Raw genomic sequence first — 246,616 nt, 5'->3', positions numbered from 1 at the left:
TTGGTGAGGCCTCATCTGGAGTACTGTGTCCAGTTTTGGGCCCCACACTACAAGAAGGATGTGGATAAATTGGAGAGAGTCCAGCGAAGGGCAACAAAAATGATTAGGGGTCTGGAACACATGACTTATGAGGAGAGGCTGAGGGAACTGGGATTGTTTAGTCTGCAGAAGAGAAGAATGAGGGGGGATTTGATAGCTGCTTTCTGGCGGCTGGTTCAACTACCTGAGAGGTGGTTCCAGAGAGGATGGTTCTAGACTGTTCTCAGTGGTAGAAGAGGACAGGACAAGGAGTAATGGTCTCAAGTTGCAGTGGGGGAGGTTTAGGTTGGATATTAGGAAAAGCTTTTTCACTAGGAGGGTGGTGAAACACTGGAATGCGTTACCTAGGGAGGTGGTAGAATCTCCTTCCTTGGAAGTTTTTAAGGTCAGGCTTGACAAAGCCCTGGCTGGGATGATTTAGTTGGGGATTGGTCCTGCTTTGAGCAGGGGGTTGGACTAGATGACCTCCTGAGGTCCCTTCCAACCCTGATATTCTATGATTCTATGATTCTACCCAGGGTAAACTGGGTAGGGACCCAGCTGGACGAGGGGCAGATGACCCAGGCAAGGGGGGCTGCCAGTTTACCACCTGCTCCAGAGGGAAGAGTACCCCCGGCCAGCTCCGCCAGAGGGCTGGAGGCTCTGGACTCAGGGTGCTCGGTTTACAGGGTGGGCGCGGGGCTGTCCCTCCGGAGAGAGTGCCTTGTTCCCCTGGAGGTGGATGGGAGGAAGGTCAAAGGATACTGGGATACGGGCACGGAGGTGACGCTGGCCCGGCCCGAGGTGGTGGCCCCAGATCGGGTGGTGCCCAACACCTACCTGACCCTGACAGGGGTGGGCAGGACACCATTTAAGGTGCCCGTGGCAAGGGTACACCTGAAATAGGGGGGCCAAGGAGGGCCCCAAGGACATGGGGGTGCACCTTCATTTGCCCACTGAGGTTTTGATTGGGGGGGACCTAGAGGACTGGCCAAGCAACCCCCACACCGCCTGGTTGTGACCCGTAGCCAGAGCCGGCGAGGGGCACTGCACCCTGACCTTGGGGAGGGTACCACACCGGAGGCGCAGGACCCTACCCTGGTGGGGAGGGAGTGCCGAGGGGCACGGCTCAGAGAGGCTGTGGCCTCAGACCCGGCCAGTGAGAGGGAGCCGGTCCCCATCCCTTCCCCAGCCACTGAGTTCCAGGCCGAGTTGAGGAAAGGTCCCTCCTTGAGGAAGCTCAGGGACCTGGCCGACCTCAGTGTGGTACAGACCATGAGGAGAGGCTGCCAGGAGAGGCTCCTGTGGGAGAAGGGGTTCCTGTACCGAGAACGGGCTCCCCCAGGAGAAGTGGAGTCCTGTGGGATCAGGAGGCAGCTGGGGGTCCCCCAGAAGTATCGCCGCAAGCTCCTGTCCCTGGCCCATGACATCCCCCTCGCAGGGCACCAGGGAATCCGGCGCACCCGGCAGAGGTTGCTACAGAACTTTTACTGACCCGGGGTCTTTACCAATTGCCGATCCTGTGACCCCTGTCAGAGGGTGGGGAAGGCCCGGGACAAGGGGAAAGCGGCTTTGAAACCTTTGCCCATCATAAAGGAGCCTTTCCAGAAGGTGGCCATGGACATCGTGGGGCCTCTCAGCAAGATGACCCGGTCGGGGAAGAAATGCATTCTGGTGGTGGTAGATTTCGCCACCCGCTACCCCAAGGCAGTGCCCTTAGCTTCCATTGAAGCAGACGCCATGGCAGACGCGCTCCTGACCATTTTCAGCCGAGTGGGGTTCCCCAAGGAAGTCTTGACAGACCAAGGGTCCAACTTCATGTCGGCCCTGCTCCGGTGCTTGTGGGAGAAATGTGGGGTCCGGCATGACTGGGCCTCAGCGTATCACCCCCAGTCCAATGGGCTGGTGGAGAGGTTTAACGGGACGCTAAAGATGATGCTGAAAACCTTTATGAACCAGCACCCGCAGGACTGGGACAAATACTTACCTCACCTGCTGTTCGCGTACAGGGAGGTGCCCCAGGAGTCTACCGGATTTTCACCTTTTGAACTGTTATATGGAAGGAGGGTAAGGGGCCCCCCTGGACCTGATGAGAGACGAGTGGGAGAGGAAGGCCACTCCCAATGGAAAGTCAGTGGTGGAGTATGTCCTGACCTTCCGAGAGAGACTGGCTGAACTCATGGGCCTGGCCAGGGAGAATCTGGCCAGAGCCCAGAGGAAGCAGAAGGTCTGGTATGACCGCACGGCGCGGGCCCGGGCCTACGCCACCGGGGATCCGGTGATGGTTCTCATCCCTGTGAGAAAGAACAAACTACAGGCTGCCTGGGAGGGCCCTTTCAAGGTTGTCAAGCAGCTCAATGAGGTAAACTATGTGGTGGAGCAGTCGAACCGGGTGCACCACCGCCGGGTGTACCATGTGAATATGATGAAGCCATATTATGCCAGGGGAAATGTGGTGTTGGCCGTGTGTGGACATTGGGAGGAGCAGGGAGATGACCCTTTAGTAGATCTATTCCCTGGGACCAGAGCTGGTTCACTCCGGGAAACAATTCCCCTCTCGGATCAGCTAACCCCTGCCCAGCAAGCTGAGATTAGGGGGGTGCTGCATCCGTACCGACAGCTGTTTTCCAACCAGCCTGGACGCACTAATCTGACTGTCCACCGGGTGCAGACAGGGTCGCACCTGCCAATAAGATGCTCCCCCTTCCGAGTCACAGGGAAAACTGCTCAGGACCTGGAAAGAGAGGTCCAGGACATGCTGGCTTTGGGGGTGATCCAGCCATCGGCCAGCTCTTGGGCCTCGCCAGTGGTGCTGGTCCCCAAAAAGGACGGGTCGGTCCGGTTCTGTGTGGACTATCGGAAGCTCAATGCCATCACTGTATCTGATGCCTACCCCATGCCTAGGCCTGATGAGCTCCTAGACAAGCTGGGAGGAGCTCGATACCTTACCACCATGGACCTTACAAAGGGCTACTGGCAAGTGCCGCTGGATGCAGATGCCCGGCTGAAATGGGCCTTTATCACCCCTCTGGGGCTCTATGAGTTCCTGACCCTGCCTTTCGGCCTCAAGGGAGCGCCGGCCACCTTCCAGCACCTGGTGGATCAGCAACTGAGGGGGATGGAGAGTTTTGCCGTGGTGTATATTGATGACATCTGTGTCTTTAGCCAGACCTGGGAGGACCATGTGTCCCAGGTTAGACAAGTGCTGGACCGACTTCAGGGGGCTGGGCTGACTGTAAAAGTAGAGAATTGCAAGGTGGGGATGGCTGAAGTATCTTATCTGGGCCATCGGGTGGGAAGCGGCCGCCTAAAGCCGGAACCAGCCAAGGTGGAGGTGATCAGAGACTGGCCCGCTCCCCACACCAAAAAGCAGGTCCAAGCCTTTATTGGGTTGGCAGGATACTACCGAAGATTTGTGCCCCGCTTTAGTGCCATAGCTGCCCCCATCACTGAGCTATGAAAGAAGGGGAAGACAGACAAGGTGGTCTGGACCGAGCAGTGCCAGGAGGCTTTCTGGATGCTGAAGGAGGCTCTGGTCAGTGGCCCAGTTCTGGCAAACCCAGACTTTGACAAGCCCTTTGTGGTGTTCACTGATGCCTCAGACACGGGGCTGGGGGCGGTGTTAATGCAGGAAGATGAAAAGGGGGAGAGACACCCCATCGTGTACCTGAGCAAGAAGTTGCTACCCCGGGAGCAGCACTACGTGGCCATCGAGAAGGAGTGCCTGGCCATGGTGTGGGCCCTCAAGAAACTAGAGCCCTATCTCTTCGGGCGACACTTCACCGTCTACACCGACCACTCTCCCCTGACCTGGCTGCACCAGATGAAAGGAGCCAACGCCAAACTCCTGAGATGGAGCCTGCTCCTGCAGGATTACGACATGGACGTGGTCCACGTGAAGGGAAGTGCCAACATGATAGCGGATGCGCTGTCCCGGAGAGGGGGCCCTGAACTTCCCCAGGTCACTGGTCACAGTGACCCCGCTCAGTTCAGTCTCGAAGGGGGGAAAGATGTGACGCAGCAGGGAGGGGGAGTGCTGACCTGGGAATGTGGCAGGGGAGTTTCACTGGGGATGGGAGACCTGAGAGCCTGTACCCTGAGCCGGGAGGGGGAGGTAACACCTCTGCCTGGAAAACTGGACAAAGGCTGCAGGAGAGAGGCTGCTGGGGGGGTTTTGGTTTCAGTTTGGTGCTGGGTGTTGGAACGCAGGGGAACCCCAGGGCTGGGGTCTAAGCTCCCTGCCTCCCCCCCCCCCCCCGAAGGACTTAACCAGGACCCCTCAGTTTTACTCACAAGCTCTGTTTTAGACTGTGTTCCTGTTGTCCAATAAATCTTCTGTTTTACTGGCTGGCTGAGAGTCACAGTGAATCCCAGGAAGAGGGGTACAGGCCATGGACTCCCCCACACTCCGTGACAACCCCCCTGCCCCCCCTATCTGTGCCTCCCTCCAGCTGAAATGGGCCTTGGGGAAGATCGTGGCCGGGGGAGGCTGCCCCCCGTGCGATGTTTACGGTTCCCTCCACTGAAGAGCACCTTGCGTAGTGCACGCTTTTGCGGGGGGGAGCCACTTCACCTCCTTCTGCCTTGGCCAGCCCAGCTGTGAAACTAGGTACTAGAGCAAGACTCTGGCTAGGCACCAGCTCTCCTGGGCTGGAGACGAGCTCCCTTGGCTCCAGCTGCCTAAACAAAGGGAGTGGTGTCATTGCCCATCATCCCCAGGCAGGTGCCTGGTCACCCACCTGCATTTAGCTTCAGTTCCTGCAATGTTGGAGCCCTCACCGTGGAAGCTAGAAGTGTCCTTTGTGGGCACTAGAGGGCACCCTTCCCCTGGACCCTGTGCGGGTCCGGGGAGGCTGAAGCCAGAGTTCTGGCCCTTGGTCCTGTCCCGGCCGGGTGCATTGGCTGGTGCCTGTGGGGCGCACACTCCCTGGGGAGGGGGAGAGCGGCTCACAGACCCATCAGGACCATTCTTCTTTCTTCCGGTTCAAGTGCAGCCCTGCTCCGCCCCGGCACAGACTCCCACGCTGCCCACAGGCCGGCTTCGCTTCTCGGGTGGTGCCCACCAGGGGCTGCAGGTCGCTTTAGGAAATGGCCCCAAATTCAAGAATTCAGTAGGAGGCCTCTTGCATCTTTGCCAGCTGAGTGCAGGCCAGGCGTGAGCGGCTGGAAAGGGAGGCCGGCGCCAGCAGAGGAGGGGAAGCGCACGTCGAAGAAGCAGCTTCAGCCCTGGCGTTCGCTCCCAGGGGGTGGTAGCCACGTGCCCAAGGACGGAGTCTGCCCCAAGTTCAGCCAAACGACTCTGGCTCTAGGCCAGGCTCGGAGCGTGGCAGGCACAGCTGTCCCGGGGCAGGTCTGGGTCACAGTGGAACCAGGAATTCATCGGCCAAGATTTTCAAGAGCGACTGGTGACGTTGGGCATCTCCATTTCCAACAGGCCAGCCTGAGACTTCTCTAGGGGGATCTGATTTCCAGAGCGCACTAAGCCCCCTGCCCTTGCACCCGAGAGCTTTTAAAGCAGTGCAGTTTGGGCACCGAGTGTTGGGTGTGGGTCTGTGTCCTGCTATCCCAATGTCAGGGACCTGCACCTGTATTCCCCCTCCCGGCTCCTCTCTCAGGCAGAGCCCCAAGTCTCTCTCCCTCCTGCGTGAGGGTGCTCGGGCTGCCCAGCCCCCTGGTTACGCTGTGATAGCACCAGCCAGCCAGGCTGTGCTTTGCCTCCTCTCTGTGGGCGCCGACCAGCCTCGCACTCCAGTCACACGGCACCATGGCTCTGAGCTGCAGAAAGCATTACGGAGAGAACCACTGGGAGCCAACACAAGGGCAGACCCACTGAAAGGCTTCCCAGTGCCAGCCTCGCGCCCTGGCAGGTGTCAGTTCTTAAACCCCCACAGGGAGTTCCTGGAGCTCCGAGTTCACAGCTCTCTGCTCAGCACCGGACCCTGGGCTGGGCAGATCAGCTGCTGTTTATAGAGACGGGGCCTTTGATCTCCAGGCTCTGGGAACAGGTAATCAGCAGCCAATCACACTCCTCAGGGTGATGTTTCGAAAGCCTGGCTTTTACCCAGCGGGAAGTGGGGAATTTGCAGTAACCTCGGCTGGGGTATTTCTTAGGAAATCCACTTATCAGTTACCGCCTCAAACCTCCCTTCTTCCCTGGCACAACGGCGGTGGAGCTCTTTGAGCTCGCCAGCGCCCCCCCCCCCCCCCCGTGGTGGTTGTCCCTAGAGGAGTTACCCACAGCCCCAGTCCACAGGAAGACACACCCACTGCACCTTGTACAATGGACTTCAAGGGAACAAAGAAACTTCAGTCAGGGTCTCCTGAGGCCATTGCAGGAAATTGCCAGATCTGTCACACCTGCTTCCAGCCTTCGAGGCAGCACTGCGCTTACATGGCACTAGGATCAGAAATGCACAAATTGGCAGCAGTGTTAACAGGAAGGTGGGAAGCTGCTGGCCTTGCTGAGACTTCCAGGCTATTTTCTCCAAACTGCTCTGCCGGGCTGCGTGCCACTTCCCCCCGCCTCCCCCACCTCTCTGCACCGGATGGACCCCCAAGCCCGTGGCTAGCACACCAAGGTCAACTGAGAGAAGGGGACATGGAGGGCAAACGTTTAGTTCGAAGAGCCGGCCATGGAGAAGCATCTCTTGGTTCTTAGTCATCGTTGCCGTCTCCATAGCTGCAAAACACATCACAAATCCCCAGGCCTCAGCGCTGTCCAAGCTCTCCCATAAAATTTCAGCCGAGGGCCCTGGGATGGGAGGGCGGCTCTTCCACCAGGGCTGATCTTCCCCAGGCCGGGGGACAGGAGAGATTCCTGCTGCATGTGTGTTTACTGCTTCACGCAGTGACGTACGGCAGCGAGTGAGTGGTGGGGGGGGGAGTGGAGGGATGGGGAGGGCGGGCAAGATTCAGCTCAGTATAAAGCCAGGTCTGGTCCATTTCATTCATTTCCCTCACAGACGCTGATGAAAGCTGCATGTCCAGAGTGTGCTATAAATATAGACCGAGATTGCACAACCTCGGTGCCGCTTCCACTGTCTATCCTATTGCACAATGCAGAGCTCAGGGCAGGACTTCAGGTACGCCGCCACCTGCCTGCTGCTGCTGCTCTCTGGCGTGGAGCCGCGGCCGCACGGATGGGCTGAGAACAGGCTTCAGCTCGAAACAATCCAAAGGGGCATCCTGGACCGGCTGGGGCTGCAGGAGCCCCCCGTGCTCCGGCAGAGGCTGGACCAGGACGGGGTGAGGAGAGCGCGCCAGCTCTACAGAGAGAAACTCACCCAGCTGTGGGGGAACCGGAGCAGGGAAGAAAATTGGGCGGCAGCCCCACCCAGGACGCTTCACCTCCTGACTCCAAAGCGTAAGTGAAACCAACTGAGCGGGAAAACGCCCTGGCTGTCTGAGCCCTGGGTCAATGGCGCAGAGCCCGGGGAGGTCAGAGAAGCTCCCGCACTGGAGGTTTCCAACGGAGGCTGGAGGGGTGCGACCCAACAACTCCTGCATCTTGGCAGGGGCTTGGCCTGGCTGACCCTGCCAGCCCCTGCTAACCTCTGGCTCTCTGAGAGTCGAGCGTGTCCATGGGCGCCTGGGCTGTGCCTTCGGTTTCTCTCCGAGCAGCTGCGGAGAAACTTTCGAAGGTGCTGCCCAGACCTAGAAGCCCAAGTCCCCTTGACTCCACTCTGGAGGCGCTCTTGAAAATGCTGCCCCGGCCCTGGGCGTGCAGAGGAACCTGCCTATTATGCCCCGGGAGTCCAGTCTGGGGAGAGGGCTGCGTCGTTCCCGGGAGTCTAGTCTGGGGTCTAGCAGAGCTGGGCAGTGGCCACTGTGCTGGGTGCTTGGTGTTGGACTGGCCCAGTGCAGAGCCAAGGGGGGTTGAGACCCCCTTGCTCAGCCGGGCCCCTTAGACGACCTGACGCTGACTCGCCGTGTCCGAGCGCGTCTCCGTGCTGGTGGACCCGCAGGTGGGAGATGGAAGCCATGTGTGCTGCACCGGGCACACTTCAGCCACAGCAACTGGCCAACTCGTGCAGCTTGGGTGGGCAGGCGGGGGCTGGGCCGGCTATGTTATTTATTAGTTTAAGAAAGACATTGTGGGAATGTGGAGCCATCGATTTGTGCTTGTTACTGACCTGTGCAATCGTGGGAGCGTTTTCCTCTGGAGGTCCCTCTGGGCCCGGTCAGGCTGCTCTCTGTGGGGCAGGGATTGTCTCCCCTTGCGCAGGGGCCGGGGGCTCTGCCCGTGGAGAAGGCTGGTGAGCACCTTCCCTGGTGGGAGTGCTTTGCTCCTGCGTGGGCCGTAGCGGCCGGGTGCGCGATGGGTGTAGGGACTGTAAGCCAGGGGCCCTTGGCCTGTGCTGACCTTCAGAAAGGAACAAATGGGACTCTGCCCAATCCTTGTTTTTCCAGGTGTCTTGAGGGAGCACACAGGAGTCGTGGGGTCCCTCTTCCTCGCAGGGCTCCAGGTGGTCAGGCAGCCCTGGAACCCAGCTGCCAGAGCGCGTCCCCTTCCCTTAGCCTGACCTCCCTGCTGTGGAGGGGGTCTCTGTCCTCTGCCCGTTTTCCTTGGCAAAGTGCTCCCAGGTCTGAGCCGCGGTAGAAGGGCTGGGGCAGATTCACATGGGAGCAGCTGCTGTGAAGCCTTTTCAGAATCGGCTCTTCCTTCAGCTCCGCCTGCTCCACGCTGACACCAGCCGGCTCCTGCAGAGCGGGGTCCGGCCGGCTCCTCTGGCACCAGGGCTTTGCAGCCACTTGCTTCGCTGATTCAAACTAGCCAGAAGCGGCTTGGGCCTGGCTCTGTGGAGGCCCATTAGTGAGGGCTGAAGCTGGAGGTTTGGGTCCCAAAAGCATCTGCAGGTTCAGCTGTTCCCCGAAGATTGTCAGGACCTCTGGCCGAGCAACAGCAAGTCTCCTGCCCTGGGCTCTGCCTTGCCTCTGGGCCCTTCCCACGGCCCTGGGGAACAGAAAGATGCCAAGATGGGGCACTTTCTAGACTGTTTCCGGTTCCACTTCTGCCCCTGGCTACGCTTTTGTGATACTTGGTTTATTTACAGTCCAGCTCCTGGAGGCAAGTGGCTTTGTGAAAATCTCAGCGTTCGTGTATCCGTGAAAAGGGAGCTGGTTTCTGGTGGTCCAATGGGCCTGGGACCCCAGCGTGGCTGACTGCGCTGATGGAGGGGGGCTGGAACCAGAGAGCAGCCCAGGGGCCTGAAGCATAAAGGACAATGAAAAGCCTCCAGCAGCCATTATTAACCCCTGATTTGGGGTCCGACTCCTGGGTTTTGTATGGCCAAGACTGGCGATGCTCCCAGGCCAGGAAACATGAGGTAGGGCAGGGGAAAGGGAAGGGACCAGAGTTTGCAAACCTCTCTGATGGCTGGGTCAGGTCGTGTGCTCCCCCGTCTACATGCCAGTGTGTGGGACAGGATTAGAAGCACCCCAGGAGTGAGGGGCTGAAAGGCCCATTCCCATGCACTGCGTGGGATGGTCCCACAATTACTGCACAGGGCAGGGTCAGGGCTCCTGGGGTGTGTTTCCGGCTCTGCCCCAGAGGTGTTGCAAACTGGCTCTGGTCCCCTTGGCCTGATCCCAGAGGTGACGAGCGCCTCTGACTCCCATGCACCAGGCCAAGGATGTCACTTGAAGACTCCTCCCCATGCAGCCAGCCGGCAAACCCTCCCCCACCCCCTCCAAGTGGTGCCCAGGCCTCGTGTTGAGCTCTCTGGCACCCGCAAGCGTCACCCCGCGCTGCCCCGTCTCTAGGGTGCAGAGCCCACTGGCCTGGCAAGACTGACAACACACAGCAAGGGTTAAAGTGGGTCCCCTGAGTGGTGGTCCAGCTGTTACCCTGGCTCGCGCAGAGCAGAGCCGGGGAGCTGGGCATGTTCGGCCAGGGGCAGCCGCACACAGTTTGGTGTCGCTGCTCCTGGACGTGTGTTTGGCCTTTAATCATCAACGCTGCGGTTCTGTTCGGCTGACGCTGAGTGGGGGGCAGGGTCAAACGGGTCCTGCCTGGCCCAGCTGAACCGGCTGCGTGTTGAGAGCGCCGCAGCGTTTGGGACACAGGCGAGTTAATGGGCCCCGGGGGGATGCAGCGTTATAACACTAGGGCACAGCCAGTGCCAGGGGAAGGCTGCTGCCGGTTCCTTACTTAGCATGAATGTTTTGGGGTTTTTTTGGGGGGGAGGGAATTTCTACCCATGTTTGCTCCATGGAGGGTGAGGCCCTAACTTTTACCTGGGGGCTTGGGGTAACACTGGGCTAAAGCACTGGGCTGGCATTCAGGAGACCCAGCCCTGCCTGCCACAGCCTGCCTCTGTGCCCTGGGGCAAGTCCCCGACTTTCTGCCTCAGTTTCCCCAGCTATGAAATGGGGATCGCCCGGGAGTGCTGCGAGGACCCAGCTATTAATATCCTGGTGCTGGACACCTGCCAAACTGGGTGCGTGGAGAGCCCCAGGCCGGGTGGCTTAGAAGGGTTTCCCCACAGTGGTACAGCGAGCACATGGCAGTCGGGCCCCTGGAGCGGAGGTGGGCAATCCTCACTCTGAACCTTGCACTGCCACGGAATGGCTGGTACGTACACCTGTACATGTGCAGCACACGAGGATAACACGTGTGTCACATTGCACGTGCAGCCTCAGATGCCGGGGGGGGGATCTGAGATGCTGGCTTGTGCCGGGGTGGGCAGTTTGTAGCAGGACCAGAAAGTGGCGGTGTGGAAAAGCAGCCCCTATTAACCCTTCGCTGCCTCCTCTCTCTGCAGTGGAGCGCCGGACGGAAGCCTCTGCAGGCAGCTCCTGTTACAATCTCGTGCTGTCCCGGACCGAGGCCTTCCACCAGGAGCTCAGCGTGATGAGGGCTGAACTGAGACTCTTCAAGCAAACTCTCAGCACTCAGGATGTCTCTAGACTCAATGTCTCCTGGCCATCTCGAGTAGAGATCTACCAGCTGCCGGAGCATGGGCAGCGCAATGGGCATCCCAAATTTCTGCATTCCTATACCCTCGATTCCAAGACCCTGAGCCTCGACCTGGGGGCTGCTGTCCGGCACTGGGCAGTGAGCACGGAGCAAAGGCTCCATCTGCAGCTGGTATTCGCTGCAGATATTTCTGCCTTTCTGGCCACCAACCGAACCAGCCATGGGGCTGAGACGCTGAACCTAGAGGTGGAAACCCAGGAGCACTTGGGCCCCAGGCTGAGGAAAGCCAGGGCGCTAGAGGAGGAATGCAGAAAGAGCGATGGGAAATGTTGCCTCAAGTCCCTCAAAGTGTCTTTCCAAGACATCGGCTGGTCCAACTGGGTGATCGCCCCGAACAGCTACTACATGAAGTTCTGTGAAGGGTCTTGCCCTCACAACTACAAGCCAGCCAGCATGCACACCCAGATCAAAGCCCGAATGCACACCCTGTCCAAAGAGACGCCTGCCCCCTGCTGCGTGCCCGCCGGCTACGACCCCATGGTGCTCATGCACTACAACAGCGACGGGCGACTCGTCTCCACGCTCTTCGAGGACATGATCGTCACCAAGTGTCACTGTGCCTGAGGGCGCACGCATCCCCCGGAGCTGCTGGGAGAGGAAGCGACCCTGAGCCACCCAGCCGCCGAGATGAGCCCCCTTACCAGACGCTGCTGGCCCAGCTAGTCCCATGGCAGAGCTGAGAGATGCAGCCACTGACTGTGTTTCTTAAAGACCTCCCATCTGATGCAAACTTCCCCTGGGTGCAATGGCATGGGCGTGTTTACAGTCATACCCCTGGCAGTCAAGGCCCACTGCATTGGCCCACGCCCTTCCAGCGGCTAGTTCAGATACCAGAAAACAGGCCTGTTCTCTTCTCCTCTCCCCTGCATCCTGCTCCGCTTGGAACCGGCTGGATGTGGCTCAGGGAACACTAGTGTGGCCAGAGTCCCTGCAGCCTTGTCGGGTGCAGCACAGTCACCGAGGGCAGGGCCCGCCAGTCTGGGCAGGGTCCTGTTCCAGCTGCACCATGGTCACTTAGCCCCCTCCCACCTATTGCCTGGGGAGGTGGGTTCTTCCTCCCGTAGAAGGATAAACCCCTGAGGCAGGTTTCAGCAGGGCTGCTCCCTGGGGGCTCATGCCACCTAAGAGTCTGAGCAAAATGTGCACTTTAGTAGGGATTTATTTATACACCCCTCTTATTTATTGCTAACTTATTGGGGTTAGTGCTATGGCAGGGTCCTGGTTTTGTATATTTATAAGAAGACGTTGTGATAACGGAATCAAATAAACTTCTCAGCGAAAAGGGCAGGCCTTGGTGCACTCCTGTGTCCTCTAGCGACCCGGGTCCCTTCCGGTTCTGTCCCTGCCAAACAGAGCAAACCCCTGGCTGCACAGAGCGCCTGGGACAGATTCTAGCTCTGCGTAGCCACCCAGAGCAGCGCTGCTCTGCCCGCCCGCCCATCCAGCCTTGCTCTGGCAGGGCCCACTTCTTGGGGTGACCGTCCCTGAGGCCCATGCAGCCCTTGGCTGTTCTGGGGAGCACTGATCAGGGCCCCTTGTTTCTTCTGATGTGGACAGGAGCCAGCTGGGAGCTGGACTCGCTCCTCACAGGCTAGGGGGAGCAGTCCCTTCCCATCCAGGTGGCCCTGGGAGTGAATGCTCCAGGCTGGGACCAGGCCCTGACCCATCCATTCTGCTGAGCAGGGGCAGGCTTGGCCCAGCCCTTTACAGGGTGGTGGCTCCCCCACCCCACTTCTGATCCCTGAGCCCCCGGCTGCATCTATAGGAGCACTTCTGGGGATCCCCGCTAGCCCTGGCCCTCTACCAGCATGCCCCAACCCTGATCCCAGCCGGTGAGGGGCCAGGGGGCTGAAAGTGCTAATGCAGATGGCTCCTTTGCTCTGGGGTTGCTTCATTCTGGCCAGAGGCACAAACTCTGGAGCTGGTGCCTCGTCCCCTCCTGAACTGGCTGCCACCTGCCCTTGCCCCCCGATCTTGGGCTGGAGGACCCATGGGGAGCTGGCGGAGATGCCCCTCAGTGGTGGAATTCCAGCCCCAGTTTAACCCCCCTTCCCTGGGCTTCGTTCTGGGCCGCCTCCCCCAGCCCCCCAGCGGCCCGCTGCCTCGGCCTCCGGCGCAATTCCCGCGGTTCCTCAGCAGGTGTCGGCTGCTGATGAAACCGCCGCCCATGGGCAGCATTGTTCTGCCGCGAGTAACCGCCCAGGTTCCCGAACGAACCAGCGGCTCCCGCTGGGGAGCCGTTAACCCCTCGCTGACTGTGGAGAACGTCGCTCTGCACCCGCTGCCGGGACCACGCCAGCCCTGCAGCTGGCAGTGGCCGTGCCCAGCAGCACGGGGCAGGCCTTGCCGGCAGGGAGAGCAGTGAGAGGGGGCCGGTGGCAGAGTGGTTCTCACACTCCGAGGAGCCAGGCCCATAGGTCTGTGCGGTCTGGTTGGGGTCACCCCCTTCTCCCAGCACCGCTGGCAGCCTGCGTTGCCCCACGTACGCGGCCTCAGCACGACCTGGACGGGCTCGCTCCCAGGCAGCAAGGAGGCAGGTTGGATTCCTTGCCTGCCATTCAGCCCCGGCCTCTCTGCCAAGGGGCTGAGCCAGAGACGTGTGCAAACAGCATCCCTGCCTGCTGGCTTCGGCCCTGGAGCCCGGCACTGCTGTGACCCCTGGGGTTCAGTCCTTCAGGTTACTCCCGCATCCCCCTTCACCTGTTGGTGGGTCACTTTCTGCTTCCCCAGCATCACTCCCTGCCTGGCATCCCTCCCAACCCCATGCCCTCACAGCCAGCGTCACCCCCTGTCACTTTCGCTGCCGGCTCCCCAGTGCCTTCAGGCCCAGCCGCCCCGGATGCCATGGGGCAGGGTCAAGCCTTACAGGGAGAACTGGCTGTAAATCCCATAGGCTCTGCTGTGGCCTCACCCGGCTCTGGTGCGGGAAGGGGCAGTGGCTTTCGTGGAAGGTGAGTAATCGCCACGCGTGTTGTCCTGGAAACCTTTGATTTGTTTGTGTCCTTGAAATTGTGACACTACTTTGCCTTCGGCCTTGAGCTCGAGATCCAAGGCTGAGGAACTTCCTCCATCCCGCCTTCCAGATAGCGCTTGCTGGCAAGTGAGCCACAAACAGGGCAGGGGTGAAGGAACACACGAGCCAGCCAGCTTCCCCCGCGGCGGCAGGATCCCAAGCTCACTGGCGGAGCACTGCAACGGGCCAGGTGGGAAGCCCGTGGGCTGGCCCTGCACGTGTAAGGACAGCTGGAGAGAGCATGGGTACAGCGCGTGCAGGCTGGGCCTGTCCCCTGATCAGCTGCCCCAGTCAGTGTCCCCTCCCAGCATGACCCCCGTGACGTCTCTCCCCAGCAGGCCCGACGCCTCCTGGTCCAGGAGCTGTGATCACAGCGCCAGACCCCAGATCTGGGGGCCTCAGGCTCTTCCTCCAGGGCCCACAGAGACTGTGTGGGGAGAGTAAATGCCCCAAAGGCCTCGGTGTCTTTGCTCCCCCAGAGTCAGCTGCCTCCTTCCCATTAGGGGTGTGTTAACGAGGGGACGGACACCCAGACACAGCCCCTCCCACTGCTAGATGCTGCGTGTGGAAATGCGTGGCAGCTTGCAAGTGCCCCATAGCAGCAGGGTGTCCAGGGTCGGTGTCCCAGGAACCTGTCTCTGCTTGTGCTTCCTTGTAACTAGGCCCGGGTGCCATGCAAGCTGCACCCAGGGGTGCCAGGCAGAGCTCTTGGAGGGCTAATTCCCACGCTCTCCACTGTGTGTCAGCGTTGGGCTGATCCCCAGGGCTCAGCACCGAGCAACGCACGCTGTCCGCTGAGTTCTCACCCAAGCTTCAGCCCCAGCAGCGCGTGTCCTGTTCAGAAAGTCGGGAACTCAGAGCCCCCTTTCATGGGACACCCCCTCCCCAGCAGGGTCTGTAATGGGAACAATTTGTGCTGTTTCTTCTGCTCTTAGACCGTCACAGGCTCGTGTTTCTTAGGCCTGGTCTACACCAGGAATTTGCTGGGGTCCAGCTTCATCTCTTGGGGTGTGAAAAATCCACATGCCTGAGAGACGCACCCAGCCCGACCTGACCCCCGTGCAGCCCAGTGGTAGGTGCCTGGAAGAATTCTCCCAGCGCCCCAGCCCCCGCCCCTTGGAAGGTGGGTTACCTACGTGCGGGGAGACCCCTGGGCACGGGCAGTGTCTGTTCAGAAGTGCTGTGCTTTCCCCCAGTGCTCCCCAGACACTGGCTCTGTCTTCAGAGGTGCCGAGGGGTTGGTTGGGTCTGGGGGTTCCCTGTCCCTGCTCCGGCCGGTGCTGGTGGGAGCCGAGTCAGCCCCGGGCTCCTCACCTATTCTGCTACCGCAGCTGCTTTCCCGGCTGCGCTTCCGGCCGGGCCAGGGCTTGTTGTTCTGAACTGCCTGTTTATGGCTTTATTGATCAGGAGGCTTCTGCCCCAGAAGGCCGGTGTGCAAACATGGGGCACAAAGTCCCAGCAGATCAAAGGGCCAGCACTGCCGTTAATGTCTGCCCTGGGGAGTGCGAGGCATGGCCTGGTGCACCCAGACCAGCACATCCCCCTGCCCTGATCGCCCCTCTGCTCAGCAGCATCTGCGACAGGACCCTCGGCGTCTCCCTAAGGGAGCCGCGGGGAGCTCGGCTGGGAAACAGCTGTGCTGAAGGATCGAGCCTCCTGCAGCCCGTTACTGTCCCACAGCACTGGCTCCGTAGCGCCTGAGGGGCACAGTTGGGAGGGGGCTGTCAGCAGCAGCCAGACCCCTGAGCCCCCTGGAAATCAGTAGGGAAGGGGGGAGCGCAGGCTGGCGTGGCCTCTCAAAGGCCGCGGTTCGTTTGGGCTCCGGCTGCGCGGGGCTGACAATGGGTGTTTGACGTTGGACAGTCGAGCGCCCTTGCGCTGCAGGGAACTGGCTCCGGGCAGGGGAGGGGCAGCCTACGTGTTCGCCACTCCCTGGGAATCCCTGAGCCTGGGAATCCAGGCCTGCCATGGGGCCAGCCCCATGGCTCTGCAGGCCAGGCTCACCTGCTCCCACACTGGGCGGCCCCAGGAGGGGGCAGGCCAGCTGGGCTGTCGGCAAGTCCTGCTGGCACTGGGTCAGCGAGGAGCAGCACACTGCTCCCCGGGGGGGCTGTTCCCTGCTCCCCAGCACAGCTGGGCCTGGCTCCGAGCAGGCTTGGCCGGGTTAATGTTTACTGCTCCCTTCACGCCGGTAACACCCCTTATCTGGGTGATTATTAGGTAATTTATTAGATAAGGCACCTCTGCCCCGGGCACGTGCCACCAGCCAATGGCCGAGAGGGGAGTGATGCCACTGTGAGGGCTGGCACTTGGGATGGCAGAGAACCTGCCTCAGGGTGCATGGGAGCAGTACCTTCCCCTTCCCACCCCACCCCACTCTCTCTGCTGTGGGTTTGGGGTGGCCTACCCCACCCTGCCCCCTCCATACTAGGTCACCAGCAGGGGCCATTGGCACCATTTGCTGTCTGGTGGGAGCCCAAGGATTCGCCCCCCCCCGGGCCCCGGCACCAGCCCGAGCACGATGACTATGGGGTGTGCTCTGTGGCCATGCGATGGGAGCCTCGTCCGGCTCTTGGCACTCAATGCCCTGGCGCTGGGGTGTCTAGCAGCTGAGCTCCTGCCCGCTCTGTGCTGGGCCCAGCACTACGAACCAAACTGGGCCAGGGAACTCGACCACCATGGGCCGCTGCCGGGGGCGGGCGAGCGAGTCCCAGCCGGACTCCAGCTCCGCCTGTAGCCCCCGGCCCGCCCCTGCTCTGACGCTGGCTTTGTCCCGCACGAGGCCGGTGGCAATGCGGGCTCCATCAGTCCCGCTCCCAGCAGCATGGGGGGCAGGGCCCCATGGCGTTGGCCTGCACTCTCCTGCGCGGGGGGGTGTTTGTTCCCCTGCCACAGGCCACACACTGATCTCAGGGGCGGGGGGGGGGGGGTGTTCGCTCTCAGCTCCCTCCCCGCTGGACTGGAGCCTCTCGGGGAAGATCCAGGCTTCCTTCCCTAGCATCAGGCAGGGAGCACAGACCCGGGAGCCTCCAAACCGCGGGCTCCAGCCAGGGCCCCCAGCTCGGCCTGTCACCTGCACCCAGGGCCACTGTTCCCTCTAAGCTGTGGGCATGTCCCCGCGCACACGGATCCTAAACCCCGCGCACACAGCGAAACACCGCGCGCACAAAAATTTGCACAGAAGCACAACAATTTGCCCAGAAGAAATTTTTTGCACACACGGCCTGTCAAAAATTAGAGGGAACACCAGGGCCCAGGCTGCCCTAGCTTCTGCTGGGAGGCCGCAGGCTGGGCTGCTGTGGACACAGCATCCTCCGCAGGGGAATTGTTCTCGAGGGCTGCGGGTCGGGGTCCTGCCCCCTCCGCCCCCGGCTCTCTGCTCAGGAGAGGCCCGGCTCCGGTGGCTGCAGGCTGGGTGGAGGCATGTTGGCTGAGAGTGACTGGGAGAGCAGAGGGCTGCTGAGGGGGGCGCTCTGCCTGGCTGGGCTGTCCCTGCCCTTGGTCCCATGGTATTGGAGGGCAGCCGAGGGTGTGCCTGGCGCTGCTCTGAGCGGGATGCACGGCCCCATGGCTGGGTGCCCTTGGGAGACAGGCTCTGGCCTGTGGGAAGCAGGCAGGCTTGTGCCTGAGAGTTCAAAGCTGATATCAGTATCTTCCCCTCCCTCCCCTGGAGCTGCGGCTCCCCGGGGGCCCCTTTGCAAGGCTGAGCAATCACCTGCTGAGGCGGGCGGCCCCTCCCAGGTGCCAAGGTGCTGGAGGTGTCAGCGGTTTTGCCCATGAAGGCGAATGCAGTGCGCCCTCCGCACGGCTCCCTGGAGCCCGGCCCCCTCCCCCGCACTGCCACGTCTGCTCCTGGCGCCCGGGAGGGCTGAGGCTCCACGGGACGTGTTTCAAAGGCCAAGGGACGGGCGCAGAGTTGGGCTGTCCCAGGGATGCTGCCGAGCCTGTCATTCGTAACCCGCTGGCCTGGCCTAAAGGCAGCCCCGGCTGCCAGGTGTGAAGGCAGGGCCCTGCCCCACACTGGGTTGTGACTGGAGAGTGCGAAGGAGCCTGCACCCTGTTTGCCCCCTACTGGCCCCGGTGTTTCCCAGGCCCCCGGCATTTCCCGGGCCCCCAGCAGCTAGCCCCAAATACAACGGAAAGCAAGTCAAGCCCAGGGCACCTGGCCTTCCTGTGGCAGCGCTCAGCAGGGCAGCCTTAGTGCTCCCAGCTCACGGGGACAGCTCGACGCTCAGCCGGGGGTGATCATGGACCTGGCCAGCTAACACAGGCCCTGCCTGGCTTGCCCCAACCTGCTGTACTGTCTGTCCACTCAGGAGGCTCGCTGCAGAAGACAACCCTGCCTGCCTCGCACTCCCTTCCCCCGTTTCGTCTCCTTCCCCTCCCTGTGCCCGTGGGACTAGGAGACCTGGTGCCAGGGCCAGGTTCCTGCACTGCACCCCTGCCCCTGCAGCCCAAGGAGGAAATGCTGTCCCCGCCCCCAGGCACCATTGCTCCTGGCTGTGCAGCATGGGGCAGTGCCGTGCGCCCCCCTTCTGCCCGGGGGACGTGGGGCAGTGCCGTGCGCCCCCCTTCTGCCCGGGGGACGTGGGGCAGTGCCGTGCGCCCCCCTTCTGCCCGGGGGACGTGGGGCAGTGCCGTGCACCCCCCTTCTGCCCGGGGGACGTGGGGCAGTGCTGTGTGCCCCCATTCTGCCCGGGGGACGTGGGGCAGTGCTGTGTGCCCCCATTCTGCCCGGGGGACGTGGGGCAGTGCTGTGTGCCCCCATTCTGCGCAGGGGTAAATAGGAATCAGGCCACTGAGAGAAAGGTTAATGAGTCTGCCATACAGCCTTAGCTAACAGGCGGTTGGCTTTTAGCTCATGCGATAGAGGCTCATACACTAAGCTCCAGAGGTCCCAGGTTCAATCAACCTCGGCGTTACATTTGCACGGCCCTGCTGTGTCACACGACGCTGCAGCTGGGGATGGTTTCACTTTGAGCCTCAGCTAAGACGCAGCATCATGTTCTCAGCTCCAGTTCTGAGTGACACGCTGGCCCGGGGCCAGGTGGGAGCACCAGAGTTCACCGTCCCTTCTGTGCCAAGACCAGCGGCAGTGTGCCGGTGATGCCTGCTTTGGGCCAAGGCTCCTGGTACGTCCCTGGTGCCCCTCGCCGCAGAAGCTAGTGCAGAAGGCTCCGCCCCAGAGCGACTAGGCTCCTTGGCCCGCGGGCCCGTGGCAGGAATTGAGCTGGGCGGCCCCCGGCGGTCTCTCCATTAGACCGTCCAGAGGCAGCTCTGCCCGGGGGGTGCCATGGTAACGAGTGTGAGGTCACACGCAGGCCTGTGCCCGCGCGGCACGGTGACATCGTATGGAGGGAGCTGGGGGCAGAAGCTTTGTGCCAAACGCTGGACTTCTGCAGCGAGTCGCCCGGCCCCACCCCGGCGTGAAAGGCCTTCCTGGGTCGGGGCTGTTCTTTGGCACTGCCGGCGGCTTCGCCCCCGGGAGCCGAACAAGCCCTCGCCCCGCGGCACGCTGGGCACAAATCCCCTGTGGTGGGCTCGGTAGGGCAGGCTCAGTGCGGGTCCCATGCTGTCCCCTGCTCTGCCCTGGGGCAGGCAGAGCCCTTGGGCACCTGCCATTTCCCCTCTCTGCTTCCCCTGGAGTCTCTGCTCTGACGTGTGGCAGGGCTGCCCCGCTAGGCGTCCTGGGAAACAGGGACCCGGAGCGGGTGGCACACTGCAGAACAGCCCTGCCCCACAGAGCTGGGGGGGCGGTAGGGCTCCCTTGCAGGCTCCATGGTGACTCCAGATGCGATGCTGTGTGAGGGCAGAGTGCAAGTGGGGCTGCCGCCCCCACCAGCCAGCCTGGGCACTCCCAGGTATTGCTTGGGCAGGGCGGAGCCTGTGGGCAGAGCCCAGGGCTGGCACAGGCCTCTCATGGCATTGGCAGTCCATTGCATGGGGAAGTTAGCCGGTGACCACATGGAGGATTTTCTTGTTTTTCCTTGTTTTCCAATGGTTTGCATGCAGGGGGGGTGGGACTCAGTTTCCCTGGGTGTTACTGGTGTAATGAGGTGATGGGAGAGGGAGTTTGTTGTTACAGAGGACCAGCGAGGGAACTTGGGACCCCAGCCAATGGCCTGGAGAAGGGAGACCCCAGCGACTGGTGACCCGGTGACCGGGAGGCCCAGCTCAGGAGTCGCAGCCAGGTCTGGCCAGCGGGAGGACAATGGGCTGCGGAGAGAAGACCCCCGTGACCTGACCAGCTGGTTCCAGCCAGAGGGGCCAGAGGACAGAAGAGAAGAGAGGGGCCCAGGCCACCCCGTTTACCTGGAGAGAAGACAATGGACAGAGGCGGGGCTTGGGGCCGAGATATCAGATGCCCGGCTGGGAAGCAGGGGGGCTCTGGGCTGGCAAGAGGGAGCAGGCAGAGCCCACGTGGATGCAGGGGAGACTTGGATGTGCTGTGCTGAGGGAGGCCAGGCCTGAGGGCCCTGAGAGTTTCCTATGCTGGGGTCAGATGCTCAATAAACCCTCCCGTGTTATGCTGGCTGAGAGTCACTCCAGTCTAGAGAACAGGGTGGCATTATTCCCTCTGGGAGTGGAGGCCCCGGGGGTCCAGAGCGAGTGGATTCCCTGAGGGGGCCCATGGCAGAGACAGGTGTGCTAAGCCTCAGAGAGGTTGGGGATTGGTCCTGCTCTGAGCAGGGGGTTGGACTAGATACCTCCTGAGGTCCCTTCCAACCCTGAGATTCTAGGATTCTATGAGGTGCAGCTCCAGGAGGTGGAGGGGCTTAACCCCCAAGAGAGAGTTGACCCTCGAGAAGGGCTGTCTCACTGAAGGGGATTCCCCCCATAGACCTCACGGGGCCAAGAGTGGGCACGATCTGTGAGTCCGTGACAACGTGGTAGCAAAGGATGGCTCGTGGATGCGCCCTGTAGACAGTTGGCTGCAAGCGCAGGCGCGTGGCAGTGAGCGGCGGCCAGCAATAAAACGAGGGAATTGAAAGGAACCCGCACGGAAATGGCCTAGAACCAGCTCCGTGCGAGGGACCTGGCACGTCTGTGCAGGGAGAGAGGGCTGAGCGTGGGGAGGCTCACTAAAGAGCAGCTGATGGCTCAGCTTGTAGAGAATGATCAGTCTGAGGAACAGGCTCCAGACCCCAGGGGGGCTCCCGGGGTGCCCAGAGAGCCGGGGAGTAGCTGGGGGGGCAGTCTGGGTAGCAACCGGGAGTGTATCAGACCTGAGTCCCCAGTCAGCACAGGCGGGCCCCAGTCAGGGTCCCCACTAGTGCAGCTGCAGAGACTGGATCTGGAGGAGCAGAGACGGGCGGACAGAGAGAGAGAACGAGAGGACTCTGCAGAACAGCGGAAGCATGAGTTGGAGTTGGAGGAGCAGCGAGCCAAGAGGGCCTGCCGGGGGGTAAGTGGGGAAGGGCCCCGAGATGCCAGTGTTGTGGGGAATCTAGACACCAAACTGCTGCCCAGTTCAAGGAGGGGGGTGGGAGATATTGATGCCTATCTCACAGCCTTTGAGAAGGCTTGTGATCTGAACCAGACTGACCCTGCAGACAGGCTCCGCTTTCTGACCCCCATGCTGGGTCCCAAGGCCATAGAGGCATTCAGCCAAATGGATGGTATTGAGACGGGGGACTATGACCTGTTCAAACAGGCTTTCCTGCTGAACATCCCCAGACACACCCCCTCTATCTATCTATCTCTCCATCCATCTATCCATCCCCAGACACACCCCCTCTATCTATCTATCTCTCCATCCATCTATCCATCCCCAGACACACCCCCTCTATCTATCTATCATTTGAACTGACCCCTGAGGCATACGGGAAACGATTCCGGGGTGTGCGCAAGACCTCAGGTGTCACTTACAAGGAGGTCGCCCACCTGCTGGGGGAATATCTCCGCAAGTGGGGGAAGGGCGCAGGGGCCACGACCGCAGGGGACGTGTATCACCTGGTGGGGGTTGGAGATGCTGTAGGACATCTGCCCTCCAGACAGTAAGATGTGGTTAGCGAACCAGAAGCCCAAAGATCTGCACAGTGCAGGGGCCCTGGCAGATGAGTTTGTGGACAGCAGATCGGAGGCAGGAGGGAGACCCGCATCAGGGACTCAGAAGGGGAGTCACCCAGAGACCTCTCAAAGGTGGGACTCCAGGAAGCCCAACCCAGGGGTGCCTGGGAATGCCGGGGTAGGCCAACCCCCCTCATGGGACTCGAGGGATCTGAAATGTAATTACTGTGGCCAAAAGGGACACAAGGTGGTGCCAGGCCTAAAGATGAAGGAAATGGCAGCCAAGCAGAACCCGCGGGGTGTCAACTGGGTGGGAGCCCACCGAGAGGGGGCACCGCTGGGCCCTGGGGCCGCAGTCCAGAGGGCTGTGCCAGGGTGAAGGGACCACCAGGCCAGGCCCGTGGGGGAAGGCGGGGCCTCAGGTCCAGAGTGCCCGTACTCAATCCGCCGGGTGAGTGTGGGACAGGCCCCGGGGGACGATCGCCACATCGTCCCCATTGAGGTGGGGGGAAGAAGCGTCCGGGGTTCTGGGACCCGGGTGCAGAGGTGATGCTGGCGTGGTCCGAGGTGGTGGGCTCAGACCAGCTAGTGCCCAATGCCTACATGACCCTTAGTCCGTGACATAGCCCAGCGCTAATAGCTCCTTCTGCTCCAGCAGGAGCAGCCCTCGTACCACGACATCGGCGCGCAGCCTCGGATTCATGCCCTCGGCCTCGTTCCAGCAGCTCCACGCAGACCCGTCGGTGCAGCAGAGACCAGCCACGGTGAGGCCTGGGGCCTGTGCTATGGGAAATGGCAGTGCCGGGGCGGGCACCAGGGTCACTAATGTTCAACTTGCTACGTGTCCACTCAGTCCTGCCCGCCTCCCGGGCATTCACTGAGCTGGTCCCAGGATTGCAAGGGTTAGATCCAGCCAACTATTTGCCAGGGCGCCGTGCCACTTCCGCTGTGGGGAGCCTGCATGGGGCTGCTCAGCCTGGCTACAGGGCAGTGCCAAGGGCAGGCTGCAAGGGGAGCCAGGCCCAGGCCTCGTAAAGAGATACGGGGGCTCTGTGGGGCTCAGCCCACCCGGTGGATCCCCCTCGGCTTCCCGCTTCGCCCACCATGCCTGACTCCCTGCCCCTCCCACACAGCTGGAGCGATTCACTTGCCCAGCCTCACCGCAGCAGTGTCCCTGGCACACAGGGGCGAGCGGAGAATCAAGCCTGGTGCCTGGAAGACCTTCGGCAGGGCTCCGGGCGTTATCCCATCAGCCCTTAGTGGCTGGCGAGGTGAATTGGAGGGTTCTGTCTGGGAGCAGTCTGTGGCCAGGCCCTGCGTGACCCGGGAGCCCCTGCAGGTCCCTGGGGCTGGCTGGAGCCGGGCGAGATCCATGGCCCAGAACCTTGCACTGGAAGAGCCACTGTTCGAACGCCCGGCCTGTTCCCTTTCCCCGGCTCTTGGGATGTTCCCCCACCTCCCTGGGCTCTTTGCCCTCAGCCCTGGGCCTGGCGCAGAGAGGAGCTCCGTGGTCACTGCTGGCAGCCCCAGACTGGCTCAGTGTGTGCAGGGCCCCAGCAAGGGACAGAGCCATACTGAGCGGGGATGAGGGAGGCTCTGCACGGCCCCCCTCCACCCCAGCAGGTTCTTTCTCCTGCCATCCCATCCGTGCACCAGGGCTGGGGCGTCACCCTCCTTTCCTTCCAGTGCGCCGGGCGTGGCTGTCGGTGGCCGACTCTGCTCTGTGCAGTTGTGCACCTCTGGCAAGGGGACAGTGCGTCCCTCGTGCCCCCTCCTCCGCAGCCTGCAAGGTCCCATTCCCCCACCCCCGGCTTGGCCAGGCGTGCTGCAGCTCTAACCCATGAGCTGTGGCTTGCAGCTTCTCTCCAGGCCAGGAAGCGTCTGACCTCAGAGAAGAGATCTGTGAAGGGATGGGAGAGGCCCTGTGTGGGGGCAGGGGGAAGCAGAAAGAAGCTTTGCCTTTAAAAATAACCCCGGTATAAATCCCATAATAGCTCCTCGGAGCGAGGTGTGGTAGAGCCCGTGGGGGTGGGACGGGGCCCTCAGCTGCACCGGCGTGTGACGCGCTCAGCTCACCGGGCCCTCAGCTGGGTCACCCTGTGCCCAAACAATCCGCACCTGCAGGGGCAGGGGCTTCTGGGCAAGCTCAGGAGTGCTGAGTCTTCCCCCCCGAGCTCTTAGACCAGCAGCCTCCACCCCTAGACCTCCAGCATCCGATGAAGTGAGCTGTAGCTCACGAAAGCTTAGGCTCAAATAAATTGGTTAGTCTCTAAGGTGCCACAAGTCCTCCTGTTCTTTTTGCGGCTACAGACTAACACGGCTGCTACTCTGAAACCACCCCTAGACCCTATGCTGGTGCAGATGGTCTCTGGCGCCTCCCAGCGGCTGTGTGTGGAAGTGCAGGGCCACAATGGCAGCGTTTCCCACCCGCTTGGGGTGAAGGGCTGCCAGGGACTGTCAGACCCAGGGTGTGGGGGCCAGAAGAGGCCCGGGCCCAGTGCAGGCCCTACCTGGTGCCAGGGATCTGCCCCCCGGCACTGAGCAAGTCTTGCCACCTGCCCTGACTCCAGCCCCAGAAGTTCAACGCTTTTCCGCAGGGCCAAGGTCCCTGCACAGAGCCAGGCGCCACGGCGGAGCCAATCCGATTCCACACCCCGCTCGTCCTCTCTAGGTGCACCAGAGGGGGGCTGCCCCACATGCTGACCATAGGAATGGGGCAGGGTGCTGATCTGAGCCCCTGGGGGGTCCTGGGCCCTAAGGTGAATGAATGGGGCCCCGCTCCCCAGCACAGAGCCTTGCCCAGTCAGTGCAGGACCTGCCCCAGTGTGTCAGTGCAGGACCTGCCCCAGTGTGGGAGGGGAGGCCCCTGTGGCCGTCTGGAGGGCAGTGTGGCTATTGACCCTGCAAGTGTGGGCACTGCAGCACGCTGGCTCGTGGCTACAGTCTCTTTATTGAGCTTGGTACAGACAGCAAAAGCGGGCGGGTCCCCCACCCCAGGAATCCCCACGACACACCATGGCCTGGCTGCCTTGAGCCCTGCTCTGGGCCCATCTCCCTCGATTCCTGGAGCCCCAGCGCTCTGGGTCCCTCCTTTCCAGTGAGGCCCCACTTCCTCTGGGAATCGGCTCTGTCCTGCCCGTGTCCCTTTTGCCCTCCCTTGAGGGGTCCTCTGGGCTACTTAGTGAGCCCCCAAGCACTGCACGAGTGGCTGGATGCTCCGTGGGGTGGCCGTGTGCTGTCTCCCCTCCATAAGTGTCTCCCCCCGGCAGTTCCCAGGTGCAGAGGAAACCCCATGGAGGCCAAATTGCTGGTGTTTGGGTCCCAGCAGGGGCTCAGCCAGCCTGGTGCAGAACCAGGCACTTTGGCAGGAGAAATGGGAGCTATTTCTGAAGGAATTTGCAGACTGATGCAGGGGTAGGATCCCCTTCCCCTACCCCGTGAGGAGCTCTCCCTCTGTAGGGGGAGGGGAAATTCCAGCCCTCTCCCACCCCCAGGGGAAACCTGAGCTGTCTGCATTCCCATGGGGCTGAATTGGATCATGGCTGCAGGGTAATACCCAGAGTGGGAAGCAATTGCCAGGGGATTTTGCTTTAATTGGGAACCCCAGCAGTCCCCTCCCTGGGGAGTGACACATGGTCACAGCTGCTGAACGTGGGACTGTGGCACCCAAGCCCCCCCGCTGCCCGAGCCCGCTCCCCAGAGACAGCAGGGGCTGGGGTGCCTCCAGGCGGGCGGGTGGAGGGCTCATTTGTCCGGCATGATGTACACATCCTCGCCGTCACTGGGTGCGGGGACGCTGCTGCTGTACAGCTGTTGGGTGTTGGCGTAAATGGGCTGGTCTCCGTGGCCGGTGTCGGTCTCCATGTAACACTCCTCGTCCACCAGCTGCTGGGCTCTGCGACAGGCAGTGGAGAGGGCCCTGCGTTACCCTCCCGGAGTGGGGAGCGGCTCAGGAGCTAGTGGGCTCGGGGCTCTGCCACCTGCTCCTGCACGTAGCGCCTGGGGACAGCCGGTGCGCCAGGGCAGTGCCAGCCCCAAGGGCTCCGCCCGCAGGGTCTGAATCCCCCCTGGGCTGGCACTGGCTGGCTGGTCAGCCTGGGGTGGCTCCATTGACGGGGGTTAAGTGGAGAGAACTGGGCCGACACGCGTTTATACTGCAGCGTCTGAGCGGTGCACAACCTGCCGCTGCCCCGGCGAGGCAGGGCCATGCTAATAGCTCAGGGGGAGCTGGGGTGACGTCCCCTAGGGCCTGCGGGGGGCTGTGGCAGAGCCCAGGTCTCCTGGCTAGCGCCCGGACCGGCCTTCCGCTCCATGTCAGCGCTGCCCCGGCCTGCATGGGAGGGAACGGACGGGGCCCCAGCTCCTGGAGAAGTGGCAGCCCTGGGGCCACGGCTCCTAGCACAGGAGAGTGTCACCCCCGTGCCTGGAGTCTGGTCACAAGCTTCTGGTCTTTTTATCCCGGAAACTGACTTTGTCGCAAGAATTTCTCTGTGGCAAATCCAGGCAGCAGCTGCGGGGGCAGTGGTAGGTTTGTGGGAAGTGGAATGACATGTGACTGGGGCGGGGCGGGGGGGATGGGATGAAGTGCCGTGATAGGGACTGAGGGGCAGGGACTGGCTCACCCATCATGCCCTGAGAGTCATGAGCGAGGTGTTGTTCTCAAACCACCTCCCCAAACTTCCCATATTTGTTAAGTTCATCGGAGGCTCTCTTTCACCATCCCGGGTTTCAGCAAAGCAGCAGGGTTAACCCCTCCCCTGCCAGTCAGGCCGAATCCCCTGGCCTTGCGGATTTGCCAAGGCAGTGCTGCCCCGGGAGGGGGGGAGGAATTAGCCAGGACGTTGCTTAAAACCCTCCTCGGCTCTGATAAAACATCTCGGGTGAGACCAGAACCCAGCCTCAGCCTGCTGCAGCCCCAGACACATCCAGGTGGCTCACCCGGCTCTCGACGTCTGGCATGTTTCCCCGGACACTGGCTGGTGCCTCCTTGGGTTCCCAGAGTGTTTAAAGGGTTAATAGCCATCCAGTGGAGGCTCTGTTTCTAAGGTGCTCTCTGGACTGAGCCCATGAGCCCAACCAGCCAGACGTGGCTCTTACCTTAAATAACCCAAACTGATTGATGAGCCCTCGGCGAGGAAGGCAGGTGGCTACCCCCTCCCTCACTCTATCTATCTATCTATGCATCCATCTATCCATCCCCAGACACACCCCCTCTGTCTATCATTGCATGCTCCCCCTGCATGCAGCCTCCCAGGTTGCCTGCCCCAAGGGAAGGGGACCTAGGGCCCCGCGGATGCTGAGTCGGTGCTCACCTGTACTGCGGTCCCTTTCTCTCCAGACACTCGTATTGCCCTCCTGGCTGGCCAATGAAGATGTTCTCATAGTTGCTGGCCTGGCCGGGGCCCGGCTCTGCATTGCGGCTGATGTAGCGCGGCTGGCCGCGGGCGACGGATGCGGTGGATTCCCGCTTGCTGTGGATGGCGGAGGCCTGTCTCTTCCTCCTGAGCAGGAGCAAGGCCACAGCCAGGCCCCCCGCCAGCAGCAGCCCGGCCAGCACTGAGCTGGTGAGGGCCACGCAGAGCAGCGCGCACCGGGGCTGGCATTCCTGCCTGTAGAACGCGGTGACGTTGACGGGTCCCTCCTGCGCTGAGTGGCAGTGGCAGGCGGGCTCCGTGCTGTTGGTGGGGCTGCTGCCCATGCAGTGGCTGAGGACGCTCGCCACCACGTCGCACTCACAGTCCAGGACCAGGTGCAGCAGGCTGGAGGCGTTCTTGAAGAACTCAGTGGGCAGCCCCCGCAGCTGGTTGTGCTGCAGGTAAAGCTCCTTGAGAGTGTGCGCCTGGGAGAGGAAATCCGGGGGAAGGGTCTGCAGGCGGTTAAAGGACAGATCCAGCATCTTGACCGACCCCCCCAGCCGGGCGGAGCCATTGATTTCCCTGATGCCACAGTTGCTGAGGTTCAGGCATGTCAAAGTGTTACTGAATTCCAGCCGGCCCAGGACCTCGCAGGAGCCTGAATTTGGAGACCCCAAGCAATGCGCCCAGCCGGCCGGCGCACTGCGCAGGAGGAGCAGGGCTGCCAGGAGTGCCAGCATCTTCCTAGCTGGGAAGCAGGACACAAGCAGGCTGTAAACGGGGGGGCATCGCAGCAGCGCAGAGGTGCGGGAGGCAAACCCCCCTTCGGTCCTATCTGCTCCACGCCCCAGGCAGGGCTGCTCCGTGCAGGCTCCCCCGCTGGCCAGAGGACGCTGTGGGGCCTCCTGGTGCATTATGCCCCAGGCCAGGCAGCACTAGCCCCTGCATGCCCATTATGCAAAGGAGGTGGTGGGAGGGAACGGGAGGGGTGGGGAGAAGCGGGAACTGCTCCCCTGTATCGCTCTGGGTGCCCCCAGGAGCCCAGGCTCCCCTCGCCCCAGCCACGGGCTGTAGTCGTGCCCATCTACTGGGCTGTGGAGTTCCGCTTGGAGTGGGCGCCTGGCTGAAAAGTAGAGCTGGGAAAGCAGCTGCTCTGCAGAGTCACATGCCCTGGCTTTGTGGGGAGAGGAGGGAGGTGGGGGCGGAGAGCAGAGCTGAAGATGGTCGGCGCAAATGGGGCTAGAGACACGGCCTGAGCACAGGGAGCCCTGCGGGGCGGGGGGTCCGCGCTCCGGCCTGGCCTCGGCCCCATCCCCAGGCCCCATTTTCTCTAGCGGACGACCATGCTGGGCAGAGGGGCAGCTGTTTTGCAGGGCTGGGGGTTAAGCGCTAGAGCTGCATGGGCAGGTCGCCAGCCCTTTAGCTCAGCGGGACTCTCTGCAGACTGCCAGCCCTGGGGGCGCTTGGCGGAGGTGCCCGCACCAGCAGGGTTACTGCTGCCCCCGTGGGCCATTCGTGGGTGTCTCCTAAGTGTTCACCGCTCAGGCCATTTGCAGGGAAGGGCCCAGCCGCGACGCTGCCTCTGCCCTTCAACCCCACTGGCAGGGCCCCCCGTGCCAGCCTCTTGCAAGCTCTGGCTGAGGGGCGAGGATGGGGCCGCCTGGCCCTGCTCTGCCTCGACAGGCTGATGGCTTGTGGCCAACGGGCACTCCGCTCCCCAGAGGTCGTTCACACCTCCCCACGGAGAGGTGAGCCCGGGCATCCCGCGCTGCTCGGTGGCACAGGGCGAGAGGCACCTGCCCACTGGCTCTGTCCCCATCCTGCCCCATGGAGCCCTGCCCCGTACCTGAGCTGTCGCCTGCCTCCCGCCCTCCGCTGCGTCTGCTCCCCTGCCTGTGCGACGCGGCGGCTGGACAGAGGAGAAACAGGCAGTTCCTCTCTTGCTGGCTCGAGGCTGTCACAGCGTGGGGGAGGGACGCTCTGTGGTGTAGCTAGAGAGCCCGGAGCGGGTTTGGGGAGCAGGAAGGGAGCCCTGCCCTCACCGGGCCATCCCGCGCTGTGTGCTGGCTCTGGGCTCCTCCCTTCTCCGCCACTCTCCCTTTGCTTTTGTTTTTCAATCTGGCATCCCCCTGCGCTGGGTGCTGCCAAGTGAGGGGCATCTGCAGGGCCCAGGGGGATGCTTCATGGCCCCCGGGCAGGGCAAAGCCATGCCGTCCTGGGGCATCACAGCCTGGCCGCAGGGCCAGGACAATGGAGATTGGAGCAGCCCCCTCAAGGAGGGCTAACTGGGGAGAGTCCCTGTCGGAGTGGGGGTGCTGGGGGGCTCCCAGCTCTGGAGGGAGGCCCCGCTGGACAGCGAGGGGGAGGCTGGGCCTTTCGGCACCGCTGCAGGGTTGCCCCAGCACTAGCCTGGGTGTGAAGGGCCTGCACAGAGGTGGAGAGGGCCCGAGCGTGGGCACTGCTGCCAGCCTGCAGGCGTGGCATGGAGCTCCCTTCCGCTGCCCCCAGGGAAGGGGGCCGGGCACCCGGGCTTGCAGGGTGTAGTACCCTGCCCCACCAGTTCCTGATGCCCAAGACGGAGCATGGCCCCTGCCCAGCCCACGGCCGCTGACTCTGCACCCTGGGCACAGGAAGGAAATGGGCCTTCCTCTGCTCCGATATCACAACAGGCAAACCCCACCGCCAAGCAGGAGCAGATGCTGAGCCCAGGGCAGAGGTTAGCGAGTTGGGTCTGAGGGCGCCCAGGGCCTGGTGAAGGGGAGGCGGGGGGCTTGGGCCAAAGGGCTCAGGAGCCCCATGGGCCAGTGCACCCCCTTCCCCCCCGGCTCTCTCTTCCGGCCACAAACACCTGCCTTTGGCCCTCCCTTGCACCATCTCACTGCAGACTCCGCCACCCCGCCCAGCTCCTCCCCGACCCCCCTCTCCCTGGGTGCTGTATGCCATGCCGGGCAAGGCCCAGTGCCCTGGAGAGCAGCCTCCCTTGGACTGTTGTAGGGACACACGGCCCCCTCTCCTAGCAGCCCCCACCGTGGGCACCACACACCTGACCCCTCCCAACCATGGGCCCAGACTCCTGCTGCCTCTGCAGGGCCAGTGCGAGATGCTCCAGCGCAGGCATCACGTGGTCCCCGAGCACCTGGCCTAGCCGGCCAGCAGGGCCAGCGTGGCCGGGCAGGGGCCGCAAGGGGCATGTCGCAGATCTCAGCCCTGCAGCCTCCGGCCTGGCTTGTCCCCTTCGTCGCGCCCTGCCAAGAGCCGCACCCAGCATAGCCTACCCAAGCAAGCCTGACTCCGGCTAGCCCAGGTAACCAGAGCAGGGCCAGTGAGCCAGGCGTGTCCCCAGGGTCCCTGCTGGGCTAACCTGTCTTTGCTGCTGTTGTGCCCGGGCTAGCGAGACTCAAGCTCACTGGGGCAGGCTATGCTCCGCTCTGGCCCTGGAGACAGCCCCTTTGTCACTGATGCCAGCCCCATCTGGAGTCCTCGGCCCGGCATCTCCTGTCTTGCAAGCCTCAAAGAGCCCCTGGCTCCCCTCCCCCCCTCGAGCCAGTGTCTGACTCAGGCTTGACAGTGAATTGGGGAAGCTGGGCCAGGTGAAGCAAAGGCAGTTACAGTAAATGCAACATGCAGGGGAAAGCGCTGAAATCCCCCAGGGCTGCTGCCCACAGGTGAGCTGGGCGCTCCCCTCTGCGCTCCAGGGGCAGGTTCGGCTCCCTGCTCCAAGCACGAAGCAAAGGGTCATGGAAACAGGCCATGCATTGACTGCTTACTTCAGCTGGCTCCAGCCTGGCTTCCAAGTGCACGCGGCTCTAGGGACTCGCTCACCCCCATGGCTGGCACCAGGTCTGTGCGGTGTGCCAGTGAGCCATGCTTTCCCGGCGCAGGCCCCGCAGGGAGACAGGCTGGGACGACTCAGGGACATTAAGGCCAGAAGGGACCATCATGATCAGCTAGTCTGACCTGCTAAACATCACGGGCCCCAGAACCACACCCCCCCACTCCCGAAAAAGACCCCTAACCTCCAGCTGAGCCACTGACGTCCTCAAATCATGGTTTAAAGACTTCAAGTTAGAGCGAATCCACCACTGACACTAGTTTAAACCTGCAAGTGACCCGTGCCCCATGCCACAGAGGAAGGCGAACCCCCCCAAGGTCCCTGCCAGTCTGACCTGGGGGAAATTCTTTCCCAACCCCAGATATGGCAATCGGCTGGACCCTGAGTATGTGGGCGAGACCCGCCAGCCAGACACCTGGGAGAGAATTCTCTGTAGTAACTCAGAGCAGGGGCGGCGAGTTATATGGGCCCATGGTACCCGGGCTCCAGCAAATTCAGGGCCCAGGGGGCCCGGCTCCACCAATGTTCGGGGCCAGGTCTCCTCCCCGGCCCCGCCTGCTGCCCCCATGTGTCTCCTCCCCCGAGCATCCCTGCCTGCCCCGGGCAGCTCCGCACTGCACTCCCTCACCGGCCACGGCTGCTGCACCTGCGGAGGGAGGAGGGGAGGAGGCACATGGCAGTGTACCCCCTTGGCCCCCCCCGGCGGGCAACTCCGCGTTGACTCTGGGGGGGAGCCTTATCCTGGCTGGACCTCCTGAACAGCACCCTGGGGGGGCTCGGGTGAGTGGGGTGCCAGGGGAGCTGGGAAGGGGGCCGCCGTCCCCTCCCCCAGAGCTCACTGGTGCCGGCAGGGAGAGGGCTGAGGGGGAGTCCTCCTCTCTGGCCCCCAGCCCCAGGGCAGCCTGCCTGCTGCACCCCAAACTCCTCATCCCCGGCCCAGCCCCATGCCCTGCAGCCCAACCCTCTACCCCAGCCCAGAGCTTGCATCCAGCACCCAACCCCCCTCCTGCACCCCCTCCCCCATCTCAGCCCAGAGCCTGCACCCAGCAGCCAAACTCTATCCTAGAGCCCACACCCCTCCTGCACCCAAACTCCCTCCCAGAGCCTTAGGCAGGTGGGGGGGGGGGGAGGGGACGACTTGGACCCATTCTGGGCACCACCAAAAATTATAGAACCCTGCCACCCCTGACTCAGAGCCCTCCCCATCTAGTGCCCGTCTCCGGCCATTGGAGACATTCGCAGCTAGCTGTCAGGGCTCGGCTGCGCCCATCACACGATGCCTCGCGCCGCACCGTGCTTGGGTGGGCACTTTTATTTCCATCTGAGGGGCCGGCGGAGTCAAGGGCTCGCCGAGGACTCACTGAGGAGTGAGCTGGGGAGGCAGAAGTGGGCAGGAGGCCTGGGCGTTCCTGCTGCCGGTAAAGGGGAAGCTGTTGCAGTGAGGAAGGAGGGTCAGTCGGGGCGCTGAGGGGAAATCCCAGGATTGGCCATATGCTGACTCCTTAATGAGTGACGTCAGTGTGAGCCACGAGCTCTGTGCCCACTGGCAGAGAGCTGGGGGGGGCATAAGGCTGGCAGGGATCCCTGGGGTCCGGGACAGACAGACTCGTTCACGGCATAATGGCCCATCAGGTGGCTAAGGAAAGCCAGCATCACGCTGGTCAGCAGACTCTGCTGAGTTACCTGGGCGGTTCTGGCTCTGCACTGGCACCTGTCCTCTCTCGCTCTGTGTGGGAAGGCAGGTCACCAAAAGGTGGTCGCACACTTTGGGGTGGGGGGTGCTTATCTCTCTGGCTGGTCGGGTGTAACCTGAGTCTTGTAGGTTCACCATGGACCCCCATTTACTGGCGAAGCACGGTGCTAATCAGTAGCTTGCGGGGGCTGCTGGAAAAAGCAAATCTAGGTGGGGACGGCTTGGCTGGGGTGAAGACAGTGACCATGCAAAGCTGCAGCTGGCGAGTTGGCAACCCCCCCCCGGTTAGCTTTGCCCGGGGGAGACAGGCTGCAGCAGGCCTGGGCTCATGAAAGGCAGGGCTCCACCATCCTGGTGAGACAGCCTTGGGGTACACAGCCCCTTCTGCGCCAAGAGGCAGCTTGGTAGCTGAGTTTCGGCACCGGGTGATTTCCTGGGTCACCCTTTGTGTCCGATGGTTCCGGGGCTACTGCCGCATTCTTCGCTAACGAGCTGGAGCTGGGCTTTCCCGACGAGGGAATCCAGGTGCTGGGTGTTCCCGTGGAGCTGTGTGCGTCAGGGTGACCGGAACCTGCAGCGTCCCTTCCCTTTGGGCCACTCTGTGCGTGGCAGGTGGGTCGAGGGACACGGGGGCTGGCATGTGCCTAGCGCTGCCTGCACAGGCTGAGAGGGGAGAGCTCAGAGGGCGGAGGACGTGGGGACAGCCCAGGCTCTCTCATAGAATCATAGAATATCAGGGTTGGAAGGGACCTCAGGAGGTCATCTAGTCCAACCCCCTGCTCAAAGCAGGACCAATCCCCAACTAAATCATCCAACAGATTTTTGCCCCATATCCCTAAATGGCCCTCTTAAGGATTGAACTCACAACCCTGGGTTTAGCAGGCTAATGCTCAAACCACTGAGCTACCCCTCCCCCAACTGAGCTTCGAAGGGCAGGTGCCCCACAGCCGAGAGCTGTGCTAAAGCTTCCCCTACACCTGGGGCTTTAGCTTCAGGGAGCCAAGGGGCAGGGCGGGACGTCGTTCACTGGGCGGAGGGAGGGGGCAGGGCCTCACGCACACCACATTCAGCTGAGCGGGTAGGCGGGGGAGGGGCCCCCAAGGGCCCCAGATCCATGTGCCCAAAGATTCTGGGCACCTTGGCTGGGGAGGTGCCTGTCCTGGGACACTGGGCCTGGTTCTCAAAGCCCCACGGCTCTCCCGTTACAGCCAGTGGGGGGCGGGGGGGAGAACTCAGCGCCTTGCAGCAGCTGGCCTTGCTAGTGTGAGCACAGAGACATGCCCACGAGCATCCTGTGTCCTGGGGCTCCAACAGAACAGCCCCCCTGCTTCACCCTGCCCCACTTCAGAGTCAGCTCGGGCAGGCAGGGTTGGCGGCACGGCTCCACGGGGCCCTCTGTGACGAGGCGGGACTGTTCTTAATGTTTCCTCTGAATAGTGTGGGGGTGCCTCAGTTTCCCCTATGCAGTTCTTAAGTATCTAGGTGGTGAGATAAGGGTGTATGGTCGTTGCAGAGCCCTGGAGTGCAGGTGTGTTCAGGGGTCTGGACACAGACAATGGCCGACACCCTGTTTCCTGGCAACTGATGGCCTGGGCCCTTCCCCCCTGCAAGGTGAGAGCTAAAGGGTTGGAGAACAAAGGAATCAGGTACCTCCTGGCCTGGGAAAGGGACAAAGCCCAGAGGAGGAGGGGCTGGAGGGACTTTCAGTTTGGGGCTGGCTGGGGACAGGGAGTAAAGTGCAGACGTGGTTGTCTGGCTCACTGCCCCCCAAAATGGACCCAGCTGAGGGGTCCTGTTCTCTGCACCTACAAGCTCTGTGTTAGACCATGTTCCTGTCGTCTAATAAACCTCTGTTTTCCTGGCTGGCTGAGAGTCCCGTCTGACTGCGGAGTTGGGGGGCAGGACCCTCTGGCTTCCCCAGGACCCTGCCTGGGCGGACTCGCTGTGGGAAGCGCACGGAGGGGCAGAGGATGCTGAATGCTCTGAGATCAGACCCAGGAAGGTGGAGCCGGAGGAGCTGTGTGTCCTGCAGACAGGCTGCTCCCAGAGAGGAGACTTCCCCAGAGTCCTGCCTGGCTTCGTAGCGAGCAGTTCCAGAGCATCGCCCGGGGACTCCGTGACACCCTCCCAGCCCCGACCCACTCGGCCACGCAGTGTCTGCAGGTAGCCCTGCTCCTGCCCTCTGAGCTCACCACCAGCCAACACAGGGAAGAAGCGACAGTGCCTGACTCCAGAGCCACCTGCCTGGTCCCCCCTGGACTCTGAGCCCTGCTGGGGAGGGGGCTCAGGGGGGGCTGTGCTGGGGCTGTGCTCTGGCCTGACGCCAGGGGCGAGGGACCCTTTCACTGGTTTGAATCCTCGTCAAGGTCTCACATCATGGGGCCACCCCTACTGGAAAAGGGGCTGGGGGCAGGCTCCCCACTTCACCACGCTTCTAGGGGGACAGAGGCGCACCGAGGGCTGGGCCCCACACTGATGCACCGAGTCCTGGCAGATGCCCAGAGCCCACTGGGAAATTGGACAGGTCCTGGGGCGTTGGTGGGTCCACAGGCAGCAAACCCCGTCCCCTGGCTGCACTGCCCAGGGGGATCTCACAGCGGCTCAATCTGCCCACGCTGGGGGCTGCCCCACCCGGCAGCACTAGACAGCCCTTAACTCTGAGCCCCCTTCGGAGCTGGGCCCAACCCGCTGCCCTCCATGGGGGAGCCGCAGGGCCAGGCCCACGCGTGGGTGTTCGACTGACTCTGCAGGGGAGCCGGGGAACCACAGTACCTGTCAGGGCCCTGGGAGAGGAACTGAAGTGGGGAGGGAGACAGAGACAGCGCTGCAGAGCAGAAGGCTCCCCCCCAGCTGGGGGGCAGGCCAGAGAGCTGCACAGAGGGGCAGGGAGGGGGGGCGCAAACAGGAGGGGTCAGATCTGTGCAACATCACTGGGAGTGTCGGGCGGTCGGGGTTTCTCTAGTCTCCTCTTTAGGCCCTTGTCCCTTGCGGGGAACAGCCCCTCCTGGAGAGTGAATGACGGAGCAGGGCTCAGTGTGGTGAGCCCAGGGATGTGGGGGTGTGTTCCTGACACTCACAGTGTGTGTGTGTGTGTGTGTGTGTGTGTGTGTGACGGAGTGTGGGGGAGTCCAGGCCCTGCACCCCTCTTCCTGGGATTCACCATGACCCTCAGCCAGCCAGTAAAACAGAAGGTTTATTGGACAATAGGAACACAGTCTCAAACAGAGCTTGTGGGTACAACCAGGACCCCTCAGTCGAGTCCTTCTGGGGGGCAGGGAGCTTAGAGCCCAGCCCTGGGGTTCCCTGCGTTCCTCCACCCAGCACCAAACTGAAAACTAAACCCCCCCAGCAGGCTCCCTCCTGAAGCCTTTGTCCAGTTTCCCAGGCAGAGGTGTTCTCCCCCCCCCCCCCACCCCGGGGCTCAGGTTACAGGCTCTCAGGTCTCCCATCCCCAATGAAACCCCCCTGCCACATCCCCAGGTCAGCACTCCCCCCCTCCCTGCGGTGTTACAGTGTGCACTCCTGACACGCACAGCGTGTGTGTGTGTGTGTGTGTGTGTGTGTGACAGCCGCTTCTCGTTTTTTAATGGTGCTGGTTGTGGAGGCCACAGGCCAGGGCAGATGCACGGCTGCAGGGGGCTGGCTGGGGATTTCCCACATGCACATCTCCTGCCTGGTTTCAGAGTAACAGGAGTGTTAGTCTGTATTCGCAAAAAGAAAAGGAGTACTTGTGGCACCTGAGAGACTAACCAATTTATTTGAGCATGAGCTTTCGCAAGCTACAGCTCACTTCATCGGATGCATACTGTGGAAGCTGAAGAAGACATTATATACACACAGAGACCATGAAACAATACCTCCTCCCACCCCACTCTCCTGCTGGTAATAGCTTATCTAAAGTGATCATCAAGTTGGGCCATTTCCAGCACAAATCCAGGTTTTCTCACCCTCCGCCCCCCCCCCACAAACTCACTCTCCTGCTGGTAATAGCCCATCCAAAGTGACCACTCTCTTCACAATGTGTATGATAATCAAGGTGGGCCATTTCCTGCACAAATCCAGGTTCTCTCACCCCCTCACCCCCCTCCAAAAACCACACACACAAACTCACTCTCCTGCTGGTAATAGCCTATCCAAAGTGACCACTCTCCTTACAACGTGCATGAAAAATCTCCTGCCTGGTGTCACATTTCACAAGCCGGTTTGCAGCTTCCTGACCCCAGGTTGCTGGTCACACAATGGGCTGGTCCCAGGGTTTGGAGAAGGGCCTGATTCCAAACCACTGACTGCGGCTGGCAACACGTGTAGGCATGAACTTAGCCGCAGGTCTCTAACCATCGGAGGAGCGAAGCTCTGGAACAGCCTCCCCCGGCAGCTGTCGGGGCAAAAAACCAAACTGGCTTCAAGCCTGAGCTTGGAAAGTTTATGGTGGGGACGCTCTGATGAGACTGCCTGGGTCACCTGTGTCGGGCATGGCCAGCTGGCTGGAGGAGCGGCCAGGTGCCAACCTCTGGACTGACACGACCTCACATGCCATACTCGGTCCCGTAACAAGAGGGCAGCAAAGCCACGCCATGGGCCTTGGCCCTGGGAGACTCTACGGATTGTCTCTGGCTGCAGCAACCATCCCTGGGAGCTAATTCAACCTTGCAATAGCTGGGTCCTGCCAGTGCCTCCCTGCCCCTTTGGGGAGACAGCCCTGGGGCTGGTTGTGGCTTCTAGTGGCAGGGGAGTTTCACCTTCCCCAGCTAGTCGGGGCCACTGGTGTCAGGAGCTGTACCTACCCGCCAGCCCCTGAGGGCACCTTCCTGGCAAGCGGGCAGCTGGAGGCCAGGTGACGGGGCATGTTCCTTATCTGCCCCAGGAAACAGATATGGGCTCGGAGCTGCCGTTTTATCCGCCCTGCTGGCTGGCAGGGAAGCCAAGCAGCTGCTTTGCTGGCAGTGCTGAGAGCGGTGCTGGGAGCCAACTGCTGTGTGCAGTGGCGGGGAGGGGTACAACTCTCCAGCCGCAGCCAGCCCAGTGTGGGGTGTCCCCCCCCTTGGGGCTGGGTAGAGACAGCCCCTTGGCAAGCTGCCTGAGAGCGGCAGGATCATTGGTGCAGGTGTGAGCAGGGGCTGATTCTCCCCGGGCCCCCCAGCCCAGGGCGGCTCCCTGCTCTCCCTAAACCCCTTTTCTCTGCAAAGCAGCAGCCGCGTCCCAAAATAGCTCTGCAGCTCGCAGCCTTTACCCTGGGGCCTTATCAGAGCCCACTGCCGCCGCAGGCCTCGGGCACAGCGCAGCGGGTGTGCTGTGGCACCGCGTGGCCGGCAAGGGGTGTGGGTAAGGGGGAGTGGAGGCAGAGGTGGGTGGTGTGAAGCCCAGCAAGCCGGGGGAGACAGAGCGTGAGTTATGGAAAGGGGGCAACTGGGCGAGTGTGCGCTCTGCCAAGGCACAGGGCGGGGGGCGGCAGGGGTACAGCCGGGGCCCTGCCCGTAGTGGGGCCTGCCTTCCAACAGTGACGGCACTTGGTGCAGCCAGGAACCGTCAGGAAGAAGACAGATCATAAAATAGAAAATACCATAAAGCTGCTGTATAAATCCTTGGTGCACCCCCACCTTGTCCACTGCAGGTAGCTCTGGTCTCTCCATCTCCAGAAAGGGTGTGTTAGCCTTGGGAAAGGGGCAGAGCAGGGCAGGGAAAATGGAACAGCTTCCAGATGAGGCGAGATTAAAAAGAGTGGGACGGCTCCTCCTGGAGACGAGACACGAAGGGGGGATGTGACAGTCTGTACAATGGGGTACGCTGTGGAGAAAGTGAACAGGGAAATGTCATTTTCTTCTTCCCATAACCCAAGCACCAGGGGTCACCCCATGACATGACCAGGCAGCAGGTTTCAAACAAACACAAGGCAGCGCACCGTCACCCTGTGGGACTCATTGCCGGGGGAGGTTGTGAAGGCCAAAATATAACCAGGTTAAAAAAAGAGCGCGAGAAGTTCCTGGCGGCTAGGTCCAGCCATGGCTATCAGCCCAGATCCTCAGGAACATCACCTCACGCTGTGGGTGGCCCTAACCTCTGACTGCGGAAGGGGGGCTGGCTGACCAGGGATAGGTCATTCAGTAATTGCCCTGTCCTGTTCGTTCCCTCTGAAGCAGCTGGCACTGGCCTCTGGCAGAGACTGGGCTAGCAGAGCCATTGGTCTGGCCCGGTGTGGCCATTCCTGTGACACTGAGCTGGGTCTCACTGCAGTTTTCGGGGGGAGCAAGTCTTGGGGGCGGGCGCTCGATCCACCGTGATCCAATAACAAAACGCCAAGCCAGGTTCCTGGTGTGGCGAGGGGAGCCTGGTGGACGAGGGCTGCTGGCCTGGGGAGGAAACACAGCCAGGATGCGCACCAGTGGCTTGGGCCTGCGGCCAGCAGAGGCCAGCCTCGATCCAGGGAGTCTCACAGCAGGAAATGGGGGCTCCCTCCCCAGCTGCTCCGGATCCAGGATTCCCAGGAGCCGCCTCCATGGAGGATCCATCAAGCTCCAACTCAGCACCTGCTCAGTGCTGTCTCTGATCCACCCCTCTGGGCCAACTGCATGGACTTGGCCTGCCTCCAGGAGCCTAATGCACCAGCCGCTGCCCAGTGGGCACAGTGCCAGGGGCTCAGCCTTGCAGGGGGACAAAGACCCCAGTGGCTCTGAGCAGTTGCCAGGGCTGGAGCAGGGGCTTTACTGGGTTGTTTGCCATTTCCCAACCTCCCAGGTGAGGACTAGACCCCAGGTCTCACCCTGGGGGCTGGGCAAAGGGCTCCCCTGGTATGGGACCTGCTGAGCCTGCTCCGGCGAGCTGGCCCCAGCCCCCAGCCTGACCTCCCCTCCCTGCAGGCTCCCCTCTCCAGGGAGTAGCTGGTCCAGCCCACAGCAAACACCCTAATCCGGAGGAGCCAGAGACTGGCTCCAGCCCTGATGCAGGAGGTTTGATTCCCCCCACACACAGTGGGGTGCATAGGCTCCTGCTGCCCACGGGGCCCTGTGCAGGCCCAGAGCTCTCCACACTGTGGGCAGCTAGCTCCGCAGAGACCCCTGGGCCAAGTCCTCCCTGGGCCAGGCCAGTGGCTGTATCCAGGGCTAATTGGCATATTTTGCCCCCCTCCTTCCCCACTGTTCCATGGTCCAAGAGGGGGACTTGGCAGCAAGCCCCAACGTTACCCAGGGGTGACGGCAAAAGTGGAGGATGCCAGCGTGCCCAGTGCCCTCCCTCAGGGGTTTGGCAGCGGGGGGCGGGCTGGGAAGGGTCCCCTGGGGCATCAGGGACGGGATGACACATGGGCACAGGCAGGGAAATACTGGAGGGGCGGCACTGTCTCCTTCGCAGGGGGAAGGTGCCATGGTCCCATCCCAGTGGCTTCCCCTCCCTCCTTTATCTCCAGCAAAGGGCTCACGGCTCTGCAGCCGCTGCTCCCCCTCCCTGCTGCGGGGCACTGGGCAGGCAGCTGGTTGTGAGCCCCCACCGGCATGGCAGAGGCCGCTCTCCACGCTCAATCCTTTGCCCTCCACCGGCAGCCAGAGCTCTGGCTCAGACAGATCCGCTGCGCTGGAGCCTGGAGAGCGACAGGGACATTTTGATGGGTTACCATGGCGACATCCTCCCCCTCGGCACTGGGATGAGATTGGCCAGCAGACGCCAGACCCCGGAGCAGAGCTGAGCCGCTCTTCACCAGCCCCAGCATGAGGTGGGGGCCTGGCGTGGGGCAGGTCAAGGGCCCTAAACAAAAATTCACAGGAGCCTGTGACCGGGTGGCGGGGCTGACAGCTGCGGGTCTCCCACTGCCCGCAGTGGCTCAGAGCTCTAGGCCCACCGGGCCCACGGCGGATCAGAGCTGTGGGGCCCACGCTTCCTGTGCCAGCTGACAAGGTCCGGCCTTGCCGCCCCAGGGCACGGTGCAGAAGCTGAGGTGGAAAATGTCACGGAGGTCTCTGAAAGTCACAGAACCTGCGGCCTCCGTGGCAAAATCTGATCTTACCATAGAAGCTGCTGTTACTGTTTGAAACTTAAGCTTGGAACTCATTCTTCTGGGTGATGTATGTTCACCTGCTTTAAATATGTAAATGACTCTTGTTGCCTTTCCCTAGTTAATAAATCTGCTACAATGTTTATTCTAGGATTGGCTACAAGCCGCTGTCTTTAGTGTGAGATCTAAGGTGCAAGCAACCTGGGGTAAGTGACTGCTCTTTGGGGCTGGGAGCAACCTGAATGTTGCTGTGATCCTTGGTGTAAGGGCCCGTCTATCACAAAGGCAGCTTGCCTGAGTGGTGCTAGAGATCAGAGTACCCAAGGGCACTGTCTGGCTCCTTGGTTAGGCTGGGGTAGTGCCTGAGGGGTTCACACTTGGTAATTGGTTGGTGAAATCGAGGTGCAGAACTCACCCCCAGTTTGGGATTTGTGCCCTGGTTCGTATCAGTCCGAGCTGAAGTTAGTACTCACGCTCCGTGGTCACTGCCAGCCAGCTTGGCAGCCAGTGTGCACACATGCACAGTGCCTGCACAAAGACACACATAGGATATGGACGCACACTCCCACATGCACAAAATGAGCACAGTGAATAAATTGGTTAGTCTCTAAGGTGCCACAAGTACTCCTTTTCTTTTTGCGAATACAGACTAACACGGCTGCTACTCTGAAACCTGTCAAAATGAGCACAGTGTATGCACACATACACCATGTCACGGAGTGCCCGGGCGATGCTCTGGCACTGCTCCCCATGAAGCCAGGCAGGACTCTGGGGAAGTCTCCTCTCTGGGAGCAGCCTGTCTGCAGGACACACAGCTCACCCGGCTTCCCCCTTCCTGGGTCTGACCTCGGAGCATTCAGCATCCTCTGTCCCTCCGTGCGCTTCCCACAGCGAGTCCGCTCAGGCGGGGCTCCTGGGGAAGCCAGAGGGTCCTGCCCCCCAACTCCGCAGTCAGACGGGACTCTCAGCCAGCCAGGAAAACAGAGGTTTATTAGACGACAGGAACAGAGCTTGTAGGTGCAGAGAACAGGACCCCTCAGCTGGGTCCATTTTGGGGGGCAGTGAGCCAGACAACCACGTCTGCACTTTACTCCCTGTCCCCAGCCAGCCCCAAACTGAAACTCTCCCCAGCCCCTCCTCCTCTGGGCTTTGTCCCCTTCCCGGGCCAGGAGGTCACTGGATTCCTTTGTTCTCCAACCCTTTAGCTCTCACCTTGCAGGGGGGAAGGGCCAGGCCATCAGTTGCCAGGAAACAGGGTGTCGGCCATTCTCTGTGTCCAGACCCCTGCACACACCTGCCCTCTAGGGCTCTGCAATGATCATACACCCTTACCCCACCACCTAGATCCTTAAGAACTGCATAGGGGAAACTGAGGCACCCCCACACTATTCAGAGGAAACATTAAGAACAGTCCCACTTGGTCACACCCCACACGTACACACAATGCACACACAACACACTCAGTGCATGCACCCCCACACACAGTGCACACACAACTCCCACACACATGCACTCCCCCCACACACATACAATATACGTGCCCAAGGCATGCACACCCCCGCCCCACATACACACACAGTATATGGATGCACACTCAGACATGCACACGAGCACAATCCATGCACACATACCCCACATGAACAATATACACACACAAAACATAGAATGCATGTGCACACACAAACTCTGCATGCACACACACAATGCATGCATGCTCATGCACACAACAACACACTGCACATACACACTGGAGCGCCTTGAGGATGGGAGCTGGTTCCCTGACTAGCTGCCTGCTTGCTCCTGCAGGATCTGCCTGGCTCCTGCTTTGCCCCGGCTCACTGACGTCAGCCCCTGGGGCACAGGGAGGCCGTGTGCTGCTGACGCTTGGCTCGTGCTGCTGAAGGGCTGCTCCATGTTTGGCACAGAGAGCGCCTGAGAAATCCTGGAGTGACTGGCCACGGCGCGCTGGCTAATCCCTGCCAATCCTCACGGAGCCGAGCCGACTCCATGGGGCAGACACAGAGGCTTAACTCTGCAGCCCTGAGCGTGCAATGCCCCAGCGCTGCAGCCACCTTGGAAATCAGCGCCAGATGTGAGCCATGCTGGGACTGGATGTGCCCAGCACTGGGATGGGAGACTGGCACTGTGGGGATCCCCTACCCAGCCCCTTGGGTGTCACACCCTGGCACGGGAGTCAAGGAGGTGCAACGCCGCCCTCAGAGCAGCTGTCTCTGACCTCTCAGCCCAGGGGCAGGGCATGGGGCTTCCAGGCCCAGACCATTCTGCTGCTTCTCCCTATAAGCAAAGCCACCAGGCAGCTCCTGGAGCTCCCCAGCACCTCACAGCCCTTCCTCGCTCACTGCACTAAGCCCCCTCCCCAGGCAGACATGAAGGAGCCTGCCTGCTGCCCTGGCTGAAGTGGGGTGAAGAGCACTGCCCGGCTGGACACCGGCACAGGGCCTGGTGTGGCAGCTGGCTACCCAGGGGTTTGCAGACCCCACCCAGCCTGGGAACGAGGGATGGGTGCTGCAGGGTGGGGGGTGTCCCCAGACGGGGGCCTGGTCAGCCTGGGCTCTCTCCCTGAGCCAGCCTGGGGATCACGTTGCTGGGACACTGTCCCTGGAACATCCCGCTCCAGAAGACACAATATGGCCACAGGCTCCAAGGGGTTAACAGCGCCATGGCCAGCGCCGGCCCCTGACAAATCCGAACCAGATGGGGCTGGCGCTGCTGCTGGAAGCTGCCGTCCTTGGCCCCGGTGAATGTCCCTAAGCATGGCCACTCCCCGCTACCCCCTGGCTCCCCCGGGGCGCCTCCGTCTGCCTGCTGGGGCTGCCGCTCCTGCCTCCGCTTGCAGGATGCTCTGCCCCTCAGGCACCACAGATCCTGGTGTTGGGGCTGCTGCTCACACTGCCAGTGGGTGTCTGGGCCAGGATGGTTCCAGCCCATCGCAGTGCAGCCCTGCAGCACACGGAGCCCACTGCAAACGGGTGGGCACTGGACAAGCAGCGGCCCCAGGAGACCAGCTGCCTGCACCACCTGGGGGTCTTGGCTGAGCAGCCCTGGCAGTCCCCTGCACTTCCCCTGGGAGAGGGCCCTGGACAGGGCAGCCCCTGCGCCTGGGCCAGTCCCATTGGAGTGGGGCCCTATGCACGCCAGGCTGCCCAGGTGCTGGGGAGCACCCAGGTGGGCCCACTTGCAAGGACAGGGGTAGCCCATTGCCTGCAAGGTGGGGCCAGCTCGGCACCTTGTGGCTGGCTCCTGGAGCAAGATTTAACCCCTTGTGGGGTCTCCCAGCCGGCAGCCAGGCTCACGGCATGGGCATCCTGTGCAGTACCCAGGGCAAGGGGCTCCCATGGTCCATGCGCAGTCATGCTGCAGAGGGCGCCTCCTGCTGGGCTGGGCCGGGACATGTGGTGCTGGGTCTCCACTGCTGAGTGCTGGTTGGAGGCTGGGTTCCCCCGGCCCCTGGGAGCGCCGTGTGAAGTGGGGCCAGATGGTCCCGTCTTCCCCAGACCCAGCAGGGGACACGTGGCTCCTTGTCCAACAGGCGCACGGAGGGGCTGTCTGTGCGTCTGCCCACCCACCCCAGCTCCCTGTACCACTGCTAGGCCCTTAGCTGCACCTGGGCAGCTGCCAGCCGCTGCCCCACACGCTGCCAGGCTAGCAGGAGAGATGGGCACGGCTGCCAGCCCATGGCTCCCCGTCGTGGCCAAGTTCCCGTCAGTGTGGGGGGCGTCCCAGAGCAGCCATGTGGGCCCTGTTGCCAGGGAAACCACTTCCTCTGTCTGGACATGCTGGGAGCAGCTGCTGCAGTGGGAGCCAGGTTCGGGGGGATGGGGGGGTTGAGCAGGCCCTGGGTGACGTGGGTTTGATCCCTGCTTCTGCCATGCATTCCCCGGGCCACCCCAAGCAGGTTCCCGTACGCTCTGGACCTCAGCTCCTGGCTGGGAATAGGAGAAGGAGCAGCCGCTCCCCCGGGTGCGGGTCCCCCAGTGGAAGAGTGCCTCCCTGGCCAGCCCTGAGAGCCTGGTGCTCTCCCAGCACGCTCAGCGAGCAGGGCACCCACTCACAGACAGGCTGGAGTGTGCCAAGGGGTCGGCACCGTGTTGGGCTCTGCTGGGTGATGATGGAGGGCCTGGCATCCTGGCCAAGGTTCTGTCTCTGCTTCGTCATAACTCGCTGCCTGGCAAAGAGCTGGGGAACCCAGGAGTGGGGCAGGGGAAAGTCCCCCCCTCCCCCCCAGCTTCCTTCCCTCTCCCCCACACGCCACACATCCGCCCAGAGGGGTGATTTGAGTCTGCTCCACAGGGGGCTGCAGCCCAGTGGTGGGCCACTGGCACGTGGGGAGATGACTAGGTGGGGGGAGGCATCATTCCTTGACCCCCTGGCTGTCCTGGCTGTGGAATGCCCAGGTCTGGGGCATGGGGAGCAAGGAGTCGGCTGTGGCTCCTGGCAGCGTCCTGCTCCCTGATCTCTCTGCACCAGGACACAGCAGGCAGTGTCAGCAGGAGATGGAAGAGTGTCACGGAGTCCCTGGGCGATGCTCTGGAGCTGCTCCCCATGAAGCCAGGCAGGACTCTGGGGAAGTCTCCTTTCTGTGAGCAGACTGTCTGCAGGACACACAGCTTCCACCTTCCTGGGTCTGACCTCGGAGCATTCAGCATCCTCTGTCCCTCCGTGCGCTTCCCACAGCGAGTCCGCCCAGGCAGGGTCCTGGGGAAGCCAGAGGGTCCTGCCCCCCAACTCCGCAGTCAGACGGGACTCTCAGCCAGCCCGTAAAACAGAAGGTTTATTAGACGACAGGAACATGGTCTAGCACAGAGCTTGCAGGCGCAAAGAACAGGACCCCTCAGCTGGGTCCATTTTGGGGGGTCAGTGAGCCAGACAACCACGTCTGCCCTTCACTCCATGTCCCAGCCAGCCCCAAACTGAAACTCCCTCCAGCCCCGCCCTGCTCTGTCCCTTTCCCGGGCCAGGAGGTCACCGGATTCCTTTGTTCTCCAACCCTTTAGCTCTCACCTCACAGGGGGGAAGGGCCCAGGCCATCAGTTGCCAGGAAACAGGGTGTCGGCCATTCTCTGTGTCCAGACCCCTGCACGTACCTGCCCTCTAGGGCTCTGCAATGATCATACACCCTTATCCCAACCCCTAGATACTTAAGAACTGCATAGGGGAAACTGAGGCACCCCCACACTATTCAGAGGAAACATTAAGAACAGTCCCACTTCATCACAAAGAGCCAGCTCAGGTTTCTGGGCCGGTTTTCCCCCGTGACACTCACACATTGACAGCTGGGCTGGCATGACGGCACTGTGAGGTTCCCAGGTGTGCGGTGTGCCAGCAAGCCAGAGCTTCCACAGATTCAGCCAACGAGCGGGGGATCGGTCACCCTGGGCCTCAGGAACAGGGGCTGAGGTATTACCAGGCGGGCAAGTGAGGCTGGGTGGCTGGTGGCCCTGCTCAGCCTCCCCAGCACCTACTGCTGGGACAGGGATGCACCCGGGAGCAGAGCCACCGACGCCCATTGCACAAAGTAACCGAGGAGACCCCCAGCAGCCTCAGCCCCATTGTACAGGGAGTCTTCTCTTCGCTGGCCGCTGGGACCAGGCCTCCCTGCCCAGCCCAGCAGCCCAGGGCCAGCAAGCGCCTGTGCTAGGCAGACGGCTCATCCCTAGGAACTGATCTGAGCCCCCCAAGCCACCAACAGCCACTGGAGGGACACAGCTGCCAGTCACCACTGACCAGGCCTGGCTACAGGCCAGTGGCTGCCCCCAGCCAGCCCGGCTCCTCAAGGCCCAGAAGCGTTCACAGACCTGCCCTAGGCCCTGCAGTGACTCAGTGGCAGAGTGGGAATAGAACCCAGGTGTCCTGACTCCCAGGGCCATATGCTCCCTCCATCCCTGACAGCCAGAGGGGAGCCATGTGCAGCTGGGTGGGTGCGTGGTTCCCACGCAGGGGAGGGGGCCTGGCTTCAAGGAGGTGGGTTGGCTCTGGGAGGATAGAGCCCTGCACTCCCCCCCGCCCCGCCATGCCAAGGGCCTTGCTGGGGGAAGACCAGCAACAGAGAATCGCCCCCCTGGAGAAGCTCCAGAGAACTGGACGGGGCTGGAGTCGCTAGGCATTGCATACGGGGTGGGATGGGCGCCGCGCTGCATTTGGGGAGAATTCTCTGCTTCCTTCCGCAGGCTGGGCCAGAAGCCCCCAGGCCAGCACCCCCGCTCCGTGCTGACGGGCAGCGCTATGGCCCAGCTTGTGGGAGGGCTGTGCAGAGCAGACAGCTATGGCTGGCACCTCCAGCTGCTGCACCACACTTAAAGGAGCCCCCGCCCTGATCTCACACAGCCCCAGCCCAGGGACAGCCGGGACCAGCATGGCGGGGAGCGGCAGGGGATGCAGCCAGGAGACAGGATCTGCATTATGTGAGGTCCCCATCATGAGGCCCCTGCCCTGGGACCTTTCCCCCAGGGGTGCATGAGGAAGCAAGGTGGGGATGGAGCTGGGGTCATGCAGGGCTGTGGGCGGCTGATATGGCCCTGGGAGAGGGTGGGACATTCTCAGTGCTGCTGGGTTAAGGGCTATGTGTGGCCATTGCTGCCTAGCTCCTGTGCCCAGCGTAAGATGCCCCTTCCACCCCCACGCTGGGACTCAGGTTTGCTAGACTCAAACTGGAGGGCGGGCCCCAGGTCCAGGGGGCTGGAGAAATGATCTGGCTGGAGCCAGTCACCCTGTGCCGCTCCCTTTCAGTCCATGTGTGACAAAGCAGGACTATTCTTAATGTTTCCTCAGAATATTGTGGGGGTGCCTCAGTTTCCCCTATGCAGTTCTTAAGTATCAAGGGGGTGGGATAAGGGTGTATGATCATTGCAGAGCCCTAGAGGACAGCTACGTGCAGGGGTCTGGACACAGAGAATGGCCAACACCCTGTTTCCTGGCAACTGATGGCCTGGGCCCTTCCCCCTGCAAGGTGAGAGCTAAAGGGTTGGAGAACAAAGGAATCCGGTGACCTCCTGGCCCGGGAAAGGGACAAAGCCCAGAGGAGGAGGGGCTGGGAAGAGTTTCAGTTTGGGGCTGGCTGGGGACATGGAGTGAAGGGCAGACGTGGTTGTCTGGCTCACTGACCCCCAAAATGGACCCAGCAGAGGGGTCCTGTTCTCTGTACCTATAAGCCCTGTGTTAGACCATGTTCCTGTCATCTAATAAACTTTCTGTTTTACTGGCTGGCTGAGAGTCCCGTCTGACTGCGGAGTTGGGGGGCAGGACCCTCTGGCTGCCCCAGGACCCCGCCTGGGCGGACTCGCTGGGGGAAGTGCACGGAGGGGCAGAGGATGCTGAATGCTCCGAGGTCAGAGCTAGGAAGGTGGAAGCTGTGTGAGCTGCAGACAGGCTGCTCCCAGAGAGGAGACTTCCCCAGAGTCCTGCCTGGCTTCGTGGGGAGCAGCTCCAGAGCATCGCCGGGGGACTCCGTGACACCATGTGCCTGGGGGCTGAGGTGCCTGGGGACGGTGCTGTGGGGAGAGCAGCCCCCAGAGAGGGGGCCTGGGCGGGCTTGGATCTCAAACTGCTTCCCAGCTGAGGAAGAGGAGAGAGGCTTTGCCATCCTGCGGGTCCCGCCTCCGGCGCTCCAGGCGATGGAGGGGCTGGGGCCAAGGGACACGGAAGGGCCGACAGATTCCTGGCAGTAGCACTCTGCGGGCAGGAGGCACCTCACCCCCCCGGCTGGCGCCCGGAGCCCCCGCAGCAGGAAGCCCCCTGGAACGAGTGCAGCCCTGGAGCCCGAGGGAGCCGCTCCCGGAGCCCCGGGTCCGCACCTCGCAGCGCTTGGAGCTGGGAAAGTTGGAGCCAGTGGCCCCCGGGTCGGAAAACGGCTCAGCCCCCATTGCCCCGGGCCCGGGCCGGCCTCTCGGTGGGGGCAGCGCGCACTCCCGGGCACAAAGACCCACGGATCCCGAGGAAAGCCGCGCTGCGCCGCACTCCGCCGGCTCGGGAACCCACGCTCCCAGCTGTTTCAAGCTCCCCGCAATGGGGCTGGATGCCGCGGAAGGGCCGGCTAGATTCGGGGCGGGGAACGCAGGGGGCAGGTGGCGGCGGCCGGCCTGCTGGGGCGCACCCAGGCCAGGCCCTGGCGTGGTTTCTGCCCGCCGGAGAACCCCTCCGACGCCCCCAGGCCCGGGAGCGGGAGGGAGCCCGGGCGCCCCCCAGCCCCACGGGCCGCCGCGAGGGAGCGTTCCGCCGGGGGGCCCAGGGACCAGTGGCGGGGTTGGTGGTCAGGCGCTGCCCTCCCTCCGCTGGGCGCACACGGCGCCCGGCGATAAGTGCCGCCCCCGAGCTCGGGGAGAAGGCTCCAGGGGTGCCCCCGGGGGCGGGGCATTGCTGTGCCCGGGCGGGCCTGCGGCCTGCCTGCCTGGGCTCCCAGCCCATCTCCGCCTCTGGCTGCTGGAGCAGGGCGCGGTGGGGCCGGCGGCCGAGCACTGCCCCATGCCGGCGCACTCGCTGCCTCCTGCCCCGCTCCGCTTCCCCGCCTGCTGAGCACCCTGCTCCAGCTCTTTGCGGAGCTTGAGGGCATCGCCTGGTGGGTCACCCCCTGAGGTGACACGCCACTGCCCGAGAGCAGGGTTTGGGGTGCTGCGGGACCCCAATGCCCAGGGGGTGGGGGGCCTGGGCACTGGTGCTCCATAGATCCCAGAGAGCCAATCTCGGGGGCTGTTTTTTGGGGGGGGGGTCACACCTTAGCACCTCCTAGTGGCTGCTTTGCAGGCTGGAGCTGCAGCATTAGGAAAGGGACCCATTGTCCTGGGCGGGCATGGGGCAGCTCGGCCCACCGGAGCGCTGGCACCCTCCAGCCCCATGTGCTGCCAAGAACCCCCCTCCAGAGGGAGGGGAAAGGTGATGGGGGGGAGCTGCCCCAGACCCACTGGCCTGAGTCAGGCAGGTGTGGGGGCAGGCCAGTCGCAGCGTGGGGCGGGGGCAGGGTGGTTGTGGGGTCAGTGGCAACACACAACTCTCTGGCCAGTTTGTTTCTTGCAGTGACTTCCACAGGGACCCCCTGGCTCTGAGTCTGGGGTTGGTCGCTGGGGTGTTTAATGCAGACCAGGGGGGCTATTTCCATCATTGTCGGGGGTCACAGATCCCCAGGACTGCAGCGCTGGAACAGTCTCCAGGAGGAACCCCGTCAGTGGGCCAGACCCCTTGGGGGTCTCTCTTCCTCCAGGGGAAGCCACACGGCGTCACCAACGCCTTTGGCTGGACCGCAGGACCGTCAGCCCCCTGCTTCCCCTGTGAGCTCCGGGCAGCGAGTCCCTGGGGCAGACTTGTGCATTCTCTGCACTCGATGCCCCTCGCCCAGTGCTGGCAAAGCAGCTGGGCACGTTCGTCGCTAGTCACAGCATGGGAAGGGCCTGGGCTTAGCACGGAGACTCGTCCGTTCCAGGTAGCCAAGCTGTGGTGAGCCCCATTGTTCAAGCTCTGTCTCTCCATCTGTCTGAGCCCCTTGGTCCGAATTCCAGGTCCGAGCCCTGGCTGTCCCCAGCAGCCAGCGCGTCCCCCTCAGCTCTCTCCAGCCGTTTGTCCCCGAGCTGGGGAAGTCTATATCGCTCTGGGGCGTTGGTTGCTAGGTATCGATATCCAGGCAATTATTGTCTTTTCAGAGGCCCCCACTGATAAGGGGACCAAGACCCAGACCGCTAGGCAGCACCCATATCTATGTCTCTGCTTGGTCTGAGAGCAAACAGCCCTTTCCCAACCCCCTGGAAACAATGCAGCACACTGGGGAAACTGAGGCACAAACAGGACTCATAAAAATATTACCAAAAATTCCCACTCAGGCGATTATCCATCCCCCTCTGCCCCCTGGCTCCTGCTAACTGGGTCTGGAAGGCCCTGCCGGGAGGAGGCACAGAAAGAAATGGAGAATTTGGTTCTGGGAAGATTTCAGAGTAACAGCCGTGTTAGTCTGTATTCGCAAAAAGAAAAGGAGTACTTCTGGCACCTTAGAGACTAAATAAATAAATAAATTGGTTAGTCTCTAAGGTGCCACAAGTACTCCTTTTCTTTTTTCGTTCTGGGAAGAGGGAGCCTGTGAGGATGTGAAGCAGCAGGGAGGGGGGAGTGTTGACCTGGGAATGTGCCCTGGGGGTGGGAGACCTGAGAGCCTGTCACCTGAGCCAGGAGGGGGAGGGGGAGGTAACACCTCTGCCCAGGAATGTGGACGGAGGCTGCAGAAGGGAGCCTGCTGGGGGGGTTTAGTTTTCAGTCTGGTGCTGGGTGGAGGAACGCAGGGAACCCCAGGGCTGGGGTCTAAGCTCCCTGCTCCCCCCAGAAGGACTTGACTAAGGGGTCCTGGTTGTACCCACAAGCTCTGTTTTGGACTGTGTTCCTGTTGTCCAATAAACCTTCCGTTTTACCGGCTGGCTGAGAGTCTCAGTGAATCCCAGGAAGAGGGGTGCAGGGCCTGGACTCCCCCACACTCCGTGACAGAGCCTGCAGGCCCCTCCAGGCCCGCCACAGGGCAGGCAGAGCTCCCATGTGAGCAGAGAGCAGCTCCTTGCACAGACACCCCTACTTTGTGGCTGGGAGGAGAAGCTCTGAGTCCTTCCCCTGCCTCCTGGCAGAGATGGGAGCTGCCCTCCCTTTGTTGTTAGCTGCTGGGGTGACTTGGGGGAGGGTTTGCCCATCACAGGCTGCTCTGCTCCAGAGTCCCCCCGCCCCCAATGCCAGAGGCCCATAAAGCCCATGGGCTTAGAGTTGGGACAGGGGGCAGCGTTGCCTCTGGGACAGATTCCCAATGCCCTTGCCTCAGGGGACCCCACTCCAGGGCTGACCATGCCCCATGGCTCCTGCTGGCTTCCTGACCACATGCTCACCTCCCACACCTCGCCTGGTCCGGGAGCCACGGCCGCCTCCCCCCAGGGGCCAGGATACAGGCTCTGGGGCTGGGGCATTGGGCTGAAGATTCTGCCTCTGGCTCTCCCAGCTGGCCCTGTGGAGCCCAAGTTCCCCACTGCCAGCCCCTGCCCGCAGACCTGGTGCCTGGGCAGGGGCTCCCAGGGCCCGTGTCCCTGGCTGGGGCTCTGGACTCTGTGTGAATCACCCCCAGCAGGTGCGAGCGCCATGGGGCGAGGTCACAAGGGAGATTCCAGGGAGCCTCCCCCCGAGATGGCGGGTGGCACCATGACCTCTGGCTGGAGATGTGCAGTGTCCATCCAAGCCCTGCGGGGGTGAGCACCGGGGGCTCAGTGTCTCTGGCTGGGGCCCCAGGCAGTGCAAGGGGGGAGTGGCGTGACCCCCCCATGGGTTCAAACTTGGCTGCTGCAGGTGCACAGTGAGGCCCAATTGCCTCTACTGAGCCCTGCTCTGTTTGCCCGGGTCCTTGTGACTGTGCCTCTCAGGCCAGTTCCCAGGGAAGAGCCGTTTGCCCAGCACGGGCGCTGGCTGGCCCTGCGCTGCTGGGCTCTGCAGGAAGGCCCAGGTGGCCAGCGAAGAGCAGGCTCCTTGGACAGTAGGGTTGACGCAGATGGGGGCTCCTCTGTTTCTGTGTGGGATGGGCATGGGGGCTGCGAGCCGTAGGTAATAGGTCTGATCTCTGGGCCCGGGGTCCCACTCTGGTCACAAGCTCAAACTCTTCCCTGCAGCCAGGAGGGCCCGAAACCTCCTTTTCTTGTTTTCAAGGAACGCTGAGATCTGCACCTGGTCACCTGAGTCCAGGTGCTGGGGCTTTAAGAGGGACACATGTCACATGACCGGCAGTGCTGCCCTATGCTGGCGGCAGTGGGAATGCTGACGCTGATATTGCTGCGGGACGGTAAGTTTGCGAGTGTCTCGGTGCCCGTGCCTGCCCACCAGCCCTGGGATGGGAAAGCAGCCAGTGCCGAGGGGCCCAGTTTCCCAGGGGCTGGATGATTCTGTTTACGCTGGGCTTTCTCTGCCAGTGGAAGGGGGACAAGTGGCCACGCTGGGAATTAAAACAGGACCTTTCCTGGGGGACCCAGCAGGCCCCAGGAGCCCAGGGGGTGGCAGGGTACTGCAGAGCAGGTGTCCATCTCACTTTGGAGGGCTGCTCCCACATGTGAATGCTGGAGGGAGGAGCCCAGCTGGCTCCTGGGCAAGGGTCAGACTCACACCGGGGCTGACCCTGGAAGAACTGAGCTGAACGTGCCCCTCCCCAAGGAATGGCTGGGTACTGGGAGACCCTGCCCCACTCAGCCTATGAAAGGGCGGGGACGCCAGCTGTTGGTGAAACAGGCTTGGAGGGGTACGGGGGCCTCAGCGCGGCATCCTGGTGTGAAGTCAGGGCTCCTGAAACTGTGCTGGACCTGGTACACTTGCAGCACTGCTGCCTGCCATCCCCATGCCAGGCACCTCCCTCCCCAGCTCCCCCAGAGCAGGAAGTGATGCGGGAAGAGGGCTGGTGGACAGAGCAGGGCCAGGAGAGGGGGGTCCAGTGGGGAGAGCTCCTGTGGAGGCAGGCCCTGCATGTGTTTCTGCCTGGGGATCTCCAGGCTCAGCATCATTACCCCCAACTGACAGCTGGGGAAACTGAGGCACAGAGGGGCTGAGGCTTGTGCTCACTGTTTGGGTGTGACAGTGAAATCAGCTGGAGGTGTTGGCACTTAACTCCTCTGCAGGTCAGACTCTGGGTGTCCCACGCCAGCACCCAAAATCCATGGGTGCTCTGGAAAACATGGGTGACTGGGCCACAGTCCCCAGCAAGTCCCGTCCCCCATCGCCCAGCCTGGGGCCCTAGCAATGAACGTGTATGTAATGAGCCCTGCTGCTCAGGCCTGTGCCTCTCCTGCCCCCAGCCTGGCAGGGCTGCTGGGCACAGCGCTCCACAAAGCCCCTGGGCCTCCCCTCCCCACTCCCACCCCCCCCGCGTGGGTTGGCTCGGGGGCTCCGCATTCCCATCTGTCAGGGAGGAGCCCGCGGCGTCTCACAGCAACGGGCTGGTTCTCAAAATGCACCGCACCATGGAGCCGCTGCCAGGGCCCCGCGTCTGAGCCCTGCTCCGGGGTGGCCAGAAGTTCAATTTGCATCACTCCTAAAGTTCCCAGTGGGAACCCGGCGTCGAACACTGAAGTGACAGAGAGATTCTTCACCCCCGTCGAGTCTCCCCTGGCTTTGGAGAGTAGCTTGCTGCCCCCCACCCACCCCCAGCGCCGGCCATGGCTTTCCCCTGGGGCCTAGCCCCAACAGGGGTGTCACGGAGTCCCTGGGCGATGCTCTGGAGCTGCTCCCTGCGAAGCGAGCCAGGACTCTGGGGAAGTCTCCTCTCTGGGAGCAGCCTGTCTGCAGGGCAAGAAGCTCACACAGCTTCCCCCTTCCTGGGTCTGATCTCGGAGCATTCAGCATCCTCTGTCCCTCTGTGCGCTTCCCACAGCGAGTCCGCTCAGGCGGGGTCCTGGGGAAGCCAGAGGGTCCAGCCCCCCAACTTCGCAGTCAGACTTGACTCTCAGCCAGCCAGTAAAACAGAAGGTTTATTAGACGACAGGAACATGGTCTAAAACAGAGTTGTAGGTGCAGAGAACAGGACCCCTCAGCTGGGTCCATTTTCGGGGGCAGTGAGCCAGACAACCACGTCTGCATTTCAATCCATGTCCCAGCCAGCCCCAAACTGAAAGTCCCTCCAGCCCCTCCTCCTCTGGGCTTTGTCCCTTTCCCGGGCCAGGAGGTCACCGGATTCCTTTGTTCTCCAACCCTTTATCTCCCACCTTGCAGGGGGGAAGGGCCAGGCCATCAGTTGCCAGGAAACAGGGTGTCGGCCATTCTCTGTGTCCAGACCCCTGCACACACCTGCCCTCTAGGGCTCTGCAATGATCATACACCCTTACCCCACCACCTAGATACTTAAGAACTGCATAGGGGAAACTGAGGCACCCCCACACTATTCAGAGGAAACATTAAGAACAGTCCCACTTTGTCACATTGGGATCCTGCCCCGGGCCCCAGGGGGACAGACAAGTTGGGAGGGAAGCTGGTGATGGTGCAGTGCCCTGCCGCATCCCCGGAGGTCCTGGGTGCCTGCTGAGCTGGGTGCTGGAGTTTCCCTGCGGGCAGCAGTGCTACCAGTAACACCCCCAGTCGTGTGGTCCTGCCCCTTTCGCACTTGGAAGGGCTGAGCTGCCTGCCCAGAGCAATGGGGGAAGGGGCCCTGCCCAGCCCGCACCCCAACTCTGGTGCCAGAGTCGCTCTCCTGCCTTCCCTTGGTTGGTTTGCTGTGAGGCGTGGAGCGAAGCGCATGGCTGGATCCTTCCCAGTCCCCTGCCTTGGTGTCACGGAGTGCCCGGGCGATGCTCTGGAACTGCTCCCCATGAAGCCAGTCAGGACTCTGGGGCAGTCGCCTTCCGGTGAGCAGCCTGTCCGCAGGGCAAACAGCTCACACGGCTTCCACCTTCCTGGGTCTGACCTCGGAGCATTCAGCATCCTCTGCCCCTCCGTGTGCTTCCCACAGCGAGTCCGCTCAGGCGGGGCTCCTGGGGAAGCCAGAGGGTCCTGCACCCCAACTTCGCAGTCAGACGGGACTCTCAGCCAGCCAGTAAAACAGAGGTTTATTAGACGACAGGAACATGGTCTAAAACAGAGCTTGCAGGTGCAGAGAACAGGACCCCTCAGCTGGGTCCATTTTGGAGGGCAGTGAGCCAGACAACCCCGTCTGCCCTTCACTCCATGACCTAGCCAGCCCCAAACTGAAACTCCCTCCAGCCCCCCCTCCTCTGGGCTTTGTTCCTTTCCCAGGCCAGGAGGTCACCTGATTCCTTTGTTCTCCAACCCTTTAGCTCTCACCTTGCAGGGGGGAAGGGTCCAGGCCATCAGTTGCCAGGAAACAGGGTGTCGGCCATTCTCTGTGTCCAGACCCCTGCACACACCTGCCCTCTAGGGCTCTGCAGTGATCATACACCCTTACCCCACCACCTAGATACTTAAGAACTGCATAAGGGAAATTGAGGCACCCCCACAATATTCGGAGGAACCATTAAGAACAGTCCCACTTCGTCACATCTCTCCCCCCTTCGAGATCGAACTGAGCGGGGTCACTTTAGGCGGTGACCTGGGGAAGTTCGAAGCCACCAACGTTCCCGTGGATGCCCCAGCGTCTCTGCCATTCCTTGGTAGGAGTTACACCAGGCCCTTCCAGTTTCACGCCCTCCCTTAGGTCAGGGGTGGTCGATAGCACTCGCAGGCCGCATGTGGGAAGGTTTCTGCGGCCCGCCCTTTGGCCACCCCAAAACCCCAGGGGGTCAAACTTGGATTGGGTCTTCTCCCCAACAAGCTGGCCAAACACAGCCACTTGGTTATAGGACTGTTTAAGTTTCTTAACAGCTTTCACTCCATCTGAGACCTTCTCAAAGCTATCCACACTGGGTCTTTCAACAGGACAGTCAGTGGATCCATTCACAACAGAAAATTTCTGGCTGTTAGGAACTGAAACTTTCTTGATTAAATCACTTTCACACCCTTCAGTTGCAGTAAACTGCTTGCAAAGACTCCATGAGGATTCCTTTCCCTAGGGCTTTTCTATGCAACAATTCACCCCTCCCAGAAATTCTGCTCTTACCCTCTTTACCTAGGGCTTGCTCTAGAGGAACACGTTCCTGAGCAACAACAGACTCTTTCTGGGTCTCCCTTACATCCAGAATTACCTATGGCCCGTCCGGTGGATTCCTACACAATCCCCTTTCAGGCAAACTGACAGACTTCCTAGATAAATGGTCAGAAGCCTTCTCCTTCCCTTTGCCACACACAAGTTCAGGAATCTTTTCCTTCTTGCTACAGGTTTCCACACCCTCCATAGGTAACACAATCACATCACCTTCACGCTCTCCTTGTGCCCTGGCTAGGATCTCACCCTGATTAGACAGAGTTGCGACACCCTTTCCCAACCACACACGAGCAACAGGCAAAATACAAGCACCAGAATTGTCTGGTCTCTGGGATTTTACATAGACACTAACTGGATGCGACCTAGTTACAGGGCCATTCTCCTGAGCAGACACAAACTTAGGACCATTCCCTTCCTGGGCTTTAGCTGAATCCAGAACCAGCTCTGAGACAACTGCACAACGCTCAACCATCACAGGCTGCAAGGCCCCTTCTGTCTGCTCCACAGACCAAGAAGAGCCGGACACACTTTCTCCTTTACCAGACACACAGCTTGGGATCTCATTCCCCTTGTCCCAGCACACAAGGCTGATCACAGACACCTGCTTGGAGATCAGGGTAGCTCCCTCCACAGGCAAGTCAATACCTCTGACAGGCACAGGCACGTTTCCTTCACTGTCCCAATTCTCCACCCAGCTAACAGGTAAGGTCCAGGGACACTCATCTTCCACTCTCCTCGCCTTCCCACCCTGCTGACTAGACAAAGCCATCAGATCACAAGGCTGCCTAGGCTCATCCAAACTTTCCTTACCAAGCACCTTGCCACTCCCCACAGATCCCCTCCCCTGCCTGTGTCTCCCCCCACTCAGCTGGGGTCTCAGCTCCCCCTGTGCTCAGCGCTGCCCTTGCTGTGCCAGTGGGGGTAGGCAGCGAGCTTGCTGCTTTCCTCACTGCATCAGAGCCAGCGTGAGCCCCCTCTCCGGAGTGCAAGGGCGCAGGGAGCATCTCTCTGTCCCACCCAGCCCCAGGGGTCTGCTTACAGGCAGGCAGGTAGCCTGAGCCTAGCGGCTCCTCCCTGCTGCCAGCCAGGTCATCTGCATTTTCACTGACCGTTTCCCTCTCCACCGATTGGTTCCCTGGATTCAAATTCAAACCCTTGGCCGTTACAGGAGCAGGGCCTGGATCCTGTCCCAAAGAGACACAGTTGCCCCACAACAGGGTCTCGCAGCTGGTATCCTGGAGAACCCCAAAGACCAGCCAGCCCCACCCCTCCTGGGTCTGCACAGGGATCTGGGCCATAGGCAGGGCGAGGGGCTTCGTCCCTGGGACCCTCACCCAGCTCACACAGCCCCTCAACCTCTGAGGCTGCACCACCCAGGGCCTGACAACAGTTCTCTCTGTCCCAGGATCTCGCCACCCCAGGAATGTCTCCCCATTGACCATCACCTTCCGCTCCCACTGGGGGTCCGAGGGGCCTGGCCCCAGGAAACTCCACACAGACATATAGGTTGGGGTCAGGAGTGGGAGCCTGTCCACCTCCCCACCCATCTGGCCGACAGAGTCTATGGCCTTGGGACCCAGCAAGGGAGCTAGACACCGGGGCTTTTCCGCAGGGTCCCCCTGGTTCAAATCTCCAGCCTGCTCAAAGGCAGTGAGGTGGGCATCCACATCCCCCCCTCCTTAACCAGGGGCAGCAATTTAGTCTCGAGGTTCCCTGCGGAACTGGCCCCCCGGGGTCTATCCCCACTCACCCCGGGGAGGTCCCCTAGGCCTCTCCGCTCCCCCACCGCCAGTTCATGCTGCTGCTGCTTCTGCAGCTCTTTCTCGGGCTCTCGCTGTCTCTCACAGTCCTCTTGCTCTCTCGGACTCAGCTCCAATCCCGTCCGTCTCTGATCCCTCAATGGGGAACCCGATCGTGAAGACCCTTGTCTGATCGGGGACAGGAGTCTTGGGGATGCCTGGCTACTACTCCAGCTGCTCCCAGATCCTGCTATAGCCCCCTGTGTGGTCAGGAGTCTGTTCCTTAGAGCGGTCATCCTCCTCCAGCTACACCATTAATTGTGCCTTGGTGAACTTTCCAATGCGCAACCCTCTCTTTCTGCACAGGGTTACAATGTCCTTCTTAAGAAGACGGTGACAGACCATCACTCCACTCTTCCCAAGTTGTTGTGGACTCACAGGCCTGTGTGCTCTCAGCTCCCCACGATTTCCAGGGAGAACCCCTAGTGTGCCAGCCCTTCTCGAGGTCACCACCTCTTTGCCAGGGTCGAGCTGCAGACTCCTCCGCCCCTGGGACCGCTCGCTGCAGTCCCCCGGGGGACCCTGTTACTGCAAAAGTCCTTTTCTCTGGTCACACAATCCTAGGGGTTAACCGCCCCCTGAAACCGTCTCTCTCTGAATCTTCAGCACGCCTAGTCCCCATCAATCCCCCTTTGTTTTACTGCTCCCCAGTCACTTACTGCAGGAAGCGCCATCCACGGGGTGCAGTAGATCCCACCTCTGCCACCAGTTGTCACAGAGTGCCCGGGCGATGCTCTGGAACTGCTCCCCATGAAGCCAGTCAGGACTCTGGGGCAGTCGCCTTCCGGTGAGCAGCCTGTCCACAGGGCAAACAGCTCACATGGCTTCCACCTTCCTGGGTCTGACCTCGGAGCATTCAGCATCCTCTGCCCCTCCGTGTGCTTCCCACAGCGAGACCGCTCAGGCGGGGCTCCTGGGGAAGCCAGAGGGTCCTGCACCCCAACTTCGCAGTCAGACGGGACTCTCAGCCAGCCAGTAAAACAGAGGTTTATTAGACGACAGGAACATGGTCTAAAACAGAGCTTGCAGGTGCAGAGAACAGGACCCCTCAGCAGGACCCCTCAGCTGGGTCCATTTTGGAGGGCAGTGAGCCAGACAACCACGTCTGCACTTAGAATCATAGAATCATAGAATATCAGGGTTGGAAGGGACCCCAGAAGGTCATCTAGTCCAACCCCCTGCTTGAAGCAGGACCAATTCCCAGTTAAATCATCCCAGCCAGGGCTTTGTCAAGCCTGACCTTAAAAACCTCTAAGGAAGGAGATTCTACCACCTCCCTAGGTAACGCATTCCAGTGTTTCACCACCCTCTTAGTGAAAAAGTTTTTCCTAATATCCAATCTAAACCTCCCCCATTGCAACTTGAGACCATTACTCCTCGTTCTGTCATCTGCTACCATTGAGAACAGTCTAGAGCCATCCTCTTTGGAACCCCCTTTCAGGTAGTTGAAAGCAGCTATCAAATCCCCCCTCATTCTTCTCTTCTGCAGACTAAACAATCCCAGCTCCCTCAGCCTCTCCTCATAAGTCATGTGCTCTAGACCCCTAATCATTTTTGTTGCCCTTCGCTGGACTCTCTCCAATTTATCCACATCCTTCTTGTAGTGTGGGGCCCAAAACTGGACACAGTACTCCAGATGAGGCCTCACCAATGTCGAATAGAGGGGAACGATCACATCCCTCGATCTGCTCGCTATGCCCCTACTTATACATCCCAAAATGCCATTGGCCTTCTTGGCAACAAGGGCACACTGCTGACTCATATCCAGCTTCTCGTCCACTGTCACCCCTAGGTCCTTTTCCGCAGAACTGCTGCCTAGCCATTCGGTCCCTAGTCTGTAGCGGTGCATTGGATTCTTCCATCCTAAGTGCAGGACCCTGCACTTATCCTTATTGAACCTCATCAGATTTCTTTTGGCCCAATCCTCCAATTTGTCTAGGTCCTTCTGTATCCTATCCCTCCCCTCCAGCGTATCTACCACTCCTCCCAGTTTAGTATCATCCGCAAATTTGCTGAGAGTGCAATCCACACCATCCTCCAGGTCATTTATGAAGATATTGAACAAAACCGGCCCCAGGACCTCACTTCACTCCATGTCCTAGCCAGCCCCAAACTGAAACTCCCTCCAGCCCCCCCTCCTCTGGGCTTTGTTCCTTTCCCAGGCCAGGAGGTCACCTGATTCCTTTGTTCTCCAACCCTTTAGCTCTCACCTTGCAGGGGGAAAGGGTCCAGGCCATCAGTTGCCAGGAAACAGGGTGTCGGCCATTCTCTGTGTCCAGACCCCTGCACACACCTGCCCTCTAGGGCTCTGCAGTGATCATACACCCTTACCCCACCACCTAGATACTTAAGAACTGCATAGGGGAAATTGAGGCACCCCCCCAATATTCGGAGGAACCATTAAGAACAGTCCCACTTCGTCACACTTGGGAGCACGCTGGGGGAGCTTCGCTGCCTTTCCCGGGGCTCCCTCCACCCCGCTCACTGGAAGGCTCTGAGCCAAGTGTCCTAGAGGGGACCCTGCATGGGCCCCACCACCTCCCACCAGCACAGGGTTATCCTGGGAGCCGCTGGTTGGACCAGGGGTCTGGGAGGCACAGTCAGGGCCAGGTGGGTGTCTGTATTCTAGGGGCCCATCACCATGGCTTCTGGGCCTGAGGTGGCCTGGCCTGTCAGGCTGGAACTGCTGCTTTGCAAACCCTTACTCCCTTCCAGCGGTGCGATTCCGTCCCCATTAAACAGGTCCCAGCAGCCCGGCCTTGCGGGGCACTGTACGGTGCCGCGCAGCTGCGAGTCTCCCAAGGCCTGTGTTTAACTCTTTGCTGGCTGGGCAAGTGGCTGCAGCCCTTCCCTGCAGCCAGGGCCCCAGAAGTGGGCCCCAAAGCTCCCCAGGAAGGAGCGATAGCAGCGGAAGGTGCAGGCCGGAGGGTCCCACACCTGGCCCTCTCTGCGCTGGCTCTGCTGCCCACAGTGGGCGCTGGCAGAGGGTTTTTGCAGGAACCACGGGAGAGTGGAGTGTCCTGGGGGCTGGGCTGAGAGCTCGCGGGGCTCTCCTTGGTTCTCTCTCCTCCCGGCCTCGCCCTGGGCATGCAAATGAGAGCACTGGGCTGGAACCCGCGGCTGCCAAGCCTGGCAGGGTGGGGAGCAGCAGCCATGGAGAGGAGAGGCAGCAGCGTGGCTCCCAGCTGGCTCCAGGGGAGGGGCTGGGGGCCTGGCTGTGCTGCTCTGCTCCACCTCCCAAAGCCCCATCCCAGCTGGCCCTGGCCCCCACCGCTCTGCGGGCTGTTCCCAAGGCCTGGCTGGGAGCCCGCAGGGACTCTGGGGTGCGTGGAGGGGACAGCGACAGTGATGGAGACAGGAAGCAGCACAGACAGCAAGTCCCAAGGTGCCCAGCCTTGCCAAGGGGGTAACCGGCGAGCCGCCGCCAGGAGGGAGCGGTATACGCAGTTTTCGCACAGAACTCCCCCCACGCAGGGTCGCTGCGCTGGGATCCACCCCGGCCCAGACAGTCGCGGTGGATGGCTGAGAAGGGACCGTTGGCTCAGCGCATCCCTGTGCCAGCCCCGTTCACCTCGCCCCCTTGCACGGTCACGGCTGGGCGTTATCTGCTCCCCCCCACTGCAATCTGTACTCCAGTGGGTCCTTCTGCCAGCTGCTGCATCCATCTGGCCTGGGCGCGTGTGCTGGGTGGAACGAGCCTGTTTATGTAACCGGGGACTTGCTGATCTCTCTTGCTGTGTGCCAGGGGCTTTCGCCTCCATCTGCTCCTTGCCGGTGAGTTCGGCACTGCCATGGCACACTGAGAGGCCAGGCCCTTGGCTCCCAGCGGGGACCTGTGTCCGGCCAGGGAAATTTTGCACCAAACATCACAGGCCTGGCAGAGAAGGACAGGGGGTCCTTCTACTTCCTTATTGCCCGGCCTCCATTTCCTCCTCCCCTCGCTCCTCTCTTCTCACTCCCCACCTTCCCACTTGTGTGCCCGGACCCCCCATTGCCACTTGAGGCCACTCAGCACGGCTCCCCCTGCCCCCTTGAGCCAGCCCAGCCTCCTGCTGCATGTGTCTGTGCAGCGCCCTGCCAGCTGATGCCAGGGGACCATGGGCAATGGCAGGGTGGATGCTGTGCTGGCATACCAGCCTCCCTTGGCCTTCCCTCCTGGCTGCCTCAGTGGCCCCAGATCTCCTCGCCTGGCCTCTCTGGGGCATGGGGGACTTCAGGGTGTGAGAGCCCAGCTGGCCTGGCTTTCGATCCACTCATTCCCAGGGTCATTGCTGGGGCAGCTCCTGAATTCACTTCACCATGTCCTGGGACCCAGCAGGGACTCCACCCCTTTCCTGTTCCTGGTACCCTACTTCCCCACCTGCCCCCAGAGCTGCTGGTGCCACCTGAAGATGGGGGCACTGGCCAGGCTGCAGAGTAGGCCTGCAGGGGCTTTCTGTCTCCAGGTTTCTAATGCACCCTCACCCTGGTATCTGGGTACCAGCCCAGGGCTCCCCCACCCCTGCCTGGCCCTCCATCCTGAGGCTTCATCCCATCCTGGCTGAGGTCCGCCACGGCCACCACCTGGGGCCATTGAGCTAGGGCCCCTCTGGCCATTTCCTTCCAGCCCCCTGCTCCCTTTGGCCCTCGTTTGCTCCCAGCCCCATGTGCCAACTGGCCTGTCCGCACGCCTCTGTGGAGTGGGCCGAGGACTGTGGTGCATTGGGAGCAGCCGCCGGATGCTGCTGCGCTCACCCCCCCTCTCCTGGGGGGAGCCGGCGCCATCCTACCCCGTTCGCTCCCCTTCCCCCACTCGTTCCACGTGCTCTGGAGGGGAGAAACCGGCGTGTGTGGCAGAGTCTGCGTAGGCAGCCAAGCAGCAGCTGAGCAAGGCAGGGGGTGGCGCAGGAGCATTACCCTACGCAGGCTGTAATTACCGCTAATTTCCTAAGTGCAACAAAAAAATGAAAACCCAAACAAAGCTCAGGCGGAGCGGGATGGGGGGGACAGCAGGGCGCGTCCTCCAGCTCCCTGCTGGCACATGGCTCCTGGCCACCTGCCCACGCTGGGATGTGCCTCTGGGGCCAGGCCCGCTCCCCTGCTCTGCTGGCAGAGATGAATTTGGCCTTGCAGCACCCCTGGGGGAGGGAAACTGAGGCACTGGCATGACCTCCAGAGCTCACAGAGTAAGCTCGTGGCACAGCTGGGAATGGAACCCAGGAGTCCTGACCTCCCCCACCCTACCAGTCCTCTGATCTGATCTGATCGCTGGAGCACGTCCCCACACATTCCCTTTGGGGGAGGAAGCCGTCTGAGCTTTCAGGTTGCTCACCAGCACGGTGCCACGGAACATGCTGCCCCCACCCCCGGATGGACCCAGTCGCCAGAACAGCCCCCACAGCTCTGTGGGCCCCTGCAGACAGAGCTGGGACCTGGGGTGAGGGGGTAACACCCCCACCCGTGCAGCGGGGGCTGGGCAGTGACAGCCACACGCTGTTCTGCAGAGACATCTGTGGCACTGCAGCAGCTGCCCTGGCACGAGTCCCAGGGGGCCGTTGCCAGGCCGGGCATTGCTGGGACCCGGTGCTGAGGCGGCCCCTGGGCTTGGCCTTTGGTTTGTTCAGATCTCACCTTTCTCCACCTTGCCTTGATGTGAAGCGACGTCACTCTCCAGACACCCAGCGTAGGGCCCAGCTCTGCAAGCCAGTGCACTCCAGGCCCCAGCCCCTGCCCAATGCCCCAGTTCTCCCCCCAGGCCTGGGGGCTCAGGGCCATCTCGCTCCTTGAGGCCTGTCCTGCGTCAGCCACACCTCACTGGCATGGCTTGTCTCAGCACTTGGACCCCACGGAGAGAGGCCCCCCCCGGCTCTGTGCTGGTGCTGTACACTCCCTGGCTGGGCTACTTCCCTCGGTGCCCAGGGCTGGGCCTGTCAGCTCTGGGCACCATGCTGGTCCCCTGCCCAGGGGCTTGTGTAGGGGCAACTGGCAAGGGGGAGGGAAGGGGGATGATCGTATTCATCAGCTGTGGGGCACGCCCACCCCAGCCAGGCCGTCAGATACGCCACATCTGTGCCCGACACAGCCTGGCAGCCGAGACCCTAGCCAGCACCTGAGGGCTCCCTGGCAATGGGGCCTGGCTGCACCGGCTGGAGCTGTGTGGTGTGGGGCAGCCCTGGGCTGGGAGCCACATCTGGAGGGTTGGAGGTCTCCACAGGACGCAGTCCCTGGAGCCAGACTGTGGTGCTTTGCAGAGGTGGCACATCCGGGAGCTGGCAGCCATGGCCTGGGTTCCAGGCTGAGCATGCAGGGCATGGAGGGGCACAGACCCTCTGTCTCCCACTGACCGGGGGCAGCTCCCATCCCTGGCACATCCCCATTCGCCTCCAGCTGGGATCCCCCTCTGGGCTCCAGAGGGCAGCGGAGGGGAGAAAGGCATGCATGAGACATCCCATAATGCCCAGGCATGTGTCCATTTGCCCCAGTGGCAGCTGGTGTAACTGACCCTGGGCTGGCTCTGTGGCCGGAGCTGGGAGAGGGGGTCTGATGGGTCCAGCCAGACCCGCCAGCCTGGGTGTGCGTGGAGCGCTGGGCCCTGCACATGTGCAGGTGTGTGCAGGCGTGTGCCTTTGCGCATCTGCAGCAGTTTGGTGGTAGATACCGTCTCAAACAGAGATTTAGAAGCATAAATCATCTTGCTGTGGACTCTCTGCCTGCAGCTGATCCGCACCTGGGCTCCAGGCCGGTAACTGAGCTGCAGACCGGGGGGTGCATGGAGCATGTGCACGAGGCGAGATCGAGGTCATGCTCGATTCAGCCACTGCTGAAGCTGCAATGAAAAGGGATGAAGAAACCCCCTGCCCCCACCAACCCCACAATCCCATGGGCAGATGGGCCGTTCCAGCTAAAACGCTCCCAGCCCCACCAAGAGGGGCGCTTTGCTGGGAGAGGGCAGCCAGGAAGCCTCCCCACTCTCCTCCCTCCTCTGATTCACATCCTCACATGCCGTGGAGCACATCTGGCCAGGGAGCCCAGCTCCTGGGAGCCCGCAGGGCAGGTGGCTCTGGGAACCCGGGAGCGCTAAATGCTCAGTGGGGCAAGGGTGGGAACAGCCCCTGTGGGGCAGGTGTACAGACCAGTAGCTTCCATAACCGACACAAGGTGGCGCTCCGGCTCCTCGAGAATCCAGCCGCCAGCATGATGTTCTGCTCCCGAAGGGGGTGGGCGAGGGGCAGTGCCAGGCACGGTGGGGCAAGCGAGGGGCATCAGCGGGTGTGTGACAGGTGGGCGATGAGCATGGGAGAGCGTGGGTGGGGGGCGTCAGCGGTGCGTGAGGGGCATCAGCAGGCATGGGGGAGAAGGCCCAGGCACTGCCCCCTCCATCCTGCCTGAGACATGGCTTGGTGGGAGATTTGGGGCCCATCACCCACCTGGTGGGGCCATGCGAGCACATTGACCGACGTCGGGGGGCGATTAACCCTGTCAGTGCCAGCATGCTCTGTGCAGTGGGGGGCAGCATACTGTGCTGTACCCTGGGGAGTGCTGTAAGAGCCTGGGGGCTGGGCACATGATGCACCGAACGGGGGGGCACCATGCTCTTGCCAGCCCCCTCCCCGTTAGCAGCCTGATGAGAGTGGCAGTCACAGAGGAGACGTTCGGGGACCTGTCAGCCTGGCTGCAGGCGTGAGCTGAGTCACCAGCTGCCGATGAGCAATTGGCAGCTCTGGGCAGCCAAGCTGGCTGTAGACCAGCGACCTCCCGGTGCCAACCCAGAGCTGTCCTGCCCCCCACGAGCCCCTCCCACAAACGTCCCCCCGCCCCACAGCTCCAGCCTCAACCATGCCTCCCTGGCACTCCCACGCTGCCCCCTGCGCTCGGCAAGGTCAAGACCTGGGAGCGGGAGCCTCCTGCTCCGTGCTGCCGAGGGCCCTCTCCCATGTGCCCTCGGAGCAGCCTGCCAGCCCAAATGCAGGAGGCTCCCTGAGGAGGCCATGCAGGGCTGCGATGGGCTGGCCAGGATGGGGTTATGGAGCAGCCAGGGGTTCACGAGACCCCCTCCTCCCTGCGCTGAAGATGGAGGGAAGCCCAGGCAGTGCAGCCAGACGGGTGTGTGTGTGCGGGAGCAGACAGGCTGCTCTTAGTGGGGCCAGGAGCTGTCTGGGGATTCGGGCCAGTGCAGAGTGGGGGCTGGGCCTTGCCTGGGTCTTTGATTTGATTGAAACCCAGGCACTGGGCACTGAGCCAGGCCGGGGCAGTGGGGGCCTCAGGGAAAGGGGCTAGAGGCGCAGCCAGGCTGGGCAGAGGATTCCCTCACTTTATCCTCCTGTTGTCATTGGCCCATCACCTGGGCAAGGGCTGAGCTCACTGGGCCAAGCCACATCCACAGCTGGGGTGGGCTGACAGGGGAAACTGAGGCAGAGCTGCCAGGAGGGTGGCACCTCTGTTACCAGAGAACATAACAGAAGAGAGCTCAGACCAGGTGGTCACAGCGGTCCCTTCCGGCCAGAGCATCTATGAATCCGACTCCCCTGGGTGGGGCACTTCAGGCTGGCCAGGATCATGCCTGCTGCCCGGTTCACTGTCACACAGCACCGGTGCTGTCCCCAGGACAAAGACACTGGACGGGAAGATGGGCCATGGCTCTCAGAGAAGAAAGCAAGAGTGTGCGTGCAGGGTCGGGGTGGAGGCTACTCGGTCTTTAAACCAATTCTCTTTCAGTGAGATTTCTACATGGCAGGTTGGCCAGGAAATCTCTTCTTCGGGGGTTTATTTCCCTCGCTGGTGTATCAGTGATGGGGCTGTGTTTTCGTAGGGTTTGTACAGGCCATGTTTATTAGTGCTGGTCGTGTGTGGCTAGGGGTTGCGCCCACAGGTTGCTGGGGGGCTGCTGATGCACTGTGCTGACAGAAGGTTGCTGGTACCTGCTGGGCCGGTTGTGCTGATCAGTGGGCTGTGGGTTCGGGTGTGTGGCTTGCAGGAGTGAGCTGAGTTGTGTGTTTCAGGTTGCTCCCGTGCATGGGGGTGGGTTCTGCACACTGGCTAGGGGCTTGGTTGCCCTGAGCACCAGGATGAGGAAACAGCTGAAATGACTAAAAATCAGACTTTAAAGGTGATGAAAAGTGCCTGGTAAGTTTCCAAAAAGCTCACGCATTTCTTTCTGTGCTGAAGACCCATTCAAGAATGGCTGGTGCTTGCAGCTTGTGGGGACGGAGTGCTCATCAGCCCAGGGACAAAGTCTGCTTGGCCGCCCTTCCCAGGGGGAATGGAAGCAATGGGAAACCGAAGGTATTTTACCTGCAGGTGCAAACAAATAATTATGGATACAAACAGCAAGAGGTACCCGCACCCGCGCCCGCGCACGCGCACACACTGCCAAGGCCAGCTGAATTCTGCGGGGCTCTGTCAGACAACAACGCTTCTCTCCTCTGTGCGTAGCAGCAGCTGCGGGTTCTGACATCCTGCTCCCCTGTTCTTCATCGGTTGCCGGAAACAGGATCTCTGCTTCTCCATGAGTCACCCGCTCCCGCTGCTCGCTCCTCTCCGATGACCTCACCGGTGACCTCCTCACTGGCGCTGCGATGTCACCAAGCGCATTGGAACAAGTGGTGGGAGCTGGAAGGCTCTTGGGAAACCCGAGGCCCTGGTTGCAGAGAACACGGGGCAGAGGAATATGCCAAACCCAGCAGCCTGGTTCTGGGGGAAGGCTGAAGAGTTTCTAAATCAAACGTGCTTCCGAGTTTGATTTGAACCGGCCCACAAGGCACCTCAGCAGGGCAGAGCTGCGCACGGAGTCTCCTGGGGGACTGAAAGGAGACGTCCCAGGCTCCCAGCGTCCCGAGCGCTGAGCCCTGCAGCGCTGACCTGCCCTCTGCATGAACCGGGCTCTTAGTTCTCCGGGTTCCCGCCCCCAGGGACTGCGACCGTGGGTTCTGAGTGAAGTGTTGTTGCCATTCCCTGGCAAAGCTGGCCCAGACTGTCTCGTTCCGCCGGTTACTAACCACGTGCTCATACAATGAACAATCATCCCCCCGTATGCCTCTTTCATTGTGGTTTATTAATGGGGAGGAGAAAAAGAAATGACCCTTTTTCCCTTGGCTCTTCCCATGTCCAAACACACCGGGCCAGCAGGGGGACCCGCCCGGCTGCCTGAAAGGGGAGCCGCTGGGCTCTCGGGGAATCTCGCCAGGCCCGGTGTAAGTGTGGAACTCCACGGAGTTCCTGAGAGCCAAACTGGGCCCTTAGCTTCAGGGTGGGGGGCAGCCCCTCCCCCAGGGTCAGCGCCACCTTGGGCATCTTCAGCCCTGGGTCACCATCCCTCTCCAGCACTCACTTGGCCGCCCTTCTGGGCCAGCCTGTCTCCGCTCCAGGGCCAAAGCTGTCTGCAGACCGCAGGGGGCAGCTCTCAGCCCAGCCACCACTCAGTTCCATGGACCCCCCCAGCCACGGAACTGGGGGGCAGGTGCAGCTCCGGGTGTCATCCCGAATCTGCTCTCCTGTCGGCCAGCATCAGCTCACTGAATTCAGCAGTCGCTCTGGATTTCTCAATGTATCAGAGCAGAGCCGGGTGCCCAGCTTACCTGACCCAGGGTTTAGAGAAGAACAGGGGCTAGTGGTCAGGTCACAGGCCTAGGCCCCAGACACCCCTGGGCTTTCACTAGAGCTGCCTGGCATGCGCTTGACCAGACGCGTTTTCCTTGCACTGGGGCAGTTTGTCAGCGCTGGAAAGTTTCACGGTGCCGTTGTGATTTGGGGGAACGTGAAGGGTTCTAATCTGAGCGGAGGCAGCTCTGAGCTGAGATGGGCCCAAGCAAAGCCCAGAGCCGGCTGCTGACGCTCCCCAAGTTGCTGAGCTCTGGATCAGGGCCCACTGCAGAGAGAGGTTTGGGTCACACGGCTCTAGTCCCTCCTCCCCCTAGTGCTGTGTGAGTGGGTCAGGCCCAGGTTTCTGCCCAACCCTGCTCCAAAAATCCAGCACCAGGGAAAAATCAAGAAACTCCAGCCTTATTCTGGGGCTTGTGAGAAAGAACCCCAGCGCATGAGCGTCCCCTCCTGGCCCTGCAGCAGCTGTGACAGGGCCACTCCTCGTGCTCCTTTAAACCTCCTCTGCTCATTCCACACAAAGCCCTGGGCAGTGTCACTCCAGCACCTCTGTCTTTATGGGCTTGGCTTGCAGCCCAGCCGGTCAGCTTCCCCTTGGGATTTCAGGGCTGCTGTTCTCTCCTCTCTTGCTGGGGGGCTGCTCAGTGGGAGTCGTGCCTGGGCCAGTTTTGTTCTATCCCGTCCCCAGGGGAGACGGGGCTGGGGGAATCCTGCTCTGCCCACGGAGAAGTGCTCTGACTTTCCACACAACGCCCCCCCAGCATCTCCTCCGCTCCTTCCTCCTGCAATGGTGCCTGGGCCACAGGGAGCAGAGAGGCCGATGAGCCAGCCGCAGCCTTGGCTGGGCCCTTAGCTCCGTGCTGCTGACAACCTACCCGGGGCGTGAGGTGCCTTGTGCCACAAACCCCCAGTGTCAGCAGGGAGGCCCCAGAGTTTCGTCTCCCTTCTGATTCCCAGCCTGTGAATGCAACTCGCAGCCTCTCGAGAGGGGCCGTAGGCGGAGGATACTGGTGCTGCAGGAGGTGGCTGCTGCAGGATTTGCCTCTTGGCCCACTTGGCTGCCCCCGGGCCACAGCGAGAGGCCAAGCAGCGCGGCTGCTGGAGGTGTAGTTTGGCTGCTGGTCAGGGACGACGGGCCTGGGCACGGCCTGCGGGGGTCAGTGGTGACTGACCCTGCATGCAGGGGACTTTGAAACACAGCCCCTTGGCACATCTGTTCCCAGCAAGTGGTTTCCATGATATTTGGAGAGTCCCCAAATCTCTCCCAGCCGGGCTCCCTGCACCCTGAGGAGGGGCAGCATTCCTCTCGGCCAGGCCTCCATGTCCTGTCCAGGGGAGCCCTGGAAACGTGCCCTCCCTGGGTTCGCACCCAAACGTGCCAGTCACACAGGAAGCAGAAACAGACTAGCAGCTTCTTCTTCCTTTGAAGCCAGAGCCACTAGACCCAGCAACCTGCACACACAGGAGCTGCTGTGTGAAAATACCCATGGGGCATCTCCAGGGAAAGTGCAAACAATGAAGGAGTTTCCTTCCCAGCCTAGCTGGTCCTGAAATGGTTTCCCAGCATGAGGGACAAACAGCAAGAGGGGGGTTGGCAGAAGACAGTGTCCAGGGCTGGCAGTGGGGTGGCGGGAAGCACTGGGCGAGGTGCTGGCAGGGGGGCGCTGGGTGCAGGATGCTGAGAGCACCGTGCTGTGGGGTGTTGGGAGTGCAGTGATGGGCCTGCCCCTGTTAGCCTTGGGTAGAGTCTGAGGCTGGAGGGAGCACGTGCCAGCGTGGGGCGGGGTTGAGGGGGGCGCCAGGCCCGTGGATGACCGTGGGGTGTGCACTGTGGCGGGGCGGGAAGAACGCGCGCGCGCAGAGCTTCCCCCCCCCCCCCGCGCGCTTCAGCCCCGGCGTTGCCCTTTTAAGAGCTGAGCCGGAGGGCGGGGGAGGTGGCGCCGTTCCTGGAACAGCCACCAGAGACCAGAGAGCGAGCGAGCGCGCGCGCCCCCCGCCCGGTGCCTGCGCGGCGGTTTCAAGCTCCCCCGCCCGAGCGCCGCTGCCGGGTTTGCGGCCGCTGCTCCGGGCCGGGGCCGGCGGGGTGGCCGTGGCGATGGGGCGCTGCGCCGGCCGCGCTCGCTGACGGGCGTGCACAGGCGAAGCCCGGCCGCAGCATGTACGCCAAGGGGAAGGGCCCCGCCGTGCCCTCGGACAGCCAGGCCCGGGAGAAGTGAGTCCGCCGGACCCCGGCGTGGGCCGGCAGCGCGCGGGGGGGGCCCGTTCCCCGCCCCCCCGCCCCCCGGGGCGACTCCCCGCGGGAAGTTCGCCGGGCCATGGGGGCCGCAGCGGGGCGCAGCCGGCAGCCTCCTCCCCGGGGTCGGGGGGCGGCGTGGGGCCCCCGGCGGGGCCGGGGCGGCGAGTGGGGGCCGGGGGCTCTGCCCCGCCGCGGGCGGGGGGGCGGGGGCCGCAGCCGGCTCGGAGCGTCTCAACTTTGCGCCGCCAACTTTGCGCTCTTGGGGCGGCGCGGGGGGCGGCGCGGGGCTCCGGAGCGAGGGTCCGCCCGGCTGGGGGAGCCGCGTCGGGGGCCGGAGCGGGGCGGGGGCTGCGGGTGCCCGGGGCCCAGCCCTCGCCCGCCGCGGAGCTCCCGGAGCCAGGCGGGTCCGGCCCGGCGCGGGGGGCTGCGAGCGGCCGCCCCTGGGGTGACTTGGGCGGCTCGGGGCCCCGCCAGCCCCCGGCCCTGCCGCGAGGAGCGCCTGGGGGCCCCGGCGTCGCTCCGGGAGCGGGGCGGGGGTCAGCAGACGCCCCGGGGGGGCGGGAAGTGTCAGGGGCTGGGTGCCCGCACCCTGCCCCCGGGGCCGGCCCCCCAACCCCCATTGTTAGGGGCAGCCCGGCCGGGGCTGCAGCCTGGGACGCTGCCCGGCGGGTCCCGCAGTTCGCGGCCGGCCCCGGCTGAAGTCCGGGGGGGGGGCCCTGCACACGGGCCCCGCGGAGCTGCTGCTGGTAGCAGGTGTCGATTCTGTCGGAGCCCCGCTGTGCTGAGCGCTGCTCGGACCCAGCCCGGCCGGCTCCTGTCCCAGGGGCTGGCAGGACCCAGTCCCAGCCCTGCGGGGCTCTGGGCAAAGGACCCGGCCAGGAGGAACCCGCCGCTCCTGGGCTCTCCCTTGTCTGAGCGGCAAAGCCTGACTGGCAGCAGCCAACCGGGGCAGCAGGTTGCCCTGTGCCCCCCCTCCCGCCCCGTCCTATGGCAGAACTGCACAGAACAAGGGTGTGGATGGGCACAGGTACATGGGGGGGGGGCAGGACAGATGGGGGGTGCGCAGTGTGATGTGAGTGAGTTTTGCATTGGGGGGGGGAGTGCCAGCTTAGTTTGCCCTGGGTGTTGGGCCTGGGGGGAGGTGCCAGGCTGGTGCAACGCCTCACCATGTGCAAACAGATTTTCCCCTGGGGGGGGCAATTACTCTGTGGAGAGCCCTGTCTCTTCCCCCCCCCCCTTGCCCCAGGGCAGCTCCCAGTGGCAGCAGGGGGTTTGCGTCCGGCACATCACAGTGGTCGTGCGCTGGCTGGAACTGGGCCCTTTGGCTCGGTGTGCGCCCTGAGCCGTGTTCTTCGCTGTTGGGCAGATGTGGGATCCCGCAGGGAGGTGAGGGTGAACCTCTTCCTACCGAGACTGGCACGTGGACCAGAGAGTGAAAGGAACCAGGCAGAGACCCGGGAGGGGATTGGTAGCCCCCTGCCCCCCCCCCCCAAAGCCTGGCCCTTTCGGGTGGACTTAGGATATTATTTCAGTGACAAAGAAGGAAGACAATGCAACCTTGGGACCAGACAGCCGCTTGGTGCCTGCCCCTGCCCCTGGAGCTTCCTGGCGTTGGTGGGTGACGGTTGTGAGCATGGGGGTTCCCGAAGGATTGGGCCTGTCTCAGCCAGTCTCCCGTCTCCAACAGTGGCTCTGTGTGTCTGTGCTCCAGGGGCTGGAGGGTGCGTCGCGGCCCATCGACGGCTGCTGTGATGGGCCAGGAAGGCTGCGGGTGCTGGGACGGAGGGGGCTGCAGGGCTGGAGCGTTTGCTGTAGGAGACGCTGGGGCCACCCGCTGCACAGACCGTTCAAGTAACGAGAGCAGGGGAAAGGCTGGACAAGGGAACCCCAGGACTGAGCTTCCCCTCCCCACCCCAGGGCCAGGGCAGGCTCTGGTAGTAGAATGGAGTCCGGACAACTCTCCTTGCTTTGATTCTGGGGCGGCTGGGATGGGCCCTGGGGTGCCAGACTGGGCCCTGGCTGAGTCACTCGCGGGAGCCAGATGCTCGACCCGCCTTTGGCACCGGTCGGTCCCACTGAGGCTGACGCGGGATCCAGGTGAGCCGCATCTTCTTAGCGGCTGCTGCCGGAGTCCGTCCCCGCGCTGTCACTCGCTCATTCATAAAAGCGGCCCCTTGAGAGCAGGGGATGTGCCTCCTACAAACACAGCAGTCAGCCGGGGGGGGGGGGGGGGGGATTCTGCCTGTGTGTGCATGTCCGTGTGTCACCACGTCTCCCTGGGGGGTCAGTGCAAGATCCCGTTCTGCTCCCTTTCCCCAGGCGATGCCAGGCCAGGGGGGCCGGGGGACCAACCCCAGCCTGGCCCCGGGGGGCTCCCCTGCCCCCGGGCCCCATTGAAATGTTCCTGGCTTGTATCTGGAATCCAGGGGAGAGGGTCTGTTCCATTACATGACCGTTCTGCGGGGTGGGAGGATTGCAGGCTGGCTCAGCTGTGCTGGGGGCGGTGAGATGCGGGGGCCCAGCTGGCTGGCGGAGGGAGTGTGGGGGCCAAGCTTCCTAGGTGGAGGGAATGGCTAGAAGAGCAAGTGACCTGCCCCAGGAGCCATGGGTCCTGCTGTTCCAGACCCCAGCCTGCTTTAGTAACTCAGGAGGGAGGGGTTGGGGCAGTTGGCCCGTCTGGCTGGCTGGGCCCCACATGGGGTTAGCTGCATTGGAGTCAGTGCAGCTGCTTAGGCGAGTTTACTCACTACAGGATTGGGGCTGTGGTCTTCCTTGGGAGGGGGCTGGCCCCCCCGCCCCGCTTGCTGGCTGGGAGCCCTGGTCTTCTCGTCACAGGGCTGGAGTTCAGGCCTGGCTGGCTGTATGTGGCCCATGCCCGCTGCTTCCAGGCTCCTGGACAGGAGCATCTGGGCGCGCTCTCCCCTCACGGAGCCGTTCTCCGTACTCCCCACCCCCATGCGGTGCCACTGGTGAGGACAGCTGGCGCTGCTAGGTTAGGTCAGCACTGCCCCGTGGGCACCTGGGGTGGGCAGAGCTGGGAGCTGCTGCTGCGGAGGGTGAGGAGAGAGCGGGCTGGGGCTGGGGCTGAGCCTGGGGGAGATGCCAGGGGCTTTGGGAGGAACCGTAGCGAGTTGACTCGGCCCCATCTGGGTGTTGTCGATGACCCTTCTGCTTTTCCTGGCGTGGCAGGAGGAGAGTGAAGAGCTGGGGGAGGGGGGCTCATAGGGAGGGGGCTGGAACGAGGGAGGAGCAGGTGGGGAGTGCGGCCCATAGGGGGCCAGTCCCAGCCAGGCCCCATGGTGACACTCACCAGCGATTGTTCCCGTTGTTTTCTGCACTCGGTTGGTGATGGCCGAGAAGGTGGGATCTCAGCTCGGACTCACTGGCGTTGGTTTTCCTCCAGCACACGTGTGCACGCACATTTGTTATTGTAGGGTTGCCAGCAAGGGCTGAGCCTGCATGCAGCTCTTTGTTGTAGCTGTCATGGGGCGTGGCAGAGGTGAGGAGGACCAGGGAGCTTGAGGGAGGCTGTGAAGTGAAGAATGGGATCGGTGAGGCCGGCCAGAGCTGGGGAACCCCTGGGGAGTTGCAGGAGCTTGTGCAGCGGCTCCTGGGAATGTGGGGTGATCCAGCCTGGCTGCGGGAAGCCAAGTCTGAAACGGTGGATCCTAGCAGCCGGGGCAGGGCTCCCTGGTGAGTGGAGCCCGGTGGGGATGAAGCCCGCTTGCAGCATGCCAGGGGATAGGGTTGGGGTTGGAGGGAGGATCCAGAGCAGGGGGTAGGACTTGCAGCGGGCAGGCCTGGCTGAGTGGAACTGAAGGGAGCCCTGGCCTGGGGCTGGAGAAGGGGGGAGGATCGAACCTGGGACCTCTCAGGTGGACGTCCTGGAGCGCAGGGCCCTGGAACTGGGGCAGAGAGGCTGGCACCAGCCTAGACGTGGGCCCTTGGGAGGCTGAGCTGGAAGGGATGTCCCTGGTAGGGGCATGGCAGTCAGCTGGGATTTGCTGCACTCTGGGGGTTTGGGACGACTGGCTTTGGCATGAAGGTTCTGTGGGTCAGCTCATGGGAACGTGACTGTACTGTGCCCACAGGGGGACTTTGGATAAACAGTAGACTATGTTACCTTTGGTGGGTGAGTGAAGGGGAAACTGAGGCAGGTGTCCTGGCTGTGCCATGGAGGTACTGAGGGGAGGCTGCCCTACTGCAGGAGGGTTGCTGGTGAGCTTTGGGCCTCTCTGTGTTGGTGGGCTAGAGTAGGTGAGGCCGGGGCTGTTGGGTTTGGGTTCATTTGTGTTGCTTTAAGGAAAACTTTGCATTGGAGCATTTACACTGAAGAGAAAACACATGAAAGCGAGCCAGACCCTGCCAAGAGATACAGGGACAAGCCCCAGCCTTCCTCTGTGGGAGGCACTGCTCTCTGGAGTAGCAGGAGCCGGGGAGAGCCATGCTGGGGGGAAGCCGGGGGTGGGGGTTGTGCCACTATCCAGGTCCCCTTGGAGACTCCAAAGCATCCCTCTGGGAATCTGCCCCATAGAGACTGTCTGGGACCCCCCCCTGCCCTCACCAGCCTGTGCATCCCCTCATGTGGCAGCCAGCCACCTCCTGCAGCCTTCCCTCCATGCAGAGGGTGAGTGGGCTGGGATAGTATGGGGGGGCTGCCTCCCCAGGAGGGGGCGCCAGCTCAGAAGATGGGGTAGTGGCAGCAGTGCTTTCTCCAAGAACTTCTTCCATGTGTCTCCGAGGGTCTCGGATGCCTGGGTCCAGAACCAGTCCTGGCTTTAGTGCTCTGAACAGGCCCTGATCCACCAGCTCTGCAGGGGTTTGTCCATTCCCGGCTGCTGCTCCGGGAGGGAGAAGACGACATGAGCACTGAATTCTCTGCTGGTGTCACTGCCCACTGCAGTGGGAGCATGTTGCATTGCACCAGCTGAGGATCTGGCCCTGGGAAGCAGTGGCTAGAGACTTTTCCCTTTGAATGTCTCATGGAAGTGCAGAGTGGTTGTTATCTGCAGGGCCTTGCCCTGAGTGTAGAGAAAACGTTTAGAATCAGACACGTGCAAAGTTTATCCTGGCACCCGTAACCATAGTATCTGGGCTCCTTCCATGTCCACAGCAGTAGCCGCGTCCCCCGTGGGCTCCGTGGAGTGTCTGGCTGCTCTCGCTTTCGGGCAGCTCTCTGCTGGGGGGAGGTTTGCGCCTGGCTGCCTTGCTGGCTGTTGTCAGAGGCTCTGTCCTGGGGCTGTCTGGGTGGAAGGATGCTCGTGTCACTCAGGCTCTCCAAGAGGAAGGCTTTGCAGAGACTCTCCGGCTGCCCTGGTTCCCCTCTGGGCATTTGCTCCAAGGCTGGGTCCCCTCTGCTTGGGCCTCAGCTGTCAGGCCTGCTCTCGGGCTTTGTGAGCCACAGCGTCCCAGACCAGCACGTCCCTGATGGTGTCCCAAGGGTCTCTGCCATTCTGACCCCTGTTCCCCTAACTCCAGAGACCCAGCTGGTGGCCGGGTGACCATCTCTGCCCTCAACCCGGCCCCAGACAGCACCCGAGTCGGGCAGCGGTGGAAGCTCTGCTGTTCCCCACAGACCTCGGTCCTAGGAGCTCCTGGCTGCACTGCCTGGGGCCCAGGGCCGAGGCTGGAGCGAGGTCTCCGTCCCCGCAGGCTGGAGGCTGGGGCGGGAAGCCAGTGTGTGCAGGCCAGGCCTGAGCGGCACGGCGCAGGGGGAAGCTGCTCCTGCTCCTGCTCCCCCTTGCCTGGCCCTGCTGCTGCTGGCCCCTTGGGCCCAGGCATGGCCCATTCTCCTGGGGGTTTCTTGTCCCAGGAAGCCCCGTGCAAGTGACTGTGCCCAGAAGAGCAGTGCTGCCCAGCCCAGTAACAGCCCTGGGTGCTCTGTGAACCCCAGCTTGGTAATGGCAGGACCAGAGACCCTGTAGCTGCCCACGGCACATGCCAGGTAAACCATGGCTGGGGGACCTGTTCACAGGATGGGCTCCCTGTACGAGTGTAGGGAGCTGGGTCCTGGGCTAGAAGACCATGCACCATCTGTTCCAGCTGGCACACTCTTGGCTCGCAGCCCCTCAGTCCTGCCCCCCACGCACACCTGGGATCCCTGGCACCATGGTGCCATTTCTTGGTGGGCTGCAGCATCGGGTTTGGGGTGCGGTGGAGCCCCCCCAGAGTGTCCAATGCACTGAGGTGCTGTCACAGCCCTGCTCTTGCGAGCCCCATAGCAACAGCTCGGAGGGAAGCAGGAGGGCCCTGGGAGAACCTGACTGTGAGGCAATCCTGTCTGGGGGGCTGCTGTCTGCAGCTAGCACAAAGGTCTGGGGGAGGGCTTGGGCTCTCCTGGTGCCTGTACAGCACCTAGCGTCCGGGGGGCTGTAGCTGCTCCTCCCAGGGAGCCAAGCAGGGCATCCCCAGCTCCCCACCCAACCAGCTGGCTTCGAGGCCAGCTCAGCCCTTGCTACAGGCCCGGCTCCCATCAGGGCCTGCCACTGCCAGCAGTGGGGGGCAGTGCAGGGCACAGGGGGCCGTCCCCCTGCATTCCGGCCTGGCTGTGCTGACCCTGCCTCATTGGTGGGAGGGTCCCGTTTCCAGCCCCCCCCCACTCCACCCCTGCACGGACGCAGCTGGAGCAAGCAGGTGCCCCCACTGCTCTGCCATCCTCGCTGTCTTTACCCTTGCGCAGAGGTTACCTCGAGCCTGGAGTTCCTGCGCCGTCTGGCTTGTTCTAATCCTCTGCCCCCCGTGGCATTAAGACCCAGCTCTAGTGGAAGCGCGCAGTCGTGTTAACCCCCAGGGTGCTGGGCAGGAGCTGATGGAGCCAGCAGGGAGGGTGGAGATCTCCGTGCACAGCCCTCTGCCTGGGGTAACCCATCTGGGTGCCCTGCTGGGCTGGGCTGCTGCCTGGCATGCCAGGCGGGGGTCCTGGCAGGACTGCGGGAGCCCAAGGGGCCAGTGTGCAGAAAGCTCCCTCCGGTGAGAGGATGAGCAGTGCCCAGCTGTGAGCGTGGGCTGGGCCCTGCTGTGGAGCCAGGATGGACGGACATGGGGAGTTCTGGGCAGGGCCTGACCTGAGCTGGGCTCTTCCCCTCTGGAGACCCACAGGCCATATCCTGAGCCTGTCCAGCTGCTAGCCATGGCCGAGGGGGAGGGGGGGCTGGGTGCCTGGCCGATCCCAGGACACTGCCCGGTGTTCCCGGTGTGGATTGTGCTGTCTGTTGCATCCCCAGCTAGCTGAGTGGGCAGGCATGCCAGCGCTGCCCGGGGCCACAGCTGTGTCCCACACCAAGTGGGCACACACTCTGCAGCCTGAGACCTGGGGTAATTCTCTGCCCCGGGGACGCTCCCATCTCCACCTATTCAGAGCTGCTGCTCTCCAACCGGCCCTGCCTCCTCCTGCTCCCTGTGCCAGAAGAGGCCGGCCAGGCCCTTCAGGTTCCTGCACTGAGCATGCTTGGGGGGGCCCCTTTGGGGGCCAGGCAGCCTGGTGGGGGAGCTGGTTACGTGGGCAGAGCAGGGGCAGTTCTCTGTGGATTTGTCCAGCACTGCGCTCTTCCCCATGGCATGTCTGTCTGCCCAGCGGGGCCCTGGTTGGAACCCAGCTCCTGCCGTGGCAAGGAGCACCTCCCTGCCTGTGCCAGTTGCTAGCAGTCGGTAGGAGGGGGTAATGGCCGTGTCCCGTTCTGAGGGCTGTAGGGCTGAACTGCCTGGCTCCAGCCCTGGCACAAGGAAAGGCTCCCATGGCCATGTGTTGGGTGGAGATGCGGGCAGGGGGGCACAGAGGATGGCTTCCATTCCTGGCATGGCCACAGCGGGGAGGCAGGTTCCGTACCCCCCCCCCCCCGTGCCACTCCCGACGGGGCTGTGAGGCCAGTGGGAGGCTCCTCCCCCTGTGTGTCTAGATGCCAGCCCCCCGTCCCAGTGCTGGTGGTGCAGGCTGGGCTGAGGGGTCTGAGCCCCCCCGTCTCATCACCCCACAGCCTTCACCCCTTAGAATTGGTGCCCTGCCTGCTCCCCGTGGGGGCTGAATACGCCAGGCCTTTGCGCCTAGGAGCAGAGCAATGCCCCGTGAGCCTGTTGCCCTGTGCACTGGTTCCATCTCTTAGGGATCCCGGGGAGTGGAGGGATGATGTTGCATGGGTGGGGAAGTGGCTGAGTTCCCCCCTCCGCTCATCCCTCTGCCCCCAGCCTTTCCCTCCTAATCCCCCCTCGTGCTTTCTCTGCATTGCTTGCCCATTCGCCTCACACGAGCCCTGGGGCCTCTCCCATGCCGTGGCCTGGGCTGGCTGGGAACACCCCACCTGGCGGGACTCGGACATCACTGTTACCAGTGCTGATGAGATTTCACTGCCTGCAGCCCTGGGGGACTGAGCCCTGCATGGGATGCTCGTTTATGGCTCCTGGTTTGCCAGACGGGTACTGTGTGGGAGCCGCCCTGGCTCATCCCTGCCCTGGCTGCCTGGTGAGGGGGTGGGCTTTGCAGCTGGGGGTGGGGGAGGCGCTTCCAGTCCAGGGATTTAATTCTCGGTGCTCTAGGAAAGCTCCATCTGCACCTCTCATCATCCCTCTTATGTCCTTCCCAGCCCTGTGGATCCTCCCTTGCACATGGGGATCTGGCCGCCTGGGGGAGCAGGGGAACCGTGGGTTCTGGCAAGCCCAGCACGATGGCCCATCTGAACCAGCTCAGCAGCTGGGCCCTGTCTGGCTCCCCATGTAAACCCAGCAGGGCTGCAGGGGAGGGATCAGCCCCTGCTGCCAGGTGAGGCTTTAACACCCAGCCCTTGTGAGTCTGTATGGACTGGCTGGCCTGGCATGCTGGGGCCACAGGGGGTGGAGGGGGGGTGAAAAAAACCTTGCCCCCTTCCCTTCGCTAGTGGTGGGCGAGCCAACGTCCGTGACATCCGAGTGGGTACAGTGAGGAGAAGGAGCCAGCTGTGAGAACTGGGGAAGTGGCGTCAGTACTTGTGGGTCACCACTGAACGGGGGCAGCACTGGGGCAGGGTGAAGGGCGGGAACCAGCCCCACAGCCTGCCCCAGGGAGCCAGGGTTCTGCAGGCAGCCAGATGACAGGGGTGGTGGGTGAGGTGCATGAGGGGGACCGGGCATGGGGGAGCACGATGCACGTACCTCCCGCTCCGCAAGGCATGTTGGGCTCCCTGCTACGGCGCATCTCAGCCCAGCCGCACGGTGCCATTGTCTGGGGGGCAGGCAGCGTTGATGCTCTGGATTTTCTTGCATTGTCGCGGCTTTTCAACCTGCTCAGGATGTTCTGAATAATTGATGCTTTGCGGTGCTGGCAAATGGATGGAGAAGCAGGAGCCAGTGGTGGGGCTGTAGCAGCCCCACTCTCCCTCGGACAGCCCTGGCTGGGAATGCATTTAAACCCATCTCCCTGCAAGGAATGCCTGGTGCCCAGGGGTGTTCCCTGTGTCGCTTCCAGGGCACCGCATGGCACTGGGGGAGCCATGCTGGTTACAGAGTGAGTGCCCTGACCCCCAGGTAGATCCCTGGGGCACTGCCCCTCCTGCTGCATCTGGGGTTATCCCAAGGCTGGGTTTTTTTCTGAATTTGCCAGTTGCCAGAAAAATAACTTAATCTGCCGGGTTGTTGGTGGGTTTTTTTTATTTTCTTTATTTTCTTTATTTTATTTAGGATGGGTCTAAAGATTTGCATTCCCATCACCATTCACTGGGGAAGCAAATGGTAAAAGTTTCTGTGTCCAGCCAAAGATGCTGCAGCGTTCCCACTTCTGCAGCTTGAGATAACAGATCAAAATTGTTGAAAATACAGCAGCTGCCTGCCCACCAACACGCCAGCGCCCCGTGCGGGCGTGAGAGGGTTTGAGTCACACGAGAGTGGGGGGAGGGGTTTGCGGCGTTGCCTGGGGGTGCAGCAGGCTTGTCTCGTGGGGGGAGTGTGCGCCTGTCTGTTTGCATTTTGAAGGGGTAACTCCCGCTGCAGCCCCCCATGCTCTGTGGGTTAGGAGTCTGGCACCCTGGGGCTGGCACTGAATGGTCGATTCGGACCATTCCCAACCCTCCCTGCTCCATGGAGCCTGGCATGAGGCCAGAAGAGCTGGGCTGTCTGTTCCAGACACAGGCCCCAGCATGTCAGACTCTCTCCCTGTGGGTCTGGAGGGCGTGCGGTTCCCCTTGGCTTTAGCAGGGCCTGGCAGGGATGGGCACTTGCCAGACTGAGACTGTGCTTGGTTCTGTGGGTCACGGGGCTCTTGGCTTCCTGCCCCAGCCCAGCCAGTGTGGTGGGGCTGTCGTGTTCCACCCCAGAGGCAGCTGCCTGACCCACTGCCCCCCCCCCCCCTGCAATGGGAGGCACTTGCTAAATGCTAGATCTGGGCCTGTGGAGGGGCCTTTGTCTGCATCCCTGTTCATGGCAAGGGGAGAAGGAAACCTCCCCCCATGGGGAATCTGGTGTTTAGGGGCTCCTGGAAGCACTGGCCACTTATTCCTAGGGCCTGCTCCACACAGCCCCTGTCCTGCATGGGCAGTGCTGTGCCCAGGGGGAGGAGATGGCAGAATTGGATTCCCAGACCAGATAGCACAGTGGGGCTGACTGAGGGATCAGGGAGGGAGGAGGAGGGGTGCAGGCTCCCTGGGGCTTGGCTCTGTGGGGCATCGGGACAGAACTAACCCAACTGCTCCTGGGATCAAATGCTCTGGCTGGCTCGGCCCCATGGGCTGCATGGGGCCCAGAGAGCTCCTTGCATGGGGCCAGGTCCTGCTGCAGAGCGGGCTGTGGGGGGGAGGCATTCCTGGGACTGAGGCATCTCTCGTCTCGTGCAGGTTGGCGTTGTACGTGTACGAGTACCTGCTGCACGTGGGAGCCCAGAAATCTGCACAGACCTTCCTCTCGGAGGTAAGACCAGGGTGGCTTTGGGACCCCTGCAGAGTCCGGGGTGGGGGCAGCACCCCACCAGGGTGTCAGGGGGATGCTAGGTCCCGTCAGGAGGAGGGTCCCTGCCGCACAGAGCGGCTCTCCCATCGGCTGCTGGAGCTTCCATCTCAGCCCGGCTCATGTCCCGTCCCGTGTTCTGGCCAGTGCCGTTTTGGCTCCGCTTGGTTCCGTGGGCTGCCAAAGCTTTCGATGGCCCCCTTTGTAGAGGGCAGCCCCAGGCTGGTGAGGGGCCCCAGGTGCACGGCTCCCAGCCAAGGGGGGCTGGGACACAGGGTCTGCAGCTGGGGCAGGGAGAGGGACGCCCGAGTGCGGTGGGGATGGGTCTGGCGGAGGCTGCATCACCTGGGTGCTGTCACACCGGGTTCTGTGCCGCTGCAGGACATTGGGCAGCTCTACATCCCGGTGCGCCGGAGTGGGGGGAGGGGAGGGCTCTAGGGCTGGGCCGCTGGGGTGATTCCTCCATGTAAGGCCTTGGGGGCAAGGAGCCGGCTGAGGGGCTTCTCTGCTCTGGGATGAAGGTGAGGGCCTGATGGAGCAAATGGGGGCTCCACACACGTTGCTGAACAAGGGCCCCGGAGCTCTGCCGGGGCCCCTCGATCCTGCCCTGCAGCCCCCACCGCTCTCCTGGATGTGGCTGGCCCAGCGCATGGGCCCCAGGAGGGGGATGCTTGCAGGGACGGCACACCCTGGAGACCATCAGGGAGCTGGAGACGTGCTTGGGGGCCCTGACCCCTCTCCTCCCTGACCCTACGATAACCCCCTCACTGAGTCGCCCATTGCAGGTAGCTTCCTGCGCACCGTGCTCGCAGGCTGGAGTTAGGGGGCCAGCAGATGGGAACACTGTGGGGGCCGGGGCTGGAACGCTGCAGGGGTTTGTTCCTGCTGATACTGCTGCATTTCCACCTGGGGTCCCCTGTCCGGACATGGCTCGGGTGACCTGCCTTCTCTCTTGCAGATCCGATGGGAGAAGAACATCACGCTGGGGGAGCCCCCAGGATTCCTGCACTCCTGGTGGTGGTAAGTGCCCTTCCAAGCTTGGGGCACGGGGGGACTGTGCCCCAGGCTACAGCCATGGGGTGGGCATGCAGTTCCCCTGATCAGCTGCGCTCTGCCAGGGAGGGGATGGCCCCTGCCCTCTCCTTGTCAGCGGAGCAGGGGAGGGGGCGGTTGTTAGTGGAGGGGGAAGGGCTGTCCCCCCCCCCCCCAGTTCCTGTCCCTGCTGGCTATTCCCTCTGCCGCTGACACTCATCACCTCGAACCCCATAAAGCTGCTGCTCTGCTTTTCCCATCAGCCTGCAGGAGCAACTGGAATTTATTTTGGGTCCCCCCTGTCCCCTCCACATCCTGCTTCCCGGAAACACCCCAGCTCCCCCAGCGCTGGGCCCCACCACGCCCAGCTCACACATATGGAGACAATTTGGCTGGCCCCAAAAAGGCAGAAAGCACCGTTCCTAGGCAGCTACGGGGCTTCGTCCCGTTCGATCTGGGCCTGACCTACTTCCCCGTGGCAGCCCCATGTTCTGGGACCAGCGGGTTCCTTCCAGGCTCCCATCGCTCAGACGGGAGCGCAAAGGAGACAAGGGGCCGATGTACAAATGGGGCAGGATTTGGTTTGTTCTGCACAGCTCCTCTGTTAAAGCGGGGTAAACTGAGGAGTTCATGGGTAGGGGTCCATCTCTTCCCTCTCCCAGGAGCCTCACTGGGCTGGGTTTGGAGCCAGGTCTGGTTCTGGGCTGTTCTAATGGCCCGGGCTGGGGGGCACGGAGCTCCCATCCTTGTCCGCTGAGCTGTGTGCACCCTGTCCTGCCTGTCTGCCCCATGACAAAGTAGCTCCCAGCAGGGGCGGCGACTTATATGGGCCCGTGGTGCCCGGGCTCCAACAGTATTCAGGGCCCTGGGGCCCGACTCCACCATTGTGCGGGGCCGGGTCTCTCCCCTGGCCCCGCCTGCTGCCCCCATCGCCCCCCCCCAGGCCCCACCTGCTGCCCCTGCATCCCTCCCCCGCCATGTCCCCACCCCTGCCTGCTGCCCCCGCCGCACCTCCCCCGCATGTCCCCCGGCGGGGCCTGCTGCCCCGCCCCATGTCCCCCCCCCCCCCCCCCAGCATCCCAGCAGCGACAGTGGTGGGGGTGAATGTGCTGCTGGGGGGAGGGGGGTCGCTTCCCCCCAGCAGAGCTCACTGCTGCTGGCAGGGAGAGGGCTGGGGGAGTCCTCCTCTCTCTGGCCCCAGGGCAGCCTGCCTGCACCCCAAACCCATCCCCAGTCCTGAGCCCCCTCCTGCATCATGAACCCCTCATCCCCAGCCCCACACCCCCAACCCTCTGTCCTAGCCCTGAGCCCCCTCCCACAGCCCTCACCCCTACACCCCCTCCCTCAGCACCCCCTCCTACCTCCAAACTCCCTCCCAGAGCCTGCACCCCTCATCCCTTCCTACACCCACACCCCCTGCCCCAGCCTGGAGCCTGCACCCAAACTCTGTCCCAGAGCCTGCGCCCCAGCCCGGAGCCTGCACCCCAGACCCCCTTCCCCCACCCAAACTCCCTCCCAGAGCCTTAGGCAGGTGGGGGGCAGAGTTTGCGGGCGGGTTCTGGGCACCACCACAATTTCTACAAACCTGCCACCCCTGGCTGCCAGATGCCCCGTGCCTGGCTCCACCTTCTGGTGCAGCCCAGCTGCCGGGGGCGTGACCCTCGCCTGGCCCCCAGCTGCAGAGAGCTCTCCAGCCCCACCACTCTGGGCTGGGACCGCCCGACTGCATGGGGCTGGCATGGGCTCCTGGGTCTGTGGGGAGTGCTGCCCCAGGCATGCCTGGCAGGGGGTGCTTGTCGAGGTCTGTGGGGGAGGGCGGGGCTCCTGCCTCCCCCTCGTGCCCCAGCTGGGGGGTTATTCCGGGTCCCCTCTGTGCAGCCTAGCCAAGTGGTCTCTTGCTTCAGAGCTTTGCCCCCGCCCCATCCTCTGCTTGTGACATCACAATAGTCGCCTTGGCAACCAGCCGTGATGTCACAAAGAGAGGGTGGAGGGCCGGGCAGTGGCTGGAGCGCAGGGGGCTGGGTTCTGTTCCTAGCTCCGTGTCCTTTGCCCTCAGGGCCGCAGGGGAATAGGGCCCAGCTCCTGGAATGGGGCTGCTCGTGTTGGGTACCCACGGGAGATGCCTGGGGGGCGGGGGGCCTCGCCTGCCAGCTGGGCCCCAGGAATCTGAGTGTCCCCCTGCGTGTATGCAAGGTGCTGTAATCTCTGCTCCTGTCCCTGGGGGGGTGAATGCAGCAGAACTGCTCCCAGCCCATGGGACAGACTGGCGAATGGGCCCCAGAGCTGAGGGGAAAGCTGGGGTGCAGTGAGGCTGCCTGACCCACTGCTGCCTTTGTGTTCAGGGTGTCGGTCCACCCACGGTGCTGTGCCTCCATCCTGGGTGGGTGGGTGAGACTGGACTCCTCAGCTGTAGCATATGCCTACCTGTGCGGGGGGGGCGGTCCCTGCACTGGGCCGGAGCCCCTGCTCCTGCCGTGGAGGAGGAAGGGGTTCAGGGCTGCTGGGGGGCTGTGATCCCCAGGGCAGGGTGTCCCAGAAGCAGCAGGGGGGATCCCCTAGCAGCTGGGGTTGTGGTGGGGGGGGAGAAGGGATGAGGCCGTGGTCCATTCTGCTGCCCAGGGCCGTGGGGGTTGGGCCCCTGAGGTCGGGGGTTTATGGCTGGACGGAGCAGCGTTGCTGGTGCCCGGCCTCCTGCAGGGGGCGCTGACGCTGGCCAGACAAGTGCTCCATCGGTTCAGTGCCCGGGGCCCAGCCCCGCTGCCCCCTCTCCCCTGGCCCTGTCGGCGCCCCTGGAGTGAGCTGAATTTCAGGGCAGGTCCTGGGGGTGGGTGGGGGTGTGAGATGACATGGTGACATCAGAGCACTCAGCCACTCACCACCTGGCTCCCCATAGTATATTTGCATACCATCATCCTATTGGCTGGAAATGCCAGGCGTGGTTGACAGCGATTCGTTTTTAAAGGGGCAGTGCTAGAAATATTCAGGGCTGGTTGAGTGCTGCTGGATCAGCCCTCAGCTTGGCCCAGGGGCTTTGACGACCCCGGCGCAGCCCCTGCATAGCACCAGGCTCAGTGGCCAGTAAATAAAACCAGGCTCGACTGGGGAGAATCGCCGCCAGCCAACACAGGGTGCAGCCAGCAGCGGGGTGGAGGAGCGGGTCTCCAAAGGGCCAGCTGCAGCCGGCGTGGGTAACTGGGGCTCCCCGATCTTAGGCACATTGGCAGGAAGTGCCAGGGCTGACACCCTGGCCCACAGGGGAAGGGGTCAGTCTGGGGGTCGTGGTAGCCAGGTTCAGTCCTGGCTCGGCCCCAGACTTCCAGTGTGACCTTGGGCAAGACCATCAGCCTCTCTGGGCATCGCCTCCCCATCTGTACAGTAAGCAGGATAGATCTCTCTGCCCTGTGCTCGTAGAGCCCAGACCCATCCTGCCGATCTAGCTACAGCGCTTAGCAGCAGAGTGTGCCCATGAATGCCCCTGCCCCACCTTCTCCTGGGGTGCTGGGAGCCAGTGGGGTGCTTGCCCGTCGGGTCCTGATGTCTGTGTATTTAGCTGTTTCCAATAAACTATTAGGAGGTGGTTTGGTTTTTGCAGGCATGGGTGGGGGAGAGAGATTGGGATTAACCCTTGGGCTGCTGGAATAGCTCCCCGGAAGGCCTTGCTGGTGTGTTATGCCATGGCCGAGCAGTGGAGCAAGACATGAGGCTGGTGGCTGCGCGATCTGCACGGCTGGGTGGCTCCCCGGGGCCACACCGGGCTGCCTGCAGAGTGGGAGCAGCCATGGGTGAGGGGGCTGCAGGCTCCCTTGGGGACTCGGAGAGCGCTGAGCCTCTTCCCAACCCCTGGGCTGCCCAGAAACATGGACACCTACACCTATTCCACCCCGTAGGCCCCTCCTAGGTGCTTGTCAGCCCAGTGCATGAAAGAGCCTGTTTGGGCCAGGCTGGGTGCCAGAGGCAGGGTGGCTCTGGCCAGGCCCTGGCCTCCCCTTCTCCGGGATGCTGCAGCCTGATGGAAAGTTCCTGGGACTTCAATTTCAGCTCCAGTTGATGATCTTAGCAACCGTAACCTGGGAAAACACTCTGCGGTGGAGCCTGTGGGCTGAGGGGGAGCCGGGCCAGCCCCAGGGCCTGGAGCAGCCACTGCATCTGGAATGGGATGCTCCCAGCATGCTGGGCCAGGTGCAGATGTGCCCTCACTCCCCCAAGGGCATGGCTATTCTCCACTGCCTGCTGCGGGCGATCAGCCATGCACTGCCCTGACCCTGTGGGTCTGGCCTGACCCCATGGCCGTGGCTGGCACCAGCACAGAATGGGCCTCCATGGCTCCAGTCCAGGAGCCCCTTGTGCTGCTGATAACGGGTTCAGATCGGGGCCATCAGGCTGGTGGTGGAGTGAGTTTGGTGGGTCGTGGCTGAGGGGCTTCAGCAGTGATTTTGGGGCACTAGTGCAACCCCTCATGTGGGCAGGGTGAGCTGGCTGGCACCAGGGCCCCTCCCTCTAGCTCAGACATGGCCACAGGCCTCATTGTCTACCCTGCAGCTCAGCACAACTGGGAGCTGCTGCTCAGGGAGAGCCCGGAGCAGGGGGCTGCGGGTCGGGATCGAGGGGCACCAGCAGGGCTGGGGGAACGGGGCTGTGGGCTAGGATCGAGGGGCACCGGCAGAGCTGGGGGTTGCCGGCTGGGGGGCGTACAGGGCCTGACTGATGCGCTCTCTCCCCGCAGTGTGTTCTGGGACCTGTACTGCGCGGCACCGGACCGCCGGGAGACATGTGAGCACTCCAGCGAAGCCAAGGCCTTTCATGACTATGTGAGTAACCGCGTCCCCGCCAGCGGCCGGGGCTGTGCTGGAGGCTCCAGCGCGGAGGGCTTGGGGCAGGCCAGCCCCACCGTGCTCGGGCTGGGCTGGGGGGGGGGCAGCCTGTGCTGAGTAGCCCCAGGGGACCCAGCTGTGCCGGAGGAGTTGTGGGGCTGCTGCTGCTGTTACTCCCCTGTGCTGGGGGGGTGTCGTGTAGCCTGGGGGGGGGCATTGCTGAAGCCTGGGGGGACAGTGTGCTGTGACGGGGTTGGGGCGGTGGTGGTGGCTGTAGTGGAGGGAGGGGGCGGTGGTGGCTGTAGCTGGGGAGGGGGGGCGGTGTGCTGTGACAGGGTCGGGGTGTGTGGGTGTAGCTGGGGGGGGGGCAGTGTGCTGTGACAGGGTCGGGGTGTGTGGGTGTAGCTGGGGGGGGGGCAGTGTGCTGTGACAGGGTTGGGGTGTGTGGCTGTAGCCGGGGGGGGGCCGACAGGGTCAGGGGTGGTGGTGGCGGCGGCTGTAGTGGGGGGGCGGTGTGCTGTGACAGGGTCGGGGTGTGTGGGTGTAGCTGGGGAGGGGGGGCGGTGTGCTGTGACAGGGTCGGGGTGTGTGGGTGTAGCTGGGGAGGGGGGGCGGTGTGCTGTGACAGGGTCGGGGTGTGTGGGTGTAGCTGGGGAGGGGGGGCGGTGTGCTGTGACAGGGTCAGGGTGTGTGGGTGTAGCTGGGGAGGGGGGGCGGTGTGCTGTGACAGGGTCGGGGTGTGTGGGTGTAGCTGGGGGGGGGCAGTGTGCTGTGACAGGGTCGGGGTGTGTGGCTGTAGCTGGGGAGGGGGGGCGGTGTGCTGTGACAGGGTCGGGGTGTGTGTGGCTGTAGCTGGGGAGGGGGGGCGGTGTGCTGTGACAGGGTCGGGGTGTGTGGGTGTAGCTGGGGGGGGGCAGTGTGCTGTGACAGGGTCGGGGTGTGTGGCTGTAGCTGGGGAGGGGGGGCGGTGTGCTGTGACAGGGTCGGGGTGTGTGGCTGTAGCTGGGGGGGGGGGCGCGGTGTGCTGTGACAGGGTCGGGGTGTGTGGGTGTAGCTGGGGAGGGGGGGGCGGTGTGCTGTGACAGGGTCAGGGTGTGTGGGTGTAGCTGGGGAGGGGGGGCGGTGTGCTGTGACAGGGTCGGGGTGTGTGGGTGTAGCTGGGGGGGGGCAGTGTGCTGTGACAGGGTCGGGGTGTGTGGCTGTAGCTGGGGAGGGGGGGCGGTGTGCTGTGACAGGGTCGGGGTGTGTGGGTGTAGCTGGGGAGGGGGGGTGGTGTGCTGTGACAGGGTTGGGGTGTGTGTGGCTGTAGCTGGGGAGGGGGGGCGGTGTGCTGTGACAGGGTCGGGGTGTGTGGCTGTAGCTGGGGGGGGGGGTGGTGTGCTGTGACAGGGTCGGGGTGTGTGTGGCTGTAGCTGGGGAGGGGGGGCGGTGTGCTGTGACAGGGTCGGGGTGTGTGGGTGTAGCTGGGGGGGGGCGGTGTGCTGTGACAGGGTCGGGGTGTGTGGCTGTAGCTGGGGAGGGGGGGCGGTGTGCTGTGACAGGGTCGGGGTGTGTGTGGCTGTAGCTGGGGAGGGGGGGCGGTGTGCTGTGACAGGGTCGGGGTGTGTGGGTGTAGCTGGGGGGGGGCAGTGTGCTGTGACAGGGTCGGGGTGTGTGGCTGTAGCTGGGGAGGGGGGGCGGTGTGCTGTGACAGGGTCGGGGTGTGTGGCTGTAGCTGGGGAGGGGGGGCGGTGTGCTGTGACAGGGTCGGGGTGTGTGGGTGTAGCTGGGGAGGGGGGGCGGTGTGCTGTGACAGGGTCGGGGTGTGTGGGTGTAGCTGGGGAGGGGGGGCGGTGTGCTGTGACAGGGTCGGTGTGTGTGGGTGTAGCTGGGGGGGGGCAGTGTGCTGTGACAGGGTCGGGGTGTGTGGGTGTAGCTGGGGAGGGGGGGCGGTGTGCTGTGACAGGGTCGGGGTGTGTGGCTGTAGCTGGGGAGGGGGGGCGGTGTGCTGTGACAGGGTCGGGGTGTGTGGGTGTAGCTGGGGGGGGGGGCGGTGTGCTGTGACAGGGTTGGGGTGTGTGTGGCTGTAGCTGGGGAGGGGGGGCGGTGTGCTGTGACAGGGTCGGGGTGTGTGTGGCTGTAGCTGGGGAGGGGGGGCGGTGTGCTGTGACAGGGTCGGGGTGTGTGTGGCTGTAGCTGGGGAGGGGGGGCGGTGTGCTGTGACAGGGTCGGGGTGTGTGGGTGTAGCTGGGGGGGGGCAGTGTGCTGTGACAGGGTCGGGGTGTGTGGGTGTAGCTGGGGAGGGGGGGTGGTGTGCTGTGACAGGGTCGGGGTGTGTGGGTGTAGCTGGGGAGGGGGGGCGGTGTGCTGTGACAGGGTCGGGGTGTGTGTGGCTGTAGCTGGGGAGGGGGGGCGGTGTGCTGTGACAGGGTCGGGGTGTGTGGGTGTAGCTGGGGGGGGGCGGTGTGCTGTGACAGGGTTGGGGTGTGTGTGGCTGTAGCTGGGGAGGGGGGGCGGTGTGCTGTGACAGGGTCGGGGTGTGTGGGTGTAGCTGGGGAGGGGGGGCGGTGTGCTGTGACAGGGTCGGGGTGTGTGGGTGTAGCTGGGGGGGGGGCAGTGTGCTGTGACAGGGTCGGGGTGTGTGGGTGTAGCTGGGGAGGGGGGGCGGTGTGCTGTGACAGGGTCGGGGTGTGTGGCTGTAGCTGGGGAGGGGGGGCGGTGTGCTGTGACAGGGTCGGGGTGTGTGGCTGTAGCTGGGGAGGGGGGGCAGTGTGCTGTGACAGGGTCGGGGTGTGTGTGGCTGTAGCCGGGGGGGGCAGCGTGCTGTGACAGGGTCGGGGGTGGTGGTGGCGGCTGTAGTGGGGAGGGGGGGCTTGCTGAAGTCTGGGGGGGCTGTGCGCCCTAGCACGGCCGTGTCTGCTGGCTGGGTGGGTGCTTGTGAGGAGCCTCCTCCTTTCCCGGCCACACTTGGGGCTAGGTGTCGTTGCTGAGCCCTTAGCTCCGGGCCTCGTGTTCTCTGCCCTGACCCCGGCTGGAAGCTGTGTGGGGCCTGGGCAAGGTCCCGCCTGGCACTTCCTGCTTCTCCTGGCAGGGCTCTGGAGCAAGGCGCTGAGCATTGGGCTGCAGACTGGGAACGTCTGGGTTTATCCAGGAAAGCTCCCCAGAGGCCAAGGGGTGCTAGGAAATGGGTGGCGGGGACAGGCCCCCAGGGCAGCCACTCTCGGGGTGACCACTCCCGTTTTTGAGATTGGGGGGGGGGGGAGTTGGACCCTGTATTTTTGGGCCAGGAGGCCCATTGTGACCATCTAGTCTGACCCCCTGCGTAACACGGGCAGAGACCTGCCCCCACCATTCCTAGAGCGGAGCTGTCAGGGAAACAGCCCAGGGATGGAGACTCCTCCCCAGGCCTTGGGGAAATTTGTTCCAGTTTGTTAATTACCCTCAAATCCACCCCTTAGTCCCAGTCTGAGACTAGGGGGAGGACTGTGACCTGGTGGGGTGGGGGTGCCCAGGTGTCATGCAGTGGTGGCTCTGCCAGGGTCACCATGGCACCCTGCTGGGTAGTTCCTCACACACCCACTGTGATCTCTGATCCCCTGTGGGTCATCCTAGACCCCGGGCCAGAGCAGGCACCATCTCCACACAAGGCGTGAGCTGCCATGACCCACTGCCCAGGTCCCTCCCACAAATGGCAGGCATGCGTGCTCTCTTTGCACACTCGCCCGGTCATCCAGGCGCAGCAGGGTGTAGGTGATTCAGCACCCACTGGCTGGGGGGGTGCCGAGGCGGAGATGTGACGAAGCGGGACTGTTCTTAATGTTTCCTCTGAGTAGTGTGGGGGTGCCTCAGTTTCCCCTAGGCAGTTCTTCAGTATCTAGGTGGTGGGGTAAGGGTGTATGATCACTGCAGAGCCCTAGAGGGCAGGTGTGTGCAGGGGTCTGGACACAGAGAATGGCCGACACCCTGTTTCCTGGCAACTGATGGCCTGGGCCCTTCCCCCCTGCAAGGTGAGAGCTAAAGGGTTGGAGAACAAAGGAATCGGGTGCCCTCCTGGCCCAGGAAAAGGGAAAGCCCAGAGGAGGAGGGGCTGGAGGCAGTTTCAGTTTAGGGCTGGCTGGGGACATGGAGTGAAGTGCAGATGTAGTTGTCTGGCTCACTGCCCCCCAAAATGGACCCAGCTGAGGGGTCCTGTTCTCTGCACCTACAAGCTCTGTGTTAGATGACAGGAACATGGTCTAATAAACTTCTGTTTCACTGGCTGGCTGAGAGTTGCATCTGACTGCGGAGTTGGGGGGCAGGACCCTCTGGCTTCCCCAGGACCCCGCCTGAGCGGACTCGCTGTGGGAAGCGCACGGAGGGGCAGAGGAGGCTGAATGCTCCGAGGTCAGACCCAGGAAGGTGGAAGCTGTGTGAGCTGTGTGTCCTGCAGACAGGCTGCTCCCAGAGAGGAGACTTCCCCAGAGTCCTGCCTGGCTTCATGGGGAGCAGTTCCAGAGCATCGCCCGGGGACTCTGTGACAACTGGTGGTAGCGGTGGGATGCACTGGACTCCATGACAGGAGGTCAAGGCTAAGATCTGGAGTGTGTGAGGGGCACCTCTTGTGGGCAGGAGGAGAGCGAGGGTGCCCTCGGGCAAGCATCCTGGGCTGGAGAGTGGCAGCCCCCAGGGCAGGAACTTCCTGCAAGCACCCAGCCCACTGCACTGAGCTGGTCTAACCGGCAGGGCTCTGCGCTGCCCATCTCTGGGCATCTGCAGGAGCAGCCTGGGGTGGGGAGCCCCCAGGGTACCCGCTTCCCCATGCCCGGTGCTCCTGACATAACTGGAGGGCATGAAGTGCTTGCTCTGGATCTAAGCAGCGAGTTGTCTGCAGGAGCTGGGTGTGGGGCTGGAAAGGGGGGAGCAGCCATGATGCAGGCACTGGGACAGGTTTGCTGTTAACGACGCTGCATCTTTGTGCCGACAGTTTCCTTTCTCCTGTCATTCAGTTTGTGTTTTCAGCTGTATTGTCTCCCTGCTAAATACCCGATTTGCCAGCTGCGGAGATGGGGCGTGTGATGGGAACGTTTGGACAGGTGGCTCGTGTGTTTTGACTGCGCTGGTGGCTTGTGGGGGTGTGTGTGTGTGTGTGACAACTTCTGCACAGCAAGGGCTGGAGCCTCTTTCCTGGCACCAGCCCCCATGTGCTGCAGCCAGCTCTGGTGCAGGACAGGGGCAGTGATTTGACCACATGCCCGGGTGAGAGATGTTAACAGGCTGTTGCGGGAGGCTCAGTTCTCAGCCCGCCTCCCTCTGCTGGGGGGGCCGCCAGCTACATAGCCAGACCAGGCCCTTCTCCCCACTGCAGGGCCGACCCCCAGGGAGCCAGCTGTGAGGGCAGCTGCATGGCACGGGCACCCATCCATCAGGGACCCAACTGAGAACCTGCAGACTCATGTCACACAAGCCATTGACTGTTCTTCAGGTGGTGACAGTTCTGTCACTGAAGGGTGGGGTGAGATTGCACCCAGTGACCACAAGGGGAAAGCCCCACCCTGGGGCTGGATCAGAGCCGGTGCACCCTGGAAGGGAAGGGTCCCATCTCCCATTCCCCACTTCCCACTCTAGCCCCAGCTCCTAGCTAGGATTTGGGCGCTGGGCCATGTTGGCCAGAGGGAGTTGATGTCAGGAATGGATGGGACCCAGGGTTCCTGGCTCCCTGCCCCCTGCACTAAGCCTGGGACGCACACCCTGTGGGAAGTCGTGGCAGGGAGGGGCTGCACCCCACTCCCAGCTCACCGCCGTCCTGGGGTGAGGAGCAGGGAATTGAGGTTCGCTAGGACCCAGCACGCTGACGGGCCTCTCCTCCCCTCCAGGCAGCTCTGGTTACACCAGGGAGGGGGAGCCTGGTGCATCTGGAGGCAGGCCAGGCCGCCCGTTACCAGCTGCAGCCCAGAGCCCGTGAGGTGTCAGTAACAGGGAGCAGGGGGCACAGCTGGGTGTGTTTAGGTGCAGACCCTGAAGGGGGGAGGAGGAGGGGGCTGCATGGGGCCAGCCAGGGGGGCTCTTGCCAATCTTTGTGGGTGTTTGCAGGGTGAAACGCTGGAAAGGGGGTGAGTTTGCTTGGCAGCACTGTACCCGGCAGCAACTTGTGGGTCTGTGCATGATCCAGTGCCCTTCCACGCACACAGCCGGACGCTACCCCTCAACCCCGACCCGCAGCCCCCTACTATCCCACCTGCGCTGCCCTGCTGGTGTTTCTCTGTCCTGACCTGGAGCTCCCTGCTATCCCAGCCAGGGCTCCCTGCCCCCATCCCCGCCCCACGCTGTGCTGGTGCCCCGGTCCTGTTCTCAGCCTGCAGTAACGCAGGCCCCATGCATGGCGCTTGGTGCCTGGCTGGCAGCAGTGCAGGAGGCCAGAGCAGTGCCCTTCGTTCCTGATCGCTGGGTTCTGGCAGGGCCCTGGCTGGCTGGGGGCAGGAGGCAGAGACCGGGCTGGGAAAGACTGGGGGCAGAGTGACGGGGGGAGCTGGTGGTCTCCCCTGTGGGCTGGCTGAGGGGCTTTGTGAGTAGCTGGGTTGCCCAGGGGCACGGTGAGGGTCTCCCTTCGGCTGGGCCTGGAGCCTGTGAGCAGCCCCCCAGCCAAGCCCCTTCCTAACCAGTCCGAGGCCGTGGGGGGGGTGGTCCAGGGCCTCCTGCTACCCTCCTCTTTGTGCAGAAGCGTCAGCGCCAGCGGTGGGGTGCCTGGCCAAGCCCGCGCCTGCTGCCTCGGGCTGTGCAGAGAGAGCAGATGGCGGCGCCCCTCTAGCGCCACAGGGCGTGCGTGGGGCGGCCGAGGTTCACGGCGCTGGCCGCGCTCTCGGCCCGGCTGCCCTTGGCTGGCAGGCTGCAGCGTGCGGGGCATTAATATTTCAGGCCCGTGCTGCAGGGAGCGGCGCGGCTCCTGCTGGTGCTCTGTGCACATGAATAACTTTCTGGGAGGGGAGCAGAGCGCCGGGCCGGGCCCCGTGGGAATCCGCCAGCACGCTCCGGAGAGCGTGGGGCGCGCCAGCCCTCAGCCGTGGGGGGGGGGGTGTGCTTAAAAGGGCAGTGGCTCATTCCCAGCCGCTCCCTCCCATCACAGTCCTGCAGCCCCACAGGGTGTCTGCCGTCTGCCCCCAGCCACAGGTGCTGCTGCCCCCAGAAATTTCCAGGGCTGGGCCTGGCACGCTGTGCTCACACATGCACGTCGTGCTGCCAGAGAGAGAGACGCACCCCACACACGTGAGCGTGCACAGAGGCGTAGCCGTGCATGGGCCTTGTGTGTGCGCACAGCCCATGTGAACACACACACACCACACACAGTCACGCAGATACACACCTCACACATGTGCGCACACCCACTGTGACAGACAGAGCCATGTGCACGTGCCCCATCATGATCCCAGGCCCCTGGTTACTCCCCGATGCCCCCTTCTCTGCCAGCCAAGTCTTCAGGGTTCACTTAAATCACATTTTCAAGGTTTAATTTGTAACCAGGAGGGTTGCAAACCGGGCTCCTGGGCTAGGTGTGGGTCTCCTGGTGTTAAGCAAGGCCTGGCCTGGGCAGGGCATGGACGGCAGACCTGTGTGGAAAATTGCTGGGCTGGTGAGCGTGGGGGTGATCTCCCCACCAGTGCTGACCCTGCTCCCTAGAGTAGTGCTGGGGGGTGGCTCCGTGCTGGGGGGCTGTGCTAGGGCAGGGGAGATGTCGGAGCCTTCTCTCCTCTCCCAGAGAACTGGGACTGCCTTGGCCCCTTCTTCACCTTCCTCTGCCACCTTGATGGGGAGGGGTCAGTTCCACAGACCTCCCGGTGCCCCATGCATGCAGAAGTGCTCTGCTGCCTCTAATGAGCACGGGGGGGGCAGGGCCTCAGCTTTGGGCCCCATTGTGCCTCTGGTGCCACTCCCTGACCCAGCTTGGCAGGGTGAGCTGCAGTGGGGCAGCCAGTCAGATTGCCCTGTGGCCTAGCCTGGCTGTGGGGCATGTGTGTGTGTTGGGGGGGGGCAGATGTGGGGCAAGTCTGGGGTGTGCTCGGGGGCCTCAGGCAGACACCCCTGGCAGTGGGGCGCTGGATGTCTTTGGAGCTTGCCTGGGGAAACGGAGCACTGGGCTTGCTTGGCTTGGCTGTGGGGGGGCCAAGCAGCTCTGACATCTGGATAGAATTAGCCCCGGCAGCAGGAGCCAGGGGCCAGCAAACGTGTTGTCACTTCTCAGCTGCACCTGGCTCTGGGGCACCCTGCCAGGCTTAGGGCTAGAGTGGGAACAGGTTAGCCTCTGCGGCCCCCTTCCCTGCACACAGCTGGACAGGCTGGAGGCTGTTCTATGCACCCCCCCTCCCAAGCCCTGGAACACCCCAGGTGTCGGGCAGCCACAGAGAAAGGCCCTGCTCCAAGGCCGGGCCCAGGACAGGTGCCATCCCACCAGCCAGAGACTACCCTGGCTTCCCCTCCCCTCCCTTGCCAGCCCTGCAGGGACCCAGTTCCCATCGCCCAGATGCTGCCACCTGCCCCTAGGAGTCACAGCAGAGCCTGGCTGTTCCCCTGCCCCCCGGTGCTCAGGCAGCGCTGGGGGCCGGGGGTCAGGGCTCTGCAGCAGCTCGGGCTCTTATCTGCATGGGGCTCCTGGGGAGTTAATCAGTGGCCACAGAGTCAACAGCACGGCTGCCGCTGGCTGCCTGTGTTTGACTAGTGTGGAGCAGGCCCTGGCTGTTTGTCCTGGCGCTGGGATTGCTGCTCTGCTGCCAAGCACTGAACTGCCTGGTGGCTGGTGGAGTTGGCAAATCCGTGTGCCACGCTGCGCCTTGGCCACGTGCAGGCCAGGCGGCCCCTCTGGCAGGGCAGGGGCCTGGTGGGATGGGACAGCTCACGCTCTACACTGGATGGGCCGCCCAGGGCAGGGTGGGGCTCCTGGCCCTGCATTGCCCAGGGCTACGGGCCCAGCAAGACAGCAGTGGCCCTGCAAGGGACACCCACTGTGCAGAGTGGGAGGGAAGCTCTGCCCCGGCACTGAGGAACTGGACTGTGTGGGGCACCAGGGAGCCAGCTGGTGAAGTGGGCAGGGGCTGTGGGGTGCTGGGGGGCTCTGACTGGCTCTGAGTCCAGCCCCGGGCTGCAGCAGGGAGCTGTGGTGCTGGAATGGGCAGGGGTGGAACATGCCCATGGTACCCTCGGGCCCCCATGCTGGGAGCCTGGTGGCTGAGGCTAGGTGGGGAGGAGGGTGGTGCTGCGGCTGGATGGAGGGCAGAGAGACTACTGGTGGAGATAACCCCAGGGGGCTTGGCATGGCACAGTGCTCCTGGCATGGCCCCCTTAGGGCGATGCCACCCCTTCACCTCCTCCCTGGCATGGTCCTCCCCTTCCCAGCTCTGTCCCCAGCATGGTGCTCCCTCCTGGCCCGGCCCTCTGTGCAGTGCCCCTCTCCCCCCCCAGTGCTCCAGCATCGTGCCCCCCTCCTAGCTGCCCTCCGGCACGGAGCCATCTGTTTGTTTTGCTGGCTCTTTAATTACTCGGGTCTATTTACTGACGCTGCAGTCAGGCTGATGGGAAGGACACTAATTGCCCTGTACATAATCCTTGTGCCATGCAGCCCCAGCACTGTGGGCACATGCCCTCCAGGCCGCGGCCCCATGCCCTCTGGGGCGGGAGCCATCCCAGCTCCATGGTGCTGCCTCAGGGCCGGGTCTGCCATAGGCCAGCTCCGGGCAAAGGGCGCTGGTGTGGGGGCAGCTGTGGGGTTTGCCAGCTCAGGCCCTGCACTGGATCCTGCTGCAGGGACTGGCTTTACTCAGGGCTCTGGTGCCATGGAGTGGTCTGGCAGCTCGGGAGCACTTTGACCCCGGCTGTGGGTGCTATTGGGCTCTGCCCCTTTTGCAGCCCCAGGGTGGTACCGGCCCCCCCAGCCTCCTTTGGGTAAAGTCCTGAGTGGTGGCTATTGGAAGGCGACCCCTGGGGAGGCCAGTGTGATCCCAGCCCTGTGCTCAGCACCATGGGGGGGGGTGTGTGTGTGTTGGGGGAATCTGCCTTTTCTAACCAACCTACACGCGCAGGGGGGGGGGGAGATGGGCTCCAGTTAGAGGCTGACTGAACCAAGGGGCCTCCTACCTCCCACCCTGCCTGAGCAAACTGCAGGGAGAGGGGATGCAGACTCCCTCCGTCCCATCCCCCACTTCCTCCTCCCAATCTAGGTTGGCTAGAAAATGCTGATTGTCCCCCCCCCCCCCCCCCGCACACACACACACACATTTCCCCCCCCTCCCCCAGTGCTGCCGCTCCCCCTCCTGGCTCTGCCCCCTCAGCACTGGCCCCTTTGTCTCCTCCACGTGGAGGCGGGAGCCGGGCTGGGCTGGTCCCATTGTCCGTGCCAGCCCCCCACCCCCCGGGCCCTACGGGGGTCCTGGCAGCCATGCAGCAACTTGCCAGAGTGACAGCTCTTGGAGCCCATGTCCCCCACCAGCAACAGGACACCCCCAGGTCCCCCTCGCCTGGGGGAGGGGCTGCCTCCATCCTCCAAGCCCCCTGGACCGGGCACTACCCGGCGCTGGAGGAGGCTGGTTCTGCCTGGCTTCCCGGGAACGTTGTCCCAGAGGGATTGGGGGCTGTGCTGTTCTGCCCAGCACGTGCCCCTGGAGTGCCCCAGCCTGGCTGCCGGTCCCTCAGTTAACCAGCTCTGGGAAGACACGGGCAGGCTCCAGAGAAACTTTCTTCTGTGCAGAGCCTGCCCGCGCCCCCCTCCCCCAGATCTCCCACCCCCACGCCCCCGCCCCCCCCCGGATCTCCCAGCCCTCACTCCTCCCCCAGATCTCCCAGCCCCCCCTCCCCTGCATCTCCCATGCCCTCTCCCCCTGGATCTCCCATGCCTCCCTCCACCTGGCTCTCCCACCCCCACGTCCCCCTCCCCGGGATGGCCCACACGGCTCTGTCAGTAGCTGGTGAGGGGAGGGAAAGGTCAGGCCTAGATGCTGGGGGCTGCGTGGGGCTGCAGCAGCCTGCCCTGCAGTTGGTGCCCTGCAGCCAGGCTGTCGCAGCAGCCGGTCACGGCAGTAGGTTCTAGTGGTTACAGACGGGGATGGGGAGTCAGACCTCCTGGGGTCTCTTCCCAGCTCAGCCCCTGACTCGCTGCGTGGCCTTGGGCAGGGCTGGCTCTGTCTGTCTTTCTCTGGCCGTTCCCAGGCTGCCCTCTCTCTAGGACGGTGTCTAGGCTCAGCTCCCCGGGGTCCCTGCCTTTCCCCTCTGGCTGCAGGTTTGCCAAGTGCTGGGCGTTTTATCAGGCGAGGGTGCAGCGGGGGTATGTGCTGGAGGGCTTAATGAGCTCTCTCCCCCCACCCTCCAGCCCCGGGGAGCAGGGTGGGCTGGGAGCCAGCTCTGTGGTGCCCGGCCGTGTGCTCGGTGCAGAACTGATTGCCACGCTGGAGTTAATGAGAATCTGGCGCAGCGACGCCGCTCGGGTCAGACGGCATGGGCAGGCCCCGTTGCCATGGCAGCGCTGCCTTGCATATGTAAAGCGAAAGGGCTTTGGGAGCAGGGAGGCCGCTGGGGGGCTGGGAGCCCCAGCAGAGGGGAGCCTCCATGGGGGGTCAGGGCACAGCCCCACAGGTTGCTGCCCCAGTGCCAACCCCCTGCCCCGGTGCGAGGGTGAGTCGGGACTGGCACCAGCCCAGCTCACCTGCTGCACCCCATGCGCCTGGCCCCTGATCGATCGCCGGCTAAGTGGCAAGGCTGGCTCATTCCGCACCTTGGCTGCCGGTATTTAGGCAGCGGAGAGAATTGATGGTCTGTGGAGCCCAGCAATTCGAACATTAGCACCGCCCACAGCCACCAGAACTCACGTGGGCACCAGGGGAGGCCCCAGGGATCATGGGGGTGGCTCTCGGGCCAGCAGCAGAGCGGCTGAGCTCACCCGGCTGCAGGACCCAGGTCTGACTCTGGACAGGCTCCCTTGGCCCCTGTCCTGGTTCTAGCCTGTCTTGTGTTGGAGCAGCAAGGCTGAGAGCCCCCAACTTGTGGGGCTGGGGGAGCAGGGCCCCCAGAACTTGCTTCCCAAGCTCCCACCAAGTCTTGGCAGAGGTGCCCTGCCTGGGAGTGCGAGGGGAAGACCCTCCTGGGGCTGGCCATGGTGGGGTCCTCGACGCCCAGGCCTGGGGCTGGGAGGAGCAGAGTTGAGTCCTGCCAGCGAGATTTGGAGTTGTGCCACAGGGGATATGCGCTGACAGCCCCCCACGTACCATGGGCAGGACTCACACACCCTGGGCAACACCCTGCTGTCTGAGCTGGGGGGGCATGGGGACCAGCTGCCCATCTTGGCCACCAGCCAAACCCTGGGGCTGCCCATCCAACCCTCATGGCTGATTGTTCTGTGCATCGCGCTGCCCCCTGCTGGTGCTGCACAGACCGCGGAGAAACTGCCCTGTGACAGCTGGGGTGAAGCCGGGCAGCCCCACCCAGGGGAGCGGGCAGCAGCCGCTCTGCTGGACTTGAGAGTGTCTGGACCGTGGGGGGCAGAGTGAGGGTGGGGTGGCTGAGTGTGGGTGTGGGGACAGGGCCCTGGCCGGGACGGGATGGTCTGAGGGGTAGTGAGGGGAGGCGCTGTGTTATCTGCCCCCCTCCCCACTGGACTGGCATTCGCGGTGTGAGTGACGACTGCCCGTAGTGCTCGCCACGCTCTCCCCGCTGCCCCACCTCGGCTGGCTGGGCACCAATGGGGCACCGACAGTGTGCCATGGTCTGCTGGGCAGTGGAGGCAGAGGGGCGGTGCCCTGGGGGTGAGGACACAGGACATTGGCAGGGGCTGAGCTACTCCAGCGAGGGGCAGTCCAGGACCCTGACAGACACAGCAGGGTCGGGAGTGGAGAGAGCTGTGCGGGCAGCCTGTCCCCTGGAGCCTGGGGAGGACATGGGGGTGCTGCGTGCACAGTGGGGGCCTCGTGCTCATGCCTCCCGGCCCCTCTGCTTTCGTGATCCATTACCAACGCACCCCCTGGCCGTGTGCCGCTTTCCTGCAGGTGAGCCCGCAGGCGCTAGCAGCGAGGGCCGGGGTCGGTCGCCTCAGCGTGACCCCATGGGAAGGAGCATCGTTCTGGTGCCAGGGCTCGTGGGGTGCTGAGGCTGCACCAGGGGCTGGTGCCCATGCCAGGGGCTGGTGCCCCTCTAGTTCCCCAGGCTGCAGGCAGGAAGGCGGGAGGATATCCTGTTAGAGGAGGGCATGATCTGTCACCAAGCAGCATCTGGGGCAGCAGGGGCCGCCTGGCTAGAGCAGCCTCCTAGCCAATGAGCACATCTGGATGGGGCCCTGGGGCCCCTCTCCACAGCAGGCCGGCCCAGCCCTTGCACCTCACCCCCAGTGCCTGCCAGCCCCCCTCCCTGCGAGCTGCAGCGCTGGGCTCCCCTCCCCGTTAACCCTACGGCGGCTGGCAGAGAGAGGAGCCCACTGCTGGGCTGTGTGCTGTGACTAGCGGGTGATGCTGTGCCAGGGAGGGGGTGGGTGTCAGGGAGGTGGGGTAGGATTCTCATGCTAAGGGTGCACGCACACACGCACATGTGTGTACACACAAACGTGTCCCCCCCGCCCCACATGGCAATGCCCCCCCCTTCCTGTGCAGGGTTACAGGCCTCAGTGGCTACTTAAGGTATTTGTGCTTCTGCCCCGGGGGAGATGGAGAAAGCAAGTCTCTGCCCCTCTCCCTGCCACAGCAGGTGGTGTCAGAGCAGGGCAGAGGGTGTGGGGATCCTGGCCCCCTGGGGAGCTCACTGGCTGCCTGCAGGCTCAGGCAGTCCTTCCCCCCCGCCCTTTATTCTCGGTTAATGCCTGTGTGTCTCCGTAGTGCCTGTCGCCGCAGCCTCCTGGCGCAGCTGGTCGCAGTGGGCTGGTGCAGGGCACCAAACCCGTTCCTGTACCCCCCGGCCACAGCGCTTCCTGGGAACGGCCTGGGGGTCTGGGCCCTGCTACCCTGCGCGCCCCTCTGCGTGCTGCCCAGCAGCCCTGAGTGTGGTACCCCCAGCCCCTGGCTATCCCGTGAGGGAGCCTGGCACCGGCGCAGGGGGGGGGCGGACAAGTGAAAGAGCCGGTTGGGGGGCAGGCTGGGGGCAGGGCGGGTGTAAGGGCAGGAGGAGGTGTTGCTGGGACAGCCGATGCAGGGGGCGGGTGCTTGATGGGTCCTTGGGAACCCCCAGCTGCCGTCGCTCGCACCCCTGGGCCCCCGCACCGGGCAGCTTCTCCCCCTACAACTTTTGTGTGCCCCGCTGCCATGGATGCTCTCCCCTCCCCTGCACACCGCCTCCCGTCCTGCCCTTCTCTTGCCTCTCCCAGCACCCCTCCTTCCTCTCCCCCGCACGCCCCCTCCCCTCCCCCGCACACCCCCTCCCCTCTCGTTTTCTCTTGCTGGTTTTCATGACCTTGATGCAGAGACTCCCCAACCTGTTGCCATGGCAACACCTGCTTTGCATCTCCAGGCCTGGAGCGGGGCTGTGATTGACAGCTCTGGGGGTGTCCCCAGCCCCGCTCCCCCAGCCCCGGGCAGCCCCTCACCCTCCTTTCTCATCACTGCCTCTGTGGCAGCACCCGGCCGGCTGGTGTGGGATTGGCCTCAGAGCCCATACGCAGCTGCCCCATGGAGCTGGGCTGGGTGACGTCCCCAGGAGCTCAGACTGGGGGAAGCTGGCCTGATCTCCTTCTTCAGTGCTGACCAGGGAGCACATGGGGCCTGGCGCCAGCTCAGGGGGCTCAAGGGGGCTTCCAACCTGTGGTGCCAGGCTCCCTCGGATGCCTCCTCTGTTGGGGCGCTGGGCTCTTGCCCTGCCGTGTGACACCCCCCCCGGGCCTTGCCAAGCAGCCCGTGCTGCCCCTCCAACTCCTTCCTCGTTCCTACCCCGAGCGCCCCAGCCCTGCCTTGGAACCGTGGGCCAGGGCCAGGAATCTCCTGGGAGCCTGCTGCTCCCCTGCGCTGGCACCTCCGGCTTTAACCCTCTCTGGGCTGCCCTGTCGGTGCTGACGCCAGGCGTCCTCAGGCCTCACCATCCTGATGGGCATCATCCCCTGCCCCCCACATGGGCTTCCCCGCTGCCCACGGTGCGCCCTTGTGTCCCGCCTACCCTGGGCCCTGACAGATGCCAGCTGGGGTCTCTCCAGCTGGCCCCCCCTCACCCTGCTGCCTGAGTTGGCTTCTCGGCAGGGCTGCGGGCAGCAGCTGGCTGTTGGCGGACAGTGGGACGCTGGTGGGATTGGAAGGCTGGGTCCCAGTTGGTACCGTCTGTAGGACGGACTCAAGACCACGGCTGGGAGCGAGCCCCGGCTCCAGCAGCGCTCCTGGCCATTCTGCTGGCCACGGCTAGCTCCCCCCTCCCTGTGACGGCACTGCCCTGGCACTGCTGGGGCTCTGGGCCTGGCCTGCAGCAGCATGGTCCCTGAGGGCACCAGAGCTCTGCCCAGGCTGCGGTCAGGGGTGCCAGCTCCCTCTTTGAGATCCTTGCGCGGGCTCTCTTGATTCTTGAGTTGCCCCAGTGCTCTCAAGGAGACGTTTGCCAGCAGCCCTGCCGTGCCGGGGTGCCCACTGCCCAGCCCAGCGCCCTGGCCCTGCCAGCCCTGTGCTTACTAGCGCCCCTGCCATAACACATGTGTGTGCCCTGAGCTGTGGTGAGGAGAGCAGCTGCAGCAACGCGGGGAGCCCCGAGGGGAGATGGCAGCTGGCTGGTGATGGGGGGCCCTTGGGGAGGCCTGGAATTGGGGTGCACGTCAAGGGGTTTTTACCATGCAGCGCTGAGCCGGTCTGCCAGGTCTGGGAGGGGCCCTGTGGCAGTGTGGGGGCCTGTTGGGGCAAAGCAGGGCCAGGCTGTGGCGAACCCCAGACAAAGGGCCGCATGCGGTGGGTGCAGGTGGCCAGGCGGCGAGGGGGTTAACGAGCGCGGGTGGAATGTGGGGGGGGAGAGATTTGCGCGGCTGGCGTTGGGGAGGCCGGTTTCATGGGGTGCCGCTCGGCTGCCTCGCCTCCGGCGCTGTTGGTTTTGGCTGCCTGCACAGACTCTCCATTGTCTTGCAAATGATTTGTGCATGGCTGTAAAGTGAGTTCAGCTGGGCCCAGCCTGCTCTGATCCTGCTGCTGATAAATGAGGCAGGGGGCCATAACTGTGTCTGCTGCAGGGCCCTAGCGCTCGCTCTCTCGCTCCCCCTGAAGCAGAGAGGCTGCCTGGACCAAGCCCCTGACCCACGGGGACAGGGCATCAGGGCCCCAGGGCCTGGCCGGAGCGGGCTTCCTGCTGCCTATGACCTGTGTGACTTCACGGGGAAGAGGGTGGGCACAACCCATGATGCTGACTCAGGGAGGCAGCACTGTCCAGTGCAGCAGCCCTGGCCCTGCCCTGTTCCCGGCAGAAAGGCCTGTCCCCTGCTGGGGCTGCTGCCTCCTCCTAGAAGCTTGTCGTGCCCCAAAGCATCTGGTGGGAGCGGGTGGCATGGGGCTCCATGGGTGGGACTGGTTGGATGGGAGTCCCACGCGGCCCGGCTCTGGGGCTGGAGCACCGGGAAGGAAGGGGCCTCAGCTCCCCAGGCTGCAGGTTGGCAGCAGATGCTGCACATGGTTCCACTAAGCCCCAGCACTCGCCTCCTTGGGCCAGTTCACAGGCGAGCCAGCCAGTGGAGGGGATGATGGTGGTGGTGGGAGCCAAGTGCCCTCAGGCAGCGTGGCCCCCTGTGGGGAGGGCATGTTGAACCGTCTGGCAATGAGTGCCGGGAATCACAGGTCAGGACTCCTGGGTTCCATCCCTAGCTCTGTGTAGTGGGAGTGAGTCTGTGCCTCAGTTTCCCCATGCACATCAGGGGGGTGATATTTCCCTCCTGGGTGGTGGGGAGCTTGTGTTGCAGAGTGCGCTGAATCCTGGGGGTGGGAGGTGCAGCATGACCGGGTTCCTCTGCTCAGGTCCCACAGTCCAGGGGCTGCCAGGAAGCCTGGTGCCCCCTCTCCTTGCTGACGTGACCTTCCTGGGGGGGCTGCCCGCGCACTGCACCTTAGTGCCACTGAGGCGTTTCTGCGGCTGCTGGCTCAGCACGGTCACTGGGAGCAAAGTGGCCCCACAATATGTCCACTTGCCTCTCCGCTCCCTCTGCCTGGCCGGCCCAAGCAACATCACTGCATGCCAACAGGAGTGGGCTAGCCATGGGGGGCTTGGCCCTCAAAGGGTCCCAGGAGCCCCCTGAGGATCCTGCCCAGCTCCCCAGGAGGGGCTCTCTCTACATCCGAGAAAGCGTCTGGCACCACCCGGGCATCATGGCGGCTCCCAGACACTTCCCCCACTGCAAACAGCATGGAAAGTGAAACCCTGTGTTTGGTTTGTCCTGAGTCTTGGTGCTCCTCTGCCCCCCGGCCTGCGCCCTCCCTGTGATGACACACAGCAGGGGCACGGGTGGGGGTTCAGCCAGAGAGGGCGCTGGCTCTGCGTGGGGGGTGCAGCTGTCAGTCTATTCCTGCCCCAGTTGTGACTGTGTCGCGTGTCGTCGCTTGGCAGGGAATTAGTGAGTGAGAAACCCACCCGCCCACACAGCCTCCTTATCTCTGCCGTCCATGCCAGCGCTCACTGGGAGGCGTTGCGCAGCCCAGATCCCTGTAGACCCAGTGGGGAGGGGGCTGCCCGAGAGGAACACGTGGGCACAGTGCTCCCACCCCACCCCTCCCTGCACCTCCCCTGCCAGGAGCCCTGCTCTGCAGAGCCTGCAGCTGGCCAGCCCCAGGGCTGCTGAGCTGCGGGGCTGTGCCCAGGCGGGTGGCCGGCGTCGCCTCTCCATTTAAGCGTGATGGAGGGAGTGTTTCCAGGCAAGCCTGGCTGTGTGCAGCGCCCGCTTGCTCAGTTGGGGACATCTGTCACGGAAGAGATTAGTCATATTTCATGTAAATGAGTCACTGGGCTCGGTCAGGTGGGGGCGGCCGTGCGGGCTAGCAGAGCACACGCCGTGCGAGGGGCTGGAGGGTGCACGCGCAGAGCCGCCCATCGCTAGCCAGCCTGGATCCCGGAGCGCCTCCCTGCACAGGATGCTGTGGACGGCAGGGAGATGCCCACGAGCAGAGGGGTGAAAATACCCGGCTGCTCTAGGAGGCTGGGCAGAGTCCGCCGGCTGGGCCGTTGTGACATCACTGGGAGGGGCCTTCTGATGTCACACCGGCCTGTGATGTCACAATGTCTCTGGCCAGCATGTTCTGGCAGGGGCTGGGCACGCCAGGAGCCTGGGGGTTTGGGGATGGGGGCACAGACCAACAAGGAGAGGCCCATGCTCCATGGGGTGGTGTGTCCTGGTCCCGTATACAGCACTCGGGGCGGGTCCCTTTGGGGCACCCAGGGTTGAACGTGCTGGCCACGGAGGGTCTGGCCCCTTGGGCAGGCATTGGCACGTGGTGCCTGTGGAAAGAGCCAGAGACGCTGTCTGTCGAGCAGCTGGTGGGCGCAGGGCGGAGATCACCGTCTGCGCCCAGCGGGAAGGGGCAGCCTGGGGGAGCAAGGGGGCAGCTAACAGGCCCCCTCCCCCCATACGCTCAGCAAGGGCTTCCCACGATAAATGCAGCTGGGTGGGTGGCCTGGCACTGTGAGCCCTGGGCTGGCATGGACAGCCCTGGAGATGTGTCTTCCCCATAGCGGGTACCAGGGGCAGCAGCATGAAGTCCTCATGGAGCCACCCCCTAGTCTGGAAGGGCCCCACCACGAGGCACCAGAGGGTACTAGCTCCAGTGAGTCCCTCCACATTCAGAAGGGAATGGGTTTGGGGGGCTGTTGATCCGTTCTGGATCCAAACCGGCAATGCCTAGAGGGGAGAGGCCCCATTCCCCGCCCCCCCCCCCGAGCCAGCCAGTCCCCTGCTGTGGGGCTGGCCTAGAGCTGGCACCCCTAGAGGGGAAAGGCCTCGTGTCCCATTGAATCTCCCTCACCACCCCCAGCCGGTCTAGGTTAGAACCAAATGTTTCCTGTAGGGTGGTGAGGCCCCTGATTGTTCATCGGGGGGTGGGGGGCGGGCGACACTCTTCGTTCCAGACCAGGGCAGCCTGTGTGCATCCCTCACTGCTGGCCTGTCTGTCTGTCCTGTCCGGAGGACCAGTTCCCGGGGTTCCTGGCCCCGCCCTGCACCGCGTTTGCCGTCTGCCCCGGGGCCAAGTGGGCACAGATGCTGCTGTTGGGATTCCGGGACGTTCACACCTGCTGTGCAGGGGGACGCTGGGCCCCAGGTGCCAGGCAGGAGAGTCAGGCTGCTCAGCTCCTTCCCACCGTCCCTGTGGGCAGAGACGCTGCCTCTGTGCGCCGTGCCCAGGTGTCCCCCACGCCGTCTGACCCGTCCCTCCTGTTCTCCGCCATCCCGCCCCGCCTGGGCTGTGTCCCCAAGAGCAAAGGGAGGGGAAGGGGGGCCCAGGTCTGCCAGGCCGTGGTAGGGCCAGCTGGGAGCACACTCCTAGCGCTCCAGTCGGACAGGCCCCGTCCATGCAAGAGATTGGATGTAGGCTCGGTGGCAGGGGGGCCTTACGGAAGGGAAAATCCCCGGGGTGATGGAGGGGGGTGGTCCCAGCGCAGGGGGCAGAAGGAGACGACAGGACCAGCAGGGTGGGGGAGGGATTGCACGGGGCCCTGGATTTGGCAGTGTCTCAGCCAGCCCCGTGGAGCAGAGCCTCTGGACCCCCCAGCCCCTTCGCAGGCCCCTTCCCCAGCACTGCCATGGAGGTGCAGAAAGCAGCCGCCTCCCTTTCAAATTGAAACCATTTGTGGCAGAGCAGCGTGGGGCCGAGCCGGAAAGCCAGCGCATTCCTTCGCTTTAATAGCTCCCCTCAGACGGACGTGGCCGGTGGGGCCCAGTGTGCCCCCCTGCACACAGCACACCCACGCGGGCCTGCCCCCACAGCCCAGCCCAGCCTGCTGCGCCCTGCCCCACAGGTGGCCTGGCCCTGACTCCCCAGGCTGGGGTGGGGGCTCTGCCGAGGGGGGCTGCACTGGGGGGTGGGGTGCTCTGGTTGGATTCTCCATATATTTCCGTCTCGCTCGTACTGAGATGTGTCCTGGCGGGATGCTCTTGGGGCAAGGAGACGCCAACCCAGGGCCAGGCACTCGCTCAGTGGCTCCTCGGTGGCTGTGCCCTGGCCAGCGGGTCCCAGCATGCCATGCTCTGGCAGGGCACGACCTGCTGGGCCCCATAGTGTCCTTGGACTGCGCCGCCCCATTGCAGACGAGGGAGGCTGCAGGCCAGGTGTGGCCTGGGAGGGGGATGCTTAGTCTGGAGCTCCCTTTGTCTCTCCTAAGGGCGTCCACTCCTGGTGCATACTGGGGGCAGGTGGGAGGATCTGCAGGGAGCCCCCCACCTGCTCCCACAGCCCCCCCCCAGCTCCCTGGCAGTCATGGAGAGTTGCACCCGCCCTCCAGCTGGGCCGTGAGCTGCGCTGGCAGAGCAGAGCAGCTGCAGGTCGGGGTTGAGGGGCATTGGCAGGGAGCTGAGGCCTGGGCACATCCCCCCTGCTCTGGTCTGTGCTGGGTGGGGACCCCCTGGGCCGGCTCCACCCAGCCCGCTGCACATCCCCGAGGGATGGTTCGTTCCCCCGTCCTGATGCCTCGCTAATTAGTGCTGTTAATTTCATCCAGTTAGCTGCACGTTGGCATGAGCATGGCCCCAGCTGCCTTGACTGTCAGATGTGCCCCTGATGGCACCTATAACGAGGGCAGTCAAGGGGAGCTGACCTTGGGCAGGGGCCGTTATTAGCGCACGGGGACCATGGTGACCGGAGCCGAGGGGTAATCTGCAGGCACGATAACGAGCAGGCGCTGGGCTGAGCCTCAGTGAGTTTGCTGGTGGCAGCCCTGAGCCTCGCCCAGTGCCCGGGGGCAGCGGGCTGGGGGGAGGGATGTTTCCCGAGGGGCTGGCACCTTGACTGGGTGGGGCAGGCTCCTGGGCTGGCTGGGCCAAGGGCAGGGGCACGTTCCCAGTCCTCCATTCCCAGTGGGACTCAGCACTGGCAGCTCTGCTGAGACCCCAGCAGAGTGCCCGGGGAGCAAGGGCCCACCGCCTCTGAGCTGCTGGGGGCAGGGGCTGAGGCCAAGCATCCAGCTCCTCCCTGCTTTGTGGGGCTGCCGGGGCTTGGCCTGAGCGTTGTCGCCCCAAGGAAGCCGAGGTCCGCCCTTGTCCCCAGTAGGCGGGCACCTGCTGTATCCCTCAGGGGTAGCGTCTTTGGCCAAGGCAGGCAGCACTGCCAGGTGCCGAGAGCTTCTGTGCCCTAGAAGGGGGGCATTGGCTCCAGGGTCCTGGCCACCCTGGCGCTCTGTGCCACCCCCATGCCCAGCCCGCACTCTGACAGCTCCCAGCCCTTCCCTGGCATGCTGGGTCATTCATTTACCTGGTTGCCATCCCAGCTGTTCCAAAACAGGCTATCCCGCCGAGGTGCCAGGCCCGTGGCACCCCACTGACTGCCAAGCACATCTGCCTCCTGTCTGGCCTGACAGCCCCTCGCCCCCAGCAGGGTGAATTCCCTCCCCACCTGGAGCAGAACCCCTCTGGGGTAAGGGACGGACCCCTCACAGGGCTGAGATTCGCCTCAGGCTCCCCACGGAGGGCCCCAAGCCAGGGCAGAGAACAGGGCTCTCAGCAGCATCTGTGGGCATCGACCCCAGAGCTCACAGGAGGTACCAAGAGGGGCAGTGACTTATCCAGGCTGAGCGGCAAGAATAGAACCCAGGAGTCCTGGCTCCCTGGACTGGGCCATACCTACTAGGCCAGGTTGCCACCTCAGCCCTGAGGGAGGTGTTCTGTCACTGGCCAGCCAGCTGTGGGGGTCTGGGTGGGCAGCGGGGGTTGGGGGGTGCAGGGCATGTTCAGCAGCACAGCCTCCAGGGGGTAACTGAGGGAGCATGTGTGAGGAGGCTTCCCCCCAAACCCCAAATTCAACCACTCTCCTATGAGAACCAGCCCGAACCAGCGCCATAGAGGGGGGAGGGGCTCAGCACCACCATGGGGCGTGGGAGGCACGTGTGGGGTGCTGAGGGAGGGGCATGCATGGGATATTGGAGGACCCCCCAATACTCAATACAGGCTGTCTCACCTGGAGAGGCCTCTCCCTGCCAGGGCTTCTGACCCCTCACTGCAGCTACCTGGGGGCTGCCCCCCCTTCCTGCGCTGGGAGCGGGGCCGGGCAGTGTGGGCACAGCATGTTCCCAGGGGGATGCGGGGGGCGGGGACGGGCTGACTCCCACCATCCCAAACTCCCCTCCCTAGCCTTGGACAGCATGTGACCCCTCAGGATGACCTTTGCTCTTTCTCCGCAGAGTGCCGCGGCGGCCCCCAGCCCCGTGATGGGGAACATGCCCCCGAACGACGGCATGCCAGGAGGACCCATGCCACCTGGTTTCTTTCAGGTACCCTGCCCCACTGCATGGCCGGCTGGGGCCCCACTGGCGTGGCGCACCGTGCGGAGCAGGCGAACGCCCAGGGGACAAGGTGCCCGGGGGTGGGCGGACCCCACAGGGATTTCCCGTGGAGGAAGAGGGCAGCCCCAGTCCTTTCCCTTGGGGTAACCTCTGGGAGCCAGCGCGCTGCCCTCTGAGACCCAGCCAGCCCTCCACAGCTCTGCCCTGCCAAGGGGGACCCTGTGGGCCTCCTTGCCAGCTCTGCCCTGGCCCTGCTGCTGGGGCGCTCTGCTGGGTGGCTGCAGTGCCAGGGCGCAGCTGGCACCACTGTCCCCAGGCCAGTGCCCTCCGCCGGGAACCTCCAGCAGTGCCAAGGGCTGTCCCCGTGCCCAAAGCAGGTGTCAGAGTCACCGTCAGAGCCTGCTGCTCCCGAGGGCTGCCTGTGCCCACGGGGGCCCTGCTGCGTTGCAGGGAGTCGGGGGGGAGAGGGGAGAGCCAAAAGTGGCAGCCCCCCTCCCTGTCCCCTGCTGCACTTCAGGAGCAGCCACCGCGCTGCGGAGGGGGGGCAGCACCCCCATGTCCTGAGCCTGGCCGCTGGGCCCCCAGTCGGGAGCTGCCTGGCCCCCCAGGGGGGTGTGAACTGGCGCTGAGGGGCGAGGGTCCTGCTGCTCTGTGGCCAGCGCCCCCGCCGTGCGTAGGAACAGGCTGCCCTGCGGCGGAGTGGAGGCTGGCCCGTGCATCTGGCACTCAGAGCTGTGGGCCCAGCTGCAGCTCCAAGGGGGCCCAGCCCAAGGTGCTGCATGTGGGGCTGGCACGTGCTATGGGCACTGTCAGGACACACGGCCGGCTGCAGGCTCACCCACCCCCTGGGAATGGAGGCCGGGTGGGTTCTGGCCAGGCTGGTGGAGCTGCCAGAGACATGGGGGGCAGAGGAGGTGGAGGGGAGGGGAGCTGACGCTGTGGGCACGGAGGAAGGTGCAGCCCCGGGGTGCACAGGGTCAGTGTGCGGGGAAGGTGCCTGGGATATGTGCAGGAGTGCGTGTGCACGAGGGAGGTGCACAGGATCGGGGGGGGGTGTCCGGGGAGGGTGCCTGGGTGGGTGTTCAGGAATGCGTGTGCACGAGGGGGATGCACAGGGTCGGGGGGGGTGCATGCAGGGAGGATGCCTGGGGTGTGTGTGCAGGAGTGCATGTGCACGGGGTCTGTGCGTGCATGGGGGAGCACGCGGGGGTGTGTGCACAGGGTCAGGGTGTGCGTGCAGGGAGGGTGCTGGGGGGTGTGCAGGAGTGCGTGTGCACGAGAGTGGTGCACAGGGTCGGGTGTGCGTGCGGGGAGGGTGCCTGGGGGGGGTGTGCAGGAGTGCGTGTGCACGGGGTCTGTGCGTGCATGGGGGAGCACGCGGGGGTGTGTGCACAGGGTCAGGGTGTGCGTGCAGGGAGGGTGCTGGGGGGTGTGCAGGAGTGCGTGTGCACGAGAGGGGTGCACAGGGTCGGGTGTGCGTGCGGGGAGGGTGCTGGGGGGTGTGCAGGAGTGCGTGTGCATGAGGGGGGTTGCACAGGAGTGGTGCAGGTGCAGCCGGGTGGCGGTGTGTGGGCATTGCTATGGGCGTCAGCGTTGACAGCTTCGCCATGCAGCTCCGGCAGCCGAGAGCCAAACTTCTTGCTGCTGGGGGGAGGACAGGAAGGGATGTGTGGGGAGACGCTGCCCCCTACTGTCGAGCCAGCCACGTGCCTCCTTGGCCGTCCCCTGCCGGCCAGCCGGGGCACTGCCGGTGCTGAACGGAGGCACGGCTGTGCCAAGTCGTTATCTCCTTAGCTGGATAGAAAATGATTTTATTAATTGCATCATTTAGCCCCGCGCGGCGCCCGCGCCTGGATTGCCTGAGCCTGCCCGGCGGGAGCTGGCTCAATATTGCAGCCCTGCCGACGCCGTCTGTTTCCCATTACGCCGGGAGCCCTGGGAGGCTGAGTGGTGAATAGGGGCCAGCGGCACTGCCGTGTGGTGACAGGCTCGCTGGCACCGCCGCGTCCTCATGCCTGTCCCGGCCCCGCCGCCCCGAGGAGGGCGAGGGGCTTTTGTGGCTGGAGACACTTCCCCCGCCCCACACGGAGCCGCGGTGCAGCCTATGCCACACCGCCAGTGCAAGAGCCCCCGGCCTGCTCCGGCTGGGCATTGGCTCCGCTTCGAGTCTGTGCCGGGCAGCCTGCAGCTCCTCCCCTCCCCATGGGGTGGGAGCCGGGCGGGCAGTGTTCTCAGGACCCTGGGGTCACCGCACCTTCCCCTGCAGGGACCGTCTCCTGGGCACTCAGACGGGCGCCCACGGCCCCAGGAGTCACCTGGTGCTGCCAACATTCAGCTCTGCCAGCTGGAGCCTTTCTCCTGCCCCTCGCGCCAGGGGACGAGCGGCCCCCCTTGCCCAGCCCCACCCGGCGAGTCCCCATGTGTTGGGGGGTGCGGGGGGGGGGTCATGCAGGCTCGCTGGTGAGACGGGGTTTGCTGCCACCTGCAGGTGGACGTGGGGACCGGCATGAGGCCGGCCTCAGGCTGACGGGTGCCCGGGGCATCCCCTCACCTCTGGCCTGCTCGGCAGCACGGGGCATCAGCCGCTGGAGACACCCACTCCCAGTGCCCAGGTCCTGGGCTGCCCCCCACAAGTTGCAGACTCCACCTCCCCCAGCATGTGTCCCCCACCCCGGGCGATGGCTGGGGCCCCGTCGGCCGTGGCTCAGCATGGGAGGGCAGTGGCCCCATGTCCTGGCCCAGGGCAGCAGCCAGGCAGAGGCGAGCGGGGAGCTCAGGTACATTGGGGGGGTGTCTCTGGTTGGCAGTCCCCAGGGAGAGGGACCCACCAGCAGGGCCTAGGAGCAGGCGAGGGGCCAAGGGCAGTGGGTGACGGGGGCTCGGCCCAGCCCCTCCCTCCTGTAACCCTCTGTGGTTTGTTTCTCTTGAAGGGACCTCCGGGCTCTCAGCCATCACCACATGCACAGCCTCCGCCCCACAACCCCGCCGGCCCCATGTTGGGGCCCCACAGCCAGGTAAGGCCGTCTCGGGGGAGCTGACCCACCACCCCCTAACAGGCTGGGCCTGGGGAGGAAGCCTGCCGAACCCTGTGTGCGCATCCCCCGCTCAAGTCATTCTGCCCCCCCCGTTTTCCCCCACATGCCACTCTGCCCCCTGCTTCCCACACACTCACCCACTCTGCGTGGGGTCACTCACCTGAGTCTCTGTGGGCTCCTGCAGCCTGGAGGATGGGTGGACGTTGCCACAGACCCTTGGAGATCCCCAGGTGTACCCCAGCCCCCCCGACTGCACCCCGCTGCACACAGCCACCACGTCCTGATCAGCCGCACACAGCCCAATGCCCGGCAGACTCCGATTTTCAGGCTCCCCCACCCCGTTCCCGAGCGCGGGCTCAGCATGGCCCGGGACGGACAGGCAGTGAGCTCCTCTTCCCATGTGCCCTGCCCCGGGCAGCTGCCTGGCCCAGCCCCCTCCTCCCGGTGGGAACTGCACAGTGGGTCAGAGCAGGCCCCAGAGCATCTGCTTTGCCCTGGCACCCTCCGTCCCCCAGCTGGGAGATAAGGGGCCTCCAGGGACCCTCAGCCCCCCAGGCCTCCCGGCAGCCCCTTCATACGCTGACACCTGCCCCAGCCAGGCCTGAGTGCAGGGAGCGAGGCTGGGGCCTGGGAGGGGGGGCGCAGCCGTGCCAAAGAGCTTGGCCATGCAGTCCCCGGGCCCCACCAAAGCCAGCGCCAGCGTCTGTGTGCCACATGAGGACCCTGGCCCCTCCACGATCTGGGCGTCCGTCGCTGTGAGGAAGGGGCTGGGGGCGAGTGATGTGGGGAGACCCTTGCAGCTGGGAGGGACCAATGGGGTAAATTGGGGGCAGCAGGGCAGGGGCTTGCCTGGGCACCACTGTGGGGGAGCCCAGTTCTCGCTCAGGGAACTGGAAGCCTCAGCCCTTAGGAGCCATCCACTCCCGTGCAGGGAGCAAGGCTGGGGCCTAGGAGGCGCTGGGACCCTCCGGCCCCCCTGGGCTCTGCTTCAAGGGGACTAAGGAGAGTCCTGCCCGTGGGGGGGTGAAGGGACAGTCCCTGGGGGGCTGGCTGGCGGGGTGCATGGGACTCTGCGAGGCCATGGCAGCGCGGGCAGCTCCCAGCCCTATCACGGCGGTTCTGCCCAGCACCCAAGAGGGCCTGTTGCTGGGAGACATCGCAGGGCAAGGCCGAGAGCGCAGCTGAAATGTCAAACCCCAGGCAGGCGGAAGCAGAGGGACCAGCTGCGATGGCAGCCCCGCCGGGCAGGAGGGCAGCAGCCGTAACACCAGCGTCAGGGCAAAACACCTGGTGCCCATTGTGTCAAATGCAGTGATGCCATGAACAGCAGCCCCACAACTAGCCCAGATGGCTCAGGGCGGGAGGTGCAGGCCAGGAAACCTGCCACTGGCAGGCTGGGTGACCTTGGGCAAGTCACTGCCTCAGTTTCCTCATTGCCAAATGGGGACAATGCTAGTGATACGGGGCCCCACGGCAAAGCACTAAGAGCCCCCTCGCCTGGGAGGCACTGAGGGGTACAGTAAGACCCTACCTCTGCCCCGTCCCCTGCGGGCACCAAGCCTCTCACCTAGGGCCCTGGGATGAGGAATGCTGGGTGCACGCGGCCTGATGAGGCCTGGATGCCTGGGTTCCTCCCTTGCAGCCTCTAGCCGGGCCACGCATCACTGCTTGTGGTTAGACCCCTCTGAGCAGCGGGCAAGCTCCCAGCTCAGGCCTCTGCCCCGCAAGCCCAGCGCCAGCCACAGGGCCTCTGTGCTCATGCCCCGCCCTGGCTGGGCTCAGGGGATGTGCTCTCACCTGCCCCCCCTGCTCTCTCTTGCAGCCTTTCATGTCCCCTCGCTACCCCGGCGGCCCCCGGCCCTCGCTCCGCATGCCAAACCAGGTGAGGCCACCGGGCCCTGAGAGCTGGGGACGTCCTAGGGCGGGTTGCCCCAGGGCTAAGCCCCCTGCCCCATGTCTGGGCCAGCTCTCTGGCCAGTCTGTGGGTCAGGGAGTGCAGCCCTAGGTATTGTGGCCGGGGGGGGGGGGGTGAGGCTCAGTCAGTGCTCCTTCTCGGGGAGGGGAGGGGGGCTGTGCCATTTCCCGAGGTGGGGGGGGTTGCTCCTTCCCCAGGGGGAGCCCGGTCCATGCCCTTCCCTCCTGACGGCTGCAGCCCCAGGCTCATGGCCCTTCTGTTCCTGCAGCCGCCCGTGGGGGTCCCGGGGTCCCAGCCGCTGCTGCCCAACACCATGGACCCCAGCACAAGATCGCAGGGTGAGTCATGCCACCCCCGTGGCCCCCTCCCCACCGCCGGTCTGCTCCCCGCCCCCCCAAGCCAGGTCAGGCCTTGCCAGCCCCCAGCGCTGATGCAGCCCCCAGCAAGTGATGCAGCCGCCAGGGAGGAGACAAGGGTCCCGGCTGGGAGCAGCCCATCCCCCAAGGGGGGGACCCTTCACTGTGAAGGGACAGGAGCCCCCAGGACCAGAGGGGAAGCCCCTCACAGCACTCCCCACCCCCGTCTCTGTGGGGAAGGATGAGGCCTTGTGCTGGAAGAGCACCTTGGAATTACGACCCCTCACTGGGACTCCCCCTCTCAGTGCTGGGGGCTCCATGGTGGGGACCAGCGCCCCATGGGGATGTTGGGGGAGGGGAGCAGAGCTCTGGGAGTGGTGAGGGGGGGTCGGGGAGCTGTACCCCAGGAGGGGGGTGGTTGAGGGAGGTTGGGGAAGCAGAGCTCTGGGAGTGGGGGGGGGGGCTCTGGGAGCCACACCCCGGAAGTAGGGGGTTGAGGGAGGTCGGGGGAGCAGAGCTCTGGGAGTGGGAGGTTGGGGGGGGGGTTCAAGGAGCCATGCAACAGAAGTTGGGGTTCAGGGGAGCTGGTACTCTGCTGCCTTGTTCACCTTTCCCTCTCCCTTTACACAGGGCATCCGAACATGGGGGGCCCGATGCAGCGGATGAACCCCCCGCGAGGCATGGCGGGGATGGCGCCCCAGGTGAGTGTCTCCCCGGGGTGCCTTGTATCTGGCACCCCCGCTGGGTCCTGGCCCGGCCCTGCTGTGCAGCGCTGTGACCCCGGAGCGCTGGGAACAGCATCATCCCTGAGGGGATGGGATGGGGGCAGCATGGGCACAGGCCTGGGAGCCAGGACGCCTGGCTCTGGGAGGGGAGTGGGTTGTTGGGGGGAGGGGCTGGAGCCAGGACGCCTGGGTTCTGTATGACTGGGCTATTGCAGCCCCTCAGAGGTTGGGCCCGTCTCCCCCCGCCACACGCTCAGCTCGCTCCTGCTCCTCTCTTGCAGAACTACGGCAGCGGGATGCGACCCCCGCCCAACTCGCTGGGCGGCCCTGCCATGCCCACCATGAACATGTAAGGCACCTCTCCTCCCCCTGCACCCCAGCCACACCTCCCTGCCCCCCACGACCCACTGGGAGGGGCACAGAGCCAGCCCAGCGCCTGCAGGATTGGCTGGGGACTCATGGGCCACTGAGGGCCGTGCCCTGCGCCAGGTGCTGCAGATGGGGCTCCTGACCACAGTCTGGGGCCTGCAGCCGCTCTCCTGGCAGTGGCACCGGGCCCAGCACAGCAGAGCCAGAGCGATTGGCAGGACTCCAGGCTGCCCCAGTGCAATCAGACGCCCTGGACAGACACACAGATCTGGGGGCGGGTGGGCAGGTTTCGGGGGGAGGGAGGGTGGCTGGCTGGGCAGGACTCGGGGAGTCCATGGCTGGTGGGGAAACTGAGAGGGAATCCCAGCCCCAGAGGCCCAGCCCTCCACACCGTCCGTGAGGGCAGAGTGGAACCGTCCGTGTCCCAGCTGCCCCGTGCCACCCTGTCCCACCCCCAGCGACCTCGGATCCCAGCACAGGGGCGCCCCCCCCTCAGGGCAGAGTGCACGCAGCAGTGGGCGGGTGTGGAGAGCCCCTCGGCAGTGGGCGGGTGTGGAGGGCCCCTGGGGAAGTGCCAACCTCACGCCTGTTTGTATTTCAGGGGCCCAGGAGGGCGAGCGCCGTGGCCAAACCCCAACACCAACTCCGTGAGTCCTGTGCATGAGGGGGACGATGGGGGCTGGGCACGACGCACGGGGGGGGCGATGGGGGCTGGGCACGACGCATGGGGGGGGTGGCACGTGGCAAGGGACACTCTCAGTGCTGACTCGGACTCTCTTGCGTCCCCACAGATCGCATACTCCTCGTCGTCACCAGGGAGCTACGTGGTGAGTACCGCAGCCACCCGGGGGGGCGGGAGGTGCTGACCCTGCACCTTGGGGGCATATTGCGCCGGCCGGGCGCTGGGTGGGTTGGGGGGATTCTCCCCAGGGCACGGGGCTGGCTCTGTGCGAAGGGCTGAGGCTCTAACAGCTCCTGTGCCTTTTGCTCTTCTCCCACAGGGCCCTCCCGGAGGCGGCGGCCCCCCAGGAACCCCCATCATGCCCAGCCCAGGAGGTGAGCTGGGGGGGTGACATTGCCCAGCCCGGAGGGGAAAAGCGGCTGACACATCTATGCCTCTCACTGGGGGGCGGTGGGGGGCTGCAGGGCCAGTGAACCCTGGTGAGCTCGTGCGTGGCTGCACAGTGCCCGCCCCCTCTCGTGGTCTGTGGGGCTGGCAGCATTGACCCCACTCTGCTCCCCACAGACTCCACGAACTCCAGTGAGAACATGTACACCATGATGAACCCCATCGGGCCCGCTGGGAACCGGCCGAACGTGAGTGCCCCCCAGCAGTGCCCCCCCACGGAGAGCCCTGGGCAGCCCAGGCCCTGCCCCACCCCACAGCCAAGGGGTGCTGATGGGGAGCTGGCCACAGGCACAGAGAGCTGCTCTGCTGGTGCCCCTCAGCCCCGACCCCCCTGCCAGCCCAGCCCCTTCCCACAACTCTGCTGGTGCCCCTCAGCCCCGACCCTGGGCTCCACCTTCCCACAACTCTGCCGGTGCCCCTCAGCCCCAACCCCCTACCAGCCCAGCCCTGGGCTTCCCCTTCCCTCACCTCTGCCGAGGCCCCGCTCTCCGTCCCTGCTGCCCTTGGGTGTGTGGGGTGTTGTGTGGGAGCAAGCGGGGACAGAGCGGGCTCTGCTGGGCGGTTGGTGGCCATTGGCATGGCTGGCTGTCCGCACTGCGACAGGCCGGGTCTGCAGTGCCAGAGGCCTCCGTGCAGCACTGGGAGGGCTCCTGGAAGCCCCAGGAGGTACTGGGGGCAGAGCAATGCTGGGAGCGTCCCTGAGGCCCTGCACCCATTTCCCCTCCACTCCCATCAGCTCGTGCATGGAGCCAGGCCCCACTATGCCCGGGCAGCCCATGCCCAGCACTGATGCACTCCCTTTCCCTTGCAGTTCCCGATGGGGCCTGGCCCCGATGGGCCCATGGGAGGCATGAGCGCCATGGAGCCCCATCATATGAACGGATCCTTAGGTGGGTAGCCCCAGCCTCTCGCCCGCTGGGGCGTGTTTCACCCACACGTGTGGAGGGACATCAGGATGCCCGAGGACCACCCCAGCCTGGATTCTGGGCCTGGCTCTGCCCTGACTGTGACCATGGGCAGGTCCTTTCCTCTCCCTTGGCGCTACCCCGGCGTGCCAGGGCGGGGCTGTCCAGGCCGGGAGCCCTGTGGTTCTGGCCCGTGTGTTCAGACCTGCCCCAGCCTCCCCAGGGGACTCAGCCCCTAGCGCTGCCAGCCGAAGGCAGCCTATGGGCCACTAGCACACCCGGGAGGCTGCCAGTGTCAGTGCCTCCCCGCACAGCACATTAGCATCACCTCCCCCGATGGCGCAGGGGGAAACTGAGGCAGAGAGGCCACAAGGGCCTTACCTATGTTGGGAGTGAGGGCAGGAGCCCTGCCGCTGAGTAGGGCTGACACATTGCAGCATGGCCTGGGCTCCCTGGGAGGTGGGTCAGTGTCTAGTGGATGGGGGGACACGGCCCCTTTACCTGGTATGGGGCAGTGCTAACAGGACCTGCTTGTCCTTCCAGGCTCTGGCGACATGGATGGGCTGCCAAAGGTGAGAGCACAGCACCCCCGTTCTACCTGCTCCCTATGTGGGGGGTGTTCCCCTGGGCTGAACCCCTCCCTGGGGCACCCCCTGCCCCCTCCCAGGGTGGGCAGCCTATGCCTCTCCCTTTCAAAGGGCCAGGGTATTGTCAGCTGCTGGGGGTGCAGCCCTGCCTTCTCCTCTGGGCACAGGGGGGGTGACTGCACACAGGCCCCCCCCAGCACTGAGGGCAGCAGGCTGCCAGGCCCCCGCCCCAGGGAAGGCAGGTCCCGGCCAGGGCTGGGCTACAGCAATGCCAGGTCCCCTTCCCAGGAGGCGGGTGCCAGCTGCGCTGCTGGGAGCTGGCTGCCTTTCACCCGTGGGGCCGGGGGAGCAGCAAGCCCCCCTCTAACCTGGGCTTTCCTGTGCCCCTGCAGAGCTCGCCGAGTAACATGGCAGGGCTGAGCAACCCGCCCGGGACTCCGCGGGACGACGGCGAGATGGGCGGCACCTTCTTAAACCCCTTCCAAAGCGACAGTGTAAGGGACTGGGCAGGCCCGCCGGGCAGGCGGAGAGGGCGGGGCGGGCGGGGCTCCCGGGGCGGGCGGGGCAGCTGCAAGGCATCGGCCACCCCCTGGAAGAACAAGCCTGGCACGGTCGGACCTGTGGCGGGGGCCCTGCGCTGGAGGAGCCTCCCCGAGGTGTGAGCTGCCCCCCCAGAGGAACGGGGTCAGCTGAGCCCCCAGCTCTGAGGCCAGCGGGCTCCCTCTGCCCTGCCCCCCCCCAGCGCGTCGGGCTGGCCCCGGCGGCCTCCCCCCGCCTGCTAACGCTCTGGTGTCTCCCGTCTCTCTAGTACTCGCCCAGCATGACAATGAGCGTGTGATCGGCTCGGACGTCCCGGCGCAGAGAGCCAGACGCCCCTGCGGTTCTAAACTATTTAAAACACACCCGCAGGAACTGGCCGCCTGCCCTCCTGCCAGCACCCCCCCCCTTTCCCCCTCCACCTGGGGCACAGGCCCACCCTGCCTCCATTGGCACACAGCCCCCCCTCCCCCTGGCACTGCCCTCCCACTGCGCCAGGCAGAGGAGCGAGCTGCCAGAACTGGGGCCCTGTTGGACTTGTGCTGTGGGGTGCACTGTGGGGGGGGGAGGGGCGGCTTGTGCCAGGCAAGATGCTGTTCCCAGGCACATGGGGGGGTGGGGGGCTGGGCTTGGAGGTTGGAACCTGCTGACTGTACGAGGGGGGCAGGAGGGGGTAGGCCAGAGCAGTGCTGGGGGCTTCCCAGCATGGTTGGGCGGGGGGGGCGCATGCGGGGGTCCAGCCCCAGGCAGCCTCCTTCCCAGCCGGGCAGCAGAAATGGGGCAGAGTGAGGCTGGGGACGAGTCCCCACCGGGGTGCCAGGGGCCAAGCCCAGCTGGGTTTGCTGCGACACCCCCACCCCCACCCAGCAACAGCACCGTGCTGCTTGCTGTCGCCCTCGGGGGGTTACCGGCCACGGCTGGCAGCCCGGCCCCCAGCTCTGCCCAGCCCCACACAGCAGGGTGGGGGGAGGGGGGGTATTTATTTAAGGGTTCGTTTTGCTGTACAGGGTTTAATTTATCATGGGCTTCCCCCTCACCCCCACCCCCTCCAGGGGGCCCGGCTGCCCCAGAGCCTGCTGTGGAGCCATGGGGCAGACCCTGGAGGTCGAAGCAGCTGGGGGGCCTTGAGCACCCCACCCCACCCAGCAATCTACCCCCCCCCCCCCCGGGCCATCAGCAGGAGCTCTGGGCTACCCCCTCCGCGGAGTTATGCCAATTCCGTCATCTGCTCATTGGCAAATACCCTAGGGCAGGGGGGCCCTGCCCCTCTACCCCTCCCTTCCTGCCCCTACTGCCCTAATGGCCATGCCCGCAGCCCCTGCAAGCCACAGCACCTCAGCCTAAACCCCCGCCCCCCCCGCAGAGCCCTCCCCCTCCCCACCCCTGGCTGCCAGCTAAGCAAAGCTGCCTCAGCCCCCTCGTACTGCCCAGTAACCCACCCCTCCCTTCCTGTGAGCACCCCCAGGGCAGGAGGGAGCCCCCTCCCCCCTGCAGGACGATTGCTCTTAGCTCACGCAGGAGTCCAGCTGCCCCCCTGGCCCTTCCGCAGCAGGAAGCCCCCTATGGAGACTCTAGGGAATAGGGCCCCCCACCCCAGCAGTTTGCTCAGCCACTGTGATTCCCCCACCACTACCCCCCCCCCAGGGCCCCCATTGACAGATTGGGCTCGGCCCCTGCCCTGCAGCAAAGGGAGGCAAGTGTCCATAGGCCCCCACAGCAGCCCCCTTTGCCCCGGGCGTCCGCCCCAGCCGCCATCAGGACCACTTTTAAAAACTTTCATATGAAGGATTTTTCCCCTTTTGTAAACATGAAGGACCTCAGCAGCCCGGCGGTGCTTCCTCCCGCTCTCAGCCCAAAGCCGCTTTGTACAGCCCCACCCCCGCCCCCACCCCGGCCCGGGCAAGGGGGCCTTCACTGGGTTTTCTGTTGCTGTGGGGGGTGAGCCTCTGCCTGCCTCTCTGGTGTGCTGTGCCCGCCGCCAGCTGGGAGGGGACGCAGCCAGCTGGCACGTTACGGCCGCCGGGCAGCGCCTCCCCTGCTAGGTTAGTGCGTCTGTGTAGGGATTTCGTCTGTTCTTTCTACTCTGAAGGCTTTAGACTGAAAGTTGCTTATCAAAAACAAAAAACAAAAACAAAAAAAAAAAAACCCAAAAAACAAAAAACAAACAAAAAAACCACCCAAAAAACCTGCATCAATAAATGTAATTTGATTTTTTTTCATAGCTCTGCCTCCTTTCTCTCCCCCTTTGCCCGACCGGGACCCCTTCCACAGCCCCCCCTCCCAAGGGAATGATGCACCACTGTGCATTCAGCCTGGCGCCCCGACAAGCACCCTCCTGCCCTTTGCCTGCCCAGCACTCACTGAGCCAGGACCCCCCTTTCACTGGGCCCCCACAACAGGAATGGTGCTAGGGGCAGAGACTTGGGACAGCTGGGGGAACCAAGGCAAAGACCCACACCAGCTGCAGCTGGGTAAAGCCCCAGGGCACACATTCCAGGGCAGGGCTTGTGGGGCACACCCCAGGGGGACCCCTTTCACAGGGACACTGCTGGCTCCAGGCACACCCTTCCCAGGGAGGGCCACAGGGTGCCAGGCGGTGCAGAGCATGGGGGATGGGGAGGGGCAGCACGCAGAGGGACCAGCAGAGATATAGTGACTTGCATGCTCCCACTTTATTCCAGAAAAACATTCACAGCTTCCAGTTACTGTCAGTGGAGCCTGGGTGGTTGGGGGGGAGGGGGCTCCTCGTGCCCCCAAATTAATTCAAACTAAGAATCCCCCTACAAAATACAGCCCCCCTGATGGGCCATGGGGGAAGCACTGCTCCTGTCCCCCTTCAGGCTGACCACGGCCCCTCTCGAGCTGTGGCAGTTCTGCCCCCATGTCTCAGCCCATACTCCCCTGGGAGCTGGGGGTCGTTGTGGCCATGGGGCAGGGCCCTAGTTGTCAATGTGCAGCTGGGCCGGCGAGGTGCCGTGCCCGTTACTGGCTGGGCACAGGTAGCCATTCACCTGGGCAGCTGCCCTCTTGTGGGAGACGGGGCACTCGGCCAGATGCGCTCGCTTCAGACTCGGACACGGCCGCTGCATCTTGTGCTCCAGCAACATGTGGTTCTGGGGGGGCAGCCCCACACAGGCCCTGGGGGCAGGATGAGAGAGAGCAGCATGTCAGGGAGAGGGGGGCAGAAGCCTTCAGAGACCTGCTGTCTGGCTGGCCGTGAGGGGATCTCAGCACCAGGTCCCACGGGGGCTAATGCAACTTGCCCCATCCCCACCAGGCTCAGCCGAGGGCCCGGGCTACTCCTGGAGGGCCCTGGGCACTTAGGTTGGCAAAGGGAGCTGGCACGGGAAGTGTGGGAGGAGAGAGCGGGCACCCCGGGCATGGATGAGAGTGGGGAACCAGCCCTGGGGGAGCGGCAGTCAGCGCTGAGCTGGAGGAGTGGACGGGGGCAGAGGGTTGGAGGGCAGAGCCAGGGGTACCTCAGGATGTTCTCAATGCAGCTCCTCTGCCGGAATAGGGCGTTGACGACGGGGGAGCCCTCAGGCACCAGGGGTGCCTTGCACAGGAAGCCCAAGATGGACAGGACGCTGTGGAAACCCTGGAAGTCTGGGTCGCTCTCTGTGCAGAAGCTGATGCGTTGGCAAAGCTCGGTCAGGATGGCCAGGTCCAGGATGATGGGGCTGGCCAGCAGGGAGTCCTGGGGGTGGGGCAGAGTCAGTAGGGGGGCCAGGGCCCAGCTCCCCCTCCCCAAGGGAGATGCCACCCAGGGCCAGTGCTCTCCCCAGCCACTGCTTCTCCCTGTGGCACCATCAGGGCAGGGGCGGGGGGGGGGAATTGACCCCGGGCCCAGGGACAGGAATTCCCGGCCCTACCTCGCAGGTGTTGTGTAGGACGATGGTGTTGGTGCCGCCCATCATGATCTCCGAGGTGTACTCGTCCAGCGCCCGCTTGCTGTCGCCCACGTAGGGCACGTACTTAATCACCACCTGCAACCGAGAGCCACCTCAGTGCGGGCCCCAGAGCCACCGCCGGGCGGGGGGTTTAGGGCAGCTTCTGCCCCCCACAGCAGAGCCGGGTAGAACTCTAGGGGGGCTCCCTCACTCCCCCAGCACTCACACAGTGATCGGGCTTCTCCTGGGGCCCGTAGAGCAGGGGGTTCGACTGCACCATGTCGTCCACCACGTTGCTCTTGGAGGCCTCCTTGGAGCGGAACTGCTGCGGGGCCGACAGGTTCTTCCCGTCGTTGTTACCCAGGTGGTTGTAGCTGACGATGGACACGGTCTGGGGCAGAGAGTTGGGGGGAGGGGATGGGTCACAGCAGCCTGAGGCCTCCCCCCCCCGGCCCCACACAGACCACAGCCGCAGCTGGGGGAGCCCTGGTCTCCCTGTGCGCCTCCAAACCACCCGCCATGGGACAGGTTTGTCTGGATTCCCAGGGGAGGGGCCAAGCTGAACCACCTCCGGCCCCGCTCCCGGGATGCTCCAACCCCACTCAGCCTCCAGAGCCCGTGTCATCGTTCAGATGCGCCTCAGTCCCGACCCACAGCCCCCCCATCCCCAACACACCTTAATCCCAACCCGCAGCCCCTCCACTCTTGCGGTGCCAGGCCTCTGGCCCCCAGGGAGCTGGCCTGCACCCAGCTGCAGGATGGGTTACAATCCTTCCCACCCCACCCAAGCGCCCTGCTGAGGCCAGATTCCCTCTCCCTGGTGACTGTGCCAGGACTCGGCCCTGGGCTCCAGGAGGGGAAACCCGCCCAGACCCCCCCCCCAGCGGCATCACCAGCCCGGCATGCCCCACGGCGGGTGCCCCCAGCACCCGCTCACCTTGAGGCCGGCGCTGACCAGGAAATCCACCAGCACCGACTTGAGCTTGGTCTGGCCGGACTTGAAGTCGTCTCCGCAGATGAAGACACGGCGCTGCAGGGCAAGCTCCACGGCGCCTGGCACAAAGGTGTTCTGGGGGGAGCCGTTGATGTAGGCGCAGCCCTCCAGGATGCTGGCCACGGCAAAGAGCGTGGAGGGAGACACCTCGAGGCCTCGCTGCGTAGATGGGGAGAGCTCAGTGCAGCCCCAGGGGTGGATGGAGCCCCTGGGAAACCCCACCCCAGCACACGGGCAGGGCCCCCCCACATCCCCCCCAGCCAGCGGGAGCACCAGGCCCTCGGAGAGAATATATCACAGGGCACCCCTCCCCCGCACCAGGACACCAGTCAACCCAGCCCCCCCCCACGCAATGGGGCTGCTGCCCCCAAACTCAGCTCCTCCAGTCCCATCCCCCCCAGCTCTAGCATGGTCCTTCAATGGGTCCCCCCACCCCCAGCAGGAGCCAGAACCAGCCCCCCAGGCTGGTTGCATCCAGAGCATCAGAGACAAGACCACCAGCCGCAAGCCCAGCCAGTGCAGTGTGCCCATCCCCCAGCAGGCAGGGGGGGCCCTGCACACCCCCCACAGGCTCTCACCTCGATGGCCTGCAGCAGGTTGGCAGCTGTGTCGTTGACCCCCGGCAGCACGTCGCAGAAGCGCTCAGTGTTAGCCGTCCACAGGACCACGACCTTGTCCACTCCACTGGTGACCTTGAACTCCTGGATGTCCCTGCGGATCTGCGCCACCTGCGCGAGGAGGCTCGTCAGCACCCGGCAGCACGCGCCACGTACAGGGGACCCGCGGGGAAGCTGCAATTTGAGGTTGCCCATCCTGCCCAGCGTGGGTCAGCTCCGGTGGGCAGCAGGGATGGTGCTTGGGGTTAGGTGCCAGGACTGTGCCCCCAGCACCGTCCTGCAGGGCACAGGGCCCAATCTCCCCACCGCTGGCATGCGGCCCAGGGCTGCCCTTGGGAGCAGCGAAGTCCCGGGTCATGCAGGCAGAGGCCGCTCCAAAAATCCCGGCCCAGCTCCCCGAGCCAGGGCTGCAGGGTCAGAGCCGGCGCAGGAGCCCCAGGGAGCCTGCTGCATTGGGGCCACCCGCTTCCCCACTGCAGCCACGGGGTCCTGGGGCTCGCCCCTGCAGCAATGGGAACATAGTGGCTGGGGATCCGCACACACACCTGCTCAGCCTTCGTCCCATGGAGGACATTGTCGGCTCGCTCCTCCTGATTGGCTGCAATGAATCCCGGGATGTAGATGGAGGGGCGGGGCTTCATCTTCACCATGTGGGGCCAGAGCTGCTCCTGCAGCTGCCAGTCGAGGACCTTGGCCCGTCTCATGGCCTCAGCCAAGTTCAGGGAGGAGATGTCCCAGCCTGAGACGCGGGAGGAGACACCAGTCAGAGCTCTGGGCCCCCACCCACACAGCCCCCTCCCCCCAGACCCCCATACACACAGCCCCCCCAGACCATCCCACCCCCCAGGCCACCTTCACGCTCATACAGCCTCCCCTCCTGCCATTACAGCCCCCGCTCAGGCCAGCCCCTGCCCACAGAGCCCCCACCCCCTTGGACTATCCCACCCCCCAGACCCCCATACACACAGCCCCCCCCACCCCCCCGACCATCCCACCCCCCAGCCACACAGCCCCCCCCCCCCGGGCCACCTTCACGCTCATACTGCCTCCCCTCCTGCCATCACAGCCCCCGCTCAGGCCAGCCCCTGCCCACTTGGACTATCCCAGCCCCCACCCACACAGCCCCCCTCCCCTGCCCAGCCCCCGCTAACAGCCCCCAGGCCATTCACACTCACCATCAAAGATGAGGTCATTAGGGTGCACCATGGGCAGCAGGTCCCGGAAGGGCACATAGACGTCGCCCGTGGGGCCGGTTCCCAGGCAGACGGTGGACGCTTGCAGCAAGGAGCCGTAGTAGTTGGCGTGCTGGGAGGAGGGAGAGCACCAAGGGGACACTGAGCCCCAGGGGCGCCCAGGCGGAGGAGCTCCCCCGCCCCCGGGACCTTCCAGGAGGGCACAGAAGATGGGAGTGGGGGTGGGGGAGTCCCCAAGGTCTGAGTGCACAACCCCCGGCACGGCCCGTGCAGCTCGGCTCCCAGCCGGACCACGCCACATGGCTTGGGGACAGCCCCCCCGTGCAGGGTCCGAGCACCACGTTCCCATCACCGCAGGCCCCGCGAGCACTTCCCAGGCCATGGCCAGGACACGCACAGCCTGACTCCGCACCCCACAGGCCGGGAGAATCAGGCACCAGCCTGGAGTCCTGGGGCCTCACAACCAGGCGGGGTAGGGCTTTGGCTCATCCACCCACTCGCCTGGGCCCAGGCTCCATCTCGTGGGCAACCGGCTGGGGCCGCATCTGGGTGTTTGAGATGAGCCGGCTGGTCACAGGCCCTGCAGCCTGCGGGGGCTGGATAGAGAGCACCGGCGCCCTGGCAAGCGCCGCCAGACGCCGGGGAGGCGAGACTCACTCACCTTCTGTCCGGTCTTGGTCATCCAGGAGAGGCCCAACCTGTTGGCCAGCACGGCCGCCGTCACCGTGGTGCCATTGTTACCGCCCCATCCCACCAGCATCACCCCCAGGCGGGGGACCTGCCTCTCCGTGCGGAAGGTGAACTCGGTCAAGTGCGGCTTCACCTGGGAGCCCCAGAGACAGGCGGTGAGAACCGGGGCGCAGCCTTCGCACACAGCCCAAGGGGAGGAGGGGGCGGGGGAACGGGACAAGACGCAGGTGGGGCACCGCAGGGCTCTGCACGGGGACAGGACAGCAGCACCCAACCGATGCAGAGGGGCCCAGCCCTAGGGTAGGCTGGGCAAGCTGCCCTGGTGCAGAGGGGCAGCTGCTCCCGCCAGCTCCTCAGAGCCCAGGGAAACCAGGGCACTTAGAGCCCCAGCCCCACGGCCCAGACACCCCCAGGCTGCTGCGGGCACAGTGGGGAAGCAGCCCTGCAAGCAGACCGAGTGCAGCAGGCTACAGGCAGAATGTGTCCCCAAGTGCCCCCTTGGCTCCATCGCTCCCCTAGCCTGGGCGGAGGAACCCGCCTCATGCCTGCAGATGCCGTGTTGCGGCTCACGCTCAGCCGGAGTCCAGCCCAGGCCAAGCAGGGCTCTGGGCCACTCCCACCAATGGGGCAGGTGCATCGAGAAAAACAAATGCAGTTCCCCTTCCAGCGGGCACAGGGCCACGGTCCTAGGCTGGACCCGCCCACAGCAGGTACCTTGGTGACGCCGTCCTCCCTGCTCACGTGCACGGTGCTGTACATGTACTTGGCCTCAATGTAGTCCTTGCTGTAGGTCACATCGGGGCTCTCAACGAGGAAAGTCTCTGCCATGGTTGCTGGAGCTGAGACATGGAGGAAGGAGGCTATTATAGACCCACCAGGCCTCACGCCCAGGCCCCCGGCAGGAACAAGGGTGCAAATCATTCACCACCCGCTGCCCCTGCGACCGGGATACTCCCAGCTGTCCCCTGAGCCAGCGTCCCCCCACCCCAGACTGGCTCTTCCTCTCCCAGAGCCCTTTGCTGAGGTGGGACATAATCCCCACTGTAATAGACAGGGAAACTGAGGCACGTAGCTGTGAAGAGGCTTGCCCCCCTCCCACCACCGGGGTGGTCAAGATAGAGCTGAGGCATCCTAGCTTCCAGCGTGCCGTGCCGCAGCCCCATCGTGCCAGCAGGGCAGCAGTCACCACCGATGCCCCAGACGCTCCACAAAGAGGTGCCCAGAAGTGGCGGGGTTTCTGTGAGCCTGCGGGACGTGGGGCGGGGCAGCTGGGGCCAGGCCAGGCTCACTCCGCGCGGGGACATGCCAGACAGCAACAAAACAGGCCAGGAAGTCCGGCTTATTCCAACAGGCGCTGTGGGTCACAAGGGCAGGGAGGCATCGGGCTGTTTTGCTGGTGCCCCGTGGAGCGAGGGGGCAGGAGGCACGGGCAGCGCCCCCAGCCCCCGGCCCAGGCCCCAGCGGAGCTACACCCGCCAAAATAACCCAGGGACAGGAGCGCAAGCCCAGTGCAGCCTGGGTGCAGCCCATTTCCACACACCCCCCCGCCATCGAGGCATCTTCTCCTCCCCACCACGCCCCCCTCCAGCCCAGCCCCCCAGCCTCCAGCCCAGCCTGCCAAGACCCCCTTCTGCACGCACCGCCCCCCACCCGGGCAGTTAGTGCCATTACCTACAGCGAACCATAGGCAGAGCAGGCCGGGAGGCTTGGGGGCCTGGCGGGGGGGGGCAGTTCTTAAGGGAGCCCCTTCCCTGCTCTCCAGGGCCTCCCCCAGCTGCTCTGACAAGGGCCGGCGGGGGCACGACGCCCCGAGATCTCCGTTGCCCCGCGGTCGCAGACTCACCACTGGACCGCGGCGGTCTCGCCTCGTGCCTCAGTTTCCCCCATTTGAATCACGGGAAGCACGATCGGGCCGCGACGCTAATCTGTGCCCACGGAGAGAGCTCGGTTATGGGGCTCTACCGCGGGTCCCTGCCCCCACAGCCAGCCCTGCCATGGGGCAGCAGCTCAACGGGGCGGGTCCGGAGCGGGAGGCTCCGCCCCACCTCGAACAGGGGCCCAGCCCGCGCAGACCCCAGCTCCCCGGTGCCCCCCAACCCGCGGGGCTGAGCACCCCCAGCGCACGGCCGGGGCGGGGGGAGGTCCCGGCCCCCCGGGAGCGTCAGGGGCTGGCGAGGGGGCGCAGCCCGCGGGAAATACACGCCCCCCCCAGAAACCGCCATGGAAACCGGACCCGCCCCGGGCTGGGGGCTCCCCCCAGTCCTGAGCGCTCCCGGCCGCGGGCACCGGGACCCGCCGGCAGCCCGGGCTCACCTGGCTCGGCTCGGCTCGGTTCTGCTGCGAACCCCTGGGGCACGCGGCGGCTTAATCGGCTCCCAGGGCCCGCCCCCCTCCCCGCGGCTCCGCCCCCCGCCGTAAATTTCCATCAGCTGCGGATTCCCCCACTCGCCTGGACCGGACACGTGCCGGCGCCCCCCCCCCCCGCCCCCGAGGGGTGTGAGCCTGGCACCCCCCAGCTAGCATCAGTGCCCAGGAGCCCCTGCTCCCAGCACCCCCTGGGACCCACTGCCCTGCTGCTCCTTCCCCTGGAGGGAGTCACTGTTTGGAGGGGGCGATCACCCCCCACAGCCGGTGCCAGTCCGGGGGGGGGGCTCAGCTAGGCAGGGGGGGGGAGTTGGTCAGATAGCAAGTGGGACAAATCGGAACACCTGTTTTTTTCAGGAGAGGGTCAAGTTGGGCATCAGACAAAGCCCCTGGCAGCGGGATGTGTGTCCAAGAGCAGTTCCACTCTACTCCCTGCCAGCGCTGGTGGGATGGGGAAGCCCCTTGCAAGGGGGAGGCCTAGACACCTCCCAGCCCCAGAGTAGGGACTGGTCTCTGGCTTCAGTCCAGGCAGCAGCTGCATGCCCAGGAAGGGAGCCACGAAGCCAGCCTTCATCCCAGCCCCGCTGGAGCCAGGGCCCTGTGCCCATTCCCCGAACCAGCCACCAGCCCAGCCCTGTGGCCCAGTCCTGCACCTCATTCCCTGCAGCCCAGACCCCGCGCCAGCCGGCGGCCCATTCCCTGCGCCAGCCAGCGGCCCAGCCCTGGGCTCCACGCTGCCCCCTCCTCAAGGGGAGAGGGCCCACGGCCCTTCCTTTTTTGTGTCAACTATTTTCATGAATTGAAACCGCGGAGCGAGGCCCCCTGGGAACAGGCCGGGCAGCACTCACTCCACAGAGCAACTAACCCCCAGCCACTCTGGAAAGCTGAGGAGATGCCAGATCCCTCCTCCACTCCCAGACCCCACCCGCTGGGGGGCAGAAACACACCCACCCCGCCCCCCCACACACACACACACTCACTTCGGGAAAGGCAAGTGAGAAGTTTCCAAGCCATGCATGTGCCACAGGGCCAGGCCTAGGCCCCAGAGCTTAGGGCTGGCCAGCAGGCCCTGGCTCCAGCCCGCAGCAGAGTATTGGTAGGTGGAGCAGTGCTGGGACTGCAGCGATCCCAGGCCTCGGAAAAGGGTCTGAAGGCACCCTCCCATTAACATCCATGGCAGGACAGATGGACAGACAGGGAGACACATCCCAAAAGGGGCTGAGGACCTCCCCCAGAGCTTGGCATGCGTAGGCAGAAACTGAGAGCGTTTGCTGAGTGTGTGTGTGTGTAGGTTTTGTGGTCGGGTGCAGCCTGGCTGCTCTTGGTGCTTGATCCTGGTGAGATATGGGACTTTGCACATTCTTTGTAAATAAGCAAAACTGCCTCAAAGAAATACCTGTCACCCTCACCCAGAACAGAGGCAGGGCCCCAGACTCTGCCTAGCACTGGTCTCCCTGGCATGGGATGCTTTGCCCTTCTCAAGCCCAGGCCCTGTTAACAGCTCAGAGGATCTGGGCCCCCTTCCCCTCCTCTAGCTCCCACTGCAGCCCCCTGGTCAGAAGGCCGTCCTGAAGCAGAGGAAGGCCAAGGCATTTGCAATCACACAGCATGTCTGAAATGAACAGAACCCAGGCGTCCTGGAGCTGGGAACAGAGGCAGCCATGCTGATGGACTGTCCACACAGCCATGGACCCATCGGTGTGTGATGTACACTTCACAGCAGTGGTTCCCGAGGCCATGGGCAGCTGGACCTGGGGAGCAGGCGGGGGGCTGCTGTTTTCCTCCCAGTGTCCCCCGCCCCTGTGATTCTCATCTGGTTACCGCTCTCAGATCCATTCTGGTCCAGAGGGTGCTAGGCACTGCCTGACCTCACCAGCTGCTCCTGGCCACTCGCCCTGGGCCAAGCCCTCCCAGAGCAAGGCAGGGGATGAAGTGTGTGTCCTTCCTTGCACCACACCCGGCTGCCATGTTAGGAGAGAGGGCTTCACTCATACTCCACGCCCTGGGGGGCATCCCTCACTCTCCCTGCCAGATGTGCTCAGACCAGCCTGGCTCCTCAGAAAGAAACTTCCTTAACCTGTTGCGAGAGCTGGGAATGGAGGGAGGGGCTGCCCAACCAGCCTAGCTGGAAGCTCACAGCTGGCCCAGCATCCAGCACCTGCAGGAGCCCACCGTCATCATGGGGGGCTGATGGGGTGACGGTGGGCACCTGGCAGCAGCCATGGGTTAACAAACATAGGGAGGCCAGAGCACAGGAGCAGGGAGCTCAGCGGCTAGCAAGCACAATGAACAAGAGAACAAGCAGCGGGACAGGAGAAAAGGGGACAAGTTCTGCCCTGAGAGGAACAGGCCTCACGGTCAGTGGAGCGGAATTTGGCCGTTTGTCCTCCCCCAAGCACCTTTCAGCCTGACTTTGGTGTCCCAAAGTGCTTTGCAAACACTGACGCACAGGGGCTTGGCTTGTGCAGAGAACACACAAGGCTGGTGGCCATGTTGCACTGGGCAAAACCCTCCCACCCAGCAGCCTCTGCAGCTCTCCGAGCTTGTTCTGAGGGAGAGGTGGGGACGCTGGAAAAGGGGCTGTCCCCCGACAACAGTGACACCTTGTGCAGCCCAGGGCCAAACACCTCCCACAGTAGCAGGGGGAGGCTAGGGTGTAGAAAGCGTGGGCAGATATTTATCAGGAGCTCAGTGCAAACCTTTCACCTCAACAGCCCCTGGTCTTCTGCCTTTTGCTACCCCCCTTTTTGCTTCTCTAGCATCCCAAGCAGCTCGCAGAGAAAACTTGGAAGCCAAGCTCTCCTGGGAGAGATCCTGCTGCTCGCTATTCGGCTTTGTACCCCTGGGAGGAAAGCATCCCGTGCATTAGCAGTAAATGGAGGGGAAGGGGCCTGGAAAACTACGTCCCCCCCAGAGGAAGCCTGGGTATGCTGGCCCCAGCTGAACAATGCTGGCATTGGCAGGCAGATGAAGGACAGAACGGCCAAGCGCTGGAATTCCAGAGCCTCAGCAAAGGATTGAAACAAAAACATGGCTTTGTACCAGGATCTTGGCTCTGAAAGTCCTGGCCAGGGGGCCTGGAGCTGGTACTTTTCCACTGCTTCCCCTTTTTACCCCCTCCCATAACTTCCCCCATTGTTCCTGTCCCACTGCTTTGGCCCCCCCGCTGGAACAGCACATGAGCAGGGGCTCCCTGGCTTCTGCTTTTCCAGCATCACGGCAAGGCCAGCAGCATCGCCCACATCCCCAGCTCTCTGCTGACCACCAGCGCCCGCTGTCTTCTGGCAAAGTGTCACCCCCGGCTGGTGTCCATGGAGACCGACCTGACCTCGACAACAGCAGCTCTTAGAAACCACTATGAAAAGCGCCCCCGTGAAAAGTGAAAGCTGCCCCAGGCTTCTGCAAGGAGCCCTGATCACTCGGCCCCAGGCTGTTCCTGCTCTGTGAGCCGAGGGAGGCAGCAATGGCCTAGCTGGAGCAAAGGTGCCTGGCCCCATTAACGGGGCTCCAGGGCCTAACCCCCAGCCCTGCTGCAGCCCTGTAAACATCCGGGTGGTTCACAGGCTGTAACCCAGGCAGAGCCAGGCGGCGATGGGGACCCTTGGAGTCATCTTGGCACATGGACAGAAGCCGCTTACGGAGACAAGTGCCCTGCACCATGTGAGGGGATTCAGAGTAACAGCCGTGTTAGTCTGTATTCGCAAAAAGAAAAGGAGGACTTGTGGCACCTTAGAGACTAACCAATTTATTGGAGCATAAGCTTTCGTGAGCTACAGCTCACTTCATCGGATGCAACCGATGTGAGGGGAGGCACCCGAGGGCAGAACCCAGGGAGGCCAGAAGCATTTTTAAGTGAACAGACACAAGGAGCAGCTGGGTGTTGCTTAGGGTTGGCCATTCTGGGACGTTCGTGCGTGTCACAACAGGGTCCTGTAGATTCACACCCTGCCTGGCTGCACACAAGGTCTGATAGTACTGCATCCCTTAGCAGCAGGCCCCTGACCCACGGCTCAGGGTAATGCAGATTCCAGAACCACAGCCTGCAGCGGGCAAAAGGGAGAACGCCCAGGAAAATCCACAGAGACCAGGCTCAAGAGCATCCTTGGCATGTTTATTAAAATGGATCTGGGGAAAGTCCTACTGTTATCTTGCCTTAAGAGCCCTTGCCACTGGGGGAAGGGAGGGGAGGGAGAGCCTGCATGGCTGGAAAGCAGGTCTGGCCAGGGAAATGGACTAGAATAGATAGGGGAATAAACTACTCTGAACTAGCTCCCACTGTATATGCTATTCCACAATCAAAGTGATTTTAGTCCTGAGTAATTACTCCAGGCTGGAAGCTTTTCTGGTCACCTGACCATGCAGCTAGAAAAGCCCTGAGAAAGGCATCCCCCAAACCACTCCTGTGCATTCACTAATGGGTAGAATTTGGCAGGTGGAGCCAGGTGTGGCCTGGAGCCTTAGGGAAGACTCCTGCGCCCTGCCTGTGCACCTCTCCCTTTACCATGTTTATCCTCCCACCCCCAGGGGAGGTAGGACAGAGCAGCATCCGTCTTATGCAGCGACTCCTTTGCATCATACAAATGCTACAGGGCAGGAAGCTGCTGCCAGGACCTCTGGGGACCAGGGTAGGTAGACAGTCAAACTTCCATATCCCTGGCCACCAGTCAGCTCCTGCCTTGGGCTTTTCCAAGGGTAAGTTTTGAATTCTTCCACTTTAAGGCTACCCCAGGGGAACCACCTTTGTTAAATCCCACAGCTGAACCTTGTCACTGTTTGCCTCATAGCTGGCAATAATCACACTCACTTCAGAGCAAGGGAAGCAGGAGCTTGTGCTTGGTGTACCCTAAGTTGACCCACGCTTACCCTGAGGGACCAGCTTTACTGTACAGCCCAGAATTCCCTGGGAGAAGTTGGCCAGAAGCGAATCCTGCACCAGAACACGCTGCCTAAACCTCACAGAAGCAGCTACCCAGGGCACATTGCTCAGTATGTCAAACTGGCACCTGTTAGCCCAGCCCTGGCTTCTGGGCACCCCAACAGCGAGATGGGTTTGGGGATCACGCAGGCTGAGAGCTGATTAGCGATCACACATTAAACTTTCAGCTAATGGACAGGAGAGTCAAGTTTCCAGACAATTAGGTTCAGATAAGACGGAAGCTTCTGTGGCAATGCTGGGCGTGGCAGAGAGGAAGCAGCCAGTAAATTTCCACTTGCAGGTTTCTCTCATGAAGCCCTGCTAACGCTCCAAGCATTCTGCTAATTGGTTCACTTCTTGATCCTGCCTGGAACACAATCTGACAGCAGTTTATGGACTGGGAATTGCCTGGAAGTGACAGGAAAGAAGCAATTTAGTGCTATTTACACACACATTCCATTTTGGCAGTCGAGAAGTAGCCTCTGTCCAAAGTGCAAGCTCTGTTTTCTTCCCGGAGTTCAGTGCTTGTTAGAGCCTCAGCCTGCCCCCTGCCCAGGCTCTGGGAACAAGGGGAGGAGATAAAACAGGACTTTTGGATCAGCTGGTCCACACAGTGGCTTCCTGAGACTTCCATGTGTTGGGAGTTTGGAAAACAGGATGCAGACAGTGAAGAGAACATGGTAAAGATACACAAAATAAGGAATGGAATAGAGAAGGGAGATCTGGCACTCCTGCTCTGATAAAAAGATGAAAGGAAATTCAATGAGATTGAAAGAAATTAAAAAATGAAAATATTTTGAACAGAACATGTAATTAAACTATGGAACTCCCCGCCACATGAGATCAAGAGCTTGTGTTCCTCTCCCCCTCCAATAAAGGTGGTGGTCACAGAACAGACAGCAGTTAAGAGAAGAACAGAGGCTGTTTTAGGAATGTGTTTGGATACTGACCAGTCACTAATTGTTCTCAATTCATTCTTGTGTTAGACAGGATTTCCTCACCCAGCCTGCACGCTCAGCGCTGGAGGATTCCTAGTATCCCTCATTTACTCTCTTTTAAAGTATCTGAAATAAACGGACAGGCACTTTTGGTGTCTTAAGTTAGAAACTAGGACTCCACGAGCTGGATTGCTTTGTTGGGTCCGTTCTTCCACCCCTGTGCCCCTGCAGCTCAGCAACATCCGAGTCCTGAGCCCCTTCACATCCGCCAACGCATTTCATCCTGAGCATCCCTGCTCTCCCCAGCAGCTATTGCAAGTCATGCTGAACTGGTGGCCCTGTGAGGTTCAGGCATGAACAATGCCATACCAAGCAAGAAGTCAGATACTGAGGCAAAGAGCAGAAGTCTTAAGGGGACAAAAATCCACCTTTTGAAGTAATGCCACCGGCTAGAGTTTCCCACGAGAGCTTTGTAACAGCCCCTTTAAGGCATTTGCCATGTTTAAATATGCAGAGTACAGGTCTCTTTTGCACATTAAACTTTCAGCCTGCCAGAGTCAGGTTTCTAGACAATAAGATGCAAATGAGGATTTCAGCTTAAGCAGCCTGGACAGGGCACTAGGGAGCCTGCTGAAAATTTCCACTAGCCAAGTTATAAATTCTTACCTTTCTCAGCTGTCATCTCCCACCTCCATCTGAGGGCTCTGCTACCCTATCTCCAGGGATCGTGTCCCTGACTGCAGCACAGGCCCACGGGGAACGAGCAGCACCCAGGGAGAGCGCAGGAGGGAATTTAGACAGAGCTAACCCACAACCCAGTCTCCTGAAAGTGCCCCAAAGCAAGCAGGGGCACCAAGCACTGTGTGGAGAGGGGTCTCCAGCTGCACAGCATGCTCCACCCCATGCAGTGAATCAGAACCGGCTGACGATGCACCCACCCACCAGCTGAGCAAACGGTCCTGGGTTGCCGGTGCTTTCACAAGGGCCACAAAGGCAGCCTGGATCAGGTGCTCTGCTCACTGGTTCGTGGAACACAATGGATTCCCATGTGACAGCTGAGGTACCAGCAGATTCTCCCTCCCCCAGCACTGTGTGGGGTACAGGCTGTTCCTAATTACACCTGGGAGGGGATGCCTATTGGTGCCAGGACCTGGTGTGTTTTCAGTTAGAATTCTGCTGTTCTTCCACACAAGCCAGCCTCAAACCCAGGGAATCGGCCATGAACCAAGGTATTCCCTTCCACCTTCCCCTCAAGGGCCACAGCCACTAGAGGACTCCCTGATCCTCTACGCTCCACAGCGTCTCCCCAGTCCAGTCTCCACACACCACTGGGCTTGAGGACAGGAAGGTGCTTGGGGTTGCTGCTGCCAAAGAGGATTTTCCCTGAATCAGTGGGAAATTAAACACAAAGTAAAGTTTAGACCTGACAAGAATGTGCCCTAAACTAAGCAAGCCAGGCCATACAGAGGCCATGGAGAGCACAGTCCCACTGCCTTAGTGGTTCTCAAACTGGGGGTCATGACCCTCAGGGGGTCGCAAGGTTATTACCTGGGGGGTCATGAGCTGTCAGCGTCCACCCCAAACCCTGCTTCGCCTCCAGCATTTATAATGGTGTTAACTATATTAAAAAGTGTTTTTAATTTATAAGGGTGGGGGTTGCACTCAGAGGCTTGCTGTGTGAAAGGGGTCACCAGTACAAAAGTTTGAGAACCCCTGCACTGCCCCATGGTGGCTGAACATTGTCATACACCTCATTAAGCCAATTTGGATCCAAATGTGCTGTACACACTGCGATCAGCCAAGTAGAATGCATGTTAATTCCTGTCTGTGAAGCAGCTGCATGAGCAGCACTGGAACAGGGACATCCTGGTCCCTCTTGCAGTGGAAGTCAGCAGTTTGTGAAATTTTCCACAGGGTCACAGGTCTCTATTTTCGCTGCCCTTCCATCCCCTGAACAGATGCAGGCAAGTAGGGCAGGGCTAACAAAAATAACTATTAATCCCCCAGCAAGAACATTGAGATTAGGATTAGCCCACTTCAGAGAGCACCTTGCCCACACTTTACCCAGAAGAGTGTTGAGAGCCATCACTCTGGCAATGGAGCACAGGCAAGTACCTCAACACTGCAGATAGACAAGGCTTTGGATTAAGAACCACCATGGGAGAGAAAGGGGATAAATCAGAGCCAGTTAGAGCAAACAGATCCTAAAGCTCCAAGAAAACAAAGCAGTTGATCCTGAATTCAAATCTCAACTGAGCCACTGAAATCTTGAGGGAGTTTTCGCAGCATCCTGAGCCTCCGTCACTCAGGAACAGAGAGAGGAAAACTGAGCGCTACATTGTTCTGCATCTGCAATGAAGCTTCCTGGGTGAAAGTTACCAAGTCCTTTGAGGGTGACAGGCTGAACGCTAGCCCTGGGATGTCCCTCTCTCGCATCCTGGTAAGTGTCAGACCAGACCCTGTGCCACCGTTTCTCTTTCCTACTGCAGTGATAATGCCTTATGTTTTGTAATACAGAATTGTAGCACAATATTTCAAACATTCTAGTTCATTCTTTTTTGGGGGGTTAACCCCATGCCAGCCATTTACCCGCAGAAATAAACTCTGAAAAGAAATATACAACCTTGTTGTGCTTGTTTTCCAATACAGTGAATTTATTATATGTTGCAAAATCAGCATTCAGCTTTTTAGTGTACAAAAAGACACTAGCTCTTTAAGAAAAGATTAGGAAAGCTGAAGAGTATGCTGCCTTTAAATTGTAACGTTTTGGCAAAGTGAAAAGCTCTTTGTAAACTCCAACTCCATGGCTCAATATAGTTTTATCCACAGTACAATATTACAAAGTAAAACACAGTATCAATAAGTTAGATCATACTTAATCATCTAGAACTGGTTTCTATTAACCCAAAAAGCACAAGATTTGCCTAGCTTCATACTCTCTAAAAAGGCAAAAAAAAGGCAAAAAAAAAAAGAAAAAAAGGCAGAGTTGACTACGTAACACAGACCAAAAGAAAAGTAAAGCAGAAAGTCATTAAGCTAATTGGGTCTCACAGTTTGGATAGTCATTAAATATTTTTTCAGCTTTATATTCCGATTCTAGAAGTTCCAGAATATACATGTAAATGTACATAATACATCTTTGTATACAACTCTGTTTGCAAAAATATTTTATAGCAGATGTATAAAGACTGAGAGCCATCTCTACTTCCCTCAAAAAAAAAAATCCAAAAAACCCTTTCAAAATATTAAGGATGAGAATGAGAAGTGTTTCCATGGAAGAATTTATCTATCTTGAGTCGTAACTGATGCCCTTTACTGCCCGTTTGGAGTTTCACGGTTCCTTGCGTTTTCAAGAGGAAGCATACTTCGTGTTTCTGTTGCTTAAAAACATGTTGGCTGATAAATGTAGTTTGGGCTACAGATTAGACCAGCAATCTGAAAGCCACGGACGAAAAAAACTCTTTCAAGCCCAACCGCTTGTATCGTCTGGTAGAATGTTGCTGTTTGCATCCTGAAGCCACGATGCACCGGGGAGACGCTTGACACAGATTTAGTGCTGGATTCCCACAACTGCTGGCTAGCAAAGATGCCTTCAGCAATACTCCGCTGCTTTTCGGCTGTGCATTGTGAATCCTCACAACATGCCCAGAGACCTCTGCTGATAACAGTAAGTAGTACACAAACAAAGTGAAAAGGGAGCCCAGTAGCAGGGCAACTTAACCCCTCACATTAACCACAGCTGGAACAAATCAGATCACTGATGCTCTAACAAAATAGATCTTGATGCAACTCACAACTACAGAAAGTCTGTCAGATCAAAGCTGTTTCAGATCTCCTATGTTTTTAGCAGGATTTGAGCTAATACAAGGGAAAATGGACACCCTTTGTTTCTGATATTCCCATGAAACCACCACTTGCTGTTGGGGAAGGGAGGGAACTCATGTGTGTAACCTCAAGAGAACACTCATTTGACAAAAGCTTTTCACTTTAAATCATCCATATTTTTCAGCTTTCCCTATCCAGTGGGAGCCTCAATGGGGCACGAGATGTTCTGAAGACAGCTACTTATGTCCATGAAACAAGAATAACCTTCCCCTGCTCTCCTACCCCTTGGAACTTGAGTCTGCTTTGTGGGTAGGGGAAGTGAAGACACCAACATTTTCCTTAAAACTTCAGCTGTTTCTGGACTTCACTCCCACAAACACTGGGTTCTTCCGTCAAGTCATTCTGCAGACCTCTGTGAGCCCGAGCCCTTGGTCGATGCCCTCCCAACTCCTTACTAACCCTTTACTGACTGGTTTTGAAAGCACATGAGGCCCTCCTGCTGATCTGCAGAATGTAATTGGCCACTGGCTAGTCATGGATCACAGCTTCAGAACCATCTTACCAAAACGAGCATAGCAGTATATGCAAACGGCTCCCATTAGCACTAAGTCAGATCCCCACGGGAGCTCACTATGGCAGCATCAGCGATGGCACTGGGGTTGGAGGACAAGGCAGGAAAGAGAAACTATGACACTCAAACTATCTACACCTTGAGCAAGAGCCTTTTAAGACAACAAATGGTGGGAGGGTTTGGAGTACAAGCCTAGCAGCAGCAGAGTCCAGCTAGAATGGAATTACTTCAGATGGACCCACATTTCCTTGGGCAGGAAAACACAAACCCGACGCTAGTCAGAGAAGACCTAGTCCCCCTCCTTATTCCTGATGACCTGACTCGGCCCTCTCATGCTCTCAAAGAGGATCACATTCTTCTGATGCAAGGAGGCACTACTGGGGACGAAAGAAAACCTCCGCTGTTTGGAAGATAAAGTGGAAGCGAGTCAAATCACACCGGCTGGCAGGATTAAAAGGTAAAAGCCACAGAGCTAAAGGGCACCTTTGTGCTTTTTGCAGAGTTCTTCATGCCTTGGCCATGTTCTAAAGTGTTCCCTTCAAGTCCAAACATCCAGAGGAAAGGGTTGGACAAAGCACAACAGTGTAAGTGACCCGCCCTGGACATGCTACCTTGCTTCTCTCCAGCAAGTTCCGGTTCCTGTTCCGAGTGTCTGATTCTCTGCTGCTGCTTCTTTGGAAATGTGCAGAACACAGAACAAGAACGCATCCCCCTCCCCCGCCCCACCCATTTATCCCATTCTAAGGGTCATTACAAACAGCAAAATGACTCCTCTGGGTAATTGTCCAAGGAGCATTAGTAATACTGCAGTTATAAGGCAGGGAAGGTTCTGAAACACGTGGCCTAAAAGGGAAAGGGAGGCACAGTTTTAGAAAAGTTGCTTCTTTTTATATATATAGAAAAATATACCAGAGTCTCATTAGCAATTAATAAAACCGGCTGTCTTGTATAAAACTATAAAAGTCAGAGACAGACAGGTCTCGGCCTTCCTGCCCTTGGTATGTGAAGTATAAAGCAGGCTGACGGAGTTGTGCATACTGGAGAAGCCATGGCAAAGTTTACGCCGATTGTTTCCAAATGCACAAGCTGGATACGAGATTTCATATATGAACAATCCAAAAGTCTGCATCGGACAAAGCATTCGGTGCAGATTCCTGGGCAGTTCCCTCCTGCTGACACAGCCACCTCAAGGAGAGCACAAACAGGAGAGGACGACCAACAGGAACAAAGGACGAGAGCACTGGGAAGTTGAGTATTTCACACGATGCCATGTAGCGCAGACAGCTCGCATATGAACATTGCAGGTGCCAGAGAAGGAGGTAACTTAGCAGCATTCCAGTTCCTCGCCATCTGCAGAGCAGAATATGCAGCACAGCAAGAACTGGGCCAGCGATAACTAAACTTCATTCCAAACGTTCATCCATGAAAACGGCTGATTCTTTACCTTTGGGAGTTTTATTCACTTTAGGCAAGTTTTCCCTTACGTGTCAAAAGCTGGCTTCAAATAAAGCAGATTTTCCTTTTTTTACCTTCCAACATTCAGAGAAGGTAAAACTTGAGAGGACTACGCCAGGCGCTGGTTTTGCTACTTGGCTTAGATGCTGGCATGACAGACGCTGCATCATAATCATCCCCACGTTCTTCCAACCACGAGGACGTCGTGCTTGGCTCGGAAAGGAATTTATTTTTCAGTTGTATAAAGGAAATGGTAACACCCAAGTGAATTTTTTTTGCACTGCCCAGTCCAGATATTAGTGCCAAGACTAAAACTGCTGTTGGTCATACTCTGCTATCAGTTTTTTTATATGAGCCAGTTTGTTGTGGAGGTATTCGCAGCGATTCTTTTCTTGGCTGTAATTAGGGTTTGTCTGCAAGGAAAAGGAAGATACAATTACCAAAGTTAATAGTTCTCCAGTTCTATCATAACACAGACCACAGATATAGAGTGGGTCAGACAGCCCCAAAATGCAAACCACACTGATGCCAGTTAACAGCAGGCACTGAAGTTTGGTTCCTTTGCTAGATGGACAGTCACTATCCCTGAGTCACTGAAGAGCCTAATACTTTTACCATCCAATTAAGTTTCTTCATCAGGAAGATCTTTCCTCCTCCCTTAAAAAGGCACTTGGATTTGTTGTTGCCAGGTTACAGCGAAGTGTGCTGGTCCTGGATGGTGTGGACCAGCTACTCCTCAACCCACCCTCAACCTAAATTGGAAAGCTGTTCTGAGCAGGGTAACTCCAGTAAAAAAACCAAAACATCCCCTTTAAGTGGGAGACAGCTATAAGTCCCCCTTCCTTCATGAGGCTAGGGTTAGGCAAGAGCAGGTACTGCAACGTGTATCCTAGCAGGTTGTGTGTTGTAGATCTGGGAGGGTACAGGCCAGCAACTTCTACATTTCTCATGAGAGATGCTCTGGAGTGAACTTCCCCACCACTGTGGGATGGAAAGGGAAAGAGGTGCCCATTACTTTTGAGTCACTTGATTATTAAGGCTCTACTTATAAAAAGTTTGATTAGGAGACATTGCAAGAAATGGTTAATTGTTACAGATAATAGGTTGTTATATTACCATCTACAACACACGTCATAAATGATACGTGCTTATAACAACATTAAGCCCTTATAAAACTATCAACAGAACCTTATAAATGCAACCAGACTTTGTTTAGATTAAGATGATGTCCCTCCCAACAGTGTAAGAACATAGGCCACAGCGTCTGTTCTGTAACTGGAGACCCCAGCCTCTGAATCAGGGCTGCTAAGTAGGGTATTGCTAGAAGGATAGCCAGATTTTGACTACACTTGAAAAGTTCTAATATGAAACTGCAAGAGACCAAATAACCAAGCTCTGCCAACTTATTGTCTAAGGCAAAGCAGCACAAAACAAAGAGCCTCCAGAAACCTGTATTTTGCAGCCTGCAGTTCACCTTACGCAGAAGGTATCGACAGACATGTGCATTCATATCCACCACATTGTTTAGTAGGGCTGTGTACAAGTTACAAGCATGGTGTGTGTCACTAAGATCCAACCCATCCGTTCATTAACTTGTTCTGCACCTTCCCTTATCTCCTTCACTGGACACCACAGTCCAAGTGCTAGGGGCTGGGAAGACACCTCCCACTCCGAGGGCAGGACATTCACATGTCTGGTGTCTGACATGTTCCAGATCCGCCTATGCCAAGTGCTGAGTTGTGCTGTGCCGGGTGTTGAATACACCTCGACATGAGTGAGCAGAAGTGAACCACACTGTGGACGAGGGCACCGCATTCAGTTACCATACCTGTCCCCATGCTGGGTACAATGTGGTGTGCAGGGCCCCACACCTATGCAGCAGCTAACAAAGGGGGATGCGAGGGGACGTGTAGACAGGCTATCAAGCAAAGGCTCAACAGCTTTATCTGCAGCATGCTCAGCCCCGCCCTCCCTCCCTGCCTCGGAGCTGAACCACGGGATCCTTCTAAAAAGGGAAGTGGAGCACAGGGAAAAGTGCCCCAGAAACTCACTTCACAAAGCCTACAAACTCCTCAGCAAAGGGAGGGCTTTCACAAACTGACAATCTGATAAAAGAAAAGCCACAGTGCTTCAAGGTGCGCCCCATGTCGCTGCTCGCTGCCAGGCTCGCTGCCTTCCTGCATTTCTACCTCACGTATCCAGACTACAGCACCTCGGGGCTGGGACCATGTCTTTAAACATGTCTGAGGCACGTAACATGCTGCAGGTGCTACACAAAGAACAAAACAGGCCAGTATCCTCAGTGGATGATTTTAATAGCCAGTCCATCTGTGTTAGTAGCCACTTTAAACGTAGTTCTATCCTCATGCATTGAGAAATGCCAGTGACACCACAAAACCAGGGGGACCCCAATAACTGTCACGCAGGCGGCGCACCTCAAAGCCTCCGAGGTACCCTTTCACGACCTGAGGCACTAATGCAGCAATGTAACTCATTCATTCTTTCGCCAGCATTTCATTCAACACAGACGAAGCGTTGACTAACATGTCTCCCTGAAGGGCCCTGCCTCAGCCACTGAGCCCGATCTAACCAGCAGAGGGAGCCCTTTCCTTCCTGAAAGATTGCAGCCAGTCATCACACAAACGAAACCCTGTCCCTGGTAAGTGGAGAAAGGGATTATTTTAGTTTGTAGCTGAGAGTTTTCACTCACCTTTTTAATTTTACGATATTCCTGTAAAATTTGATCGTGGATAGTCTGAAAAAGAAAGGAAATCAAGTTCTTTGTTTCCATAAAAACAATACAACTGGAACCTACTTTAGCGAGTAGCACACTTTGATTATTCAAAGTTGAGTCAAGTGAGACGCTGACCTCTTTCCCAGAGGGCACTGTTTATCAAACAATCACATGGAAAGAATTACTGTATATTCCGCTCTTCCTCCCCCATTTTCTTGCACCTGGAATTATTTTGATGTGTTTTAGGTCATGTTGGCCCTTTCCAAATTGAAAAGTGGCCAGTTCAGAATTTCCAAAACAGCGTACAGGAGACATGCTAACTTAATGGCAAAATTTTTTTTTTCAAAAATGTATATTTGTGTTCACATAAAAGTTGGATGTTCAATACCAAGAGGGAAAAAGCATCCACAGTTTAGTGGAGATGTGGCAGCTACAGAGCCTGAAATATGTACAGCCGTCCAACATTTTGTTGATCCAAAACAAGGGCCTGACCCCTTCAACAGTTACTGTGTGGTTTACTGAGAGTGGTTTCATTGGCTTCAATGACTCGCCATGGCAATGGTTACGCTGATAGCGAGTGCTGGAGGGATCAGGGGAGGAGGGGAGCTACCAAGGCTACTCTGCAAGTAGCTTAACTTTTCTCCACTGACAAGTGTTGAATTATTCTGCTGTCCCCAGAAAAGCAACAGCAAAACAAAGGGTATTTCAAAGGAAGGGAAGGACATTCGAGCAGGACAGTCAGTGCTCGGTAAAGAACAGTTTATTATCCTCAGTGAAACTTATTTTCTCAAGCTAATGAATAGTTAAAGCTCTTAAAGTCAGTCTGACAGGTTGAAGATCAAAGCATCAAGAGAAACACACAACCCCACATTAGCTCGCTTTCCATCTTTAATAAGCTCCCATACTGGTGAAATATCATGTTTCTGGCTAGGATAATACACTAATCGCTGCCAGCAGGATTTGGCTGGGGACACCAATTGTCTCAGTGAGGCTGCTCATTGTCAACAAGTACCACAATATGTGTTTCAACTGAAAGAACACAGCGCTGTTCAAACAGCCTGAAAAGCTGTCAGCTGTACGTATGCTGTGCATCTATCAGTTCTGGGCTGCGTACAGTACATTTAATACAGTAACAGCGCCTGATGTAAGTCCTCCCAAGACACCCCAACAAAAAGGCCATGTGAACTACAAACAAAACACAGCTCTACGAGCGGCAGGGTTAGGTTTTCAAACAGATATTCCTGCTTATACCTTATATTCTTCAGAGCCCTGCGAAAGCTGCTTCAGCTGGGAATCTAACTGGGTGAACCGTCGAGTTATTCTCTCTATCCGGGCATGCAAGTCTCTGTACTCATTGTACTCCGCATTGAAGTCATTCTTATAACTCTGACGCTGCTCCAAAGAGGAAATGGATGCATATTTTCTGAAGGGAACAGAGTTTAAATGGCAGTTTAGAACAAATGTCTCTTTCCAAGCAGCAAGGTTACTGCAGTTCAAAGAAGCAGGTCTGGCAGGTGCCTGCCTTCCAGGACAAACAGTGTTATTTGCATTGCAACAGCACCTGGAGCCCTCAGTCAGCATTGGGCCCCCACTGGTGTGGGGACTGCACGAACACAGAAGACACAGCACTTCCCATATTAAAAAAGGGGACCTATCCCCTCTTCACCTTCTGAAAATACCTTGCATGAACTGAACATACTGAGAGTACCCATGTAGATCCAAAGGCACATCTAGGTGGTCATTTAAAAGCCACTCAGTTTAATCAAATGCAATTAGCCTGACTTGCAGCAGGGCACCTCCTAACTAGTCCGATATAAGGGACCACTCTCTCTCACATCTGCTTTACCACAGGTGACACCACCAGTATCACACTTTACTCTTTGCAGCAGCGACAGTGGGGGCTGGAGTGCTGCCAGGCTAACACAGGTCTTAAGTGACTGAAGGAGAACAGAGTGAAGGACTCTGAACTAACCCTCTGTACCAAAGGGAGCCTAATTTATTAAAATGCACCACTAAAGTGACTGAATTGACACGTATATTGTATGGAGTGTTGTGGTCGCCACGTCGGTCCCAGAATGAGAGACACACAAGGTGAGTGAGGCAATATTGTATGAATCTACTTCTGTCAGTGAGACAAGATTTCAAGCAACACAGAGCTCCTCCTCAGGTCTGGGAAAGGTACTCCAAGTGTCACAGCTACGTATTAGCTTATTAGAGGATATGACTGTTCCCTGTGCTGCAAAGTTGTGGTTTTACTGGGCTACTGACCACCAGACTGCACAGGAGAGATGACACAAAGCGATCACTCCATGCCTGAGCTATCAATCCTCATCCTCAAAGATTTTCAAACCCTGAGCCTGGGAGCTTAACTTCATAACTTTGCTGGACACGGGCTGTGTCCTCACTAGCACTTTTGTCTGCTGCACTCAAAGAGTCCTCAATTCCTGCAACAGCAGCACCAACAGCAGCTCAGAGAACTCAGCTGTGAACTGCCCTATACAGTCCAGTGGTCTATATATCAGTAAAACCACCATTTTGATTAGAGCATGGGAAACAGTCATACCCGCCATTGCATTGCAAGCAGAATAAAAGGATGCCCTCTCCATCTCTTCATGAAGCACAAGGCTGCATGATCCCTGGGTACCCCAAAATAGATCCAATGGGGCTAGAAGAGGGCTGGCAGCATTACCTAGTCCGATTCAGGGGTATGTACCAGATCTGAGTGACATTTCACAACAGCGGAAAGTGTGGAGTTTTATTTACAAACAGATCTGGCTTTAAGCTGCCAAAAACCTCAAGTAGAAAGGATGTGAGTTACCCATAGCAACAAGTACTGCTTAATGGGAGTCAGGGGGATTTGATTAAAAAAAGTTTAAGGTGAAAAACCTGGCACCATAAGCCAAGGATTACCCTTCCTATGAGGAGTAACTCTGGTATTTTGAGCCTGCTAATGTGCTGCTTTTCCCCACCTAATTCAAAAATCCATTAACTTCCCATCTGGAGTCATCACACAACGGTCAGATGTCACTAAAACAAAGGGAGATAGAAACTCATTATCCTCACCGCCCCCACCCCCCCAGCAAGGATACCAGCAAAAATAAAATCTCATATATTCAGTCAATGACTGGACAAAGGATCTAGAGAGCCATATTTAACACTGATTGAACAAACAGGTTCCTGGCTTAAAAGTGAACTGACTGATACTACAATCATTAGCAAAATTTTGTGAAGACTAAAACATTACAGATAAATACACTTAACAGAAAACATTTTAAAAAGCAGTTTCTCACTTCCCCATCAAACCCAGAGTATAGGGTTTCCCCTTGCAACAAGATGATCTTTCAGATACACCCTAAGAATCCAGAGTACTATTGGAAAGTGATGGACTTCTGTCTAATACTGAGCAAGTTATTTCCTCTCAATGTCTCCATCTATAAAATAGGATATTGTTTACCAACCTCCAAACGGGTTGTGAGGATTAATGTGTTTCAAGGGCTTTGACAATTAGATATTGTTATTTATGGGGTAGGTGTAGTCAACCACTGCAGTGAAAACAGCCTTGAACTCTGGGGTGAGGGGGGAAAAGAGAATCTGCTGTAAAACCTAGTTGGAGGTTAAGGCCATACATTTGTGAATTTGGATTCAATACCTGGGTTTTTTTAAATAATTTTTAGAGAGTTCTAACAGAAATCAGAGCTCTAACATAGAAATGAGAAAATAACTGAGTGATGGTTAGTTATGTCTTAGTCACTAGCTGGTTTTGACGGATACTTTGGAATTGGACCAAGGTAACGATACAATGAAGATACTTACAATAAATAATCTGGCATTTCCGAAGTTGATGTTGGTACACTAGAATTATTGCATGTTCCATTTAAACCTGCAAAAAATAAAAACCCACATTTCCATCAACCCTACATCTTACAAAAGGTATGTTAAGTTAAAGTCCAACTTCATACCCCATTTATAAAATGCATTTTCCTTGATATAAGAAGATTTGTGTTTCTAGTTTAAACTGACCAAAGGCAGAGTATCAATATGATGAGATGGCTGGAACTGCCAGATTTAGCGAATATTGATCTATTTGCAAATGTGTTGAGCAGCAAAAACATCCCTTAATTTAACTGGTTTATACATATTGCTGCATGTCTCTCAGCAGGGATAACGTACTAATCCCAGCACTGGTGAACTCCAAAACAAATTAATGCAATCCAGATGGGCAGATCAGAAAGTTGAGCAGAGTATAAATTATCTTCCCTTCTATTCTATACTACATGCTTTACTGCTATTCACAGTATAGATTCCTGGAGGAAGTTTTACATGTCAGAATGGGATGAAGAGAGATGTTCAACTCTGCATTTAGAGAGATTTACGATTTCATAAACCAAACTCCTGCTGTTATTCACGCATGTCTACAGACTAGGCCATCCACACAGAGCACACCAGAAAGCACACTCTATTCCAGAAAGCTAGGAAAACTGGGAGTTGGACAGGTGGAAGTGAATTGGCAAAGGACTCAGGCTAGGTCTACACTACACAGCTTTTAGCAACATGGTTGTGACACTACAGTGGTGTCGCTAAAAGTCGTGCAGTGTAGCCGCTGGTTGTCAGCTTTCCAGCCAACAAAACTTCCACCCCCCGCGAGCGGTGTTTGCGTTGTTGGCAGGAGAGCACTGCTGCCGACAATGCGCTGTTCACATTGGCACTTATCACAGCAAAACTTCTGTCTTTCAGGTGTGGGGGGGGTTAACACCTCTGAAAGACAAAAGTTGTGTCGTTCAATTGCCAGTGTAGACATACCCTAAGAAAAACTTATGGGATTTTTAGGTGAAGAGGATGGCATCAGAACTTGGCAAGCGTAAGATTTTATAAATAGGTCCAAGGTAGACTTGACTTCAATCTGAGCTGAATACATAACTAACTATTCCTTTTAGCTGACAAATCTGAGGAACTGTCCGACACTGAGGTGTCAGAGGTGGTTTTGGAACAAATAAATAAAACAGTAATGAGTCACCAGGACCAGATAATATTCACCCAAGAGTTGTGAAAGAACTCAAGTGAAATTGCAGAACTACTAGCTATGGTACGTAACCTACCACTTAAATCAGTCTCTGTATCAGGTAAGTGTAGGGTAGCCAACACAACACCTATTTGTAAAGAAGGCTCCAGAGGTGGTCCTAGCAATTACAGGCTGCCAATATGCTTAATTTCAGTACCAGGCAAATTGGTTGAAACTATAGTAAAGAACAGAACGATCAGACACATAGACGAACACAACTTGTTGTGGAAGAGTAAACACAGCTTTTGTAAAGGGAAATCAGGCCTCACCAATCTATTAGAATTCTCTGAGGGAGTCAACAAGCATGTGGACAAGGGTGATCCAGTCGAAACAATGTACTTGGACTTTCAGAATGCCTTTGACAAGGTTCCTCAGCAAAGGCTCTTAAGCAAACCAAGCAGTCATAGGATAAGTTATCCTCTCATGGATCAGTAACTGGTCACTCAAAACTGCCCTCTTCTGTTCATTCCTTCTGAAGCATCTGGCCAGCCACTGGCATGCAGTATGGCTATGTTCTTATGACCATTTCAGGGGAGGATACCTCATAAGCAGTGGGAAATTAATCTGAAAGGTGAGTAGTGCGCAATGCCCTGATAGGCCCTACTAGGAAGTCAGTTGCAGTCCGAGAGGAAGAAGCAAGTTGCAGAGGCAAATGGGGGTGGCTTCAAAGCCATAGAACTGAGGGTGTACTCATCCTATTTTGGAGAAGTACAATGTGCTTCAAAATCTTCCTTCAAAGCAAATGAGTCAGCAAAGCAAGTAGAATCTTGACTATATATTGGTCTTGTAATACAGAAATGAGTTACATAGGAATGGTAGCATATTGCCCAAGCCCCACATTTATAGCATCAGCTATAACTACTTTGGTGTTTTCATCCTCCCTAAAATTCCTCTGGAGTAGTTACCCCAAAGCTACTTCTGAAGTAATAAATCCCGTCCTAGGATAAGCTGCCCCATACATTCCTATTGGAGGTTGTACCAAGACTTCCCTAAGGAGAAGGAAAGCATACGAGGAACAAGAAGTGGGCATAAGGACTACCAGCATGAGTACAGCAATCTTGATTTCTGATGGTGAGCGGAGACAGTCCTCCCCACCAAATTACTTACCTACCTGAGTACGGGTTAGGGAAGTGAAGGACTATTTGGGACAAGGGTAAGAAGGAAAGCCGAGAGGAGAGAGAAATAAATCAACAAAGGTTCATTTTGCCCTTGAGTGCCACCTATTGTCTAATTCAGGAGACCCTGATGTGGTCATCTCCAGCTAAAACAGAACTAGTAATAGTCTGCAAGGACAAACTCAACTTCTATACGAGGCACCTCGGAGATGTGGAGATGAACCTAGCTGGATTTACTCAACCAGTTACAATGCTGAATCCAAGCATCACCTGCTACATTTTGCTTATAGTTACTTCTAATCTCCAATCACTTGGAGCATTGCTAGGAATTGCGGAAAATAAGTTATTTATAAATGTATAGATGTGATACGTGTGGGACAAGTGAAGAAACACCCAAGCTCAGTTCCCATTAATACAGCAACAAGTCAGAACTGCAAAACTGCTGTTTTACCACTTTTCTACCTTACTTTCTAGTCTGGGATTTTTAAAGTGTCAGTAGCTCACTAAAAAAAAAAAAGAAAAGAAAGAAAAAGAATTGTAATATTTTGCTACTGAACAAGAAGTGTGCCAGGAAAATAGCATGTATATTCTGTATGACTTACGCCAAAATCAAGACGACAGTCACACAGACAAGAGCAACAGGAAGAGAAGAAATTCACAGAAAAGTGAGTATTTGGCACATAGTAAATAAGATAAAAATAGTAAAATGAGGTTTGATGTATTAATGGAAAGCATCCTGAAGTACCAAAACTTACCCCATTTATAATGGTCAAAACAGCCTACACAAGAGCAGTTAAAATCACTGGTCAGCAATCAGATCCTGTGTACATGAACTGCTCTGGCTGGTATGGGAAATCACAAGAGTCAATATCTTCTCTATTGAGCTCACCCTATATTGACCTGGACGTTCGTTCTTTAAAACAAGTGCGTACCTTTATCAAAAACAATTCATTCTATTTTTTACTTGTATTTGGGCTTTAACAGAATGTATCTCCTATAAAAGATAAACTCTACTCAAAAGAAAGGAATGTATATGCATTCTCATGCATCAAAGGTGGAGACGGATTTAGTGTGGTTAAAAATGGAGATTAGTTAGAAGTAATGGGGTAAAATTAAGGAAAAAGGCTGGATGTAAAGTACAATTTAGTGACAGATCTATGAGCCTTGAACTGCTATTCCCAAAGGCTGCAGCAGAAGCAATATTGCTTGAGACATTATAAATTAGACTTGCCAAACAGTAGCAAACAGGAAACATGACTGCACTAGCAGGTGAATGGACTAGATTAGCCAACAGAGCTTTTCCCATGTAATTTCTGTGAATCTACGCAGTAAGTAATCTCTGAAACACTGTATTGGGGTTGTTTTTGCCATTCGTCCTTTTTAACACTTGAGATGTTGGTAGCTTTGTTGATCCTTGAGAAAATTATATCAGGTAAACAAAATACAATAATGAACCTTGTTAGCTTGAAAGCTTATACTGTCTGAGTCCAAAGAACAACAGGTATCACGTTAAGTTTATCTACAGCTTCTGTTGTATCCAGCATTAAAAGCCTTTGATGTGACTAGGTTTTCTATTATGGAGTTAAAATCAACACAATGACCAACAATATGAAAATGCAAATCCACTGGGAAACAGAGTGGCAGCTATAAGTAATCAGTGACAAACTGGTATTCAGACCAGAATGACTATCCATGTACTAATACAAGGCTTTTCATTTAATGAGGAGAAACTTGACACAATCAGAAGTAGATTCCAAAACAGTATAAAATAAAAAGTTAAACAGGAAAAACTTGATATACTCTGCACAGAAAGACCATACGTTGATCTAGGTAGAGCTAGTGATCTATAGGCAGGACACTTTGGTATGATGGGTTTAGAACAGAAACAATCTATACCAATATTTTCCATGCAGCCATTTGTTCATACAGGCAGGCAAAGTGTTTCAAAATTTACATACCTGTGACACCCTTGGGGGTATTAATTTTTAAGCCACCTTTCTTGATTAGTTCACAGTCCTGCTTCTCCTCTTTGCATTTTTCTTCACTTTTCTCTTTTCTCTCTTTTTCTTTGTGCTTTTTGGATTTTTTCTTTGTTTTCACATACAGTGAGCTACAGTTGTGTTTGCTTGTTTGGGGACAGTCTGTTGACAAAGGATCAGTCAATCTGTCAGTTGCCTCTGGGTTCTCACAGTCTCTGCCATTGTGACTTAGGTCACTGCTGACATCGGAAAGGGGGTCATGAGGCCTTGGAAGCTCCAGAACCGGTAAGTGAGAGCCGGAGCTGACAGAATCGGCCACAGCTGACTGCACTGCAGGAGCAGGTGCATCTTTTCCGTTCGAGGAGTTCAGTTTCCCATTGAAAGTGGGCTGAGTTCTATGGGCCAAGTGAGATATCCTAGGCTTTTTGTTGGCTAGTGGATCAATGAATTCCAGAGGCTGGGATCGTTTCTGAGGACAAAGAAAAACATTCTTTTAAAGACTAACAAGACAGTGATTTCAAATGAGTCATTTGCTTTAAATACTCTGCTTCACCAGTAGGTGGCACTGCTGTATCAATAAGCAAACAAAAGTCACTAAAAAATAAATGCAATAAAATAAAGTACTTTGACCAGCAGCCCAATGCAGAAAAGGCATTCAATAAAGGTGTTCAACAAACTTTCTTGTTCTGTATATTGGGGGGGGGGAGAGGAGAGGGAGGGAGGGAGGGAGGGAAACAGATGCAGTCATATTATAACTTTCCATTCCATTAGTATCTCAGGAGGATACTATACAGTAGCTACTAAAGTTAGACATTTCTAATATCAGCAGGTCCAGATAACTTGCATCCAAGAGTTTTCAAAGAGCTGGCTAAACCATTAAAGTTGATTTTCAATAAGCACTGGAACCCTGGAGAAGTTCCAGAAACCTAGAAGAAAGCTAATGTTGTGGCAATATTTAAAAAGGGTAAAGAGGATGACCCAGGTAATCTTAGGCCTGTCGGTAACATATAGGACTCAATTAAAGAATAAAAGGAGGGTAATTAATTAATGCAGTCAATATGGGTTAATGGAAAATAGTTCCTATGTAATGCGATATCTTTCTGATGAAATTACAAATTTGGTTGATAAAGGTGATAGTGTTGATGAGACTTCTGTAAGGTGTTTGACTTGGAACTGCATGACATTTTGATTAATAACCACAACAATATAAAATTAATGCAACACACATTAAGTGGATTAAAAGATGGCTAACAGATGGGTCTCAAAATGTAACTGTAAACCAGGAATCTTCTAGCAGCTGTGTCTTAGTGGGTTACCACAAGGATCAGTTCTTGGCTTGATGCTATTTAACATTTTTATTAATGACCTGGAAGAAAACATAAGATCACTGAAAATTTACAGATGACAAAAAACAGGCTGGTGGGGATGGTCACTGAAACAAAGTGATCTGGATTGCTCGGTAACCTGGGTGCAAGCAAACAATATGCTTTTTAATACAGCTAAATGTAAATGTATGCATCTAGGAACAAAGAATATAGGCCATAGTTACACAATGGGGGAACTCTATCCTAGGAAGCAATGACTGAAAAAGAGTTAGGGGTCATTGTGGATAACTGGCTGAACACGAGCTCCCGGTGAGGTGCTGTGGCCAAAAGGGCTAATGCTATCCTTGGATGCATAAATAGGGGAATCTTGAGTAGGAACCGACACTGCTGGAATCTTGTGTCCAGTTCTGGTGGCCACAATCCAAGAAGGATGTAGATGGACTGGAGAGAGCTCAGAGAACAGTCACAAGAATGATTACAGGATTAGAAAACACACCTTGTGATAGACACAAGGCGCTCAATCTATTTAACTTAACACAAAAAAGTTAAGGGATGACTTGATTACAGTCTACAAGTCCCTGCATGCAGAACAAACATTTAATATTGGGCTCCTCAATCTAGCAAAGACAGGTCTGACATGATCCAGTGGCTGGAAGTTGAAGCGAGAGAAATTCAGACTGGAAATAAGGCATACATTTATTTATTTATTTTTTTAACAGTGAGAGTAATTAACCACTGGAACAATTTACCCAGGGGATGCTCCATCACTGGCAATGTTTAAATCAAGATTGGAGGTTTCTCTAAAAGATCTGCTCTTGGAATTATTTTGGAGCAGGTCTCTGGCCTGTGTTATCCAGGAGGTCAGACAAGATGATCACAATGGAACCTTCTAGCCTTAGAATCTATGAATCCAATGCAAATCCACCAAGTTGTCTCACCGGAGACCCCAGATAGGACGCAAGTATAAACTGCCAGGCCTCAATCCAATACAGGAGAAACCTAATTCTGCTACCCAAGCAGCTAGTTCTCTTAGAGACCCTAACAGTAACTGCACAGCCAGACAAAAAGGAGCACAAGTGCCAAACAGGACTAGAAGGCCCTTGTGCGGAGAGGCTGTATGGCCAAGTGGACAGAGAAAGCTGTAAGAGGTCAGGTTCTAAAAAGTAATTACTGGTACTACTCTGCTCTGTTCGTCTCCTGTAGAAGCCCAAAACCCAATCCCTGTCAGTCTCTTTCTAACTTTTTTGTTTCAAATTTCACCCAGTGGAAGCAAAGCTACCCCTATGCAAGGGGTAATGGAAGAACACTAACAAAACAGAGGGCTGCAATCTCTTTTGTCTGGAGAGCATTTTGAATAAGTATTTGCCAACGATGCTGCTTTTGCAAAACACCTGCACAGGATAATGGCAAAGGAGGAAGCATATTCAATGGTCAGAGCTCCAAGAGTCAGGATTTCTTGACACTACTCCAGACTGATACTGACTTACTCTGTGGCCTTTGGTTAGTTACTTGAACTTTGTGCCTCAGTCTCTTCCCCTATAAAATAGGGATAATATCCTTCCCCACCTCACAGGGATTCAAGGCTGAATGTTTGTAAAGAGCTGTGAGTTCACAGTACAAAAGATGCTAGAGAAATGCTGAAACTCACCATATGTAGAGAGGCATGATTTTAACCACTACTGACATATGGAAAACTCCTGGCAGGCTGGAAGTGAAGAGAAGGCAGGAATTTTCCACTTGCCTTTTCAGACCTATGGGGATAGAGTTCTGAAGATAATGCTTTGAGAAAATACTTTTCAGTGATAAATCCACTGTTGATGGATGAGGGTAACTAACCACATCTGCATCTTAAATCAGATGGTTCTTGGGGGTTACAGGTTAGCTTAGGAGGAGTTACACTGTGAAAGAACCTTTCTTCAGTCAACGTACAAAAAGCTTAGCTTGGAGCCAGAAGCTATGGCTGCCAGCCCTAATCCAGTTTCAGAGGCAGCCAAATTATCTTGGATAGCCTTCAGTACCACAGCGTACATTTGCCTTGCTGAAAAAGGCTGCACAGAGTCTGAGGCAGGATTATTTAGCACCCACTGGAATACTGGGGGTAGTTTTGACTGTGTTTCTTTTGGATATTTAATGATTGTCCTTACTCACTCAGACAGGATTGTTGTGTTTGCAAGGGGAATTTTTGTTCCCTCAAAGCGCATTTGGAATCTCAGCTCCTTTGATGGAAATCATCCGATTAGCTTTCTTCTTCCAGTTAATTCCCCGCGTTTGCCAACTCAAGAAGGCCCAAGAATGCTTGGTGACAGGAAGTCCTGCTTTCCAGACTAGTTACAATCAGGAGGGATGTGGAGAGGAAATGCACTCTGCCAAGGGTTTATGGGGCAACCACATCACTTCCTCAATGCCTCCTGGTGGCTTCTCAATACTGTTACTTCCTCTTTGCTACAAGGTGCAGGGCTGTGCAGATAGAGGGAGCGATGCAGAAGACTACAAGCAACCCCCAATAAGTGTGCCCCACGCATTCTGGTGCCTGCAGATCCTGACAGATGAAAACAAACCAAATAAAGAATGGCCAATTTTTACTCACCTTAAACTAAGGCCAGTATTATTGCTAACACCACCATCACCTTGATTTTCTTGGATGAAACATACTAGATAAATACTCAGATTTTAGAAAAAGTTCTGCTTGAGAATGAGGTACACAGCAAGCACAGTGAAAGTCCCAGAGTGCGCTGCAGCAGTCTCCACATGGGATGTTACTGAGCAGCAAGCTGGTGCACTATAGAGTCACACCTTGACTTGCCACGTAGTACCTTGCACGTAGACAAGCCCTTAGTTGTGCTTGGGAGCTGGTTGTTACTGGCTGGCTCTAAATTATTGGTAATGGGTCAAATTTTCAAAAGTGTTTAAGTTCCAGAGGAGCAGAAGCGCCACAGGATTTCAATAGTTTAAAGAGTAAAATTTTCCAAAGCATTTAAGAGGTGAGGTTAAGCAAACAGACTGCTGAACCCCACACAGACAGCACAGCATCGCATCTTGGGAGGGGAAATGGATTCATGTGGCACTCACAATAATGCAAAGTTTTATAATCGGTTAATCTTCACCACCCTTGTGCAGTAACTATGTCCAGTTTTACAGATGGGCAAGCAGAGGTTAAAACACCTCCCCAAGGCCTAACACTGAGCCAGTCGTTGGGTTTAGACTGTGGTGGCTCCAGACTCTGAGCCCTGTGCTAACCACCGGACACCAAGCTACCCCACATACTAGCCCCGGCAGTTCACCCACCTACCTGAGGAGGGGAAGCGGAGTTCACATTGTCTTTTGGCGGACTCAAGGAAGGAGTGTCTCCCACAAAACTGCTAACATTCTGGGGCTGACAGAGCTTCCTGAAAAACAGAATGTATGGTGGTTTAGACCCTGTACCTGAGGGACCCAAAAACCCATCAGGTGGCATTGAAGACTTTCCTTTAGCATGAGAGGATCATCTGAAAGTTATTCAGTAAATCTGCACCCATAGTAAAGCTAATGTTTGATATTCCCATGCAATTGGGCTGGAGGTCTAGCGGCAAAAGTAGTTGCAAGCTCTAAGGGCCACTGCGGACTTTAACATTCCAACGCCGACAAATTTCGTAAGCAGCAATAGGTGGTGTGGGAGAAAGCCCTCCTTACCTCAGGCACAGCGACTACACTGCCCTTAGAAAGGGCAAGGGTGATTCCCAGAAGAGTCAAACCTCTTCGAAAGGAAACAGTTCGAGATGTACAAAACTTTGCCCAGTAAAACACTGAGGGCACCACAATATTGACAGAATCTCCCTCTTTCCCCACCATCTGCGTATTCATCACGAGTAGAACAGGCCCATGCAGAGCTTCCAAGGGTTGAGTCAACAGAGCAGTGAGAACCCCCGCCTGAGAGGCTGGGGTCAGCACTGTCTGATGGGGAGGTAGCTTATTTTTTTACACCCTTATCCTTCAGCCTGTTTTCCTTGATGCCTAACCCTAAATATTGCTACTGTAGAAATTCATTCTACTCTAACAAAATTATTCTTGAGGCATGTCAGATAAAACATTTATATTAAAACTAAAAAGCCAAGTGACTGTACTGGATGGCTTCAGTGTGTTCTAGCCCACGCCTGACGACTGATGGATGCCCTTTAGTAATCAGAATTCATTTAGATTCTCACTGACTTTTCAGTCTCGTAGGGTTATGGTCTTACGAAAAAATTAATCAATGCAGAGACATTCTTACCGGGTCCCTGCTTTGAAGGCAAGTTCAAATGTTAAATGGAGTAAATCTCTCTCCATTAGGAGAGCATTTTAGTCCACAGAGGGTGGGACAATTATCCCTTAAAAGTGAGCCACTGGGGTGTTAAAGGGGAGAAGTGGAATCTGTGACAAGAGCCTCATTGGTCCGTTATGCATTAGGCAAATTTAAGGCTCCGTAATAAATACTCTTTAAACTTGCACCTCCCAGATGATTGCTCCAAGTGCTGCACTTACAGTATTGTCTCAAATAAAATGGTAACCTCTTGCATCAAAACAAGATACTACAGTTCATTTTCATTGCTAAATCCATCCACCTTCTTTTAAGTATCAATCTCATTTTTCTATGCAGTTCCATAGCGCCCAGAGCAAGTTTCAGAGAACATTAACTTTGCCCTGGGACTTTTCCAGCATGATCCAGAGAACCCATGTCTTAAATCACTCAGGAAATAAATGCCTTCTACTGAATCAAGTTGCAACGGTAAAGAAGTTAACTCTAAAGAGGATTTAGAAAAACAAAAAAGGTTTTACTGTAGCAGTTCTACAACCCACATGGATCTTGGTTACTTAACATGGGTAAGTTCTACCAGAGGAACTTGTTTCTTTCTCTAACCTGAAGCTCTGATTACACTTCAGCAGCTAATTTCCATGTTTAAATGCACATTCTCTTAATTAAGAGATAAACTAAATGAAGTGACAAAATAAACCAAACCACCATGCCTCAATGACAGGTTTCAGAGTAGCAGCCGTGTTAGTCTGTATTCGCAAAAAGAACAGGAGGACTTGTGGCACCTTAGAGACTAACCAATTTATTGGAGCAGAAGCTTTTGGGAGCTAAAGTTCACTTCATCGGATACATTCAGTGGAAAAAATGCCTCAGTAGTAACGGTCACCTCAAGAAACATGCTTGAGTGGACAGTTATTTGTATGCCTATGAAGGGAACTAGCGGTAATGCACAGAGATTACAATTAACTAACTTTAAGTCAGTTTCTCATTGACTAGCCTCAAGTGGGGGGGGGGGGGGGGGGAGGGATAGCTCAGGAGTTTGCACATTGGCCTGCTAAACCCAGGGTTGAGAGTTCAATCCTTGAGGGGGCCATTTAGGGATCCGGGGCAAAAACTGGGGATTGGTCCTGCTTTGAGCAGGGGGTTGGACTAGATACCCCCTGAGGTCCCTTCCCACCCTGAGATTCTAGGACTCTATGAAGTACGACAACTGCGCCTCCTAAACTAGTCAACAAAAGCAATCCCAGGCCACCTCTCTTTACTGAAGTGAAAGGTGTCCAAAAGGGATAAAGCCACTGAATCCAATGCAGTTTAAGTTGCTAACACCCAGGCCTGGTCTACGGGTAAAACTTAGGCTGAAATAGTTACACGCTCGGGGCCAGGGGTGTGATGAATTCGCACCGTAGCTGTACCAGCCTAACCCGGTGTAGGCACAGTTAGGTGAGCAGAAGAACGCTTCCAATCGACCTAGCTACCATTGCTTGGGGATGTGGAGTTCCTACAGTGACAGACGGACCCCTTCCATTGCTGTAGCCTGCATCTAGACTAGTGCTTACTGCAGCACAGCGGTCGTGCCATTGCTATGCCGCTCTAGTGCCCAGAGCAGAGACATGGTCTCCAAAGACTAAGCTACAACACAGTGGTAAGGCTGGAAAAAGGAAGCAACACTGGAAAAGGTGAATCAATCCAACATTAATCTGGTTAAAAACAGTTTAAAATGTCTAAAGCTGGGTTATTAAAGCAACTCCTAATCCATCCCAAGCATTTAGCTCCTTGTTTTTATGCTCACTAGAGTGCCGTCAAAGGATATTTAACAATTGGACAGAACTAAGCAGCAACTGAGGCTACCATGTAAAGCCCTGCATCTGGTGTCTGGGCTCTTTGAGAGTGTTTTTCTACCAGCTTCAACTCTACATGGTTTTTCCATTTTGTAGTCTCATTACCTGCATTGGCTGAGCGGGTCTTTGTTTGTACAGTTGAATACATCCTTTCCAGGGTCTATTTTTAGCTCTCTGCATAACTGACTGCCACAATTCGAGAAAAGCAGTAAACACGTCTCTGCTAGGGAGAATCAACTTTTTTTTTTTTTTAAAGCCATACAGACTAAGGATAATTGTAATTTTCCATTTAACTATAATTCAGCATGAAGGATGTTTAAATTGGTTACAACACACCAGTTTGAGTATTCCTAAGTATGCCAAAGAACATTCAGTGTTACAGATTTTGTTGGTTTAAAAAGTCCTATCTTCAGGCCAACTGTGCTTTCAAACCATGGAAACGGTTCAAACCAAAAAGCTGTATTTTATATTAACCAAAAATCACAACAGAAATAAGCCTCAAAACAAGTCCAAATCAATCCTCTACCTGCACAACAAACAGTACAGACTGGGGAAAACGTGCAGAAACCAGAAGTGGGACTATAAACCTGTAGAACAGAGTAGAGTCCCCTAAGAGAGATCTGTAGGGCTTGCTGTAATTTAAGGAGTATAGCTGCAAAGTACAGGTAGGATGAGAGTCTCTCTGTGTACTCCCAGACGGAGGGAGACTTTCAATCCTAGGGACAAGTACCTGATGAAGTGGACAGATTCTAAGAGTCTGCTTACTGCCCTCCTGCAGCAATAAACATGTTTTCACTCTTTCTGCCTGCCAAAGAGAGGTTCTAATCCCACAGGCTTTGATGAGGCAAAACTCAAAGGCTTGAAAAAACAGCTAGAAACAGAGAAGCCATCCTAGCTGCCTCTATGAGGGGCTGCTAGTAAATAGGGACATGTACAAGGTAAGAGGCTTCTGTCCAGGTGGACTCCTGGGCAGTGAAGGCTAGGTAAATGGGCAGAGGGGTGATGGCTGCCATATGCAGAGCTATATTGCCTTGTTTGCTTTAATCTCCATCCACATGAGGTTTAACATGATTGATCCTGAGTCACAGTTAACCCTGGGGTGACCCTAGGTTACCTGGCACAAACTTGTAGCAGAGCAGACATACAATTGAGAGACTTGTGTTTGGACACAAAGTGTGTTAAATTGTGCTAGATGGAACAATCTATGTTAAAACACGACCAAAACCTGCTCACACAGATACAGCTCAAGAGGATTAAAATAGAAGTTGTCATAAAAAGACAGAGCCACTAAGGGCAGGGGAACATCCAGAAGAGCAGGGAAAGCAGTAGCCGAGAAGGATGCCAAGGGCAGAAGGGGGAAGTCACGTCATTGGATAACCTGTCCTCAGGAGAAGGGACTAACATAAGTCTGTGCACAGAGGACAACAAGGCAACAAAGTGACATGTAAGGGGAGAGGCAGAGAAGGAGAGGGGAGATTAAATGAAGAGCCAGATTTGATGGAGAACCACCTGCCCTCACTAACTAAATTCTGTTAAGAGTTCTAAACAATCATTAACTTCCCATCTAAGGAATGGCCTTTTCTTTCCTCCCATATTTTTCTGTGGCTTGTGTTTCCATTGGTTAAGAACACGGTGACATGCACCTTGTGAAATTCCTAAGTTTAATAGAGGGACTGCTGTGGCAGATCTCCAACTGTGTCCCCATAGGTGCCACACTTCCAGGAGGATTATGCTCGCCTCAGAGGCTCACTGCGACCCTCCATGGAGCCCTTCTCTCTCTAGGGCCAGGGTACAGTCTACTGAGCCCTTTTCATCATAAGCCAGCAAGGAGGTTGGTGAGAGAACTCCCACAGTCTGTTGCTCCTATGGGCTTATTCAAGAACAGTTTAGCCTCCTGTCCTGACAGGGGCCTATCTTCCCCTCCCAGGAGGTGTTTCTGTAGTACCGGGTTGGGGGGAACCCAGACCCACCCTCTACTCACCAGATTCCAGCCCAGGGACCCTAACGGCAGCAGCTGTTGGCAGCCGACCTTTCACTGCCAGAGTTGCTACAGTTCCCTGGGCCACTTCCCCACAGCTCTCCCGCTTCTCTCTCTCTCAACACCTTCTTCACCCTTACCTTAGGGCTCCCTTTCCAGTGGCTTGAGAGTGTCTTCATTACCCAGCCCTTCAGCCACACTTCCTCTCCTCTGACACCCCTCAGGCTGACCAGAGTGAGCCCTTTTACAGTATCAGAGGGGCCTTAATTAGAGTCAGGTGTTCTCATTAGCCTAACAGCTTCAACTGACTCTTTGCAGGCTAATTGGAGTCAGGTGTCCACCCTAGCCTGGAGCAGCCCCTGCTCTGGTCAGTCAGGGAACAGAAAACTGCTTCTCCAGCGGCCAGTATGTCTGCCTTCTACTACTCTGCTGTACCCAACTGGCCTGGGTCTATCACACTGCGTACAGTTTTGATGCACATTCTTGAGCACATTCACCAGCCAAATTTAGTAGCAGACTAAATAGGCTGCATGTCAGAATCAAATATTTGACACTATGGATCAGATCTTCTGCCTGATGTAGTTCTATTGACTTCACTGAGCTACGCTGATTTACACCAGCTGATCTGGCTCGCTATTTATAGGCCCAGGTTAGTAGATTAGTAAGAGATCCAGCTAGCAGATGACATCACAAAAAAGTGTGGAACAATTACCGAACAAGTATCCTCTTCAGTAACTGCTGATCTCCTTCCGAGTAGCCAGGCCAATCTTTCTGTACATCTTTGTACATACCATCTTTCAATGTAAAAGTGCTGTCCTTGGCACTCAGATTTGCCACCTGAAATAGAAAAGTAATTTGTGAAAAGCCATTAGAGTCTGACTTTCAAAAATTTTTACAAAAAAATTCAAAAAATCTGGATGAAAAGCTGCAACAGATTTAGTGAACCAGTTATAGTCACAGGTGTCAATAAGCACCAGGATTAATATTTGCTTCCAATTTATTTATCCAACTGTGTCTTCTCTTTTGTGTACAGTGGCAGCACAATATTACTAGCACCTAGGAGCCCCAGCAAATGTTAATTTATTATGTACATATCAAATTATATTGAGATGCAAGTATAAAAAATTAAGGAGACTACAAATGGCCATTCAATACGGACACAAAATAATTTGGGGCTGCTCCAACATGAGTTAAGGGAAACATCTGGAAATAGGCAGACAATTTATCAAGGCTGTCCAACACCTAAGATGAAGCTGCATATCAACGGATATACAAACTGTTATGGTGACAGCTTTGTTCACAGCTGCCTGTAGACAAAGTTTCCCACTGTAGAGAGGAGTAATCAAAAATAGAAAAGATGTAATAGTCTGGAAGGGCAGGAGAAAGAATGCTTCCCTAGATACTTCAGGGTCCGCACAATGTGGTTTTATGGCATACACTTCTAGTTAAAGTGACCTGCTTAGTTTCATGGGAAAAGAAGAAGTGGTCATGTTGACAGCTACTACGAGGAGAGAAAGCAAAACCTACCATTAATAACTTGTACTCCAGAGCTCAACAAAATAATCACCTCACCCAATAATCATATTCTGTAATTAATATAGCACATGACCTTGGGAAGCTTTTTGCATTTTGACAGAACCTACCACAGAGATTTCCTATACACAGAGACCATTCAAGCCCTAATGGGGAACTCTGTTGGAGCCAACAGAAACATGTCAGCATGGAAACAACTTAGGTTTCCCCACTGTAATTCATCTTTCAACAGTTAGACGGAAATTTTAACTCTCAGCTGCAATTACCTTCTCATCTGAAAAATGCAAGGTTCATACACATTTATTAGTAACTCTTACACATCCAGGGATCATGGCTTTGTAAATACTCTAAATGTCTCTACAGCCTGTCAGAGGACTGCAAAGCACCTTCCGAAGCAACAGTCAAGGATCACAGTTCACTTATGGGATGAAGTACTAAGCTCACTTTTACAGAAAGGGAAACTGAGGTACAGATGTTAAGTACTTGTGCAATGTCATGTTTTCAAATAGGCAAAGACAGGAAGGAAGTTTCGAATTCCATGGGTTCTTAGTTCCCTGCTCTAAAATAGGCTGCACTTTAAATTTGGACATGTTCAAAACTATCAGTTTGAGATAAAACATGTTTTCTAGGGTTTACCTAGTTCTGTAGAAGCAGTTACATTTTAGGTTGTCTTTATGGATTGTAAATCATCTTGACAGCACACTGTATGAAATGTGCTATTAGATTATCCTCACAAAACGATAAATTACCCCCATAAAAAACAAAGCGAAGGAGGAGAAAACATGACATCTAACAAGAAACACTATGTGACCATCTCATGTACAAAGTTCTAGTCAAGGACTGAACATTGCACATTTTGCAGATGAGAGATAAACATACAATCGTCAGTTTACATGATAAATACTTCGTTTTTCCTTTCAGTTTTATCAATGTTCCAAAATCCTGAGCCAACCAAAAGATGAATTACAACGTATGTTACATTTAAAATCACACAGTAATGTCCGATACGGAGAAAAAAAAAGGGGAAACAAAAAGCCAGTTTCTGCTTCAGAAACTCCCCCAAAATATCTTCTACCAATACCCAGATCATTTCCCCCTGTTGCACCAACAGTGTGCCAGGTACTGTACAGACAGGGCCTGCTCAGAAGGTCTTATAATCTACTCAGAAAAAGTTCTCAGGATTTTTTTAAATTGCTTTCCACATCAGCAAGTCCTGGGAACACCACAGCTCCTGAGACCTGCACGCTCCATTCCCCCAGTAGTATCTTTTGAGAAATTAGACTGTACGCTTAATACTAGCACAGTCCTGTGTAGCTAAAACAGCATAATGAACGGACTCCCAGACAGGTTTGGGGAAGAAGTTAACACAGCCTGTGTTCTGTACTTATCGGTTTGCTTGAGGATGGGAGCACCACCGCTGCTGAGAGGTAATACATTTCCAGCCAACCCAGAGTTATCCCTAATCATGTTCGTAGTGTTGTGACTATTAGACATAGCAGCAACCTGCGAGAGGTTTGTGACTATATTAGTAAAAGATTACAGCAGAGACGGTTCACTGAAGTTACGCAACATTAAGACATTCAGGAGGTTAAAAAACTCAGAACGGTACTGAACATTGAGGCAGTAGTTCTAGTGGATTAAAATCCAGATTGAGAACCAGTAATGCCAAAGTTACAATCCGAATTTGACTAGTAACTCGTTGTATGCCCTTGGGCAAGCGATTTCACCTCTGTCTCAATCTCACCAGCTACAGATGGGGGTTAACAATTCCAATACCTAAAAGACAGGGATGTTGTGAGGTTTAATTAATTGTTGGTAATGTGCTCTGAAAATGTACATACTATAAAAGCAATAAAGATAATTATTACGAATAGCACATTCAGCTAGCACAAATAAAGTTGGAGTATTCAGGCTGGTAGTACTGAATTGGTACAACTTGAAGACGTTAACGTCTGGTATACATGAAAACATGACTAGCAAGAAGCTGCTTGACCTTCAGTGTTAAACAATTTAATACATTTCTTTAGCAGTAAAGGCGTGATTTGAGAGACGCTGAGGGACAAAGTGAGCAGGGAACATTCTCTCTTTTGGATGGAAAATATTGCATATGCTAATTTACTGACATGTTATTGTTTTGCATGTATTATGAACACCTCTGAACCCTATCTACCATAGTTCATATCAATTCATACTCAAGTGTTAAATGTTTGCCATAAAGCCATAAAAGCAAGGAGAGGTCACAGTTCGGTATTAAATACACAATATACTGCAATGCAATTTGAAAGTGTGAAAGTGACCAAAATGTCTGCTCTTAAAGTGGTCCTAATTTGGTAGATAATTTATACAAATTGATTATAAACCCCTGAAAGTGAAAATGCTGAGAGGCTGCTAATGTGTCTCTAACAAAGCCAGTATAATACCGCAACCTATCCCTTAGTCGATTCTTACTAGGCACAGCCACTGAAGAAAATTAATCTATGGATCACATCAAAGCTGCAGTTTAAGTATGGCCTAAGACAAAATCTGCCAACATTATGACACCACATTTGTCTTAATGATTTAGGCAAACATCCAGGTAGGACACTAACCTGTTGCAGGAGGCTGTCCAGCAAATCCTTGTCCTGCTGAGAAAGTCCATCCTTTTGCAACCTGAGAATAAGTTCAGGTTTCTTATAAGGCTTTAGTGCCAGTAAGTGCACAACCCTATCTTTGAAGGGTCTCTGAGAAATTGCACTATTGCCTCTCTTTATTGCACTGGCGAGGTTGACTGGTGTTGGCCGTTTCCTAGAGGGAACAGCATCGGAAGCTCCTGGTGCAGGCTTACGCAACTGAACCTTTTTGCCTAAAAGGAGATGAAAATTTAGTGAACTCCAGGAGTCACCTTGCAAAGTCCAGTGTTTTGCCAATGTGCATATCTACATAATAAATTCCAACACGAAGCCCTGATAGACAACAATGGAAGACTCAAATACACATACTCCTGTGCCAATGGAAGTCCAGGACAAACATTCTGCGAAACCTAAGATTTAATCCAAGCATGTAAAAAGTAACTGGAAGTCCAAAGCAGCGTCACAACACATGGGGAACATGGTTATTATTAGCTACAAACTTGTAGAACTTCAATTCTCTGCTCACCAGTCCTACTGTCTTCACAATGTTCTACATCCCCTACTGAGACCAGCCAGATTTTCCCTGTGAAAAGGAAAGTCCCACAATTGCAATGTAGAGCAGCACTGTCATACACAGTGATAAGAGCAGAACTGGTCAATGGGAGGCTCCCCCGCTGCTGATCTCAGCTGAACTGTTCTCCAGCAGATGTTTCTGTTTTTAGAACAAGAGGAACTTTATGGGTCTGGTTCCACAAGCCCTCCCCCTGAGAGCAAATACAAGGACATGAATGGGGTCTAACCCGTGCACGCTAGTCTAGTTGTCTATCATACTGACTATTTAATGTGACATTTCCATTTAAGTAATAACTTTCAGCCTCCTAATGAGCATTTGTGTACACTTGAGAACTGTAAAACAGATTTTAACATTCATTTCAAATCCCCCAGGAAAAACTTCCTCCATTCCATTTTGGGAGTTTTGTTTTTATCTATTTCCTTTTGATTATACCCTCTGGGCCTCAGGTTTTCCAGCTACCACGTCAAGCCTGAATTTTTTTTTTTTTTTTTTAAACTGGAAACCCCCCCTTCGATGTGACGCAGAGGCAAACTGCATCGTTGGCTGGAAGATCAGCCGCCCCTCCTCCTAAAAAAACCTGGGTTGTTTCCATATGGAAAACAAGAGCTTTCTTAATGAAAAGCCAGATTCTATTACTAATCATAAATGTGCCCCAATGACAGAATACGGTCAATAGAAAAGAAAACAAGATAGCCAAAACAAGAGGCAAAAGTCTTCATATCTTGCAAAGTTTTATAGAAGCCATTTAAAAAATTAACAGCCATTTTAGTTCAAGCAAACAGAGTGAACTGATCTGACACAAATGAAATCCAGCTATTTATTCCAACAGTTTTTGGAGATCTTATTTCAGCATGGCAGTTCTCTCTGCTTAGGAAACGATGTTTTCAACTGAGTCATCGGAAGATGCTGCTGATTATGTGCAATGTTTGTCTAGTCTACTCAAATGTAGGTTGCATAAATTTTTTTAAGCCATCACTTCCTGGGTTCTGATTACACACAAATTGATGCAAGTCAATAAAGGCTGTACCACTGGTGGGGTTGAGTGAAGACAAAAAGGGAGAGAACCAAAAAGTCCACACACGTTGTTAAGCAACCAGAAGTTCAGAGGTCGAACAGGATCTAATTTCTAGAAATAGGATAAGAACTGTCATTAACAGACTCATCAGGTTTCTAGAGCTTGCTTGTTTTTTTTGCCAGGAATCAAACACCAGAAATATGTTTGTGGCATTTCCATTTACAGCTACGACCAAGAGGTGGAGAGATACACACAAAATATACCTGATGTTAAACCAAACCCTTTTTAACCTCAGCAAGTGTTCTGTTCAAGGGTCAGGCTTATCCAGACTGCTCTAATTTTCACACTTAATGAGAAACTATTTAACTTCTTCATAGCAATCAGGTTGAGCTGCCTGAAATCACTACATATACATGCCTAAGTGCTGACCCCCTATAATCTCCTGTAAACATTAATTTTTAAAAAATTAGCTTTCCTTCCTCTCTTAGATCATATAAAGTCAACAAGTCACATACATGCTTGAGGATCCTGCAAGTCAGATGCAATGTGCATCTTATACGATGAGGCTACTCTGAATATGCATCTTTTCCCCTAGGTTGGAGGGCAGGACCCCGGACCCCTCTTCCTTCCCTTTCCTCGAATATAAGCCTGACTACTGTGCTCCCAAGTCCCCCCTCCCCTGCCCCAAACATTTTGACACCAAAGTCTCAGTTTACACAGTAAACCCCAGCCCCACCCCAACACTTGCTGGCTGTGTTTTCATTTTATAGAGGGAAAATTTTAAAATTCTTACTAGAACTTCAGTTTTATTATCCTTTCTTTCTGGAAAGCTGTTTGCTCATGAGCCCAATGACTATTCCTTTACTCTTGTGGTTTTTCAAATATGAAGAGTTAAACAAAATTATTTTCTAGAGTACAGGAAATCAATGAATTTCCGTCCTGATTACTATCTTAATTCTCAGCTTTGAGCACTTGGCTGATAAAACTACGAGTGAAGATCAATCCTACATTCTGCAACTCACCATTCTGTACACAGGCATCCTCTGTGAGGAAACAAGTCATCAGATCACATGAGCTGGGAGAAGAAAACCAACTGACTCATAAAAACGGAGGCTGGGCCTTCTGGGTTGCACTAATTGTTCATGTATGGCAGTGGATAGGGATCTGAGCCCAGGGAAAGCACCTCCCCACTCCAGTTTGGAACCCACTAATATTTGTCCTGTATCTCTTCCTTCCCAGTAGAGATTCTATCTTTCAGCTTGAAAGGTAGAACAGTTTCTTCCATGGCTGCAATTAACACCACTAACTTAATCCCTTTGTTGATGAATACAAGTTCAGCCCCCAGATGACATTTAATGGCTTTCCTTTCACTGCAGATGCACCCCAGGTATGTGGAATAGCATGGGTGGTTCATTTTAGTGTCTCTGGTCAGTCGGCCAGTACAGAAACACTTTTTGTGAAGCGGTACGATTTGGTCCCCGGAAACAGAAATAAAGAAAGACTCTCAAAAAGCAAACTGTAAGGCCAATCCTCAGCTGCCATCTAGGAACAGAACGGTCACTGAATATCTGACCACTAGCTCTGCTATGTTCAGCATCTTTACTCTAGAGAAGTTACCAGACCCTCATCAGACACTACCAGATACTGTTTAAAAGAAAGATTTGTGATGTCAGGTTTGGCCCGCAAACCACTTACAGTCAAGCCTTGCATAGCCCAGACAAACACTAACAGATGCATCCTAGGTGGGAACCAGGTACCGCTCCAACAATCAAGTTGCTTCTTACCTACATATCTCCCGCCGGGTTTAATAACTATTGCGCTTCGGCTGCGAGTTTCCTCCTCAGCTTGTGCCATGCTCTGCCTTGCCTTCTGGTAGGAGTCATCAGTAGCGCACACAGTGATTTTATCCTGTATGCTTCCAAGACAGTCCAGATGGATATTACCATTGCTGTAAAAAATAAATGATATAATCAGATATTCCTAGGATTAACATACATTTCGCTGTTGGCTAGTAAGTGAGCCACGGAGAGACCTGAAGTTACCTGAAAGCAGCTGTTCACATCATGGTCTTTTGCTAAGTGTCAGTTCCTTATAGAACAAACCATACCAACATTTTTCTGTATATGCAGGGGGGAAAAAAAAAAAAAAAATCTACGGCAAGCGAGCTAATCAGTTTATTATTTCAGACTCCTGCCAGCAAATTATTACAGAAATAATTACACTCACATGGCCATGCTTCATCTAAGCAGCTCATATTCTCGTACAAATATGAATAAAGCCTAATATCCCTGTAAGATGACATCTTCATTTGCCATGTGGTTAAAATGACCTGGGAAAAATCACACAGGAAATCTGTGGGAGAGCCAGGAATAGAATCCAGATCTCCCAGCTCCCACTCCTATCCCTTAACCACAAGACTATCCTTCCTCCACAGGAGATTTCTGCAAAATGGGTTCAAGAGAAAAACTTGCTACGCTCCAGCAGCCACTGAGCAGCAAGCTGTTACTGACAGAGCTGAACCCTGCCAGAATAGTAAGAATGGAAAATTCAATGCAATGGTCTCTGATGCAAGCACCTCAGGACTAGTAGATGCTTGAGCTTTCCAAGCCACTGGAGAATTAGGAACTTTTTCCTGTGTTCGTCACTGGGAAAGCGTCAGCAAAGTCACTACAGCTTTCTAAGGATAAGAAAGGTAGGAAATTACAGGCATAGAAAAGGATTGTAGCCCAGATACTTCAGCCCTCCTGCAAAGCATTAACCTAAGAGAATTTCCAAGGATCTCACTGAGAGACCCATTAACCGGTCACTTAGTTCCCAACCATGTTTTTCAAAGGCTCTGTGCACTGTAATGGAAAGGTGTTCTCTTTCACAGTGCATCCTCCCCAGCCCAATTCTCACTAAAGGCAGAGCTCTCCCTGATCCACACTACAGGGCAGGGGGAGAGAGAGGAAGGGGGAGTGGGAGGCAGCACATGCTTGTTGATCACCATACAGTGCAACTAGCCTGTGTCTGCCCCAAGTGAGGCTGAATTTGGTCAGAAGTTTTTTCAAACTAAAGTAGCAATACATACTTGGCTGTGGAGGCTGGGATTTCCAAAAAGCACTCAGTACTTCACTAGCTCTGCTGCCACTGAGGTCAGTGGGTTTTTTCCATTGACTTGTGCACTTTTGAAATCCCACTTGAAAGCTTTAGAGGAACACTTTAAACATAAACGAGCACTATCTACCCCTGGAGCAAAACTGTCTCCAAAACTATTGACTGATGTCAGACATGAACAGGAATCCCTGGCCTTGCCTAAAAATCTCCCTGCCACCATTTAGCTCCATTAATTATAGTGAAGCAGGATACTTAGTGTGCACAGGCCACTAGTGGCCACCAGCATTTTAGTCACCAAGTTTTCTAGATCTGCCGCTGTAAGAGGGGCTAGTCAGTGTGCGGGTTGCATTATTAGAGGCCAGTCTACATTAGCACCTCCACCATTGCTAGAGCTGACATTTTAAGAAAAAGAAGTTTAACAGACACAGAAGAAGCCTGTAAAACAACAAAAGAATGTGGAACATGAAGAGGACAGGGGCATTCTTTGAACCATCTGCAAAAAATCCAGGAAGTGGCTGGGACAGGTAGTCATTTTTCTGTGCATGACTCTCGGCACACACGATGTCCCACAAAGGGAAAGCCTCCTTGAAAAAATAAAAACTTACTTTAAAGGCACATTTACATTTCACTTCTCTTCATAATGCAAGTAAAAAACCCTCATTCTGAGCAACAGGATTTCTTTTCCTTTTTGATGTACCACTCACCTGGATACATACTGCTGTATACAGTCAAAACTCCCCTGGGGGCTGTCCCTGCCAATATTTGAAAGATAAAACATGAAAGTTCGCACTTCCGTTTGGCAGTCGGGCCTGGGAATAGTGATGTGCTGTTTGGAAAGAAAAAAAAGTGGATCATTGGGAAGTCTGCTCTACCACAAACACAAGACATTCAGAAGGTCACTTAGTGCTGTATTTCTCAAAAGTCATTTTCAGCATTTAACACAGGTAACATTTGTGAATTACGGCACAGAACACAGGAATGAAGTCAAGCAAAAGGAGCAGTAGTAAGGCAGTTACATATAGTTAATGAGCATTAACAGTTGCTTCTGTCTTCCCTTCTCCAGCCCAACCCCAAGTCATTCTCTAGTTTTATTTATTTTCTCCAATTATACAGTACCAGAAAATGGCAGTCTGGTCTTGGTCACAGAAGGGTAAGATGTGTGAGAGATTTAGAAATAGCGATGGAATGAGGGAGAAGAGCATTATGAATTTTTACCAGAAAATTCAATCTAAGGCAGTAATTGGCTTTTTAAATTCCGGTTTACCACAGCAAGAGGGAATCCAAACCATCTGGGGAAGGTTTCTGAAGAGGTATGCTTCCTGTGGATTTTATCCTGCCAGCAGGTTCACCCTAGTGCTGTAGATTCTAGACTTGCCTGCATAGCTATGTCAGTTGGGGTGTGATTTTTTGCCAACATAGCTATGCTGGTAAAAACCCTAGTGTAAGGGCAGTTATATGGGTACAGAAGTGCTTATGGCAGTATAAGCTTACGTCGGTCACGGCGCCAGCAGTAAGTTATACTGCTGTAGACATTTTGATATCAGTGTAACTGCATCTACACTAGGAGAGTTTTGCCAGTTTAGTAAACTGGTAATGTTAAACCAGCAAAAACCTCCTAGCATAGCTTAGATTTTAATGATAGATATTTTTTGGAGGTAGCATGGCTTAGCAGCTCATCAAAAAGTAATGCACCAGTTAAATCTAGATCAAAGGCTAGACAAAGCCATTTGAAATATTTCTGCCAGATTCCAGAAAGATAAGCTGGAAAAGGGTTTCAGAGCTCTTAGTAGTGAGAGAAGGTGCTCCTCTCGTCCCCGCAAAATTTCCTACAGTTATCAGCACTTGTGTTGGCAGCATGGGGAGCCCTACTGTGGACAAGGCTGTTTTTAACACCATGTCATTGAGATTTCTCAGGGCAGGTCTAGATGATAAGGTGGTAAGAATGCTGGTGAACACCTGTGCTCTGTCTAAACCAGTGCCACTGATGTCACTACCACCGCAGGAGCTGCATTGGTACTACACCACAGGTGGGAACTTTTAGGGATTTTTTAAATGAGCATGCTAGTGTAGATAAGGCTCAAACGTGCTCCTGCACGTAAAGCAACAGGCAGGTCCTTGAAATCCACTTATCTACCCCAAGCTCTAACATATCTGGCTGCAGGCTCAAGATTCACCAGCACAAGCTTCTTCTCTGAATCTTCTCTGGTCTTGTGCTCTGCCAACTGCAGGCATTCAAAGATCATGAGTCAGACCCCCCACCACCACCCACCCACCCACCCAAAAAACGAAGACTGGCTTAAAAAAAAAATCATGACCAAAACACGGGATTCTTTTTATTTGCTTTCTGGTTTTGGAGTTCAGAGTGCGCGAGGGTTATATTTTCAGGTTGGTACAGAACCATAAGAACTAGAAGGTTTTTTGTTTTTTTAAACTAAATGAAAGCTGAGATTCTCGCACAATCACTTGATTCCAGGAGCTAGGGATTTAATCAGATACCAGGTATTGATACTCGAAATAAAATGGCAAGAGCCAGCGTAGCCAGTTTTTGCAACACTCAGTACAGCTGCAAGAACACAGGACCTGGTCCCAAAGATCTCCCAAGGATGACCTCCTCACGCCCAGTAGCATGTAGTGCTCATAAAAGTGGAAGATAGGGAGGTGGGAGCCACAGAGTAGAAGAAAAGTTGCCACACACGTAGCCTTGACGAAATTTTCAGGACAGAGGCAGAAAACAAGCAAAGAAGAAATGGGCCAAAAAAAAAAAAAAAGAAAAAGAAAAAAAGAAAAAGAGCTGAATCTACATGAAGGTATGGGTGGGGAGTGAAAACTATCTGCCAATCAATCACAAGGGGAGGGTGGGAGTCTCCACCAGAAGACACTGACAAATCCCACTCTAGGAAGTTGGTCCACCCTCATTCACTCATGCTCAAATCATGGTTGCTGTTGTCAGTATTTAATTCAAACCAGTGTGGGCTGGCTTTTTTAAAATTAGTGATCTGGCACTAAACAGTGCAACACAAGCCACTAGAAATGATGATTATAATCTCTCAAGATAATAAATTTCCAAATCAGGATTTCAGGCTCACATTGGAGAGTTACCCTGCTATTATATGAATCAAACATTAAGTGTGCTCTGCAAAGAACCCTACAGATGACACTGGCATCAGCCTAACTTGTACCATTGTCTCATGGATAACGAATTCCCTGAGTCCTACCGCACTAGTTTTTAAACTGAAAGAGCTACTTGTCTCTTTTCCATGTATGTTCTGGGCTCAGCATGGATTAGGGCTTTCCACAATATAAATGGCTGATAACTAAGATGGTTGCCAGTGGAGGGTGCAAAATGAATGCCCGTTGCAATCTATTTTTCAGTTGTACCATACACTATTTAAAGTTTGACTGCCTATAAGGGTTGGTCTACACAGAGAATTAGTACAAAGGCTAGCCAGAGTGCGAATCAACAGCACACCAACTTGCCACACTACTAACTTGCCATGTGAACACTGGGGGACTTGCTGGAGCAGTGTTCATATGGTGAGTTAGTCCATGGCAAGCTGCTACGATATGCATGTACACCCTGGCTTCCTGTGCACTAACTGACCTTGCAGACAAGCCCTAAGTGAATTACTGGTTGTATCTTGTATCACTATACATATGCATATATTTCACATCCATGTCTACCATGTCCAGCACAGCCATGGGTCCGACTGGTAGCCATTTGCTGAATAATATAAACTCCATTTAGTAGGATCTATATGGCTTTCTGGGTGCTTAGTCACTTAGCTTTGGCCTCCAAGTACTGTAACAGCAGAGTGCTCTTACAGCCTAGGAACGCAATGCTTATTATGTCTTACAATTGGTCTGGCAAGAAATGCTTCAGGGAGCAGTGCTTGGCAAAATGAGTGCCCCTAGTGCTCCTCCCCACACAAGTATAATTTTTATATTGGCAAACCTTGCCTGCCCCTAGTTACTAGAAGTGGTTTTCCTCATTTCCAAAAGAACAGGTCAACATCAAATGTCACTTCACACAGTTTGCAAATGTGAAAAGTGAGCAAGTTATCCAATCCAGGAATTCAATACTTTAATGTAAATTCACTGGACTTGATTGGGTAGAATTCCAGCTACCAGTGCTATACCAAGATAACACATCTTGGTCATAGATGCATCTGATGAAGTAAGCTGTAGCTCACGAAAGCTTATGCTCAAATAAATTGGTTAGTCTCTAAGGTGCCACAAGTCCTCCTTTTCTTTTTGCAAATACAGGCTAACACGGCTGCTACTCTGAAACAAGATATAACACCAACTCTTTCCCTAAAATAAAGTGCAATGGACTGAGTGTTGGGAACTTCTCAGCCGTCAGACACATGATGGGTGACCAGGGGTTTCAACCTGTCACTTTCCTCATTTGTAAAATGGGTATAATTCTGGCCTGACGATGTTTGAAGATTTAAAATGTTAACTGTCCTCTATTAATTTCTTTTTGACACAGTTAATGTTCCCTTTTAATAATTTTATTAAGATGATGTTGAAGTAAAAAGAAAATGGTACAGAGTTTAAGCACAGAAGTTTCTGGTTATCAGGGATTAAGGTACAGATCATCAAGGGGTGTGAAATTCGGTTTAGGAACAGGTGGCTTAAGGAATACATAATCTGCAATCTCCCCGATGGGGGTAAAAGGTTAACAGGTCAAAGTACAGACATTGAGATATGGGGGTATGTTGTCCATATAATGGCTATGTTCAGGTGTGGAGTATAATGAGTGGATACGATGATGAGGATGGATTTACCCTCATTTGGTGAGATTTAATGTTCAGTGAGTTTATGGTTCCAGTTCATATGGTCCAATGGAAAAAAAGTCTCTCAGTCCCTTTCCCATAGTTGATGCACGATGTCGTACTGGCTCACACCTCCTGGTACTGTCGGTGGCCGGTGATGTGTTCGATGTAGATGTCCCTGGACCATCAGATGGTGTCCGAGACCATAAGGTGCCGCATGAGCCGTGCGTAGCGTCGACCGATCCCACAGGTCCACAGCACACGCTCGTTGCAGGGGTCCCAAGTGCCCAGGGCTCCGACGATCAGGACAACAATCTGCACCTCGTAGCCCTTCGCTCCCAAGGTATCGACCAAAGGGGTGTATTTTTCCAGCTTACGAGCTCGGGCTTCGCAGAAGGCCAGGGTCCTGTTCTCAAAGGAGAACATGACAGCGATATGAGGATGATCTTTTTCTGGGCCTCGTCTGTGACTACCACATCAGGTCGCAACTGGCTGTCAGTACCGGGGATGGCACAGTTCACGGCAACCTCCCTCAGGCACGGTGCGATGGCTTTCACCAGGAGGTTCTGGATGGCATTGTGGCACAGCTGCCAGGCTCTGGAGTGGGGCTTGCAGCTGCACAGGATGTGCAGCAGGGTCTTGTTGGAGTAGCCGCACTTCCTGCAACGCTTGTCTCGGTTCCTGTGGCAGACGGCTCCGTTGAGTGGGATGCAGTTGAGCCGGGCACAGTGGGTGAACCGCCAGTCGGCAAAACGGGTGAAGCCGCCCCCGGCGAGAAAGTGGTTGCTGGTGTCCCACTTGCTGGTCAGTTCAGTTCAGGCTCTACCCTGGTCCAGTTTACGCGAATGTTAAGCATCCTCTATTAATTTCTTTTTGACACAGTTAAAGTTCCCTTTTATACTATTAGATACACCAGCACGCACAGAACATGGACAAGATGATCTAGTGGGCCTTTTCTATCTCCCTATCAATGTGGAACCGTTCGTTACAGTACATTTTCAAGTGTTTTGTCCAATACTAACTAAGAAGTAACCAAATCAGAAATTAATGAGCTACTACAAATTTGACACTTGGCTATAACTAGACGATTGCTACTAAAGTCCCAAACCTAGCACTTCTGTAGAATTTCTGTAAGTTACAAAGCCAGCGTCCTCCAGGGACACAATTGAGACTGAGGTGACCAAGATCCGCAATTAACATTTACGTTAAAATTTGCTTGTTTCAGTACTGAAAAGTAGATTTAATGCAAATTGACAGTTATCTAGGAATTATTTTTAGCTGAAGCAGCAGGTCATCCAGCCATCTAATCCACATAATAAGTCTTCAAAAGAGCCCCGATGCTGGTGTTCAGTAATCACTATACCATGTAACCACTGGTATTTAAAAATAGCCCATTTACAGATGTGACTTTTGTTCTCTATTACAAGAAATCATTTGAAACAAAATGCTACACAGATGAATGTAAGTTTCACTTAGAACACTACTGCCAATGCAAGTCCATACCAAGAAGTGGAAAAAATGGCATGTTTCCAATTAAGGTGTTATTCACACATTTGGGGTTTTTAAAAATACCTTGTGAAAATATTAAGATAAAGCTGCACAAAAGTATCATAAGAAACTTCAGATTTTAAAATTAATTTAAACTAGTTTCTTAACTGTTTTTTCTTCCTTGCTCCCCCTTTCCACTCACCACCTGCAAATCTGACCCAGCACTAACCCCCCACTCAGTACATCATTTTACTGAAATAGAAACTATCCTCTGCAACTCTTGTACATTTCACAATAATTTGCACTGCAAGAACTGCCACCCTTAAGAATGCTATGATCCTGAAGCTTTTGAATTCTAATTTAGAACTGTCTCACGGAAAGAGTGAAAAGTGAATATTTTATGAAATATAAACAATAAAGTAAAGCGTGTTGATAATGAAAAATATTTATACAAATGTAACAAACTGATATGCCTCTTGAAGTAGCTTAATGAGGATCATACAAAGCAGTTTATTTCAGTGATGGATCCAGCACCTTTGCATACCTGCTTTAAGGCAGAGTAACACTACAGCAATGATGACCTATTTTCATTATTGCAGACATTTTGAAAAGGCCAAAAGTTATAAAAAAAATTACATGGTAACACACTGAGAAAGTAATTAACAAAACAATGCTAGTTTGAAGATACACATCTCACAAAAGCAAGGATAATTTCTAATTTGTGATTAAGACGACCTGTCAAAGCTTTCAGGACCCAAATGTAATCTACCTGGGACAACAGTCATATTTGGAAGATCTTTCCTCCTGATCTCAAACTAATAATTGAAAGAGCGGTCAGCCACATTTTGGGCCAACAACCCTGACAGCCTCCTTTTCAGCTTTGCATTCCCTAGACAATGAAGAACCACTGCCATGCCTCGCTATTAACCTGAACTTTTTGTGCCTAGTGATCTGTCTCCCAACCTTAATATTTTAATTATGGAATAATGATCAAGATGAAAGGTATTTCCAGGGGATGAATGGACACCTGGGAGACAGTGGTCTGAGGTACTTATTGCAAACATTATATGCTAATGAAAGAACATGGACATATGGCATGGAGAGCATTTCTAGAGAATTAATGCCAATGTAAGAGAAGATGCATTTGTCTTAAAATGTTTCTCACCCTCTCATTCCCCCTGCTCCCTCCCATCCCCGCCAAAATATTTCTAAGTAATTTGCAGGATTTTTTTCTCTGCAGGATGGAGGCATACAGGGAAAAAAATGCCTCAGCCTTTAAAAACGTGTGTTGCTGGAAACTGTGTCTTTAAATTATATTCTTTCTTTGAAATATGTCCCAGATACAGAACTTGTGACCCTTAAAAGTTAGATCAAAATCATCTCCATAGCAACATGCATTCTGAGGTAACATACAAAGGCAGCAAAGGGGGGGGAGGAGAGGGAGGGAAATAAAGGAAGAATGGGGGGGGGGGAGGAAATAAGTTTGTTCCAAAAATAATAGACCAAAAAAAAAAAAAAGCATGAATGTGATCATTTGGATGTGAGGATTTGTTAATTACTGATCTTAGCTCTTATCTGTTCCACTTGAATTGGAGAATTTACCAAAAATTCCTTGAAGCTAAACTGCTAATTCCTTAAAGCGAGGCTCTATCCTGACATATAGGAATACTACGTTTAAAAGCAGCTGGTTACATAAATGCCAGCTTCTTGTCCTACCCAGCAAAGACAATAAAAAAAAAGACAAAGCTCCTTCTATCTGCCCCAACTGAGCTGGTTCTCGCTCCCTTCAAAGCTCTACCTTTGGCCTTTACTTGGCAGTGCAATTAATTACACAGTTGACAACAAGGCAATCAGAGGTCAGCTCTGGGCTGCCAACAGCCTCTTTCTACCCACAATGCCTCAGTGCCACTCGAACTGTGCAGGTCTCAGTGTTTCACTCATTAAATGGCCATGTTAGAGGTAATCACGCAGCTTAATTCCCTTTTCATTCAACATATGTTGAGGGTATGCTACAATTACAGATGACTGACAGCGGTTTCTATTAAAAACTATTCTGTGAAGCTTTAAATTAGTGGCCAAAAAAATCCAATAAAGTACACTAATTTTTTCCTTAATGTGTTACACTTTAAAAATAACATTGATAATTAGGTTTTATTTCAAGTAGGCCAAAAATGCACTAGGTTTAAGAATGCTGATCTCCAGTTCTGTTGATAACACTGCAGTGTCAACCTCACTAAATAAAGGGACAGGATAGGAGAGCAGGAGTTGTACTTTGAAGTTGTTCAGATGAATTTTTCCACTGAAACTATATCCTTGGAGAAGGAAGATAATGTAAACAGCTAGAAAGGGAAACTTCTTCTAACTCTTATTATAAAGTTTACAGTGAAAAGAATATTTAGATCCTTAAAAGGTGACTAGTCAAGGGGGACATTTGTGCACCTTGTGGGCTTCTTCACTGCAGACAGGGCTGACAGCACCGCTGAATTAAAGCTGCCCAACACATCCCATTATAAGACCTTGTTTTCAGTTGCTTACAGCTGCTGATCTTTAACTTTTGGGGCATGAATTTTCCATGCTGAGTGCCTGCCTCACTTGGAATTTTTCAAAAAAATTCCACCATCTATAAAGAAAGCCTGAAAGTGGCGCCTTCTCTGCATGCCTTCAGCACCCAAAATCAAAAAGGGGCTTGGGGTTATTTTTGTTTGAAACCTTACAAAAGCTATACCACCTTACTTCCCTGTTTTGTTAGTGGCCTGGAGAGTTAGTGGGATTGCGAAACTACAAGGCACTGAAACATGAGCACCTGCACAGGGAAGGGATTACTAGATTTTGTTAACACCTATTTAATTCACATTTGGAAGATTTTCTTCACAACCACATAAGGGCTAGAAGTGTAATATTTACAAAGTGAAAGCACAGATTCTGCTGCACGCTTCTTTGGTGAGGGGTGGATTCTGCAGCAAATTCCATGGCAGCAGAATCACAAAAGAGACAGGGAGCTAAGTACAGCGTTTGAATTCAATTCTCATTTCAGCTGCAAACCTGTGTGATGGCAAGTCAGAAGGTAAAACTTTACTTCCAAGAAATGGACCATGTAATTTTGCTCCACTTAATTTTCCAAGACAATGAAACTGAGACAAGATCCCTTCTTATAAGCTAAGCTCTCTCTTGGAAACTGCCCCAGATATCCCCAAATTTGAGTATAAATCTGTTCCACTTCTACTAGGAATGTAGTAATTGCCATTCAGGAACAGACTAGTGGCCACATAGAGTATTCTATCAACAAAGGCCAGTCCCACATACTTCAGAAGAAGCTGTAAGAAACTTTTCAGACAGCTACAGGATAGCCTGCCCCAGGGAAAGCTTCCTGCTGACCCCCAATAGTTAAAGCTTGGCTGAAATATGAGGGTTTATATCCCTTTTTTTTTTTTTTTTTTTTTTAAATTTACCAGAACAGCTCTAGATATTCTTGTTACTAGTAATCATTTTTTGAATCCTGATAAGCTCTTGGACTGTGATATCCTGTGGCAATGAGCCTCACAGGTTAGTTATGTTGTGTGGAAGTATTTATTGGTTTTGAATTTGACACTTAATTTCACTGAAGGTCCCCTTGTTCTTGTATTAAGAGAGAGGTACCTTACAGTACCTCTGGTTCTTCAAGATGTGGTAGTCAGTATGGATTCCACTGCAGGTGCTTATACAAAGGCATAAGGGGGACAGCCACGATCTTCCCTCACTTCCCCTGTAATTCAAAGCCAATGTTGTTGAGGACTTTGAAAAGTGGGGATAAAGGGCGAGTTGTGGGATCCACACAGACAACAACATCTCAAAGAACCACACACATTGTAGGGTAAGTAACCATTCTTTCTTCAAGTACATGTCCGTGTGGATTCCACTGTAGGTGACTGGCAAGCACAACTGCTCAGTACGTGGGACTCTCCTAAGCAGAAGAGGCACCTGCTGTGTTCATCTTTCAGTGGAATTAGCCCATCACAAGATAGTAGTGCTTGAAGCCCACAGGTTTCAAATCCACCATGTTGAGAAGGCCTGCATAGGGGTCTGGCTGAACATTCACTCCAGATGGAATGATAGTGTTGACAGCAGTGGCATGTCAGAGACTCAGAAGAGTTCTGGATGTTACTATGAAGCGTTTGAAGAAATGTAGCCAAAGCTAAGAACCAGCAAGTTGGACGCTCGCCAGGTTCCATCTCGCTGCCACAAGTAGTAAAAGGGAATGGAGGGAAGGTCTTGGCCGCCCACCCTTTATGCCCCCATACAGGGGCACGAGGCGACATCGGGTGCATGCCTGGCCTGGACTGAGTTACTTAAAAAATCCAATCGCACATGCACGCGGCACATGCGCACTTACAACAGGATCCACATCAACTTAAACCAGAGAATGGCGTTCCTCATTTCCTGTCTCTACTCCATTTATTATGTGTATTTTTAAAAACGTGTTCTCTTATCTCCTCTAGAGGAAGTAGTCCCTTGTTTTTCAATTTGCATATGACAGCAATTTTCCATGCCACATATTCATTCCTGTTGCCCATTTCCCTACCCCCTCTAAATCAGCTACATCTTTTTTCAGATCGAGTGACCAGGACTGAACATTCCAGGTGAGGCCAAACTATTTTTAGGATGCATTATAGCATTTTGTGTGTTCTTCTCACACCCGTTCCCTATGCATGTTAACATTTTGTTTGCTTTGACTTCTGCTGCATGTTGAACAAAGGTCTTTACTGAGCTGACCACGATAATGTCCCACTTTTCCTGTGTGCATCCAGTTAAATACATCTATAAGGTGTGTGAGTTCTAATTATGCTCTCCAGCATGTATTTCACATTTATCAACACTGAATTTATCTGAATTTTTATGAAAAGACCTGTCAGCCAATCCCTATCAGTTCACTGAGTGGTCATGAGAGACTGGGCACTGTATATTCAGCCACATTGCAGAGGTAAATCATGTCATCACGACAGCATGAGGTTTAAGACTACCACAAGATGACAGCCAGAGACTTCCATCGCAATCCACCATCCCAAAGACTCCCTCGGGTTAGAGATCAGCATCCCATTGGGATGAGCTGGCAGCAGCAGGGAAGGCTTCCAGAACCTGCTGGCCAACCCTGCAGCCAACGATTCAGCGTGAAATTATTTAAAATGAAAATGCCTTGGACATGGGTACAAACCCAATTACAAAATCCAGGAAGAAATCTGTATACTTTTGGGGCTCATGAAAGTTAAGGTTAAAACAGGGTTGGGAAGGAGCCAAATATACTTTTGACAAAGTTCTCACCTTAACAAGGGAAAGCAGTTTTAACAGGCAAATTATATCTGAGGGCATAAAGGGAGCCCTTTAAACAAAGGGATAAGAAATTGCCTTTACGTAAGCAATTTAAAAATCTGACTTAAAATTTACAGTCCCATTCTGTGCCAATCACAAGGCTCTCCTTTGGGCTACATATTATACTCATATTTGTTTCCTTTTCCAAATAGTTTCAGCACAATGCTACTGAGCTGTTACATGTGCGCCGGGGGGTGGGGGGGGATTGCACATTTTGCCTGCTATATCTCAACTTTGGTTCAATTAAATGCTGGGACTGCATTTCTACCTAAACTACCTAGTTTGACAGAAGTTCTTATAACTTGGTCACAAAAATAAAATGTTCAAACCAGAGTATTTAGAACCATCTTGGTAATCACAGATTAAATAGGCACTGTTGATTCTGTAGCCACTGTTGTTTCTGTAATTAATTCTATTTAGAGAAGAAATTGTTCAAAACAGCTTTTGCCCACAACCTGGGCTCCATGTGTTCATTATCTTTATTTAGAGCCAAATTCTAACACATTGGTATAAACTCAGAATGACACAATTTACTTCAACTCATAAATCACATTGAAAGCTGCAGATATTCAGCACTCTAAGGTCATTTTTCATTTAGGTTACTAAATATGAATTTAGGAGCTCAAGTTTAGGTACTCAGGTCAAAATTTTCAAACCTAAGTTTTAAAACAGGGACCATATTCAGTGTTCAGTTACAGCTGTGCAAACAAAAAAAACAATGGGATCACACAATGTAAATGAGAGCAGAATCTTGGTTTGTAGAAAGAACACAACTTGTTTCATACTCCTGGGTAAATTGGTGCTACCAGTGATTAGGAATAAAAGTCATCCTGGAAGTGGACCAAACTTGATCTGGAGTTAAGACATAGTGGGAATATCTACATGGCAATTAAAAACCCTGCAGCGGCTGACTTGGGCTCCCAGGATTTGGGCTAAGGGCTGTTTAAGTGCAGTGTAGACATTTGGGCTCGGGCTGGAGCCCAGGCTTTAGGATCCTGCAAGGTGGGAGGGTCCTAGAGCTTGGACTGCAGCCCAAGCCCAAATGTCTACACCGCAATTAAATAGCCCCTTAGCCCAAGTCAGCTGGCGTCTAACTGCAGCAGAGACATACCCAGTAAGGAAACATACAGTGCCATTCAGAGTAGAATTGTCCTTTAAAGGAAATCATTTAAACAAAATCAAGAAGGGTATATAGTATTAAGGCAGCTCAATTCTTAGCTCTCCTTCCTGTGCCTAAGCATGTCAACACATGATAATTAAGATGACTCAGTTCTAAGACTCATGCAATGCTTCAATACAAAAAGAGTGCATCAAGAACTGAGCACCAGAATTGAGGAGGAATTATTCTTTTTTCTAGTTGAGAGTCCCAACGTTAAAAATAACACCTTTTGTGTTTAAAGATCTATAAGTGACAGCTTTAAAATGTATCAAAGCGTTGAGTTACTTTTAGTTGAGATCATGGAAATTAAGCACCTCCATTGTCAGTAACTAAAGACAGTTTCATGCTTCCATAAACATCTGATGAATTCAGCAAAAAGGAAGAGAAATTATAAGGAACCAAGATTCCTGAATAGAAGAACTTTGGGGTGTGCTCAACACAGGAGCTACCCAGTTGCTTGGGACTGACTAGATGTCAAGCCAAATTTCACAGTGCACTAATAATGCAGTCTACCAACATTATTCTGATTCACACCTCAAAATGTAGCATCAGAACTGCCAGGTTGGGTGAGGTGTTTCCCAAGGGCATAGGCAAGGCTTCCATGAATTGCTACACTTATCACACATAGTATCACTTGTATTTTTGGTTTCCTCATTCTTCTTGGCAGCAAGGCGTTTTTAATGTGCCCCACTATGGCTATCAACAGTGATAAACAATGGTGAGAAATTGTAAGGAAAAACAGTTTGTGCAGAAACACCCAATGCTCTTACTTGGACAACACTGTGCGCACAACTCAATGCTTGTTAAAAAACCAACCAACAAACAAAAAAACCCAAACACACACCACCCATTAAGGTAAGACTTTGATACATGCATAAGAACAGCCATACTGGGTCAGACCAGTGGCCCATCTTGTGCAGTATCTGGTCTTCTGGCACCAACCAGTGCCAGATGCTTCAGAGAGAATGAACAGAACAGGGAAATTTCAAGTGATCCATCCCATTTTCCAGTCCCAGCTTCTGGCAGTTGGAGGCTTAAGGACACCCAGAACATGGAGTTGCATCCCGGACCATCTTAGCTAATAGTCATTGATGGACTTATTCTCCATGAACTTACCTAATTCATTTTTTAACCCAGGACAGATCTCACACATAGGTTAACTTTAAAGCAGTCGGTATCTACACCCATGGGACAGCCTTCCAGCCAGACCCATACACAAACTTACCCCTTGGTTTCCTTGAAATTGGATTGTTGGTCTCAATGCAACAGAGTCCTACAAAACAAGGAAAAAACAAACAGCCTCAGTCATAACATCCACTACCAAAAATATTCAAATAATTCAGTTTGCATTAACAAGGACACTACAATATATATATATTTTGAAGTGAACTAATGACAAAGTATTGCTACTGATCTTTTAAATTGAACATTTAATAGGAATAAGAAAAACCCTATAATGCTTCTGGCACCTTTGAAATGCCACATATTGAATTCCTTCTTGATCCCTGTAATCATTAACTTACACTGTGAAACATTATATTTGAGGCACATACAGACACATTGGTTGTATATTTGCAATGCTTAAGTAGTTTGTAAACCTACATTCTTAGCAGGGGATTAAGGGGAAAATCTGTTACACCACTCAAATCTAGAATTTTAGGTAAATTATCGTTCCACCTAACTCTTCAAGGTACTTAACTGTCAGGTTCCTGTTAACAGTATCTTACAACGAGGTTGTGACACTTTCCGACTGCCCACTTAAAAACAAAAAAAAACAAAACAGGTTTTTCCTTGTGACACTAATTTGCTTTCATTTCAGGAAGTTGCACTATTGTTTGTTCAGTCATGACCCTATAAAAAGTTCCTTATAATAGATATCAATTGAATTCAATAATTAAGTTTTATTTAAATTATGGATACACGGTTATCCCCCCCCCCCCCCCCAAAAAAAAAAAAAAAGGGTTTGCATTCCCTGATACCTTAACGTTTGATGGCACTGGAGGCTAAAGAATAATCAGCTTCAAGTCATTACTTAAAAGATACTAAGAATGAAAAATAAATGTATATAACTACCAATTGGTTTGGAAAGCTTGTAATCTGTGTAGGTTCTTTTCACTTCCTAAACCCCAAAACATTTCAATGCATTTTAATGCAATATATACTTGGCAATAGCCCAGCAATCATGCTCTACTGATAGGGTAGCAAGCATGTATAATTAACACAGTTTGGTAGGGAGACGGATTTCAGCATCAGCCTTCCAAGTGATGAAAAGCAAGTAGTTACAAACACCTTGACTATGGCCATTTAGAAGGAATGAATTCCATTAGGATTTCTCTCTGAACTGCTTTAACTTTTCTGATGTGATTGGGTGCATGCAACAGGGGAACGCTTTCTGTGGTACTTCCATGTATCCAGGAAATCCTGACATTTCAGAGACTTCAATGATTAATCACCCCAGAAATATGCATACGTAAGAGGGTGTGCCTAGCAGTTAAATAGTTAATGGCTTCAGAGTCTATTAAGCAGAGTTTCCCTATTGAATTCCATAAGGGATCTTTCCAATTGACATCAAATTATTGTGGCTTAGCAAAGAAAACCTCTGAAATAGAAAAAGTCTATAGATAGACAAACAACAAGCTTAGAGCAAGATGAAACCCACTGGGTGTTTCACTGCACATCCATTATGATTTAAGTCATTAACATAGCTTCCAGCAATGTAACCAAGTCAGGTATCCACTATGACTAAAGAAAAACAGTGGTCTTGAAGTCTGGTAAGCACTCACTTTCTGCATTGTACTGAATACTCTGCAGACAGGATATAACTTTATAGTGAAATGATAAACTTCTTTCGTGCACTTCATACAGGGTTCACTAAATTCTTTAAGTACCACGACACTGCATACCACAGCACACTGTTCATAGACAGACTGGCCAGCTCTTGTTCCTGGTGTCAGCATGTACTGTACAGTGTATGTCCATAAATTCATATGAATGTAATTTAGGGGACACTGAATTTGAAGGCATTTTAAAGAACACTGCATTGCATAAGAGCATTTCATTTTTGTATCTAATTATAGATTTTAAAAGCATCTGCAAATAAATCTGGAAAATTAGTTAACTGGAATAAAAAGCAATCACATGAAGTTCAGAAGTATTGTACGCAAATCATGACAAATCTGTAATCACAGAACTTATTTTATAAATATACCTATCCAACAAGCAACAATCACTTTTGCACCACTGCAAAAGTAAAGATAATTTATGAAAGATTCTGGGGCAAGGAGACTCATGAATTAGGCGACAAGCTTTAGCTTTATTGTACACTGTACTTTTCCCTACCCTCGAAAGTTTATCTACTGTTCTTCCCGTCCTACACCCAGAGGTTGGAGATTTCTCTGATCTCTTCGTTGGTGATGAATTCTTTCCATCCAATGGCAAGGATCTTTCATAGGCACTTATTTTTGAAGGAGTCTAGTTTTTGTCCAGTGTTTTGGTAGATCTCCAGCTCTCACAGCCATATGTTAGCATTGAGATTATGTTTGAATTGAAAATGCTCAGTTTTAGTCTGACATACCTTTGATTTCTCAGTTTTTTTCTAGTATCTCTGATTTCCATGTTGAGTTTAGTAACTGCTGTGGACACCGTTCCTATCTAAAAAAACAACAAGGAGCCTGGTGGCACCTTAAAGACTAAGATTTATTTGGGCATAAGCTTTCATGGGTAAAAAACCACTTCTTCAGATGCATTCCTATCTAAATGTTACTTCCTTCTTAAGGTCTCCATTGGCTAGTATGATGCTGCCCAGGAACTGTTCTTTTTGTTTTTGCCTTCTACTGTGATGATGATGCTTGACATCTACGTTTTGAGGATGTTTGTTTTGGCGTAGCTAATTTTGAACCATGCTTGGCCTACTGTTTTTGCCATGTTATCTGTCTTGGAAGCTTTAAGGCAGTGACGCTCTGTAGTGCAACATCACTGGCAAAGTCTAGATCTTCTATGTATTTGCTATCTACTCACATTGCTAACACCCTTCTTCATTACCCAGTCTATGGCAATGCCAAACAGTGGACATAACACACTACATAGTGTTATCTGCTCTGTTTCATTATTGTTTCAGATGCCTCAAAATAGGAACTACAGGCAATGATAAATGGATTGAAAGGTTATCAAGGTTTCACTCTTTCCACAAACACTATTAGCTACTTCCCACAGCAATAGACCTGGATCCATAAGACAGGTGTCTCCAAACCACATTCTGTATTATGGTAAAAGTGAGGTGGCTATTTTGTGCTCTCTCTAGTAAGATCACCATTAGACCAAAGCTGTACTAAATCACGGCTATGGTCCTTTCTATAGTAACACACCTTTTCTTAAGAGTGAGGGCCAAGAAGTCAGACACTGGAGAGCTTGTATGCAGTGTAGTTGTAACCATGTCAGTCCCAAGATACTAGAGAGACTAGGTGGGGGAGGTTGGGTCCAATAAAAGGTCTCACCCACTTTCTCTCTCTAATTGGAGATCTTATAAGTTTAGTAGATGATTTAGTCCCCAAAGACTTAGACATAAGCACAGATTTATCACACCATATATGATTGAGCTTGGGAGCAGATGGTTTCAAGTATAATTTTATTTTTGAAAGATGTCCAATAAGCCCTACTAACCATTTACCTTGAATGAGAACTAAGATACATTTTTCTTAATTCATCCATTCCACTCAGGAAATATGATCCTTCCCACTGAGGCTCACAGGTGTCAACTCTCTCCCAGTTCTTCACAGTTAACACAAGTTAGCAGCCAACATTAGACCAAAATGAAGCAGGGCTATACTCTGAGAAGGTGTACATAATTTTAAGGAAGAGTTGAAGACCTGATCAAGCTATTCAGAATTATGAATAACCCACAGCTTCAACTTCAAATTTGATGCATGTTCTATCTCACAACCTCCAAAATCAGTGATAATCCTTCCACTCTGATGATCCCCAAATTTCACTTAAATAGTGAACCTTCCACTTTACACACCATCACTCACTTGTTCCCCAGGAGACACAGCCGGTCTCTCCATTTCCAATTTGTTAACTGCTGCTCTCACTGCTCCTGCTCAACACCTCAGTTACCAATGATGTACAGTAGTAAGTTTTCAAATACAAGAGCTCTAGACTAGAGGTTTCAAACTGCTAGCCTTCAGGCCAGATTCAGTTTCTGCAGAACATAAGCATTCATTTTTTCAGATGTTTCTAGGCATTATGGTTGCAAAGAAAGCCTTTCAAAGATATTCTTTGAGATGTGTGGTCCCTATCTGTATGCCACTGTGGGTACACGTGCTCCACGCGACCAGAGCTGGAGAATTTTGAAAGCGGTGTCCATTGGTCCACACTTGTGCCCTGGCTCACCTCAGGCCTCTCACCAAGGAGATAAAGGGCAGATCAGACCAACTGCCTCTCCAGTTCCTTCTCCACCATGAATCAGATAAGATTTGAAGCAGAGGGGAAGGAGGGCGAACAGTGGAATACAGATTGATTAGACAACACAGCTCGAAGAAACTCCAGTTACAATGCTGCTACTGATGGTACCACTGGAGGAAAATCACAGCCTGAAGAAGGAATGGAAGACAAACTCCTTCCAAAGGACGGCTCCCTGGTGGAATCATAACCTCTCTCAAAAGGGAGGGGCCCAAAGGAGCAGGAGACTCTAGGTCTGGGAGAGCAAAGATGTCCTCAGGAGGACTGTAGGTCTCTGTTCTTCCCAGCATGAGAAGAGTCCTGTCTGCCTGAACTGCAGGAGCTGCAACAGAGACAAATCTGTGCAACGGCTGCTGAAAACAAAAATAGAACCATGGATGATCGATGTTCTCAATCTTTGTCGGTACCAGCGGATCCCATGTTTGTACTTGGGAGGTACCACAGGCATGGGCACCACCAGATTGTGATCCAGTGTCAATGGAACATTAGACTGTGGGCTTTCTTATTGTGCCTCAGACTTAGGATGTCCTAAATTCTCTTGAGCTGAGCTAGTGCTTGGTTTAGGCAGGGCTGGATCAGACCTGCTCAAAGTGGATTTGGAGGAAGACTTAGTCTCATGCTTAGGAGAATGCTCTCTGCTCTCCCAACAAGACCCGGCCAAGAGCAGACTCTGCTCCTGATTTGGACCTTGTGGCAGGAGGCATTTCTTTGCTGAGTCAGGCAAATATACAGGGGGTGCCCGAGCTTGAGTCCAATTGTTGCCTCATGGCCTTTTCCATTAGGTGCTTCCTAAGGTAAAAGTTCCCACCCTTCCCAGCCATAGCTAAGGAACAATCTAGCCCTTACTGTTAGAGAAAGTGGAAAACGTGACCCGAGCATACCCTAAAGGCCCAAAAAAACATAAGACAAGTAATTCTATTTGTGTAAATCTCATGACTTATGCTCCAATCCTATGATTTACTCAGCACAAGCAGACCTGTGCCCCACTGAAGTCCTGAACAGAGTAGTTTTGATTATCTACTATTTATCGTTTTGTTTCAAACACTTCATCCCAGTCTTTCTGCAGAGTGAAACTACATGCAGCAAAAACCAAAAGCAAAAACATCCGAAGGCTAGTTGCCAAGGAATCATAAGAGATCCACATCTCAGAGTCCCAAAGTTCATTAAGAGTTCTAGTAGCACAGCATATGAATCCCACTGGTAATATCTATAAGGAACGTACTCCAGGAACGTCAAACAGTGGGTGAAGAAAATTCAAGTTCACTAGTCACCAATTAAGTTAGCATCTATCATTCTCAAAAGGGCACAGGCTAAATAGAGATGTCTATCTCAAGACATTCCAAAATCTGACTGCACCATCCATCCAGAAGCGCATATTGTCTGGAATACTGTCAACTCACCTATGCTTTTAAAAGTGAAATTTACCACCCATCTATTACTTATATTATTAAAATGCTGTCTTCTTGCAAGCCAGGGGTAGTAGCACCTACAAGCCCTTGACATGACCAAGACACTATTTTGCTAGGTGCTTTACGAACACAGAATAAAAAGACAGTACCTACCCCAAAAAGTTCACTTGGATTGTAAAGTGTTAACCCACCATAAATTAATAGTTTAGAAACCTATACTGTTTTCCTTGCCCCTCAACCACACAGTCAAACTGTATTGGTATAGTGAGGATTCCATCTCCTCAGCAGTGTAGTATCTTAAATTAGATGCACTATGTCATTTCTGTTCCTATTAAAAAGTTCAAACTGAAGTTTTGGTCGGAGTGTCAATACTGAGTTAAAAAGGCACTTAAAGATTTTAAACTTCCAGAACTATGGCTCTGACTTGGAGAATTTCAGCACTAACAGGTTTGGAAAAAAGGGAAAAACACAAACAAAAAAACAGATACCAGCTTTTGTAGCCCTGTGATTTTAAAAAGGCCACCACCAACACCAGCCCACTTGAGTCACATGAGATGGTTACACAACTGTTAGTTTAGGGGCTAAGACTTACAACTCCTGTGGATCAAGTTCAAGATGTAGAATAATGGAAAGGTTTTGTGCTGTGAGCACGCACACACGCGCGCGCACATACACAGTGCCTAAACAGACAATAGTGGGCATCAAGCCCCCAAGCAAAGGACTTCCCTGTCACCAGGATATCACTTCACAAAGAACTCCAGAGCTAGATCAGCTCTTGAGTCTATTCACTCATGCATGCCCAGATACAATGATCTCTTCTAATCCAGGTTAAAAAACAGACTGTATTGGAAAGCCAGCACTGCATTTCCTTATATGATCCTTGGATGGATAATTCATTTTAGTTTAGATTCTTAATTGAAAATAACTGGGTTTCCCTTAACTGTGAACTGCATTACAGGAAACCTGTTGTCACTTTACTTCCCCACTGCACAATAGTTTGAGAGATGTAGGAACTTCCTGCAAGACGCACTCAGGACTGCTGTACTACTATGCCTCTGGAGGCAGGATTTAAGAAAGAGGAATACTACTTTCTGCAAATGGACAGTTTTGTAATTGACATCAAGTTTTAAATGCAACTTGTCAAAGGACTTTTTTTTTTTTTTTTTTTTAACTGCCTTCCCCACCCTCCACCCTTATGTATAAAGGCAGCCTGAAAGGTTTGGGTTTTTTTTAATCTTAGAAATATCAGGAACATGAAGTCTGGCCTTCCCAGGATTTGCTGGAGACATTCCGGGGGGGGAGGGCGGGAGGAATCTCACAAACAAGCACAGTGACAGGTTTCAGACTAGCAGCCGTGTTAGTCTGTATTTGCAAAAAGAAAAGGAGGACTTGTGGCACCTTAGAGACTAACCAATTTAATCGGATGCATCCGATGAAGTGAGCTGTAGCTCACGAAAGCTTATGCTCAAATAAATTGGTTAGTCTCTAAGGTGCCACAAGTCCTCCTTTTCTATAACCACAGTGGGAGCTCTCACACCTTACTTGAAGGGACGGAATGCTGAATTGTCAAGATGTCTTTTCACCCAAGTGTTCATTAGGCAGCAGAATTTAGATGTTAAGAAAAAACAGTAACAAAGATTTAAATATGCCTCCTTTCTGCTGTTGAGCTTTCAGTCTCTTGTGATGTTATAATTTTGTTAAAATTCTGTTAGAAATTGGTTAAGAGACAACACTAATAAGAACTTCAAATTAGCCTGAGAGGAGCCCAGTGTAAGACACCTCCAATCTATAAGAGACAACAATTACATTTACAGTCTGATGTGGCAATATTAACATGTATGAGAACAAGAGATCCTCAGCCACTGAACAGAGAAAACTTTTGCTTTACCAAGATCCTCATACTGCACTCCAGGACTGGGCTTGCTACCCACAGAGCATGTACTTCTGCCAAATCTAACCATGAAAAATCACCTGTGAAGACAAACTAAAAATCACTGTTTTCCCCTCAGAAAGTCTGATAGTAATTAAAGGATCGTTAAATGTACTGTTATACCACAGAAAAATGAAAAGGTTAAAAAGCATCATTTAGAACAATCTTGATGAAACAGCTACATGATCACGAAGCATCTTAAGCTAGGCTACGTGTACAACAAAAAGTAGGTCAGTAAATCAGATTCCTGAACCTCTGGGCAGCAGTTTCCAGAATTTGTTTCATGCTCTGAATCTTGCTGGAAGAGCCAAACTGGAACAATACTTTTAAGCTTCAACCCATCACAGATAGAGCATAATTAAGATTAGTCTTACTAACACTATCCTGATACAGACCTAGTAATAGGACTAAAGAGTCCAGATGAAAAAGGAACGTATGGAGGACAGCTCTGAAAATTTAACCTTCCATAAGACCTTGTAAAAACAGCTTTAAAAAAGCCTCTTCAGCCACAGGTCAAAGTGTTAAGATCAAACTTCAATTGCAATATCAATAAAAAGTTATGAATTATTTGTGGATGTTGTCATAAGTGAGGTTACTATGGTCAAAGGTAAACACATGCAAGTATTCGCCTTAATCATCCTTTTGACATTTTATACAATTTGAATTCAGAGCTTCCATTTTGTACACTTATCCGTTTATGAAAATGTAAAAATGAAGTTTGAAGTGAATCTTAAATATGGCTAATTAGAAATATATTCAACATTAACAGCATGTGGTAGGAATTGAATCTATTGGTTGGGAGGAATCTAAATGCACGAAGTTATTGCACTAAATCCCACTACTGTTTCTCCTCATTTTCTATTCGGGAAAGTAGTTTACTTTGAACAACAGCAACTCAGTTTCTCACAAAAAAAATCTGACAAGCTATTAAGGAGTTTCCCAAATTGTTATGAAGTACTCTCAGAATATCACTTTAAAAGATGCTACAAAAAAAAATTAGCAGCCAAGGGTTACTGCACAAGCAATTTTATTCTCTTAAATTGAGCTTCAAATGGGTAGCAGAGTTATCTATAAACAAAAGTATCTCATAGCAACTGCCAATACTTTTTTCCAAGCATTTACTATAAAAATCTAAATGTGTTCTGTTTTAGGGGTATTTTGTTTTAGAAGCTACAGTGGATCTACTCATTATGACTCCAATCCAGTTAGACACTTAAGCAGGTGCATAACTAAACATGTGAGCAGTACCACTGCAGTCACATTACTCAGTGAATCAAAATGCCTCAAGACTCTTGCAAGAAATTTCAGAAGCTATACAGAAAATAGAAAACATGAACAGGCAATGAAGGGAGTTGTGTCTTTCAACAAGAGGCTTGTCAGACCTGATGTGTGGAAGGAGGAGTTGTGTCACAATCAAGAATCTAAGGAAATGGAATGCGCTCCAACAAGCAGAGCAAAGTCAGTATTGGGAATGCACTGGCACGAAGAGATTTCAGAATCAAAGAGTCAAACCTAAAACTAAGCTTCAGATAATGCACACACTGAGCTAATGTAAACAAAGTATTAAAATGAGCCAAGCATATAGCAATGTGCAGCACCACGGATAAAAAGGAATGTGATGTATTTAAGTATGGAATGTTTAAACAGGACCAGCAGTACAGTTCCCTTACTAGAAGTGAACTTGTCCACTGCCTGTATTAAAAAAATGCATAAGAGTTTGCCATGTAAGTCACGTAGTATGATTCACATATGTATTTCAAGACTTTTCCCCTACTCACTTTTAAATCTAGTTTGAAGTATAACTGGATAATCCCGAAACTTGTAGAAAGGACAAGAGTCTGGTCCTTCTAGTTGTATATGGTACATACAGTTCAAGTTAAGCAGTTTGTATGCATGGGATGCATGACATGGATCTGTCATGTTACAGCAGATGAAATATAAACATGTACTTAAATATGTATAGTCACCTTCTACATGCATACAGAATTTGACAGTAATCAGATTTACAAGTCAGGAGGACAGTGAAAGAACCATCCTCCTAGCCCTAAAAGTTACTTTATCATCAGTCCTTTATCCGCAACAAGCTTGTGACATCACAAACAAAGACTGGGAGAACAAGACTCTTGTAGCTTTACAGGAAGGTGGAAGCTTCATCACTACCATACCCTCTTCAAAGCAATTATGAATAGAATCATAGAATATCAGGGTTGGAAGGGACCTCAGGAGGTCATCTAGTCCAACCCCCTGCTCAAAGCAGGACCAATCCCCAATCAAATCATCCCAGCCAGGGCTTTGTCAAGCCTGACCTTAAAAACTTCTAAGGAAGGAGATTCCACCACCTCCCTAAGTAACGCATTCCAGTGTTTCACCACCCTCCTAGTGAAAAAGTTTTGCCTAATATCCAACCTAAACCTCCCCCACTGCAACTTGAGACCATTACTCCTCGTTCTGTCATCCGCTACCACTGAGAACAGTCTAGAGCCATCCTCTTTGGAACCCCCCTTTCAGGTAGTTGAAAGCAGCTATCAAATCCCCCCTCATTCTTCTCTTCCGCAGACTAAACAATCCCAGTTCCCTCAGCCTCTCCTCATAAGTCATGTGTTCCAGTCCCCTAATCATTTTTGTTGCCCTCCGCTGGACTCTTTCCAATTTTTCCACATCCTTCTTGTAGTGTGGGGCCCAAAACTGGACACAGTACTCCAGGTCGAATAGAGGGGAACGATCACGTCCCTCGATCTGCTGGCAATGCCCCTGCTTATACACCCCAAAATGCCATTGGCCTTCTTGGCAACAACAGCACACTGTTGACTCATATCCAGCTTCTCGTCCACTGTAACCCCTAGGTCCTTTTCTGCAGAACTGCTGCCTAGCCATTCGGTCCCTAGTCTGTAGCGGTGCATGGGATTCTTCCGTCCTAAGTGCAGGACTCTGCACTTGTCCTTGTTGAACCTCATCAGATTTCTTTTGGCCCAATCTTCTCATTTGTCTAGGGTCCTCTGTATCCTATCCCTACCCTCCAGCGTATCTACCTCTCCTCCCAGTTTAGTGTCATCTGCAAACTTGCTGAGGGTGCAATCCACACCATCCTCCAGATCATTAATGAAGATATTGAACAAAACCGGCCTGAAGACCGACCTTTGGGGCACTCCACTTGATACCGGCTGCCAAGTAGACCTGGAGCCATTGATCACTACCCGCTGAGCCCGACAATCTAGCCAACTTTTTATCCACCTTATACTCCATTCATCCAGCCCATACTACTTTAACTTGCTGGCAAGAATACTGTGGGAAACAGTGTTAAAAGCTTTGCTAAAGTCAAGGAACAAGTAGTCCACTACTTTCCCCTCATCCACAAAGCCAGTTATCTCGTCATAGAAGGCAATTAGATTAGTCGGGCATGACTTGCCCTTGGTGAATCCATGCTGACTGTTCCTGATCGCTTTCCTCCCCTCTAAGTGTTTCAGAATTGATTCCTTGAGGACCTGCTCCATGATTTTTCCAGGGACTGAGATGAGGCTGACTGGCCTGTAGTTCCCAGGATCCTCCTCCTTCCCTTTTTTTAAAGATGGGCACTACATTAGCCTTTTTCCAGTCGTCCGGGACTTCCCCTGATCGCCATGAGTTTTCAAAGATAATGGCCAATGGCTCTGTAATCTCATCTGCCAACTCCTTTAGCACTCTCGGATGCAGCGCATCCAGTCCCATGGACTTGTGCTCGTCCAGCTTTTCTAAATAGTCCTGAACCACTTTTCTCCACAGAGGGCTGGTCACCTTCTCCCCATGCTGTGCTGCCCAGTGCAGTAGTCTGGGAACTGACCTTGTTCGTGAAGACAGAGGCAAAAAAAAGCATTGAGTACATTTGCTTTTTCCACATCCTCTGTCACTAGGTTGCCTCCCTCATTCAGTAAGGGTCCCACACTTTCCTTGACTTTCTTCTTGCTGCTAATATACCTGAAGAAACCCTTCTTGTTACCCTTAACATCTCTTGCTAGCTGCAACTCCAGATGTGATTTGGCCTTCCTGATTTCACTCCTGCACGCCCGAGCAATATTTTTATACTCTTCCCTGGTCATTTGTCCAATCTTCCACTTCTTGTAAGCTTCTTTTTTGTGCAGCAAGGATTTCACTGTTAAGCCAAGCTGGTTGCCTGCCATATTTACTATTCTTTCTATACATTGGGATGGTTTGTCCCTGTAACCTCAATAAGGATTCTTTAAAATACAGCCAGCTGTCCTGGACTCCTTTCCCCCTCATGTAATTCTCCCAGGGGATCCTGCCCATCAGTTCCCTGAGGGAGTCAGTCTGCTTTTCTGAAGTCCAGGGTCCGTATTCTGCTGCTCTCCCTTCTTCGCTGTGTCAGGATCCTGAACTCGACCATCTCATGGTCACTGCCTCCCAGGTTTCCCTCCACTTTTGCTTCCCCTACTAATTCTTCCCGGTTTGTGAGCAGCAGGTCAAGAAGAGCTCTGCCCCTAGTTGGTTCCTCCAGCACTTGCACCAGGAAATTGTCCCCTACACTTTCCAAAAACTTCCTGGATTGTCTGTGCACCGCTGTATTGCTCTCCCAGCAGATATCAGAGTGATTGAAGTCTCCCATGAGAACCAGGGCTTGCGACCTAGTAACTTCCGTGAGTTGCCGGAAGAAAGCCTCATCCACCTCATCCCCCTGGTCCGGTGGTCTATAGCAGACTCCCACCACAACATCACCCTTGTTGCTCACACTTCTAAACTTAATCCAGAGACTCAGGTTTTTCTGCAGTTTCATACTTGAGCTCTGAGCAGTCATACTGCTCTCTTACATACAGTGCAACTCCCCCACCTTTTCTTCCCTGCCTGTCCTTCCTGAACAGTTTATATCCATCCATGACAGTACTCCAGTCATGTGAGTTATCCCACCAAGTGTTATTCCAATCACATCATAATTCCTTGACTGTGCCAGGACTTCCAGTTCTCCCTGCTTGTTTCTCAGGCTTCTTCCTTTTGTGTATAGGCACTTGAGATAAACTTGCTGATCGTCCCTTTTTCTCAGTATGAGGCAGGAGCCCTCCCCTCTCGCGCGCTCCTGCTTCCTCCAGGTATCCCACTTCCCCACTTACCTCAGGGCTTTGGTCTCCTTCCCCCGGTGAACCTAGTTTAAAGCCCTCCTCACTAGGTTAGCCAGCCTGCTTGCGAAGATGCTCTTCCCTCTCTTCGTTAGGTGGAGCCCATCTCTGCCTAGCACTCCTCCTTCTTGGAACACCATCCCATGGTCAAAGAATCCAAAGCCTTCTCTCCGACACCACCTGTATAGCCATTCATTGACTTCCACAATTCGACAGTCTCTACCCAGGCCTTTTCCTTCCAGGGGGAGGATGGATGAGACCACCACTTGTACCTCAAACTCCTTTATCCTTCTTCCCAGAGCCACGTAGCTATTAGCCTCATCATATTCCCAAGTACTAATTTAGCCATATGCACAGGAGTTTGCCAGAAGCTGGGAATGAGCGACAGGGGATGGATCACTTGATGATTACCTGTTCTGTTCATTCTCTCTGGGACACCTGGCACTGGCCAGTGTCAGAAGACAGGCTACTGGGCTAGATGGACCTTTGGTCTGACCCAGTAGGGCCATTCTTATGTTCCGAGTTAGGACAAAGGCTAATTTTAAAATGGTCCTCTTGAATTTTGCAATATTGGAATGCTGCAACAAACATCTAGAAGTTTTGGTGAAGCGCTTATGTACAGGTGAGAGCTTATCACCAGACAGATCACCAACTAAACAAGAAAAACTACACTAGTACCACATGAGTCAACAGGACTACTCATATGAGTTAAATTATTCACATGAGTAAATGTTTGCAGAATAGGAAAAATTATCTGTGCTTACTTGAAAGCTTCCTTTCTTCACATAATAAAGTCCATAGATCCAGTACAATGGGTACTTCAGCCTGCTTGCAACTTGGGGCACAACCAGACCTGTCACTCACCAGCAGCAGGGAAACACTCTGGCACTGAAGCTCCCTGCCAGTTGAGATAGATTCCATAGCCAAGATAATTCCATTCTATTTTCCTAAATTACAGATTGTATTCAATATACTTTGAGGAAAGAGTATGATTTTTCCTAATGCAGACCATGGGAAATTTCCACTACTGAAACAAACCCAAGTCTCTGGACATCAGTTCTGATCGCTATTTGGGATGATCGGTATCTCCTGGGCAAGAACCTTATTACTTGGAGAGGCCGTTTTCAGGTAAGTATAGATAAGTGTTCCTATTCTCCATCATTCTGTGGTCCAGAGATCAATAAAAATAAAAATGGATCTTCACACCCTGTGCCTCCAGGGTGGGAAGCAGGTTTATCCTTAAATACAGGCATCTAAATAAGGTATTTTATATATCCTCCATCTTCATCTGGGTACTAAGGCATGGAGAAGACTTCTACCAAAAATATGGCTTTGGCTGAAGACTAGATGACTGACAGATTCTTGGTAAATTTATGTACTGACGGACACCTAGCAGATCTCAGTACAGGAGAATATACTTCTCTTCCCTTAGACCGTCAGTGCTCCAAAGGTGCAGACTTTGACGCTTATCAGAAGGAAGACTATTTCTTGAATTTACTTTGGGAATGAATGCTGAAACAGCTGGGAGATCTGCTTGTCTTAATTAAAAGTACAACACTAGGTGTCTGATTGCAGAAAGCTCCTAATTTCAAAACTTGTCTGACTGGAGATCACTATCAGAAAGTCTACTTTGATAGCATGAGGATACCTCTTAGAGAGATTCTGTCCGGATAGTTCTGTAAGGAACAGAATGAGGTTCCAAGATCATGCATAGGGAAGGAGGCACCTGAGCTCTACAGTCCAAAGTGTGGCTGCTAAAGCGGGCTCTAGGGACTTAGGCACAATCTTCCATCTGGCAGGCTGCCTTTCCATTATCACTCCTCTCATGAAGCTGCTTACCCCTTGAGGCAGTTTTTCCAACCCTGCCTGCCTCGTGTCTGCACAGCTCCAGTGAAAGACTTGATAAGGGGGTAAAGCCAGAGACCACCTCTGGCTCTTGGCCTACCTCTTTCCTTGAAGCTTGTAGGGACAGCAGCTGCTTCAGATGCCTCAGAAGGAGAAGCAACGCTGAGAGGCAATCTGCCCAAAATGAAAATGCAGTCCTGGAACACCACTGAGATTGACAGACACTGAGCCCCAACTGTTATCAGAAATTTAAAATAAAACTTGGAATTTCCCTCAGAAAAAGCCCTGCAGCTGACTGCTGGGGAGACAAATAAAAGTACAGGGCAGAGGCAGCAGCTTTGCATAACCCCCATCTGTCTGATATGGAGGAGGTCCACTGGAGGCAAATTACCAATGCAGTCATTTAAGCTCCTTAGTATTCCTATTTGATAAGAGGGTTTTAAATAAGAGCTCTAACACTGGTCATTAATATTTGAATGCAACATTACTATGATGTGTTTACAGAATGGTTTTAAGTTACATAAACCTTCCCTTTAAGCACAGTGAAAACTGTTTTAAATTTCAACTTCAGTGCTGGTGTAACTTCACTTCACTAAAGGCTCTTGTTCTTGAGAGAATTTTCACCTTGCTGCAGAGCCATACTGGGTTTTTACTTACACTGTATGTACAAAAATAAGACTTTAACGCCCAAGAGAACAGATGCCTCTGAGACACGAGATGTGATATTCTGAACCTCTTTTTAGCACCAGCAGACAAATATTGTGAAAGGCGCCTTTGGTAATGAAATCAACTCACTGAACACCCAGTTAAAATCCGGGGACTTAGAGTAAACGTTGCTTGCAACCAAAAAGCTAAGACATTAAGAAAAAACAAGATACAGTCTTCCAACAAAAACGCTGCACACAGCAAGTACAGTTCAGGGGTGTTTTCAGAAGGAGAAATGCAAGAAGTTCAATTCCTTACAGAAACATTTTTCAAAATAAATGGATGTGACTTTAGCACATGCTAAAGATTAAGCAAGTAAACTAAAATAGTGCCCGAGATTAGACACTTACTAAACCGACGGATTTTCACAAGTGCCAAGTGCGATGGATGTGGAATTGCTATGTAATCTAATACAGAGATTAAGATTTTATGTACGCTATGTGTGACCTGGTCAGTGAGGAGAAATTATAACCCAATATACAACAATACTTTCTGGATAAACATATTATCTAGCTTATTAGGGAGCTGCGAGAAAAACAAACAGGGAAGCAACACAATGGATCCAGATAAGCAACCTCTGAGCAGAAACTTGAGGGCAATTACAAGACAACATGGGAAACTATTAGCTCTGAAGATTCTACATCATGTCTCCCATGAAGATGCAAGCCTTCTTTTGCCAAGCTAGAAACCCAATGATCACAAACACTTAACAGTTAAAAAGTCCTTCTCGGGAGAGGAGAGGTCAACTATCAGGGGGACAGGCTGACAGAGAAGCTGTGAAGGAGTCTGAAAAAGCTGTCTCTTCCCCCACATCCAGAGAATGGGAAGCCTTCGGAAAAGGCAGACATGCAGAGAGACTGGTTTATTGTTTGCAGTCTGTCAAATGTTTTTGTTCAAAATAAATGCTGTAAGACAACTGTTGGGTCACTGGATGCCATTGTCATTGCTCCTGGAGGGAACAGATCTTCAGTGCCTGCAGTGAAGTCAGGCCTGCTGCAGTAATCATGGTTAATACCAGGGGACTGCAGTTCAAGGGTGATTTGAGAATGGGAGAATCATGATTCCACCCTGAGTCAGGTGATGTATACAGCAGTAGTTCTCAACCAAAGGTCTGAGGCTCCTTTGGGGGGGGGCCATGAGCAGGTTTTAGGGGGGCCGCCAAGCAGGGCCACTGCAGCCCAGGACAGAAAGCCAAAGCTCCACCAAGCAGGGCTGGAGCCTGGGGCCCCGTCACCCAAGGCTGAAGCCAAAGCCTGAGCAACTTAACTTTGTGGGGTCCTCTGTGGTATAGGGCCCCAGGCAATTGCCCTGCTTGCTACTCCCTAACACTGGCCCTGGCTTTTATATGCAGAAAAACAGTTGTGGCACAGGTGGTCTAGCTGTGGCGTTTTTATAGCATGTTGGGGGGGGGGGGGGGACTCAGAAAGAAAAGGGTTAAGAACCCCTGGTCTAGAGGCCTGAAACCTATGGGGGTGACATAGGATATTGGTCATACACAACCCCCTAAAAAATATGCAGGTGTTTGAGAGATTTTTTTTTTCTTTGTTTTTCCCCCCAGAGAGTGTCAGGATTTCAGCCCACTGGAATTTGAAACTAGGTTAATAATGGAAAACTTTACTGTGCCATTTTAAACGTAATCTTATTAGACAGGAATGACAATTTCCAGGATAAGCTGCATGCATTGCAGAAGAAGCCCACCAGTATGCTTACAAGTTGCATTCTGATACTCTCAGAAACAAAGTTCTTATGTTAAGAGTTCAAAAATTAGAGCCATTGGCCTTACAATAACATATCTAAGTATTATCTTCATCTCAGCTGTGATTTTGGCTAAACAGTGACTAGACTTAATTTCTACTCACCTATACAGTTTTTACTGAAGGCAGGAAATACCTGAACTGAAAGGATTCAGTAGCTTGTAGAAAAAGATAACTTTGGAACATGGCACTGTTTTACCTTTGGACAACTACTACTTTATCACAATGTAATTGCTTTTTATTTAATGCAGAAAGGCCCTATTGCTACAGTTTAATTTATATTTAATTGTTTTGTTCACTCACATTCTGAATATTTCTGTCATCTTTACCATGGATGAAAAATAAGCCTCACCATAAGAGAGCTCCTGATGATAATATTTACTAATTAAAACCATTCCAATAAGGTTTGTGGAACTCCGTTTTTGTTTGGTTGATTTTTTTGGGTGGTCATCCTGAATAAATCCACCCAGAGGAATGGCAATCAATGTGACGAAGCGGGACTGTTCTTAATGTTTCCTCTGAATATTGTGGGGGGGCCTCAGTTTCCCCTATGCAGTTCTTAAGTATCTAGGTGGTGGGATAAGGGTGTATGATCGTTGCAGAGCCCTAGAGGGCAGGTATGTGTGCAGGGGTTTGGACACAGAGAATGGCGGACACCCTGTTTTCTGGCAACTGATGGCCTGGCCCTTCCCCCCTGCAAGGTGAGAGCTAAAGGGTTGGAGAACAAAGGAATCAGGGGACCTCATGGCCCGGAAAGGGACAAAGTCCAGAGGAGGAGGGGCTGGAGAGAGTTTCAGTTGGGGTTGGTTGGGGATATGGAGTGAAGGGCAGACGTGGCTGTCTGGCTTACTGCCCCCCGAAATGGACCCAGCTGAGGGGTCCTGTTCTTTGCACGTACAAGCTCTGGTTTAGACCATGTTCCTGTCGTCTAATAAACCTCTGTTTTACTGGCTGGCTGAGAGTCACGACTGACTGTGGAGTTGGGGTACAGGACCCTCTCTGGCTTCCCAGGACCCCGCCTGGGCAGACTCACTGTGGGAAGCGCATGGAGGGGCAGAGAGGATGCTGAATGCTCCGAGGTCAGACCCAGGAAGGTGGAAGCTGTGTGTCCTGCAGACAGTCTGCTCACAGAAAGGAGACTTCCCCAGAGTCCTGACTGGCTTTGTGGGGAGCAGTTCCAGAGCATCAAGAACTCTCACCTTGCCATGCTAAAATTCAGAGTGCCACAAAAGAATGAAGAAGAAGTCTGGAGGTGACTAGCTGGGGAATATACTTATCCATAGTCTTCCTCTGAACTCACTGACAAAACTCCCACTGACTATGGAAGCAAAGTTAGGCTCCTTAATGTTTTATTTGCCAGAAAATAGTAGGCCAAACCTCAAGTGCTCATAAGTCTTACCACGTCCAATGGAGCTGAATGGCCTTGCACCTCAGAGGATCAAGCCACACTCAACAATTCTTGATATAGTATGATCATTCAGAACAGTCCAGCAGTCTGCTAGCATGTTGTAAGTTACTGTTAGTGGGAGCATGTGAAACCACTCCTATCCACAATGGAAACGTCTGTTAAACATGGCTATTCAAGGGTTATTCTTCTCTCTTTCTGTTTGTATATTAGGAACTGACAGATTATATTGACAAGATAGTTCTTAAAACTCTCAGACTAGCAGCAATAAAAGCCAATACCAGGAGAGTATAAAACAAGTTGAAACAATATTTCCCAGAGCGCTTGAGACTATTATGCTGCGCTGGCAAATTCACAGTCAAGAAATAGAAGTAGAAAATAGAAATAAAAAAATTCTACACTTATTTGCTTGTAAAGGATGATATAATACAACTCTAGGAAAAATCCATTCTGCATTAATGCAACAGTTCCCTAAACCCATTTCTTACAAAAATAGCAGAAATCTAGTGATTTGCTTATGAAGGGGAAAATGTTTTAGAAAGACTAAGTCAGAATTTAGGCCAGCTCTAAAGGCCAGCACCTCTATATCGCAAAGCACAACCACGTACCCTCTAGCATAGTTCTGTTGGCAGAATCACCAGCAGATTTCAAGATTGCTCTGCAGCTCAAAAATAGGATAGGGACAAAAGGTGAAATGACTGCATTTTCAAAGTGTGTACCAACAAAACAGATCTTTCCTTTTGTGATTTTTGCTTCTAAAACCAAAGGGTAGAGTTTAAGCAACAAGGCAGAAAAACTTTCACACCAGTAAAGTGTACATAGCAATTTAGAAAAAATGTTATAATTGTTCAATGGTGTTAAGGTTATAATTACTAACATTATCTCTCAAGAAGCTCAAATGATGCAGCTCAATGTATATAAAAGTTCAGGAAGTCTCCTTTGAATTGAAAGTTAGTTTACAGAAATCTCAGTTCTGGCAAGATTCCCATGAAGACATTCACACTCAAAACTTCCTAGATAATCTCTTTGATGCAACACTGGTTTTTCTGCAGAAGTATTTTATTGGCACTATCAGATCTTGTTAAATTAGAAAAGGAATGAAAAATACAGTAGAAGGAAACTGAATATTCCAAAATTCCCAACCCTGTTAAAAGGTGAATAGAGTTGCTACTTTTTCCCCTAAAGATTTTAAGCAGTTTGAGATCCAAAATCAATAATATCAGTTAACTATACAGTTAAACTTCATTAGATTAATATTTTAAAATCCATTTCCCTGAGGCAGTTTGAGATCAGGCTTCTGTACTCCCTCCAAGAGAGAAGAGCTTTCCTGAACTACTTACTAGACACTTGAGATGCGATCACCTCTCATGAGGGAAACAAACAAGATGTGTCCAGGAAGAAAAGAGAGAAGAGTTAAGAACTGTCTGAAGTACACTGAAAATTTTAAACTATACATAATTCATTAGTGAGCTAGGTTCCTAGATAGTTTAGAGGTGGTGAGGGATTTCCCATACAGACTGGAAAAGCCAGGCATCTTTCACAATACTCTTCACCAATTAACCTTTCCAAAATAAACATTTTAGACTAATTATTCCTGGTCTATTTTTAAAATCACATTTACTTGTCTTCTGAAAGTAATCAGAACTCCTGGCCATTTGTGGATAATGGAAATTACATAGCATTTTTCACTAGGGGTATTACCTTATGGCTCTGGTCATTTATACCCTGCTTAAAAATCCCTTTCCTCTTCAACTTGTTATGGTATTCTTCCTGAGTTCCTGTTCCAAACTTTTGTGTAGTGTTGTAATGCATGGTTAAACAGCTGCCATGTTCCACTCCAGAGGGGACAGAAGTGTCTCCTGTATATAGTGCCATATAAATACAGTATGGAAGTGCAACTACAGTTAATAAACGTTACGTACATCTGCCGAAAGAAAAACAAGCCCTTTGTCTTCTATACCACATTTCCCCAAATCAAGAGCTACTGAAAGTTTTATGGCAAATTTCCTCATACAAACTGAAGAATAGTGACTGACCCAGTCAACCTTCCATCCTTTCCCTATTGGCTTTTGTTTGAAATGCTTCGGCCAAAACTTATGAACTTTGACATTAGTTTAAAAAAAAAAAAAAGGTCACCACTGCTTCTCTCCATTTCAATAGTAAAGTAGTTCAAAGAAATCTTTTCCATGCTGAACCGTATCAAATACGGGCACTGCTTAATATTACAGACTGTTTATTTATGCTCCCTGTTTATTTTGGCTTCAATCTTTGTACTGTACAAAATCCTGGACTGTGAAAAGAAAGAGATGCTTTCCCACATGTAGCAAAAAATTGTCCCATGGAAGTCTGTTTCTTCCACAACTTTACACCACTCCCCTTCTCGCCCACTCCAAGAAAAAGTGAGAGAATATATATATAAATTAGCACAATAACCAAGTTATTCCATCATAAAACATCTTCAAAAAAATAAAGTACTTATGCTGAGGAAGTTTTATCAAGTGGCCAGAGCACAGGATTTGGAGTCAGGACCATGGTTCCATTTCTCCTCCTGCCACAGGCTTGCATGACCTTGTGAAGCCACTTTACCGCTGTGCTCCCATTTCTTTCTGTAAAAGATGGCTAACAACTTATGTGATACACAGGGGTGCTGTAAAGCTTAATTTATTAATATCTGCCAAGCACTCAAATCCTCAAAGGAAAGCTGGAAGTTAATCAGTATCTTTAGAGTAATACTGGAAATGGGAAAAATCTAAAATCCACTGTCATTCTGGAGCTCTTGACAGTTCTAAACAGTTATTTCTGGTTATCACTGTCATGTCAAAGAAGCTAATTATTTTTCCACAACTAAGCATTTGTTGCTAGCCGGCCAATTACTGCCAAAATGGATGTATGCATACGAGCATCATTGTCCTTTCCTTTTAACACTACCTAGTGGGTTTCACTGAGCCCTCAAGCACCTTTTCACCAACAGCGTTTATTTAAAAAAAAAAAAAGATTTTGAAGGGACCCCGACAAGTTGAAGTCTAGTCATTTAAAAAAGTAGTTTAAATAACCCCAAGTAATACATCTGCCCTTTTTGCTCCCTTTCCAATTTGAGTATTTACAGTTATTTTACTAATTTTTAAACTATTTGTTTTTAAGTGAAAGGCTCACCAAGGGTTGACTATACAAGGGAAAGAATTGACTATACACAAACTCCTATCAAGTGTACAAAGGAAACAAAGCAAAAAATGGAGAAAAATCATTTCTTTCCATTAGTGTAACAGGTAGTCAACCTCACCTCTGAAAATTTAGTTACCGATGGCCCTTTAATCAACTAGTTCTAAAAGGCTGAACAGTTGTACTAGCCTACTAGTGCTTTGCATAGTAGGCAAAAACCAGGCAAGTTACAAAACATTTTCAGCTGTAAACTAATAAAGGGAAGACAACCAACTAAGGCTGGTAGAACCCTACAACAATGGAAGAATGTAAAAAATTTGAGACTGCTCTGGTAAAAATCCACTTGTAATGGCGTTCAAGAAGAGAACACTGAGCCCTTGGAAAACTAGAAAGAAAAGCTGAAAAGTTGAAAAAACATTGGAGAAAACTGAGGGAGGGTTCACAGCACAGATACTCCAACATAGCCATTTCAGCCTGCCATTTTGGAGTCCAATATAGGCGATAAGGTAGCATGTCCTATACAAAAGTTACATAAACACAACCCAACAACAGGCCGTTGCAAGTAAGTTTGCCACACAGAAACCAGCGAGAATGGACTTTCAGGCTCGATTCAACACTAAAAACATTCAAAATACAGACTAAATTCCCTGGGAAATAAGGCATTTAAAGTGCAAGAGTTTCTCAAAATTGCAGTTCTGAGTTCTCCTCGCCCATTACACTACAGACATCAAGATTCCACCCGCGTTGAATTCCACTTGCACCCAAGACAAGTTAAGAAGTCAGTTCAGAGCCCCAACACCTATGATACCAATGACAGTTGTTCAGATATTGAGCGTAAGGCCATTTTCAGAAGACTTGACAAAATGTTTTGCTTATAAAAGTTTCATTCCTTTATTAAAATATTTGTATTAGCTTTATACTCAAATTCACATTATTACTTGAAGTCTAACATATGACAACTGCACCAAAATAAGTGTCAGCCGGTAATATTCCCCTTAAGCGTGTCTATTCTATAGAGCTTGAAGAAAACAGCATAATGCTAAACATTTGAAAAATGAGAAGCAAAATGTAAACAGAATCTATAAACTGAATGTGTAAAAGAGAAGTCACTACACACTGACCTAACACTGTCACCCCCCATCACAGCATACATGTACCAACTGGGTTATTGTTAACCTAATATCAAATCATTCGTTTGAGGGGTTGCTTTTAAACAGGCAGAATTGGTTGAAATAAGTACACACTCAATTTAGAACATCCATAGTTTTTAATCTTGTTAAAGGGAAACAGTCAGGCAGTTTAGGTATCAAATTTAAGTTAGTAGAAAAGCAGTTTTACAAAAATCAAAAATATCAGAGATGATCTAATGTTTTTGGGGAGTTGGTTTATATTGTTTTAAACCTTCCAAAAAAAAAAAAAGGCATATATTGTTTGGATTGAAATAATCCCCTGAAAAGTGAGCAGTCAAAAATTGCAGTATTGCGGTAGTATGTGAAAACCAGAACTCTTCATTATCTAAACTGAGTGAATTGCCAAAGTTAACTTTGTCTTTGATTATTTTAACTTTAAAATGTTCACTTTTATTACAAGATATTTTCAGAAATACAAGTAAGGAATTCCTTTTTAAAGATGAGACTCAGCATTAAGAACTACTGTGAAAAGGATCCTCCCTACAGCTCACAAGGTCTAAAATGTGATAGAAAGCTTTTTAAATAATCTGTTTTTAGAAAAGGGTTAGTGACCGTTGCGAACAACAGTTTTTACTGTCAAATACCAGTGCTTCATTTATACACAGATTCACGACAAACAGCCAAGTATTAACAAAGCCTTTTATACAAGTGAATTTTACGTATTTTTCCACAGACAGATTGACACACGCTGGTCACATGCATGCTGTTGACTTGCAACTCCTGTAAGTTTGTTACAATGCAATTCTGAGGAAGTTGAAACCGCTTTTCCCATAGGAATCAATGGTATGAAGGGGGGGGTTGGTTCCTGAACCAAGGCTTGATACCACAATAACCCAGATTTTTGTACTAAGTAAATTATAGATGACTCACGTTGCAACATCCGTGTATTTACTGTGCACTGTATTTTGTAAGCAGCATTCTAACGAACATATCAATGCACATGTGCTGCTCCAAATGCTGGCAACGCAGGCTCAGAAAGCCAGGGAGAATGGCAAACACGCTGAGCCTCAGCCAATCACTGTTCAAGCTTTCTGATTGGCTCCCAGGCCCGGGCTCAGCCAATTAAAAACATGCAGCAACCCTACCTGGCAACAAGCTACGCTGCTGCCTCAAAACCAATCAGAAGCAACCCCTTCCAGCTCCATACCAGTATAACCCAAGAAGTGATTGCAAGCGAACTTTATGCAAATCGAGCATCGTAAGGGCAAAACAAGCATCGAAGGGGCGAAATGGGCAGTCATTGGAAAGTGTCATTAGTGGCGTCCGACGTAAGCTGGGTGTTGTAAGTCCGAGGACTCCTTGTACTCTCACTCAGAAATGCAATCTATTACAGTCCCTCCAACTGCAGGCAGTTAGTGGCCCTTTGTAACCCCCATGAAGTTGTAGGTCACCGACCTGAAATCTGTCTGGCTTTAAAATGACCTTTGCACTAAAAAAAAAGTTAACAAACTACTAGCAACAGAAACTTCTCTTCCAGGCTCCAGAAACTACTACACTGAAGTTCTGGCAGTTAGTTTCTACAAAAGGAAGTTTAGCCAGTAGACCAGCAAGTATATACAGTATATACTATATACAGCAAGTGATAATCTAACCGAAGGGTAGCAATGACACCAGTTCTGTACACCATTCTCAACATCATACTTATTACACAAAGTAAACATTAGTGATTGTAATTCCATTAACTGTCAGTTAATGGATATTAAACACCACACCAAGATTGAATTTTAAAGAGGGTTTTTTCTCTGTATTCCTTTAATGAAAATATGGTAATTCCAAGCCTCCAAGTAGAGTAAAGAAAACATCTCTTTTGTTTTAGAATATGCTAACCAAAATACAAGGTTCTTTCAGATGACTGCTTGCCCACAGAATGATCTTAGCTGGCTGACAGAAGTGTCACTGTGGTCCTTACCTGCTCATAATTTGTACTACTTTTGTTGCAGGGGAGATTACAGCAATGCAATTGAGAGTTCAGATGGACTTAACATGCCCAACTGTCCAACCATGGCACATGCCTCACCACATGCACTGCTGAACCTGGGACAGCCAGCCAGAACTGGTTTTCTTGGTTTTACTGCTGTGGGCATCTAGATCTTATTGCTACATTTATCTTTCTTAAATAACTAGGCTGTACAGTTGAAGCAACACAGAGATGAAAGTAGGCTGCAATGCAAACTACACGACCCTCGGTGGGGGAACAAGAATCAAGGAAATCCTGAAGAAATCCCACCACCCCCCTACAATCCATCCCAACCATAAAAAAGGAAGCCAAGAGTCTAAACTTAGCTTCCACCATGCTTTCAAACAGCATCGCCAGCTAGATCAAGGTGCTTTGAGTCTTAGTAAACGTCAAACACAACATGAACTGAAGAGCACAGTTATACTCCATCAGGGCTCTTCTGAGTCACAGAAATTCAGGGAAACCACTAGTTCTTCCTTGCAGATTAACGAGAAATAGAGTCATTGCAAACACTCAACACTTCCACTGGAATGATACTGGGTTGTTTCCATCAAAAGTTGACTATGTTATGCAAAGCAGACAACTTCACAATGATTTCATCTGCCTAACCATCTTTCCCTCCCCATTCCAATTACTGTGTGCTGCTGACAAGATAAAACCACCATCTCTGTGCTGCTGGACTCCTTCCTGCCTACTAACACTTAATTGGCTGGAGAGGCCTCTGTTGAGTAAAGTGAGGCTCTCCCTTCCCCTCAATAGACCTGGATGAGAACACACAAAACTAGCACTGTTCTAACTACATTTTTATTTGCACTGCCGGGTTGATTAGTAACATAATCCATTCCAAAAATAAACTGACAAACAGTAGAAGAAACACTTCTAAATTAAAGAAATCTGCCCTTAAAATCAGATGTTTCTCTGTTCCCCACCAGGCAGTCTGTGGACATTAATGGTTACAAGGGATTCCAAAAGTGAGCATCAAAAGTCTAAGATAAGAACAGTAAAAATATACTACCTCTGCTAACTAAACAGAGAAAAACCACATCCCTGCATCAAACCTTGCAGTGGTACAAGCTTAAATGTCCTCGAGAGACTTTTACAGCCTAGCAGACACAGAATCTCTTTCACTGAGCAGAGTGAGTCGTTTAACGCACATACGAAAAAGATAGTATGGCTATTGAACCTTCACTCAGTTATGTGATCAGAATTTTTAGCCTCAAAATAAATGGTAATTGGAATGATAGTGGATTCTTTTAAGAAAACAAATGGCCGAGATATCTGAGCTCATTTGAGGTTAGATACAGTTTCTTTGCTGTCAGTTCATCCAAGCTTTATTTTAAAATTAAATTTTAAAAAAAGCTTCTCAATACTGGACTGGATGCATTGGCTCCATAATTTCATATGTGAAAGATGCAGTTTAATCTCTAGACAGGTAGGTACTACCACAGTGGGTTTCTCTACATTGCAAAGTATCAATTAGAAGGCCGTACAAATAAACCCTAACCGCCAGTCTATACACTGCAAAATATCAGCAGTAACTCTTCCTGGTAAGTGGGAGTTAAGACTTTTTAGCTTTAGGAATTACAAAATAAACATTTTCGTTGAGCTTGATGTAGAGATCAGTTCTGCACTATTTAAAAATGGCATCAGTAGTGTGTGCTCAGTTACAACAAAGTTCTTGTTTTATTCTTCTAGGACTTACGAATCATGCCCCTAGTAAAATAGTTGCAGCAAATTCCTAATCGCCACTGTTACACAAATTAAAATTCAGATTTCAAGCAGATTTAAAAGGATATCCCATTTACTTTCATAAGTGTTATGTAACTATTCTCACTACTAACCCTTTGACAACAATAATCCTTTGGAAACTTGAAAACAAAAGCCAACTTCCTTACTAAATTTATTTTTGTTCCAGCACACCAGGTTTGTTATTGCAGACCTGCTTCTAAACTCTGAGCTGGTTTGTTATTGTAGGGTCACTTGCCTGCACCGATTTCCCACTCACTCCCACTTAGGACGTTGCTCTCACTCTCACTTTTCAATACAGTGAAAGTCAGGATTAGTAACTGCTTCTTATGGAGTCAAACTAAAACTTAAGGGTTTTGTTGTTTTCTGCGACAATAAGGGTCACCCAGAAACTTTTAACCTCAAAACTAGAAACAAGCCCCAACTTTTGATATGGCATCACAAAAGGCAGCCCACAGGGCTCCATCGCTGCAGCTGCAGGCAACTGCTGTGGCAATACAGGAAGCACCCCCCACTCCCAAATCCTGAATGAGCGACGGAAAGCAGAACAGACACCACTTACACCATACACTGCGGATCTAACAGAGAAAGCTCGCATTCCCACAGACAGGCAGGGATTCCCCTTCTTACTGAACGGCTGCCCATGGGATGGGGACAGGATGCTAACAGTCCATCCCACATAATGTAACTCCCAGGGCAGGAGTAGAGTGGGGAAGGCAGAGGGCAAGGACTAGCTCACGAAAGTCTACATGAGATTGAGAGTAACGTCCCTTTAAAATAAAGTACTGAAACACTTATCAGGGGCTTTTTGGTGTGGAGGAGGTGGGAGACTAGATTAATAAGATTTCTGTTTTAAAAGGATAAAAAAAAGTATAAATCAAGATTTGGAATTTACCAAGATTGTAAGTACCCCATTAAAACCCCCTGAAAGTTCAACTGACAATTTGTTTTTTGGATCTCTTCTTAAAACATATTAGGAGTATGGGAACAGTGATGTGAGATCAAATGAATGGTCCATTTGTTCCAGCATCCCTGGTTAACAGTGGCCAGAACCAGATGCTTACAAGGAAGGTTCAAGAAACCCCATAATGAAAAAGATTATGGAATAATCTGACTAAAGAGGAAGCTTTTCTTTCTTTCTTTCTTCCCTCCCCTCTCCCCCTTCACTTATGTCTTTATTTGGGAAGTTTTAACAGCTTTATAAATCCTAGCCATGTAAGTATCAGAGACAATACAATAATCATTACAGCAGTGAGCTTTTGTTTAGAATAACATTATACAGTAATATTATTGGAGTTCTCTATTTAAAAGGATGTTACTATCTTACAGAGTAAGCATTTTTACACTGTTTATGACATGTCATTTCTAGTGATTTTATTAAATTGAGTGAATTCTCTGATTACACACTTAAACCAGTTAGGTCTACCAAATTTTAATCAAAAAAAAAATTTGGACAGATGTGCTGGAGAAAGTTTCTTTCTAATTCCTGTCAATTTATGTCTATCTTATGTCTTGAATCACAAGTTTATATCCTTATATTTTTATCCTATCTCATGTAATGGAACTTTCTTATTATCCAGACATATGCATAACCCTTTGTGAATCCCGATATAATTGTGAAACTCGCTGCCATAAAATGTGTTATGAACAATACTATTTCCTTTTACCAGTTTAAATGTGCAACCTTTTAGTTTCTCCCTGTGGGTATCATGGGTTATTTTGTTTTCAAAATCAAGTCCAACTAGTCTGTATTAGTTCCAGTAGTGAGATCTAATTTACATTCTACACAGAAAGTCCTAGGATAGTTATTTCATCAGACTGAGGATGTTTCTGAACTTTACCATATTTGTGGATATTTTTCCAGGTTCATTCTTTCCCTGTAGATAGGTTCTTCAATGGACGCAGCTTTCATCAAGCCAGGTAACCACAACTTCACACATGGGATTAATTTTTTTTCAGTCCAAATCAAGACAGTGCTCCATTTGCCAGTCAGAGTTAATGATAAAAAAAATCTTACTTCTATCCTTTATATTCAGTAGGACTATTCACAGTAGTAAGTCAAGTATGATTTAGGTACAAATCACTCAAGTTATAACAGCAGTCCATCTCTTTTAAAGACAAATTCACAGATTCAAGGGATGGCGCCAAATCTTGCTCCCACTGAAGGCAATGGAAAGAAGTCCACTGAGAATTTGTTTGCTGAAATATTAAAGACCTTACAAACCCACAAATGCAAGGAAGTTCCTGGTTGAAAATGGACTAGCGCAGTTCTGACTCAAATTAAAAAAGCTGCTTTACACCATTCTCAAGTAGGACTTTTCTTGCTTTTGTGCATTTAAGTCAGACTCAGTGTTATTTTTAGTTTTAGAAAGATTAAATTTGAGTCTCTAATTTCCCTTGGGTATTTTTTTTTAAACACTTATAATAAAATTCATACCCATCTCATTCACTGAAAGATATTTGTCCCACTGAACCAATCAAGAATTTGTGATCTTTCCTCACACCTGTCATCTTATGACCAAGTGGTATGACTTCCAGGCCATTGCAGATTTCAAAGTGCTTTCAGAGTAGGTTTACTTGACACAACTTGCCCAAGTGAGAGTTTCCTCAGCAAAGCCAAAGTCAGCGGCTAACAGGTTACACAAGTGAAGTTTTGTCAATTCCCTTGTTCCCCTGCTTTCTTTTTTTTTTTTTTTGGGGGGGGGGGGGGTGGAAAAAAATCAGAGAGACTATTTGATTTTTTCCCAATGACTATGAGCCAACAATAATTTAAAACTGTGCCGAGGAGCTGGAAAGGTACAGCAACAAAAAATCATACAGAGTCTAGACACTGAAATGTGGAATATGATACTAATAACCACAACTGGCACATAAGCTCCTGAATGCAGCCCATCATAATGGCAGGCCCTCCGCTAGCAGGAATATAAAGATCAAGATTAAAGCTTCTTCCACTTAGGGTATTGGGAGATTTTATGCCCAAAGGATCTACACCATGTAGATTAAGCCAGTATTTCTTCCATCCCTACTGGTATCCGTTGCTAGAGTTGTGTGCAACATTCTTATTCTTGCTACACACTAAACTCTTCTTACTGTGCTGTAAGTATCAGAAAATGACTTCTCTCTAATCAAAGGAGGGGCATGTCATCCAAACATTACTGAACTAGAATCTGGGGTTTGAAAGCTCTTAACCAGCGCTCCAAAGAATAACTTTTTTAAAAGGGATGTGGTAATAATCAGACTTCACCAGTAAACAGATATAGGAAATGACTGAAATGTTTTAGAGTGTTCTGTAGTGCCCGCTAATCTCTGTCACATGGAGCTGCATCGATCTAAAAAAGGGGACATCAGTCTCTACCTTTAAATAAATAACATAATCTGTAGTAAAGGTTCAAGGAGAAGTAGAACTCAGGAATCCTTGGTTCACAGTCCTATGCTCAGACCACATCTCTCAAGTCACATAGTCCACCCCTTTTCTCTACTCCAGTTGGGCCAAGAGGCGAATGCACCGGAAACGGTTTATCTTTTCTCCGTATCAAAGGCCCCAGGGATGGCTGTAGGCTGGGCACATGAAAAGAGGCCACACATGGCTGCTGATAGGCTGGAACATCACCTTGTCAGACAAGGAGCTGCCCTTTAGCATCAAGTATTGAAGTTTGTTGCTACAGTCCAAACTGCATGAAATTCTCTCCTAGATAACAAAGGCCAAGTGGCTTTGCTGCATAGATTGTGGAGGGGGAGGGGGGCGGCGCGACTGAGGTTAACAGAAGCCACCAGACTGTAGCTAGATCAGAGAAGCCTCAAAATGGGTGGAGGTGGGATGCCAAATAAAGTCATGTTCATATGCAGTGACCAATTTTCAAAGTTAAACAAATCTGGTTTCTTTAAATTAAAAAGGCATCCGTCCAAAACAAAGAAAGGAGAGACGAAGTGTATACAGCAGTGTTTTTTCTAAACCCTGACTATTCATTAGAGCAATGCAAAATGCATTGGATTTTTAACGTTTCTCTTTTCACTGCAGCACTGGAACTCAAAACAAACTATCAGGTTAGGACAAGAGCTGCAAAAAATGGTGTCATCCTGTTTATTATACCAAAATTCTTAAAGATCAGTCAACACACAACACTAAGTTACTACAATGTGCAAAGACTGCCTTAATGCATGGGATACTCTAAGCAACATTAATGCTACCACAGAAAGTTATTTCTCCTACAAAATCTAAACTCCCTTTTCTGCATGATGTGTCCAGGTAAGGGTTTAGGCATGCTGGTTGGGGAAAACTGGCTTTACTGCTGTCTATTCTGTGCCTGCTCTGTGTGTAAGAGGATGCTAATCTGGTTCCTTTTGTTAGGATGATGATGTTCATAAAAGTGTCATTATCCTTAACATTTCTGGGGTAAGCAGAAAGTTGTTAATGCTCTTGAAATTACTGCTGATGCTAGACTAAGGAGAACCCCTCTTCCCTCACACCAAAAAAACAATCCCTGACATCCTTACAACTGCACATACAAGTCTGACTACTCTATATAGAGCCTTAAAATAGCTGGTGTAGCTCCAAACTTTACCTACTCTTGCAAAGCAACTCTATGCATCCCAGTGTCTCCTTTTATGCATTATTTGCAAACCATTAAATCAGCCAAAATGTATTCCTCTTTCAGGGATTATTTGGCAGAAGTTGGTATTACAGTAATGCATGTACTGTCTCTCCCTTCTCACTTTATAACATGCACAAACAGATTTAGAGATACTTTACAAACTCACCCTGCCACAGAGCACACAGTGGGGACTCTGCAAAATTGAGGAAATATTGAGGAAATAAACACATAACTGACCAGCCTTCATTTTTCTACATTGAGCTCTCAAATTTTAGGTTTTGTTTTTTGGGGGCTTTAAGACTTTCTCCTCCCCCTGTTGGTAATAAAGAATTGCTCTGCTAGCAGGACAAAAGCCTTTACTATGTGAGTGAGTGACTATGACATAACAGCAGTAGTCTCTCTGCCAGGGAGCATTACAATAAACTAAAAAAAAATAAGAAAACACATTTCAAAGTGATTGAGACGTGTTTGAGGGTCACCTATTAATAGACCATGCTCTAAGGTTAGCCCTTAGTTTATACTGTAAGCATACAAGCCACTTAGAGATATATACTTTGTAATAGTGCACAGTGCTCATCTTAAAAGGATGCTATCAAACAGGGTTTTCTTAAGTCTAATTTTGAACGACTAGAGTTTGATAACATATACTTCAAACAGTCTGAAGTTTAAAAGTATTTTGTAAGGAATTTAAAATGTTTTTTCTGTTCCCCTGCTGATGTTTATAATAGATTTTCAATATAGAAGTTAGCTGATCATGCAATGGAAACGGTGGAAATAAGCATGAGTTTCTTCTTGCAAGATGCTGAACACAGTGGCCTTAATCCAGCTGCTGGATTTGTGCCACAATACTCAGCACCTTGCAGGATTTAAGACCTATCTGCAGATGAAGAACTGGGCACTAATCTTTCAGTGTTACTTGCTCTCGGAGTTACTTGTTACAATATATAGATAAAATATTTCAAGACAGAGTTGTAATTTTCAAATTAATGGTGTGCCTTCTTTAAGGCATAAGCTTGCTGTAGCGCTTTTCAAATACGTTTTCCTCTTGCTACCATTTTCAGTGATAGCCTGACAAAATATCGTTCTCTCTACTTTTCACTGGCATATCACCAAGTAGCCCTAGTTTTCAGTCAGCTACCAGCAGTACAAAAAAGCACATAATAGGTTTATAATCTGCCACTGAATCCCATAGCAACTGTACGTCACTTTAGATGTAAATTATAGACAACTCCTTCCCATGCAATTTGAAGAGTTGAGAAATAAATCTATAATTTGAGCAGATCTAAATGATATATGGTTGGGAGAAAAGCTACCCTAAATAACTGAAAGGAAACAGCCAAAACATACCTCAAACCTCTGTCTGTCCCCTTTCTTGAAATCGAAGACAGCACATTCAGGTCAAGATTAAAAAAAAAAAATCTTTAATGGAAGTTTTAACAGACCAGTAAAGTTTGGTATATCCTGCCCCATCACTGCTGATCATCAAGGGGTGTATGTGCAAACAGACGAGTTTCCTTTTCTAACCAACCTCCTCCTGACTGATTCACTTAGCAACGTCATAATCCCATGTTAGTGATGTCATAAATGCTTCAATTTTGATGGACTGAAGGCATCAGTTAACTAATGAGGCAGGAGAAGAGACAGGTTACAGAGAAGGAGTAATTATGGAAAAAGCTTTAAGATAATGTAATGGGTTTTGATTAAAAAGCTACATGCTCTCAACAAGCATCGAGACATGTGCATCCCTTTGAACAGTCCGTGCTGAAAATTAAAGGCCTCATTTTTGATTTCCCACAAGACAACAAAAATAAAACTCTGTGTGGCCATGCATGCTGTAAAGTAACTTGATGTGTAAATGAACCAGATCTCTTACACTCTGCATCTGCTTCGGTAGCCTTCACTTTACCACTGAGAAATTAATGGGCATTTGACTGAAAATAAAAACAAGAGTGCAACTGGCACAGGAGCAGTACCTCACTCCCAAAGCTGGAAGATTCATATGTCATCAACAGACCAAAGTTCCAGGATTAAAGCCAAAAGACTAGAGCGTGCTGCAGAGGGGCAATACCCTTTGGTAGTCCACATCCCAAAATTCACTAGTCTGGCTCAACTGGTGGCCTCAGCTCAAGAGAGGCGCTATGGAAAAGTAGGGGTGGAGGAGTGCCTGCAGGCTAGGACTGAGGAGCGGCGACAGAAGCTTGCATCGTCTCCACTTGCCATACTCACAGCAACATCACTGGCTCCTGAATTTCATAATCACTACAATCTTCACAAATAAAGGAGAAAGTCTGATAGCAGATGTAATACAGAAAGCACATACATTAATTCTAAACATTCACAGCATATTGCCCTTTAAACCGTGAAGCTGCAGTTTTAAAGAACTACAGGCTAGAGCCTTAGGAGAGTCACAATTAGAGGTTCCATCATCAGCCTTAATGCTACCCACATACCCTCACCCACCCCACCACAGGATGTAGAACCTTGCCAGTTGCTACGTGACATTTAAGCCTGACATGTCATGTATAAGCATTTTAGTACAGTATATGCCCATTTAGCCAAAACTCTATTATCTGTACCACCGCATTATCTGAATCTCTTCCTTGTCTCCCATGTATCATACACTGCAGGAAAACAAAGGGATTGAATAATGTGGAGGTTCAGATAGAGCAGAGACCCCCCCCCGGTTAGAACTGCATGGAGGATGACCAAGCCCCCTGCCGGGCAGGCTCCTGCAGCAGTGCAGGGAGCCCTCTGTGGCCCCACTGACATGTGGCTGTGACAGCCAAGTTGCAGAGAGCTCCCTGCACTACAGCAGGGCCAGTGACACCTGATCCCTGTAAGCACAAGGTGCAGAGAAGGCTGTAGTCCTGATGGGGCAGAGCAGAGTCCTGGCTGGAGGTCTTTGCTCAGTCCCACACCTTGCCCCTGCAGGGATGGGTGTTACCAGTCCTGTGGCAACACAGGGAGCCCTCTGCAGCCTGCTGTGACAGAAGTGAATGAGTGGGGCACAGCAGAGACCCTGGGCTAGGGTTCAGAGGAGGAGTCATTGTTCCAGGCCACTCCAATGCTGAATGGTTCCTGCCCTCTCGATTTATCTGAATAAAATCCCAGTCCCCCATACTATTCAGCTAACTGGGAGTATCCTGTACTATGGTTTTCAGTTGTACAACAGGCTTATGTCATGTACAAGGGGAAAGGGTGGCTCTGCCACATTTGAAAAGGGTGGTGAATGGATTAAGAGCATATCTTTGGTCCTGAATTAGGAAATGGGTCAACACTAGTACTGTAAAATGTTCAGGACCCAGGCTAACCAAACAGAAAAATAGGAAGTGCATCAATGGTGTCTTGAACTGACCATCTCAGGAGAGTCATGGGAATTGTTGGCTGACCAGAAGGAACAGGAGGCAGGAGAAAGCTGGCAGCTGTGTCCTGCCTGATGCACAAGGTGACTGCCAAGCAGAGCATATGCATATGCCAATAGTGGAGATGGAGTAAAGCAAAGCTGACGCACAGCCATCTTCCTTGGATTGCAGACAGAGCTGTTTCCGGCTAAGATGTGAAATATTGCCCCATTTTATCTCCGTGGTTATTAGCTCTTAAACAGAATGACAACACAGAATCGGATAGTCAAACTTAAGCTGTGCAACTGTGCATCTAGTTTTCAAAAGTCCACAATCATGAGGGTAATTACATGGGCAAAGGGTCAGACAAACGGCAGAAATAATAGTGGTCCTAGAAGTGCATTCTCCTCTTCTCCCCAATGATGCTGAACATAGCATTGCTACAATTTTTGTTACTATACAAGAGTCACAACATATCCTTGATCTTCATGCCCAACTCAGTGGGAGATCCATTGTGGATCAAGGTGAGTATATGACCCTAACTTTATGCACTTGGGTCATGGACAATTTTAAAAATGTAATTCGCCCTTCTCCAAAAGGAGTTTTATACCCTCTATCTATAAATAATATTTCAATTACTCCTAAGTCAACGAAAATGGTACAACAATACATGGAAGAGTGGCTTGGGCCAAAAATGACTTACCATATATCAACAAAGACCCAACTAGGAGGGAGAAGTCCAATAAGCTGCTCAGAGGCTTCTAACTAGAAGCCAAGTCACTGAACAGAAATTAGCTTTGCCTATGTTATCTGCCAGTGGTGCAAGCTATTATCACGCATGCAAGGGGAAGAGAAAAAACAAAAGCTGATGGCAAATACTCCTTTTGGCTGTTCACTTATGGACTATACACTCAACACATGCGTTACAAAAATCAAAGAGCAAACTCAGAAAGTAACTGGAGATAACTTTGTTATCTTGACTGTTTTGGCAGAATTCCAGAGACTGGCCACAGGATTCACACTAACATACTATACAGGGATATGGACAGGTCAGACTCCAAACAGATTTGACTTCAGGTAATAAATAGAATTTACATTTTCTTGGATAAGAGCTAGAGCAATACTGCAGTCAGTTACACCAAATTTAAACTCAAAAAGACCAGGACAAACCCTTTGCAAGATCCTTCCATTTACCTTCTACAAGCCCAAATGAAATTAAAGACTAGCCTTCACATATACTGAGAGCAGTAAGACGGCTTCTTGGCACAGCACATTTCAGAGGAAGACGACAAGTTCAACAAGCTAGAGAAACTGTTTATAGAACAAACACAGAAACAACGTAAGTGTTTAATAGCCCACAAATTGTCAGGTTATTTATTACACAAACTAGTGAACTCTCATCCTTTCCTACCAATTTAACCATTAGTAGCAGACAAGCCCAACTGTCTCTCTCTTTCAGATGGGGAGCAGAAAGCAAAGTCCATTAGTAGCCCTTGGCTACCAAACAATGATAGAAACCACACTTCATTTAGAAAATAAGCAACCCTATTCATGTGTGACAAGCACTCAAACTAGTTTCCCAAAATATTTAAAGCAGCTGCCTAAAATCCTTCCTTCCCACCCCCTCCCCACCAAAAAACCACTTTCCTTGACAGACTAATTTTGGAGAAAAGCTACTGCACTATTAGAGGCCTCATGTTTCCTTCACTCGTCACTGCTGACCTTTCACAAAGCTGATAAACACTCATTAAAATATAAATTGCTGTTACCAATGTTAAGTTGATAAACCCTGGGACTGTAATTACCTTTAACCCTCATGCAGAGATTGCCCAACTCACTTCTGTGATGTAACCAACACCCTAAATTAAAAATAGTGTTGTGACAACATATGGTTTATTCTACAGACACTGGCAAGCAGGATGTTTCTAACAAACAGGTTAGAGTCCCATCTTTTACCACCTACCTGCAAGGTGAAGACAGAAAAATGTGGACTGCACAAGAACAAAGAAAAAAAAGGTATATTTTAAATTAATTCTAGAGACAGCCTAGTAAACGATGCCCAGTGTTTCCATTTGTATTTATTTACACAGTAGCTAATAAGCTAGCTGAGTGCAATTTGAGGAAACATCTTGACAACAGCCTTCCTGGAAATTTTAAAGATATCAAAATACAGCCTCAATGATGAGAAGAAAGAGAAAAGCTAGCTCCCTTCTCACCTCCAGCAATTAATAGTCTGCTCTAGAGCACAGGGAACCCTTGTCTATGGTCAGAGCAAGGCATCTGCCTGCCTGGAAGGGGAAGCTGACAAATCAGAGCTTTTAGCGAGAACAGCAGCAGCAATGACGGGGACAGGAGAAGGAAATTCCCCATTTTACCCAACAGTGTTAAATATCCAACAGTGAGTGAAAGCTGTAGCCTCTTCCTTCCTGGGAAGTGTTTCTCTTGAATGCTCCTCCAGGGTGGAACTTGGGCTCTTTCCAATTGAGGACATTCTGATTCACCCCTTCCTTATCACCCTGTGATATGTAAGGATTAACACCCCTGAATTGTTGGGGTGCTGAACCCCTCAGTACAACACAGATCTCTGCCTCACTGCTGGGTGGGTGGGTGTGTGTAAATTCTGGGCATTTTCAGATTGAAACTTCACCTGTGTAACCTGAGAGGTACAGCCCCCAGCCCAAGAGAGGGAGGACAGTGTCTGAAAGTTCACAGTATAAATCCCATCACTGGCTCTTGGTAGGGAGCCCAGGATTTGAAACCTTTCTGGATGGAGGTGACCCAAGCCCCCCCCAACAACCACCAAAGCAGTGTGCAAGGTGCCTCAATAACATCTTCTCTCTACTTGACCCTATCTAAGCCCTATGCCAGACCTGACGCCAAGCCCAGTGCCCCTTGCTGCTCCTTACAGCATACAAGGGGGATCCAGGCCCCTAGGGGAGGGGAGCTGGGGCAGAAGCTTTATGGGCTGGGATTGGGGGGGGGGGGCACATCCCCACAGAAGATGTACCTTTGTCGGAATGGGCACCTCCTGGATCCCCCCATCCAGCTCCCCTTAGACCAGGAACCTCATCAACACCAGCGCAGGACCTGGGAAGCAGTCCCCCAATCCCTGGGACTTGGGGGGGGGGGGAGATAGTCTACCCTCGCTTGTCCTCCTACTGCCTCCCCTGCCTGTGGGGAGAATGGGGTCAGATCCCCGAGACCCCAGGGGGGAGACTCTGCATCACTCCACTGACCTCTACGCCCAGGAGCCTGCCCCCCACCCCAGGCCGGCCCCCCCATACCCAGCTGCACCCCACAGCCGGCCCAGCCCCTCAATGCCCAGGAGCCCGCCCCCCTCAATGCCCAGGAGCCCCCCCGGGCGGCCCCCCTCATACCCAGGAGCCCCCCCGGGCGGCCCCCCTCATACCCAGGAGCCCCCCCTTACCCAGCTGCGCCCCCCGGCCGGCCCCGCGGTACCTTGCAGCCCTGGTAGCCCTCGAAGGCCCGCACCGCGCTGTCCGTCAGCTTGACGTGGAAGACGGAGACGCGGGTGCCCCGGCCGAGCCGCCCGCAGGACAACCCGTACCCGCGCTCCGCCTGCAGCGCCGCCATCTTGGGACCGTCTCCCCCTCCGCGCTGGGGCGGGCGGGGCCTCCCGCCCTATGACACGCCCCCTCATGGATTATTCACCAGGCGATTCGCTGAGCCCCGCCCCGCCGGCGAGCCTGTTGCTGGGCGGAGAGGGGGGCACGTGGGCGGGCAAGCGCGCTCTGATTGGCCAGGCCGGCGAAGGCTGGCTTCCGATTGGTGTACGGAAGTGAGAGGCGGAGGGTATTCAAATGAAGGCCGCTATACATTGTGGGTAGTGTGGTCCTGAAGCCACCCTGAGCTGGAGAGCAGTGGGGGAGAGGCCCCAGGGGCAGAGGGCGTAGTAGAGAGCGTCGGGCGGTGAATGGAGGGTCTCCGGACCAAGCTTTGTGACTTTGGGGAAGAGATTTCATACTGGCTGGGCTCAGACTGGAGTGGGGGTACACCCCTGTGGGGGAGGGGCTCAGAGTTGGGGCTCAGGCTGGAGTGGGGGTGCACCCCTGTGGGGGAGGGGTTCAGAGTTGGGGCTCAGGCTGGAGAGGGGGTGCACCCCTAGGGGGAGGGGTTCAGAGTTGGGGCTCAGGCTGGAGAGGGGGGTGCATCCCTAGGGGGAGGGGTTCAGAGTTGGGGCTCAGGTGGGAGAGGGGGTGCTGGCACCCTGCAAGGGGAAGGGCCTCAAGGTCTAGGCTTGAGCCCCAACACACCAGCTCTGCAGTTTGTAGCCTGCCAGCCCCAGACAATTGAGCCAGGCTGGGGTGGGGGGGATGGACGCTTGGGCAAAGTGGGCTTTCCTGTGTGGACTCTTCAGTCAGGTTAAGGCTTGAACCCCTTTAATTACATGGCCGCCCGTGTGGTTAAAGCACTAGGTGCCACCACTCCTGATTGCCATTACGCTGGTATAAATGCAGTACATCTTAACCCAGCATGGGAAGGGGAATACACTGTCCCCCTGTACGGAACTTTTATTCCAGTTTAACGGCATCTGTGTGAGGGGTTGTATTGGTAACACACACTTACCCCTGGTCGTTACGGCTACACACGCAGTGTAGCCCACATGGGTTGTAGCGACAGAGCTTGTGCACGTCAAGCCAAGCCAAGCGAAGCGGCCGCCTAGAAAGCTGCCCAGCTGTAAGCAGATCACTGTCTGCTCCCGCCACTAGCCAAGCCCGCGGGATGCTCTCTGCGCTGCAGGCCTTGTCTACACAGGCCTGGCAAAAGGAAGGACAGTTATCCTCGGGTGACAGCTGGGAAAGCAACGGCTGGTGCAGCCCGGGCTTTGTTAGCCGGCTCGGCCCTGTGAGGAGCTGAAGGACATGCTGCTAGCAGTGATGTGTCAAAGCCGCAAGCACCTGTGACTAAGCAGCGGGGGTTGTGGCGAGCACAATGTCCAGTGGAACAGCTGGTACAGTGCCGGCGGTGGGTCCCTCTTGCTCATGAGCTGGCCCCGCTTCCTTCGTCCGCTTGCAGGAGGTTTGTTCCTCCTTTGCCTAGGCAGTGAAGTGAAACTGGGGGGGGTGTCCGTAGTTCCTGGCAGCTGCTCCTCATTGCTACACCCTACCCCACTCAGCTTCCGTTGCCAGCTAGTCTTAGGGCTACTGCAGGGAACCGCTCCGAGGCTGGGATGAGGCTGGAGGACGCTGGGGCTCCCCAGCCCCCCAGCCCTCGACAGGAAAGCTGGTTGTGCCATCTCTAGTACTTGTGTTGTTAGAGAAGCAGTTCCTCAAAATGCAAACGGGCTAGCCAGTAAGCCAGGCTGCACCTGCTGTGCTGGAGAGAATGAGCAGCACCTGGACCCCCCAATCCCACCCCCACCCGGGTCTGAGCTCCTACTCCCCTGCGAGGTCATAGGGCAGATAGGAGGCTCCTCTCCCCAAAGGAAATGCTGCAGTTTGGTTTAGTGTCACATCTTGCTGTCTGAAATGCAGCATGGGCAATGCCGGGCAGCAGCCTCAGGGACAGCCCGTCTGTCCCTGAGCAAGGGGATTAGAATTACCTGTGTGTGCGTCTGCACCTTCCAGAGCTCCTGCAAGGTTACTGAACAACATCAGCAATGGCAGACCAGCCAAGCCGCGTCCCTGGGTCTGCTTGGGCTGCCACCAGCGAGATGGGTTCTGCGCCTTCACTAGAAAGCAGGATCCAGTTTGTCTCCTGAGCAACTAAAAATAGCTCCAGCCCCAGGAATCAGCCGCAGTATCCTGAGCAGGGCACCCTGGGGTCTGTCTACACTGCAATTAAAAACCCACGGCTGGCCTGTGCCAGCTCGCTTGGGCTCATGGGGCTTGGGCTAAGGGGCTGTTTAATAGTGGTGTAGACATCCGGGCTTGGGCTGGAGCCCAGGTTTTAGGCCCCTGCAAAGGGGGAGGGTCCCAGAGCTCAAAATGTCTGCACCACAATTAAACTGCCCCTTAGCCTGAACTCCGTGAGCCCAAGTCAGCCGGCACAGGCCAGTTGCAGGGGTCCAATTGCAGTGTAGACGGACCTTTGGAGGGCATCAAAACTGTAATCGCAGCCCCTCAAAGAGCCAGCAGCCAAGTATGGGGGGAGGGGTTTCTACCCCTTTCTTTCAGGTGTTGCCACGTCTCTTGTACAGCATCACTTTAGTGTGCAGATGCCCTAGCCACTGCCCCAGACACGCGTGGGCTCTGAGGCTTGGAACAACTGTGGTGCAGAGGCTTAGTTCTCGCCCTTCTCCTGCCCCAGCTGTGTTCACAGCCAATAGGTGGGAACCGAGCAGCCGGCTCAGATCCCAGCTAACCCGTACTAAGGTGCTTCAGGCTGGTTTTTAGAACCCAGGTTCAGCTACTCACAGATGTAGGAGTTGCTCCAGGGGCCTGGATGCGCTTCCCACCCTTGTGGCAATCTCCCGCAGCCCATGGCTACAGGGGCAGGTCACAAACCTTGGCTGAATGGGGAGATTGAGGCTCCTTGTTTTCTTGAGAACATTATTTTCCGGCTCCTCCCAGCTTCCCCCTGGCCGGGAAGGGAAAGCCTGGGTTTGTCCCCTCTGCCCACCAGCTGGCACCGTGTATATTAAAGTGGAGCAGCAGCCACTTGGCACCCGGTGTTCTGACCTATGGCAGAGAGCTCCGGCATCTGCAGTATTTCAGCCACAGGGGAGCCAGTGCCCTGGGGGCAGCCTCAGGCCCAGCTGAAGGAACCATGCTAATTCCCCACCCTGCTCATGCTCGCTGGGGTGGAGCAGCCCTAAGAACATCTGTTTCTCTCGACCCGTCAGCAGGTTTGGGCCCCCCAAGAACACCCCGCTTTCTGTGGCTGATGGTCTCCCGTCGGCAGTGGAGAAAGGACCAGGGTCCGACTGAGCTCCAAGCTGCCAACTCTCATGGCACGTCTCCCGCCAGCTGCTGGGGTCCCCGAGGAGAGTCCCAGCTGCTTTCATTAAGAACACCAAGGAAGGGTCTAGTTCCAACTGGTCCAGAGAAAAGTTTGGTCAGGGGTGCAGGTAACGGCCCAGCAGCTCAGAAAGCAGCCAGCAAAGGAAGAGCCCAACCCTGACTCCCCTGCCTGTTCCCACTGCAGTGCGCTCTGCCTGCCTCGCAGCAGACACCCAAGTGGGGCTGGCCTGTGAGTGGGGCTGCCAGATGTGGAGAGGCTTTCAAGGGTGCTGAGGGTGGGGGGGAACTCACTCAGCAGCTCCCCCAACAGGCATGGCCCATGTGGCACTCCCCACGGTCCCACCTGATGGGAGAGGACCCCCAGAGGAGACAGTGCAGGGCTGCAGAGCCACCTGGCCGGAGACAAAGCTCTGCTCTGTATACCGCAGGGCACGGGTGCCCATGGGCAGACTGAGGCTGGGGCGGATTGTGGCTCCAGTGCCCAGCAACCTGGCCTGCAGGTGGACTTGGTTTCCTTGCACAGCAGCCGAGAGCCAGAGGGTAAATACAGGGGCAGGTGCAAGAGTGTGACAGCAAATCAGAAATCCCTTCTAGAGGGCAGGGATGGAGAAATGTCCGGGGCCACCTGCGTAGGGCCCAAGGCATGGTTCCCCCAGCTGCAGAAGCTGTGAGGTGCTGGACACGTCCTGCTCCCAGCGGTGTGGGCCCACAGCCCAGCCAGCAGCTCCGACCGCAGGTGCAACTGGCCATTCTCCCCTGGCACCCCGAAGGCGTCTCCTGGGAAGGGCAGCCCGCCCCTGCCCCTTGACTGAAAGGGCCTGGGTGCTGGAGAAGGTTCCTTTCCCCCCCAACACACAGTGGCTAGTTCTCTGCCAAATGCTTCCCCTCCTCCGGGCCAAGCAGTGCTGTCCCTGCCTGTCCCACACCTTCAGCAGCAGCGAGAGTAAACATAGCTTCAGCCCCCCATTGCAACTTGAGCAACAGCCCGGACAGCACAGACCGCTCCCCCTGCCTCCACCCTCCAAGGGGCCAGCTCACAGGCTGGGGGTGCTCACAATGCTGCTCATCAGCAGGTCCCAGCCCCCAGCCAGCTGTCCAGGGAAGCCAGGAAACCACCCTGCCCCTCATCAGCCACCGCCCCAGCACTGCTCAGAATGACCTTCTCACTGCCTGGACTGTCTCTCCGCGCTGGCCCAAGGCAGATCTCCAGCCAGTGAAGAATAGGGTGCGCTGCAGGTCGGGGTGCTGCTCCAGGGACCTCTGTTACCTACCAGGGAAATTCTTTTGATGTTCTCTGCAGCCCTCAAGGGCCGAGACAGACAGCAGTGCACCCCAGCTCTAGGTATCAGCCCAAGGAGCACGAGAGCCCCCACATCTGGCCCTTGTCTGGCAAGGAAGAGGCCCAGCTTTGGAGAACATGTAATTGAGACTTGTCCTTTTATTGGGGATTTTCACAGTTGATGGGGGGGTGGGAGGAGTGAGAGAATAGTACTTTGACTCCATAGCCGCACAGCTGGTAGGACAGTGTAGACGCACACAAGACATGGGCCCTGCTGCACAATGGGGAGGGAGGCAGAGGAACTGGGCTGGACAGAGCTATAGGCCATGGGGAAATACCCTCCCCAGGGGGACTGCAGAGATCAAACCCCTAGGAGACAGAGGGATGAAATGGACACGAGACACGCAGACATTTCGCCCCTGCACCGTTCCTGCCACATGGTGCTTGGCAAGTGTGTGCATGAATGGTGAGGGGCAGGGCGCTCTCTTAGAGAGCCCCCACATCGTCTGCTGGAGGGGCTGTGCTCTGCTGGCCGGCCCCACTGCCCAGGGATCCAGGGACAGGGCCAAGGCGCCACCTCAATCACCCAGGGAAACCTGGCACAGAGCATGGGGGCTGCAGTGGCACGAGAAGCTTTTACAACAGGAAAACAGAGGGTTCTAAGCCAGCCCTCACTAGCTTTGCTGCAACAGGCAGCTGAGGTTGTGGTACTGTGGCAAGCCAAGCTCATTTCACAATGGCACCCACGGGCTCCCAGTACCTAGGGGATGGGGTGCTGATTGCATGCCCTCCCCCACAGCTGCATGGAGAGCAGCCACTGCCATGGGCCCTGACCCTGCAGAACCAGAGTCATGGCCACACAAGCCCTGCCTGCTCTACCCTCCTCCAGAAACAGCTGCATCCCTTAACCTAGATTGGTTCTTAGGGCAGCCCCTTCCTGCCTGACCATCAGAAGGGGGCAGATGGCACCAGAACAGTTAGTGCACTGCTGGCACCAGGGCGCAGGTTCTGCCGGGGCAGGAGGATGAGGGACCAGTGGTCAATGCATGGAAATGCCAGGCTCTTCGTCCCACACACACAGGGCTCACCCACTCTGGGCATCTCCACCTGGCCTGCCAGCCCTCCAGCCACACCCCATCCTGCTGCAAAGGGGCTGCTGCAACTGCTGATCTCACGCGCTGGGGTGCCAGGCCCCTCTGGCAGAGAAAGTTGTTTCTGTGATAGACAATCAGTGGGTAACGGGGAGGGGAGCGATGCACAGAGCTCCGGCTCCTCTCTGGTGGGAGGAAATCAGACAGTCCGCGCTGGTGCAGGTCCGGAGGTGCCAGGGCAGCTGGTGGGGCAGACTGGGGCGCGGCCCAGCTCCTTGGGCCTCTCCACAGATGACACTAGTTCCTTGCGGCTATGACAACAGACAAGGCCACGCCACCAAGCGCTACAGCTGTTGCGCCAAAGAGCCACTTCCAGGGAATAGCCTGGAGGGGAAGGAAAGAGCCCAGGAACATTAGAGGAGAGCCCAAGGGACCCGGCAGAGCCATCCGAGGGTGCTCCAGGGGCAGGCCACCCTTGACAGTGGATTCGTTAGAACCCTGCTGGCCCTGAGGCCAGAAAGCAGCATGAGGAATCAGTCCTGTGCCTGCCACGTGGTGGGGGAAGGGGGTCAGGAACCCCAACCCCAAGTTGGGGTGCAGGGAGGTTCCCTGCCCCAGGAGCATTTGAGCACAGCAGGGCCTGAGTGGCAGCCCTCTACCTTGCCAGGGGTGATGCCATCAGGTGGACAGATGGCGTTGCACCTCTCTGGGCTGCCAGATCAGGAGCCATGCCTCAGCCCCACCTGTGGTCTGCCAGCCACAGCAAGCAGGCACCTCTACCCTCTCCACCACAGATCCCTCCAGCTGGCAGCTCCAGACTCTGCTCAGAGCCTTTCCCTGGCACGCGCTGGCTCTGTGCTGACCAGGAGAGCCCCAGCAGGCTTCCTAGTGCTAGGAGAGGAGGTGACCCACAGCCCAGCACACGCAGGTACAGGCAGCTGGCTGCTCGCTTGCTGACACCAACAGCGAGCGTGGAACCGCTCCGGAAGCATGAGCGATCTCGGCGCCCCCTCAGCACATTGTCGCTGCTTTCCCAGGCCCCTGCCCACCTCTGCATTCCCCACCACTCACCCGGGGCGACTTGGCTTTGCATGTTGCAGGGGTGCTGCTTGTGCTGGGGTTCCCCAGCATCTTCCTGTACATCGCGGTCTCCACGTTCTTCTGCTCCGCGTGTTTCTTCACCAACTTGGAGAGTTCCGCATGGATAGTCTGGGAGTGAGACAGCCAGGTATACCTGAGAAGCAGCCCCACTTCCCCCCTCCAGCCAGCTCCCAGCATGCTGCACAGACGGGGCAGAGAGGAAAGAGCAACACGACAGCGCTGCAAAGACACAGAGCCAGCAGCCCCTTGGAGCGGGCTCTAGCCTGCTGGGCTTCCGAGGGCTGCACGGAGGAGCTCAGACCCCAAGGCTGCTCCACCCCACTGGGCAGCAGGAGCCACGAAGGCCCAGACGATCTCGCCCCAACTCTGAGCAGGGGCAGCACACCTGAGCTGCTCAGTTTGGGTAGGCCAGGCCTCGCCTCTGCCCAGGAGAGCTGGCAGACGTGCCAAGCAGCAGCTCAGAACAAGGACTCCTGAGTAAAGGTCCTAGCTGTGCAGTCAGACATCACTTCCGTGTCTCAGTTTCCCACCTTTGAGAGCCTCACGAGGGGGCGACAGGGCCTTGTATTTGCTCCAGCTCTCTAGTGGGTGAGATGCACCCTAGTGGTAGGTAATGAAGCCGCACCTCTGCAGCTGGTCTGCCAGAGCCCCCCCCGGGGCAATGGGACCACAGCGAAGTCCTGTTACAATTCCCCCCACCCCCCTGCCACCAAACCAGACCCCTCCAGGAGCACATGGCTCAGCCTCAGGCCATCAGCCGCGACAGGCCCATCACAACCATTGGGGATGGTTCCCCAGCATGCCAGGAAAGGGCTGCTTGCCCTGCCTGGCTGGGGCTGCTGGTCAGGGCAGGGATGTCCCCAGCAGAGGGGGGAACTCCAGCAAGGGTAGGACAACAGGAGGGTCCCAGGCAAAGCAGGTCCTGTGGCTTCCAGCCTCTTCCAGGATAGAGCTGCAGCCAGCACCACAGCTGTGACAGTCCTGCTTGGGCCTGCATTCCCGGCAGGTGCTGGGCACGGCGGCCTAGCCAGGCTGGTGTCCTGGACCGACGGCCTGATGTACCTTCCCCCGCAGAGGCGGACGTGGTGAGCGAGCAGCCATGGAGGCAAGTGGCTCAATGCCCAACTGGCTTCATTAGCCCATTCAACCCTGCCTTTGGGAAGAGAGTCAGTGGCGTGACCCGCCATAACCCAGAGAGCAACACGGCAGCTCCCAGAGCCGCAGCACCCTTGCCAGCTCCCACAGCAGGGAGCCCTTCCTGCACCAGTCAAGTGTCCAGGAGCACTGCCCACAAGCAGGCTGCTCCCCAGATCACCGGGAGCCTCGTGACTGGGGTGGGGCCAGTGCGGACACAGCAGCAGAACCACTGCCCTGGCCCAACAGGAAGGAAGGGCATCCCAGAAAACCCCACATCCCCTGATGCAGCTGCCCCCCACCCTCCTTCCCTGCAGGCTTCCAGAGCCGGCACAGCCAGCCGGGAAGGGATTGCAAGGGCACTGGAGCAATGAGCAAAGTTGAATGCAGACCCCCCACCCTGGGTCATGTGTGAGTTTGGAGCAGGCCCCGAGGCAAGCTACCCAGGTAGCCCTTGGGGTCAGAGCCTGGGAATCCCTTAGACCATCTGTGGTCTCCAATCTGAGGCACTCGCAAGATCATTGCCCAGCCCTTGGCCCGAGGGGGGAAGAGATGCCTGGCCCAGAAAGCTTGAGCACGTGTTGGGTAAAGCTTCCAGGACACCAGAGCCAACCCCAACCCTGCTCCCAGGTCCCACTAGTCTCTGTGCCCCCAGCCACGAGAGTCACGGCTGGTCGGCTTGGGAGGAGGGGAAAGTGGCCCAGGCTTGGCATAAACATTTCTAGGAGACACGTGGATCAGCATCAAGCGGGAGCGGAGCAGAGGCCAGCCCACCTCAGCCAGACGAGGTGCACTGCAGCATGGGGCTTTATGGGGAAGCGGGAGTGAAGGGAGGAGTGAGATTGGGGGGGGGGGAAAAACACCACACACTAGAAACCTCCCCCAGCTGCTCTGCAGAGACGTAACTGACATCAGATTCCATCCTTCCTGGAAGCTGAGCCCACCTCTGCTCATCAGGTAACAGGGCCTGTCGGAAAGGGATGTTAGGTGGGTGAGGAGCCGAAGGCCACCTCACAGGAAGTGGTGCTGTATGCTGATTTCACAGCCACTGGGAAAGGACTTTTTTTTGGTTGTAAAGGAGACTAAAATTCTGCCCAAGAAACAATGAACAGCAGAGATGCAGCAGTTTGTTGGGATTCCCACCGGAGAGAGAGGACAGGGGAGGCGAGGGTCAGTTAAGATCAGCTGGAAGTTGGACTCTAGCAAGATCCCTCAAGCCCATGCCAGTCTCTTTAACGTACTCCTGACCTGCATCCCTGTGAGCACCGGGAAGTTACGCTGGAAAGCCCCGAGGTTTCACAAGAGGTGCAGGCTAGTCCCTGCGCAGCCTGGAACTGAGCTCCCTGCAGGCTAGTCCCTGCAGTCCTACCCTCTTAGAACAGAGCTAGGTTCATACAAGACAAGTTCGAGATCCATTTAGGGGCATTTTCCCAGCACCTTGGGCGGCGAGATGTCACTGTCTCAGCCCCACTCTCTGGGATACAGCAGTACTAGCCCCCGCCCCCACCGGCTGAGGATTCCTAGCAGCCACGAGCCAGCTCTCAAAGCCCACATCGGAGGAACCAAAACAGAGCTGAGAGCGGACAGGACGCGAACCCAGGGCCTGGAAAGACTCAGCTATTTGGCTTCAGGCCTTTGCCCCTTGTGCAGTGGGACTGCGCCCTCTGCTGGGGGAAGCTGGATACTTGTCTCTACACAGTGGGAATCCCAAGAAGCGTCTTTGTAAAGGCATATGGGCATGGTGAAGTTACCTAAAGGAGCCAAGTTCCTTGACTTCTGTTATTTATCCTGGGTGTTTCTAAGACTCAGCTAATTTAAAGGATCCAAGTTTGCTGTTCCCCACTGATGGGCTCTCCCCACGACTCCTCTCTTGTTTGGAGCAATGAGAAGTCAGGGCCTTCTCGCCTTGGGTTCCTGTACGCTAGCCAAGCACTGCAGGGGAAGGGCTCTTCCTTTACAAGCAATGCAGAATTTCCAGTTTGTGCTTTTCATGGAAAGAGATTTAGGCTCTGGAAAGAAGAGCCTTTCCAAAACCAGCCTTTGGGGCCAAATTTAATCCGACCGTTTCCAAAGTAATAAAAACCAGGGGCGCCAGAGAGAAGATTGGATTCTAGACAGTGTGTTTTTAAGATGCTTTTGAGAGTGAAATGCAACAAGTTAGCCCAGTGATTGCTGCTTGTCATAACCCCACAGGCTGTCTGCCAGGTCGGTTCTGTTAGGAGGGCATCACGTCCAATGGCTTTCATGGGAGTTGTGAGCCCATGAGGAATTCTTGGGTGCAGTCCCTTGCTGTGTAGCAGGACATCTCCAGAGCAAAACCTACCCCTGCGGGGGCAGGAATTAGCCAGCACTGCCTTTTCACCGACCCTATTTGAAGAGCTAGAATCTGGAACCTCCACATAGAGGGCGGGAAGAGAAATGCTCAATATTGCTGTGTGCTTGGCTTGCACCTGATGAAAGGCGCCTGACTGACAACCCTAGGGAACTGAATGATCAGACACAGATGAACATGATTTGTTGGGGGAGAGTCAACATGGCTTTTGTAAAGGAAAATCATGCCTCACCAATCTACTAGAATTCTTTAAGGGGGTCACCATAAGCATGTGGACAAGGGTGATCCAGTGGATACAGACTACTTGGGCTTTCCAAAAGCCTTTGACAAGGTTCCTCACCAAAGGCTCTTAAGCAAAGTAAGCTGTCATGTGGTAAGAGGGAAGGTCCCCTCATGGATTGGTAACAGGTTAAAAGTCAGGAAACCAAGGGTAGGAATAAATGGTCAGTTTTCAGAATGGAGCGAGATAAATAGCAGAGTCCTCCAGGGGTCTGTACTGGGATCAGGCCTATTCAATATATTCATAAATGATCCGGGAAAAGGTGGCAAAGTTTGCAGAGGATACAAAATTGCTCAAGACAGTTAAGTTGAAAGCTGACTCCGAAGAGCTACGAAGGGATCTCACAAAACTGGGTGATTGGGCAACAAAATGGCAGATGAAATTTATTGTTAATAAATGCGAAGTAATGCACATTGGAAAACAATCCCAGCTGTACATACAAATGATGGGGTCTAAATTAGCTGATGAGGGGATGGAACAGCTTCCGTGTGAGGAGAGATTCAAAAGGCTGGGACCGTTCAGATGGGAAAAGAGACGACTAAGGAGTGGGGGAGAACATGAGAGAGGTCGATAAAATCATGACGGGGTGAAGCAAGTGAACAAGAAAGCGTTATTTACCCTTCACATAACAAGAACCAGGGATCACCCAATGAAATTAATAGGCAGCAGGTTTAAAAACAAACAGAAGTAAGTATTTCTTCACACAACGCGCAGTCACCCTGGGGAACTTGTTGCCAGGCGATGTTGTGAAGGGCAAAAGCTAAAAACAAATTAGCCAAGTTCCTGGAGGTCAGGTACCTCACTGGCTATGCAACCCTGTGCTCTGGGTGACCCTAAAGTTCTGACTGCCAGAGGCTGGGACTGGACAACAGGGGATGGGTCACTTGATAATCGCCCTGTTCTGTTCATTTTCTCTAGGGCACCTGGCACTGACCACTGTGCGAAGACAGGACACTGGGCTAGACGGACCATGGGTCATGTTCAGACTCCTCTAAGCCACAGAGCAGGTGAAGCTAAATTCTGCAGCTCATGAAAAACAAGTCCTATGTAGACGTTGTGAGTTAGTTACCACCACTGCCCTCCAGACCCCTGCAGCCTTTGCTCCTGGGAACTCTGACAGCCCAAAGGAGCGGCCAGGTCTCTGCTGGACAAGCAGCTCCTGTTGACATTCCTGATGCGCACGAGATGCTTCGAGGAGAGCTGGATTGTGGCTGACAACATCGCTCGCATGCCTTCATACTGGCTATCCCAGCCCCAAACTGGGCCAGCTCGTCTTTGGCCTCGTCCCTATGAGGAAAAGGCACGTTCTTCCCTCAAGCGAACGCAAACCCAGTAACACCCTACAGAAACAAGGCAGTTTGCTGCTTTCACACAAGTTAAACCTTAGGCTCTCCCGTCCATCTCCATCAGCCCCGGCACGGCTTTGACACCATTCATGGTAAGGAATTCTGCTACATGGCCGGCAATCACAGGGTGCGGTAAGGTCACAGAGAGACAGGCTGAACATCCAACCAGTCCATCTGATGGGCCTAGCTAGAAATCAAACCAGGTGGCACCTGACCTGCAAGGAAGCCAAATCCTTTTTGGACTTGCCTGGATGAGGAGGAGGGGGAGTTACCACCACCTCTCTTCCTAGCAGAGATGCTCCCTTTTACACTGTAGGCTCTTTGGGGCAGGGACCGTCATTCACTAAGTTTGTACAGCCCCTAGCACAATGGGCCCATCCTATCTGTGACCATTAGGTGCAACAGGGATATAAAGTTTAACACCACTACAGTGAAATGCCCACTGAGATGCCTTTTCATAGTCAGGGGCACTCGCTGACAGACAGGGAGAGCTTGTCCCCAGAGCAAAGCCCTACTCTGCCCAGACACATGAAGGGTTTTGTGTATTCTGCCCCCAGCCCACGATCCTCACTGCCATCCTGGGTATTTCCTGGCTGCCTCAGGGCTTCCACTCCTGCAGCAGGGCATTAACGGGCAGGAAATTCCCCACCCAGAGCTCATCCTGGCCCATGCGCTTAACTGGAGTCCAGCTCTTTGGGGCTGCTCCCAGAGCAGAGTCAGTCATGCTCTGAACTGCCAAGCAAGGAGCCAGGGCTTGATTTCCACCCCACCCCCTGCAATGATGGCTCAAGACGCTGGAAGTTGCTGGGCTGGGATCATCAATGTAGGGGGTATTTTTAACAAAGGATTGGGCTGGAGGGGCACCTGCCTGCCATGGGCCTCGACCCTGAGGGCAAAGGAGGAAGGGGAAAAAGCAGAGACCCAGTAGATCCATTTTCCCATGCGTAACCAGAGCCGGTTCAGTCCCTACACTATGCAGTGTGAGCACACACCACATGGTACCATAGCAATCTGAGCCCATAGGAGACACTGAATGCCTTGCACGGGCCAGCAGAGCAGCGCTGACCTGCTCCTGAGGGTGTCAGCCTATCGGCCTCCCCACGCCGGGATGGGTGGCAACACGAACACAGAGTCTCAGTGAAGTGATGCCACACGGCCAGGAGCCTGGCAGCTCCGGCAGGTAAATTCTCAGCTGGTCGCTCACTTCCACTCCAGCAGCAAGAGGAACCCACTAGCCAAGCCCAATGCGCCAGCAGCCCAGCCGACAGGGCGGCAGCAAGCACACTAGCCTACCTTGTTTGACGGCTCCAGCTTCAAAGCAGCTTTGAGGAGAGGTATGGCCTCGCTGTACTCGCCTTGCTGCGCCAGCACCTGGAAGACAAGCCACAAAGCTGAGCAGAGAGGCCCCTGGCCGGTTCCCAGGGGACACGCTCCCACCCAGGCCGCAAGAGGCCAGGGTCCGTCCAACACTCCCGCTGCCAAGGGGAGGGGGCCTCGCACAGCTCAGAGCCCCACTCTTACCTTCCCCTTGCGGAAGAGGGCCTTGATGTTCTCCGGCTGGTGCTCCAGGACCTGGGTGCAGGATCTCAGGGCAGCCTCATAATGGTCCAGCTTGAGCTGAGAGGCTGCCAGGTTGTTGAGACATTTCACCTTCACCTCCAGCAGCTCAGCCTCCTCCTCTGGGCTAAAGTGGACTGCAGAGATCCCAGAGCCGAGTTACACCCGCAGTACAGCTGCTTTCCAGCCCTGCTCCAGCTCCCTTCGGTTTGCATTGCAGAGAACCCACTTCCCTAGCCCGCAAGCCATGGAGGTGTCTAGACCTCACCTGGGCCACCAACAGCCCAAGAGGGTGATCCCTGGGGGAGCCCCAGTAGACTGCTGCTGGGCTCTGGGCAGGACAGAGAAGAGCCAGCCTCTGCCCCAAGGGGCTCACAGCCATGGACAAACCAACAGAGGGTGCCCGTGGCGGCCAGGCTCTCAGAACCGTGCTGGTATGGCTGCCCACGGGGAACGCTGGGGGCAGAGCAGGTGTGCAATGAAGGAAGCAGGCTGTAAAGCCACCAAATGCTGCTTTCCAAAAAAATCTCCCCCCGACACTGCAGAAGGGTCCCAGGCAAGGAGGCATCTCAGAGGGCAACAGTTCCCGAAGACACAGGCTGCCAGGAGACCCAGCTCCCGGGTGGGGGATTCCCTGGCTTAGGCGAGGAGACGCTGTTCGAAAAGCAGCGTGTCCCAGAGGGGCCAGCGTCACACACGAGGACGAGGAGGGCTGAGCCCCGAGGGCTGGGCACCATGGTGGCAGAGACGCCTCAGACATGCAGTAACTCCACTTCCCGGAGTCCTGCTGCCCCCAGAGAACAGCTGTGCAGGCAGGAGCAGGACCGGCTGACCCCAGGGCAAGGCAGGGCAGGCACCTTTGGAGCTGGAGTTGATGGTCTTCAGGGCGATGTCGTACGAGTTGATGGCCAGCACGTAGTCCGTCTGCTGGTAGTAGAAGTTCCCGCGCTCCCGCTTGCGATTGGCCAGCTGGATTTTCTCTCTCCCCTGGAGGAGCTCCAGGTCAGGAGCGTCCTGCACGGCCAGCAGCTGCACTTCCAGGGTGAGGGCTGCGTGGGGCGGGATGTCGGGGCTCCTGCTCACGTGATGGAGGAGACGCGATGGCACCTCTCCCAGGAGGAAGCACGGGCCCAGCCGAGGCTGCGGTGGCTCTGGGGTCAGCAACGCTATAGCTCTGCGGCAGAGCCGCCTGGCGCCAGCTATCGCCCCCAAATACCCACCGGCTGCGAAGGAGCCGTGCAGATTCAGTGCTGGGGAAAGGGGCAGCCCGACAACTGACACACACAGAGGCGGCCAGACCAGGGAGGGCAGCAGAACAGACCCTATTGCCAGCTATGCCTCATTCCTGCCCCGGAGAAATCCCACCCTTCCCCGAGGGGCAATGGGGCCCACTGACGCCTGGGCTTATCTACTGGGACTGCGGCTAGGGGGCGAACTGTGCTGGGGACATGTTGATGAGGAATCGCACTGAGACCAACACCTCCTCTCTCTCCCCCCACGGCAGAGGCTCCAGCCTTTGGCCTCGCTGCTGCAGGCCAGGGGGCTACCCCGGCTAAGCCTCCTCTCCAAGGATCCTCCCCGCTACCTTTGGTCCTGCTGCGGTTAGCCTCCCACAGCCTCCCCGCGCGGTCCCAGGACCCCTCTCACCTGCCCTGCGGGCCGAAGCAGTACTTGGCATCCGACATGATCAAGGCAGTTTCTCCCATTTCCAGCAGTTGTGCACACAGGTCTAGGGCCTGCAGGGACCCAGAGTTCAGAGGGAGGTCAGTGGAGGGCGCTCTCTGCTCGGGAGCAGGTGGTCATGGATTCAAATCCCACAGCCAGACTTGGGCTCCTCCCCAGAGGGCTGCTGTAGTGTGGGCAAAGGGGCTATACTGCTGGACTGGTCATTAAACCAGCACAGGAGCAGCTCAGAGTGCAGGCCGGCTGCCAAGCAAACCAGAGCGAGCCTGGCACAATGCAGGGACAGAGCAGGGGCAGGACAAGAGGGCATCAGCCTATAGCCCCAGAATTGGGGCTCTGCTTCTGAACCACAGTGCTTGGCGCAGTGTGCCGGGTCAATCAGCCAACACAACCTGGTGCCTTCGAGCGAGGCAGGGAGCCCCGCTTTCCAGGCGGGCAAAGGAAGCACTCACACGCCTCCTGTGGGTCGCCAGGGGGATGCACTCCCTCCCCCACCTTCACTCTCTCCCCGAGTTCTTAGAGAATAAAGCCAGCTGCCAAATCTACCTGTCAGGATAAAGAAGAAATTCCCTGGGCCCCTCCTCCCCCATATTGCCCCACATACAGCATTCCTCAGTTAGCCAGGTGCATTACGGAGATGACAAGGGAAAGAGACACCAGGTGTCTGCAGTCACTTGGGGCAGGCAGGATACCGGGACCAGAGGAAGCAGCCATCTGACCCACATCAGACCCTCCCATCCAAACATTCCCAGGTCCATGAACCAGGCTTTGCACGCAGGCTGGGCTCCACCAGGCAGGTCAGCTGCTGTGCAGAGATTCTTCTCCTCCCCCACCCCAAACACCTCTAGCTCCAGAGCACACAGGCCTCAGCCCCCTCGCACCTACCTGCATGACGTCACAGTCTCCCAGGGTGAAGGAAAGGCTGGGATTGTCCTCCACCACACTGCCATCCTCCAGCATCACCTTGAGTCGGACAGTGACATCCTGGCCTTTGCGCGGCCGGCTCTCCACGCCTTGACCTGGCACCAGGGTCTTCTTCTTGAGTAAGCCACTCCCTGGGGAGAGAGATGGGAGCCAGAAGCACGTCACACCCAGTGGGAGATAGAAAGGCTGTCTTGGCTCATGCTGCAGATGTCCACTTGGGTTTAAAGGGGAGGTGGGGGTGGGGAGGCAGCCAAGTTGGCACTTTCCCACTAGGGGGCTGATGCCAGGCTCAGAGCTGGCCACGCAGCCACTGCTCCCATGGCTCATGTTGACAAGAGCGTGGTGGCCCTGAAGAGCCACTGGATTCACAGCCCTGGGGAACAAAGGCTCCTGGATACAGACACCGAGGAGGGAGAGCGGGACAAAGCAAACTCACCCCCAGCAACTACCACCAACCTGCTGCTATCCTGCCAGGGAGGGACAGGGCTAGAGACAAGAGTGAGGGTTCACACTCCATGGACTCTCTGCTGAGACGTTAGCTGGGGGATCCCCCGAAGAGCTGCCACTTACCTCTCTGGGGCAGGGGCTGCATCTCGCTCAGCATTTTGTAGGTTTCAAGACCAGAAAGGACCATTGTGATCAGCTAGTCTGACCGCCCGGATAACACAGACCAGAAACCTGCCCCCAGTTCATTCTAGGGCAGCTCTTTGTATTTAACCATTGGGACAATTTACCGAGGGTCACAGGGGCGTCTCCATCACTAGCCATTTCTAAATCAAGACAATGTTTCTCTAACCAATCTGCTCTAGGGATTATAAGGGGGCAGGTCTCTAGCCTGTGCTCGCAGGGGGTCAGACTAGATGATCACAGTGGGCCTTTCTGGTCTTGGGATCTATGAATCCTTTGGAAAAATCATCCAAATCTTGACTTTAAATTCGCCAGTGATCAAGAACCCACCTCGCCCCTTGGTAAATGAGTTAATGACTCTCACTGTTGAAAATTTACATCTTATTTCCCATCTGAATTGGTCTGGCTTCAACTTCCAGCCCTTCAGGGGACAACATTAACACAACTGGTTGACTATGCTGAAGAGCCCATCATCAGATCTCTGTTTCCCAGGTAGGGACTTACAGATGGACCAAGTCTTCCCTTAACCTTCTCTTTGTCACAACGAACAGACTGAGCTCCTGAGTCCCTCCTGGAGGGGGACGTCATCGAATCCTTTCAACAGCCTTGTGGCTTTTCTCTCAAAGCCCTCCAGTGTATCAACATCCTTCTTAAACTGTGGGCACCACCGCTGGACACAGGATTCCAGCCACGGTCGCACTGGTGCCAAGTGTAGCGGTAACAACCTCTCTGTGCCCATTCGCCATCCCCCAGTTTGTGCCTCCCAGGATGGCATTAGCCCTTCTGGCCCCAGCATCTCAGCGGGTGCTCTCATTCAGCAGGTTAGCCACCACAGTCCCCAGATCTTTTTCTTCTTGGGAAGCACTAGCACGCTCTGAATGCTGCAGCAATCCAAGTCAACAACCTACATGCCGCGGGGGGCTCGGCCGAGACCCTCCCGAATAAACACATCCCTGACTCACAGGAGACGCTGTAATCAAATTGCAGTGATGGCTGACACCTGACCTGGGCACAGACAGGTGGCTCAGAGGCCAAAGGCTCCATAGCGAGGCATCTGCCACACCCTCAGGCCCCCTTTCCCACACCACTACGGCATCTCCTGAGCTGCTGCGGGGGGCACATAGGAGCCCTGACTTCAGCCTGTTTGCCCTCGCTGGGAGGAGGGAGAAGGGGAAGGGCTTGTGACAACAGGAAACAGCATGGCATCTTCCTACACAGGATCTTACCCAAGACATCAAGCCACTCCTCAGCTGCCTGGGGCATGTTGGAGACCTCCTCCGGGGCTTGCTCTGACCCAGGCACCTGGGTGTCATCTCTGGCTGGTGGGGCCCTTCCCGTCCCTATGTCCTCCAGAGGTGGGAGTTCACTCAGGTCATCGTCATCATCCTCATCTAGGACTTCAAAGTCCTCCCCACTGTCCAGCATGGAGGCACTGGCCTTGGCGAGGCCCGGTGAGCTGAGATCGATGCTGGTGTCAGCCCAGCCAGGGGAGCCATCGGCTGGACCCTCCCCTCCAGAAGCCATTGCAGAGAGGTGAGGATCAAACTAACTAGGAAGTAAAGACAGAAGAGGATGTTTTGTTTGGGGTTTTTCCCCTGGGGAGAGGCGGGGGAGGGGGGAAGAGTTTAGAAGAGCCGTAGTTTGAGATTCAAGAACTACCTTGAAATGGGGCCTTGGAACCCAGCTCCCTCCTCCCCCCAGCCCAGCAGCCCTTGGGGAAGTCAGCACTCACACTCTGATAAACAGTGATCGCTCATACACAGCCACGGTCCAGGACCCTGAGCTACCGCAAGAGAGACTGCAAATGGAACAGAACCAAAGCACCTGAAATTGCTACTCCCTCACTGAAGCACAGTGGGGCACGTTTGCCCGTTGCTCTCCAGCCCCCATCCAGGCTGGTGCCTGAACTCTGGGTGCAAATTGACCGGCTATGTTGTAGCTTGCAGCGGCCTCTGGTCTTTGCCATGAGCTTCGCAGGGCTTCTCCTCCGGCTCTCAAAGCCAGAAGCCCGGCATGGAAGAGTTAATCTGAAGCCGATCCCAGGATCACTGCAACCACACGTTTCCCTAACTAGTTTCCATTTATAGCAAGACCTAGAAGCTGGGCTCTGCTGGGAGATGAAGTCTAACATGGCGCAGCATGGGGAGGAATTAGGAACCATCAAGCTCACAGGCAGCGAAGAGCCTAACTGGCAGAGGGAAAATATTTCCCAGATACAGAGTCTACAGCCAGATGGGTGGCAGGCGAGCCTCTCACCAGGGTTTTAGAAAGGCCTGGCTGACAAACATCTGGCAGTGGAGATTACCCCAGAGCTGGAGGAACAGGCTGGACCGTACCCTCAGGCAGGCTCTTGGTCTTCAGTCAAGGGGACAGTTCCAGAAGGCCACCCATTCGGCGAGGGGCTTCATTCCTCTTTTCCAAGGGTATCTTTAAATAAAATAAAATAAAAATTAAGAAAGCTTGAGGAGACTCTTGCAGAGTCTGCAATCCCCACCCAGCCCCCATTTGGGGATGTCTGGACCTGATACCAGAGCCACCCATACACTGTGCTGCTTTAGAGCCAAGTATTGCAAAATAATCCCTGGGAAGAGGCAAGCGAGTGATGCCGCCAAGAGTCCAAGGGCAGACAGATTATGTCAGCCCAGCTTCCCAGCCTGGCCTCATACTCAGAGGGTGGAGGACAAGCCAAGGCCTCAAAGAGAAACAACAGGAACCTTGTGTCTCCACCGCAGAGCCCACCGCTGCTCTGGGTATGGCAGAGAGCACTCCCAGCAACAAGGGAAGCTTGTTCACAGCAAGAGCTCGGTCTGCAAGCAAACACCATTTGCTGGGAGCTGTTTATTACACACAAAGAGCCACAAGTAGCTCGCTGAGGAAAAGGTACCTGCTGCTAAGAGCAAACACGCAAACAGATCAGCTCCCGGCAAGGGCAGGAGAAGGGCGAGGCACCCCCCTGCACTGGGGCAGCCAGCTCACAGACAGGACAGGAACACCGCGGCTAGCGTCAGACAACGCGAACCCAGCTCCACAGAGGATAGAGGAGAGCAGAGCGCCGAGCAGGCAATGAACACATAAGAGAACAGGTTTGGGATGGACAGGAAGAGACTGGTCTGGTGACAGCTGATGGAGATCAGCTGCCTTAGCATTCTCCTCTGGAGTAGGTGTCAGCCTTGCTGCCAGCTAATTACAGAAGCGAAACCAAGACTGGTCTTGGACACCAGCCCAGGACCACAAAAGACGACCTATGACCTACACTTGGAACTGGAGATATTGAGGCAAATAACTGTGGGGGCCACGTTCAGCAGCCATAGAGGGACTGCGAACGGAGTCTGCACAAACACCCAGACAAGAGCTACAGTACAGTGCCTAGCACCTTGGGGCCCCAGCCGTGGATTGAGCTTTGAGGCCCTAAAGCAATACACGTGATAAAGGACACAGCTCAGAACGGTCCGCCCACCAGCTCAGAGCTCTAGGCTTGCTGGAGAGCATCCTTCTCCCCGTCTGGGTCCTTCCAGCCTCCTGGCTAATGCACCATCATGCACCAAACAGCAATGCCTGGATCTAGCCATTTGTATCCACTACGGCAGGCGTTCTCAAACTGGGGGTGTGACCCCTCAGGGGGTCACAAGGTAGTTACATGGAGGTCACGAGCTATCAGTTTTATGGGGCTGACAGCCCTGAGCCCCCATTAAATTGCCCCTGCCCCCGTTTTTAACTTACAAGGGGGGTGATACTCAGAGACTTGCTGTGTGAAAGGGGTCACCAATACAAAAAGTTTGAAAACCACCGCTCTACAGCAAAGGCACAGGCCAGAAAAGAGCCATATTTCAGGAAGTTACTCCTCAATGTCACACCCACCCCCTCCAGTTATCGAAAGGGAAAGACTGGGGAGTTTTAAATAAAAGTTCTCTCTTCACCACTGCCACAGTTAGTTTCCCTTTCTCTCTCTTTGGGACTGGGAAAGATGCTCAGATCCATAGCGATGAGGACCAGGTGAGTAGCTAGATAGACGGGGAATAATAATCCTGACTGTCTCCCATCCTTAGTCCCTGGCCTGAAGAGTTTTACAGTGTAAATCACAGGCCCGTCTCACACTACAAGTCTGCGCAGCACTCAGCACAAGGGGCCCTCTGGGAGCTACCACAGTAGAATAATGAAGATCAGGCCCATAAAAAACAAATAAATCCAGCCCGGTCAGCATCCCCTTCTGGTTCTCAGGCCCTTACTACTGGCCAGGCTCCTTGTGATCCCAATGCAACATGGGAGGTAAAGCTACACTCCCTCTAAATGTAACAGACTTATTTCTGTTCACACTTACCACTCTGATGAGTGTGCTCCCAGAACCCTGGGCCCTGAAAGGACGGGCACGACTGGGACAAGCCCAGGAGCTTCCCTTAACCAGTCACTGACCAGGGAGACTCAGGGGTCTGGCAGGCCCAAGACACTTTGCTGCTGCATATGGCCTGAGTGAATTCATCCTTGCCTTAACCCCTGCCCCCCCCCCCGCCCATTGCCTGGGGGCTTTGCCTCTCTCACTGCCAGTCCCTCCATCCCAGGCTGCCAGCCCAGCTACGAGACAGGCTGCAGCAGCACGCTGGGTCGCCACAGGGAACGCATGCACCCAGCTGGGACACTTAGCAAACAACAGGCCAGTTAGAGGTTGTAGTCACCATGCCAAGGTACAAGTCCTTTAAGAGGCAGGACCCTAGCTACCCACTCCCGCTTTCCTGGGCTCCTGCCCACACCACCCTGCCCCAAGTCACTCGCCGAGGGGGAATTCAGAGTAAAGCCCCCAGCCAAGAGCACAACACGGATTGGCACCCCGCAGGGAGAGCCCATCCAGAGACTCATGCCGCTCCAGTCTACAAAAAAGCACCAGAAGGCAGCCTAATTCTGTGCGCCCCACGATGCTCGGCGAACAGCCTGGATTTACGTGACGACGTTTCCCATCACCCCAACACTGCAGCATGGGGCAGGAAATCATATTTTCCCCTAGTAGGCGTTTCAGTGAGGGAGCGACCCAAAGCTTCTGTGCGGGGCCCAGCCCAAATGGGCAACACCCACAGGAGCCTTGGCCCAGCGAACAAGCCCGGGCAGAAGCGCAGGTATCGTGCCCTCCAGCAGTTGGCCTTTTCAGGCCCCGCTTCCCAGCAGGAGCCACCCACAGAAAGAGATGGCAGGACACAAGCACCAGACTTAACAGGAGCTCACCACTAACACGGTGAGAGCGATATGGGGACTGGACCCTTCAGCCTCCCCGAAACCCCAGGGAGCAGGAACGGAGGCCCCCGCCCTTCTCTGCCAAGCCACTGCAGGTCACACAGCTGCTCAGCGGGCGCCATGGGGGGACTGCCCCTTGGAACCATCCCCCTCCACAGAGTCCTTCTGCGCACCCCGCCGCGGACCTCCCCCCCCCGGCCGGCCCCGGTGCTCCCCCCACCCCGCCGCCGCCGCTCCCGGGGCCCCCCCGCCCCGCACCTCCCTCCCCCCGGGGCTCCCCCCCCGCTGCTCCTGGACCTCCCCCCCCCGCCACTCCCAGGGCTCCCGCCGCTCCCCCCACCCCGCCACGCCCCGCTCCGCTCCCGGACCTCCTACCCCCCGGGGCTCCCCCCCCGCCACTCCCGGGGCTCCCGCCACTCCCCCCACCCCGCCCCGCTCCCGGACCTCCCTCCCTCCCTCACTCCCTCCCCCGGGGCTCCCCCCCCCCGCTCCTGGACCTCCCCCCCCACCCCTCCCGGGGCTCCCCCCTCCGCCCCTCCCGGACCCCCCCCCCCGGGGCTCCCCCCTCCGCCCCTCCCGGACCCCCCCCCGCTCCCGCCACTCCCGGGGCGCTCTCAGCCCCCCGCGGGCCGGGGAAGCGGCTTGGCCCAGTCCCCCGGGCGCCCCTGCCCTTCACGGGCCCCTCGCCCCCCGTCGAGGCAGGGCCATCCCTACGCGGGCTAGCGAAGCGCGCCGGCCGCGCTCGGACACGGGCACCAGGCAGGGGCCGCCCCGCGAACCCCCCCGGCCAGCGCCGCCCCCACGAGCTCCGGCACCCACCTGGCCTTTGGGATCAGCTGCTCCAGCCCCGCCCCCCGGCTCTCATTGGCTCCGCTGGCCTGCTCCAGGCCCGCCCGCGGCTCTCATTGGCTCCCCTGGGTGGGAAGGCTGCCGCTAAGTGGCTGGCTGCAACGCCCGTCCCGCCTGGATCGGCCTTTGCCCGGAGCCTTCTTAAAGGGGCCGCGGCCGGTGGGGCTGCGCGCAGGTGGGCTCAGCCCGGGCTGCCCCTGCTGGGGCGAGCGGGGGCTCTGGGCTAGGTCCCCGGCGTGGGGTGGGGGGGGGAGATCGTAGCAGCCCCCACTGCCATGCAGAAGGGGCAGCCAGCAGGCCCCAGCATGCACCGCTGCACCCCAGCCCTGAGGAGATGGCATGCCCCAGCATGCACCGCTGCACCCCAGCCCTGGGGAGATGGCGGGCCCCAGCATGCATTGCTCTGATCCAAGGTGGTAGCCACCCCATGCGGATGGCACAGCCCATCAGTGCATGTGCCACTTGATGCTGGCAGTCTGGACTCTGCCTCTCCTTTGCAATTTGGACTGAGACAAAACCCCTCATTTTAATCCCTGGATTCTGTGTGGCTACACAGAGCTGGTGTCCCGGTCACTTTTGTGGCTGAAAGTTATCTACCTCCAAAATGCAGTCACTGCACCCTCATTCATGATCTTTGTCACACGCTGCATCCCCGGGGGACCTGGCAGGTTGAGAGGTGTGATCGGGGAGAGCACTGCAGTCTCTCTGCGGGTGGCATCTCTTTGTCAATGACACTATGTATGTGTGGCTGAACTCTGCGGGGAAGAGGGCGCATTCTGTCTTCCCCTGGCGTAAACCTCCAATCTTCCTCCCATGTGCTAATAGCTCAATAAGTTTCCACGTTCATGGATGCTTCCCTTCTTATGTACTGGGAGCGGGATAGATTGTACCAGTCTTCGGGAATTCTCTTGTGCCGGTTTGATCACTCTGCTCATCCATTTTGTGCCTCACTCATGCAAGACTTTCACTAGGTCTGCCATCACTTCATCAGGTCCCTTTGCCTTCATTTCCTGGACCACACTTCTCACCTCCTCCTCTGTTAGATCAGGCTCAGGCATCACATTAAGATCATACGTTGGTAACTCTGCCCTAAAAGGGGTTTGCCTATTTAAGAGACTCTCAAAGTATTGTTTTCAATTGTCCTTTCACTTGTTTGGATGTTACTAGCAATCTCGCCTGACCATCATTTACCAATGGTGTTAGAATACCACCCTCTTTCCCTTAGCCCTTCATATGGGTTATATCTCAAAATTAAATAACTATTGGATCTTACACATTTTTATCACAACATAGGGCACAAATCCTCCATCATACCCACTGACACCAGAGAAAGTATTTTTAAATTCATAGAAATCTGGGGCTAGGTACCATGGTAGATACCTCCAGGAGATATACAAAGAACTTTCCCTAGAATGTGTAAAGTATGGTCCAGTAACATCTGTCAGCAGGCAGCATTCTGAAATTGACACTGCAATATGAGAACCTAAAGGAAGAGATGAAGAAGTAAGCCCCAGTTCAGGAAACCATCCCTATTTGGGACAGCACTTGAGCACATGCTTTACATGCACCTACAGTTAATCACATGCTTCAGTGCTTTCTTGAATTGTGGCC

General features: G+C 55.5%; 6 protein-coding genes across 12 annotated transcripts; 2 read left to right on the top strand and 4 right to left on the bottom strand.

Annotated features, from left to right (window-relative positions):
* The first annotated feature begins 7,074 nt into the window (after positions 1-7,074).
* Positions 7,075-11,560, top strand: GDF15 (growth differentiation factor 15). Its single transcript, XM_074939660.1, has 2 exons — positions 7,075-7,381; positions 10,782-11,560. Exons 1-2 carry the CDS (start codon positions 7,075-7,077, stop codon positions 11,558-11,560), a joined length of 1,086 nt encoding a protein of 361 aa, XP_074795761.1.
* A 13,411-nt stretch (positions 11,561-24,971) lies between these two features.
* LRRC25 (leucine rich repeat containing 25) lies at positions 24,972-29,331 on the bottom strand. Of its 3 annotated transcripts, none has more exons than XM_074939467.1 (3): positions 29,220-29,331; positions 27,332-28,121; positions 24,972-25,914 (listed from the first exon to the last, which is right to left on the bottom strand). In XM_074939467.1, exons 2-3 carry the CDS (start codon positions 28,111-28,113, stop codon positions 25,764-25,766), a joined length of 933 nt encoding a protein of 310 aa, XP_074795568.1. In that variant the 5' UTR covers positions 28,114-28,121; positions 29,220-29,331; the 3' UTR covers positions 24,972-25,763. The 3 variants fall into 3 exon arrangements, with proteins under 3 accessions (XP_074795568.1, XP_074795569.1, XP_074795567.1); XM_074939468.1 differs by having other exon boundaries at positions 27,332-28,117; positions 29,220-29,280; XM_074939466.1 differs by lacking the exon at positions 29,220-29,331 and having other exon boundaries at positions 27,332-28,480.
* A 41,594-nt stretch (positions 29,332-70,925) lies between these two features.
* Positions 70,926-120,194, top strand: SSBP4 (single stranded DNA binding protein 4). Its single transcript, XM_074939732.1, has 18 exons — positions 70,926-71,060; positions 81,878-81,950; positions 82,945-83,006; positions 87,742-87,826; positions 110,069-110,158; positions 113,101-113,184; positions 115,028-115,087; positions 115,389-115,458; positions 116,107-116,177; positions 116,483-116,550; positions 117,172-117,217; positions 117,362-117,397; positions 117,572-117,626; positions 117,817-117,887; positions 118,511-118,589; positions 119,148-119,176; positions 119,584-119,685; positions 120,000-120,194. Exons 1-18 carry the CDS (start codon positions 71,005-71,007, stop codon positions 120,027-120,029), a joined length of 1,167 nt encoding a protein of 388 aa, XP_074795833.1. The 5' UTR covers positions 70,926-71,004; the 3' UTR covers positions 120,030-120,194.
* Positions 120,195-122,380: 2,186 nt separating this feature from the next.
* ISYNA1 (inositol-3-phosphate synthase 1) lies at positions 122,381-129,538 on the bottom strand. Its single transcript, XM_074939414.1, is given in 12 exon segments — positions 122,381-122,866; positions 123,208-123,425; positions 123,601-123,714; positions 123,845-124,009; positions 124,556-124,771; positions 125,191-125,340; positions 125,775-125,968; positions 126,405-126,534; positions 127,084-127,245; positions 127,827-127,951; positions 129,426-129,462; positions 129,464-129,538. Coding segments are annotated over 12 exon segments (1,785 nt in total). The 3' UTR covers positions 122,381-122,667.
* Positions 129,539-137,962: 8,424 nt separating this feature from the next.
* On the bottom strand, positions 137,963-222,273 carry ELL (elongation factor for RNA polymerase II). Its single transcript, XM_074939254.1, has 12 exons — positions 222,119-222,273; positions 184,293-184,340; positions 171,007-171,128; positions 168,991-169,154; positions 165,597-165,850; positions 162,188-162,312; positions 156,682-156,778; positions 152,047-152,536; positions 147,728-147,794; positions 145,166-145,337; positions 143,891-143,935; positions 137,963-141,593 (listed from the first exon to the last, which is right to left on the bottom strand). Exons 1-12 carry the CDS (start codon positions 222,251-222,253, stop codon positions 141,489-141,491), a joined length of 1,824 nt encoding a protein of 607 aa, XP_074795355.1. The 5' UTR covers positions 222,254-222,273; the 3' UTR covers positions 137,963-141,488.
* Positions 222,274-227,102: 4,829 nt separating this feature from the next.
* FKBP8 (FKBP prolyl isomerase 8) lies at positions 227,103-245,031 on the bottom strand. Of its 5 annotated transcripts, none has more exons than XM_074939182.1 (10): positions 244,976-245,031; positions 241,273-241,363; positions 240,163-240,485; positions 238,271-238,440; positions 237,350-237,438; positions 236,560-236,777; positions 235,667-235,839; positions 235,439-235,516; positions 229,024-229,161; positions 227,103-228,336 (listed from the first exon to the last, which is right to left on the bottom strand). In XM_074939182.1, exons 3-10 carry the CDS (start codon positions 240,458-240,460, stop codon positions 228,250-228,252), a joined length of 1,251 nt encoding a protein of 416 aa, XP_074795283.1. In that variant the 5' UTR covers positions 240,461-240,485; positions 241,273-241,363; positions 244,976-245,031; the 3' UTR covers positions 227,103-228,249. The 5 variants fall into 5 exon arrangements, with proteins under 5 accessions (XP_074795283.1, XP_074795285.1, XP_074795284.1 ...); XM_074939184.1 differs by lacking the exon at positions 244,976-245,031 and adding an exon at positions 244,871-244,898; XM_074939183.1 differs by lacking the exon at positions 244,976-245,031 and adding an exon at positions 244,148-244,175.
* Between the last annotated feature and the right edge of the window lie 1,585 nt (positions 245,032-246,616).

This window comes from Natator depressus, chromosome 25 (genome assembly GCF_965152275.1).
Source record: "Natator depressus isolate rNatDep1 chromosome 25, rNatDep2.hap1, whole genome shotgun sequence".
Lineage (NCBI taxonomy): Eukaryota > Metazoa > Chordata > Testudines > Cheloniidae > Natator > Natator depressus.
This window is presented reverse-complemented; position numbering and strand designations above follow the sequence as displayed.

What these genes read in the sequence shown, in the direction of transcription:
- GDF15 (XM_074939660.1), top strand. Translation starts at nt 7,075, where the DNA reads ATGCAGAGCTCAGGGCAGGACTTCAGGTACGCCGCCACCTGCCTGCTG. An exon ending in TCACCTCCTGACTCCAAAGC is followed by an intron (nt 7,382 to 10,781) that starts GTAAGTGAAACC and finishes CTCTCTCTGCAG; the next exon opens with TGGAGCGCCGGACGGAAGCC.
- LRRC25 (XM_074939466.1), bottom strand. Translation starts at nt 28,287, where the DNA reads ATGCACCAGGAGGCCCCACAGCGTCCTCTGGCCAGCGGGGGAGCCTGC. An exon ending in AGAAAGGGACCGCAGTACAG is followed by an intron (nt 25,915 to 27,331) that starts GTGAGCACCGAC and finishes TGCCTGTCGCAG; the next exon opens with AGCCCAGCAGCTGGTGGACG.
- SSBP4 (XM_074939732.1), top strand. Translation starts at nt 71,005, where the DNA reads ATGTACGCCAAGGGGAAGGGCCCCGCCGTGCCCTCGGACAGCCAGGCC. An exon ending in GACAGCCAGGCCCGGGAGAA is followed by an intron (nt 71,061 to 81,877) that starts GTGAGTCCGCCG and finishes CGTCTCGTGCAG; the next exon opens with GTTGGCGTTGTACGTGTACG. An exon ending in ACCCCTTCCAAAGCGACAGT is followed by an intron (nt 119,686 to 119,999) that starts GTAAGGGACTGG and finishes CCGTCTCTCTAG; the next exon opens with TACTCGCCCAGCATGACAAT.
- ELL (XM_074939254.1), bottom strand. Translation starts at nt 222,253, where the DNA reads ATGGCGGCGCTGCAGGCGGAGCGCGGGTACGGGTTGTCCTGCGGGCGG. An exon ending in AATTTCAAGGAAACCAAGGG is followed by an intron (nt 171,129 to 184,292) that starts GTAAGTTTGTGT and finishes CTTTCCAAACAG; the next exon opens with CACATCACTATTCCCAGGCC. An exon ending in ACTCCGCTTCCCCTCCTCAG is followed by an intron (nt 152,537 to 156,681) that starts GTAGGTGGGTGA and finishes CTTTGTCCTCAG; the next exon opens with AAACGATCCCAGCCTCTGGA.
- FKBP8 (XM_074939182.1), bottom strand. Translation starts at nt 240,460, where the DNA reads ATGGCTTCTGGAGGGGAGGGTCCAGCCGATGGCTCCCCTGGCTGGGCT. An exon ending in GGAGTGGCTTGATGTCTTGG is followed by an intron (nt 238,441 to 240,162) that starts GTAAGATCCTGT and finishes CTCTCTCCCCAG; the next exon opens with GGAGTGGCTTACTCAAGAAG. An exon ending in TGCTTCGGCCCGCAGGGCAG is followed by an intron (nt 236,778 to 237,349) that starts GTGAGAGGGGTC and finishes TCACGTGAGCAG; the next exon opens with GAGCCCCGACATCCCGCCCC.